Raw genomic sequence first — 286151 nt, 5'->3', positions numbered from 1 at the left:
AGATACTTTACTAGAAGAGCCCTCCACTCCTCCACTTATACAACCAGACTTGAAATCATAGGCTTAGAAAGCTTAGAACTTATGTCGCCTTTGACACAACCTAAGCATAGCCCATAAAATCATCTGCTACAACATCCTTCCTGTCAATGATCACTTCAGCTTCAACCACAACAACACAAGAGCACACAACAGATACAAAGTAAATCGCTCTAAACTCAACTGCAGGAAATACAACTTTAGTAACTGAGTAGTTGATGCATGGAACTCACTACCAGACTCTGTAGTATCATCACCTAACTCCCAAAACTTTACCCTTAGACTATCCACCAGTGATCTCTCCCAATTCCTAAGAGGTCAGTAAGGGGCCTGCATAAGTGCACCAGCGTGCCTTTTGTCCCCTGTCCTAACATTTCTTTTTCATTAGTATCATTTATACAGTGGTACCTCTACTTAAGAACTTAATTCGTTCCATGACTAGGTTCTTAAGTAGAAACGTTCTTAAGTAGAAGCTATTTTTCCCATAGGAATCAATGTAAAAGCAAATAATGCGTGCAAACCCATTAGGAAAGAAATAAAAGCTCGGAATTTGGGTAGGAGGAGGAGGGGGAAGAAGAGGAGGAGGACAGTCACTTCCGAAGGAAGAAGTTGAGGTGAGGGGAATCAAAAAATTCAAAACTTTAAGGCTTAAAAAAAAAAAAGAGGGACTCTGAGGCAGCAAAGGGGAGAATGTGCCTCCAATACACCCAGCGTGAGGCTGCATCCCATACACTGGCTGCTGCTGCTGCTGCTGCTGCTATCTGCTTCCTCTTCCTTCCCATGCTGAAGGGCTCCCCTCTACTCTCTCTCACTCGCTTTGTAGCCGGCGCCTTTCTTTTGCTGTGGTGACTTCTCAGCTGCCCAGAGCAAAGGGAGCATTTCTTTTCTCAGGGCGCTGACAGAGGTTTATTCCCTGTCCAAGCACCCAAAGAAAGGAAAATGCTTTGTTTGCTCTGGACTGCCAAAGCCTCCTTAAGCGCCACCAAAAGGCTCCTCTGGCAGCCCAAATGGCCGGGACTAAAGGGGAAATGGCAGGAAACTGGACAGGCCTTTGTGTCACTCTCAAATTTCCTGGGAGATTTTTCCTTGCTCGGGTTCTTAAGTAGAAAATGGTTCTTAAAAAGAGGCAAACAATCTTGAACACCCGGTTCTTATCTAGAAAAGTTCTTAAGTAGAGGTGCCACTGTATAAATATTATTATATCTTTGTATACCACCAATATGTACGTGACAAAACAAATTTAAAAAATAAAAATGGCGTGAACATTCCTGTCTGCCAGACACTTTTTTAAAAGTCCTTTTCAAAAGTGTCAGATTCAAAAGTGCCAGACCCTTCGTGCTCTTTTGCACATAACAGATTGCAGATTCAGCATCTCAAATGCTCCGTTGCAGAGAGCTCATGCATTCAGCATACTTCTGTACAGATAGTCCTCAACGTATAACCGTTCATGGAGTGACCGTCCAAAGTCACAACGCCACTGAAAAAAGTGTCTTTGTGACCATGTTTCACACTTACGACCATTACAGTGCATCCTATGGTCAAAATCCAGAACTTTGGCAGAAGACGCTCCTGTAAATTTATTATTATTATTATTATTATTATTATTATTATTATTATTATTATTATTATTATTATGTCAGTACAACACAACAAACGAGATCACAATGCTGGATTTCGTATTCCATCACCAGTCGGGCGTGATGTAGTGGCGAATTATGTTTGCCGATCCCAGTAAAGCGGCCTTTTGCAATTGACAGATCGAGATTTTGTCAATTCCGATGGTTTTCAAATGTCCGCTGAGATCCTTTGGTACTGCGCCCAGCGTGCCAAGTACCACTGGGACCACTTTCACTGGCTTATGCCAGAGTCGTTGCAGCTCGATTTTTAGATCTTCGTATTTCACTAATTTCTCTAGCTGCTTCTCCTCAATTCTGCTGTCTCCTGGGATTGCGATGTCGATGATCCATACTTTCTTTTTCTCCATGATCACAATGTCTGATGTGTTATGCTTCAGAATTCGGTCAATCTGAAGTCGGAAGTCCCACAGTAGTTTTGCTTGCTCATTTTCAACCACTTTTTCGGGCTTATGATCCCTCCAGTTCTTTGCCACTGGTAAATGGTAGTTCCGGCACATGTTCCAGTGGATCATCTGTGTCACAGCATGGCACTTATTATTATTATTATTATTATTATTATTATTATTATTATTTATTAGATTTGTATGCTGCCCCTCTCTGAAGACTCCGGTCCTAAGCCATGCAGGGCTTTATAGATGATAACCAACCCCTTAAATTGCATCCGGAGACCGATTGGTAGCCAGTGCAGCTCACAAAGTGATGGAGTTATATGGGTGCACCTAGGCACAACAGCTTGTGCAGCTACATTCTGGACTAATTGAAGTTTCCAAACGTTCTTCAAGGGTAGCCCTATGTACAGCGCATTGCAGCAGTCGAGCCGCGAGGTGACAAGGGCACGAGTGACTTGGAACCTGCCGGGCTTAAAATCGCCAGGGTAAAGAGCCCCGATTAAAGCTTCAGACAGACTGAGTCTGAAAGCAGTTACAACCAGGAAACAAACAAACCCAAAGGAAAATAGACGGGAGTCATTTAAATTAGACCGGGCTCTTTATTGAGGAGATAGTTCTGCTAAATGACATTTTGGGAACCACACAAGGTTTTTGTTTCGCAGAGACAAATGTGAGCTACCCAACATAAACAAAGCTGCTCCTGGGAAGCCGAGGGACCGTCATGTCTCCAGCTGAATCCACAAGGAAATCATAACCATTACCTCTCATTATGCAACTTGTCTAACAAGTGGTGAGTTCTTAAACCGAAGACTTGGATTTGTTCAGAATCGTTATTCTTAGATCAGTTTGTGCCTGATGAAGCTTGTTTGTGTATGTGTGTTGTGTGTGTGTTTGTAGGGGAGAGGGATGGATTGGCTTGTTTTGATACTCGGAGCCTTTGTGCTTTCAAAGAACAGATTGTCTGCCTCTTCAGAAACCGGTGTAAAACACTGTTGACATTAAGTAAATTGCGGTGTGGATGGAATCACTCTGAAAAAATGTTTCCAAATGTTCCTTAAACTCCTTTCTGGGTTTCTCTTGTAGAGGGGAATAAAGAGAAAGCTGAGTTGTGTTTTTCTTTTTAATTAAAACATACACCGCAAAACCAGGAGATTTGCACAGTAAACACTTGTGATTAGCCCTGTTTCATAACTCGGCACAGTGGGTGGCTGGAGCTTTTTGAAATGAAAAGAAAAACATACTTTGAAAAGGGGTGGGTTGTTTTTTCGGTTTTTTGTTTAAAAGAAACATGTCACCTGCCAATAAATGAGCTTATAACTTCCAGAAGCCTCAAGTCAGAATCCTGGAACTTGTCCATCCAAAGTATCTGGAATGTGTCAGGTGGGAAAAGCTGGATTAAGCTGGAGAAATTCTCCGAAAAAATGGCCCTTTCTTCTTTGACCTGATTTTCTTCCTTTTCTAAAGAATTAAACAGATGGTGATGTCCTCAGGTGAACATAAGCACCTAAGAACTTAAGAAGAGGAATCAAGCCAAAGCCCATCAAGTCCAGCATTCTGTGTCCCACAGTGGCCCACCAATTGTCCATAGGGATCTTGAGCTGAAGGAGAAGGCAAGACCCTCCCTTTCCCCTAACCCCCAACAAATGGGATCCAAGGGAACCCTGCCTGCCTCAACCAACACTTGGACATCCTTGGAAGTGGTCAGCAGGAAGCTCTTTCCAAAGGAAGCCAAGAACCAGGCTTGGTCAACTGATCATCCATCCAAGTCACAATTCTGGTGGGAGGGGGCTTCAGAAACATTCAAGAGCTTCAGCTTGTCAAAGTTCCAGGTAGCATCCAAACTAAATCAGAGTCCGAGTCAAAGTGCTCCTCAAAGTTCAAATTTATTGCCGGAGCCACCCTAGCACTTACACTGGGAAACCTGAATCTGAGTTTCCCACCCAGTTGAAAGTTCACATCCCTTGTCCCCCCCCCCTCACAAACTTGTCACGTTGCCCACTCAGATTGTGCCAGCATGGCAAGTCCTTCTTCCACTTCCTTCTTCCGTGGTTGGACAAAAGATGTCCTTGAACCAGTGATGGGCTCCTATGGGTACGGTCAGATACACAGAACAGGTAGAAAAATTTTGGTCAGGTACGCAGAACCGGTAGAACTCAGGGCGGCTTACAACCATAAAACATACAAAATCAATTTACAGTATTAATAACAATATGAAACCCTTAAATCTTATCCATACAATCATACCATATCATACATCCCAATCAAAACTTATTTAGGCCGGAATTAAAAGATATCAGTTCTCTTTGACATGCAAACTGTAGAAATGGTGGTAGACTTTAGGAGAAACCCTTCCACCCTTCCACCTCTCACAATACTAGACAACACAGTATGAACAGTAGAGGCCTTCAAATTTCTAGGTTCTATCATATCTCAAGACCTAAAATGGTCACCTAACATCAAAAACATCATCAAAAAAGCACAACAACGAATGTTCTTTCTGCTCCAGCTTAGGAAGCTCAAACAGCCCAAGGAGCTGCTGATCCAGTTCTACAGAGGAATTGTTGAGTCTGTCATCTGCACCTCTATCACTGTCTGGTTTGGTGCTGCAACCCAACAGGACCGACACAGACTTCAGAGGAGAATCAGAACTGTGGAAAAAACAATTGCTGCCAACCTGCCTTCCATTGAGGACCTGCAGACTGCACGAGTCAAAAAGAGGGCGGTGAAAATATTGACGGGCCCCTCGCATCCTGGACACAAACTGTTTCAACTCCTACCCTCAAAACATCGCTACAGAGCACTACACACCAAGACAACTAGACACAAGAAGAGTTTTTTCCCCGAACACCATCACTCTACTAAACAAATAATTCCCTCAACATTGTCAGACTTTTTGCTAACTCTGCACTTCTATTCTACTAGTTTTTCTCATCATTCCTATCATCCTTTTCCTCCTACTTAGGACTGTATGACTGTAACTTGTTGCTTGTATCCTAAGATTTTTATTAATATTGATTGTTTCTTCATTGCTTATTTGACCCCTATGACAATCATTAAGTGTTGTGCCTCATGATTCTTGACAAATGTCTTTTTCTTTTATGTACGCTGAGAGCATCTGCACCAAGACAAATTCCTTGTGTGTCCAATCACACTTGGCCAATAAAACTCTATTCTATTCTATTTTTCTATCCATGACTTCTTGTCCTGCCCTAAGGTGCTTTGGAGAATTGGTCTACATCGGATGGGCAATTCTGGGGATTGAAGTCTATAGAATTCCAAATTGCCAAGGTTGAGAAACCTGCTCTAGAGGGATCCTTCCAAGCATTAGTTGCCAGCCTTCCGTCTCCCATAGAATCCTGCCAAAGGTGTGAGTCAACCTCACTCGATCCCAAAGCCCATTGCTTCCCAAGTACACGGCTCCCCTCCTCCATCTTCCCAGTCCCTTCCCTCTCTCTTTCATGGCTTCCGACAGTACATTCCCAAACAGAACAAAGTGTTATCACACGCCATCTCAACCGCAAGACAAGTTCAAACCCTGGGTTTACGTCTGATCTGCAAGATTACGTGTCTTCTGGACGCCGCCCAAAAAAAGGAACATGACATACTCAAAAAGTGGAAAAGTACAATTGCAATGTTTGTTTTTTTAATTATTTTGCCATTGGGGTTGCTCGTAAATGCCGTAACGTTTCGTTCGTCCTGGAAAAATTGGTTGCTGAATTGTCTCAGGGAAGAAACCTGAGCAAAGGTTACGTCAGGTAGCTAAGCCTTAGAATCCCAGGGTTGAAAGGGATCCTAGAGGTCTTCTAGTCCAACCCCTTGTGCTGAAAAGAGCTGCATGAATAGAATAGAATAGAATAGGTGTAAAATACTAAAATACTGCCCAAGCAGGGGGTTGGACTAGAAGACCTCCAAGGTCCCTTCCAACTCTGTTGTTATTATTATTATTATTAATTCTTTTTTACAAAGTTTCTGGGAACAGTCCTCTGAAGTTCTGGAACTTTAAAATATGTGGACATTAATGTCCAGAATACCTTAGCCAGCATGCTGGCTGGGGAATTCTGGGAGTTGACGTCCAGATGATTTAAAATTGCCAAGTTTAAAAAAACCACTGATTTAACTGGCCTTGAGGCCAGGTTGGGGAACTCCTGGAGCATGCTAGCCTATTGCTTGGTGCCCTAGAAAAACTGCCTGGCATGTTCCATAATTTGGGGTTACATAACACCACACATAATACCATACACACACACTGTTGACAGAGTATTGACAAGGAATAGTGCCAAGTATTTGCAAAGAATAAAGGCGAGTGAACATTTGGGAACAGTTAGGACCTGCTCCCTTTTTGACACGGGTCCAAAGTGAAACCTCACCTTTTCATTCCTGACCAGCTGGTCCATCATCACCTCACCTTTGTCCTGAACTCAAGGCCCACCGTTGCCTATCACAACCTTAAGGCTGAGAGAATAGAATAGAATAAAATTCTTTATTGGCCAAGTGTGATTGGGCACACAAGGAATTTGTCTTTCATGCAGATGCTCTCAGTGTACATAAAAGAAAATATAGATTTGTCAAGAATCATGAGGTACAACACTTAATGATGGTCACAGGGGTCAAATAAGCAATCAGGAAACAATCAATATTAATAAAAATCTTAGGATACAAGCAACAAGTTACAGTCATATAGTCCTATGTGGGAGGAAAAGGATGATAGGAATGATGAGAAAAAACTAGCAGTAATAGTAGTGCAGACTTAGTAAAAAGTTTGACTGTTGAGAGAATGATTTGTTTAGTAGAGTGATGGTGTTTGGGGAAAAAACTGTTCTTGTGTCTAGTTGTCTTGGTGTGCAGTGCTCTGTAGTGACGTTTTGAGGTAGGACTTGAAACAGTTTGTGTACAGGATGCGAGGGGTCAGTCAATATTTTCCCCTCCATCTTTTTAACTCGTGCAGTATCCAGGTCCTCAATGGAAGGCAGGTTGGCAGCCATTGTTTTTTCTGCAGTTCTGATTCTCCTCTGAAGTTCTGTGTTGGTCTTGTTGGGTTGCAGAATAAAACTGGGAGTGGGTTGCTTCTCTGCTTTGCCCCCATTGGCCACTTCAACACTTTCCCCCAAAAATAGTCCCGGAAATGTCAAGACATTGCTGATAGTGACATGATAGCTGTCTTCCAAAATGGGAGGGACTGTCACAGAGAAGAAAAGGTCAACTTATTTTCCAAAGTACCTGAAGGCAGGACAAGGAGCAACAGATGGAAATTAACCAAGGAAAGAAGCAAGCTAGAATTAAGGAGAAATTTCCTGACAGAACTATTAAACCAGGGGAATGACTTGCCTCCAGAAGTTGTGGGTGCTCCAACACTGGAGGTTTTTAAGAAGAGATTGGACAACCAGATTTGGAATTGTATAGTTTTTCCTGCTTGAGCAAGGGGTTGGACTAGAAGACCTCCAAGGTCCCTTCCAACTCTATTATTCTGACAGTTATTCTGTTAGTCTTAAAAGTTGTCATGTTTGGAGGCTCCTGTCTTTGGAGGACAAGGAAGTCCTCAGCACTTAGTCACTAAAGAAATGTCTCTAAGATCGTATGCTGCAACGTCCTGCCTGTCAATGACTACTTCAGCTTCAACCGCCACAACACAAGAGCACGCAACAGATTCAAACTTAATGTTAACCGCTCCAAACTTGACTGTAAAAAATATGACTTTAACAATCGAGTTGTCGAAGCGTGGAACTCATTACGGGACTCTGTAGTGTCAACCCCTAACCCCCAACATTTTCCCCTTAGACTCTTCACGACTGACCTCTCCAGGTTCCTAAGAGGTCAGTAAGGGGTGTACATTAGTGCACCAGTGTGCCTTTCATCCCCTGTCCAATTGTCTCTCCTTTATCTCATATATCTTTTCTTCCTTTCATATATGTTCTCCTCTATTTTTATATCTTTTCTTCTATCCTTTTCTTTATATATATTACTACATGTCTATTCTCTTCAATATGCATTGTGTATTGGATAAATAAATAAATAATAGATAAATAATTAATAAACAAACAAATAAATAATAAATAAATAAATAAATAAATACCTGCAGAAGTAAAAAAAAAAAAAGCAGGGTCAAAGCTACTTGGATGTGGATGAGTCCAGGAGACTGAATCTCCCTTTATTTATTGAGCGTATGGCATATCGTACATGGACTAGCAATGTATATATATTTTAAGATGTTTTTTAAATATTAGATTTGTTACATTGTCATATTGTTATTATTATTGTTGTGAGCTGCCCCGAGTCTGTGGAGAGGGGCGGCATACAAATCTAATAAATTATTATTCTTATTATTATTCTTATTATTCTTATTATTATTCTTATTATTCTTATTATTATTCTTATTATATTATTAATGGGACCTGGAGAAGGCCGACTCTGTGCGACCTAACTGGCTGCTGGGAAGCATGAGACCACCTTCTGCCACACGAATCCCAGCGGCCAATTAGGTCCCACAGAATTGGCTTTCTCCAGGTCTCATCGACAAAACAATGCCATCTGGCAGGACCCAGGGGAAGAGCCTTCTCTGTGGCGGCCCCAGCCCTCTGGAATCAACTCCCCCCGGAGATTCGAACTGCTCCTACCCTCCTCGCCTTCCATAAAATGTTGAAAACTCACCTTTGCCGCCAGGCATGGGGGGATTAATCTTCCGCCTCCTTTTTTTTGCTGACCTTATTATGTTTATTATGTTTCTATTTAGTTGGCCTGACTGTGTATGACTGTGTAGTAGATAAGTTTTCATAACGTATTTTTAAATTAATTTTTTCAAATTTTTAACATTAGATTTGTATTTATATTGTATTGCTATTGTGTTGTGAGCCGCCCCGAGTCTTCGGATACAAATCTAATACAGTGATCCCTCGAGTTTCGCGATCTCGATCTTTGCGAAACGCTATATCGCGATTTTTCCACCCGATGACATCACTCTCTTCCTTCCTTTCTCATGTTTCTTTCTCTCTCTCTTTCTCTATCTTGCTTCTTCCTCTCTCACACTCTCTTCCTCCCTCTCTCTCTTCCTCCCTTTGCGTGGGCTGCCGGGAAGACCCAGGGAAGGTTCCTTCGGCCGCCCAGCAGCTGATCTGCTCGGTAGCGCAGCAGCAGCGAGGAGCCGAATCGGGGTTTCCCCGCACGCAAAGGGGAAACCCCGATTTGGCTCCTCGCTGCTGCTGCACTACCGAGCAGATCAGCTGCTGGGCGGCCGAAGGAACCTTCCCTGGGTCTTCCCGGCTGCCCACGCAAAGGGGAAACCCCGGCTCCTCGCTGATGCCCGCCGCTCGCCCGCCCGCCAGCAAGAGGGGGAAGACCCAGGGAAGGTTCCTTCGGCCGCCCAGCAGCTGATCTGCTCGGTAGCGCAGCAGCAGCGAGGAGCTGAATCGGGTTTCCCCTTTGCGTGGGCGGCGGGGAACGCAAACTCCATCATCTACGCATGCGCGGCCATAGAAAAAAAGGGTGCGCATGCGCAGATGGTGTTTTTACTTCCGCAACCCTACATCCCGAAAAATCGATTATCGCGAGGGGTCTTGGAACGGAACCCTCGCGATAATAGAGGGATCACTGTAAATAATAATAATAATAATAATAATAATAATTATTATTATTATTATTATTGTTGTTGTTGTTGCTGTTATTATTATTATTATTATTATTATTATTATTATTATTATTATTATTATGAAACAGAAGATGGTCACGGAGGTAATCTGGTCCTAAGCCATGTAGGGAGTCCCAGCAGATGTGTGAGTTACAAATCCTGTTCAGGATTGTCCATTGCAGTTCAAATCCTGACACCTTTTGGGGTTGTTTTTTTTTTGTCATTTATATATCTTCCTATGACAATGATCCATTTGGCTTTCTTTTGGGCATCAATGTTAAAGTTGTTGGGCTGATGTTGGGCGAGGGCCAGTGGGGGCTTCCTGGATTTGCGTCTTCCGGCTGATTCTCCCCTGTATCACCTTGATGTAGAATGCAGCATAGAAACAGATTTAATTTAATTTAAGTGCTTGGTAATTCCCTGATCAGGGCCCTTACATAGAAATGCCCTTACGCATGAAAGCTGGCTGAATGACCTTGGGCCTGTCACACACTGTGGTTGTCTCACAGGGCTGCTGTTGTGTGAAAAACACGAGGGTCGCCCAGAAGGTAATGCGCCACATTTTTTTCTCACCCTACAGTAATGGTACGAATGTGAAACTTTAGATGTACATTATTTGAATTGTCAGGAGTGCGTGTGTAAATTTTGCATTTCTTCAGACAGATAGTGTAGCTGCAGCCGTGTTTCAAAATGGCGTCTGTAAGTGACGTATGTTACAAGCAGCGTGTCGCCATTGAATTTTTCACTGCGGAGAAAGAAACTGTTGGGAAAATTCACAAATGTTTGTGTACAGTTTATGGAGAATCTGCAGTCGACAGAAGTACGATTAGTCGCTGGGCACAGAGGGGGAGGCCATTACAGTGCAGAAATGGCTTTTTGACCAGAACCAGGAGTGGTACCAAGAGGGCATACACACCCTTGTGTTTCGCTGGAGGGAGGCCATAAAACGGGATGGAGATTGCATGGAAAAATAAGGAGTGTAGAAGAAACATCCTTCTTTCTTGTGTGTAAGTTTCATCGTGTTCAATAAATAATTGTTGAAGGAAAAAATTGTGGTGCATTACTTTCTGGGTGACCCTCATAGAAGAAGGGAAGGATATTAAGTACTCATCACCTTGAGTTATGTATGAAAATAATAAAGATGGGATAGTTTTCCCATTCGGGACCGTTTCCTTCCGCATGAATCCCAGCGGCCGATAAGGTGCCACAAAGTTGGCCTTCTCCGGGTCCCGTCGACTAAACAATGTTGTCTGGCGGGCCCCAGGGTAAGAGCCTTCTCTGTGGCGGCCCCGGCCCTCTGGAATCAACTCCCCCCAGATATTAGAACTGCCCCCACCCTCCTTGTCTTTCGTAAATTGCTTAAGACCCACCTGTATTGCCAGGCATGGGGGAATTGAGACATCTCCCCCAGGCTTTTATATTTTTATGTATGGTATGCGTGTGGTGCATGGTTCTTAATGATGGGGTTTTTAGATGTTTTTAATATTAGATTTGTTTACATTGTAACATTGTTATTATTATTGTTGTGAGCCGCCCCAAGTCTTTGGAGAGGGGCGGCATACAAATCTAATAAATAATAATAATAATAATAATAATAATAATAATAATAATTATTATTATTATTATTATTATTATTATTATTATTTTAAAAACTACATAAGCTTGCTATCAGTACCTGAACAGACAACAAGAAATAGAGACTTTAAAAATCCCAGTTGCTCTAGCAAGCATTCCTCAAAGCAGCGGTTCACCAAAACACTTCTAAACCTCAAAAAATTCTCATTCCTCTCCTCCTGCAATTTCTTTCAATTATACAAAGCTCCCCTCTGCTGGTCAGCTGCAGTTCTGCAATATCAGGCATTGCTCCAACTGGATTTCATTGTGGAGAACGGGTCTAAAGACGGGCTACAAAAATGGTGGAAGGTCTTAAGCATTAAATTTATCAGGAAAGACTTCATGAATTCCATCTCTATAGAGGACAGAAGGGAAAGGGGGGACACGATCGAAACATTTAAATATGCTAAAGGGTTAAATAAGGTTTAGGAGGGAAGTGTTTTTCATAGGAAAGTGAACACAAGAACAAGGGGACACAATCTGAGGTTAGTTGGAGGAAAGATCAGAAGCCATGTGAGAAAATATGATTTGACTGAAAGAGTAGTAGATGCGTGGAACAAACTTCCACCAGACGTGGTTGGTAAATCCACAGTCACTGAATTGAAACATGCCTGGGATAAACATAGATCCATCCTTAGATAAAATACAGGAAACAGTATAAGGGCAGACTAGATGGACCATGAGGTCTTTTTCTCCCATCAATCTTCTATGTTTTTATGTTTCTATGAGATTTGTTTAAAAAAAACCCAGTTGTTAGCCAGTCTAACGCTCTCACCTGTCTTACCAGCTGGGTCCTTATATAATTCTCCACACTGACCTGCAAAGACTCCACTGTCAGGGCTCCAAGGAAGATGAGACAGGTCTTTTCAGGACCACAAATTGTGGTGCTAAATTGTGGCCTCCAACAACTCTAGTAGTTTCAGGACTGGGGTCTATGTCTATGGAGATTCTCAGCCATCCACGTCACGATTGTGTCAAAGGTGTTTTTTTCAAAAGGCAACTGGAGTTTTCTTTGTTTTTCCTTGAATTCATTTCACTTCTTATCCAAGAAGCTCCTAGTGTCAGAACTGAAGAAGCTTCGTGGATGAGAAGTGAAATGTCTTTAAAGAAAAATAAAAAGCCCAGTTGACTGGTGATATCCTATGGGGAATGCAGAGTCCAACTAGTATTATCAAGCAACTTCTTAATGCATCTAGTGCTGAATGTGATCTTAGAAGCCGATGTCTTAGAAGAACTTGAACGATTAAAGATAAATAAGGCAATGGGTCCAGATGGCATCCACCCCAGAGTTCTTAAAGAACTCAGATCTGTCATTACTACCCCCCTGACTGATTTGTTTAACCAATCCTTGTTAACAGGAGATGTTCCTGAGGATTGGAGAATGGCTAGTGTTGTGCCTATCCACAAGAAGGGCAGTAGAGAAGAAGCTGGTAACTACAGGCCAGTTAGCTTGACATCAGTTGTAGTTAAAATGATGGAGACTCTACTCAAAAAGAGGATAAATCAGCACCTAAAAAACAATAACTTATTGGACCCAAATCAGCATGGCTTTACTGAAGGCAAATCATGTCAGACTAATCTCATTGATTTCTTTGACTATGTCACAAAGGTGTTGGATGAAGGTGGTGCCGTGGATATTGCCTACCTGGACTTCAGCAAAGCCTTTGATACGGTTCCACATAAAGAGCCGATAGATAAATTAGTGAAGATTGGACTTAATCCCTGGATAGTTCAATGGATTTGCAGCTGGCTGAAGCGTAGACATCAGAGAGTTATTGTTAATGGCGAGTATTCTGAGCAGAGACAGGTTACAAGCGGTGTGCCACAAGGGTCTGTTCTGGGTCCTATTCTTTTTAATATGTTTGTGAGTGACATAGGGAAAGGTTTGGTAGGGAAGGTTTGCCTATTTGCCGATGACTCTAAAGTGTGCAATAGGGTTGATATTCCTGGAGGCATCTGTAATATGGCAAATGATTTAGCTTTACTAGATAAATGGTCAAAGCAATGGAAACTGCAGTTTAATGTTTCCAAATGTAAAATAATGCACTTGGGGAAAAGGAATCCTCAATCTGAGTATTGTATTGGCAGTTCTGTGTTAGCAAATACTTCAAAAGAAAAGGATTTAGGGGTAGTGATTTCTGACAGTCTCAAAATGGGTGAACAGTGCAGTCAGGCGGTAGGGAAAGCAAGTAGGATGCTTGGCTGCATAGCTAGAGGTATAACAAGCAGGAAGAGGGAGATTATGATCCCGCTATATAGAATGCTGGTGAGACCACATTTGGAATACTGTGTTCAGTTCTGGAGACCTCACCTACAAAAAGATATTGACAAAATTGAACGGGTCCAAAGACGGGCTACAAGAATGGTGGAAGGTCTTAAGCATAAAACATATCAGGAAAGACTTAATGAACTCAATCTGTATAGTCTGGAGGACAGAAGGAAAAGGGGGGACATGATTGAAACATTTAAATATATTAAAGGGTTAAATAAGGTTCAGGAGGGAAGTGTTTTTAATAGGAAAGTGAACACAAGAACAAGGGGACACAATCTGAAGTTAGTTGGGGGTAAGATCAAAAGCAACATGAGAAAATATTATTTTACTGAAAGAGTAGTAGATCCTTGGAACAAACTTCCAGCAGACGTGGTAGATAAAACCACAGTAACTGAATTTAAACATGCCTGGGATAAACATATATCCATCCTAAGATAAAATACAGGAAATAGTATAAGGGCAGACTAGATGGACCATGAGATCTTTTTCTGCCGTCAGACTTCTATGTTTCTATGTTTCTATGAATATTTCAGGAGGATGGCCAAGCAGTATTTGCTAGATCAGTTTTTCCCAACCTTGGCAACTTGAAGATATCTGGACTTCAACTCCCAGAATTCCCCAGCCAGCGTTCGCTGGCTGGGGAATTCTGGGAGTTGAAGTCCAGATATCTTCAAGTTGCCAAGGTTGGGAAACACTGGGCTAGATATTCAATTCAGCCGTATTCCTGGGCCAGCTTCAATTGGAAATGCAACAAGATTCTTATCTGTTTGTTCTGTCTGACATGACAGCTGAGCAGTAATTAAGGTCAAAGTAAAACACACAGACTGGAGTTTCAGAAACACAAATATATATTTCATTAACAAGTTGGCTGAGAACCGCAATTATGGCAAAAGGAGGTCTGTTTACTGTCAAAGAGTCTGAATTATCTTCAAGGCCGATAATGAATGTCCAAAAGCCCCCAAGGTTTGTAAATAATGTCTATGAACTGGGCTGAAGCAAGGGTACTCACTATTTCTTTGCAATGGCTACAGTCTTTCATAAAGCAATTGTCCAAAGGCTGGGTTTCTCCAAGGAAGCAGGGAAGTTGGGTTAGAGAAAACTCTAGATCTGTTTCTCTTTCTCTGTTAAACCACGAACGATAACTCCTGCAAAAAATACTCCCACAAAACCTCCCCTTTTATGCATGCTGCAGAATTCCCCATTACTCTCAGCTGTGATCAAGATAATAATAATAATTATAATAATAATTTATTAGACTTGTATGCCGCCCCTCTCCAAAGACTCAGAGCGGCTCCTGCTCCTGCATCTGTGCAACTGCATCTGTGCAAATAATAATAATAATAATAATAATAATAATAATAATAATAATAATAATAATACTGGTTGCTGTTTCCGGTCACAATTCAAAGTGTTGGTTATGGCCTATAAAGCCCTTCATGGCATCAGACTAGAATATCTCCAGGACCGCCTTCTGCTGCACGAATCCCAGCAAACAGTTAGGTCCCAGAGAGTTGGCCTTCTCCGGGTCCCGTCAACTAAACAATGTCGTTTGGCAGGATGCAGGGGAAGAGCCTTCTCTGTGGTGGCCCCGGCCCTGTGGAACCAGCTCCTCCCAGAGATCAGAATTGCCCCCGCCCTCCTCGCCTTTCGTAAGCTCCTTAAAACCCACCTCTGTCGTCAGGCATGGGGGAATTGAGATATTTATGTATTTATGTATACATAAATAAATAAATAAATAAATAAATACATAAATAGATTAATAATAATAATAATAATAATAATAATAATAATAATATATTAGATTTGTATGCCGCCCCTCTCCGAAGACTCAGGATACAATGTAACAAATCTAATATTAAAAATTATCTAAAACCCATCATTTAAAAATCATACAAGACAAGCATACCATACATAAACTATATAAGCCCGGGGGAGATGTCTCCCCCTAATCCTTCGCACAGGCACATTCAGGATTGGATCATTCATCACCCCCTCCTCATCCGACCCAGACAAGACCCTAGCTGGGGGTTCCTTAGGCATTGCAGGTGCCTCCACCTCTATCTCTCCAGCACCTTCAGTTTCCATCTCTCCTTCTCCCTCACTGTCTGAATCCTCCAATAGCCACACAGGTCTCCGATGCTCGGACAGACCCGGCTCAGCTGACTCACAGTTTGTTACCAGAGGTGCTGGCTGTGTGCCAACCACAACTCTGTTTAAATACCCAAATAATTTTTTGCTTTAAGTTGCCATGGCAAGGTCCAGCCAAAGCCTGTATTTTCACCACACATTTAACCTGGTTATTCAGTTAAAACAGAATAACAGTTGGAAGGGACTTTGGAGGTCACCTAGTCCAACCCCCTGCTCATTAGCAGGAGACCCTATATACCATTTCAGACAGGTGGCTGTCCAGTCTCTTCTTAAAAACATCCAGTAATGGAGCACCCACAACGTCTTGAAGGCAAGCCATTCATCTGCAGGGTCTGCAAAACCACAAAGAAAGAAAGCAACAACGAAAGAAGCCAAGATTCAAACTAATAAAATTATGCAAACGACATTGTGAAGCTGCTACAGCCTGTCCTGGGAACACAGCCAATTTCTTATGCAATAATAGCATTTCTCCCTCTCTTAGTAACCACAAATTTGCTATTGATTTTTCACCACTATTTACTCTTCTGCCTTTGCAAAATGCACTGAGCCACAAGGCAGCCATGCAGCCATTTCCCCCTGAATAATAATAATAATAATAATAATAATAATAATAATAATAATAATAATAATAATAATAATTTGTATGCCGCCCCTCTCCGAAGACTTGGGGCGGCTCACCACAACAATACACAATACAAATCCAATGATTAAAAACAGAACAGTTAAAACACTTGATTTAAAAACAATCATACATCCCAAACAAACCATACATAAAACAGAATGGCCGAGGGGAATCAATTTCCCCATGCCTGGTGGCAGAGGTGGGTTTTTAGGAGTTTGCGAAAGGCAAGGAGGGTGGGGGCAGTTCTGATCTCCGGGGGGAGTTGGTTCCAGAGGGCTGGGGCTGCCACAGAGAAGGCTCTTCCCCTGGGCTCCGCCAGATGACATTGCTTAGTTGACGGGACCTGGAGAAGGCCAACTCTGTGGGACCTAATCGGCTGCTGGGATTCGTGCGGCAAAAGATGGTCCCGGAGGTATTCTGGTCCAATGCCAAAATTTACTTTTGAAGTTCAAAATGGACTCTGAGTTTTCTTTTTCTTAAATACTGAGTGGGGCCGTCCTGACAGTGGGTAAATATGTCATATGGGACCATAGGGGGTGGGTGAGTGGGTTATAACTGTACAGATCCAATACCAAATGCTTCTTTATCCATTTCCAGTATTTGTCCCTAAGTGAAATAAACCGAGAGTTAAAAATAAACACTGCTCCTATTTTTTCATTTTAAGAAAATGGGTTAAGTGCTTTTCACTTGCTTTATGGCCAGCGGTTCTTTTAAAAGAGGGCGTTCAAATTGCTGGGAATCCCTCTCCCCACCACTTGAAATCCCACCAAGACACGTTCACTTGGATCGAAGCTCATTTTCTATTTTACAGCCCTTTCTGGAATCCTTCCAATCCAACGTGATTTTTCCGCCTCAGTCATTTGGCAGTTCCAAGCCGCACTTTATGTGAGTCGTTCTTGACTTCCCAGAGCTTGGAGATAACATCCTGGCCCACCTCTGGCATGGCACAACCTGCTCCAAAGTTGGGGATGCAAGAATCTGCTGCCCATCCTAGAGCAGAAATGGATTTTAGCATTTAGCAACAGCAATAGCATTTAGACTTCTATCCTGCTTCCCAGTGCTTTTCAAGCCCTCTCTAAGCGGTTTAGAGCAGGGGCCCCCAACCTTAGCAACTTTAAGACTTGTGGACTTCAACTCCCAGAATTCCTCAGCAAGCAAAGACGGCTGAAGAATTCTGGGAATTGAAGTCTACAAGTCTTAAAGTTGCCAAGGTTGAAGACCTCTGGTTTAGAGAATCAACCTTTTGCCCCCAACAGTCTGGGGTCTCATTTGACCCACCTTGGAAGGAAGGAAGGAAGGAAGGAAGGAAGGAAGGAAGGAAGGAAGGAAGGAAGGAAGGAAGGAAGGACTAAAAAAGCCCCTTGAACCACGGCTTAGATCTCTCCTGTGTTTCCTGCTGGGTCTCATCCAGAGAGCTCATCTGGCTTGAAGGCCAGCAGAGAGAAGACTCAAGGCTCCAGCTGCTTGATAAAACTAGTTTATGACTGTAAACACAGAAAAAGGCAGAGCAGATTCTTCCTCCAAGGGGCCGGCAGTGGCCACCTACAGCTTGTGATGGTCACTGGGGGTCTCTTGCTCTTGCTTGTGAATCTGGACGGGTGCAGGAAAGGAAGCCAAGCCAAAGTCCATTCGAGGAGGAGAAGAGACTCTAGGGCAGTGATGGCAAACCGATGGCACGAGTGCTACAAGTGGCACACAAAGCCATATCTGCTGGCACGCGAGCCATTATAATAATAATTAATAATAATAATAATTTATTAGACTTGTATGCTGCCCCTCTCTGAAGACTCGGGGCGGCTCACAACAGCAGTAAACAACATATGACAAATCCAATAATTAAAACTATGACTAAAAACCCTTCTCATTAAAAACAACCATACAACCCAATCATAACCATAACCAGGGAATACATCAGCTACCCCATGCCTGGCGACATTGATGGGTTTTCAAAGTCTTGCGGAAGGCGAGGAGGGTGAGGACAGTTTTAATCTCTGGGGGGAGTTGATTCCAGAGGGCCGGAGCTGCCACAGAGAAGGCTCTTCCCCTGGGTCCCGCCAGATGACATTGTTTAGTCGACGGGTCCCGGAGAAGGCCAACTCTGTGGGACCTTATTGGCTGCTGGGATTTGTGCGGCAGAAGGCGGTCCTGGAGATATTCTGATCCGATGCCACGTAGGGCTTTATAGGTCATTACCAACACTTTGAATTGTGACCAGAAACTAATTGGCAACCAATGCAGGCCATGGAGTGTTGATGAGACATGGGCGTATGTAGGAAAGCCCATGATTGCTCTCACGGCCGCGTTCTGCACGATCTGAAGTTTCCGAACACTCTTCAGAGTTTGCCCCATGTAGAGAATGTTGCGGTAGTTGAACCTCAAGGTGATGAGGGCATGGGTGACTGTGAGCCAAGTCAGCAACAAGATGGTGCCAAGTTCTAAATTGGCTGAGTTCTAAAATTGTCCAGTGGGAATGTCCAACTTGCTGGTCTCACTGTTCTCAATATTACTTACTACTAGCTCAGCTCCAATTTGCATTTCTCTGCTGGCCAGCTGATTTTTGGTTTGCACAGAGGCTCTGGGAGGGTGTTTTTGTCTTCCAGAGAGCCTCCAGGGAGATGGGGGAGGGTGTTTTTACCCTCCCTGGACTCTGGGGAAGCCTTTGGAGCCTGGTGAGGGTGAAACACAAGCCTACTGGGCCCAGAATTTGGAAAACAGGCCGTTTCCTGTCCTCTAGAGCAGGGGTCTCCAACCTTGGCATCTTTAAGACTTGTGGACTTCAACTCCCAGAATTCCTCAGCCAGCTTTGCTGGCTGAGGAATTCTGGGAGTTGAAGTCCACAAGTCTTAAAGATGCCAAGGTTGGAGACCCCTGCTCCAGAGAGCCTCCAGGGGGTGGGGGAGGCTGTTTTAGCCCTCCCTAGGCATTGAATTATTTATTTATTTACTTATTTACTTATTTATTTAATTTCTATACCAAGACACTTGTGCATACACGATAGCGTGCACGCACATTGTTTCTTTTTTCTTTTTTAAAAATATTTTTCATTAATTTTGATTAATAACAAAAGATACGCACTACACAAGACAGTGATGCGTGCTCCCACCAACCAACATCATTCATTCAGACCCCTCCACCGAAATGGGGGGTGTACTGATTTATATTACATTGCTCAAAAAAAAATAAAGGGCACACTTTAACAACAGAATATCACTCCAAATCAATCAAACTTCTGTGAAATCAAACTGTCCACTTACGAAGCAACACTGGTTGACCATCAACTTCACCTGCTGTTGTGCACATTCAACTTTGTTCAGAACAAAGTATTCTATGAGAATATTTCATTCATTCAGATCTAGGATTATTTATTATTTATTTATTCATTCATTTAATCATTTAATCATTCATTCATTGCATTGCATTGCATTTATATGCTGCTCACTCCGAAATGGATTCGGAGTGGATAATAACAGATTATAAATACGATACAAGTAAAAAATAGTAAAAACATCACTAAAATCACATATAAAAAACCATACATACTAACAATTATTATTATTATTATTATTATTATTATTATTATTATTATTATTAATTTATTAGATTTGTATGCCGCCCTTCTCTGAAGAGTCAGAGCAGCTAAATATTTATGCCACCCTTCTTCTTAGACTCAGGACCATAGTTCCCTCTAAGCCAGTGTTTTTCAACCAGTGTGCCGCGGCACACTAGTGTGCCGCGAGACATGGTCAGGTATGCCGCAAAGCTCAGAGAGAGAGAAAGAAAGAGAAAAAGAAAGCAAGAGAGAGAGAGAGAGAAAGAAAGCAAGAGAGAGAGAAAGAGAATAAGAAAAATAAAGAGAGAGAAAGAGAGCAAGAGAGAGAAAGAAAGAAAGAGAGGGAGGGAAGGAGAGAAAGACAGCAAAAAAGAGAGGAAGGAAGGAAGAGAAAGAAAGAGGGATGGAAAGAGAGTGAAAGAAAGAGGGAGAGAAAGTGGGAGGGAGAGAGAAATAGAGCGAAAGGGAGGAAGAGAGAGATAATTTTTTTGTCCAAACTTTTTTTAGCCGCCCCCCCCCTCAATGTGCCCCAGGGTTTCGTAAATGTAAAAAATGTGCCGCGGCTCAAAAAAGGTTGAAAATCACTGCTCTAAGCTGAGCAGGTGAGCAATCGCTCACTTAAAAATCATCATCAACTCAGAGTTTTCCAAACCTGCCCAGAAGCCGAGAGGGAAATTTTATTATTATTTCTGTGTCGCCCAGTCCCGAAGGGACTGCCGCTCAGACACTATACTTTTCCGCCCACCCCAAAAATAATTTAGAGAGAACACTGCTCAGGACAGCTTACAGCATGTTAGCAATAGCACTTTTTAACAGAGCCAGCCTACTACTCCCCACACAATCCAGGTCCTCATTTTACCTCAGAAGGATGGACGGCTGAGTCGACCTTGAGTCGGTGATGACATTTGAACCGCTAACCTGCAGATCTACAGTCAGCTTCAGTGGCCTGCAGTACTGCACTCTACCCACTGCGCCACCTCAACCCTAATTCCAGGCCTGCCAGAAAAGCCAGGTTTGAACAGCTTTCCGGAAAACGGGTAAGGGGGAGATGATGCGAATCTCTGGGGACAGTTGATTCCACAGGGTCGGAGCCATCACAGAGAAGGCTGTTCCCCGAGGTCCCGCCAGCCGATATTGTTTGGTGGACAGGACCTGGAGAAGGCCAACTCTGTGGGCCTTAACTGGCTGTAGCGAGGAGACGATCCCATAAATAGTGTTATTTGAGTGTTCCCTTAATTTCCTTTGAGCAGTATATTTTAAACCAAGAACGTTGCCATGTTTACAAATTATAGAGTGATTTCAGTTTATTCTTTATAACTCGGTCTCGAAACCTCTAACTCCAGAAAGGAAAAAAAGGTTTACCATCATTGCTCTAGGGCAGTATTTCCCAACCTTGGCAACTTGAAGATATCTGGACTTCAACTCCCAGAATTCCCCAGCCAGCATCTGCTGGCTGGGGAATTCTGGGAGTTGAAGTCCAGATATCTTCAAGTTGCCAAGGTTGGGAAACACTACTCTAGGGTAGGTAGGGATGCGATTTCTCCAGGCAGACCGATTCAGACCCCAAGGAGGAAGGGTGACTCTTGGCCTGAATTTATGCTCCAGGGATTGATAATGCAAACGCAGTGTGTGTGTATTCTGGGGGCTTGTGTGTCTTTTCTTGCAGATGTCAACGCAAGCAGAGGCCTTGGCAAGATAAATTTGGGCAAACAACCTGCAGTGTGAGGAGGAGGGCAGGAGGGAGCAATTAGAAGGTGCAAGATTCACAGGTTGGAGAGTAAACAGGGTGCCTTCTTTAAAATACAGATTGTGGGCGTCAAGATAACACATCCCTGATGCTGTTATCTCAACCTTGGCAGCTGGAGGATGTGTGAATTTCCACTTCCAGAATTCCCCAGCCAGTAAAATTTTATCTGGTATCTTCTGCGTCTCGCCAAAACATTGATGCAAAAAAAGAGCAGGTCAATCTATTCTGCAAAGCACCTGAAGGCAGGATAAGAGTCAATGGGTGGAAACTAATAAAGGAGAGACTCCAGGTAGGAACTAAGGAGGAATTTCTTGACAGTGAGAACGATGAACCAGTGGAAGGGCTGCCTCCAGGTGTTGTGGGTGCTTCAGCATTGGAAGTTTTAGGATGAGGTTGGACAGTCATTTGTGCAGAATGGTATTTTGGGTTTTTAGTCATAGTTTTAATTATTAGATTTGTACATACAGTAATCCCTCATTCCAAGACCACCCAGGAAAATGAATTTCTGTGAAGTAGAGGAAATATATTTTTGTATGTATTTAACAAGTACAGTGGTACCTCATCTTACAAACGCCTCGTCATACAAACTTTTCAAGATACAAACCTGGGGTTTAAGATTTTTTTGCCTCTTCTTACAAACTATTTTCACCTTATAAACCCACCGCCGCCGCTGGGATGCCCCGCCTTCGGACTTCTGTTGCCAGCGAAGCACCCAGTTTTGCGCTGCTGGGATTGCTCTGAGGCTCCCCTCCATGGGAAACCCCACCTCCAGACTTCCATGTTTTTGTGATGCTGCAGGGGAATCCCAGCAGGGCAATCCTGAAGCGCCAAAATAGGCGCTTCGCTGGCAATGGAAGTTCGGAGGTGGGGTTTCCCAGTGAGGGGAGCCTCAGTGAAATCGCAGCATCGCAAAAACACAGAGGTCCGCAGGTGGGGATTCGAGGACTTCGGTGTTTTTGCAATGCTGCGATTTCACTGATGCTCCCTTCGCTAGGAAACCCCACCTCCAGACTTCCGTTGCCAGCAAAGCACTCATTTTTACGATGCTGGGATTCCCCTGCAGCATTGCAAAAACACAGAAGTCCAGAGGTGGGGTTTCCCATGGAGGGGAGCCTCAGGGGAATTCCAGCAGCGCAAAAATGGGCACTTCGGCTGGCAAAAGGGGTGAATTTTGGGCTTGCATGCATTAATCACTTTTCCATTAATCCCTATGGGAAACATTGTTTCATCTTACAAACTTTTCACCTTAAGAACCTCATCCCGGAACCAATTAAGTTTGTAAGACAAGGTATCACTCTATTTGGACTTTTAAAAACCACCCGTTGCATTAAACATTCATTCTATAACAGAAACATAGAAGATTGATGGCAGAAAAAGACCTCGTGGTCCATCTAGTCTGCCCTTATACCAGTGGTTCTCAACCTTTGTCATGCCACCACCCCTTAATACAGTTCTTCATGTTGTAGTGACCCCCAACCATAAGTCGAGCACCAATTCTCCCAAGTGGATTGGCAGGAAGGTCAGAGGGACACTCCCACTGTAAATGCCTGATTGGTCAGATGGTAAAAATATGTACCAAGGTGCCAGAATAGAAGCTTTAAATTCCTAACACCATGGGAAATATGTCTTTTCCCATGATCTTAGGTCAGTGTTTCCCAACCTTGACAACTTGAAGGTATCTGGACTTCAACTCCCAGAATTTTCCAGCCAGCATTCGCTGGCTGGGGAATTCTGGGAGTTGAAGTCCAGATATCTTCAAGTTGCCAAGGTTGGGAAACACTGTCTTAGGTGACCTCTGTAAAACAGTCATTCGACTCCTAAAGGGGTCCCGACCCCCAGGTTGAGAACCCCTGCCTTATACTATTTCTCCTTATACTTTTATTTTAGGATGGATATAGGTTTATCCCAGGCATGTTTAAATTCTGTTACTGTGGATTTACCTAATGTTTCTCAGCTGGAACTTCATGTGATATCCTACCAGTTTCTTTAATAGAGTACAGTAGTACTGTAGAAGAATTTTATGAATTTTTAAGGGATTTAATGGATTTAAGCCCCCTATGAAAACCCGTGAAGTAGCGAATCCACAAAAGATGAACCGCGAAATAGCGAGGGATTATTGTATATTGTTTTGTATTGTATGTTGTGAGCTGCCCTGGGTCTCTGGAGAGGGGTGGGATACAACTCTAAATAATAATAATAATAATAATAATAATAATAATAATAATAATAATAATAATAATAATATTGAGCCGGGGTGGCGCAGCAGGTAGAGTGCAGTACTGCAGGCCACTGAAACTGACTTGTAGATCTGAAGGTCAGCGGTTTAAATCTCATCACCGGCTCAAGGTTGACTCAGCCTTCCATCCTTCCGAGGTGGGTAAAATGAGGACCCGGATTGTGGGGGCACTAGCCTAGCTCTGTTAAAAAAGTGCTATTGCTAACATGGTGTAAGCCGCCCTGAGTCTAAGGAGAAGGGCGGCATAAAAATCGAATAAATAAATTAAATAATAATAATAATAATAATAATAATAATAATAATTAGGCAGTGATGGTGAACCTTTTTTGTCTCGGGTGCTGAAAGCATGCACTCATGTGTGCATGCCCACACCATAATTCAATGCCCCCCCAGGAACCCTGCCCCCTATGTGCATGCATTTGGGACCCCTCGCAGTGCCACGCCCCCTCGCATGCAGGGACAACTCCCAGGCTCCATTTTGGGCTTGGCAGGTCTGCCTGGAGGCCAGAAATGACCCATTTCCAAACTTCCGGTAGGCCCATTTTTCACCCTTCCCAGGCTCCAGAGGCTTTCCTGGAGCCGGGTGAGGGCAAAATTGATTACCATTTCCGCCAATTTTAAACTTAAGAACTCGGGCCCTGCCCTGAGCAAATCACAAGGTCAGCTGCATAGGCGCATCTTCAACATTGACCATGTTTGCAAGCATCTGCTCTTATGCGCATTGTCACATTTGGGTCATTTTTTGTCAAGTGGACCAAGTGTCTCCACTCGGCCACCTTCGATTTCAATGAAACTTTGCACATATATTCCCTATGGCAGGGGTCCCTAAACGTGGCAACTTGAAGACTTGTGGACTTTAACTCCCAGAATTCTGGGATTTGAAGTCCACAAGTCTTCAAGTTTGAAGACCTCTGCCCTATGGTATAAAACTGAGGTGTGCAGAACTTTAGGTCCATACAGTGTTCCCTCATTTATTGCGGGTGTTACATTCCAGGACCACCCATGATAAATGAAATTCCGCAAAGTAGGGACGCTATATTTATTTATTTATACACTTTTTAAATGCTTTATAAACCCTCCCCCACACTTTTACACTACATAAACTTTTCCCATTCCCTTAATAACCGTTCCCACACTGCTCCGTGCATGTACTGTACTTTTACACTTACTGTAAAATGTTTTGAATTCTTAACAAGAGCAATCATGGACTTTCCCAGATATGCCCATGTCTCATCAACACTCCGCAGTCTGCATTGGTTGCCGATCAGTTTCCAGTCAAATTCAAAGTGTTGGTTATGACCTATAAAGCCCTTCATGGCATCGGACCAGAATACCTTCGGGACCGCCTTCTGCCACACGAATCCCGGCGACCAATTAGGTCCCACAGAGTTGGCCTTCTCCAGGTCCCATCGACGAAACAATGCCGTCTGGTGGGACCCAGGGGAAGAGCCTTCTCTGTGTTGGCTCCGACCCTCTGGAATCAACTCCCCCGAGATTAGAACTGCCCCCACCCTCAGCTTTCACAAACTCTTAAAAACCCACCTTTGCCGACAGGCATGGGGAAATTGATTCCCCTCGGCCATTCCGTTTTATGTATGGTTTTGTTTGGATTGTATGAGTGTTTCTTAATCAAGGTTTTTAAAACTGTTCTACTGTTTTAATCATTGGATTTGTGTTTTGTATTCTTGCTGTGAGCCGCTCTGAGTCTTCGGAGAGGGGTGGCATACAAATCAAATCAAAAAAATCAAAAAATAAATCCAGAAGTGAGTTGCCTATTACAAGTTCGTCTGATCAGGCAGCTGTGCGTAAGCTTTACCTGGAAACAACCTGCAGAAAATTCTTCCACTTTTAAAGGATGCATCATTCACCTGAGTGATACAGGAGGGGTCACCAGACTTGGCCACTTTTAAGACTTGTGGACTTCAATTCCCAGAATTCCCTCTGGGAGTTGAAGTCCACAAGTCTTAAAGTGGCGGAGTTTGAAGATCCCTGCACGAAGGTATGCATCACATCTATCAGGCAAGAGAGAAATCCTTGAAATTCAGGAAGAAAGATGTACATTTACCATTGCCCATAAAAGGCGGAGGTTGAGGGTTGGTAGCGTTAAATTTCTGGATATTCATATCACAGAGGACCTCCCATGGACTATGGATGTCAACATGCTTGTGAAGAAGGCACAAAAGAGGCTGCACTTCCTACGAATGCTCAGGAAGATCAATCTATCTCAGTGTCTATGGTTGTCCTACTATGGCAGCACCATTGAGAACGTCCTGACATGTGGCATTCTCGCATGGCATGGGAGCAGCTCCGTAGCCAATAAAAAGGCTTTACAGAGAATCCTTAGAACTGCCCGGAATATCACTGGGCTCCAGCTACCAGCCCTGGACGATAGCTTCACATCTCGCTGTTCTAGGAAGGTGCACAACATTCTCAGAGACTCTTCTCGTCCTGCTGACAGTCTTTTTGGACTGCTGCCTTCTGGCAGAAGATACAGAACAATTAAAACTCAAACCACATAGTTTTCTGAACAACTTTTAATCCCAAAGCTATAATTGCACTTAACAATGTACTAGGGGGTCACCATCAGTGAACCGCTGGACAATACGACTTAATCTATTGTGTGGATGTTGGATGGTTCAGGTGGGAAATTGTGGCGGGCTGGGCATGTTCTTTCAAATTGTTATGTATGTTGAGATTGGTCTTTGGCTTCATACGAATCTCCTTTCATGGGTATACTGTGTAGATACATACAATGACAATAAACCTGGAGTACTGTGTACAGTTCTGGTCACTGCACCTCAAGGATTTAATGGAACTGGGAAAGGTGCAAAAAAAGGCAACAAGAACGATCAAGGAAATGGAGCCCCTTCCTTATGAAACCAGGTTGCAACCCTTCAGCCTGGAAAGACAGCGTTTAAGGGGTGACTTGTTCGAAGGGTATAAAATCATGCATGGGATAGAAAAGGTGGATAGAGGAAAAATTCCTTTCTCTATCACACAATACTAGGATGAGGGGGCACTCCCTAAAGGTCATAGGTAAGAAACCGTGGTTGATGGAATTCACTTCCAGAAGGTTGTGACAGCTGCCAGCCTGGATAGCTTCAAGGCAGGATTAGACAGATTCATGGAGGCCAAGTGTATCATTGGTGATTATTGAAACAGATGTCCAAGTGCCACCTCTGTGTTGGTTGAGGCAGGCAGGATTCCCTTGAGTACCATTTGTTGGGGGTCAAGGGAAAGGGTGGGTCTTGCCTTGTCTTTCTGCTCAAGATCCCCATGGACAATTGGGGGGGCACTGTGGGACACAGAATGCTGGACTCAATGGGATTTGGCCCTATTCAGCAGGGCTCATCTTAGGTTGTAAAGTATTTATAATTTTAAAAAAATCACAGCATGGCAGCCGATACTGTTGCTTTGGTATTGGGAGCATACAAGGTGCTGTTGACACAGGGCTCCCCTGCACAGCTAGCAGGTTCCCCACCTGGTTGAACCGGTCCTTCTGGGCTGCCACCTGCTTCAGATATTGAAGTCTGGGCTACTTGGGCAGCAGCCAACCAGGTGCATCTGGGTGCGGAAAAACCCGGTTGCTTTTTCTCTCGTAAAAAGGCTGCATAGGGAGGCCTTCACTAACAACAGTTCATTTAGTGACTGTTCAAAGTTATGATGGCACTGGGAAAAACGTACGACCATTTATCACATTTACGACTGCGTGATCCCCTCTTGCAACCTTCTGACAAGCAAAATCACTTAACAACCATTTTACTATCTTAACTTGCAATGATTCACTTAACAACCGTGGCAAGAGAAGGAAAATGGGGCAACTCGCTTAATGTCTTACTTAGCAACAGAAATTCTGGGCTCCGTTGTGGTCATTTAGACAAACTACCTGTATATTGTCATGTTTTAAGCAGGCACCAATAGATTTATGTGTGAGAATTAGCATTGCATAAATACTAATAAGTCTTTAATGAGTCCCCGGAGAGGGGCCGCATATAAATCAAATCAGAAGATAAATTTTAAAAAATTAAAAATTGTGAGCATAGAAAATTCTTTAGGATTTTGTGCACTGCTCTTCCTCACCAAGTAAGATTTTTTTTCTTTCTGTGAGGTGCTTCTAGGAATTTACCCACCCACACCCAAAAGGGGATAGGGGCTGAGAGTAAGAAGTCCCAGTTTTAATGATAAATCTGTTCAGGAGGCATGGAAAGCTGCCATAGTTATAAAAATAGCAGCCAGAGACAAAGTCAACAGAGGCATGCAGGAAGAAACAACCCTTGCTGAGAAAGGAAGATTTTAAGAAAAAGCCTTGAATTTTGGGATTCTTCCTCTCTTTTGCTCTCTGGGGTTTTGGCAAATGTTTCCTCTTTGATTTCAGCTGGTCCGTTTTGAGGCTTGGTAGAACCTCCAGAAAACTTGAGAGCTGTACATTACACCGAGTAATCGGGAAAAACAGCCTAGGTGTTAACAGCCATCTCACTTCCAGTCTGGGTTTCCATGAAGTTGTTAAATGTGACTTACCAAGGACTTTTAATTGTCAAAACGTGAGTCTGTTAAACCCATACATCACAAAGAACATATGTTTGGGTTTTGATTTTGCAGGCTCTGCACATCTATCTGCTGTAGTTTTTTAACGCACAATTTAGACCAGCATGGCTGATTGAAAAATTCTGGGAATTGAAGTCCACACGTCTTAAAAGTTGTCAAGTTTGGAGACCCCTGTATGCAAACATAGTCCGTTACTTCAACCATAGCTTTAATGTGTTGTAAGAATTTTGATAATGCTTTTGCAGCATAGGGCAGCCTCTCCTGGGAAGTGTTCCACAGGACTGGGAATTGTGTTGCTGGAAATTCTGGGAGTTGCAAGTCCTAACACATTTCATGGGGTGCTATACTGGAAGGTAGTCAAATAGGTCACTGAATATGTTGCTACCAAAAACAACAGAAAAAGATAATACCAGTGTTTGGCCTTTTCAGTGAGAAGAGATGCTTGATTAAGTGGGAGCTTGTACAACAGAGGTTTTAAGACAATTGTTAAGGCAACCAAAACCAAGAGAATTATACTGATGCAGGCCAAGTTCCTAAACATCATCAGTGCTAGAAAGAAGTGGGGTTTGTTCTGCCTGTACATACAATGGTGTAGTTCTAATTGTTCATGCTAAAGTGTACATAGAGTTCAAATCTCACTCTCTTCTAGCACTGATAATGTTACCTAGTTGGGTCACAAGAAAACCACCCAGCTCACCGAGCATCAGGGACCTGCAATTCAGCCCCAGCTACTAATATTCTCCTCTATTAAGTTCCTAAAATCAGCCCAAGATTCCAAGTCTACTTTATTAAAATAAGAGGCAGAAAGAACAAAAGGTCAAAACTATGGAACGCTTGCATGGTCCTTTTCCCATTGGGGATAGAGGGGTGCAGAAATCAAATTGCAGTTTTACAGCCTTTGAATAATCTGAGGCAGCTGTTGCCATCTCATGCAATTGAGAAGCAAAAATGGGGTCCTAGAGGGGGACTCATCTTAATGCCAAGAAAAAAGGTAGCCAAATCATGAGCTTCATTGAATCCTCAAGAATCCAATTAGGGTGTAATTAAAGCAACAACAGAGATCCCATGTTCAATGCAAGTTTGAAACAAATAGATCACATCTGAATATCCTACAGATTTACCTTGCTATTACCATCAGTTTAAAACTTAAATTGTCCCAATAAGTTTGCAATTATTTAACTGCACATTTAATTAAAAAAACCAATGCTTAAAATGCCTTGTAAGAATATTCATTTGAGAAGCAGAAACAATACTGAAGTTAATTACAATCCAGGTTTCTTGAGGCAGTCGGAGAGGGAGAAAGCGTGCTGCAATACTTAACTAGGCACAGCAGAAAAGTGCTTTGTGTATTCTTTTTAAAAATATCCAATGAAAAATCATTTCTTTGTATATCATTAATGGAAGATAAGAACGGTTGAAAAATCTATAAGCAAAAGCACAATTTATTTACTCAATAAAAATTATTCCTAGGATATATACAGCATAGAAGAAACAATCTGACGTGTTTCCAAGCAGTTGCCTTAAGACTAATAAATGAATTTGTAAGATTTAATTCAATAAACCACTTGCTTGAGGGGGGAGGAAATCCCAAGAGGTTTTATTTGAAGAGCTTCTCTTCCACCTCCAAGCAAGGAATTAAACTTTTATACAACTTTTAAAACATCCCAATTAAAACTATACAAGTCACTAGAAAGAAGTTTTGCTGAAAGCCACAAATGCCTGATGCACAGTGGTTAGAAATATGGTGCACAAAGAAAGTATCTGCCTTCAGAGCAAGGTGGATAATAAGCAGTTTTCACAGTGCCGAAACAACACAATCATCTACCTTCGCAAAGCTGGAGCTGCAGGAGGCCCAGCAAATTGCACTGGCGAACTGGACCACGGTGATCCCATTCGATTACATTGCTTAGCAATGTACGGAGTATTGATTTGGATTTGCACAACACACCGAGCCATGAAGCAGCCAGTGAGTGCATTTTGCTCTAGTGTGTTGCGCAAATGCAACCTGTCGTACAAGCTGGCAACCTGACTTCACACATAATGTGTTGTGAAAATTTGTGCTGGGAAAGCTCAGGTGAGCGAAGCCACTGTTGCAAAGAGCAAACGGCCTCTTTAATCTTTCCAGAAAGAGCTCTGCGGCCAAACTAGGCAGGCATCTCGTGCCTCGGAAGCTGCAGAGGACTCGCTCGGCTCAGCTATCTTAATTCCCGATGCCTATTCCCCCCCACAACATAATAATAATAAAAATAAAATTATAATAACAATAACAATAATAAAAATAAATACTGATGAAAGCTGGGCTCTTTGCCATGAGGCTTGCCCAAGGTGGAGAACCACACCGTGTGCTCTTGTGGCTAAACTCGGTGGAGGGTTAAATTCTGAAAATGGTTGCACAAAAGCGCAGTGGAAAAGTCACTGACCTGTACAAAAAGCTTTTACTATTTTTAAAACAAAATTGTTTATTTAAACAAGCATAAGCAATTATTTAAGATATTTCCACAGCAAGATAAATATCCCAGGTAAACTATCAGGTCATTCTATGGCGTGCCATAGTGTTGGGCTTAAGACAGCTGTACAGTGGGAAGGAGGGGGCTGAGGTTAGTGTTATTTACATTACCATATTCAATACCCTATACAAGAAAGGAGCTAAAATCAGACTTGGGAGGTTACTTTTACTGTTCTGCCAGGGGAGCGGAGTCGATTCACTTTAATCCACAGTGAAGCACAGGCTGCATACGGCTAAATGACTCCAGCTAGTCGAAGCCTCCAGCATTCAACACACATTGGGGTCAGATGGAGCCAAGAACTTGATTTGTGTTGAAAAACTGAAACTATACCACAGCCAAGTGTCTTTGGCCAAATATAGAGTTTTCTCTTTCCTTTTTTTTAATTGACAACACAAACCTGGTCTTATTTTAAGAACCCTAATTCAGAAGGTTTTGCTCTCGCTCTCTTTTTTTTAAAAGAAAAAAGAAATTCCAATTCTTAAGAGGAAATCACACTATTCTTTGTTTTGTATTTATAACCACCACACAAAAAGTGGCTGTTGCAAGCAGCGTCTTGCCCATTGCCCCTCACCACGTAACCAGCTGAAAGGATACCCCTGTGGCTTAGACAACGCTCTCCCGGTTAGCCGAAGCCAGGACGGCTCGACGGCAAATTGGGCAAGTGGAATTTTCGGATAGCCAGCGATCTATGCAGTGCACGTGATACTCGTGGGAGCAAGGGAGTTTTCTAAGCTTATTCCCCTCGGTGTATTCGGTGATACAAACACTACAGGTTTTCAGAGCGTCGCTCTCGCCAAAATTCCTCATGGCGAGGTTGTCGATTTGTTCTTTGGTGAGTCCTCTGGGCTGGTCATCGTCTTCTTCATTGAGCAGGAAGAACTGGGCCAAGCTAAGGAAGGGCAAGGAGCCACTTTCTTCAAACGTAACGGAGCCCCTTGCGTTTCGCCCTTCCCGCCTCGGGCCGGCCATGGGCCCCCCTTCGTGACTGCCTTCGTAGGCCTCTCCCGATCCAGGCTCAGGACCCTCGGGGCTCGAATGGCCGTTCCCGCTGCCCACTCCAGGCTGGGCCTCCGCCGTCTCCACATTCGGGGCTGGGGCCGAGCCCCCGGGATCGGTGTCGCTATCGCTGTACATGAAGTAACTGAGCTCACCAAAGCCGGTCATGATTTGTCTTAACATGGTTTGAATGGCAACGGAGGTGGTCTCGCTCAGGCCTGTGTTCAGGATTCTGCGGATAGGAATCCTAATGGTGCTCACGTAAGTTCTCACCCCCGCCCTTTCCGAGCGGGAAAAGGTGCGTCTAAACCCTCCGCGCTCACTTTCGTAAGTGACCGTGTTGTTTGGAGTCTGGGACCTGGACCGAGTTCGGTTGGCTATGCTGTCCCTCTGCCTGTATTCTCCCGGACGGACCCGCCTCACTTGCAAGTCCAGCACGATGGTCGGGGGTCTCTGCCCAGGGGCCGGGGGCTCCGCACTGCCACCCGTTTCTGAAGAGCTCGCTGCCTGAGGGACCGGCCTGGCTTCAGAGGTGGAAAAGAGAACGGCACTTTCTGCGGGTGCCTCAGAACTTGTGGCGTGTTGGCGGATGACCATGTGCTGCCTCGTCCTGGAGCTTCCTTCAGCTTCAGCGACCAAGGGAAGGTCAGGGGTCTGAGAGGATGTGTTGTGATGTATCCTGCGAGGAGATTCACTCACTGGGTTAAGAGGGGACCTACTTCTGTCAGTCCTTGCCCGCGTCCTCCGCTGCTCGGGGCTTCTGCTCCTCGACCTTCTCTGGCCCCTCTGAAGAGAGAGGTCTTCTGTCAGTTCTTCAGGGTAACTCATCTCCGAGTCAGGCTGCCTGGCCACGGGGGGAGAGGAGCTCTGCCTCAGAACCGGGGGAGAGGCTGACCTTGACGTCTCCGTGTCGCTTTGGCTGGTTTCCAGGTCCTCCCCAGCGGGGGGCTCTACAGGGGGTTCGCCCTCAGTATCTGCACTTGGGTTCCCATTATTACGGTTGACGTTGATCTCCAAACTAAATCTGAAGTCTCCACTGTTTGGATTAGTCCGGCTTACTGCTCTCCACGACTGGTTGCCTCTCTGCCCGCTTCGTGTCGTATTCCCAGTTTGCCGGACTGAATTAAGCCAATCTATTATGGAATCCCCATTAGACACATCTTCTGCAGACTCTGCACCTGTCAAATAAAAGGAACTGCTATAGTTAGGCAGCTGGCATAATTCTGGGCTAAAACATTCTCCAAACCTTTTACAAGTTATGATTTTAAAAATGAGATCCTTGGCCACAGTGCAAACATTTGTTCTTCTAACGTTTGGACACCCCAAATGCTTAACTCACCAAATCTTCCAAAATTAATCACAGCAATGTCTATGGGATAAGTTAATTTCACCACCTTTAATAAACTGTACCATCAAATAATTATTTGTCCAATATTGAACACCTCAGCAAATTAGACAAAGATGGCTGTTTTCTAAAGGTCAGGAACTAAGATAGTGGACTGTGATACTTTTAAAGAATTCCATTCTCTAAATTGGAACACCTGCAACCAATGAGTTTATCCATGAAATGTTGCATAAGCCCAGCATGTAGTTTCATCCGGACTGCTTCTACAATGTGAATACATCAAGGCTGCACACTTGGCTAGAGAGATTTGAGCCACACTGGTTCAGACAAGGTATCAGATAGGCACGTGCAGTGATCATGGCTAAAGCAAGCCTGCTTTGAATAAGTTCGTGGCAGAGCCAGAATGCTCACCACCACTCTCTCTTAAGCCAGGAACAAAGGAGAAAAAGATCAGGGAACGGTCTGTAGAAGCCATTTCGAGGGAGATGAATACAGAAGGTCTAGAAACCACAACAAAGGTCAGAGGCCCACCTGCATCTAGCCACAGGAGCACAGTGCCTAAATTCAAATAGCTTCTTTTGCAAGTCACTTGGCGTGCAATCTGACTAGTACCCTAGCAACCTTAGAAGAACACTGCGTACCTCTGCTGTCTTCGGTGTGCTGCTGGGGTGGGCCTTCCTTAATTTGCTGCAGCCTTCTTAGCAGCTCTTCTTCCGTAATTTCACCTGAGGAAATAATGGGCAGGTGTTCCTGAGAAAGTCATTCACACTCATGTGCAGCCAACACTAGGAGAACCAAAGCAGAGATGGGTTTACCAAGAGCACTAGTAATGTTTTTTCTAACATTTGGGATTGTACTTTCATTTAAAGACGCCTGATGATTTTGGGTGGACATATGGCAATATTCCCAACCACCCCACCTTGAAATGTTACCATGCAGGGCCAAAGAAAGGGGAAAAGAAAAAGAGCACAGAGAGAGGCTGAGGGAGAAGGCAGAAATCTGGCTTGCCTACGTCTACCTGGGAAAAGAACAGAGCAAGCCTTCTGCTCAGCACTGCATGTACAATCAAGAACAGAAGGGCAAGAAATCAGAACTGCAATGCTCATATTCAAGAAAATGAATGGACAGAAGTTTTTAAAATAAACAAAATATTTTTTAAGGGAGATCAGTAGGGAAGACGATGAAAAAATATTGAATTACATCTACAAAGATCAAAATAGCAAGAGAGAGAGAAAAAGAGAAATTATCTTATCTCAGCTGCAGAGGGGAAACAGGGGAAGAGATCAAGAAACATTTGCCCAATAAACAAAATACAACTTTAACATTATAAACTCTAAAGCTATCCCTATGGTCAATTTCAGATGGCTGACCAGTACTTGCTATTGATACCCACTATATCAGTGTTTCCCAACCTTGGCAACTTGAAGATATTTGGACTTCAACTCCCAGAATTCCCCAGCAAATATCTTCAAGTTGCCATGGTTGTGAAACACTGCACTATACCATTACCTATTAGAAGAAGTATGTGGTAATGTCAAATGTAAGTTTGTTGAGTAACAAATTCTAGATACCATTGCTCTTGGAAGTAATTCACTGATTATATTAGCAAGCAAAGTCTTGATCATCAATAGACTTCATCTGTTTACTAATAAAGAGAATATCTTAGCATCTCTACAGGGTTTTCCTTCAAGAGAATCACTCTATAAACTTAGCTTTGTTACTGCAATTTTTTTTCAAGAGAATTAATGGCTTTTTAAAAAAAATCTATTTTATTCATTTACTTCCATTTCTATCACGGTCCAACTCAAACAAACGTTGGGCGGAGACCAACTGTACAACAATTAAAATGTGGGAGATTCATCATTGGATGTTTTCAGGAAGAGACTGCACTGCCATTGGTCGGAAATGGTGTAGGGCCGTGATGGCAAACCCGTGGCACGCGGAGCCATATCAGACGGCATGTGAGGCGTTACCCTATGCCAGCTCCCGCACGTGTGTATGTGCTATCCAATTGATCTTTAGCCTTAGGGAAGGCCATTTCGCCCTCCGGAAGCTTCCTTGAAGGCTTGGAGTACAAAAAATAGCCCCAATGGGCAAACCAGAAGTTCGGAGAACCAACTTCCGGTTTGCCTGTTGTGCCGTTTTTTGCCTTCCGAAGCTTCAGGAAGCTTCCCTGAACCCTCTGGAGTGCAAAAAAACAACCCAACGGGCAAACTGGAAGTACATTTTCCTGAATTTCTGGCTTGCCTGTTGGGCTGTTTTTTTCACTGTCCCAGGCTTTCAGTGAGGCCTGTACACATGTGTGGGGATGGGGGAGTGGTGCGCATGTGCAGGGGCAGCACAGAGGGTGCGCATGCATGGGGGGAGGGGTGTAGGCTCGTGCATGCATGCTAGCACCCACCGTTTTGGCATGCAAACCAAAAAAGGGTCGGTATCACTAGTGCATGGTCTCCTGCGTGCTTGTGTGTGTTGGACTAGGTCAGTGATGGGCAACCTTTTGAGCTTGGTGTGTCAAAATTCGCCAAAAAACCGAGCATAATTCGGGTGGTGTGTCACCTTGAGAAAAAAACACTCTCACTCTCTCTCTCTCTCTTCCTCCCTCTCTCATCTTTCTTTCTCTATCTTGCTTCCTTCCTCTCTCACTCTCTTCCTTCCTCTCTCATCTCTCTCTTTCTTTCTTTCTTTCTCTCTCTCTTTCTCTATCTTGCTTTCTTCCTCTCTCTCACTCTCTTCCTTCCTCTCTCATCTTTCTTTCTTTCTCCCTCTCTCTTTCTCTATCTTGCTTTCTTCCTCTTTCTCTCTTCCTTCCTTTCATCTTTCTTTCTTTCTCCCTCTCTTTCTTTATCTTGCTTTCTTCCTCTCTCTCACTCTCTTCCTTTCTCTCTCATCTCTTTCTTTCTCTCTCTATCTTTCCCCCTCTTGCTCTCCCTCTCTTTTTCTCACTTTCCATCTCTTGTTTTCTTTCTCTCTCTCTCTTGCTTTCTCTCTCACACTCTTTCTCTCGTTTTCTTTCTCTCTCACACTCTTTCTCTCGTTTTCTTTCTCACTCTTTCTCTCTCTCGTTCTCTCTCTCTTGCTATCTCTTTCTCTCCCCCCTCTCTCTTTCTCACTTTCTCTCTATCTTGCTCTGTCGCTCTCACTCTCTTTCGTTCTCCGGAGGCTGGCGAAAATGAATTTCAGGGTTGGGCGCACGGGCCGGCGCGCGCTCTCCCCATCGCCCTGCCAGCCCGCCCAGAACATTCAAAGTAAGAGCAAAGGTTTTTCTTACTTTGAATGTTCCTGGCGGGCTGGCAGGGCGATGGGGAGAGCGCGCGCCGGGCCGCGCACCCGACACTGAAAATCGCCTTCGCCGGTCCCCACTGTGAGAATGCCTGCCGCGCCTCTCTTGCAGCGGAGGAGAAAGAGAGGCGAAGCGGGCGGGCAGGGGCGAGTAGCCAGGGGCGCGAGGGGGTTAGAGGCGTGGGGTTGGTTTGTGCGCGCCCTTGGAAAAGGGCGCGCAGGGCAGGCAGCGTTTTGGGGTGTGCTGGCGCAGGCGTGCGCAGGCTACAGCGAACGGTGCGGCACAATGACTGCTGCGGGCGCCAGCACACGGTGGCGGGCCAAAACCGGGGCGGGTGCCCCCCCCCCCCCCAATTTTCAGTTTGGCTGGGCCCCTGACGCCAGTCCCGGCCTATCGGCGGCCCTGCCGTACCTGCTTGCAGTCGGTGGGAAATTGGAAAGCGGGGAGATTTGCATCTTGGCCACTCCCTAAAGCTCTCCTTTTCTCGGCGGCCGCGTGTCACCGAAAATGGCTACGCGTGTCAGTGCTGACACGCGTGTCATAGGTTCGCCATCACTGGACTAGGTGATTTACAAGGTCCCTTCCAACTGTATTAATCTGTTAAAAAAAATTACGATACTGTAATTTCTTCTGCCGAGTGGGAAAGAATAAAATACAGATTTGATGTGTGGATTTTAAGAGAGCGGTCTGTATTCTGTAGTTGTATTTATTGCAGAGACCAAGATCTTTGTGGAGTCCATTTTGTAGGCACCTGGAGGTATTAGCATAACTAATGCCAAACACGTGCCCACTCCCTTATGCTCCAAAGCACCTGGGGGTGGGACAGGAAGCAATGGGTAGAAGCTCGTTAAACAGAGACCCAATCTGGAACTAAGGAGAAGCTGCCTGACAGTGAGAACAATTAATGAATGAAACAGCTCGCTTCAGAGTTCTGGGGCCTCCATCGCTGGGGGTTTGCCAGGTCTCCAGCTTTTGGCAGGAGGTTGGACTAGAAGACCTCCAAGGTCCCTTCCAGATCTATGATTCTATGACAAGTATTGGGTGCGATTTAATTAACTGCTGGATTAACAGCAGAACAGCAGGATTTTTACTGTGGGAATGGCAAGCTAAGAAAGCAGCGTACCAGGAGTCCCTAGTAAGTTGTTATCTCTCATCAGCCTGTAGTCTTCTTCGCTCAGGTTATTTACAAAGTGATAGAAAGCTTCTTCTCGGTCCAAACGGTCCAGCTGACTCCGGCGCTGAGCTTCTGACTGATTGATATTTCCTTTATTATTAGCCTCTGAGTTTTCCATGTTGATTAAAGTAGAAAATATTTCTAAAAAATAAAAAAAAAATAAAAAAATGATCAGCCAATTTTGGGAGGGGGTGTTTAACTCCTTAAGCCACATAGCTAAACTTCAGTGAGGAATGTACACATATATAATCATTCTACAGGAGCACAGGAAAACTAAACCTCATACAGGCTGCTGGAATCAAATTGTGATTAAAAAGAGCACACCTGCCCACAAGATAGATTATGCATTATAATCTTGATATATTTATTTGAATCTTCTGGGATTTTTTTTTACATTGTTACCAGTAAAGTTTCAATGTCTAATATAAGTAGTGCAAAAATGCCTAAAATTGTAGCAATTTCAGAAATCAGAGGAAAAGCTGAGAATATTTTCTAGTCCTCCAAGGAGGGGGGAAAGGTGTCTGCAACTAGACAGCCTGATTCTAAGAACAGCCAGAAGAGAGGCATCAGCTGGTATTGTGACAAACCAGGTTGTGTTACTGGGGCCCAGTCCTGGGGAGCAGCTCTTCCTGGACACCAATGCATGACCACCACCTCTTCCTGTGAACAGGCCAATGTGGAGGATAAGCATCAGGGGGAATTGCCTCCTCCGAAATCTAAGCCCAGAATAAGTAATGCTGCAATCAAGAGAACTCACACCAGACCAAAAACACACCCATACAAACGCAGCATATTATACACCCAAGGAGGATGCTACCCACTGTAGCTAAAACCCACCGCAATGAGGATACCAGCAGGAGGAAAGGCAATTAACTCTGTTAGGTATCATCCTGCTGACTTCTACATGCAAAGCTATGAATTAACTGCCAAGCACTTCTTTTAAAGGAGAATATGGCCACCAGTGGTAACGTAATTTTAAGACATTAAAATTCATGTAGATGATAGCAAGGATGATCAATTATCCAATATGGTGGAAGATGATAAGGGTCTGCATGTTCTATGCCCGATTCCACCATTTTATTATTTATATTTTGCATTTCTTAATTGCCCATCTCCTTTGGTGACCTAGATCAGTGTTTCCCAACCTTGGCAACTTGAAGATATCTGGACTTCAACTCCCAGAATTCCCCAGCCAGCATTTGCTGGCTGGGGAATTCTGGGAGTTGAAATCCAAATATCTTCAAGTTGCCACAGTTGGGAAACACTGATGGCGAACCTTTTTTCCCTTAGGTGCCGAAAGAGTGTGTGCATGGGCTATTGCACAAGTGCCAGTGCCCACACCCATAATTAAATGCCTGGGGAGGCTCTCTGGAGGCCGGAAACAGCCTGTTTTCCAACTTCTAGTGGGCCCAGTAGACTCATGTTTCGCCCTCCCTAGTCTCCAAAGACTTCCCTGGAGCTGGGGGAGGCTAGAAATGTCCTCCCCCATCCCTCTGGAGGCTCTCTGGAAGCCAAAAACGCCCTCCCAGAGCCTCTGTGCGAGCCAAAAATCAGCTGGCCAGCACACACATGCATGTTGGAGCTGAGCTAGGGCACAGCTTGCGTGCCGAGATGACTCCACGTGCCACCTGTGGCACCCATGCCATGGACCTAGATCTTCTCATATATTACCTTTAGCATAAAAGGTGTACTCACTTTAACCACTTATTCAGAAAAAACAATCTGATGTAAATAGACTTCAGCCAGAATATTAACTTTACCACCACTATCATATTTCACTGATAAAGTACATGTGTTTTGTATTTCCCTCACTGCACAAATGCGATAAAGAGAATCCAAATGTCCGTCTGCCACCAGCCTCTACATAACACTCAGGCACAGAATGTTTTCATTCTAAAGTACTGGACCTCGCAGCTCAGAAGAAGTTGCTAGTATTATGCGTGGACAAATAATTGTTTGGGCAGATAATCTCAACTATGACTTTGTGGTCAAAGGCAGACAGGTCAAATGAAGTCAAGAATTTGACAACAGTAGTTCTGTGGCTAAACTAACTCCATTTAATCGTGCAAGGAGATCTTAGTATGGGACAGATCAATACTAAGATTATCACAATGACTGAAGTATGCCACTTATAGTTTTCTTATAATTTGTAAAATAACTGCTTCCACTGAGTGCAAAGAAGAGGATGCTAAGTAGCATCAGGTTACATTAGACTAACCCAGTGTTTCTCAACCTTAGCAGCTTGAAGATGTGTGAACTTCAACTCCCAGAAGTCTCCAGGCAGATGTGGGAATTGAAGTTCACACATCTTCAAGGTGCCAAGATTGAGAAACACTGGGCTAACCGAAGACTAGACTTCTCAGGATGTTCTCATCCACCCATCTGTCGTCCACAACTGGGTCTCCTGAGCTTTCAGAAGTAGCTATCCACTTAAGCTCAGACATTACTATGCTGCCTTTGGTACTTAACTAAAAAAAAAAGGTCCTGGGAAAATCAGATTTAAAACTGGCAGAGTTATAGCAACCTCAAATCACACTTGCCACAAACAAGAGTTAGACACAATTCTTGTCAGCCCTAAGCAAGCATGTTACTGCATGGCCAATCTGCATTGCCTGCTTGATAATACAGATAATCCTCGACTTACAATCACAATCGAGCCCTAAATTTCTCTTGAGTGAAGTTTGCCCCATTTTACGTCCTTTCTTGCTTCAGCTGCTAAGTGAACCCCTGCAGTTCTTACCTCAATAAATCTGGCTGCCCCACTGACTTTACAGGTCAGAAGATAGCAAAAGGGAACCCTGTGACCACCATAAATGTGAGCCAGTTGCCCAGCGTCTGAAGTCCCAAGTGTGAAAAAGCCCTAACATTTTTTTTCTTCCTTAGGACAAATCTTGCCTGTGTCAACATCTGGACCACCAGCAGTTGCTTGGCTACCTCTCAGATATGGGGAAGAGGGAGACATCGACTCACCTGGATCACACGTATAACCAGCATTTGCTCATCTAATGAATCACCCAGAGATGAATCCTTAATCATGACATCCAAGATGAGCCAATTGTGTCTGAGGTTTCTACTACAGAACTAGCAACAAGCCTGCGGTTATTTGTTTTGGCTAACAAGGCAAGACTACTAAAAGAAAGGCAAGCCACGACCTATGGAGGCAGTAGAATGCAATGTCCCTATCTCAGCACATAGGGCCTTTCAGCTTGTGTTCCAGAGTTCTATCCCAAGCTTCCATCAAAATATGCAATTTCATAGCACTTTGAGCTCATTATCACATTTTAAAAAACAAAAACAAAACAAAACCTCCAATGTAGATTATGCAATAAAGCAGCAGGTACTGGTCTTCTTCCTATCACTGGCTAGGGCAGTGATGGTGAATCTATGGCATAGGTGCAACAGGTGGCATGTGAAGCCATATCTGCTGGCACGCGAGGCCGTTGCCCTAGCTCAGCTCCAAGTGCATGTGTGTGCCGGCCAGCTGATTTTTGGCCCACATAGGGGCTCTGGGTGGGTGTTTTTGGCTTCCAGTGAGCCTCGGGGGGGGGGGGGGGGAAGGGTGTTTTTACCCTCCCCTGGCTCCAGGGAAGCCTCTGGGAGGGTGGAGGAAGCTGTTTTTGCCTTCCCCAGGCATTGAATTATGAGTGTGGGCACACGCTCTTTCGGCACTGAGGGAAAAAAGGTTCACCATCCCTGGGCTAGAGCATTGGGTGAAGGATGTCATGACAGCAAGACGGTTCAGAAAACCATTCTGGATATAAGATTATTAGCACTTTCCCCCCCTCTATAATTTGGGTGGTAAGAAATTCTCAGTATGGATAACTATAAAAACGGGGAATTACTGAAGGGCGGATACGTGTTCCCATTATCGTCTATAACAAAAGCCCTCAACATATTTCTTTTTTTGGCGGGGGGGACGGGGGGGGACGGACAGGAACCGGTTCTGTGGAGGGCAGTCTGTCCACAGACCAGAAGGCCTGGTTTTGTCTCCCACACGTGTGCTGATGAGGTTTCTCTCGTTCAGACCAGCTCCTGGTGGGCCGCGGATAGGTGCCTATTAGCAGCCCAGAGGTTGGGGAATCTCTGCTGTGTAACATAAAGTGTTACGAATTTGGTTCTGGTGCAATAATGAATATCCAAGTGATTTTAATAGAATTTTCTTAGGTTGTTTTTTTTCTATTGCCGGAGAGGGGCGGCATACAAGTCTAATAAATAATAATAAAAATAATAATATTTGATACACATTTTTTTTATACCATGATGCTTTTTGAAACATCTAATATGCCAAATGACAGGCAGGGCAAACATAAGTTGGTACTTTTAACCCTCAGAATTACTCAAACAGGGGCGCTTCTTAAAACACATAAAGTAAACATTAGCAGCCTGCTCGAGGCGCATGTACAAAGACACAAATACATGTGAGTCCTGTTTCAGGAAGACCGGTTTGAGTAACATTCCTCCTCAGAAAATTACGGCAATGACCAATTCTGAAGTAATACCAGCAATGGATTTTCACCCTTAAACTATATGCATTGGAATCTTTTATTTTATTTACTTTAAGCCAGAGAACCCCAAACCTGGCAACTTTAAGACTTGTGGACTTCAATTATGCTGATTGGAGAATTCTGGGAGTTGAAGTCCACAAGTCTTAAAGTTGCCAAGTTTGAAGACCTCTGCTTTAAACTATTATTTTAGCTTAGTTTTTTCCCCTCTCCTATTTGGAAGCAGCATTTCCCATATTACCCAGCATTACCACAATGTCCAAGACAGACATTGGTGTCTCTGCAATTTGGATACCCATAAACAGGAAGTAGCTAGATAACAAATGCCAATGTTAGTCATCAGTGGCTAAAATGGGTTGTAATTTCTCTGTTTATATCTGGAGAAAATTCTTACAGATATCTAATGATTAATAGCCTTCACAATGCTTAAAAAGGAGTTAAGAATTTGAAAAAAAAAAACTTCATTCTCAATTACTGCCTAAAAATATAAAATTGAGCAAGACAATATACATTAAAAGTAATCACCAAGTAATGTTATAACAAAACCAAAATCAGTGGGAGGTTACACCACCTATTCCAATACATTCAAGCAAAAATACAGCACTCAAATCAAAATCTAATAGTCATAATTCCACTTACAAACTTTCAAATTACACTTTTACCAATACAAACAAGCCTGTCGACAACTTGGAAGGTTTAACAGAATAGCAGAGTTGGAAAGGACCTTGGAGGTCTTTTAGTCCAAACTCCTGCTCAAGCAAGAGGCTCTATATATCATTTCAAATAAATGGTTGGCCAATCTCTTCTTAAAAACTTCCAGTGTTGAAGCAACTACAATTTCTGGAGGTAAGGTGTTCTACTAGTTCATTGTCCTCAATGCTAGGAAGCTTCTCCGTAATTCCGTGTTCCCTCCCTCTTGGATTACTTTCCATCCATTTTTTCTTGTCTTGCTTTGGAAAATAGATTGAACTCCTCTTCTTTGAGGCGGGCCCATAAATATTGGAACATTATCATGTCTCCCCTAGTCCTTTTCACTAAACATACCCAATTCTTGCAACTGTTCTTTGTGTGTTTCAGCCTCCAGTCCTCTAATCATCCTTGTTTATTATTATTTTGATTTCTAGGATGCCCTTCTCCAAAGATTTCTTGCTCTTCTCTGCACTTTCCAGAGTCTCAACATCCTTTTTATACTGTGATCACCAAAATTGGATGCAGTATTCCAAGTGTCATTTTAAGGAGGTTTTATAAAATGGTACTAATACTTCATGTGATTTTGATTCTATCCCTCTATTAATGCAACCAAGGATTGCAGTGGCCTTTTTTTTTGCTGCTGCCACACACTGTTGGCTCACATTTAAGTGATTGAACACTTGGCTTCCAAGCTTTCTCTCAGTTACCTCTACTGAGCCAACTTTCAACTAATCTATACCAGTATATTCAGTTTTTCTTTCCTAAGTGTAGAACATTGCTCATCTCTCCAATGAATTTCATTTTGTTAGATAATTTACAGGTTAATTTACAGTGCATGACATACATATGCTCATTTGGACTTAGGAACAAAACAAATTTAGAAACAACTTCTAAGAATGCTGAGGAGTGTTGTCTAGATCTGAAAGTTAGAAAACTGTAGCATTCCCTTTTAACTTTTATGAGATTATTACTTGCCATGTTTCAACAGCACTTGGAACTGAAGCATTATACTTTCAACATTTTTTGCCACTAACAATATATTGTTTTAAATGTCTTCTTTTAATAATGTATTATACTTTGGGAAGCAGACTAAAACCAACCAGAATTTAAATGGGTGTATATCTGAACTTGGGAAATTCAGGTATGGAAACAAAATGTAGACTGAGGAGGTAGCTTTCAGCTGCACTATTTTAAGTTCCAGAAAGCATTAGGTGAAGTTTTTGATGCCAAAGAAAGAAAGATGAGAACCGACTTGGTTCTTGAACACCAATAACTGAAACTGTTCCTGAGAATTAAGTGAATTAAAATAGGCTAAAATCTTAGATTTAAACTTACAGTGACTTTTTTCCCACCTCTAAATTCATCTTTCCCAGTAGTTGAATTTCCCAAAGGTGAGTCATAAACCCCAAATCTGTTACCTTGTGATCCCTAAAACTTTTACTGAAATCTGATGAAAGGAGGAAGAAAAATGACTTTTATATGTCCCACCTTTAACCAGGGCAGACTTTGAAAGTATGACTTAATTTGATGTAGAATGTCTACATGTCCACTGTTTCTCCACTCTCAATATATATGTGTCTTTAATGTTTAGGTAGTGTTTCAATTTTAGGTGACGTTTGTTATGCATTCATAATTCCACCCAAAACTCAAGTACTCTAAACAGATTATAAAATCGCTTAAAGGCATCAAAATAATTAGCAGACAAATAGATAGGAACAGTCTTCCATGACTAACTATACCCTGCAAAGCAAGGTCAGCAGCAGTCAACAGGACTTAAATACACATCTGGAGTTTGGAGATGGCCATGTTCATATTTTAACTAAAACGGGGGATATTCCAGGCTGAAGGATTCCTTGGCAAGAACAAGGATGGATCCCTGTGAGAGCAGCTGTGGATGAGGGAAAGTAAGATATGGAAAAGCAAATGGAATATACTGTACTAATATGCAGCTTGTTCCATACTGCAGTGACCACCTGTGGCAGCCAAGAAAGCTAGAAGGGAAGACAAGAGAATGCACAGACTGGCATGCAGGCAGAGGTGGGTTGCTAAGGTGGAACAGTGGTGTGTGCTCGCCCCTGTGGTTCGGAGTGCTAGCGGAGTCCAGTGCAATTATGCAACTGCACCTGGGCAGGTAGTGAAATCGCACACAGTAGCATAATCGTGCTGGACTCCACGGTTACTGCACCTAAACACGGGCACCATGTGTGTCTGCATGTGATTTTGCTACCTGCCCAGGTGGCAGTAGCAGAATTGCGCTGGACTCCGCTAGCACTCAGAGCCACGGGGGTGAGCACACCTCACCGTCCCACCTTAGCAGCCCACCTCTGCATACCAGCCACAATATTGGTAGGGAAGGCCAATGCCCAAGCCATGTCCTACCTATGCTAGCTCATCTACAACAGGTCAGATTTTTCAAGCTGTGATGTTTGTTCCAGGTTCAGGGCAAGCACCATTTCTCATTTCATGCACATCCTTATGTAAGGAAAATTAGAAGAAACAAAAGCTGTTGTCTGCTTTAATATAGGCATTATTGAGTGCTTAGTGAAAAGAGAATCTTGGACTGAGGGTGAAAAGACGTTAGTATAGCAGCTAATTTTGAATTCTGATGGGGGAAGCATTCCTTAAGCAGATTCTTTCCTGTAAGCACACACCTCACTTGTCTTTGTGAAAACATCTGGAAGGTTTCCGAGAATAAATGGAGAGACAAATATGAAGCAGGAAGTTAATCTCTGGAAACCACATTATAAAATCAGGATCCAGTAATTGAGCTAGATTTTTAAAAGAGCTCATAAAACAGGGGGGGGGGCCTCTACAAACCACAGGCCTTTTTTTATAGCTTGAGATAAACGTAATTCACAATAACAGCATTGTAATGTAGCTTAGTGAATGCAGGGCCCACTTATGAAATTGTAATGTTCCATTCTATCAGCAAAACTGAAGAGTTTTTCAATATATAGTAGTGCTTGGCAGACAATCAGAAATTTGCCTTTCAGATGAGCTACTGTAACTGTTCTTTAAATCAAATGGAGCTAATGATTAGTGCCTAGAGAACCATATAATAAGAGGCCTCTTGCTTTCATCCAAATGGATAAACTGAAAAATAAAACCAGATTATTTGAAATACACCACTGAAAAGAGGGAAAGAGTTAATATTATGATGAAAGCTTCATTGATTGGCATCTTTTGGATATTTTACATGAAGCTGAAATAGGATTTTAAGAAGTTATAACAAATATTAAGGTTAGACATGGAAAAACATGGGCCTCCAATTTCTCCCCCAACATACTTTGTGTAGGAAGATTTCAGACGGAACCTCAAAAATCTTCAGACATTTTGAAGTCACTTCTGAGTAGAAAAGCATTTCTCTTTGTTAACATTGCAAAGCATATAAAAAAATCCCCTTGCCTTGGCAATAAAAAAATAAAATAATTTTTGCTCCTTACTGAATGATACGTTAAATCCTAATTGCTAATTGTAGACAAGGAATTTGGGGGGTCGACAATGTTGAAAAAGAAAGAGACATTGAACCTCTTCCCCAAAACTTTCTTTCATTTTGGAACCTTCTGAAGTTTTTTTTTTTTTTTAAAGATAAATTTTATATTATGATTCAACCATCTATAACAGAGCAACATCTTTGTGGCATGACCTGCAATTCTGGGTCAAATTGAGCCTGTTTTGCAACAAACTGCCTGCTGTTGACCTGCAGTCCTGGCACATTTGCTCCGAAACAATTTGGCCTTTGGACTGAACGAGGCCCCCCTACTAATGTTATGCAGAAATGCATTGTTGTTAAATTGCCAATTTCACCACAGATAGACCTCAACTTATGACAATCCTCTTGCTAAATGAGAATTTCTTAAGTGAGCTTTGCCTCATTTTATGATCTTTCTTGCCAGAGTGAAGTGAATCACTGCAGATGTTAAATCAGTAACCCGGTCGCTAAGTGAATCTGGCTTCCCCATTGACTTTGCATGTCAGAAGGTTGCAAAAGAGGATGACATCACCTCGGGGACACTGCAACCATCGTAACTATAAGCCAGTTGCCAAGGGTCTGCATTTTGAACATGTGACTATGGAGGGAGGATGCCGCAACAACTGTAAGTGGGTAAAAAAATCATAACTCATTTTTTAAAGTACTATTGGTTAGTGACTTCAGATAGTCACTAAACAATATGTTGTTAAGTTGAGGACTACCTGTAATTAAATGTCACAGGTCAGATTATCAAAATTCTATATTTTACTTTGTTTTAAGTTGGCCTGTAGTGAGCTAGTAGTTTCGTGCTGCACTACTTGTAGAAATTATAAATACATAAAAAGTATGATTACTACTGATACAAAGATACTGATTTTATATATACTGCTCAAAAAAATAAAGGGAACACTCAAATTACACATCCTAGATCTGAATGAATGAAATATTCTCATTGAATATTTCATTTACACAGCTATTCCATTTAATAATAATAATAATAATAATAATAATAATAATAATAATTTATTAGATTTGTATGCCACCCCTCTCCGAGGACTCGCACAACGGCATGTGAAATTGACTGTCAATCAGTGTTGCTTCCTAAGTGGACAGTTTCATTTAATAGAAGCTTGATTTACTTGAAGTTATATTCTGTTTTTTAAGTGTCCCCCCCCTTTTTTTGAAAAGTGTATATATATCAATACAAAAACTACGAGTGGTGCAAAGAGCCATGGAAAGAAACGTACAGCATCATAGGACAAGGTAGAAAGATCTGCATGTGGATTAGAGAACAAATGAAAGCATAGGATCTCATCAAGTGAGTAAGAGAACTGAAACGGAAATGGGTTGGTCACATAGTAAAAAGAACTGATGGCAGGTAGACCAACACAGTCATAGAACGGATCCCGCTTGATAAAAAGCGTTCACAAAAGAGACCTAAAGCAAGAGGGATGAATGACACTGGTGAAAAGAAAGTTCAGGACCAATTTGGTTGGAAATATATGGAAGAGGCCTTCATCCTGCAGTGGATAAGACAACAGCTAGGATGATGACACACTATGTCTGTCTGTCTGTCTGTCTATCGATCTATCGCAAATTTAGTTGCCTAACATTGTTCCTACTAAAATATTACAGGAAAGATAATTTGGTTTAAAGTGTGATTGATTGACTTGTCCTTGGAAGAGCTGCCAGAGTTATCTTGTTCATGGTGATGATTGACTCAAAAAAAAAATAAATCAGAGCTATTTTACCCAGAATCAGCAAGTTGAATCAGATTGGCTTTTGGCCAAATGCTGTGCTGAAAAGCAATTCTGACCTGCCACTGAAGTGGCACGAGGCCTGAAACTGCATGGCCCTGTCAAGATTAATCTCCCCACGGTCCCAATTACTATAAACAGTCTAAAAAGTTGTTCCTTGTGAAATTAAGGGCTCTTTAATATCTATATATTAAGGAACTGATGAGAAACTGAATGAGAACAATTGAACAGGTCAAAATAACAGGGACAGAAAGGTCTTTAGGAAGTTACACTGTGCTTGCTGACTGAAAAAGGCGTTCAAATGGATGGGAGGTGAAGGCCAAAATATCTGGACAGCACCTGGTACGTAAACAGCCAAAAGGTTTTACGGATGCACTAGGCAAACTCTGTTTTTTAAAGCAGAAGAAAATAAGATTATAAATAACATAACAACAGAGTTGGAAGGGACCTTGGGGGTCTTCAAGTCCAATCCCCTGCTCAAGTAGTCGCCAGTGATGGTGAACCTTGTTTTCCTCAGGTGCCGAAAGCGCATGCCTGTGCCTTCACACATGTGTGAGTGCCCAGTCATAATTCAATGCCTGGGGAACAGCAAAAATGACCTCCCCCACCCCTGGAGCCCGTCTGGAGGCCTGAAACAGCCCATTTCCAAAACTTTGGTGGGCCCAGTACACCCATTTTTTCACCATCCCCAGGCTCCGGAGTCTGCGGAGAGGGGCGGCATATAAATCCAATAAATCTAATCTAATCTAATCTCCAGAGACAAAAATATCCTCCCCGATTCCCCCTGGAGATTCTCTGGAATCCAAAAATGCCCTTCCAGAGCCTCTTGGCAAGCTGAAAATCATCTGGCCAGCACAAGCATGCACATTGGAGATGAGCTAGGGTAACTGCTCGTGTGCTGGCAGATATAGCTCTGCATGCCACCTGTGGCACCTGGGCCATAGGTTCGCCATCACTTCCCTATACCATTCTAGACAAATAGCTATCCAATCTCTTCTTAAAAGCCTCCTGTGATGGAATAATCACCACTTCTGATGGCAAGTTGTTCCACTGATTGTTCTCACTGTTAGCAAATTTCTCCTTAACTCTAGGTTGCTTTTCTGCTTTACAGTATTAGTTTCCATCCATTTTTTCTTGTCTTGCCCTCTGGTGCTTAGGAGAATAGGTTGGTCTCCTCTGCTTTGTGGCAGTTCCTCAAATATTGGAAGGCTGCTATCATGTCATCTCTAGTCCCCCTTTAATGGGATAGACATACCCAATTCCTGCAGCTGTTCTTCAGGTCAAGGATATTCTTCAAAAAGTGAACAAATTTCATTTCACCCTCCAATCCTCATAAACAGCACTAGCAGCTTCTTTGAAACTAAGGTCGCAGCAGGATTTTAAACTGATAGAAAGTTTTCTTTCAAGATCACAGGCCACATTCTATATAGCCCACTGTAGTTCAGTGCAATCAAGGTGAACATGTACAAAATATGAAGCATTGGTTCTACATGAATCTCCCTACTGGTTGAAAAGAGGAAAACCATTCTGTCAAATGTTTCACAAGGTGATATTCCAAAATTATTTTTCAAGCTTGTTGTGAAATGGTCTGGACATTTCTGCCTCTTTTAGCCAGTTTTTCTAAACATATAGGAAACTTATAGGATGGACAGTAGAGTGAGCCAACTGAATATCAAGGCTTACAAAATTAATCAACATCAAAACATTATGTTAGAACCGATTATCATTCTGAACCAGATCCAACCTTCAGAAGATCATGTAAATATCCACATATACCGTACTTCTCCGACTTTTCAAAAGTTAATCACTTTAGCTACCTGGGGAAAAGAAAAAAATAAATCAAAGCCGCATTTCTCAAATCGTGTTACTTATCGTTTTAGGCAATTTTACTATAAGCCTTCAACTACTGTAAAGAAAGTGTTAGTTGGGCAATGGCGATCACCATCTTATATTCCCTTGCATCTCATTCCTCTTCTCTTTCTCATGCTCTTCCTTTGTTACATTCATTTTTTATTTAGGTTCTAAATTTTGATTCAGAAAAGGTGGTTTGGACCTCTTCACTATTGTTACGTAATTAAAAGCTTGGACCAAACATTCCTTTCCTGAAGTCTCTTTTCCTCCACTTGTTGCCTTAAGCATGACTCATCTTATACAAATATTTGATAATTGCCAAACAATATCAATTAATACAGTAAATACTAATCAGGTATAGAATCTGGAATGCAGGCTTTATTGTATAAAACTATGGAAAATGGAGTGTGGAGAGAAATCAGCTCCCCCAGAGATTTGTATTGCCCCTACCCTCCTTGCCTTTTGGAAGAGTCTAAAGACTCACCTATGCTGTCAAGCTTGGGGTTGTTAGATTTTGCCCCCTGGCCATGAATGTAAAATGAGTTTGTTTGTATGAATGGATGTATGTGTATTTTAATAGGGTTTTTTTTAGTTTTTAAATGTAACTTTTAATACAAACTAACTGTATCTCGATGTATATTATTTTTTTGTATGTTATAAGTCACCCTGAGTCGTCGGAGAGGGGCAGCATATAAATCTAATAAATAATAATAATAATTAAAAATATGAAAATATCTGATCGATTGCTAATCTTTTAACAAATGCTAGAAAATGCAAAAAAAGCCAGTAGAGAAACACTAGATGCCTAAACTGCATTTCTGACTAGAAGTAGCAGAACACCATGTAGGCATGAGTAAAATAGAAACTTCTAGAAGTACTGAGAACTTGGAATGCCAAAGTAGTTTCCATTCAAGCTAGTTGGACTTACAAATTGCCCAACAAACCTTATTTTCAAATTATCTTAGATTAAAATAGTTTTAAGTTGACAAAAGAAATCTTCCAAATGTTGAACTGCAGATTTTTTTTAATATAATCAACTTGAGTTGAATCAATATTCTTCTAAACCATTTTTTTTTAAAAAAAAATCATTACTCTATATGCATTTGTGGTAGATTTGCTACCAAAAATTAGGTTTTATTCAAAATGGCATATTGGTTGAAAAACAAAAGATCAATCTTTCTCCAACCCAAGCAGCCTAATTGGTCTATCAAAACACTGAAACTCTTCATGTGAAGTTCTCCTAAATTTAGAAGGGATTCAGACTGCATCTTTAGTAACACTGATACCCCAGAGAGAAAAAAAGCTTCACAGTTATTAAGCACAAGGATAACAAATTGTTGACTTCCATGGCCAACCAGTAATTACATTTAACTATGTACCAATGCTCTTGGCAATTTATACAAGAGCATGCCATCACCATTCTTAAAAAAAAAGAATTACAGTAGTTATCTTTCCTTTCAAACAAAATCTTCTTTACCTATTTCTCACTCACTTGGGGCTTTAACTCCCCCAGGACTACAACTTTGGGTTACTTTGCAAGAGGGGGTGATCTCATTGGTCTATTGGTTTCCCGTTAATTATGCCTGGAACTGCAACCCAGCATCTTCAAATCTCATTTCCACCACCTCCCCTTTCAAATGCCACATTTTCTCTGAGAGTTTGCTTTAAGCTCACTTCTTTCTATATTCTAAACAGAATATATTAAAGAGATGTTAAACAAATTGGTAGATGCTAGCAATATAGTTCCTCTCTATATGCTTCTCAAATTTCAATTAAAAGTTTGGGTTAACTCTGCCTTTTAAAAAAAAGTTAAATACCACATACAATGAAGCCATTATATGCCATTTAAAAGCAAATGTAATTTGACTTAAATGTCATTATTTTCATGTTATACTCGAATCTCACTCCAGTGCTTTTGGCAGAATATAGTTGGTAACTTAACCCATTTAAAATCCTCTATATCAAAACTAGGAGTAACTCAACCTTTCCTATATAATTATCTACATCCTGAAGATAGCTATTCCTGCAGTCAGTATAATTGACCTTCTTGTCATCATAAAGTAGTATTGTTAACATGTGGTTGAACTGAGCAAATTGCAGAAATCCGAAAAGGATGAAGGCACAAACTAACAAAACTAGGTGCTTCCTGTCTGGTTAGGGATGGCAAATATCCCAATGGGTCCTGGTCACTACCATAAAGGGGGAGCCCGGTCTGCACTGGCTGCCAATTGGTTTCCGGACTCAATTCTAAGTGTTGGTTATGACCTATAAAGCCCTACATAACATTGGACCAGATTGCTTACGGGACCTCCTCCTGTTGTATGAATCTCAGCGACCGGTTAGGTCCCACAGAGTCGGCCTTCTCCATGTCCCATCAACTAGACAATGTTGTTTGGCGGGACCTAGGGGAAGAGCCTTCTCTGTGGGAGGCCTGGCCCTCTGGAATCAGCTCCCCCCCCCCCCCCCAGATTCGTACTGCCCCCACCTGCCTCGCCTTTCATAAGAGTCTTAAGACTCAATTTAGTTGTCAGGCTTGGGGTGATTAGATCTTGGCCCTCGCCAACAAATGTTTGTATGATCGTTGTATGAATGGGTGTGATAGATTTTAATATTTTTGATTTTAGATAGCTATTTAATTTTAATTTAATTGGATTAATGTTATTATAATTTACTGTTTTTTAATGTGTTGTGAGCTGCCCTGAGTCTTTGGAGAGGGGTAGCCTAGAAATCCAATTAATAAATAAATAACAAACAAACAAATAACTAACTATGAGCGTGTCTTTCTGGTATTTGCTGAAATCACACTGGTGAGCCAGGGACAACCTCCAAGTACTATCATTTGATTTATGGGCCAAATAAACTCGAGATTTAAAACCAGACTATTCCTATCACTAAAGGTCAGTGGGAGAGACTATTTCTAATTTATGGAGTCCCTGGAGCCTATAAAGCAGTGTTTCCCAAACTTTTGACATTGTGTACCCCTTCTATAATTTTCATAACGCTTAGTACACCTTGTCAAAAAAAATGGATGTATTTTAATAACAATCAAAATATATCTGTTTTCTTTTTTGGTACATACAAAGTAATAATAAACAAAAAATAAAATTATTCATAATAAAATATAAATAAAAGATATTATAAATAATGTTTATTTGGATCAATGAGAAGGATTAAATTGTTTGTGCTGAGATGACAGATCATCATAATTTGGTTTCCTAGTTGTTCATTTTAATCTGAGATGTGGTTCTATGTCCAATAGCCTGTTCCTTTTTTTCGACTTAATGTCTACAAATGTTGAAAAAGCAACTTCACATAAATATGAAGTTGGAAAAGGCAGGATGCATTTCAGAACTTTTTTCTGAATGCGTACCCCCACCAAACTCTCCCCGTACCCCTGGGGTTACGCGTACCACACTTTGGGAAACACTGCTCTAAAGGAACTAAGCAATTAATAGCCTGTGACCATCAGAGGGGATGACCCAGGAAAGAGCCCTTCCTTCCCACTTCCTGCCCCTACCACACCCTACACGGGAATAAGGCCTAATGATTTAGGCCACGAAGAAAAATTCCCCCCCCCCGAAATAGGAGGGGGGCTGGAAGGAAAGCGGGAGGGGGGGGGGTTAGAGGCCTACTCGACCGGGCTGCCAAAGAGGCTTTTGGAGGGGGGGATTTTCCTGCCAGAGCCGTGACTTTCACCCAACAGCCATGACACATCAGAAGGCCGCCGGCCCTCCGCTCTCCCTGCGAGGATCACAGGAGGCGACCCGGAGCTCGCCCACCGCCAGTGCTTCTCCTCCTCTTCCTCCAGCTGACACCCATGTGTGTGTGAGGGAGCGGAGGGTCCCGATTTAGGCGGCGGCAGCGACCGGAGCAGGGCCTGGAGGAGGCCAGGTCTAACGCCAAGCCAGGCCCGGGCCTTTCGCTGGCCACTGAGGCCGCTCGCAGCCGCCCCCCTCCATCCGCACTCCCCGATTTGCGGGAGGAGGAAGGCCCCGGAGGCCCGTCAGCGGCGATGGGAGTTGTAGTCCGGCGGAGAGGAAAGCTGGGCGACGGCGGAGGATGGACCTTGTCGCCGCCCGACCCGAGAGTCTACCCCTCCCCCAGCTTCCCTAACACACACTAGGCCTTGCGCGCCACCGCCCCGGCCCCCGTCTCCGTCCCTCAGCTGCCCCCCCCCCCGGAGTCCGTCGGCCCGCCGCGCCCCCCTCGTACCGCCTCAGAGACCGCGGCGTCGCTCCGTCCCGTCTCCCGTGTCTTCCGCCCGCCGGCGCGTCTCCTCGGCCTGGCTGGCTCGGCGGCGACGGCTGCGTCCCTTCCTGGCTCCGCTTCGCTCTCTCTCAAGCGGCCATTTTATGCTCCATTGTTACTAAGGAACTCGGGGCCGGAAACGGCGAGGGTAAGTCGGGAGGGGGGAGGGAGCACGGCGGGGGGAAGGAGAGCAAGGCGGCGCGGTGATTGGTCGGGGCGCCGGGCGGCGGCCCGCGCAACAGAGGAAGTGACGCGGACGGTTTCCTTCGCCCCGCCCCGCGGCGTGCGCATGCTCCCTTGGCTCACCCTCCCCTGTCTCCCGTCACGTCGCTCGGCCGAAGGGAGCGGCTGGAGTGGCGCAGAGTGGAAAGGAAAAGGCGAAGGGGGATCATGGAGTCCGGAGCGCCGGGGAGGGAGCGGCCCTATAGGCCGGCTAATGCCGGCGGCCATTTTGAAGGCGAGCCAAGCTGAGGGGGGAAAGAGATGATCTCGGCGCGGCCTGAGGAGCTTCTCCCCCAAAGTGGAAAAAAAAGCGCCCCCGAGGGTCTCTCCGACATTAGGGGAGCCGCTTCAGTTCGGAAAGGCCGTTTGGTCCCTGAGGCTTTCGCCTTCCTGCAGGACTCCAAGACCCATTATCCACAGCTCGGGACGCACTTCCCGCTCTGTAAACGGGGATGTTGGGGGTTAAAACTACTTGTAACCTCATAATCGATTCCCTCATTCCCACTATTAGATTGTACAAGCGATAGGGCTGAGTGGGGACTACAACCCTATCCGCCCCAGCCAGCCAGTTGCCCCCTTTTTTTGCATCCTTCACGCCTCCCCAATCACTTTCCGCATTGCTTACCTGGAAGACGGGCCGCATCCCCCCCGTCCTCCTCCTCCGGAACACGTGACAAGACTGACTTCCTCGCGGGTGCAGCCTGATGGGTCCGGAAGTCGAATGTGTTGGGAATCATGGGGCCCTCGAGGCCTAGCTGCTTTGAGAGAGAGTTCAAGCCCGCCTCTTGCCCAGCTGCAGCCAGACCTGCCTTCCTCTCCCTGGGGGCTTTTGGGTCAAGTTCAAGCGGACGAAGCTCCCCATCATCCACAGCGGGGCCTGGCTGCATGCCTTGGCCGAAGTACGCAGTCCCTACGGAAAGAAGAAATGGAAGTCGGTAATGGCCTCCCAAATGTTCCCTCTGGTTGAGCAAAAGTCTTGCAAAAATACTCACCCCGCATCTCTTAGGAAGGCCCCCCACATTTCTCACCGGCTAACCATGTCAGGGATTTTATCTTTTTTTCTCCCTGCATCGGTTATTCAGCCCATTGGTGCAGAATCCAGAGCATGATTCCATGGTCTTTCGATGCAGATGCAAAAAAGAAAAAAAATCTCCCTTCTGCCTTTCCCCCCCACAATTGATCACTTAATTGCCATCCTCTTTTCTTTGGTTTTTCATTTCACTATTGATATTCAGAATAATACACAATCAGGTGGATTGTAGCTCACCAAAACTATGTTTTATTAAGACACTGCAAAGTTCTGATCTTTTCCTTCGATTTCCCTAATTTCCATCTTTTGGATAATCTGCATATCAAATAGCAACATTTATATCAATTCTAATACATGAAGTTAGTACAGTTGCTACAAACCTACTTTCTGTGTCATTCCAGTTACCAGAATTGTCATCTTTAGGGCACCAGCTGAAAAAGGCTGGTGCATATTTGCAATGCTAATTACATGAGCTAATACCTCCATTGACATGAGAAGAAAAAATTATCTGCTGTACTAATCTGACCCTGGATAGGAAATAACTTTTTAATTGAAGGAAAGCTATCAGGTTTCAGACCAGATGAGCAGAAAAGAGGATCTTTTAAGTTTTGTTCATGAAATAAACAAAATATTTAAAACATAATTTCAAATGTGAGACACTGATTTTGATCTTCCTCAATGGCTGAACCATTCTAAATTTAAAAAGTTTTGCACATTTCTCCTTTTATCTTTTCTATTGCTTCAGCATTTTAGTTTTCTGGGGTGCTATTAGATACTCTGAACAGTTCAACGGTTGTTGGAGAAGTAAAGATGCTGTGATTTATAGTTTGAACTATGCGTCCCAGATTAAATTGACCATCTCCTTAATCCTTGCATTGTGGTTATATGCTTTGCTCAAGCTAGTTTGAAGCTGGATGTGGCCTGACCTCTTCCTCTCTGTTGGTCTTCCTAATTATAACAGCCAGGTACAATATGGTTGTTAACAACTATAATTTATTCTGAAATGGGTGGTCATGGTCAGTTGGAAAATGAATATGGAGTGAAACAAAAATATCTTCTCAACTGAACTAGTGAAATGGCTCTGTCCTAGCCATTCTTGCATCTAAGCAAGATCCATTGTGGTCAGTACCTGGATGAAGATCACTAGAAATCCAGGGCTGTAGACTCCATTGTGATTTTAAAACAAATCCCATAAGAAGATAGCATGATTCCCTGTCATTGCAAAAATAACAGTTGCTGATACTGAGTTTAACTTGAGGGACCAGAGTGGAGCTTGTGCCTTTAATGTTTTTATTTATTTACATATTGTCCAATGCACAATAATACACAATGAAGGTTATAGAGGTTATACTTAAGTAAAATATACAAAGAGTAGAAGTGAAAATTTGGGAATAGACTATATCAATTAGAGACTAGAAGGAAGTTATGAGAGTAGTATAAGAAGAATAGAATAGAAGAATAGGAGACACGATATAGGAGATATAGGAGAGACAATAGGACTGGGGACATGCCAGTGCACTTATGCATGCCTCTTACTGACCTCTTAGGAATCTGGAGAGATCAACTATGGATAATCTAAAGGTAAAATGTTGGGGGTTAGGGGAAGATATTACGGAGTCCAGTAATGTGTTCCATGCTTCGACAACTCGATTACTAACATCCTATTTTTTACAGTCTAATTTGGAGTGGTTAATATTAAGCTTGTATCTGTTGTGTGCTCTTGTGTTGTTTATTTATTTTTATTTATTTATTCATTTGTCCGATACACAAATGCATAGGAAGAAAAATAGACATGTAGTAATATATATAAGGGTAAAATGAACTTAGAGGAGAGGATATATGATAGAAAGAAAATATATATGATAAGTTGAAGCTGAAGTAGTAGTTGACAGGCAGGACGTTGCAGCATATGATCTTGTGGGCAATACTTAGATAATGTTTAAGGCATCGTAGTTGTAAGCTTTCTAGACCCAAAATAGTGAGTCTATTTTCGTAGGGAGGAGTGGAGGAGTTGCTCTTTCTCAGCCTGAGGGCAATTGCAAGGAAGCCATACCCACATCTCCCTTTGAAATTTGCTTCAGCCTGTTGGAATAATGGCTAAATACACGACTCAAAAAAAATAAAGGGAACACTTAAACAACACAATATAACTCTAAGTAAATCAAACTTCTGTGAAATCAAACTGTCCACTTAGGAAGCAACACCGATTGACAGTCAATTTCACCTGCTGTGGTGCACATTTAACTTTGTACAGTATTCAGTGAGAATACAGTATTTCATTCATTCAGATCTAGGATGTGTTATTTGAGTGTTCCCTTTATTTTTTTGAGCAGTATATGAAAATATAGCCAGAACAATAGCCAAGACAAGGAGGGTGAGAAAATAGTGGGACTACCACAGCTCAACACCTTACCAGGTCTGGAGTAGGACACATCTGACATATTGTCATTGATACCACCTGTGTGGAAGATGCCACCACTCACACTGTCATGCAGAATGCCTCTGGACTATGGCTCTGCAGGATAGTAGTCCTCAACCCATGACCATTCAGCCACTGTTCAAAGTTATGGTACTGAAAAAGGTCAAATTTTTTACAACCAATCTGTAGTCGTATTATTGCACTATTTTTTTGCTGGTTTTGGCAAAAAATGCTCTTTTGTGAGATGGTTCCATTTCCAACTAAAGTGATTACTTAATGACTGGATTTGCTTCACAACTGACTATTTGCTTTATAACCATTCTAAAAAGATTGTACAATTGGGTTCAGCTCAATTGGTCCCAACAATAGTCATCAATCCTAGGTAGAGGCAGAGGTAGGGTCTCCTGCCTGGGCACGGGGTTGGACTAGATGACCTGCAAAGTCCCTTCCAACTCTGTTAAAGATGCAATTCTGGGAAAGAAGTCCACACATTTTAAAGTTACCAAGGCTGCTCTAAAGGATTTTTCAAGCATAATATGCTATCATAGCATTGGTCTGTAAGAGATATATTCAGATAAAATATAGGAAACTAGGCATCTAAAAAATTTGAAAAACTGGGTGTATGTCTTTCATGATGGGTGATTTGCTTTCCAGGAAACGAAATAAAAACTCATCTCACAGCTAAAGATGGGCAAAGTGCCTAGTTCAGAGTAGAGGAAGGCTCTTATTCAGTGAAATAAATTGTAATTTATTAGCTAAATCAAGTTGAATTCCTACAATTTGCATATCAATAAAACAATTTTGAGAGGGAAGCATATTTTGGGTTTTGATAGTGCATCTTATTATATACACACAAATGTGTGAGAGTGAATGCCTCTTTTTAAAAAGCCCTGCCATCTGCAGTTTTTGTAATTACTATATTAAAAATAATCACCATTTTAAAGAAATGTTGATTGATTTTGGAAGTCTTGTTTAAATACTCAAATCTAAAAAGATTTTGTCAATTGATTCATCAAACCAAATAGTCAATTAACAAATGCAACCCAAATTCTCAGGTTTCAAAACTGATCTGGAGACTCAGGGCTATAAATCACATACTTGTTAAACCAGGTCACTGAAAGATTCTTCAATTTAATGTGGGGTTTTTTGTTGTATTTTTTTTAAAAAAACTTCTCAACAGTTTCCATACACCGGTATATATCAATGCATAAACCCTAAAAGATATCAATAATATACGCAGTTATACTTTTTTCCCGATCATTCTTAAAGCAATATCCTATTTTGCTCCTATTTTATATTGCTGTTCATCACTCTGTTACAATTTAATATGTTACGCCTTGATTCATGGGTTATAGAGGGTTGGGGCAGCTGGTCTATTTGATAAATTCACAATTCACTGAGAATATAAATCCTTGTGGCTTTAGAGGGAGATTTGGAAATGTAACTTCTTAAAATAAATGAATTGTTACAATATCCTCCCATAAATTAAGTTTCATTGGTTGTTTGGATTAGGAATGAAATTTTCTACTTACTTTTTAAACTCAAATTCCCATTTCAGTCACCGGATTTTTAAAAGTGAGTTTTAAAAGTGATTCCGTGCTGTCAGAGCAAACCTGATCAGACAGTTCTGATCAGAGAGCCAGATTGGTCTAGCGGAAACCAAGAGGCTGTTTAGTCATGAAAGCCTCGACTTAACAACAATTCATTTAGTGACTGTTTGAAGTTACAACAACACTAGAAAAAAGTGAGTTACCACCCTTTTTCACACAAACGTTGCAGCAGCCACGTTTTCAAAATGTAGATGCTCGGCAGTTAATTCATTTGTGACAATCATGGTGTCCCAGGAACATGTGATCTCCTTTTGTGACCAACAAAGTCCGGGAGAAGCCAGATTCACTTAACAACTGTGTTACTAAAGTGAACACAAGAACAAGGGGACACAATCTGAAGTTAGTTGGGGGGGAAATCAAAAGCAACGTGAGAAAATATTATTTCACTGAAAGAGTAGTAGATCCTTGGAACAAACTTCCAGCAGACGTGGTTGGTAAATCCACAGTAACTGAATTGAAACATGCCTCGGATAAACATATATCCATTGTAAGATAAAATACAGGAAATAGTATAAGGGCAGACTAGATGGACCATGAGGTCTTTTTCTGCCGTCAGACTTCTATGTTTCTAACTCAGTGCTTCTCAATTATTTTCTGTTATGCCCTCTCTCTCCCCCCCCCCCAGGAAGAAGTAAACATCTCACACACACCCCAACTCTCTGATCTGGGCCTCAATGGAATTTTAGTGTCAATATTTATTACTTTACTTATTATAAGATGCAAGCAAACTATTTGCTGGGGAAGGCTGCTCTACCCACTTAACTGGGAGTAAGTCACACTGAAGTCGGTGGAGCCTGTTTTCGCTTAGGCAGGCATAGGCTACAGTGGTTAGGGGCCTCTTTTGACACGGGGCCAGGCCAGCTTAATCAAGCTGATCTTTTGGGGTCGCCAGCCTGGCCCTTAAGTACCACTCACCCAAATGGTGTAGAGGGAAGTTTTTGGGTGTCGACCAAAGCTTTCACCCAGTTGCAGAGGATGCTCCTCCTTCTCCAGCAGCAGGTTCGCCACGCTGTTCATGGCTACCACATGCCCACTGAGAACCACAAGAACTCACTTAGCCGCCCCACCCGGCCGCCTTCTCTACCAGGCTCAGAGCAGCATGCAACTGGGAAAACACTCCCTGTATGGGGGAATAGATTGACCCTATTTTAGATGCTCGGGTGAGGAGAATGTGTGGGAGACTAGAGCAGTTATGCAGACAGAGAAAGGCCTTGAATACTGCTGTGCGCAGTGTGTAATCATGGAGTGTTTAAAAGGGGAGAAGACTGCGAGGTTCCCTTTGCAGGAAATCAACTTTAGAACTGCAAGTGGGAAAGAGCAAGTGAAGTTTTCTCCCCTCTCGAATATTGTTCCACTGTTGAAAAAAGTATAGTTTTGAGAAGTCTGTGAGTATTTCTGCTTTAGCCAAGCTAAAGGTTTTATGTTACAACTCTGTTTTGGAACATTCCTTATCAGTTTTGCGGCTCACTTTGAATTTTGGCTGTCAACGGATATTCTTTGCTTTAATTTGTTGTTTTCAACAAGTTTGCTTGTACGATAGACTATTATACTTGCCAGCTCTGTGTCCGAGTATTAATTGGGATCTAATTGTTGATTGGTCATCTAGTCAGACAGAATAGTTCTTAATAGATAGATAGGTAGGTAGGTAGGTAGGTAGGTAGGTAGGTAGATTAGATAGATAGATAGATAGATAGATAGATAGATAGATAGATAGATAGATAGATAGATAGATAGATTTTTTATTGGCCAAGTGTGATTGGACACACAAGGAATTTGTCTTGGTGCATATGCTCTCAGCGTACATAAAATAAAATTCATAAAATAATTTTTATGTACATAAAATAATTCAGGTCACTGTAGGAATCCATCCCTAGTTTTAGCCCTAGTCTCTTAAACTATAATGTGATTTTATTCGATAGAGGATTGCACAAAATACAGACACATCAATTGTGATTTGTCCCATTCCTCTTTTCATTTATCCTTTCTTTCCTCTAACCAATTATAAAAATTCTCCCATATCTTATAATATTCGGAGTCTTCTTTCCCTTCTAGCTTCTTTGACAACATATCCATCTCTGCACAATCCATCACCTTTTTAATTACCATCCTTCTGGCATTCTATCACATTTCCATTGCTGAGTATATGTTATCCTTGCCGCTGTCAGAATGTGAATAATCAAATATCATACTTCTTTTTAAAATTAAAAATACCCAATAAAATACCCAATAAATATAACTCGGTTTTTTTTCACTTCTTCTTTGTAATTTATTTTATCCAAATTTAATGAATTTCAAAGCAGTTGAGTATCAAGGTACTACTGGATCTCACTGGCAATTATTTCATCTTTATCTATACGCACACATACACAGATCACAGCTCAGCAGATTCTCCCTAGCATGCAGGCTGAAATAGACCAGAAACTAGTTCCTGGCTAAGATGTGATTCCAGATTACATGCATCCTGAACACACAGCCATCTGATTTAACGTAAGAACATAAGAAGAGCCATGCTGAATCAAGCCAAAGCCCATTGAGTCCAGCATTCTGTGTCACACAATGGCTCACCAATTGTCCTTGGGGATCTTGAGCACAAAGAGAAAGCAAGATCTTCTCTTTCCCTCGACCCCCAACAAATGGTACTCAAGGGAATCCTGCCTGCCTCAACCAACATAGAGGTGGCACATGGACATCCGTTTCAATAACCATACACTTGGCCTCCATGAATCTGTCTAATCTTGCCTTGAAGATATCCAGGCTGACAGCTGTCATGACCTCTTCTGGAAGTGAATTCCATAAACCAACAACCCTCTGGGTGAAGAAATATTTCCCTTAATTTGTCCTGATTTAGAACTGGGCTACAAGTATTAAGCTCTTTAGACTTGTGTTCTTGGCTACCATTTCCCATTTTATTCCCGCCATAAAATTTGATCAGCCAGAAGATGTTCATTAATATATTTAATTGGCAACCTGCATCATTTTGTCTGATCACCAGATAAAAATTGCTTTATCAAAATGATTAAAATAGTCTCTTAGTTGCTCTAATTCTGATTATTGTTTGTTCAGTTTCAGAGTAGTTAGGATAATATATTTCCTTTACAATACTGTTCGATAGCTTTTATCTTCTGGTTCTTTTTACTGTTTTCTCACTCACTGGATTTATATTCTGCCTTCTCTCCAAAACTCAAAGTAGCACATAAATGTTTTTGCCAATTATTTATCTCCACCATATGTGCCAGATGAGGTAGGCTAGGATGAGTTCGTGATGACCAAAATATGTTGTAGGTTGGGTCTTCCATTCTTAGTCCAACATCTTAACTGTACCCTATTTAATATTTACCTTCCTCATCATTTTTTTCCCTGTCAAACTTGGGGCTTGTATGGGACTCATTTCATCACATAGTAGATGAACTTATTTATTTATTAATTGGATTTATATCTCAGCTTGCCCCGGGTTAACCTGGTATCCCAGCCATTTCTAGCATCATTTGATCCGTTTCCTCAAGCAAAGGTTCTTGCTCAGATCCTTAGCCTCCCAAATCCAAGCAGGACCACTTTCCTGCGCTGAAACCCAGCCTTGGAAAGCTTTCTCTGCTCCACAATTACCCAGGAACTTATGGGAATGCCACACCAAGACCAAAATGCGATTTTAGAAAACGAGGAGAAGGATTGTAGCAAATCCGGCACGGCTCCATCTCAGCAAGGAGCGAATTAAATCTGCTTATGTGGATACACCCACGTGTGAAATTGCTCAGACAGCTGGAGTGACAGCTTCCCTAGGCTGCCCTGCTCCCTTCAGTCCCATTGTATTTTCAAAGATAACAGAAGAGCAGAGTTGCGAGGGTCCTTGGAGGCAGAGGTGGGTTTCAGGAGGTTCTGACCAGTTCTGGAGAATGGGTAGCGGTAAATACTGGCCTCGCCCCAATCTATTCTCTGCCTCCCGAGTCCCAGCAGATCAGGAAGAAATGGTGATTTTGCAGTATCTTTCCCCTGCCAAGCCCACTAAGCTGGATTCTTTTCAGTGAATAGGTTTGTGTCATTTTGGACTATGAGGATCGCCCAGAAAGTAATGCACCACATTTTTTTCTTCAACAATTATTTATTGGAACATAATGAAACTTACACACAAGAAAGAAGGATGTTTCTTCTACACTCCCTATTTTTCCATGTAATCTCTGTCCCGTTCTATGGCCTTCCTCCAGCGAGACACAAGAGTGTGTATGTCCTGTCGGTACTACTCCTTGTTCTGGTCATTTCTGCCCTGTGCGAATCACCTCTAATGGCCTCACCCTCTGTGCCCAGCGACTAACCGTACTTCTGTCCACTGCAGATTCTCCATAAACTGTACACAAACGTTTGTGAATGTTCCCCACAGTTTCTTTCTCCACAATGAAGAAATTCAATGATGACACGCTGCTTGTAATGTACATCCCTTACGGACGCCATTTCAAAATGCTGCTGCAAGTACGCTGTCTGTCTGAAGAAAGGCAAAATTGACACATGCACTCCTGACAATTCAAATAATGTATATCTAAAGTTTCACATCCGTACCATTACTGTTGGCTGTTGGTGGTGCATTCCTTTTTGGGCGACCCTCGCATAAATAATAATTTATTCAATAAGGCAGTGAGTGGGTTCTTACAAGCCTCCAAGCTGTAACCCATAGACCACAAACTTCAGTGGCTGGATTCATGCCACAAGCTTGACCACATTGTTTTTTGAGCACAATGTGGGAATCCGGGCTTGCCTCTAGTGATTAAATAGCAGCTTCAGCTTAAACCTCAACGGAATGCACAGCGGTTTTGGTATAAATGACAAGATGACTGCTACCATTGCCATCCAGTAGAGGGCACTGTGGACATGTATAATTGTTTTATCCACATTGCTTAAGGACAGGTGCATGGTGTTTTTGTAAAGTCCAGAATAATCTCTTTTATTCCTCTTTAGGTTCCTCTCCAGAGCACCCAACAGAGCAGGTGACTCCTTCACACACACACGTCGAATGATGTGAGTGGTTGGCACGTTTGACACTGAGATGAACCAGAATTTCTCCCATTTGGGTCCAGTCCAATTATGATCCTCAGTAAGGAAACCCTAGAATATTGCATCCAGTTTTAGTTATTGTGCTATTGCTAACATGTTGTAAGCCACCCTGATTCTAAGGAGAAGGGTGGCATAAAAATTGAATAAATAAATAAATTACAATAATAAAAAAGTTGTTGAGACTTTGGAAAGAGTGCAGAGAAGCACAACAAGGATAATTAAGGGGCTGGAAGCTAAAACATATGAATATATGAAAGTGCGTACAACCTTTCTTTACATATTAACAGAGTTGGAAGGGACATTGGAGGTCATCTAGTCCAACCCCCCACCAAAGCAGGAGACCCTACACCATTTCTGACAGATGGCAGTCCGGTCTCCTCTTGAAAGACTCCAGTGATGAAATTTCCACAATGTCTGAAAACTTCTATTCCACTGCTTGATTGCTCTCACTGTCAGAAAAATTCTCCTTATTTCCAGGTTGAATCTCTCCTCGGCCTTCAGGTGCTTTGGAGAATAGCTTGACCCCCTCCTCTCTGTGGTCCTTCTCTTCACCAGACTAGCCATGCCCAGTTCCTGAACATGCCCAGTTCTTGACATTGCTAAGTTAGTAACATGGTTGTTAAGTGAAACTGGCTTTCCCATTGACTTTGCTTGTCAGAAGGTCAATAGCAACAGAAACAGTGCTTAGACTTACATACCGCTTCACAGTGCTTTTACAGCCCTCTCTAAGCGGTTTACAGAATCAGCATATTGGGTCCTGATTTAACAACCATGGAAGGATGGAAGGTTGAGTCAACCTTGAGCCTGGTGAGATTTGAACTGCTAAACTGCTGGCACCCAGTGATCAGCAGAAATAGCCTGCAAGACCACATTCTAACCTTTGCGCCACCGCGGGCCTGATCACATGATCACATAACTCCAGGACATTGCACTGTCATAAATATGAACCAATTGCCATTAATCTGAATTTTGAGCACATGATCACGGGGATGCTGCGAAGGTCTAACTCTGTGAAAAAAGGTCAGAAGTCACTTTTAATGCCTTCGTGAATTCAAACTTAGCACCTTGAAGTTCAACTACTACAACGCTCTCTACATGGGGCTACCTTTGAAGAGTGTTCGGAAACTGCAAATTGTGCAGAACTTAGCAACGCGAGCGGTCATGGGCCCCCCTAGACATGCCCATGTTTCTCCAACACTCCGTGGACTGCACTGGATACCAATTGGTTTCCAGACGCAATTCAAAGTGTTGCTTGTGACCTATAAAGCCCTACATGGCATCGGGCCAGAATACTTACGGGACCGCCTTCTGTCACATGAGTCCCAGTGACTGGTCAGGGCCCACAGAGTCGGCCTTCTCCAGGTCCCGTCAACTAGACAATGTCTCTTGGTGAGGCCTAGGGGAAGAGCCTTCTTTGTGGGGGGGCCGGCCCTCTGGAATCAGCTCCCTCACTGAGATTCGCAATGCCCCCACCCTCCTCGCCTTTGCAAGAGTTTTAAGACTCATGTATGCCACCAGGGTTGGGGTAATGAGACCCTAGCCCCCTGGCCAACGAATCTATGTATGGTGGTGGCTTGAATAGGTATGATTGATTTTTAATATAGTTAATGATTTTAGAGTAGTTTATTTAATTTTACTTAATTGGATTTAGCATATTGTATTTTATTGTTCTTTTTTATATGTTGTAAGCCACCCCAAGTCCTCAGAGAGGGGCGGCATATAAATCCAATAAATGAATGAATGAATGAATGAATGAATGAATGAATGAATGAATGAATGAATGAATGAATGGTTGTAAGTGGCAAACAAGTTTCAAATAAACTTTGATAATAATTTTACTTACCTAAACAGATTGACTATGTGGGAAAAAGCCAAAGGAGCGGGAATGGCTTCTGACTTCCTGCAGGCTTTCCAATTGACCTCCTTTATGGGAAGTTGACAGGGGAACTTAGGAAATCATTATCAGGTGACCATAGAGACTCTGCAAAGGCCACAGCTTTGTGAATAAAACTGATATGAATATAATAGAAATTTAAATTCCATGGGAGCCATGGAGCCCAGGTTTCTTTTTAATGCTTTCTCTAAACTGCAGGTTTTAGGCACCTTGATTCAAAAGTGTTGCAATATCATTCGCTATTTGACTAATTTGACAGTACAAAGAAGCGAGTTTTAGTAATATATGCACAACAGGCCTTCATAGGAGATAAAGATAGGAGCGACTGCAGCCAGGACTTTGTGGGCACCATGCCCACATCTGCTTAAAAATCAAACATGGGGAAGAAAAGCAGAATTCAGATGTGGCCACCAGAGACGGCCATGAGGATTGTGTGCCAAGATGGCAGCTGTGGCTTCCTGATTGAAGTTCTGCTTTTATAGAGGCATCACAGAACGCTGTCCAACCTACACACCTGTAGAGGTAGAAAATGCAGGTGGGCATTTCTTTAGAAGGGGAGTTTGGACCTCTGATAACCAAGGCTTTGCAAGGAATGTTCTTTGCAGACGTGCCCAGCAAGTGTCCTTCTCTCCGAATCCTGATGGATAAAACTTTCGCCAGACTCATCCTCGAATACAGCTCATCTGGAACCCATATCACATCTCAGACATTAACACCCTTGAAAATGTCCAAAGATACTTCACCAGAAGAGCCCTTCACTCCTCCACTCGAAACAGAATACTCTACGAGACTAGACTTTCAGTCCTGGGCCTAGAAAGCTTAGAACTAAGATGCCTTAAACAAGATCTAAGTATTGCCCACAAGATCATATGCTGCAATGTCCCGCCTGTCGGCGACTACTTCAGCTTCAACCACAACAACACAAGAGCACACAACAGATTCAAGCTTAATATTAACTGCTCCAAACTTGAGTGTAAAACATACGGCTTTAGTAATCGAGTTGTCGAAGTGTGGAACTCATTACCGGACTCCGTAGTGTCATCCCCAAACCCTCAACATTTTACCCTTCGATTATCCACAGTTGACCTATCCAGATTCCTAAGAGGTCAGTAAGAGGTGAGTACAAGTCCACTAGAGTGCCTTCCGTCCCCTGTCCTATTGCTCTCCTATATCTCCTATACCTTTCTTCTATTCCTATTTCTCTTCTTCTATTCTTTCATTGATATGTTCTATTCCTATAACTTCTATTCTTTCTTAGATATATTTTACTATGAGTATATCCTTTATAAACTTCTTCATGTATTTTACTACCGTGTTTCCCTGAAAGTAAGACAGTGTCTTACTTTCTTTTTATCCCCAAAAGCCCCACTATGTCTTACTTTCGGGATATGTCTTATATTGGAAAAAAATTGAAAGGGTCACGTTCCCGAAGGCGGCATCTCCCCAGAGTCCAGAAGGGCAGCCGCGGGACAGGAGCCTCGTGAGCCCTTTTCCAAGTTCAACCTCAGGGCTCCAGGGCAGCCTCCTCAAGGGCGACAGCCGCCCTCGTTCTCCTCCTCTTCCTCCTCCTCCATCACCGCCGCCATGCTGCGCTGCTCACCCAGAGCGAGGGAAGGAGGATCTGAAGAGAGCGCCAATGGGAAGGAAGCGCCCCGACCTCGTCTCGGGCGACAAGGGGTGGAAAGGGGGGGGGTCCTTTCAAGGGCTCCGAGAGCCTGTCCCCTGCTTCTCCCCCAGGAGGGACTGTTATTTCCCTCAAAAGCCCCGTGGAAGTGAAGGCGACAAGCGATTTCGAGGCTCCCTCACTTATCTCGCACCCCCCCAACACCATCACCACAGTCCCTTCTCTTCCCCTCTTCGAGACGCGGGCAAAGGATGGGTGGGGACTTTCCTACTTCTGGCCGGGTGGCTTCCCTTGCAGGGCCGTTTCTGAGGAGCCCGCCGGGTTCATAACGGTGGCAACCCGCGGCCGCCAAAGCAGGGCCCTCGCCCACCTCGACTGCCGCGGAGAGACTGCGTCGTGACCCCTCGACGCCACCTCTTTCCTCCCTGCGGCTAACTCGGCTCCGCCGGCAAGTTTCACTGGCTCTCGAGGAGGCGAAAGCGAAGGCAGGAGCAGGTCGCTCGCTGCAGCAAGCCCCGCCGTCTGCGGCCGACAGCTCCCTCTAACGAGCTTCGTCCCTCCGTCAGCCAAACTCCCCGGCGGGCTGGGCCTCAGCAGGCCGCCTCCCTCACAGCTCCCCTCCCCGGTCTCGGAAGAAGGCAGCGAAAGCGCGCCCTTCTTCCCGCTTAAAAAAGGAAGGCGAAAGTCCGAGTGTCGGGAGCTGGGGGAAAAAGACGAGAATTGCAGCGGATGTGGCCGAATGACTGCCTGGGCGACCTGACAGCGCCACGGCCTTTGCACAGTGGGTGACTAGCAAGGTTTGAACTTCAAAAGTCACGTTAGGAGATTAGGCAGACGGTGCGGACGTGGGCAGGAGGCGGCGCGCAGCTTGATGAGAGGGAGGCGGCAATACCCCCGTGTTTCCCCGAAAGTACGACATATGTCTTACTTTCGGGGCACGGCTTATATTAGCCGACCCCCCTGAAACCCCTGATACGTCTTACAATCGGGGGTGTCTTACTATCGGGGAAACACGGTATGTGTATACCCACTAAAACCCTCATTGTGTATTGGACAAAATCAATAAATTAAGCCCAAGAAGATGGTTGATGTTTTTGCAATTGGACTAAGTGAAAGAATAATAAATTTAAAGGAAAATATCCTGTTTGTGGATTTAAAGCATTTTGGAGAGTTTTGTTAAATAACTGGTTTGCTATACAGTATTGGGAATTTTACAATGCCATCTACTGGTTGAAACAAAATATTGCAACAGTTCATGGAAAGATAAGAAAAAAAGGGAAAAAAACTGATTGACAGCTGTGGGAACTGACCTTGCTCAGAAGAAGATAACTTGGAAACTAAGAGAACTTGAAAGGAGTGTATGTTGTGCTGTGGTGTTTGATTTTGACTTATTATGGAGATGGAAGATAACAAGAATTTGAACTGGAATGGAATGGAATAGACAAAATTGGATACCAGAATAATAATAAAGAGACTATATGGATTTAATTTTTAAATTTTAAATTTTAAAAAGTTCCAATAATTGAAAATTCGATAGTATGGAGGTGTGTATGTATGAAAAATTAACTGGGATGTTAAAATATATTCATGATTATATAAAAAACTACCTCTTGCAAATTAGAGGTAATAAGAAAATAGAAGCAAAGTTGGAATATGCAGAACATTCAGAAATCACAGTGCTGGAAAATAAAAATGAGGAACAAGGAAACTACATTGAAAGAGATTGAAAATAAAAAACAGATAATTTTACTGGGATTTACAGCGGCAAGAAAAGAGTAGACATGGGAGAGTATTATTTTAAGAAGAACCAACCAAAAGAGTGAGGGTATAATAGGGAAAGAGACAAGAAGGGATTGTGGGGAGATTTAAGCAAATAATATACTTAAAAGGAAGAAAAGAAATTCAGAAAAAAATAATTTATATGCATAAAAATAAAAGAAAGAAAAAGAAGTTAAAAGAAGGGGAGGAAAGGGAAAAACCCACAAGAAGTGGAATTTCTGAGAGTCCAAAAGAGAATGGATGAAGAGGGGAGGTTAGTGGAAAGGAGGAGGGGCAATAAGATATATGTTAATATATTTACATGTATCAGTATTATTAATTGTATATAATTAATTATGGTATAAGGTTTTTATATAAGATTGGTATAGGGTGATGTATATTATAAAAAGTAAAAATAAAATTTTGATGAACTTAGAAAGGATGAAGGGAAATGAAGTATACTATAGTAGGACTGTTTGTTGGAATGTTGGAATGTTATAAAATTGTTGGAATGTTATAAAATTTGTATAATTATTATTTTCAAAGATTTTTATGTAAAATATAATTCATAAATTTGATTTTATTTTGAGGAGATTTTTGCTAATTAGTGCATTTTTGTATATCCACTCCGAGTCTCTGGAGAGAGGCGGCATACAAATCTAATAAATAATAATAATATTGGAAAGTTGGCAGTGTTATCCACCAATGGATGGATATGAAGCAGTAAGATTGGATTTTGTTTACATATTGGGGATGTATTAAAATAAGATTAGATTCTAAAAGAGATTAGAAATTAAGGGTATTTAGAGATGACTGAATAAAAATAAAACGAGTCAAGATATAAATTGAGGAAAGAGAGGCGTATGACTCAAAATTAAAATAAAAAGGATGGATTTGAATAATAATAATAATAATAATAATAATAATAATAATTATTATTATTATTATTATTTATTAGATTTGTATGCTGCCCCTCTCCGAAGACTTGGGGCAGCTAAGTATGAAATGAGGTATAAGGGACAATTAATATGTATGGGAGGTAAATAACAGCGATTAAATCTGGAAAAAAATGGCAAATTAATGGTAGTAGATCCAGGCGACAAAAGGAGGTGGCAAAGGAGGCAGCATTAGGATAATAGTAAATGTACCTAGAAAAATATAATATATGTATAAATACGGATATAGCGGAAAATATAAGTTTGAGTAGCACCGATGATTGAATGAATTTAAGGATTTGAGTTACCCGTCTGTTAACCATAACATGGATTATGATTAGATGTACACAGGGAAGGGACAAGAGGGAGGAAGGGGAGAGGAGAAGAGGAGGGAAGTAGGAAAGAGGGGAAGAGGAGAAAGAAGGTAGAGGGAAGAGAGGGAGATAGAGGGAGGGGAGTAATTTGAAATATTAGGGAAAAACAAGACGGGCGATAAAAGTACAAAAGGTACAAAATTAGGATATTTGTTTATGGTATATTGGATATAAATGTATAATTATATATATTATGCTTTATGGTATATGTATGGGTGTTTAAATAAATAAATAAAATGTCCCAGGAATCCAGATGGTCAGAAGCCAACCATCTCAGCCTCAGAGTGTAAAATGGAAGAGTCTTGAAGGTCTTCTACTTCAGACCCCTGCTAAAGCAGGAGATCCTATACCTGTGATGGCAAACCTATGGCACGCGTACCGCAGGGGCACGTGGAGCCATATTGGACAGCATGTGAGACTTTGCCATGTTTCAGCTCCAGCTGCCTATGTGTGCTGGCCAGTTGAATTTCGGCCTTGGGAAGGGCTGTTTCATCCTCCGGAAACTCCCCTGAAGCCCCAGAGGCAAAAAAATGCCCAATGGATAGATTGGAAGTTTTTTAATTGGATTTCAAGTTTCAAGTTTTAAGTTTTATTGGATTTATATGCCACCCCTCTCCGAAAACTCGGGGCGGCTAGCAACAATCATGAACAATATACAATAAAATCCAATACTAAAAGCAAATTAAAACCCCTTGATATATAAAAACCAAACATACATACAAACATACCATGTATACAGTTGTAACGGCCTAGGGGGAGAAGAAGTCTTAATTCCCCCATGCCTGGCGGCAGAGGTGGGTTTTAAGTAACTTATGAAAGGCAAGGAGGGTGGGGGCAATTCTAATCTCTGGGGGGAGTTGGTTCCAGAGGGCTGGGGCCGCCACAGAGAAGGCTCTTCCCCTGGGTCCCGCCAAGTGGCATTGTTTAGTTGACGGGACCCGGAGAAGACCCACTCTGTGGGACCTAACTGGCCGCTGGGATTTGTGCGGCAGAAGGCGGTCCCTGAGGTAATCTGGTCCGGTGCCATGAAGGGCTTTATAGGTCATAACCAACACTTTGAATTGTGACCGGAAACTGATCGGCAACCAATGCAGACTGCGGAGTGTTGGTGTGACATGGGCATATTTAGGGAAGACCATGATTGCTCTCGCAGCTGCATTCTGCACGATCTGAAGTTTCCGAACACTTTTCAAAGGTAGCCCCATGTAGAGAGCGTTACAGTAGTCGAGCCTCGAGGTGATGTATTTATTTTTTAAAAAAATATTTTTATTGAGTACATAAATATTAAAAAAGACATAGTTTATCATGTGGTTACATATATGTTATAGAAACTTAAGTCTTAAGCTACAAAACAACACAAAAATGACAAAACATATCCCTAACCCTCCCCCCACCCGAACTATAATCCAAAAAACCAGTTATTACTTTATATGTTTGTACGGCCTATAACATCAGCGGTTAGGTTATATATCTAAATATAAGCAATCTAATAACAGTTCAAATTATATTCACTTCTATATCTTAATTTATAAAACTTCTAGTATCTCGTAGCATAGTATTTATTATTTACAGCTATTATTTATCCTATTATCCACCCATGTGTAAAAATCATTCCAAGTATCGTAGTAGCATGATTCATCTTTATTTTTGAATTATTGTGTTAGTTTACCTAGTTCTGCACAATCGTATATTTTTTTGATCATGTCTCTCTCTGTCGGTACATCTTTTTTCCAGTTTTGTGCAATACATATTCTAATTGCTGTGATTATATGTTGGATCAAGTAGTAATTTTTTTTTTAATTCTTAGATCTATTGTGCCCAAAAGAAAGGTGGATTTGTATTTAATTGGATTTGTATGCTGCCCCTCTCCGAGGACTCGGGGTGGCTCACAGTATATACGAGAAACAATAATAAGCAATCCAATTAATAATACATTAAAAAACAATGCTAAAAATTATAATTTAAAAAACTTCCATTAAACATTCATTCAACAATCATACTAAAAACATTCATTGCTTCAGAAGTTCAGAAAAATGCCCTTCCAGTTTACCGTTGTGCTGGTCTTTTGCCCTCCGGAGGGTTCAGGGAAGCTCCCTGAAGCCCTGGAGTGCAAAAACAGCACAATGGGCAAACCAGAAGTCCGTTTTTGGAAGTTGCAGTTTGTCATTATGCTGTTTTTGGCACTCTGGAGGGTTCAGGGAAGCTTCCTGAAGCCCCAGAGTGCAAAAAAACCCCCAGCACAACGGCAAAACAGAAGTGTGTTTCCCCAAACTTCCAGTTTATTTTCACCTTCAGAAAGGCCTGTGCGCATGCGCGGGGGGCAGCACAAGGGGTGCGCGCATGGACGGTGGGGAGGAAAGGAATGTGGACATGTGCAGGCATGCTAGCACCCCCACACACACCCCTTTTGGCACACAAACCCCAAAAGGTTCACCATCACACCAATCCCGTTTCAGGCAAGTAGCTGTTCACATCGGGCGTGTCCAATTTTTCAACTTTCAATTTCCAAACACAATGGAAAAGTTGTGACATGCCTTGAGGATTGTAGATATTTCTTGGTTACTTTAATATCATTTAGATGTGCTTGGTAAGTAACTGCATAAATATAACTTTCCCCCCATTTCATTTGTTTCATTTGTGCCCAGTCTCTTCTTAAAAGCCTCCCGTGTTGGAGCATCCACAGCTTCTGCGTGTTGTTCCGTTGTTCCACTGGTTAATTGTCCTCACTAAAAGGAGTACTCTGTGTAAACTTCGAAAAGCATAAGAAGGATGTGTACAGGTATGATGTATAATAAGAGCTTCTCCATTCTCTAGGTAATTATTACTTGATGTTTTTTGCCTTTTCCGCTCTAAGAAATCCTCCTGGAATTAGGGAGCTACAATATGTTGCCTAACTACCCAATTGTTCATTTAGACAATCTTTCTAATTATGTTAGTTGCATTAATGGGCGGGTGGACCCAGTGGGCGTAGTAAGTTTATGCACTATTTATTGAATACTATTGTTTTTTTATTGTCCTTCCTTCTCTTGTACCTTAGTATGATCCTTAATTACTTTTGAAATAGGAAATAATTAAATACAGTGGTTCCTCTACCTACAAACGCCTCTACTTACAAATGTTTCTAGATAAGAACTGGGTGTTCAAGATTTTTTTGCCTCTTCTCAAGAACCATTTTCCACTTACAAACCCAAACCTCCAAAACTATAACTGGAAAAGGTAGGGAGAAGCCTCCGTGGGGCCTCTCCTAGGAATCTCCTGGGAGGAAACAGGGCCGGGAAAGGTGGGCAGAAGTCTCCGTGGGGCCTCCCTAGGAATCTCCTGGGAGAAAACAGGCTTGCACTGGCTGCAGATCAGTTTCCAGTCACAATTCAAAGTGTTGGTTATGAGCTATAAAGCCCTACATGGCATCGGACCAGAATACCTCTGGGACTGCCTTCTGCCGCATGAATCCCGGCGACAAATTAGGTCCCAGAGTTGGCCTTCTCCAGGTCCTGTAGACTAAACAATGCTTTCTGGCGGGACCCAGGGGAAGAGCCTTCTCTGTGGTGGCCCCAGCCCTCTGGAACCAACTCCCCCCAGAGATCAGGACTGGCCCCACCCTCCTTGCCTTTCGTAACCTCTTGAAAACTCACCTGTCACCAGGCATGGGGAAATTAATATACCCCTTACCTATTATAAATTATGTATAGTTTGAGTTGTATGATTATTTTTATAAGGGTTTTAAACTGTTTTTTAACCATTGGATTTGTATATTGTGTATTGTCCTGTTGTGAGCTGCTCCGAGTCCTCGGAGAGGGGCGGCATACAAATCTAATAAATTGAATTGAATTGAATCTCCCTGTGGTTTCCCCAATCACACGCATTATTTGCTTTTACATTGATTCCTATGGGAAAAATTGCTTCTTCTTACAAACTTTTCTACTTAAGAACCTGGTCACGGAACAAATTAAGTTCGTAAGTAGAGATACCACTGTAGTGTGTTTTTACCCATAAAGGCTTTAATAATTTTGATCATTATCTAGAACTGGACTTTTATGGCAATTAAAGAAAATTGAGCTACTTGCCTAATCTGTTATCATACTGAACCTTGTGGGTTCAGTACAAAACCTTAAAATGTGACTGTGCTCCTCAACAAATAATGCTGTCTATCATTTGTCCTTTTTGTGGCTATTCAAATAATGTGACTTAATCAACTGAAAAAGAGTCCAAGCACCTATTTGAAAACTTCTCTTGGTCGTAAACCACTCCCACCCAGTCACATGATCTTAAGCAATATCCAGTCACATGATTGTCAAGCCACTCCCACCTGATCACATGGCCTGCAAGCCACTCCTATCCAGTCACATGACCATCAAGCCACACCCGTAAAATAAGGCAAAATTGTGGGGAAAGTGGTTTAGCCATTGCTTACTGAACCAGCTGGGTTCTCCATCCACGCTATGTATTAATGATCACTCAGCTTATTCAGCATGGAAAGTCAAAGCTTTATGGCAATGTGTACAGTGAAGATGTGCTTAAAATGGCCATATTCCTTTCCGACGTACTTGTGAATAATGTCCATTGACCTTTCCTCATTTGGAGAAGATTCGCCCCAGTCAGGGATAAAGTTAATTTCCATCACCCAGCCATTTAATTGAGCACAGGAGGGGGAGCTCCAGATCTGAATGCTGAATATTGCAGAGCAAAAGAGGAAACGGCATGGAGAAACTACTGGAAGAATTGTTGCCAGGAAAAAATAAAACACTTTCTACCAAGTGGCACTGAGTTATCTGACGAGAATAAGTATCAAATAAGAGCAGGCCATTAACAATTTTGTTTCTTCACCCAGCTAAAGCATTTACATTTGTGATTTAGAGCAGTATTTCTCAACCTTTGCTGGGAGCTGGAGTCTACATATCTTCAAGTAGGCAAAGTTGAGATTTAGAGCATTTGAAACCCAAGTTCAAACAAAACGACCTGCAGAGTTTAGGAACTGTGGCCAAAATCATATTGTGCCACCAGACTGTTATTCAAAAAAATGGGACTTTAATTTCTTCGCATACTTCATCTTAAAATGAGTTTTTTAAATTTTTATTTATTCCATAAACAATATAACAAAACTCAGCAAGTTAACAATATGACGTTTTCACCGTACAGAGTCAGTCACAAATATTTAAAACCTTTGCAACAAGAACAACAAAACCAAAAATATTACAAGAATAATTTACAGGAGGATCTATAAAACAGCAAAGCGCTCACAAATTTTTTTTCCAGTTTCCTTTACACAATATCACTACACTCTTTCACAACATTTCTTTTTATTACAAAATTCCCAACAAAAGTTTTAATTTTTTTTCTTTGTATTTTGGTTTTTAAAACCAGAAACCTTTGAAGTATACATCCTTTTATTAGCACCTCGGTGGAGTGCCAAAAGGGGGAACCGCACACATACGAACACTTCACAGCACTTTCCTAAGAAAAATATACACTTACAAAATATTTTACAAATTGGCACACTTAAAAATATACAAGATTTTGTAGGCGTCTTAGAGTGATCCTTAAGAATTATACTTCAATTGACTCTACAGAATATATATAAAGCTTGTTCTAAAAGAAAAAAAAAGGAAAAATAAAAGGCAAATCATTCACAAATATGTTAAAATTGCAGTGTTACACCATTAAACGGAAATTGGTATGTTACATTCATTCCAAGGGCCAAGTAGCATCACCTCAATGCTTGGCGGTGGGGTGATCAAAGTTTTCATTAGCACCGTAAAACAGTGGCAACCGGGGGTGTCTCCAACGATGCAGCCAAGGAAACCCAGATGGCGCCTGGGATCAAAATGATGCACCCCAAAGACAGGCAGAGCCCAGATGGCACCATGGCGCCCGCCATCTTGACTTCCTTGCCCACATCCTGCAGATCCCGCCTAGGTTGCAACTCAGGAGGGAGGTGCCTCTAATTCTACGAAAGTGAAGCGAAGGAGCAGTACATTCAAAGCAATGGGGGCAGCGGTGCCCCCCCCCCCCAAATTGCAGGAGGAGAGCAGGGACTCCCCTGTTTCCGAAGGGGACTCGGAACAAAAAAAGCAGCTGAACGGAGGCTCCCTGGCCTCCCTCACAGTTTCGAAATATACCCCCCTTTTGTGCTTTTGAACCACCCTTCTTTCTCTACGTCAGGGTCTCCAAACTTGGCAACTTTAAGACTTGTGTGTATGTCTAGTCCAGTGATGGTGAACCTATGGCACAGGTGGCACACGGAGCCATATCTGCTGGCACGGGAGTCATTGTCCTAGCTCAGCTCCAACGTGCATGTGTGTGCCGGTCAGCTGATTTTTGGCTTGCACAGAGACTCTGGGAGGGTGTTTTTGGCTTCCAGAGAGCCTCTGGGGAGATGTAGGAGGTTATTTTTACCCTCCCCTGGCTCTAGGGAAGACTTTGGAGCCTGGGGAGGGTGAAACATAAGCCTACTGGGCCCACCAGAAATTGGGAAACAGGCCATTTCTGGCTTCCAGAGGGATGGGGGAAGCTGTTTTTCCCCTCCCCCAGGCATTGAATTGTAGAAGTGGGGACTCACGCATGCATGATACCGCGCGCGCACCCAAGGGGAAAAAGGTTCACCATCACTAATCTAATGACAAGAAGGACAAGGGGAGACAGGATAGCCGTCTTCCAATATTTGGAGGACTCCTCCAAAGCACCAAAAAGCAAGACAAGAAATGATGGTTGAAAACTATCCTTAGAGAAAAGCAACCTAGAACTCAGGAGAAATTTCCTAACAGTGAGAACAAGAGGTCATCGCTGCATCACTGGTGGCTTTTAAGAAGAGACCGGACAACCATTTGTCTGGAAGAGTATAAGAGTTCTAATAGTATAGAAGCACAATGGCGAACTTATGGCACAGGTGCCACAGTTGCCACATTGTGGCGGCCCCGACCCTCTGGAATCAACTCCCTCCAGAGATTAGGACCGCCCCCACCCTCCTTGCCTTTCGAAAACTCCTAAAAACCAACCTTTGCCGCCAGGCATGGGGAAATTGATTCCCCTCGGTCGCTCCATTTTATGTATGGTTTGTTTGGGTTGTATGAGTATTTTTAACTAAGGGATTTAAAACTGTTTTTGCTTTTAACATTGGATTTGTATTTTGTATTATTGTGAGCCGCTCCAAGTCTTCAGAGAGGGGCAACATACAAATCTAATAACTTATTATTATTAATTACTATTATTATATTGGAAGGCACGCGAGACTTTGCCATGTTTCAGCGCCGGCTCTCATGCGCCTGGTGGCCGGCTGATTTTTGGCCTTGGGAAAGGCCGTTTTGCCCTCCAGACGCTTCAGGGAAGCTTCCTTAAAGCCCCAGAGGCAAATAAATAAAAATAAAAAATCCCCCAACTGGAACTTCGGAAAAACGCACTTCTGGTTTTCCCATAGCGCTGTTTTTTGCACACTGGAGGGTTCAGGGAAGCTTCCTGAAGCCCCAGAGTGCAAAAAATAGCACAATGGGCAAACTGGAAGTGCGTTTTCCCAAACGTCAAGTTTGCCCATTGGGGGATTTTTTTCAAAGGCCTGTGCGCATGCGCAGGGGACAGCACAGAGGGATACACATGCATGGGGGGAAGGGGAGGAGTATCGGTACATGCACACATGCTAGTACACACACACACCCTTTTGGGCGAAAAGGTTCACCATCACTGCTATAGTATATACCAGTGTTTCCCAACCTTGGCAACTTGAAGATATTTGGACTTCAACTCCCAGAATTCCCCAGCCAGCGAATGCTGGCTGGGGAATTCTGGGAGTTGAAGTCCAAATATCTTCAAGCTGCCAAGGTTGGGAAACACTGGTATATAGTATAAGGGTCAGTCTACAAGACCTCCAAGGTCCCTTCCAACTCTATTTTTCTGTTATATCCCACTTGGGGACTTTAACTCCCAAAATTCTGGGAGTTGAAGTCCCCAAGTCTTAAAGTGGCCAAGTTTGAACACCCGTGCTCGACATCTCAAAGGGCTTCTTTGTAACTCCCCACCCGCCCCACCCAACGCTTCCAGTGTTCGCAGGCTCCGTTTTCTCCCCATGCCAGTCTCTCAGGCATTGTCCCCGTGCAGTCCAGCCCCATTTCCCCCTTCGCTCCCCCCTTCCCATTTTAATGGCCGAATCTCCAATGTCCATAGAGTCCTTTGTTTACCTGAGAAACAGAACTTGTACAGCCTAAATTCAGCTAAAGATGTCCCCCCCCTGCCCCCCCCGCTCACTTTAATCCATCTCCTTTGTGCATTTTGGGGAAAATATAGCGTGCACTGGAATCAGAGAAGCTGTCAGCCTCAGGTGTCAGATGGGAGGCACCTGCCTACCTGATAGGATGGGGGGCTGGCTTGCAAAAGACACCTTCCCCATCCTGGCATCTTTGAGTGCCCCAGGGCCAGGAGTTCCCACAGCCCTCGGCCAACTTGGGAAGAACTTCCAATTTGGGAAGGCCATTTCTCTCAATAGGTCTCAATGCTAAGACTGAGTCAGCCCCTCCACCTGTCTGGGCTCAGACCTAATTTTAAAAGATGCCTTTAGATTTACCACTGAAGCAAGAAGGATGGGAAAGAGATGAACTTGGGGGGGGGGGAGAGTACAGTTAGTTCTCAACTTACAACTGTTTAACAGCAATTCCAAGTTATAACCACTTTGGAAAAAGTGACGTTATGACTGTTGTACAACCTTCGCGGTTAGATCGCAATTCGTGTGCTTGGCGACTGGCTGGCATTTTACAACGGTTGCAGAGTCTTGCAGTCCCATGATGGCATTTGGAGACCTTCCCAGTTAGCAGTTGGGGAAGCTGGGGATCTATGTAAGGACCATGCGGTTCAGAATAACAGAATAAGGAGAGTTGGAAGGGACCTTAGAGATCTTCTAATCCAACCTCCTGCTCAAGCAGAGAACCCTACACCGTTCCAGACAAGTAGTTGTGGGGAAAATAGTCATAAAATCAGGTTGAAGAAATATTACAATTTGCTTAAACGACTACATTGCTTAGTGTCCAAAGTTCCAATCCTAATTGTTATTGTAACTCAAGGACTACTTGTAGAATTGCCTTTAAAAAAAAAAAGAAAAAAGAAAACATGAGGAAAGGGGGAAACAGTTTTTTGAAAAAGCATGTTTTACGATGCAAATTAATTCCACGTTTATTTTGGGAACGAGCAGTTCTCTTAGCAGAGGTAAATCTGGGACAAGAAATGTGCATTGGTAGATCATTCCGCCTCCTCCTCCAACCCCCCAAAAATTATATTTTAACTTTTATGGAGCATTTGGGGCTTCCTCTGGCTTGGGAATTTATGTTCACAGGAAAAACAGGCCTGCCCTGTTTCCACTTGAACAAAGAACTTAAGACCGCCTTTTTCACCCCAGCCCAGTTATGACGGATTACAATTTCCCAAATCTCCAGAGGGTAACAATGGAGTAGAAGTCACAGGCAGCGAATCCTCTGCAGAATATTGTCTTAAACTGGGAGTGGGTTTTTTTATGGTCAAAAAAGTCAAGATGGAAGCAAATGCAGCTCTTTTTAAATGGATCAGATAAACGATAGACCCAGCTGCCATTGCTGCTGCTATGAATGGGGCCAAAAACCTCTGGCTATGTTGTGTTTTGCTCTGATTCTTGAGCATCAACCAACAGTTGTGTCAGTGTGCGTCTCTGTGTGCATTTGTGCGTGTGTGCCTAACGGCTGTTCTCTCACTGCTCTCCTTTCCAAAAGATAACCAGATCCCCATGAGTAAAGTGACGGATAGAAAAAGTATGTCCTAATTTAGACCCAAGAGCATCGGCCGAAACTGAGATGCAACTTGGGTGTTTGCTTCAACCTGCAACATGATATTTGAATATGAAATCTAAGACCGCAAGAAACAATCGGGTGTTCCAGTCCACAGTTTAGAAGAGAACCCCTTGTCATACAGTGACAGGCAATGAACAGGTAGGATCCTTGGTCCATTTCCTGCTTTTTGGCAAAGACAGATGGAGAGGAAAACCGGTTCTCGTTTCTTGGAAAATCTGCCCGAAACAACACTGTGCCCTGAAAAGCTGTTTAAAAGGATGATCTGCCTTCTGGTCAGGATGCAAGGAGTGAAATCCGCACCCCTTACAGAGGCTGAAGTTGAGAAAGGCTGCTTGAGACCTTTGAGACCTGCTGAGGTTGAGAAAGGCTGCAAAAGGAAGTGCTTTCAAATTCCTGAAGTGCCTCCACTGCTTGGGCTTGGCTGCAGCCCCTTTTGAGGATGGGCTCCCTGATTCATCTCTGCTCTGGGATCTTAATAGGCCTGGCCTGTTCTCCTCCGAAGGGCTTCCAGCCTAGCATCCTCTGCCTTTCTTTCTGCCATTGCTAAATGACCTGAAGTTCAAGAAAAGATAAGAATGGAGATTGACAGCTGGATGCTACTCATCGAACAGTTAGTTGCAAGGCAAGAGGAAGGGGTCAGCGGTGACCTGCAGCCAGCAAGCAGAGAACAGGGGAACTAGTCCAAATTCAGGAGGCACCATGGCTGTGCAGGATGTGGAAATACGTTTGAAAAAGAAGAAATATGGAGAAATTCAAAGACTGAGACTGCATTTACGCTGCTTTTGATCAGTTCATGATAAAAAGACATACCCAACCTGGAACTAAGGAGGAGGAATTTCCTGACAGCAAGGACAATCAAGCAGTGAAGGAATAGCTTGCCTCTGGAAGTTGTGGGTGCTTGTGGAGGCTTTCAAGAGGAGACTGGACATACGTTTGTCTGGAATGCTAGAGAGTCTCCTGCTCGAGCAAAGAGCTGGATTGCAAATCCTCCAAGGTCCCTTTCCACCGTTATGCCCTAAAGCACGTCTCAAGTGTAGCAGTGACATTTTTGTCCAAAGCATAAAGAGAAGGGACTTGTGAGAACGCCAAAGAGCTGAGGTAGCCAAAGAGTCAACCCCAATAGAATAAGTTGGCACAAAACACACTGGCTTCCCTAGGAACTCTCTCTGTGTCCAAGTGTGAGAACGGGAGGGAGCGTACTAATGGATGGATGGAATTTGATTTTTAAAAAACGCACCAGGAAAATATGAGAAACGCCGCATTTGGAAAACAGCACTCAGCAGAGAATTGAAACGCAGGTTGAGACCCAAAATTAAGGGTGCCCGCAGCTTTGGGGTTGGATGGGTTCACTAAGGAAAAAAAAGTACAGAGAGCTACTTGTGGGCCTGGCTGAACACACAGAGAAAAGTTCTAGATCAGTGTTTTTTCAAACTGGCCACTTTAAACTGTATGGACTTCATTTCCCAGCTTTTAAAAAAATTATTATGTTTCTGAAGCAATAAAAAAGGAAAAAATACATGCATTATCAAGATGAAGAGTAAGAAGTGCGTTTATAAAAACAAATTATAGTAAAACACAACAAAGAAAAGAAATATTTGACTTTTACACATCTTAAAGTGGCCAAGTCTGAAAAAACACTTACTTAGATAAAGATGAAAGTCAAATTTTATGCATACATTTACTAAGTAAATGTATTTAGCTTATCAGCTAGGGAGTCAACATTCAGGGAAAAAAATACAAATTGAAAGTACTACTGAAAAACTGCAAATGCTTTAGCTGATAATTCAGGATTTGGAGCCCACCTTTAGAGGATTCCCTGTGGAAATAACGTAGTACTTATGGATTTCCTCATCTGGGGAAACCCAGTTTGAATGCTCCCCACTTGGATGTGGGCGGGGAGCCTTAGCTTCAAGGAAACAGCTTTCAAAACAGTGAAAAAAGACTGGGATGGTAAAAGGACTCCTGTGTTGGCCAGGGGTTGGGCTAGAGGACCTTCAAGATCCCTTCCAACTTTCTACCATTTCTACCATGTTTCCTATCAGCTGAACCATAATTATCAAAAGCATTTTTTAAAGGATCTGTGTAGATGCCAACTGCCCTGTGGGCTACAATGTAGGATCTTGAACTCCAGACTTCTCACTGGGCTCTTGAACATTTGCATGTGTTCCCAAACGTGACATACTTAGACTCATCTCCATCTTTGCTGCACACAAAGGGGCAAGACTCCATATTTCGAGTCCGCTTGCCATAAGCCAGTGTTTTTCAAATCTCAGCATCTGCTGCAGAGTTGGGGAATTCTAGGAGCTGAAATCTACCCAGCTTAAAGGTGATGAAGTTGAGGAAGCCTGCTCCGGGTGTCCAACACATCAGCCCCTGGCTCAGTCCGGCAGTGGTGATAGAAAGGTGGGTGTAAGCGGAGGGGGATGAACCCCAGTAACGTGACAGCAACTCCCTGTCCACATTGGTGATACTAAAAAAGTGGAGAATGGGCCCATTGGTTCAGGATGCTGCTTTGTGTATTTGCAACAGAGAATGACCTACACTTGGGCAAGGAAGAAGACCCATTGAATGGGGATTGATGTCAAAGAAAGTAAAAGAAATCCCATCTGGTGCATGGGTTTCTTTGGTGAAGATAAAGGTCCTATTAAGATAAAGATAAAGGTCCTACTAAGAAGGATGATGGCTGTGATGCAATGTTGTCTGGATTCCCAGAAGGAGGGCAAGTACGTTTGATGGGGCAAGTAGTTTGCTTTAGTGTGGCAAGATTCTGTCTACAGGTGAGAACAATTTTTTAAAACAAATCTTCTGAGAAGAATCACAGTGTTGTCTTGTGTTGGTCTTTCAAGCTTGACCATGGTGAGGGATCCTCTCTCTATTCTCTGCAGTGGTTAGGCTGGTGATCTCCAGGTGAGAGTCCTTCCAATGGCCAACCCATGGTGCTAATGTAGAATGGGACTGGCCGCCTCTATTCATCCTTAATCATAGTCTCCTTGTGAAATCAGAACCTTCCTCTTCTAGGACAGTATGGATCATGGGTCTCCAACCTTGGCAACTTGTGGACTTCAACTCCCAGAATTCCTCAACCTCGGGAGCTGAAATCCAGAAGTCTTAAAGTGGCCAAAGTTGGAGACCCCTGGTGCGGACAATGAGATGGAATCAGCAAACAGAAGGTGAGACCTTTATCTTAAAGGACTTAACCAATGCAACCATTGCCCTAACATGCCTTGGATATCAACTCCCTTACTCCTGCGCCATCAAGGGCGATGGCTCAGGATTAGGGGAACTGATATCTAACCCAACCAGAGGACTTTAGCATGCAGTATGTTTCTAGAGAGAGAGGCGTTGGGAATACTAATTTTTATGTAAACAAAGCAGATTAGGGTTGGACAAACCTACAACACCCATCTTCTCTCAGAGTCTTCCTGTAGAGGGAATGGCTTTCTCTTACATAGTCTGGAAATTTTTTTAGGCATCTGCTTTCTCTCCTTTTACTGAAGCGGGGTGGAAGAATAGAGCCAATCACATTTAGGTACCTCAGAACTAAAACCCTGAAATCTTGAAAGAAAAGTAACTGTTTCCCTAAAACGTTTTTTTTTCCAGTGCATCGATTTACTCCCTTCTCCTCCTCCTCCTCCTCGCAAGAAGACCCACCCACCCCATCAAGTTTCACCACAGATCAAGAGCAAAATCACAGGCTCAGGTACGCAATAAACATTAAGACATTTTTCCCCCCTTCGAGGGAGATCCGGAGCAGGGAATACGGTTCAAAATAAGATCTTTGGGGAATGGTATTTCCTTAAGTAGCCAGCACTTCTTCCTCTCAGAGGGGGGTGTGTGTGCGCATGCGAGCGTGTGTTAGGGGGAAAACACTCCACTTTTAAACATTCTGTATCTGGACCCTAAAACCAGATGAATCACAAGAAGGTCAGCTTTATTTGGGGTGTGTAAATCAGCCTCCATAAGGAGTGAGGGTGACGGGGACTGGAAAGACAAGATGGTAGCCATGATGGATGGACTGAAGCCCCCCCCCCCCAGGCTCTTAGTTGCCTGTAGGGGCGACTGCCCTCTTGGCTCTTTTCTTGCCCCCTCAGGACCCTCTTCCTTCACCCCATCTGTGCCCCTCTGGATGTGTGGACTACATTCCCCATAACATTCTCGGACATTCCCAGTTAGGGTGGGTGGGAAGCTGATTCCACGTTCCTGGAAGGTGAGAGGGGGCTGACATTGCATCTGGGAATTGCATTAACAATTACATTTGAGTTGATTTTTTTAAAAAAACAAACCTTCAAATAATATCGTCATTGCAAAGGTTAAAACATTTAGAAAACATCATATTTTTTTGAGTCAGCGAGTTTTTCCTGCAACAAGGAGCGTAAAAATGGTTACAAAAAAGCTCAAAATGAAATATCAATATAGCGTCTATGAAATGCATCGCTCCGGGTTTTTTTTCCAAGACGGCTTTTTCCCCCCCCCCAAAATTCCCAGGTTTGTATTACAAAATATAGAAAACGGATACAAAGTGCCAACAATACAACTTTGCTTTTGAAATCATCTTCCACTGGGAAGCTTGGCTCGAAACAAAAACGGGTGATAGAAAAACAGCTGCTTTTAAAACCATGAAATGCATTCACTCGAATTTCCAATATTGTTACTTTGAGATTAATATTATAATTATTTTTTACTATTTTGTTTCCTATTTGTGTGTGTTTGTGTATGTGTGTGTGTATATATATATATATATACACATACGTACACATACGTACATACGTACATTCGTACATACGTACGTACGTACGTACAGTGATACCTCTACCTACAAATGCCTCTGAACTTTTCCAGATAAGAACCGGGTGTTCAAGATTTTTTTGCCTCTTCTCAAGAACCATTTTCCACTTACAAACCTGAGCCTCCGAAACTGTAACCAGAAAAGGCGGGGAGAAGCCTCCGTGGGGCCTCTCTAGGAATCTCCTGGGAGGAAACAGGGCCTCCACCCTCCCCATGGTTTCCCCAATCGCATGCATTATTTGCTTTTACATTGATTTCTCTGGGAAAAATTGCTTCTTCTTACAAACTTTTCTATTTAAGAACCTGATCACTGAATGAATTAAGTTCGTAAGTAGAGGTACCACTGTATATATGTGTATGTGTGTGTGTGGGTATATATATATCATTCAGATTTGGAGAGGGCCCAGCTTTTCCCCCATTTTTCATTTTAAAGCCTCCCCGCACCTTCTCCCCACCTCTTTTTGAGTTGCAAGCCGGAGGAAATAACATCCATTCAATGAGGTAAAGTCAATTTGGCACACAGAACTCAGGTAGGTCCGTAAAACATTCAGTATCTCAGGAGCAAACCGGTCCTCCCCCCCGTTCGTTGGGGGCGGCTGTCTGAGAGAGTTGGCCAACTGTTTCACCGGAGTGTTTACATCGTTCAAATCAAAAGGAAGAAATCAAGAAAGAGAAAGCACCACCAAACATTTCACAACCCAGAAGAGATGTAAAAGTTATGTACAGTACGACACTTGGGAGTTTGGCACGAATTGCAGGGTTGGTCGGAGGGCAGCGATTATCGTACAAAAGACTCGTACAAAAGACAAGGCCGTTGGAAAAAGGGGGGATGCGATTGGCTTCCGGACCTCTCGTGACTTCTCTAACTTCCGTTTTTTCAGCACTTTAAACAAGGCATTGCAATTCCCACCCACCCTCTTCTTTTTGAGCGAAGGGAAGACACGGGGGAGGGGGGAGTAAACAAAGGGGGATTGAAAAAGAGGAGAATGGGATTTGGGAAACCCAGCAAACTCCAAACTTCTTCCTAAAAAAAGGCAGCTTCTCCAAACACAGGGAAACCCCCAAAGGCTGTTTCTGCCTTAAGAAGAATGTAGTCTGTATCTCTGCAGAAAAACCAAAGATTTGATATGCCATCTTAACTTGGTGGAATCACATTGGGGGGGGGTTGAAAGACGGGGCTCTGGAGTGACAGGGAGAAAGGGGTCCACAGGGGTAAGAACACAACAGGGGAAATCATCTCTTAGCACTCGACAAGGGATGGAACTGTGACTTTTGCAAACGTTAAAAATAATCTCAGCTTGGGGGACGCAGCTCTTTTTCGGGTGTGTTTTGTTTTTTTACAAAAAGTCCCCCCCCCTGTTCTCCCCGGAAGTCTTCCCCCCCCCTTTCTTCTTCTCTTTTCCAAACCATTAGAAAAAAAGAGCACAGAATTAACCCTTGAAAATAAATAAAGAGAATTCAAACCAGAAGAAGCCAAACAGCAAGAAAAAAAGAAAAGGGAAGAGCTTTTGTTAGTCGGTGTTCAACCCCCCCACCCCTCCCCCTCCCCCAGCCAAGCCAGGAAAAAAATGTCATTCTTTTTTTGAAGTAGCTTGCAAGAAATAAGTGTTTCCATGCACGTTGAGAACGGAACCAAGAACAACGACGACAACGGAAAAAAGACCTGTAAAAGGGGGGAAATGTCTCTTTCATGCAATTCTGGTTTCCCAAGGTAGGAAAATATTATGAGCAGGGATGGGCTTAGCAGGGAGCAAGGAAGTTGGGGTGCATTCCAGCCAGCCTGGTGTGGTATTACCTCAGTTTTTCAAAGGAAACTACTGTGCTTGGGTCTTTGTGGCCCTGTTCTCTCTCTGCCCGCTTGACTTTGCAGTTCTCGTCACGCAGGGACTTTGACGTGGATTTGTGTCGGTAGAGCTTTTTATGGGTAGGTTCATTTTTGGCTAAAGTGCTCAGGTTACTATAGCTTTTATCAAAAAAAGGAGAATGAATGTCTGTGGCGTAGCCAGCGGATGAACTGGAACGTCCCGGATCGCCCGGAGCAGCTCGGCTGCCAGTTTTACTCAAGCCCTTGTTCCCCGACTTGTGGTTGCGTCCCGCTCCCGAAGAGCTGCCGTTGACCTTCTTCTTGGACTCGGGAGACGTGCCAGCCAGGATCTTAAGAGTTTTCAATTTCAGGCTGTTTGATTCGGGCGACCGGAAGAGATCAGAGGCATCGCTGTGGCCGACAGGCCCCCACAAGGGCTCGATGGAAGCCATCATAAACCTCTGAACATCTGCCATGCCAGATGCGATGTTTGACAAAATGTTGGACGGCTCCTCAAATTCTCTTTGATCATCGTCAAGAAGGCTGTTGGCACTTCCTATGCTGGTTTCGGACCAGCCGCCACAACTGTCCTTCCCCACCGGCCATTCCCCGGACAGACCGTTGGGCTTCCCTATCCGCAGGGCGTTCGGGCTGCCCTGCTGGATGGACTCAATCAGCGTTTTTGACGAGGAGTTTGAACTGTTCAAGAGACCAGCTACTCTGTCACCCAGGGCGAGGGTCTTTTCTCCATTCACTCCTGCCCCGTTCTTCCCTTTCCTTGAGGTTTTGGGAGACTGCCTAGAATTTCTGCTGGGGGCCTTTTCAGAGCCTTTGTTGGCTTTGGGGATTTTTTCCTAACATTTTTCTGGGTTGGGCTTTGGTTGGCACCCAAATTTTTATTACTTGAACTTCTCCTCTTGGATTTTGTCGCTTTGCTATTGGTGCTAACTTGGGCAGATGGCTCATTAAAAGTTGACAAGGATGGGTTTTTTTCGAGGAGGCTGACAGAATCCTCATCGGTGAACATATGGAACTGAAACTGATGACTATTTAAAGTGAATCCATTATCCGCCTGGGTCTGGAGCTTGAAGAACGCCACAGTTCCAGTTCACCTTCTCGGTGTTGCTTAACCCCACTTGGGAGCCGTCTGGGAAACACTTCGCATTCCCTAAGGTTTTAGTTTCCGGCCCGGCAATCTGCGGGGAAAGGTTGGGGGTATCCGGAGGAGACATTTCCGATAAGGACGACTGGCGGAACTTGTCGGGGGTGAAGTTAGAAATATCCAGAAGATCGGTGGACTCCTTCAAGGGCGTGATTTCATCAATGCTTTGCTGAATCACCAGTTTGGGGCTGCAGTGGGCCAAGAAGTCATCCGCAATTTCGTCATCTCCGTCCTTCTCGCAAGACTTTAAACTCAAAGAGCTGTAGTTGCTAGAGGCGGCGGAAAGGGAGCCCACTGAATCGAAGCTCACGAGTCTCCGTCATCGGTGCTGAGCGTGCCCCGCTGGAAGGGGAAATTCCCCTCTCGGTTACTGAAAGGACAAGACTGGTAGGAGTCATCGGACTGCAACTGCTGGACCTCCAGGAGGAATTTTTTTTGGTATAATAATTTGTTGTTGCTCAGATGGACCTGGTTGTATCCTGAGGCTGGCAGGCCATCCGATCCTGCACAGTTTCCGAACTCTGAAAGCAGGGAGGCGTCTGGGAGCTGCCCAGCAAAGCCCTGAGTGCCCGGGCTGCCTGGCTTGCCAGCCGGCCAAACACTTTGGAAGTTGCTGGGTTCGATCTCCAGGGGACTCGGGGACTGCTGCAGCTCCGATTCAGACGGTGGGGACAAAATGCAGCTCTGGGCAGGCTGCAAGCCACAGAAGGCCTTCTCTGCTTGAATGAGGCTGGGGAGGGTCTCCTGCTGCTGCTGCTCCGAGGGGGCAGGACTGAAGTACGTGATCCCAGTGCTGTGGGACAAGTCGGAGGCATCTAGTAATGTTTGCAGGTACCCCCCAGGGATGAGGGGCACGCTGGCTGCCAGATTAGCAGACCCGGCTGGCTTGTCTGAAGTGCAGGTGGTGGGAAGGAAGGCAAGGGCATTTTTCGCCAGTTTGTCCTCCTGGCTCTGTGCGAGAGGTGAGCCATCTGCAGCGCAAGGCACGCTTTCGTCCTTTAACCCTGTGGCCGACTCTGGGTTCTCCAAGGCTGCCGAAACTTCAGCCAGAGCGGTGGCAGCTTTGAGTCGCTTGCATTTCAACCTGGCCTCGCTTTTGAACTTGATCCTGCGCAAGACTTTCCTCTCGGGCCCTTTGAATTCCCTCTCCTGGGCTTTGCCTCGAGGGAGGGCCAGGCCAGCGATGTCGCTCAGGTGGAGGCCATTGACGCAGCTGGGGGCCGCAATGGCCATGGCCTGGATCCCCTTCAGGCCCCCTTCCTCACCTGTGATTCTGCAACAGAGCTGCTTGGATTCTGTCAAGCAAGAGCCACCCTTGCCCACGGGCTGCTCAATGGCCTTGATCCTCTGGATGCGGTGCCGGTGGGCTATCTTGCCCTTGCGCTTGCGTGGGTGGGACAGGAAAGCCACCTCGGAGCCGTTGAGATAGAAACTCTGTTTGTTGTAGAGGGCGGATTTGAGGAAGTCGAGCCGGGTCTGCCACCTCTCCTGCCAAAACGACTTCAGGGGGGCCAACCGGGCATATTTGCTCAGCAACTCCTCGCTCAAGGTCACCGTCACCTCGCTGGAATCGACTTTGCCAAGCTTGATCAACATGTGCTTCTCTCCTTTGAACCGGTTGATGATGATGTACTTGATGATGACGGGGGGCTCCTTGCGAGAAACTTTCCGCCTCTTCTTGGGACACCAGTCGTCGTCGTCCTCTTCCTTGGGACCATCTGGGATCCACTCCTTCTTGTCCACGATCTTCTCACTCTCGATGGAATCCACGTCGTAAAGGTAGTCTTCGCTGTATCGCACTTTCCTTTTGGCTCGCAGGCCGTAATTCTGTTGGATGAAGGAGCTGGAGTGGTCCCGGGGGAGATACTTGTTGCAGTCCTTCAAGTCTTGAAGCACATCAAAAGACGACTCGGTGCAGGTGCTGTCATCGCTGGACTCCCCCGAGTCCTCAGTGGAGTTCACCAGTTCCAAGAAGTGATTTCTTTTGGGACTGATGTACTGTACAAGTTCTGTACTGGTGCAAGATTTGTTTAAGGCAACTTTCTCACTTTCACCTCCCTCTTCGTCTTCCTCCTCTTCCTCTTCTTCCTCCTCCTCCTGCTGCTGTCCATCCCCCTCCTCTTCCCCCCAGATAATGGTCTCCTCAGATTTGAACTGGGAAGGATCAGTTGCCCCCCGGGGTCCCCTTTTTAGAGCAGTCCTACTGTCCCTTTTGGGGCAGCCACTAAACACACTGGGGAAGAAGTTAAACTGGGTGTCCTCTTGCAACCCCCCCGTTTTCTCCTTCACATTGTCCTGGAAGGATTCGTAACGAATCTTTAAAGAGCAGACATCACTTCCCAAGGTCGAATCGTCATCATCAAACATGTAATTGTCCACATCCTCCTCGGAAAACAGATTGACAGACAGCTCGTTTTTGGAGCAGAGGTCAAGGAGCTCGATTTTGCTTTCACTGATGAAAGATTCAAAATAACCCCACTCTTGGTTGGGGTTGGTTAGTAAAGGCTCCTCCCCATTGCACTTGTCCAAGAGTCCCTCATAATAGTTTTTCTGGGTCGGATCCTCCAAGTCACTGTCGGATTTCTCTGCCTCCCGTTTGTCGGCTGCTCTCGATTTATGCACGGGGAAGCTTAGAAGCTGGTCAGAAAGCAGCTGGTCCCCGTACCTCATGGTCTCGCCTGTGCTCATACAGTGGATCCCAATGTCGGAGACCGAACAGGTGTCGTAATCCCTGTTTATGTCGCCCACTTTCAGGCTTATGCCGGGTTCCGGGTCCAGGCTGTCTTTCGACTCGATAAAGCAACCTAGGCAGGTCCGACTCGGCTGCATCAGGCAGTCGCCGGTGAAGGCGGACATGCTTCCGGGCTCCATCATGGTGAAGGGGGCCTTTTCACAGTCTCCCGGCAGGGACCAGGTGCTCATGCCCTTGGTGACGCATGAGGTGAGGGATATGGCGTGGACGGAGGAGGAGTCATCGGAAATGTGGTCGGGGACATCGGCCAGCCTCAGCGGGGAAGGAGGGCTCAGCCAACAGGCCTTCTTGGACGTCGGGGCCGGCTGGGATCGGCTCTCTTTCTGAGCGGCGGCTCCTGCGGAGGTCACGGACAGGAAGGGGCCTGCAGCATCCGCTGCCCCACGGAGGGGTTTGTCGTCACCATCCAGATGGCTCGATTCTGAAAGAAGAGCAGAGAGAGAGAGAAGGAGGGAGGGGATTAGTCACAATGCTCTTCTGGATCTTTCCATTTTTGATGGCAGACGGTGCCACAGAGGAAGGCAGACAGTACGAATTAGTTTGATTGACTCGATGTGTTATTAAATTTAAAAAAAAAACAGCTCTCAGAAATTCGGGGCCAACAGTTATAAAAAAAAAATTACTGCTTCCTGTTTCTTGTTTACCTTTATAAGATAGTTTGAATTAATATTCTCACGTCGAGTTGAGCTCAGAGGAGGTCACTGTACAGAGAAATTTTAATAATAACAATCCTATTGCTTTCAAATTTAATTTCCACGTACACGAATAATAATAATATTATTATCCCCTAATGCGTGTTGATCAGGCTATGCAGAAAAAGTTGAAGAGGCCAAAAATGTTTACATTTTTGTAAAAGCAGAGGCACTTCTAATTCATTTCTTTGTTACTCAACTTAAGATGCTCATTATCAAATTTTGCTGAAATGGCACAGGGAGTTTGATCTGAATATCTACAATGATATTTGAAGGGTTGTAGATTGGGAAATTGTATTTTGTTATGTACATAAACTATATTTTTATAACCATAAAGAAAATATAATCCAAGGACTAATGGGTGTATAGTGTGCATTCCAAAAGTAATGCAATTATTTTTTTTTAAAGTAATTTATTGAACAGATTTGCACAAACACTTAAAATTCTTCAAAGTACTGTCCTTGGGCCTCTACACATTTTTTCCAGCGACTCTGCCATGACCGGTACGTGCCCTGGAAGGCGTCTTCGGGGACCTCTAGCAAGGTCTTCATCATGGCTGATTGGCTATCTTCTATGGATGAAAAACGGGTTCTTTTCAGGGCTGGAAACAAAAAGAAGTCTGCTGGGACGATGTCAGGACTACAGAGAAGGTGGGGCAGCGTTGGCACCTGGTGTTTGGCCAGGAACTCGTGGACTCGTGGCAAGGTGTGTTTTTCATCCATAGAAGGGATCCAATCAGCCGTGACGAAGACCTTGCGAGAGGTCCCCGAAGACACCTTCCAGGGCGTACCGGTCATGGCAGAGTCGCTGGAAAAAATGTGTAGAGGCCCAAGGACAGTACTTTGAAGAATTTTAAGTGTTTGTGCAAATCTGTTCAATAAATTATTTAAAAAATAATGATTGCAATACTTTTAGAACGCACACTGTATGTAGGTGTCAAAAAAACTGCAAGTCACATGATTTGTGAATATATATGAGCCGAGGTGGCGCAGTGGGTAGAATGCGGTACTGCAGGCTACTAAAGCTGACTGCTAGATCTGCAGGTCAGCGGTTCAAATCTCATCACCGACTCAAGGTTGACTCAGCCTTCCATCCTTCCGAGGTGGGTCAAATGAGGTCCCGGATTGTGGGGGCCATGTTGTAAGCAGCCCTGAGTCTAAGGAGAAGGGTGGCATTAAAAAAATGAATAAATAAATATATCATGCAGCAGGATCCAATCTGGGTTAGTCACTGGGACCAGCGGTTTAGACTTCTGAGCTTTCAGATTTGTGTGGAGCTGATCCTCAGGGAACTTCTTTTCTAATGGAATGTATGCTTTGGGCTATTTTCTGTGTCATATTTATGTGGTGTGTTGTGTGTGGGTTTTTAGTTGTTGGTTGGAGTCTTGTTAGCTGGCTATTAAATTGTTGACGGTTGTTTCCTTGTGCTGCCAAACCCTCGCTCCCTAAGTACTTGATAAGCTGTTAGTAAATCAGCACTCCTGTAGACTAACAAGGGACCCATTTCTCAGGTTTCAATCACTTCCCTTCCTGTTTTTGTATCTGTTCGTCCAACAATTTTAGTAGCTGCAAAATTGAAAGTACAGTGATACCTTGTCTTACAAACCCCTCGTCATACAAACTTTTCGAGATACAAACCTGGGGTTTAAGATTTTTTTGCCTCTTCTTCCAAACTATTTTCACCTTACAAACCCAAGCCACCGCCACTGGGATGCCCCAACTCTGAACTTCTGTTGCCAGCGAAGTGTCCATTTTTGCACTGCTGGGATTCCCCTGAGGCTTCCCTCCATGGGAAACACCACCGACGGACTTCCGTGTTTTTGCGATGCTGCAGGGAAATCCCAGCAGCGCAAAAATAGGCGCTTCGCTGGCAACGGAAGTCCGTAGGTGGGGTTTCCCAGCGAGGGGAGCCTCAGCGAAATCACAGCATCACCAAAACACGGAAGTCCGGAGGTGGGGTTTCCCATGGAGGGGAGCCTCAGGGAAATCCCAGTAGCGTAAAAACAGGCGCTTCAGCTGGCAAAAGGGGTGATTTTTGGGCTTGCACACATTAATCACTTTTCCATTGATTCCTATGGGAAACATTGTTTTGTCTTACAAACGTTTCACCTTACAAACCTCATCCTGGAACCAATTAAGTTTGTAAGACAAGATATCACTATATGTCCTTGTTTATTGCAGTGCGAGGCTACCAATGAGTTTGGCCCCGAATCGGTCAACAGGAGTGCTGATTTACCACTTTAGTCCTGGTGACCGACCCAGATTGGATCCTTCAACATTATTTTGGGAGATGCATATTCTCCTTCATTTGTGATATATAAAAAGGGGGCAGGTTTTGTGCAGTCATAGCCAACAGCTTGACTATTTTTATCCTCCTTCCCGGGAATCTCCAGCACTCATCACTCGTAAGTTGGCTTGAAGAGGAAGTGTAAAGCTATCCAAAAATAGATATTTTCCTTTTGAAATAATGCTCTCATGGAAAAAAATGGAAGATACCAATCACACCAGCTAGTCAAAGCACATCAGCAAGAAAAGTGGGGAAAATTCACTACAAGCCCTACTCCTTGAGCCAAAGGTAATCCCACCAAATCACTGGACTCAGCTACATAACATAAAAGGAAATAAACAAATCTGAGAGGGTGATTAATGTTTCCTATTAACAAGTTTGGACAACCTACCCAGAATGTGGAAACCACAGGTTTTTGTAAAGGAGCCAATCAGGAATAGAATATTATTTATTGGCCAAGTGTGATAGGTCACACACAAGGTTTAGATTTAGATTTAGATTTAATTGGATTTGTATGTCATCCCTCTCCGAGGACTCGGGGCGGCTCACAGCATGTACAGTGATCCCTCGATTTGCGCGTTCTCGATTAGCGCGAAACGCTGCAACGCGGTTTTTCAAAAAATATTAATTAAAAAATAAGTCCGCGTTTTTTTTGCTATACCACGGTTTTTCCCACCCGATGACGTCATACGTCATCACCAAGAGTCACTTCTCTGTCTCTTTCTCTTTCTTTCCTGTCACTATGCTTCAATCATTTTCTCATTTCTCTTTTTTCTCCCCTTTTTTCTATCATTTCTCTCTCTCTTCCTCTCTCACACTCTCTTCCTCCCTTCTCTCTCCCCCCCTCCACTTGCCCACGAGAAGAAAAAAAGCAACCTCTGCCGGGCAGCTCCCCTTGTGCCCCCGCTTTGTGCCTGCCTCTTTTGGGGATTTTTTTTTCTTTTCTTTTTTGCGCTGGCGGCGGGAGCTGTTGGGGAGGGCTCTGCCGGGAAGGCCTCTCAGCTGCAGAGCCGAATGGGGGCGGAGGCAACAGCGGAGCCCGGCGCTGGGGCCATGCGAGGCTGTTCATCCAGGGGGGCGTGGACTGGCAAGTCGCCCTCCTTTCTCTCTCTTTCTCAAGATCGCTTGCCGCTTGCCTATTGCAGCGAAGGAGGCGAAGCAAGGCTCCAAGCTGCAAAGCGGCAAGCGATCTTGGAGTTTCCCCTTTGCCTGGGCGGCGGGAAGACCAAGGGAAGGTTCCTTCAGCCGCCCAACACCTGATCCGCTCCGCAGCGCGGCAGCAGCGAGGAGCCGAAGATGGGGTTTCCCCTTTGCCTTTACCCCATCTTCGGCTCCTCGCTGCTTCCGCGCTGCGGAGCAGATCAGCTGTTGGGCGGCTGAAGGAATCTTCCCTTGGTCTTCCCCGCCGCCCACACGCAAACTCCACCATCTGCGCATGTGCGGCCATGAAAAAAATGGCGCACATGCGCAGATGGTGGTTTTTACTTCCGCATCCAGTCTAACGCGGAAATCGGTTAGCGCGGGAGGTCTTGGAACGTAACCCCCGCGCTAACCGAGAGATCACTGTACAGAAAACAGGAAACAATAATAAGAATCCAATTTATACCTTAAAAAAACAATCTTAAAATTCTAATTAAAAACTATCAATATCATTCATTCAACAGTCAAACTAAAGCATTCATCGGTCAGGGGGGAAGATCTAAAGAACCCCAGGCCTGGTGGCAAAGATGAGTTTTAAACTTTTTCAGAAGATGAGGGTGGGGTCAGTACGAATCTCTGGGGGAGGGAGCTGATTCCAGAGGGCCAGGGTCCCCACAGAGAAGGCTCTTCCCCTAGGTCCCGCCAGCTGACATTGGTCGATGGGACCCTAAGGAGACCAACTCTGTGGGACCTCACCGGTTCCTAGGATTCTTGCGGCAGAAGGTGGTCTCGGAGATAGTCTGGTGCTATGCCATGTAAGGCTTTATAGGAATTAGCTTTCAATTGCTTTGCATTTAAATCCTGCCAGTTATGAAAATAACTGGACAACCCCCCAAACTTTTATGGGGCCTGAAGGCTTGAGAAAGGGAATTGGTATCCCAACATTTGTAATATGGGGTAAATAATATTCACCTCCGTAACTACTTTAGTCATAACGGATATGAATAATGATGATAACAGATGGAAGCTGACCAAGGAGAGATTCAATCTGGACGTGAGGAGAAACTTTCTGATCATGAGAGCGATCAACCAGTGGAACAGCTTGCCAGTGGAGTTGTGAGAGCCCCAACACTTGCGATCTTCAAGGGGAGACTGGACTGTCTCAAATGGTGTGGGGACTCCTGCTTAAGTGGGGGGTTGGACTAGATGACCTGCAAGGTCCTTTCCAACTCTAATAATAAATCTAAATCTCCTAACAACTATCATTTCTGCAATTTTAGATAATGACAATCCTCATTATCATTTGAAATCTCAGGAGATTCCAAAATCTTAAATAAGTGTTTCTCAACCTTACTATTATGGAATGTGAGGATTTCAGCTCCTGGAATCCCCCAGCCAGCCCGCTTTAAAACCTGTGGACTTTAACTCATCATCCTGCTGGCTGGGGAATACTGGGAGTTGAAGTTCACCCATTTTAAAGTCTCCAAAGTTGAGAAACATGGTCTTAAATTATTTCAGTTCAGGATTTGGACAATTTTGCAAGTTTCTGGTGGCTTTAAAAAAAATCTCATTTTTAAAAACTAATTTGGGACTTCAAATGAAATCAGTTAGGATGCTGGTATTTGCCATTGCCAAATTATGTTGGAAGTATTGCAGGATGACAGAAGGCACGTGAAGAATTTTGGACTGTCAGAAATGTGAAATCACTGAAAAAGAAACTTTTGAATTGTTATCCTTAATCTACTCAACAATCTTTGGAAATGGAAGAAAACCCCTGCCCCATTTGGAATTGGTCTTTGGGCAAAGAATACGGAGGGAGCAAGGGCAGACTGAACCCCTCGTTACAATTAAGATTCCTTACCATCCTCTTTCACCCCATTAATCAGGATGGTTTCTTGGTCTTCCGAGGCACATTCCTTATCTTGTTGGTCATCCATCAAGTTGTTTCACTCCATGCTCTGCTCAACTGGCCACTCTGCACATTTGTAAAAAAACACATTTGTAAAAATCACTCTGCACATTTGTAAAAAAGCACATTTGTAAAAATCACTCCTCCATGTGAAACAGAATACCCTACGAGACTAGACTTTCAATCCTGGGTCTAGAAAGCTTAGAACTAAGACGCCTTAAACATGATCTAAGTATTGCTCACAAAATTATATGCTGCAATGTCCCGCCTGTCGGTGATACTTAAGCTTCAACCACAACAACACAAGAGCTCACAACAGATTTAAAATTAATATTAACCGCTCCAAACTTGACTATAAAAAATACGACTTCAGTAACCGAGTTGTCAAAGCGTGGAACTCATTGCCGGACTCTGTAGTGTCATCCCCAAACCCCCAACACTTTACCCTTAGACTATCCACGGTTGACCTCTCCAGATTCCTAAGAGGTCAGTAAGGGGCGAGTACAAGTGCACTAGAGTGCCTTCCGTCCCCTGTCCTATTGCTCTCCTATATCTCCTATACCATTCTTCTTTCTTATACTATTTATTCTATTCTTTCACTGATATATTTTATTCCTATTTCTTCTCTTCTAAGATATATTTTACTATCAGTATATCCTCTATAACCTTCATTATATATTTACTATATGCATACCCACTATAACTCTCATTGTGCAATGGACAAAATCAAATCAATAAATAAAAATAAACATTAGAATCCCTCAAATTAAGCCACAGTCCTGCCAGGGGAGGAAAATACACAGTTCAGGGAGAGCGGAGAAAGGAAAAAAGACCACCACTGGCCAATCTTGAGATGGAGCGGGTCTTCTCATCAAGTCGAAAGCAAAGAGAACTTCCACTGTACAAAGAATCTTTGGAAGGGCCAGCATTGCACACTTAATTCTGCCTAGTGTGCTAAGGTCTTTTCCCAAGCAGGAATTTCCAACAACCACCAAAACACAACGGAAGAGATTGGCCTTCACAGGAGTGATCGTGACACTGTGAACTCTCCTCCTGTTGGCCTGCCTTGACCCAGTCTCCAAAGCCTTGGGGAGCAACCTCGCCAAAATGTTCTAAAACCAAATTTACAAACGGCATACGGCTGTGACTCAATCCCGAAAATAGTCTCCCTGCATACTAATTTAGTTACCTTGACTTTGAATTGTCTCTCAATCTTGGTGGAAGCGCAGTAATGAAGTCACAGGAATATATATGTCATTTAAAAAAAAATGTCTTCCAGGTACAGTACAGAGCATAGATCAGCTGGGTAAGCGTATTATGCAATCTTCATAGCCTGGGTGGGTTTGCACACCACTGTGGTTTTGCCTACAGCCGGTTCGAGTGACCCAATTTGTAATTGGGGTCCTTCCCATTTAGGTGGGCCAGACTACAATATTAAGCCACGGCTGAAATAGAGCAAATACCTAGTTAGTTAGTTAGTTAGTTAGTTAGTTAGTTAGTTAGTTTAATTAATTTGATTTGATTTGTATGCCGCCCCTCTCCAAGGACTCAGAGCGGTTCACAGCATATAGAAAACCAGAACAATAATATAAATCCAATTAATACTACATTAAAAACAACCATTAAATTCTATTAAAAGAAAGTAAAACCTATCAAACCAATCATTCAACCACTGTTCCTTCTAATTTTTTTTTTGGGGGGGGGGCCCGAAAAGTATAGTGTCTGAGCGGCAGTCCCTTCGGGACTGGGTGGCACAGAAATAATAAATAAATAAACAAACAAACAAATAAAAACCCCACCCTGTTTTGCCTCAGAGAATTTCAAAATAAAATACTGTACTGTGTGTCTATAACAGTGAGCTCATAATAGGGCAACTCTATCAATATCAAAATGCCACTTAAATAGTTGAGCTAGTTTCAAACTAGATTTTGATTTTCTTTCTCTCTTCCTTACTCCCATTCTTTTTCTTTCTCTTTTCCTTCCTCTCTTTTTTCTATCTGTTTCTCTCTCTTCCTCTCTTCCTCTCTCTCTCCTTCCCTCTCACTCTTTCCCTCTCGGCTTCTGGGCAGGTTTGGAAAACTCTGAGATGATGATGATTTTTAAGTGAGCGATTGCTCACTGCTCAGTTTAGAGGGAACTATGCATTCAACACTCATACTTAAAACATTCATTGATTAGGGGAAAGATGTAAACGCCCCAAGCCTGGCGGCAAAGATGAGTTTTTAAGCTCTTTTGGAAGGCGAGGAGGTGGGGGCAGTGCGAATCTCTGGGGGAGCTGATTCCAGAGGGCCGCCCCCCCCCCCCCCCACAGAGAAGGTCCTGCCAGCCGATATTGTTTGGTCGATGGGACCCTAAGGAGACCAACTCTGTGGGACCTCACCGGTCGCTGGGATTTGTGCGGCAGAAGGCAGTCTCGGAGATAATCTGGTCCTATGCCATGAAGGGCTTTATAGGTCATAACCAACACTTTGAATTGTGCCTGGAAACGGATCGGTAGCCAATGCAGTCCGTGGAGTGATGGTGAGATGTGGGCATTTCTTGGAAGGCCCAAGACTGCTCGCACGGCTGCATTTTGGACGAGTTGAAGTTTCCGAACACTCTTCAAGGGTAGCCCCATTTTGCAGTTTGCAGATCCTGCCTCAATTCACACGTTCCTTCTCTGATTTCCATTTAAGCTGACATATAAGCTGACTTCTAGGAAAGTGTCATACACTTTCATTGCAAGCCATCATTGGCTCTCGAATTGGAAACTGTAGTTTTAGAATGCTGGATTGAAATAGGTCTGATTTGTAGCAATTACATGTGGCCAAACGTAGAGATCTAAAGAAGGAATACAAAAGCCATTCGCTCAGTAGTGCAACCTAGTTACCTTCCCTACTGGTTTGGAAGCTGCACAATTTGCATGTGTGCATTGCGATTTGCGCCCGCGCCCTCAATTTGCTCGTGCACCACCATCGCGTGCACTTTTCCCACCTTCTATGCTTGTGCAGAGGGTGAAAAAAACGGTGGCATCTGGGTGGGTGGAGCCTCGTGCTACCATCACTAGCGGTTCTCCGAACCACCGCCCTCCTCCCCCCGGCTACTGGTATGCCTGAACCGGGCTGAACCGGTAGCATTTCACCCCTGCATTTGTTCCAAGGGTCTGAATTTTGCTCACATGATCATGGGGATGATGCAAAAGTTGTGGAAAAAACGTCATAAGTGTTTTCCCCCCCAGTGCCACTGTAACATTGAACGGTCACTGTTGTGGTTCCGTCTGAGGCCCCTCAGGGAACGGCTGATCTTCTGTCGGTTTCCAGCTCAGAGGGAGAGGATGAGGAACAGGAGGTGCAGGCAGACGAGGAGGAGGAATCCCAGGCTGAAGAAGAGGGAGGACAGCCAGAGTCCCCCCAGAGGGAGCTCTCCCCAGCAAGCAGCCTGGACTCCTTAGAGGAAAATGCACAAGCCATAATTGATCTGCGAGAGAGAAGAGCTACACAGCGAAGGGACCAATTGGCTAGGTACTTTCAGCATTAAAGAGGCAACAGCTGGGTTTGGGTGTGGTGCTCTTTGGAAAGGCTAAAAGGCAGACCCACCCTTCCTGGCTTGTGGAGTTTTATCTTTGAGAGTCTTGGGACCTGGCTGTGAACTTTGGCATCTTGGAATCCTGGTTTGTGCCTTTGACTACTGAAACCTTGGGGTGGGTGTGCCAGCAAGAAGCTTGCTGTATTGTCTGGACATCAGGACTCTGCTGTAAAGTATTATAGCCTGTCTGTTGGGAAGAACAGGTTTTCCTCTGTGTTTATTTTTTCCAGCTATAAAGTACTTTTGCTTTTACCAGAGTGTCTGGCTGTTTTTTCCAGTTGGTGTTGAGGTCTGGGGGAACCCAGACAGAACAGTCACTAAATGAATTGTAAGTCAAGGACTACCTGTGCATGTTACACAAATATATACAATTTACCGTATTTTTCAGAGTATGACGCACCTTTTTCCTCCCTAAAAGAGGCTGAAAATTTTGGTGTGTCTTATAATTTGAATGTAGCTTTTTCGAAGCTTTTCCCCACTAGTCCTAACGAGGTAGTAACGATCTCCCCTGCTTCCTACTCCCTCTGGAGTTATTTTCCAGCCCTAAGTATTTGCAGGCTTGTTTTCATTCCTACTTCCTCTGAAAAAAGGTTTTTTTTCCAGCTCTAACAAAATGCTAATGATTTTCCTGGCTTGCAGGATTTTTCCATTCCTACTCCCTCTGAAGTAGTTTTTCCAGCCCTAAATCTTTGCAGGCTTTTTTTCATTGCTACTCCCCCTAACCAGGGGATAAAATAATGTGCTGAAGCTGAACAGACTAAGGATGCTAGCCAGATGAAGACCTGTTAGGTGGATCCCCCCCCCCCTACTTTCCTCCCCCAAAACTAAGGTGCCTCTTATACCCAGAGGTAGACCAGACAGAGACACAACAGAGAGACTCATTTGTAAGTAAACCACTTAGGCTCACAACAGGAATGCCTACAGTCCGTGTCTATTCTGAGCTGCACACCAGGACCAGCTGGATTGTTTGACCTGCACCCAGAGGATTCCTGCAGGACCCCAAATATAATATATAGGCCTTCGTTAGAGAGCGTGCAAAGTGCCTTCAGGTTCCCGGATCAGCCTCACAGCCAAGACAGTGTGCCGAAAGCTTTAAATAATTCAAGTCTTGCAAGTTTCCTCTTTAGAGGAAGGGGAGGTGCTATTCCCTCTGTGCCCACCCACAGCCACACAGATGGGAATTCAGCTCGGCTTCACAGATGCCAATCCCCGCTCATTTTGGCTAGGCACACTCGGTAGGTTGCATTTTCCTTCATGCGTAACCTACTTGGCATATCTGTTAGGAGGACAGGGGGATGGAGGCATATCTCCCTCCCTCCTTCCCTTTCGTACCTCCTTCCCTTCCTTCCTTCCCTCCCTCCCTTCCTTTCCCATCCACCTTCTCCCCCTTTCCTTTCCTTTCCTCCCTCTCCCTTTCCCCCTTCCTTTGCCTCCTTCCTCTCTCACATCCCTTCCCTCCTTCCCTCCCTCTCCCCTTCCTTCCTTTCCCATCCATCTCCTTCCTCGCTTCTCTTCCCTCCCTCCCTCCCTCCTCCCCTCCCTTCCTTTCCCTCCTCCCTCCCTCCCTTTCCTTTCCCATCCATCTCCTCCCTTGTTTCTCTTCCCTCCCTCCTTCTTTTCCCATCCATCTCTTCCCTCCTCCCTCCCCTCTCTTGCTCCTTCCCTCTTTCCTTTCCCTCCTCCCTCCCCTCTCTCCCTCCCTCCTTCTCCCCTTCCTTCCTTTCCCATCCATCTCCTTCCTCGCTTCTCTTCCCTCCTTCTCCCCTCCCTCCCTTTCTTTCCCTCCCTCCTTCTCCCCCTCCCTTTCTTTCCCTCCTCCCTCCCCTCTCTCCCTCCCTTTCCTTTCCCATCCATCTCCTCCCTTGCTTCTCTTCCCTCCCTCCTTCCTTTCCCATCCATCTCTTCCCTCCCTCCCCTCGTCCCTCCCCTCTCTTGCTCCTTCCCTCTTTCCTTTCCCTCCTCCCTCTCATCTCTCCCTCCCTCCCTCCTTCTCCCCTTCCTTCCTTTCCCATCCATCTCCTTCCTCGCTTCTCTTCCCTCCCTCCCTCCTTTTTCCTCCCCTCCTTCCTTTCCCATCCATCTCCCTCCGTCCCCTCCTCACGCCCTTCTCTTCCTCCCTCCCTCTTTCCTTTCCCATCTATCTCCTCCCTTGCTTCTCTTCCCTCCCTCCCTTCCCCATCCATCTCCTCCCTCCCTTTCCTTCAATTCTCCTCTGGCTGGGTGCACAAATATACACATTAGCAATTTGCCCAATTAGCTGAAGGTGTCATCATTAGATATAAAGAGCTATCATTTAATTGCCTCTTTAAAATAAATTGACTTTAGTCTTACCGCGAATGATGATTTGGGTGGCAAAGTTTTGTGCCAGGAAGACCTTTGGTTAGTATTATGCCAGAACATGTTATCCCAAAGGTGCCGGGGCTTCTTCTCAAAGTCACAGGGAATCAGGGTTGGTTACTCTGTGACTGGAACATTCCTTTTCCCCCGAGGCTTGAATACATTTATCCATTAAATTTGCCCGTAAACGCCAAATCTCCTCATCACCTCTCCAACCAAGCTTGGTGCTTTCCTTGGCGTGGCTCCACGCCCACCTCCAGCCACAGAGAAAACCCAGGCAAGAGAAGCAGGCGACAAATCCCATCGCCTTTGGAAGTGTTTCTCCTCCGGAAAATCTCAAAAACATGCTGCGGTTTTCCACAGGGATTTCGGGCACAAGCGGACGGGAAGATGGAGAACAAATTTGGTCTGCTATGTTGAGCATTAAACCAGGGGTCTCCAACCTTGGCAACTTTAAGACTTCTGGACTTCAACTCCCAGAATTCCTCAGCCAGCTTTGCTTTGAGGAATTCTGGGAGTTGAAGTCCACAAGTCTTAAAGTTGCCAAGGTTGGAGACCCCTGCATTAAACGCATCTGAGCCTGGGACGTGCAGTTCTACCAGAGAGCCACCAGGTGGCCTTGGGGTAATTGCCAACTGGAATGCAGCGGGAGTGCATGCGTATGCGCGGAAGCTGAATCTTGTGTGAGATTTTGCTTCCACGCATGTTCAAAAGCAAAAAACATAGGCCACAATAGGGGAAAATGGCTGCTGCTGTAGCTTGGAGGCCTCTCGGAGCAGAAGAGCCTTCTCATAGATAAAAGATCTCCGGCCACCACCGCTGCTTGTTCTGGCCGCACCTGCCTACCACGTCCCCACCGCATCCCGGGCATTTGTTTCGCCCCCCCCCCGTTCCCCACCGCTCAGTCTCTTTCTCCCCTACATTTTCTGCCGCGCAATGATTCTTCTGTGGCATGGGGAGCAGGCTGGGTGGTTGGATCTCTCAGGCACGCAGCGATATTTGGCTGCTGCACATGCACAGCAACCGAAATCTCACACAAGCGTCCTCATCTGAACAAGATTTTGGCGATTTCCGCAGGTTTTTAAAAAAAAAAAAACACGTGAAAACCACTGGAATCTCGCCATGAACAGATGCTGGTAAGCTACGAGCATAGCTTCATTTTTCCTGCTGGAGCGGCATTCTCCCCCATTCCAGGCGAGGCCCACCCCTGCGGTAAAGTAATGGCGGTAAAGTCACAACCCCCGCCTGCCCAGGAGCACTCTGCAAGCCTCCCAGACCCTCTGCGCGCCCCATTTCTTGCCAAAATTGATCTGATTTTCTCCCATTTTTGCAAAAAACGACACGCGGAGGATCTGGGAGGCCTGCAGAGTGCTCCTGGGGAGGCAGGGGTTGTGACCTTACTCCCGTGACCAGTGCGATGCAGGTGCAGCTTTGGGTCGTCAGCATGCATGCATGCATGTGCCAGTGAGATTTTGCTTCTGCGCATGCACAGGAAGCAGAATCTTACAAGAGGACGTGTGCATGAGATTTTAGCCATTTTTTTGCTTCTCACTGGGATGCACACGCGGACTGGCAACACATCTACGCATGGAGCTCCATTTTCACTACTGGTGCGCAGTGTGGCATGTACCAGGCAGCAACCCAATACTGCTCCTGGAGGCTGGGGAAAGGTAAAAACACCTCCAGTTTTGCAAAAAATGGCCTGTTTTTTGCAAAAATGAGATGTGGGGAGTGAGGCTTCAGGAGGCCAAAAATGGCTGCATTCAGTTTAAAGACGCACCGACATTTCCAGCCTCTTTTGGGGGGAGGGGGAGGTGTGTCTTACACTCCAGAACATAGGTAGCAGGTTATTTTTTTTGCCTGGCCAGTCTGGATGAAAGTGACACAGGCGCCCGGTTTGGGTCTGGCGGAAGTCATAAATCAGGCTGTGCCGCAGGAATTTGCTCTTGAATATTGACGGCCTCTAATTGTTTCATTAGAAAGATTCTTGTTCTGCCCAAGGCAGGAGTAAACACTGTGTAAGGAGGGGGCGGTGAGGCTGTGGAGGGGGGCTGGGATCGGCTCCTGTGCAGAGAGGGGAGATAATAGATTGATCAACCGGCCACATCGGATGTTAGTTAATTCATCAGAGTTTCATTCACTTAAGGCAACTGCCGAACTAACCACAGGGGAAATAATATTGAAATGCATCCACCATCATTTCTGCAATCGTAAAATAAACCTAAGTCTTCATCTTACAACAGTTCATTTAGCAATTGTTGAAAGTTTATCATTTTATTTCATTTATTTAGTATTTGGATTTATCATTTTAAAAATGACCGTTTTTTCACACTTATGACTGTTGCAGCATCCCCCATAGTCACGTGATCAAAATCCAGATCGTTGGCACCTGGTTCACACTTATGACAGTTGCAGAGTCCCGTGTGATCCTGTTTTGTGACCTTCTGACAAAAACAGTCAGTGGGGAAACCAGATTCCCTTAACAACCATGTGACTTACTTGATAACTGCGGTGATTCCGGGGAGCCCAGCTGCTGGAGATGGAGCTCTTGCGTCACAATCAGGAGATTGTGAGTCCGATCCTAGGCGGAGGCAGATATAGGCTCTCCTGCTTGGGCAGAGGGTTGGACTAGGTCCATGATGGTGAACCTATGGCAGACGAGCCACAGATGACACACAGAGCCATATCGGAGGGCACATGGGGCGTTGCACTAGCTAACTGATTTTTGGTCTCAGGGAACGCCATTTCTCCCTCCGGAGGCTTCAGGTAAGCTTCCCTGAAGCCCCAGAATGCAGAAAAACACCCAACGAGCAAAACGGAAGTTCAGAAAAATGGATTTCCGGTTTGCCGTTGTGCTATTTTTTTGCACTCCAGAGCCTTCAAGGAAGCTTCCTGAAGCCCCAGAGTGCAAAAAAACCCAGCGCAACGGGCAGACCAGATGTCCGTTTTTCTGAACTTCCAGTTTGCCCATTTGTCTCTTTTTTCACCATCTCAGGCTTTAGTGAGACTTGCATGCATTCATGGGGATGTGTGTGTGTGTGGGGTGTGATTGTGCACATGGGCAGGGGCAGCACAGGGTGTGTGCATGTGTGTGTGTGAGGGAATGGGTGTGGGCACTTGCACATGCTAGAACACACACACACACACACATAGAGACTTTGGGCACCCGAACCAAAAAACGTTCGTCATCACTGGACTAGATGATCTGCAAGGTCCCTTCCACCTCTCTTTACCTGTTAAGTTTCACTTAGCAGCTGTGGCAAGAAAGGTTGTAAAATGGGGCAGAACAAACCTCAACAAATGTCTCACTTAGGAACACACATGTTGGGCCGAATTGTGGTTGTAAGTTGAGGGCTACCTGTAGAAGGGAAACTGTGTGTGGTTTAGAATTCTGGATTACATCGAAAGAGCAATGAAACAAAAAAAAAAAGATTTATGTGCGCCCAACTCCTTTCAGACTCTGGAGGATGGAAGCTTCAAAGCAGAGGTCTTCAAACTTAGTAACTTTAAGACTTGTGGACTTCAACTCCCAGATTTCTCCAGCCAGCATAGCTCTAGCCATAGCTGGCTGGAGAATTCTGGGAGTTGAAGTCCACAAGTCTTAAAGTGGCCATGTTTGAGGACCCCTGCTTCAAAGTGTCTCTCCTAGATGTTTTCACCAGGAGACTCCAACCTTGGCACTTTAAGACTTGTGGACTTCAACTCTGCTTTTTCCCACCTTTCTCAGAGGACCCAGAGGATTCCTCCCTCTGTCAGAGTTGCGTTCAGAAGCTGCCCACCCAGAATCAGATACAATATCAGGAACTGGAAACGTTTCTGAATGAGGACAATACAGCAGGAATTCTTGAGAAGATTTCTACTTCTTTGTAGCAAAACTATACTCTCTATATATTTACATAACACCAGTACTATTTTACTATACGACACCAACTACAATCATAAACCAGCCACAGACTAACCATACCTATGCAAAGGTGCATTACAGTATATATAGTTCTTAACCAATCAGGTCATAGCACATTCTGCTGATCCACCATGACTCAGCATTCCTTTTCATTTACACGAATTCATTCTACTCCACTGTAACTGCAATATTACCGCAGATACTAATCCTGACAACCATGGAGGTTGGGCTGAGAGAGGCTTCCCCGGGCTGAGGTGGACCCTGAATCTGGGTCTCTGTACCACAGGGAGTCCTCAACTTATATGACCAGAATTCCTGCTGCTAAGCAAAGCAGTTATTAAGTGAGTTGCATCTGATTTTATGACCATTTTCATCATTGTTGTTAAGTGAATCTGGCTTCCTCCATTTGTTGGAAGGTTGCAAACGGCATTCCCATGTTGCTGGGATGCTGCAAACATTGTAAATACCTGCTAGTTGTCATGTTTGTCAAATTTTGATCACATGAGCCCAGGGATGGTGCCATGGTCATTAAGTGTGAGGATCAGTGCTGTTGTAACAGTTTGTTTATAGATTGATTGGATTTATATGCTGCCCCTCTCCGAGGACTCGGGGTGGCTTACAACATATAAAAACAACATAATGCAATAGATAAATCCAATTATTTACACTAAGCAAACAATCTAAAATCCCAAGATATGTTAAAATCAATCATACACATTCAGACCTCAGCCATACATACGTTCATCGGCCAGGGGGCCTCAGATCTAATCACCCCAAGCCTGGCGGCATGAGTCTTGAGATTCTTGCAGAAGGCGAGGAAGGTGGGGGCAGTATGAATCTCCAGGGGGAGCTGATTCCAGAGGGCTGGAGCCCCCACAAAGAAGGCTCTTCCCCTAGGCCCCGCCAAGAAACATCTAGTTCAGTGTTTCCCAACCTTGGCAACTTGAAGATATTTGGACTTCAACTCCCAGAATTCCCCAGCCAGTGGGAAACACTGATCTAGTTGACAGGACCTGGAAAAGGCCGACTCTGTGGGCCCTGACTGGTCGCTGGGACTCATGCGGCAGAAGGCGGTCCCGTAAGTAATCTGGTCCCATTCCATGTAGGGCTTTATAGGTCATTACCAACACTTTGAATTGTGTCCGGAAACCAATCGGCAACCAATGCAATCCACGGAGTATTGGAGAAACATGGGCTTACCTATGACTGCTCACCTGGCTGCATTTTGCATGATTTTTAGTTTCCGAACACTCTTCAAAAGTAGAACATTGCATTAATCGAACCTCGAGGTGATAAGAGCATAAGCGACTGTGAGTAGAGATTCCCGGTCCAAATAGGGCCGCAACTGATGCACCAGGCAAACCTGGGCGAACGCCCCCCTCGCCACAGCTGAAAGATGATGATCCAAAGTCAGCTGTGGATCGTGTAGGACACAAGTTGCGGACCCTCTCTGAGGGGGTCAAAGGTCCCCCCGAGAGTAATAGATGGACAGATGGAAGTGTCCTTGGGAGGCAGAACCCACAGCCACTCCGTCTTATCGGGGTTGAGTCTGAGCCTGTTAACACCCATCCAGTTGCTAAATGACTGGTTGTAAGTTGAGGTGCTGGCTTTGTAAGGGGGGGGGGAAATATTCTGGCAATATTTTACCATTTTTAGAGTAACGCCAACCTCCCTCCCTCCCGATCCAACAAACCCAAAACCAGAGATGACGGATGAAATTCTTGGTGCCTCTATTTAAAATTCAAATATTCCAAACTATTTCTGTTGCTGATTTACAAAGGCATCCACTGCCCTGTGCTCCTATAGTGTCTACTTTTCTTCAAAGAGAAAATGGCATTTAATGTTCTAGGGGGAAAAAACACCACCCCATTTTTTTTCTATATGCAGACAGCAAATTTTTTTATTTATTTAATTATTTATTATTTAGATTTGTATGCCGCCCATTTCTCCAAGATGGTGCCTTTTGGGTCTGTTGGACTTCATCCCCCATAATCCCCATCCAGAATGCCTTGGTGGAGCACTGCAGACACTCCCTCTGCAGGAAACCAGATTGGGGAAAGATGGGCTGGATAAACCCCGACTGAGCTCCCTACAGAAAATGTTCCCCAGCAGCAAAATGTCACGGTTTGAGCAATAAAAAATTTGTCTTTCTTTGGCAGAGGAGGAGAATTAATCGCAGGAAGGTAACCAAGCCACATTTTGGTGCCCCAAAATCATTGTCTGGAAAAAGTCTTCACTGTAAATTTGAGATGGTCTGAGGTTCCATATGGAGGAAGAAGGAGCACCACATTCCAACCAGGGGATGTTGCAAAACAGATCGGCCTTTGGCCAAAATGGGTGAGAATGTCACCAGGAAATAACCTTGGGCTTTCCAATGCTTGATACTGTCCCAGGAAGGCAGAAATGGGGGATAGACCCTTGTACTGTCCCAGCAATGAGCCCCCCAAGAAATAGGCCCACACACACTGATTTTATGAGATTTAAGCATGTAATTCTAATATTTTAGGAGCAGGGAGATTTCGATTTAGAAATCCAGCAACAAAGCAAGAAATAAGTCTGCTTGGTGCTGGTTGCTAATTAGAGTCCAAAACAGAAACCAAAACTCACAGATATTTTCTTTGATCACACAGCTCTCATTAACTGACTCAGTCTAAGTTGGCAGGGAGCCCGTAGATAATGATACCAACTCCCCAGTTCGTAGTTCATCATTGAAATAATAATATCCCAAGAGAGAAATCCGAGCAGACATCTGGAACATAACAAAAGTTGACTTCCACCCTGAAGCATCATGTGGCTCAACCTTAAATAGCCTAAGGGCGTGGCCAATTGTTCTAAAGATCTATTCACGCAGAGACCTCCTCTTGCTTAGCCACTCGTGCCTTCTGGCAACTCTGCATACCCTAGCATCAAGAAGAAGCTCCTCCTCTTCTCCTGAGTCACTCATGCACCTCGGGAGGTGCAGAATGCCCTGGTTCCCTTTCAACCTCTGACACCCCATCCTCTCTGACTTCCTCGCTCTCAGACTCGGTTGCCAGCTACATGGGCTTAGAGTTCCAGCCCACACCCATCTCTTGATCCTTGGGATCTGTGACCAGCTGTGCAGGATGTGGACAGGTCACAACAGAACCCATTGAAGTGAAAATACTGGCCCAAAAGTCCTATGCAGATAATGGAGACCACTGGAAAAGAATTATAGGTAGTCCTTGATTTACAACCACAATTGAGCCCGACATTTATGTTGTTACATTTGTTAAGGGATTTCCCTGTCCCTCATTTTATGACCTTTCTTGCCTCAATTGTTAAGTGAATCACTGCAAATGATAATGGGTGTGCTAGCAGAAACACACACACACCGTTGTGGCACGAGAACCCAAAAAGCTTCGCACATCACTGGTTTAGGATGTGAGGGTTCTGTTGATATGTCCTCCGCCGTCTTTTTGATCCTTGCAGTCTCCAGGTCCTCCACGGAAGGCCAGCTGGTTGCAATGGGTTTTTTCCTGCAGTCCTAACCATCCATTGACGTCTGTACCTGTCTGTCCTGTTTGGTTGCTGTTATCAAACCAGACCGTTTCTTTAAGGCCTGTCTGATTTTTTTAAAGAAAATCAAAGTTTCTTTAAGGTCTCCTTTCTTCTTTGCAACTTGGAAGAAACATTCCAGATTGGGTGAAGAGGTAGACGGTGCTCTTTGGTTAACTTTTTAAAATTGAGCTTCCTCACCCAATGAAATGGTAGTGCTTTTCTCTTTCTCTCCCTCCCTCCTCTTCCTCTCTCTTCCTCTCTCTTTCTCTCTCTTTTTCTCTCTCTCATCCCCCCCCCTTCATCTCATTTCTCCCCCACCTCCTCTTGTTCAAAGGCCGACTTCGCAGGCTCTCTTATTCTGAATTTAGGAACATCAAGGGATTTAGCAAAAATCCAAGCAGATCCTTGATCTTCTCAAGTGGGGCTTTTTTTTTTTTTTGAGGCTCCCATTTTATCCTCCTCGACTCAATTAAACGATTCAAGGACAGAGGCAAAATCCAAGAAGAAATCTTTATTTTCTTTTTCTTCTTCACACAAAATGCAGCCTTAAATGGGGTGCAAGGAGAAATTCTCTTTTTCCTACTTTTGGGGGTCTCAGGAATGCTTTGGCTTATGGGGGAAAAAAAGGAAAATTCCCCCTGTTTTTCTGTCCTTTGGGTCAGAATGAAGGGGATTAGCAGAATGATAGCGAATTAACAATAAGGGGATTTATTTTCTATTAAATCCCCTTATTGTTAATTCACTATTAAAAAGGAATTAATGTAACTGTGTAAATATCTGAAAGTCTTCCTGTTCGTGTCACAGGTGGCTATCAAGCCAACGTTTTATAGTGTTACAGCCTTTGGGGAAGGTGAAAATGGAAGTTACAGTCAGAAGAAAGGACGAGTTTTTTCATTAACAGTTGTGTCTTGTAGTTTTCTGTTTATCTGTAATTTCTTCATCTTTCAGAATGCATTGGGGGGCTCAAAATTACTATATTATTACACAAATGAGTGGTTGCATAGATCTCAATTAATTGAAGACTGCAAATTCTTCCATCTTTGAGACTGATAGGCAAAAAGTAGTATTAAAAAAGGGGCAGTTAGAGCAAAACATCACCCCATAGAATCCTTGGGTGCATTTGCTGACTGGATGGGGCACCTCCCACTTATAAAAACGTTGGTCATTAGTTGTGGACTTGTGTGACCAAGCCAAAAAAAGAAATAAATATGGGGATCAGTTTTTTTTATCTTAATTCAGAAAATTCTTAAAATAAATATAAAACTGAAACCAAAGGTTTTCCTTTTAGGTTTGATGGATAAGGAATTTGAAAGAAAATTCACAATTTGTTACCATGCACATTGACAGCAGCAAAAATTATATATGCACAAAAATGGACACACAAAAATTTTAATTTAATTTAATTTAATTAATTTGACTTCTATGCTGCCCAGTTCCATTGGGATACTAATTCCCACAAAGGAAAAATTCAGAGTGAAAGTGATGAAGTTAGTGGAGAAATTGACTGCTTTAATTAAAGAGAAGAATTCTTGTTTAATTTAGAAATCTTTTCTCCACTTTTTATTTGAACTTAGAAATGAAACGTCAGAACATAGAACATTAACAGAGTTGGAAAGGATCTTGGAGGTCATCTAGTCCAACCCTATATTTCAGACAAGCGATCCCACACATTAATTGTCTTCTGTCAGGCCGAAGCCAGATTGCTTGGAAATCTTGGGCTGCCACATTATGCTATATTCTTGTTGGAATGTTTCTTGCTGTGGGAAGTTGGGGGGAGCGTTTGCATGAGGAGGTAGAGATAGGCAAAATAAATTCCTTTTAGAGTTTCAAGGTCATCCTTTGTCCAGCACCTGGCTGGAAGAAGATAAGTGGTCCATGTGACAAACTTGTGGGTGTGGGCCAGGAGAATGAACTTTAAACTGAAAGAAGAAACCCTGGGGGAACCAGATTCGGGGTTCCCCAGATGCACCACTAGAGGGGGCTGATATGACAATGGGAGAGTGGTCCTAGTCAGAGAGTGAGGAAGAGTGGATAGACCCTCGCTGTAGGAGATTGCTCAGAAGGCGAAAGGAGTTGCAGAGTAAAAGGAATTAGTTTACAGCCTGAGCCTCTTTGGGGTGTGATGTCACTCCCAGGCAGTATAAAGGCAAAGGATCTTGGGAAATTGGGTTTGGACTTTCAACATCGTTCAATGGGAGAGATGTGAGACTAGGGGCTGCAATTGAACAAGGCTTTAAAATCATGATTTCTGCCACAATAAAACACATTCTCTGCTGGATGCTTGTTGGCCGGGAGCAAAATCCATATGCTTAAATGATAAATGGAGTTTGTTATCTAAGGCAGTGTTTCCCAACCTTGGCAACTTGAAGATATCTGGACTTCAACTCCCAGAATTCCCCAGCCAGCATTCGCTGGCTGGGGAATTCTGGGAGTTGAAGTCCAAATATCTTCAAGTTGCCAAGGTTGGGAAACACTGATCTAAGGAATGCTGATTAGGCCGAGTTTGGCGCCTTTCCCGGACATCGTTTATGTTTAGCTCCGAAGAAAAAGATAACTCCTTTTCCCTCGCAGTTTAAAACCTGCTTTTCCTTATGTGTGCTTATATCGATAAAGAGTTTGACTTATTCACAAAATAAAGGATTTTTGAGTCGGTGGGGTTGCTCCGAGGGCCATGCACAAAACACTTAGCTAGCACCTTTCTTAGCAATAAACATTCCCATCCCAATTGTGCTCCCCGCACTAAATCATTTTCTGCTTCCTGCATTTCTTCCAAAGTGTTTTCTACCACACTGTTGTTGTTTTCCTCCTCCTTCTCCTCCTCCCACTCCTGCCCTCCTCCTCCTCCTCTTCGGTAAATAAGGAGATGTTTTTAAAAACTAGATCTGAAAGCAGTGGAATCTCTCAGCAGCGAGGCACAACAATTCCCAATGCAGAGCAGGCTTTACAAGAGCTCCAGGCAAGGACCACTTGTGACTAAATTATTTTCATCCGGAAAAGAGTTGAAAGAAATGTTTATCTCGGGAACGAGAGCACTTCTGCGCTGAAGCAGATCTTACGGCAATCCAATCAAATAACGGCGAGCAAGTTTCTCCTCCATTCCTTCGAGTCCCATGTTAGTGACACTGCAATTCGGGGGCATAACCATAGTAACAGGGAAGACCCGAGCATCACACAATGCTACACACATTTTGTGTGTAGCCTCTAAAAAAAACCAGGCGCTACACATGCCACGTAGGAGGAGAGGCCGTGCCAGGAAGGCGCCTTGTCAGCCATAGGCAATGGGAGGAAAGCACGGGATGATTAAAAAAGGGAGAAATTTCCCACGTAAACGTAAGTGTTTAGATACAGGCTAGACAAAATAGATGAGTCAAAGCAAATTTTAAATAGGGGGAGGGAGTATGCAAACTGGGAAAAGGACCAAAAAAAAATCACCCATCCAAGACCAGGTCCCAAAACATAGAAATCAAGACTCGGAAGTCCTAAATTCTGAAGGCCATTGTAACAACATTGCCAAAAAAGCATTAAGAGTTGTCAATCTAATCTTGCGTAGCTTCCCTGGTAACATTGAACTGTAACCAGAGCTTACAAAACTTTTGTCAGACCAATTCTTGAATATGGCTCAACTGTCTGGAACCCGAATTGCATATCAGACATCAATACAATTGAGAGTGTCCAGAAATATTCTGCTCAAAAAGATAAAGGGAACACTCAAAGAACACACCCTAGACCTGAATGAATGAAATATTCTCATTGGATATTTTGTTCTGTACAAAGTTGAATGTGCACAACAGCAGGTGAAATGGATTGTCAATCAGTGTTGCTTCTAAGTGGACAGTTTGATTTCACAGACGTTTGATTTACTTGGAGTTATATTGTGTTGTTTAAGTGTTCCCTTTTTTTTTTTTTGAGTACAGTAGTGTATTTCACAAGAAGAGCCCTTTGCTCCTCCTCCTGCAACAAAACACCTTACTCCACCAGGCTTGAAATTCTTAAATTAGACAATTTAGTCAACTACATCTCCTCTGAACTGATCTAACCATAGTTCACAAAATCATATACCAAAATGTCCTTCCTGTTAATGACTACTTCACGTTCAACCACAACATCACATGAGCACATAACAGATTCAAACTCAATGTAAACCGCTTCAAACTCGATTGCAGAAAACACAACTTCAGCAATAGAGTGATCAACGCCTGGAATTCACTACCTGACTCTGTTGTTTCTTCCCCCAACCCCAAAATCTTCAACCTTAGATTGTCTATTGTTGACCTCTCCCCATTTCTAAGAGGGCTGTAAGGGGCGTGCATAAGTGCACCATTATGCCTACCGTCCCTGTCCTATTGTCTTTTTTTATCATTACTTTCTATGTTATGTTTATATAAACTACTATGCTATATTTGATTGACAAATAAATAAAATAAAAGATAGAGATTTTAGAAAGAATCCGAGACAGAGATTAGAGGCGTTTACTTCTGGATAATAATACCCACATGCTTAATGGGTTCATGTCACAGTTTTATCCCCCTTTCTGGGTTGGCACAGCAGACTGCATCCCAACGAGTCCAAGGGCATCACATTGTGCAGAACCTGCCTCAAAGCTAAAAGGAATACAGATTCGCACCAACTGGGGCATTCTTTAAGTTCAGTATTTCTCAACTCAGCAACTTTAAGGCATGTGGACTTCAACTCCCAGAATTCCCCAGCCAGCGTGATTGCGGCACAAGCCCATTGCAGCTGGGGGTAGTTTGCAGAGGGTGTCCTCTTAGCCCTACGTGATGGGTGGGCTTCTATAAAGGAAGAAGTCCAAACAGCCCAGGGGACACCAGGTGAGCAGAAGGTCATCTGCAGGTCTTGTAACTCACCTGGATAAATATGTGCCTAACCAAACCTGAAGTCTAAAGAGAGAGAGGGAAAAATATTTTCAATTAAAGGGTTGACATCATCTGACACGGCATGAAAATTCTCCATTGTGTGCTCAAGAACCAGAGTGTGATGCCCAATCATTGCGTGTAGTAATTCTAGTACTATTTTACAAAGCTTTAGTAAGGCCCCACTTGGAAAACTGCATCCAGTTCTGGTCTGATGATTTTATGGGCTATGCTTAGGTTGTGTTTAAGGCGACATACTGTAGTTCTAAGCTTTCTAAACCTAAGATTGTGAGTCCAGTTTAGCCCCAAAGCTATGGTTGTTAAGTGAATCAATGCAGTGCTTAATTTAGTCATTGTGCTTCCCCATTGATTTGGCTTGTCGGGTCACAAAAGGAGATGACATGACCCTGGGACACCACAACCGTCATAAATGTGAGTCAGTTGTCAAGCATCCAAACATAAATTGTGTGGCCGCGCAAGTGCTACGATGACCATAAGTAGGAGAAACACTCACAAATCCTTTTTCCCCAAGCGCTGTTGGAATTTCAAATAGTCCCTATATGAATTGTTGTAAGTCGAGGATTTCCTGTACCTCCAGGAATGGGAGAAGTACCGTATTTTTCAGAGTATAAGATGCACATTTTTCCTCCCTAAAAGAGGCTGAAAATTCAGGTGCCTCTTATACTTTGAATGCAGCTTTTTTCCAAAATTATTTTCCCCAGCCATAACTAGGTGCTAACAATGTTCCCATCTCCTATTTTACAGGCTCTTTCATTGTTACTGTCTGCAAATAAAGTTTTCCAAGCCCTAAGTCTTTGCAGGGGTTTTTTTCATTGCTCTACTTGCTCAGAATTTTTCTTTCCAGCCCTAACCAGGTTCTAACAATGTTCCCAGCTCTTACTGGCTTTTGAAATTTTGATTTTTTTTCTTTTTCCCCATTCTGGCCTCTGGATATGTTTTTCCTATCACATAAATGAGGTTGACATGTATAATTTTAGAAGAGCTGTGCGTGCGTGCGTGCGTGTGTGTATACACATACAGTTTATATAGTAGATAATGTATATTTTTGTGTGACTTTATAATATATATGTCCACATATGGCATATATACATAGAATTAAGGAGTATATTTTGGATGTTTAGTAATAGTAAATAGAGAAGGAAATTGTATCTCTTTGAGGCAAGGAGAGGCTAGGCACCCTAACCCAAACCCTTGACATGAGTGATGTCAAGTAGGCCACCTTTAAGCCAGTCACATGGCCTTTAAGCCGCCCTCCAATCACATGATCGTCAAGCCACTCCTGCTCACATGGCCGGCAAGCCACACCCACAAAATAAGCCACAGCCAAAGCGTGGTAGTAAAAATTTTTGCATCCCATCACTGGCCAGGATGGCTCAGAAATAAATTGGAAGTTTGAGGAATACTTTGACTCAGACTTTGATTTAGTTCGAATGTTACCTGGAACCTTGACATTTTTAACCTGGATCACCTTGACACACTGATTGGATGCTGGCTGCTCCAACGAGCCCGGTGGTCCTTTGGTTTTATGGAGCCTCTCCCTTATGAAACCAGGTTGCAACGCCTTGGTCTCTTCAGCCTTGAAAGATGGCGTTTAAGGGGTGACTTGATCGAAGGGTATAAAATCAGGCATGGGATAGAAAAGGTGGATAGAGAAAAATCCTTTTCTCTATCCCACAATACTAGGACGAGGGAGCACTCCCTAAAGCTCACAGGTAAGAAAGTGAGGATAAATAAAGGGAAATATTTCTTCGGTTGATGGGATTCCCTTCCAGAAGAGGTCGTGACAGCCGTCAGCCTTGATAGCTTCAAGGCAGGATTAGACAGATTCATGGATGCCAAGTGTATCATAGGTGGTTATTGAAACAGATGTCCAAGTGCTGCTTCTATGTTGGTTGTGGCAGGCAGGATTCCCTTGAGTACCATGTGTTGGGGGTCAAGGGAAAGGGAGAGTCTTGCCTTCTCTTTCTGCTCAAGATCTCCATGGACAATTGGTGGGCCACTGTGGGACACAGAATGCTGGACTCAAGGGGCTTTGGCCTGATTCAGCAGGGCTCATGTTCTTATGTAGCAGATTAAGATCCAGGCGCTCCTAAGAACTGACGGGTGTAAGGCAGATATTTTCAATAGAATCAAAACTGACAGCTCGGGCAGAACGGAAAGAGCCCAACGAAAGTGACCTGCCATCTCGAGATTAACTGAAGTGTTGCTACTAGTTACTGCAACGGTTTTAATCAAAGAGTATTGTGCTAAAAAAGGAAGACTCAAATAATGAATTCCTTTTTTCTAATTTTTAGGAAATATGCCTAATAAAAATAAATCTGGAACTTTCTTAGTCTCATTATTCGTGATTTCTGATTTGACCACACACATCTTGACTGCGGCAAGAATAATCTGTGCACAGCAGTGGAAATGTGAAGAAAATTCTGAAGAAGGTGATGTAATTAAAAAACTTACTGAATGTGCAGAAATGGACATGTTGACGAGAAGGTTGAAAGGACAAGAAGAATCAGTACTACAAACTATGGGATAAAGTTTATGATTGGCTATGGGGGAAAAGAATACCTTAAAAAACCCTTAACAATATAATTTTATGGATAGTAATAAAAAAAATGTGTACATAGTAAATATTATTAGAATTTTAAATATAAAGAGTTATAGCAAATATAGATAAGGCATATCATAAACGTTATTGAAAGGTTATAAATAATTAAATATTTGTAATTATATTTAACTCTGAAAACCAACTTTTGATAAGAAAGGGGCTGTATACAGTGGTACCTCAAGATACGAACCCCTCGTCTTACGAACAACTCGAGATACAAACCCGGGGTTCAGAAAAATTTTGCCTCTTCTTACGAACTTTTTTTGCGTTACGAACGCCAAACCCGAACTTCCGGGTTCGGCGTTCGGGGGGCTTGGCTGTTTTAAAAGGTGACAGCCGGGCGGCGAACTTCCGGGTTCAGCGTTGGGAGGCCGCCAAGAAGCCCTGCAGCCCGGCTGTCACCTTTTAAAACAGCCGGGCAAGGGCGCAAGGGGAGGGGAAGCCTCTTGCAGCAGCTGCTACAGTGTAGACATTTGGGGGTTTGGCTGGGGGGGGAAGGCAGGAGGTTCGGCGCCTCCCTCCTCCTCCCGTATTCCGCCTCCCTCTCAGCCCGCTAGGCAGGCCGGCGGTCTCCATTGCAGAGCCCAGCCATATGGGCTCCGCCCCTTTCCACACCGGCCCGATCAGCTGGTCCCCGGCTTCCCCGCCCTTCGCCCATGGCCGGCAGAAGATCGCTCCGCTCGGTCAGCGGCTCCGGAGAGGCAGGAGCCGGGCGCTGGCCTGCCTTTTGTCCCACGCCGCCTGCTTTTCTCTCTCTCCTTCCCCGTGCCGCTGCTCCGCTCGATCGAAGGCTCCGGAGAGGCAGGAGCCGGGCGCTGGCCTGCCTTTTCTCCCCCCCCCGCCCGCCGCTGCCCGCTGGCTGCGAGCGCTCTGCCAGGCGGCCAGGAGGCATTCAGCGCGTGGAGGAATGGGAAGCTCAAACACCGGTGGCTTCAGCTTCCCATTCCTCCATGCACTTCGCCCTGAATGCTTCCTGGCTGCCTGGCAGAGCGGCGAAGTGACTTGGAGGAATAGGAAACTCAAACCGCCCAGTTTCAGCTTTCCATTCCTCCACGTCACTTCGTTGCTCCTTTTGGCTGGGGGGGGGGGAGTTAGGAAGGTCCTACTTCTCCCCCCCCCCCAGCCAAGAAGTCAAAGCCTGTCTCCTGCCGCCCGGTTTAGCCAGGAGAGGAGCGGCGAAGTGACGTGGAGGAATGAGAAACTCAAACCGCCCGGTTTCAGCTTCCCATTCCTCCACGTCACTTCGCCACTCCTTTTGGCTGGGGGGGGGGAGTTAGGAAGGTCCTACTTCTCCCCCCCACAGCCAAGAACTCAAAGCCTGTCTCCTGCCACCCGGTTTAGCCAGGAGAGGAGCGGCGAAGTGACATGGAGGAATGGGAAACTCAAACCGCCTGGTTTCAGCTTCCCATTCCTCCATGTCACTTCGCCGGGTTCGGGAGGCTGCTGGGAAGCCCCCCCCCCGGCTGTTTCAAAAGGTGACAGCCGGGCGGCAGCGTTTTTCTGCCGGTTTTTTTTTTGTTGTTGCACGGATTAATTGACTTTACATTGTTTCCTATGGGAAACAATGTTTCGTCTTACGAACCTTTCGTCTTACGAGCCTCCCCCTGGAACCAATTAGGTTCGTATCTTGAGGTACCACTGTATATGTTTTGTGTTTGTTTGTAATTTGTACTGTCTTATCATTTTTTTAAAAAAAGATAAAAAAGGAGGACTCTGATACAATGCCACTGGTATCTTCCAGATATGGCACTATCCAGATTTTTTCTTTTTCATTTTATACAGTGGTACGTCTATTTATGAACTTAATTCGTTTCGTGACCAGGTTCTTAAGTAGAAAAGTGTTTAAGAAGAAGCAATTTTTCCCATAGAAATCAATGTAAAAGCAAATAATGTGTGCGATTGGGGAAACTACAGGGATGGTGGAGGCCCTGTTTCCTCCCAGGAGATTCCTCTTGAGAGAGGCCCCAGGGAGTCTTCTCCCCACTTTTTCCGGCCCTGTTTCCTCCCAGGAGATTCCTAGAGAGACCCCACGGAGGCTTCTCCCTGCCTTTTCCGGCCCTGTTTCCTCCCAGGAGATTCCGACAGAGACCTCACGGAGGCTTCTCCACACCTTTTCCGGCCCTGTTTCCTCCCAGGAGATTCCTAGAGAGGCCCCACGGAGGCTTCTCCCCGCCTTTTCCGGCCCTGTTTCCACCCAGGGGATTCCTAGAGAGGCCCCACGGAGGCTTCTCCCCGCCTTTTCCAGCCTATTTCCTCCGAGGAGATTCCTAGATAGACCCCACGAAGGCGTCTCCCCGCCTTTTCCGGCCCTGTTTCCTCCCAGGAGATTCCTAGAGAGGCCCCACGGAGGCTTCTCCCCACCTTTTCTGGCCCTGTTTCCTCCCAGGAGATTCCTAGAGAGGCCCCACGGAGTCTTCTCCCCACTTTTTCCGGCCCTGTTTCCTCTCAGGAGATTCCTAGAGAAGCCACAGGGAGGCTTCTCTCCGCCTTTCCCAGCCCCGTTTCCTCCCAAGGGATTCCTAGAGAGGCCCCACGGAGGCTTCTCCCCACCTTTTCCAGCCCTGTTTCCTCTTGAACATCCCGTTCTTATCTAGAAAAGTTTGTAAGTAGAGGCATTCTTAGGTAGAGGTACCACTGTATTTACTGCAATCAGTGTGATAACTCAGAGGAAAAAAACCCTTGTTTGCTTCTTCCTTTTTTCTGTCACAGTGAAACACACACACACACACTATCGCTGCAAATATTCCCGATCCCTCCCTGGTAGCAAGAAGGAGGAGAAAGAATATACGAATGGCACCCGAGGAATTGCCAATCCACATTCCATTTCACAGGAATTGTTGCAAGCGGCCTGGGCCTTCCTTGGCTTTATCATCTGAGCTGGAAATACACTACTATATTATCTTCTTTACACTGGGGAGTCCATAGGGGGGAAGGGAAAAAACCGAGAAAAAATATTTGTCTCCGTGTTACCCTTTCTCCTGAAAAGCCTGATCCTGTTTCTATTATTGGAAAACATCTTTGGCATTGGGTTGGGGTTTTTTTTACACATTAGAATTACACCCAGGAGGGGCTCTCTGGATTGCAACCTTTGGATCGGCTAGGGAGGGCAGCGGGCCAAGACTGATCGCAAAGTTAATAGCTTTCTGTCACGCCAATCTCTTCAGCTCCAAGGCAGCGCTTCTCAATCTCACAGCCCTGAAGGTGTGTGGAGGACTTCAACTCCCTGGTAAGATGGGTTGGTTCCTCTCTGGGTTTTTTCTTTTCTCCTCCTGTTAGGTATCTCGGGCAGGAATGGAGAAGCCTGGCCTTCTTAGCACTAACAATAGCATTTAGACTTATATACCACTTCCTAGTGCTTTTGCAGCCCCCTCTAAGCGGTTTACAGAATCAGCCTCTTGCCCCCAACAATCTGGGTCCTCATTTGACCCCCCCTCGGAAGGATGGAAGGTTGAGTCGACCTTGAACCTGGTGAGATTTGAACTGCTAAACTACAGCCATTAGTAAGTAGAAACAACTTGCAGTACTGCACTCTAACCACTGCGCCACCAAGGCTTTTATGACTTGTGGACTTCAACTACCAGAATTGTGTTATTTTTCACACTCTGAGGCTTCAGGTAGCTTCCCTCAAGGCTCTGGAGCAGTGATGGCGAATCTATGGCACGGGTGCCACAGGTGGCACGTGGAGCCATATCTGTTGGCATGTGAGTTGTTGCTCTAGCTCAGCTCCAATATGCATGTGTGTGCCGGCCAGCTGATTTTTGGCTCACACAGAGGCTCTGGAAGGGCGTTTTTGGCTTCCAGAGAGCCTCCAGGAGGATGGATGAGGGTGTTTTTACTCTTCCCCAGCTCCAGGGAAGCCTTTGGAGCCTGGGGAGGATGAAACTCAAGCCTACTGGGCCCACCAGAAGTAGAGAAACAGGCCGTTTTCTGCCTGCACAGGGCCTTTGGGGGACAGGGGAAGCTTTTTTCACCCTCCCCAGGCATTGAATTATGGGTGTGGGCACTCACACATGTGCGATAATGTGCACACACACTCTTTCAACACCCGAGGGAAAAAAGAGTTCGCCATCATTGCTCTGGAGTATGAAAAACAACACAGTGGACAAACTGGAAATCCATTTACCTGAACTTCTGGTTTGCCCGTTTGCCCGTTTTTTCACCGTTCTGGGCTTCAGTGAGGCCTGTGCGCATATGTGGGATGGGGGGGATTGTGTGCATGCGCAGGGGTCATGCGGTGATGGTGGTGCGCATGTATGGGGGGGATGGATGTGGGCACATGCTAGCACATGCACGCACACCGTTTTGGCACACAAACCAAAAGTTCACCATCACTGGTATAAGAAGGTTTCTTGCCTTGATTTGAGGGTTAAACTAGAAGATCTCTAAGGTCCCTTTCAACCCTAGTACAGTGGAACCCCGACATAAGAGCTGCTCTACTTAAGAGCAACTCGAGATAAGAGCTGGGAGGGGAGAGATATTTTTGTTCTACTTACAAGCCCAAATTCGAGATACAAGCGCCAAGGAGCTTCCTCCTGAAGCCAAACGCTTCCGCGTTCGGCTTCAGGAGACAGCTGCGAAGTGGCGCGCGTGTTTTAAAAGGTTGCAGCCGGCCTGGGGGGCTCGGGGGGGTGCTTGCAGCTTTCTTTCTTGCTCTTTTTCTTTCTCTCTTTTACCTTCCTTTCCTCTATTTCTTCTTTTCTTTCTCCTTCCCACCTTCTTCCCTCCCTCCCTCCCTTCACTCATTCCTCTCTTACTCTCCTCTTTCATAAGTTTCCTTGCTTCCTTCCTCTGTTCCTGTCCCTTCCCCCTTTCTTTCTTTCTTTCTTTCTTTCTTGCTCTTTTTCTTTCTCTCTTTTACCTTCCCTTCCTCTATTTCTTCTTTTCTTTCTCCTTCCCACCTTCTTCCCTCCCTCCCTCCCTTCACTCATTCCTCTCTTACTCTCCCCTTTCATAAGTTTCCTTCCTTCCTTCCTCTGTTCCTGTCCCTTCCCTCTTTCCTTCCTTCCTTCCCACCCTCCGTCCATTCATTCACCCATTCCTCTCTTGATCGCTTAAAGCCGGTCCCTGGTGCAAAAAGGGTTGGGGACCTCTGTCCTACAGGATTGGGTGGCAGAGAAGTTGAACATATGTAAATTTAAAAGTTTAAGAAAGTTTACAAGTTAAGTGAAAGAAACTTCATTATTCATTTATATGTACATGTACATTTCTTCATTAAAAACATGTCTTTCTGCATAATTTAGACTAACTTTGTGAGTTTTTTGAGGGCTGGAACCAATTAAAATTATTTACATTAATTCCTATGGGGAAAAGTCGTTCGAGATAAGAGCTGCTCGACTTAAGAGCCCAGGTCCGGAACGAATTAAACTCGTATCTCGAGGTACCACTGTATTCTACTTTCTAGATGACAAATTCTAGGAAATTGAATCTTTTTTGTGCAATTTAATGCCTTGGACTCTTTTAAACACAACAGTCCTACATGACAGTCAATATTTAATCATGCATGACCCTGGAAAGGGATGCGAACCAAGGAGGGGGGAGAGGACATGGAGACCCCACCCAGCATTTTAGAAACCTCAGCTCCATTCTGGACTTCTCGTATCAAAGTGTCTCCTTTCTCTCTTGCACAGGGAAGGAAATAGGGATTGTTTTCAAGGCGTCCTGCTGTTTTTGACTTTTCCTTTTTTTACTGCACAAAGACGTTGGGATGCTAATCTCCCTCCCTCCCTCCCCTGCTTGCATAAACAGATTTTGGCTGCGCATAAGTTCTGAGAACAAACGGCAGCATCACGTATGCCATGCTTCCATCAGAAAGCCCTCGTACGAGCTGTGCAGACGCCCACATACCAACACCTGCTTTGGAACGTTCGCCACGAGGTTAGGATTTACTAATTGACTGTCTCGCCTGCCACCCTGACACGTCCACTTGTGTCTAGCTCAGTGGTTTCTCAACCTTTAAAATGGGAGGACTTCAACTCCTGGAATTGTGCTGTGTTGGCTGCGGAGTTCGGGGAGTTGAGGCCCACCCGACTTAAAAGCTGCTAAGGTTGAGAAACACGGGACAACGGGGGGTGTTTGCCCAGGTTCACCTGGTGCACCAGTTGCGTCCCTATGTGGACAGGGAGTTTCTACTCGCAGTCACTCGTGTCCTCATCACCTCAAGGTTCAACTACTGCAATGCTCTCTACATGAGGCTACCTTTGAAGAGCATTCGGAAACTGCAAATTGTACAGAATGCGGCCCCACGAGCAGTCATGGGCCTCCCTAGACATGCCCATATTTCTCCAACACTATATTTGCTGCCAATTGGTTTCCAGACACAATTCAAAGTGTTGGTAATGACCCATAAAGCCCTACATGGCATTGGACCAGAATACTTACAGGACCCCCTTCTGCCGTATGAATCCCAGTAACCGGTGAGGTCCCACAGAGTCGGCCTTCTCCAGGTCCCGTCAATTAGACAATGTTGCTTGGTGGGGCCTAGGGGAAGAGCCTTCTCTGTGGGGACCCCGGCCCTCTGGAATTAGCTCCCCCTGGAGATTCGCACTGCCCTCCTCGCCTTCTGTAAGAATTTGAAAACCCATCTATGCTACCAGTCTTGGGGTCACTAGATCCTAGTCTCTGGCCGATGAATGCAAAGTTGTTGAAAAGGAATGAATGATTTTAATGCTCCAGTGTTTTTAGAGTAGTTAATTATATTAATTGGATTTTAGACTTGATATTGTATACTGTTTTTATTATGTTGTGAGCTGCCCCAAGTCCTCGGAGAGGGGCGGCATGCCAATCCAATCAATCAATCAATCAATCAATCAATAAACTTCAGATCTTCCCAACAGGCAGCTCTACCCAGCCCTGAATAGTTTTGTAACTCAACCACAAACAAATGAAAATGCCTCTTCCCTGGGAAAGACCATTTGCCCAAATCAGGTTTTGCTTGAAAGTTGTTGACTGGTTCATCCATTCTCTAAACCCACCTTTTATTGAACTGTGATTTATGGAGTAGAACTCCAAGTGGCTAGAGAGGGAGACATTGTGTTTTACAAGCTACATCTTGGTTTACATTTGCTTGAGCAGGTGGTTGGAAGACGTCTAAGATCCCTCCCAACTCTGTTGTTCTATGTTCTATGCTAAATGAATCTCAAAACAGCAGGACATATGAACCAAGCCTCCTTGGATGAATTTTTTTAAAAAAATAAATCACAGTTTGACAAACCCTACATAGAGAATTAGAATACAAGCCAGGATCTTATTGGCAGCCCCCAGAATAGAATTCGATGGTAGGTGGGGCTTAAATGTCCCCTTTGGGGTAGCAAAACTAGAGCAGGCTTAAAAATGGTCGCTAAGCCATCATGACAGCCCTGTCCCATTTTTTGCTTCATAAAAATAACCCTCACCTCCAGGCACAAGAAAAGTGTGTATTTGGCTTGTGTGATCTCAACTGGTTTTGTCTAGGACACTCAAGGGTGACCTATGTCAAGAGCTAGAGAGCCGATTTGGAGTAGCGATTAAGGTGTTGGTCTATAAACCAGGAGACTGTGAGTTCTAGTTCTACTTTAGACATGAAAGTGGCTGGGTGACTTTGGGCCGATCACTGGGAGATGGTGAGTTCTAGTTCTACTTTAGACATGAAAGTGGCTGGGTGACTTTGGGCCAATCACTGGGAGATGGTAAGTTCTAGTTCTACTTTAGAAATGAAAGTGGCTGGGTGACCTTGGGCCAATCAATAGGAGATGGTGAGTTCTAGTTCTACTTTAGACATGAAAGTGGCTGGGTGACTTTGGGCCAATCACTGGGAGATGGTGAGCTCTAGTTCTACTTTAGACGTGAAAGTGGCTGGGTGACTTTGAGCCAATCACTAGGAGATGGTGAGTTCTAGTTCTACTTTATGCAAAAATGGTGGCTGGGTGACTTTGGGCTGATCACTGCGAGATGGTGAGTTCTAGTTCTACTTTAGACGTGAAAGTGGCTGGGTGACTTTGGGCCAATCACTGGGAGATGGTGAGTTCTAGTTCTACTTTACACATGAAAGTAGCTGGTTGACTTTGGGCCAATCACTGGGAGATGGTGAGTTCTAGTTCTACTTTACACATGAAAGTAGCTGGTTGACTTTGGGCCAATCACTGGGAGATGGTGAGTTCTAGTTCTACTTTAGACGTGAAAGTGGCTGGGTGACTTTGGGCCAATCACTGGGAGATGGTGAGTTCTAGTTCTACTTTAGACGTGAAAGTGGCTGGGTGACTTTGGGCCAATCACTGGGAGATGGTGAGTTTTAGTTCTACTTTACACATGAAAATAGCTGGGTGACTTTGGGCCAATTACTGGGAGATGGTGAGTTCTAGTTCTACTTTAGACGTGAAAGTAGCTGGGTGACTTTGGGCCAATCACTGGGAGATGGTGAGTTCTAGTTCTAATTTACACATGAAAGTAGCTGGGTGACTTTGGGCTGATCACTGGGAAATGGTGAGTTCTAGTTCTACTTTAGACATGAAAGTGGCTGGGTGACTTTGGGCCAGTCATTCTCTGAACCCACCCATCTCACAGGGTGGTTGTTGTTGGGGAAAATAAGAGGAGGAAGTTTTAGGTATACCCATTGCCTTGAATTATGTATAATGTAACAAAGATGGGATAAAAGTACTAATAAATAAAATAAATAGAACAGGAACCCCAGACTTTCAGGCTGAGTTCATTAGATTTCAAAGTGCAAAGCAAAGAGCACCTGCCCTCCCCCACCTGCCCCCACGTTCCGTCTCAGTTCCACGCAACCCCATCAATCCCCAATTAATTTTCTGCCGTTTCAAAAGTTCAAATTACATGCCGGTGCAACAAAGTGATACTAGCAAGAATGGACAAGCATCCAAAAACCGAAGAACCGGTGCTATATTCATTTTCCAAAACCAGCAAAGTGGAAAAAGTAATCTACCAGCCTCAGAGGTGAGAAATAAATTAGACTTTCTGGTTGCTAAAAAAAAAAAAAACTTTTCAAGGTATGTAGATTTTTAAATCAGAATTATTTTTAATTGATTAGAGCCCAGCCTCACAAAAAGAATGCAAGATCTCTTGTGCCCGCTGGGTGTTGTTGTTTTGCATTTAATCTACGAAGTCTGGCCTGTATCTAACGTGGATATCTTAACTAACACAGAAGAGAGTCTTTGTAGCTCAAGGTTGAACTGTTTATCAGCCATCAACAGGCACATAGAGATAAACAACATCATTCAAAACCATTCAAAAGTATCATTCAAAACAGGCAACCGAAAACCTCCTTACCAGCAATCAACACCCAGATAAGCAAAGATTAACTCCAAGATTCACGCTAGGCCAATAATCAAGCAGTAAAAAAAATATCCTAATCAAGGAGCTGCCATTTCAGACAATTAACAGGAAGCAGATTAATCAAGGAACCACCAAGAATACCCAAAGTCCATCAATATCGGCAAGGCCAGCCACTTGCATTTAAACAGAGAGCAAACCATACCTCAAGAAGGATATAATGGTACTGGAAAAGGTGCAAAAAAGGGCAACAAGAATGATAAAGGAAATGGAGCCCCTCCCTTATGAAACCAGGTTGCAACGCCTTGGTCTCTTCAGCCCTGAAAGACGGTGTTTAAGAGGTGACGATCGAAGTGTATAAAATCACGCATGGGATTGAAAAGGTGGATAGAGAAAAATTCTCTTCTCTATCACACAATACTAGGACAAGGGGGCACTCCCTAAAGCTCATAGGTAAGAAAGTGAGGACAAATCAAGGGAAATATTTCTTCACCCAGAGGGTCCTTGGTTTGTGGAAATCACTTCCGGAAGAGGTCATGACACCTGGCAGCCTTGATAGCTTCAAGGCAGGATTAGACAGATTCATGGATGCTAAGCATATAGACGGTTACTGAAACGATGTCCAAGTGCCGCCTCTATGTTGGTCCCTTGGGTCCCATTTGTTGGGGGTCAGGGGAAAGGGAGGGTTTTGCCTTCTCTTTCTGCTCAAGATCCCCATGGACAATTGGTGAGCCACTGTGTGACACAGAATGCTGGACTCAATGGGCTTTGGCCTGATTCAGCATGGCTCTTCTTATGTTCAAACTCCACTCCCTTGTAGCACTAATGATTTATTTATTGTTAGAGTTGAAAGGGACCATGCAGGACATCAAGTCCAACCTCCTGCCTGAGCAGGAAATCCTACAGCACCCCAACCAAATGGCAGTCCAATCTCCTCTTGAAAATGTCCAGAGTTGGGGAGTTTACAACCTCCAGTGGCAGGCCGTTCCACTGGTTGATCGCTCTGACCATCAGGAAGTTCTTCTTTATTTCCTTAGTCAGCTTCCAGCCATTGTTCCTCGTCAGTCTCTCTGGCGCCCCGTATAATAGAGTGACCCCCTCCTCTCTGTGGCAACCCCTTAAGTACCTGTAGACTGCTATCATGTCCTTTCTGGCCCTCCTTTTCTCAAGGCTACCCATGCCCAGTTCCCGCAATCTCTCTTCATAAGTCTTGAGTTCTAGTCCCTTAATCATTTTGGTTGCTTTTTTCTGCACCTTCTCCAGAGTTTCAATGCCTCTTTTGAAGTGTGGTGACCAGAAGTGGATGCAGTACTCCAGATGTGGTCTGACCAGGGCACAGTAGAGTGGTATGATGTTACCTAGCTGGGTAATTAAACTTCTGCAAGGCAACGGGAAAGTTCAGAAAGCACCGAGGACCTCGCACTGAGTTGGAAAAGGACCCTGGAGGTCTTCTAGTCCAACCCCCTGCTCCAGCGGGGAACCCTTAGGGCTGTGATGATGAACCTATGGCATGCATGCCACAGGTGGCACATGGAGCCATATCGGAGGGCATGTGAGACTTTGCCCTGTGTCAGGTTCAGCGCACGCAATTCGGCCTTGGGAAAGCCTGCTTTGCCCTCTGGATCAGTGTTCCCTCTAATTTTTTTTTTTGGGGGGGGGGGGCGGAAAAGTATAGTGTCTGAGCGGCAGTCCCTTCGGGACCGGGCGGCACAGAAATAATAAACAAACAAACAAACAAACAAACAAATTAAAAACCCACCCTGTTTTGCCTCAGAGAATTTCAAAATAAAATACTGTACTGTGTGTCTATAACAGTGAGCTCATAATAGGGCAACTCTATCAATATCAAAATGCCACTTAAATAGTTGAGCTAGTTTCAAACTAGATTTTGATTTTCTTTCTCTCTTCCTTACTCCCATTCTTTTTCTTTCTCTTTTCCTTCCTCTCTTTTTTCTATCTGTTTCTCTCTCTTTCTCTCTTCCTCTCTCTCTCCTTCCCTCTCACTCTTTCCCTCTCGGCTTCTGGGCAGGTTTGGAAAACTCTGAGTTGATGATGATTTTTAAGTGAGCGATTGCTCACTGCTCAGCTTAGAGGGAACTATGCTCTGGATAGTTCAGGGAAGCTTTCCTGAAGCCCGGGGGCTAAAAAAATCATCCAATGGACAAACCAGAAGTCTAGAAAATGCACCTCCAGTTTGCAATTGTGCTGTTTTTTGCTTCCTGAAGCCCCAGAGTGCAAAAAACTGCACAACAGGCATACTGGAAGTGTGTTTTCCAGACTTCTGACTTTAAGCATCGTCTGGTGGAGGATGCTTTTGGCTGCATTAAGATGTCTTCTTCATGATACCAATGCCTTTTGCTGCTTTTGAAGATAAGTTGACCCCCTCCTCTTTGTGGCAGCCCCTCAAATATTGAAACCCTGTTATCAATGTCTCCCCTGCTCCTCCCTTTCTCTAGAGTCATTTGCTGGCTGGGGGATTCTGGGAGTTGAAATTCAAATATCTTCAAGTTGCCAAGGTTGGGAAACAGTGTTGTAGACATCCTGGACATAACTTCCCCCTCTCCCTTGGGATGCTACTATAGGCAGTAGTGGGTTCCTACAGGTAAGCCTAATTGCACGCAGCTCCGCGGCTCTGGTGCGTGAGCGCACGTTCAAGCGAAATTTGGCTTCCTGCACCTGTGCAGGTAGCAAATTCTTGCACGGGGGTGCACGTGTGCATGTGTTTTGGCAAGGATTTTTGCCTCCGCGCCTGCCAAAAAAAACCCCAGACTCAGAGACAGTTATTCCCCTCGTGCCATCACTCTGCTGAACATCTAATTTTCACAGCACTGTTTTATGTCTGAGGATATTTACCCATGTAGTAGGGCTGTATTGTTGTTATCCTTCTCATATTTTCTATTTATTGGCATCTTATGCTTATTATTACTTTGCTGTTTTGCATGTACACTGTGAGCTTAGGCCCTGGAGACAAATTCCTTGTGTGTCCAATCACATTTGCCCAATAAATAAAGAGGATTCTAATATTTTTGACTTTAGGAAATCGCCTTCTCTCCTGTTCTTGAAGTCAGTGTTAAAGTGACCTTCAGATTGGCTGGCATTTGGGACAAATGTATGGAAAACAGGGTTTTAAATGTCAACTAGACAACGGCTGACCTACCGGGCCATCCTTTCAGAGACAATTTCTTACCAGACTCGTCAATGCGTTTAATGACGACGGCGCTTCTAATGCCTTCCAAATTCTTAGATAGCTACTCAGAGATGTATCCCATACAGGTAGCCCTTGAGTTACAACCACGATTGAGGAAAAAAAATTCTGTTGCAATGCCCAGGTGCAATAGCAGAATTGCGCTGGATTCCACTAGCACTCAGAGCCACGGGGGCGAGCACACGTCACCGTCCCACCTTAGCACCCACCTCTGCCCCATGGGCCAAATCTGGCCCTTGGGCCTTGAGTTTGACACCCCTACACTAAACTTAGAGTAGAGATGAAACAGACTGGCATAAATGAAGATCCTCTACAAGGATTCCATTGAATTTCAGGCCTGATGGCTTACTACTTGGTCCACTCTAATTTCATCCATCCAAAAGGTGACTGAAATCATTACAATGATTCGGTGATCACATTTCTAAATGACTTTTGGTCTCTAATAGTCCTCGTAAATCTGCGTTTTTATTTCATGCTGACCTTTCAGTTTAGTGTTATGATATTTATTTTGGTAAGTGCTGGGGTCTTTATTTATACTGGAAGAATGAATGAGCTTGCTTAGACAAACTCAGGATAAGCCATTTTTTCCTACAAAGCTGAGCATAATACAGACCAGAGGCGGTTTCCTCCCAGTTCAGACCGATTTGCTTGAACTGGTAGAGACCCGCTGGTGATGTCATGATGATGTCATGGAATCAGTCCAATCGGTGCTTGTCCATGGGCACCACCCTCTTTTTTAAAAAATTCTTTTTGCTTTTCTTTCTTTTTTCTTCTGAGCATGTGCAGAAGCTGAGTTCCTAGCACTGTGCATGTGGTGGCCATCTTGTTTTCAGGGCTTTTTTTTAAAAAAAAAATTCTTCTGAGCATGTGTAGAAACTGAGTTCCTGTCATTGTGCATGCGGTGGCCATCTTGTTTTCAGGGGGGGGGGTTTAAAGGATTTTTTTTCTTCTGAGCATGTGCAGAAGCTGAGTTCTCGGCCATCTTGTCTTCATTCCCCCCTGGATTTTTCGGCAAAGCGCACGCGTACTCAAGCAGCATGTCCATGTAGCACGGGAGGGAGCAAACTGGCAGCGAGCTAACTTAGAAGCCACCCCTGATCAGGCCCAGGTTTATTTCAAGGAGCAAGAGCAGTGGAGGATTTTCCATTTAACAGCTGCCTGGCTAAAAGTCAATCGAAGATGCCAGTGCCATTTCCCACCCAATGCATTTATTGCCATTTCCAGACTGGAGTTTAAAGAAACGCCGAGGCTGTTTAAAGTTCAAAATGTTCATGAGAATTGATGGTGGGGCCATAGAAGTGGATTCTCTGGGCCTTTCTTGCGGCTAATGGACTCATCTTGCAACACCGGAGAGAGAAATTTACAACCTCAATTACTCAACAGGCCTGATGCAACCTCAACAGGCTGCTTATTGTAGAGATTATGATGAAATACATCCAAACTCTATTAAATCTATCTCCGAGACCGCTTTCTGCCACACGAATCCCAGCGACTGGTGAGGTCCTACAGAGTTGGTCTCCTTAGGGTCCCGTCGACCAAACAATCTCAGCTGGTGGGGCCTAGAGGAAGAGCCTTCTCTGTGGGGGGGCCTGGCCCTCTCGAATCAGCTCCCCCCCAAAGATTCTCACTGCCCCCACCCTCCTCGCCTTCCAGAAGAGTTTAAAAACTCATCTTTTCCGCCAGGCCTGGGGTTCCTTAGAAATTTAAAGATTGAAAGATTTAAAAGTTCCTTAAATATTGTTTTTAATTGTATTAATTGGATGGCTATTATTGTTTTTCTGTATATGCTGTGAGCCGCCCGAGTCCTCGGAGAGGGGCGGCATCCAAATCAATCAATCAATCAATCAATAAATCAATAAATCAATAAATAAATAAATAAATATTTTTTTAAAACTGCTATGTAAATCTTTATATACAAGTAGAAATCCCATAGAGAATGTAATGCATGTAGAAGGCCTCCAAGGTTCCTTCCAGCCCTTATTCTACGTCATCTCGATTAGATTATATCATCCATAAAACCCATTTCCACTCACACTGATGATGTTATCTAATCGGGTAATGAGATGTCAGCAGGAAAACAAGCCAACTCTGAGAATACCCAGACCTGATATCATTTCAAAATGAGGCAATCTCATGTGGCAGCAGCCAAAAAAGCCAATGCAATCCTGGGCTGCATTATTTCAGGGGTCAAACTATTTTCCAAGGCACCAAAAGACCAGGCAAGAGAAACGAAACAATGGATGGAAACTAATCAAGGAGAGAAGCAACTTACAACAAAGGAGAAATTTCCTGACAGTGAGGACAATCAATAACAATAACAACAGAGTTGGAAGGGATCTTGTTGCTTGTATCCTTAAGATTTTTATTAATACTGATTGTTCCCTCATTTCTTATTTGTACCCTATGACCATCATTAAGTGTTGTACCTCATGATTCTTGACAAACGTATCTTTTTCTTTCATGTACACTGAGAGCATCTGCACCAAAGACAAATTCCTTGTGTGTCCAATCACGCTTGGCCAATAAGAATTCTATTCTATTCTAAATAATAATAATAGTAATAATAATAATAATAATAATAATAATAATAATAATAATTATTATTATTATTATTATTATTATTATTATTATTATTTAAAAAAGACCTCCACACACTGCAATTTTTAAAATTACTTGTGAATGGAAGTTGGATGAAGTCACCTACAGTTTTTCAAAATTGGCCCAGCTTTGGTTGAGCTAGAAGGAAATCTTGTAGGAGCTTACTAAAAGGAAGAGAGTTTCATCTAGACTATATTATTGTAGTTCTTATGCTACAAGGCAAAACCCATTTTATCCACCCAAGCGTTTAAAAAAAAAGTCTCTTAGAGCCAAAGGTGGCTTCCTACCCTTTTATTTTGATCCTGGATTTCAACTACATGTGCTATGGTACTATTAAGCATGCTGATCTTATTTTGGTTTATTATGTGTTGTTTTTGCAATTCCCCCCCCAAAAAACCTGTTTCTTTTATAATACTCCAGTAGCTTGTTTTTTAAAAAATAAATCCAGCTTGCAGAGCACAGTGATTATCGGCATCCTGAAAGTGTAATGCATCTATACAATTTGTGTAACGGTTTTAATAAGGATTCAACGGGTTCACTCATTACAACCTTTTAAATGGGCCCTGAAAACATATTTGTTTGTAACTGCCTTTTCATAATTGTAAAGGTTTCTTACATGGGTGTTGTTTTATGATTCCTAGATATTAGTTCCATGTGCTGTTTTAATATTTTATGCCGCTGCTATTTAATTTACTATGATTGCACCCTGAATATAGAGCATACTTCTGTAATGTTACAACATGCCTCTTTTTAATTTACTGTAATATTTTGATTACGAACTAGCTGACTTCTCAATGACTTGGCGGTAGCTTACAATTGAAAAAGAAATATGAAGGAAAAATATGAAAGAAAAAGGAATAGAGGGCTTGAACATGGTCTTAACCCCAAGAAATTTGTCTGTCTGTTTTGCTGGCTAAGGAACTCTGGGACTTGAAGTCCACAAGTCTTAAGGTTGCCAAGGCTGGAGACCCCTCATCTAGAGTACAACAAAACCCACAACCTCCAGAAAGGCATTCCGAAGAGTTGGGATCAAGCCTCCAATAATGTCATTTTCTCTGCTCCCTGGAATGTAATGCAGGCATTCCAGAAAGCCATGGAGTGGGGCAGTGGTTAGACTGCAGGCTGCTTCAGCTAACTACTAGCTGTAGTTCAGCAGTTCAAATCTCACCAGACTCAAGGTTGACTCAGCCTTCCATCCTTCCAAGGTGAGTAAAATGAGGACCCAGATTGTTGAGGGAAAGAGGCTGATTCTGTAAAAGCACTATGAAGTGGTATATAAATGCTATTGCTTTTGCTATTTTTTGTTGGCTTCAGGAGAATGACATGGTCATGACATGAGCCGGGGTGGCGCAGCAGGTAGAATGGTGTACTGCAGGCCACTGAAGCTGACTTGTAGATCTGAAGGTCAGCGGTTCAAATCTCATCACCGGCTCAAGGTTGACTCAGCCTTCCATCCTTCCAAGGTGGGTAAAATGAGGACCCGGATTGTGGGGGCAATAGCCTAGCTCTGTTAAAAAAAGTGCTATTGCTAACATGTTGTAAGCCGCCCTGAGTCTAAGGAGAAGAGCGGCATAAAAACTGAATAAATAAATAAATGGTCAACAATTCCTAACTCTCTGCTTTTTACAGAGTTCCTCAGCTTAGCAAGAAGCTGATTCGCAAATCCATTCATAACACTGACCGAGTGAATGGCAAAGGTGGAGGAAGACGTTAGGAAAAAAGATCCTTTTCTCCTATGGCAGCAAGCAGTGATGGGCTCCTAAGGGAAGGGTCAGGAACGCAGTTCCGGTTGCAAAATTTGGAGCTTCAGCCCAGAGCAACCAATTTGCACTGAAAGATGTTGAAACAAAATGCATAAGCCACAGCCACAGTATGGTAGTAAAAGTTTTGGTAGCCCATCACTAGCATCAAGGCTCTCATAGCCATAACCCACAAAATGTAGAGAGCGACTTGTTAAATGGGGGGAAGCCTATAAGAGTTTGTCTTCTAGAACACAACAATTCAAGTGAACTCATGGCAAAAAGCAGTTTTGTAAAAATATCATACCCTGTTAAGACAGGTCATTAATGCTAAATAGAGCGGGGGGAAACCTTGTCCTGGATGGTATTATGTACAGTATTTTATTAGCCATCAAGTCAGTGTCGACTCTTAAGGACCCCATGTAGCTCACTACAAAAATCCATGGTTGGCAGCAGGCCAAAGACCTAAACCTTATTTCAGTTAATATCTCCTCCTATGAAATATGGCTCTTGTATGGATTACACACTCATGTACAGAGAGAGACACTGGGATGGAGGCGCCATTTGTGCTAGAAGCAGCAACACAACCCCGATATGGGAAGGATGTGGCTCAAAGACACACCGCCTGAATTGACTCACTATACAACTCTCACAATTTTCAAGATGGCTTTCAGTAACATTCTGAAATCCATGTGGTTCTCGCTTTTTTTTAAAAAAAATTGGCAACTCACTGGAGTTTTATCATGTCCCAGATAATCAAAATTACATGTGATAACCACTTGGTTTAAAAAAAAAAAACCAGCACCAGGGACCTCTGCTTGCCTTTGTAGCATCCAGAATTACTAAGCTTTTGACTTGCTAGCTGTGACATTTTCTCACAGCAACTGTTGGATTAGAAGACCTCCTAGGTCCCTTCCAACTCTGTTCTACATTAAGTGGTACACTTTTTGGCACAAAATCCAAATCTTATTTATAGTTAGTGAAAGCATAAAGTAATATAAAACTCTGAGACCAAATGCATTGACATCAAAATTTATATTAAAATGCATGAGGACGAAGAGCCACATCATCATCCTCATCATCCTCATCATCATTCCAGCCATTGTGCTTCCACAGCAGGATGAAGGCATCTTTCCGCATGTTTCCAACCAAGACACAGAATTGGGTTCCTGCCGGTTCGGGACAGTTCTACAGAACCAGAAGTGGGAATTTCCCCCTGTTCGCTGAACTGGCAGTGATGGCCGACTGGACACGGCCCCGAACCAGCTCTTGTGCCACCGTAGTAGTAGTAGTAGTAGTAGTAGTAGTAGTAGTAGTAGTAGAAGTAGTAGAAGTAGTAGTAGTAGTAGTAATAATAATAGTAGTAGTAGTAGTAGTAATAGTAGCAATAGTAGTAATAGTAGTAATAATAATATAATAGTAGTTGTTGTTGTTGTTATTATTATTATTTATTAGATTTGTATGCTGCCCCTCTCCAAGAACTCGGGACGGCTCACAACAATAATAACAAAGTACAAATCCAATATCTAAAAACACAATTTAAAAACCCTTATTAATAAAATAATCACACAACCCAATCAAACCATACATAAAACAGTAGTTAGGGGAGGTGTCAATTTCCCCATGCCTGGCAGCAAAGGTGAAAGGCAAGGAGGGTGGGGGTGGTTCTGATCTACGAAGGGGGGGGGTTGGTTCCAAAGGGCCGGGGCCCCACTAGACGACATTGCTTAGTCAACGGGACCCAGAGAAGGCCGACTCTGTGGGACCTAATCAGCTGCTGGGATTCGTGCGGCAGAAGATGGTCCTGGAGGCATAGGCACCATCTTGGGTTTTTTGCTTCTGTGCCTGCGGAGAAGCTGGGTTATTAACACTGCGCGTGCATGTGCCTGCTTGGTGCAGAACGCGCTCATGCCCACGCAGCACATGAGGAAGCGAACCGCCAGGGAGGTAAGTCAGAGCCCACCCCTGCCCAGAGGGTCCCGAGCTTCCTTTTGCCAGTTGGTCCCGCCATACTTGCTGAGGCCGTCGTTGCTCCATCTTGTTCTAGGTCTCTTTCGTGGATGCTTTTTAGAATTTTTTTTAGATCGTGCCCCCTTGTTCTTGTGTTCACTTTCCTATTAAGAACACTTCTCTCCTGAACATTATTTAACCCTTTAACGTATTTAAATGTTTCGATCGTGTCCCCCCCCCCTTTCCCTTCTGTCCTCCAGACTCTACAGCAGTGTTTCCCAACCTTGGCGAATGCTGACTGGGGAATTCTGGGAGTTGAAGTCCAGATATCTTCAGGTTGCCAAGGTTGGGAAACACTGCCCTACAGGTTGAGTTCTTAGATTGTGGCTGCTATTTTTACTTGATTGAAGCGTCTTCCATGGAGAGCTTGGACTACTGACCTGTTTGGTTTTTGTCCTTTTTGCCCCCAAGGAAAAATGGGGCCTGGCCTGATAGAGGGCCAGGGGGGAAACCAGACAACCGAGCACTTTTTTCTGATCTCAGACGGAACATTATTAAGATTAGCAGGAAAGGAGTTGACAGTGGGGGGGAGCCATACTCCAGGAGGGGAATGATGTATGCGCAACCACCCAGCTCCCAGGGGTGCATGGATGAGAACATGTCTTCGCTCTGGGAAATCAGCTGCCTCCGAGACTATTTCCTCATTCAGGGATCTTCAGTGAGGGAAGCACGTTTTTTAAGCAGCCCCGACGGGTGTGTGTGAAAAGAGATGCATGGTGGACGACAACAGAATGAAGAAGAAAACAGCATGGTCCTCTTCTGACATTCCTTCTTAGTGAAAGAAAAGCGAATGCAAAGTAAAAGACCTCTGCAATGTAGTTGTTTGGAAGGAGAGGCTGAATTTACACACGGAGAGAAGTCAGGGTTTGTTTTAACCATAGTTTGTTGAATAAGGCCAAATGGGGCACAGCATTCAGCTGTAAACTCTGGCTGGGCCACGTGGGATCTCAACCTCCCTTTTCAAGCGATCCTAGGCTGCGGTTGCTGAAAACCATTGACAGAAGTCCAGATAATAATAATAATAATAATAATAATAATAATAATAATAATAACAACAACAACAATAATAATAATAATTCATTTTTCCTTCATTATAAGCAAATTTCAATGCACAGATTGACTACAAGCATAGACAGGATGCCGTGGCACAGATGGTCCACTGGAACTTGTGCCAGAACTACCATCTACTACTGCGGGACTTCCAACTTCTGAGTGACCAATTGGTGATTAAATACGAAATCCAGCATAGTGGTCTCGTTTGCTGTGTTGTATTGTTGACAACAACAACAAGAACAACAATAATAATAATATAAACAACAGCAACAACAACAACAGCAACAGACTTGGAAGGGATCTTGGAGGTCTTCTAGTCCAACCCTCTGCTTAGGCAGGAGACCCTTCACTACTTCAGTTGTTTGGTTGGTTATCCAACATCTGCTTAAAAACTTCCAGTGTTGGAGCATTCAGAACTTTTGGAGGCAAGCTGTTTCACAGATTAATTGTTCTAACTGTCAGGAAACTACAGATAGTACTTGATTTACAACCATAATTGTGCCCAAAATGTCCATTTTTAAAATTTATTTATTTTTATTTATTTATTTATTTATTTTCATTCATTCATTCATTCATTTATTGGATTTGTATGCCGCCCCTCTCCGCAGACTCGGGGCGGCTAACAACAGTGATAAAAAACAGCATGTAACAATCCAATACTAAACAACTAAAAAAAACCTTTGCTAGGTGAGACAGTTGTTAAGTGAGTTTTGCCCTTTTAAGTGGAATTTATCCACCCCTAGAGGTCGAAGCTCAGATTCAAACTTCCGTGCATTTTAGATGGACTCCAGGCATTTTGTTTGTTGTTTTGTTTAACAAAGTTAACTCTGGTTTGGGGTCTAACGGAGAGCACAAGAGACTTTCCTGTAAGATGCTGCTATCTCTCTCAGAAGATTCTTTGCACAATTGAGCAAGAGGAGAAATAACATTCATGCTGGATGGTCCCAGATCTGCAGACATATGTTATTTATGGAGTAAATCCGATTGATTTCCATTTGATGTGATGCCATTTTGAATGGCATTTACTCATTATGAGTAGCATGCATGGATTATATCCTTAATTACACAGATGCCATTAGACAGTCGGTTTCAATGCAGTTTGCTTCCGGCTCATAAACACCCTAACAATTCACAGCAGAAACAAACTTTTATATTTATTATTTTATTTATTTATTTGTTTATTTGTTTGTTTGTTTGTTTGGTCACATATGTATTGGTGGTATACAAAAATATAATATTTATATACATGATACTAGTAAGAGAGAAACATTAGGACAGGGGACGGAAGGCACGCTGGTGCACTTATGCATGCCCCTTACTGACCTCTTAGGAATCGGGAGAGGTCAACAGTGGATAGTCTAAGGTAAAGTTTTAGGGGTTAGGTGATGATACTACAGAGTTTGGTAGTGAGTTCCATGCATCTACTACTCGGTTACTAAAGTCGTATTTCCCATAGTCGAGTTTAGAGCAGATTACATTAAGTTTGTATCTGTTGTGTGCTCGTGTGTTGTTGTGGTTGAAGCTGAAGTAGTCGTTGTCAGGAAGGACATTGTAGAAGATGATTTTTTGGGTTATGTTTAGGTTGTGTTTAAGACAATGTAGTTATAAGCTTTCTAAACCTAGGATTGTATGTCTAGTTGCGTAGGGTATTCTGTTGTGAGTGGAGGAGTGGAGGGCTCTTCTAGCAAAGTATCTGTGGACATTTTCTAGAGTGTTTATGTCCAAAATGCAACGTGGGTTCCAGACAGATCTATTTATTCGACTTCTATGCCGCCCAATCCTGAAGGACTCAGATGAGCTGTATTCAGGGATTGGTCTGGCAAAAGTTTTGCATGCTCTGGTTAGTGTGAGATTACTGGAGCAGAAGCTACGTAGGATTAGGTCAACAACTCTTGAAGCCTTTTACAGGTTTTATATACAGGTAGCCCTCAACTTACAACCACAATTAAGCCTAAAATTTCTGTTAGATACCTGTAGGTGAGTCTTTGCACCGACAGAACTTAGCAGAGGCTGGACTTTTTAAACAGGGCACTGGGCACTTTTATTCTGGCATTTTCAGCACCCCTCCAGCTCAGCTTCAGTAAACAGCAAACAGACTTCTGAAAGCTCCTTTGATAGTGTGGCTTTTATAGGCTTTAACTTCTCACCTGAAAGGCCTGTTGTGCTTAACCAGTACAGACTTTTTTGACTGTGTGTGTTTGAAACTTATTCCGAACTCACTGGGGGCTAATTGCCAATAGCCCGGCATAACAGAACCTAGTTAGGGCTGGGGGGGGGGGGGGAGCTACATTCGGAGTATGAGATGCACCCAAATTATCAGCCTTTTTTATACTCCGAATAATATGATACTTACTTGCTTACAACATATAATAAAAAATAATAAAATACAATGGTAAATCCAATTAATTAGCTAAAATATCTAACCTAAAATCCCTAATATTTTAAAAATCAATCCTACATACTCAGACCTCAGCCACTCACAACATTCTTTGGCCAGGGGGCTGAGATCTAATCGTCCCAAGCCTGGAGGAATAAATGAGTTTTCAGACTCTTGAGGAAGGCAAGGAGGGTGGGGGCAGTATGAATCTCTGGGGGGAGCTGATTCTAGAGGGCCAGGGCCCCCACAGAGAAGGCTCTTCCCCTAAGCCCCGCCAAGCGACATTGTCTGGTTATTATTTATTAGATTTGTATGCCACCCTTCTCCGAAAATCCAGGACCTGGAAAAGGCCAACTCTGTGGGACCTGACCAGTCGCTGAGATTCATACCTCCTAATTGAAGAAAATCAGAGGTAATTTAATGTCCTTTTTAGAATCACTGTTTAAAGCTTTGGTTGTTAAATGCATGCCACGTTAATTTTATAAATGCCTGGCAAGTTTTCCCAATTGCCAAAAGTAATTGAATGTAAATACTGAGGAAGTGGCAAATTCAAGGGATGCCACTTATTATCAAATTCTACATGATCAGGTCCTTAGAGATTATTTTTACAGGAATGCTAATATATTAAGACATATGTAAGAGATTAAGAGCCAAGGAAAGAAATACGCTGGGCATCACAAGACAGAAAGGTAGAAAGACTTGCACAAGGTTTAGAGAACAAATGGAAGTACACAACACCATCAAGCGTCTACAAGGATTGAAACCGAAATGGGGTGGTGATATGTTTTTGAATTTAAATGATTATTATATTGAATGAAATAATAGAAAAGCAAATGTGGAAAGCTATTATTTACATATTGAAGTTTTGATTGATTTTTATAATAATATCACATGATTATAATATGATAAATGTCTAAGAATTGAGGATTTAAAATAATGGATTGATTAATATCTATGTTCTTTTTTTGGTAGGTTCTTTGTTTTGTTGATTTTTTTTAGTTTTAATAGTAACAGAGTCTCGGGGGGGGGGGTTTCTTTCATAACACTATAACCTGTTTTTTTTTCTTTATAGTTGATAAGTCCTTTTTTGTAAGGGTTTGGAGAATGTTTAAGAAGGAGGAGTAGGCATGATGACCTACTTGAATTTGCAAGAGGATAATGATATTAATTTAATAAGGTTAAAAGGAAATTTATGTTGAATTCAATTAGAAGAAAATTAGATATCTAGATGACAAAATCGGAGGTCAAGGTTGGGAGGATTGATGACTGCCAGAAGTAATTAATTTGGAACTAATAATTTTGGGGGGGCAATTATATTTGTTTTACTAATTTGATGTTGTAATTTGAAGGTATTTATTGAAAAAGTTTGCATGGAGGAAAAAAAAAATTTTTTTACCCACACCCCCCAAAAATGGAGTGGTCACATAAGCAAGAAGAACTGGTGGCAGGTGGACGAAGGCAGTCATAGAACGGATCCCACTTAGAAGGGAATATCGGAGTTGGATGGGACCTTGTAGGTCATCTTGTCCAACCCCCCCTGCTCAAGTGGGAGTCCCTACATTATTTTGGACAAATGGCAGTCCAATCTCCCCTTGAAAGTCTCAAGTGTTGGAGCTCTCACAACCTCCCCTGGCAAGCAGTTCCACTGGTTGATCGCTCTTACCATTAGAGAGTTCCTCCTTATTTCCAGGTTGGATCTCTCCTTGGTCAGTTTCCATCTGTTATTCCTTGTCTGGCCTTCTGGTGCCTTGAAAAACAGCCTGACCCCCTCCTCTCTGTGGAAGCCCCTCGGGTATTGGAAGACTGCTATCATGTCATCCCTGGTCCTTCTCTTCACTAGACTGACCACGCTCAGTTCCTGCAACCACTCATTGTATGTTATAGTTTCCAGTCCTGTTATCATCTTGGTTGCTTTCTTCTGCATTTTCTCCAGAGTTTCAATGTCTTTTTTGTAGTGTGGTGACCAAAACTGGATGCAGTACTCTAGGTATGGTCCAACTGGGGCTTTATAGAGTGGTATTAGTATCTCCCTAGTCCTAGATTGTATCCCTCTATTAATGAAACTCAGGATTGTATTGGCCTTTTTTGGCTGCCGCTGCATATTACTGGCTCATATTTAGTTGGCTGTCCACCAGGATCAGTGATGGGCTCCTATGGGAACTGTCAGGTACGCAGAACTAGTAGCAATTCCCCCCCCCCCCTTCTGGGCTCTGTCTATGTTTTTCCTATCGCAGTAAATGAGGTTGAATGTGTATCATTTTAGAAGAGCAGTGCATGCGTGAGCATACATACACTTTATATAGTAGATAATGTATATTTTTGTGTGTCTGTGTGTAACATGTATGTATGTATGTACATATGGCATATATACATAGAATTAAATAGTATATTTTGGATGTTCAGTAAATGTTTAAATGTTTTTTAAATTATTAGATTTCTTATGAATTGTTCTATTGCTGTTGTGAGCCGCCCCGACTACGGAGAGGGGCGGCATACAAATCTAATAAATAAGTAAGTAAGTAAGTAAGTAAGTAAGTAAGTAAGTAAGTAAGTAAGTAAGTAAGTAAGTAAATAAATAAATTAATAAAAAAATAAAAAAATAGATAGATAGATAGATAGATAGATAGATAGATAGATAGAGTGATGTCAAGTGTTAAGGCAATCACATGACCTTTAAGCCATCATGCCTGGTCACATGATCATCAAGCCACTCCCACCTGGTCACATGGCCGGCAAATCACACCCACAAAATAAGCCACCATTTTAACCAAAATAATAGTAAAAATTTTTGCAGCCCTTCACCGTCCAACATCCCTCTCGCAGTCACTGCTATTGAGTGTAATTTCCCCCAGTTTATAAGAATGACTTTGGTTTCTCTTAAATAGGTGTAGGATTAATGACTTACAATGGGAATGTTGATTCCAGTGGGGGCCATAAGTTGAGGACTCTTTGTTTTGGGAACTGACGTTTCTTTTAGCAGAAGGAGAAATCAGACTCACAACTTTGTGGTGGGGAAAAGGGACAGAGGAAACGTGACTGAAATCTAAACTGATCCACAGGTCAATAAGTTCAAAAATTGGTCCTTGGGCCCCCAACAATGTCTTGAACTGGAGTTTCTGAAGCTCCTCCCTTCTCCAGGCACCTTCTTCCTACATCCCTTAAGATGATCAAAGCAAACAGCTGTAGAGCAGAGATGGGGCAGATAATATCATAGCAAATTAACTCAATTACAATTGTTTTAATATTGCATGTCGCTAATAGCCTCCTTCTCTCATAAGTGTATTGAATTGGATGTGCTTCAAAGCATGAAGTGGCTGGCACAGGGCCAATCAGACCCTGCGCTTGTGTTCCTGCCTTATTTGATGCCCTCCTTGTGTCTCCGTGGATGCCAATTGTTAACCATTTTGAAAACACGCCAACTTATTTACCCACTGAAATGAAAACAGTTCGTCAGCCTCTCTCGTTTTCCTCCCTTGTGCCGGCCTGATGCCTTTAAGGGGCGCTGGATTTCGGGCCCCGTCATTTCCAGGAAGGGCTGCAGTCCTCTTTCCCCCACATATTTGGGGGAAACAGCTGGGACAGCTGCTGTAGCCTAGAGGTAGAGCTCTTGCCTCGCAATCAGGAGGTTGTGAATTCCATCCTCAGTAGAGGCAGATGTAGGGTCTCCTGCTTGGGTAGAGGGTTGGACTAGATGATTTGCAAGGTCCCTTCCAACTCTGTTAAATCTGTTATATTGTCTGTTAGGAGAAAAGTAAAGGAAATCTATTTAAGGGGGCGTGCATAAGTGCACCAGCGTGCCTTCCGTCCCCTGTCCTAACATTTCTTTTTACTAGTATCATGTATATGAACATTATTATATCTTTGCATACCACCAACATGTAGTTGACTAAATGAATGAATGAATGAATGAATGAATGAATGAATGAATGAATGAATGAATGAATGAATGTTTGGATGAGAAGTCAGCTTGTGCCACTGGGCCAGTCCCACATCAAAAAACTTCCCAACGGTGAGAACAATCAATCAATGGAATAGCTTGCTTTCAGAAGTAGTGGGTGCTTCATCATTGGGCGCTTTTAAGAAGAGACTGAACAGCCACAAAAGAATAATCATGGAAGCCATTGAAATAGAGAAACACCCCCACAATATGAGTAAACATGATGATACTTCCCACCTACCAGACGTCTGGAAACTAGCCCTTATCAACAAACGTATCCCAGCCACGAAAACTGAAACCAGACTCAGAACAACACAGGATACCACCATCAATCACCCTCACCATACCCAAACTCACACCCACCTTACAGACCAAATACAACCACCACCCAGAAGCCAAACTACAGCAGCGCCTCCAACTGCTGCAACCCCCTCTGACATGCACACAAAGCAAACTGACACACAATATAAACATATGACTAGACCACAAACTCACAGCCAAACCAAAATCTGGGATTTTACTCCACAGACATACATTACAAAACAGCTGACTAGTCTGCAGGCTCCAACTGTCACAACTACTCAGGATATCACCCCTAATTCGCAAACATCAAGTTATCTGCATGCATCAATTACTCAAGGTGTTACCCCAGGAAGTTTCAACAAACCAGGAAGTTTCAACACAGCTTGCAACAGCTGAGCCAGCACTCCACCCCTACCCCATAGTATTTATAGAGAGACGGCAGCTCAGACCACGCTTTGCTCACTCTAGCACAAAATCGAAACCATCAGCCTGAAGATGGCAAGTGGGATCTTGAAGAAACATTGCCAGGAATATCTGAAACTTACACAGGAAGAAATCCAAATATGCCAAGACCTTTATATATATGTAACCTAGGGAGTCTGCCTGTAAGGCAGTAGCTTTAATCTCTAGACCACAGGTTCTCCTCCTGTCTCAGCTTATACCAGGAAAGAGTTATGTGTTGTTGTTTTCTGTCGACCCTGGTATACTCAAATATGGGAGGGAGCATACTGCTTCCTTTTTGCCTCTCGGCAAAATATATATGTTTGCATCCTATATAGCAGTATTTCTCAGCCTTGTGTGGATTTCAAATCCCAGAATTCCCTAGCCAGTGGGGAATGAAGACCACACACCCTCAAGTGGCCAAAGTTGAGATATTATGCATGATACAATAATGGTGATTCATTATAGTTTCCTATGAAGATGACATTTTAAAATTAATTAGGATGCGTCTTTCGAGTTTTCTCTCGTTCGCTCCTGTTTATTGCAGATTTGAAATTGATCAATGCAGAGTGCAATTATAACCCCTTTTACCCCCCCCCCAGATGGGCAGTCTAAAATAAACCCCTTTCCTCTCCCATAAAGCCCCCCTTTTTATAACGAGTGAACTTCCTCACCCCAGATCATCCGGTGTCGCGGTGGCCCTTGCATGGTTTTGTAGAAGGAAAACCACCTTTTTTCCCCTCCGATAGCTTTTCCCAGACCCCTTTGTTCCCGAAATAAGTGGAAGCGTCCACTCACTCGACTCTCAATCCCCCAGAGGAATCTACAGTAGAGAAAAACTGAATCTGATTAAGCCTTTGGATGCTTTCCAAAATTCCCAGCTTTTCCATCTGTGGAAGACACTCTGCTGGCTCTTGGCACAGGGCTAGCATTAGCTGCTTTTTAAAATCAGCAGCAGCCCTGCCTAATAATTTGGCGTTTGCACGCTGCCTTGTAAATTAACAAACCCCCTTGCATCTCGCAGGCTGAAGAGCTTTTCCACCGCCACCGAAAACGGGGCACGTGATCTCTGGACATTTTGGAGAAAGAAGAAGCTATTTCTGTAAAGCCTGCACCTTGTCGGAAGGCCTGGGTGTGCGCGCATGTTGGCACAGGAGAAGAAGCCCAGAATAATCAGAAGAGACAAGGCGGTGAAATTAATTCTTCATCTCGCGCGGGGAAGGATTGTAGAGCTGGGTGGCAACAAGGCTTTGCACGAGGCCCTCTTCCAGGTGTCAACCTTTGGGGTTGGAAGAGGCAGAGCACGGCACATAGAAACAACATAGAAGACTGACGGCAGAAAAAGACCTCCTGGTCCATCTAGTCTGTCCTTATACTATTTCCTGTATTTTATCTTAGGATGGATCTAGGTTTATCCCAGGCATGTTTAAATTCAGGGACTGTGGATCCAACATCTTCCAAGGTTGGGAAAGACTCTATTATGCGGTGGATCAGTGAATAAATAGACCTTTATGACAGTCAAAGACCATCAATATAATAATAATATTTTTTTAAAAACTCAATATCCAAGAACCGTTTCAGATTCTTAGAATCTAGACATTTTAGTATCTCTTTGATCCTAGTAGCAGATTCTTGGGTGATAAATGTAGTCCTTGACTTACAGCAGTTCGTTGACCATCCAAAGATGGGTCAGTGGTCTCCTGCCTTCATGGCTTTGTTGGGGGTGGGGGTGGAGAGGAAGTGGTTCACACCTATGCGAGCGCCTGCCAGTTATGTAAGTGTGAGTGGAGTTGTACACGCAAGCGTGCCCACCAGTCTTTCAAACAGGCCACAGCCTAGGAGTAGGTCATTCCCAGAGGTATTAATATCCGTAGTGGTATTAAAAGGATAATTATGTAAGTGATGTTGTTAGATTCTTCTTTTCCAGGGTCTGCTAAGTGACATCCTCAAGGGCTAAATTTAGCCCGAGTAAAAGCACTATTGCTTGCTGTCATGGTGAGAGCTGATGTATCAGGAAGGTATAAAACCTTACTAATAATATCTAAGGCAAATTTCCGACCTGTGGAAGCGAGGCAAAGCACGTCTTTGGGCATTATCTGCAAAAGCTCCTATGCAGCGTCTCCAAATTGCTTTTGCATTTTAGGGTGGCCAATTTCTTCCTCCCAAGGTAGCTGCTCCTGGGAGTGGAAATATTGGCAGACACCCCGCAGAAATCTGCTGCATTTACAACGCAATTCAATGCCACAATTGTTGTAACTTCGGCAACAGTAGGCAGGGTTTGGAGTGCCGATACGTATATAAAAAGCCGCAATATAGCAAACAATTGTTAGGAGAAACGCAAGGTCATGTTGCCACTTCAGATTTTTTTTAAAAAAAAACCCACACAAGACAACAACTTCTGGCTCTGTGTGGATTTCGGGTGAAAATGTAGGTTTAAAAGATTATTCACAGTTCTGCGGAAAGACGGTTAAAATGCGCTTCCAAGGATTTGCCTGTCATTTCTTCCTGCCAGAAGTTAAAGGAGTGGGTAGAAATGTTTTAGAAATCCTGCACGTGCCAACTGGGAAATTCATAAAAGCCCACAGAAATCACAACCACAATTTTTTTTTTAAGAAAAAAGAGCAATAGCAAAAAGAATGAAGGCAAATCTACGGGTCCCAGGACAATATATGGGTCAGTTACTGGGACCAGAGTTTTAGTCTTTAGCCAATCCTCCTTTAGTAACTTCTTTCTATCAATACGTACACTTTGGGATATTCTATGTGTTGTATTTATATGGTGCCTTCCTATCGGTTGGTTGGTGTGTTGAGGCCCAGTGATTGGCTGTTGTTTCCTTGTTCTGTCAATCATCAGCTCCTAAGAACCTGATAAGCTGGGGATAAATCAGCCCTCCTGATGACTGACAAAGGGCCTGTTTCCCAGACCAGGGATAGGCAAAGTTGGCTCTTCTATGACTTGTGGACTTCAACTCCCAGAATTCCTGAGCCAATCCTACTAGCTCAGGAATTCTGGGAGTTGAAGTCCACATGTCACAGAAGAGCCAACTTTGCCTATCCCTGTCCCAGACCAATCATTTCCCTGGCTACCTTTGTACCTGCTCGTCCAACAATCTATCTATCTTTCTTTCTTTCTTTCTTTCTTTCTTTCTTTATTTATTTATTTATTTATTTATTTATTTATTTTTTTTGTTTGTTTGTTTTGTCAAGTACATATTGGTGGTATTCAAATATATAATATTTATATACATGATACTAGTAAGAGAGAAACATTAGGGTAGGGGTCGGAAGGCACGCTGGTGCACTTATACAAGGCCCTCAATGACCTCTTAGGAATCGGGAGAGGTCAACAGTGGAGATTCTGAGGGTAAAGTTTTGAGGGTTGGGGATGATACTACAGAGTCAGGTAGTGAGTTCCATGCATTAGGTATTTGATTAGTAAAGTCGTATTTCCTGTAGTTGAGTTTGGAGCGATTTATTTTAAGTTTGTCTCTGTTGTGTGCTCGTGTACTGTTGTGGTTGAAGCTGAAGTAGTCGTTGATAGGAAGGACGTTGTAGCAGATGATCTTATGGGCCATGCTTAAGTCGTGTTTAAGACAACATAGGTCTAAGCTTTCTAAACCTAGGATTGTAAGTCTAGTTGCGTAGGGTATTCTGTTGTGAGTGGAGGAGTGGAGGGCTCTTCTAGTAAAGTATCTCTGGACATTTTAGATCAAAGACTCGGCCTCATTACAAGAAAGTAGTCCACAACTTGCGGCTAGTCATTTAATGACCATTCAAACTTATGATGGACTTCAAAAAAGCTACTTATGACCATCCTTGAAGTTACAACCAGATGTCTTCCCTGATCATGGGATCCCATTTCAAGTGTTTGGCAACCGAATTGCATTTACAACTACCAGTAGTTGCAATGTTCTGTGGTCAAATGACCACGATTTGGGATTACAATGTTCCCTCGATTTTCGCGGGGGTTACGTTCTAAGACCTCCCGCGAAAGTCGATTTTCCGCGAAGTAGCGGTGCGAAAGTAAAAACACCATTTTTGGCTATGGACAGCCAAAAACTACCCCCCACGCACCCTTTTTCAAGGCAGTGCAAGGAGCCGGGCTTGAAATTAGGGCAGGGAGCGACGAAAGTGCGGAGGCCGGCAAAGATTGCTTTGAATGTCGGCTGCCCCTGCCCCCCCAGCGCCTCCGGCCCCCTCGCCGCTACTGCCCGCCCGCCTGATTCATCCCTCTCACCGGCTTTCTTCGGACACGGGTCCTCCTGCAGCAGCGCTGGCGGCTACAGCTTCTCATCCTCCTCATTCGGCCGGTAGCCGCTCTGAGCGCTTTCAGAATGCCTGCCTCGCCCCTCTCACAGTCCTTTAGCTGAGAGCACTTTCGTCCCAGCTATCAGCGAGGGGGCTGCAGGAGAGGTGGGGGCAGGCGTTCTCACAGAGAGGGAGAGGGAGAAAGAGAGAGAGAGCAAGAGGGGGGAGAGTGGAAGGTAGAGAGAGAGAAAAAAATGATAGAAAAAGGGAGAAAAAAGAGAAATGAGAAAATGATTGAAACAGAGAATGACAGGAAAGAAAGAGAAAGAGAGAGAGAAGTGACTCTTGGTGATGACGTATGACGTCATCGGGTGGGAAAAACCGTGGTATAGAAAAAAAAACGCGGAGTATTTTTTAATTAATATTTTTTGAAAAAAACGTGGTATAGCATTTCGCGAAGTTTGAACCCGCGAAAATCGAGGGATCACTGTAATATTATTTTGCCCACTTCCTGGCAAAAAACCCCATCCATTTGGGATCACCACCATTCGATGCCAGAGGGGGCGTATGACCCTGGGGAATATGCTTTTTTTACCAAATGGAGTAAGGATTGTTTGCACCGAGCAATAGGACATAGCACAGAGTAGGACATACGAAGTCCAGATAACAAATCTTAGAGACACCATGGAAAAATATTTAACAGAGATGCAAAGAAAGGAGGAGAGAGACAGACATCATGAGACAAACATAAGTCTCCCGAAATCAAACACGAGGAAATATGCCAAAGTGTATGTAGCGCTTGGCTTCACTGGGACTACGGTGGCAGTCGAGGAAAGACCGAGATGTTGACTGTGTCTAAAAATGTTGGCAGCGGACAACATGAAGCCAAATAAATTAAACACTTAAACACATTACACCCCAATCCTGCTGATAAGCCGCTTGAGTTTTTTCAGCGAAAATAGCCTGAATATTGCAAACAATCATCCCGGTGGAGAGTTGGGTTATTTGCTCCTAGAGGGGGCGTAACAGAAAATAATTGAGAAGCACTGATTTGGTGTGTCTATCAGCCCCTGAGCAACCCGCTCTTCACGCCCAAGGCCACAGAGTTGCACGGCCACAAGAACCTCGAAGAAGAAACATCCCCCCCCCGGTTTTTTGGAAAGGGGAAACCAGCCAAGCCCGGGTCCATCTTCCCTCCGCAGCTTCTGCTCAATGCAAGGTTGGCTGCTTTCTTCCCGCACAGAAGCCAAAGGGCAGAGGCCCCACACTGCGCTGCAGGTGCACAGAGGCTGGCTGGGCTTTCATGCGCTTCACGGCTGATGGCTGCATCTTTGACAAGGAGGCTGAACTCCTTGTTCTAGCTGCCAAAATATGTGGCAGGTGGAAAAGGAGGAGGAGACCCTGGCGTTGGGGGCTGTGCAGTAGGTGGTTAACACCTGGAGGGTCTTAGCAAGGACGGTGTGATCGTCGATGGCTCCTGAAATCTGGGGATCTGGAGTTTCATGATGCATTTTAAAGCTGTGACTGAATTGCTGTGGCAGATGCTTTGGGCTGGAGCAGCATGCAAGCTATAGTAAAAAAGATCAATCAATCAATCAATCAATCAATCACATTGCTCTCTGCTCCAGTATCCTGCTGAAGGAGATGCTTGGCACAGGGGCCAGAGGGAAATCCTCTCCCTAATTCCACATACAGGGTAGCCTTCAACTTACAACAGTTCGTTCAGTGATTTACTTACAACCAGAGATGGATTGCTAAGGTGGAAGGGTGACATGTGCTTGACCCCATGGCTCTGAGGACTAGCGGAGTCCAGCGCAATCATGCTACTGCACCTGGGCAGGTAGTGAAATCGCATGCAGACATGTAGGGGTGCCTGTATAATGGCGTGGTAACCATGGAGTCCAGCGCAATTCTGTTGCTGCACCTGGGCAGGTAGTGAAATTGCATGTGGACATGCAGGGGTGCCTGTGTTTTGGCATGGTAATCATGGAGTCCAGCGCAATTCTGCTACTGCACCTGGGCAGGTAGTGAAATTGCATGCAGACATGCAGGGGTGCCTGTGTTATGGCGTAGTAACGGTGGAGTCCAGCGCAATTCTGCTACTGCACCTGGGCAGGGAGCGAAATTGCGCTGGACTCCGCTAGCCCTCAGAACCACAGGGATCAGCACACGTCACTATTCCACCTTAGCAGCCCACCTCTACTTACAATGGCACTGAACTTACAACAGCACTGAAGTGATTTATGACTGATTTTCACACTTATGACCATTGCAACATCCTCATGGACACGTAATGCTGCTTCTCACCTAAACAGCCACCTTGAAAGCCACCGTTTCCTGCCGTATACCTCCCAGAGACCAAATAGATCCCACAGAATCAGCCTTCTCTGGGTCCTGTTGACTAAGCAATGCAGGTTGGCGGTCCTGCGGGGAAGGGCCTTCTCTGTGGAGGCCCCGGACCTTTGGAACCAACTCCCCCCTGATGTCCGTACTGTTCCCACCCTACTGGCCTTCCGAAAGCCTTGAAGACCTGGCTCTGCCGGCAGTCCTGGGGGCCGTGAGAGTTAACATCTTAGTCCCAGCCAAATTATGGTTTGCTTGCTATGTATGACTGTACAATTGGATAGTTTAGTCTGGGGTTTTTAAAGTTGCTATTAGCCAATGGAGTCTTATAGTTAATATTGGGCTTTTACTGTATTATTGTACTGTATTGTATTATTTTATTGTTGTACGCCGTCCGGAGTCCTATAGGATTGGGCGGCATATAAGTCAAATAATTTATTTAAATTAATTAAAATTAAAATTGATCAGCAAGTGTTGGCATGAGTTGTGGTGATTAAATTGGGTTACATGTAATATATAGGGTGTCCAGAGGGAAAGCATTTTGAAATTCCCTGACATTTCTCTGTAGCTTGCGATTCAGTTAAGGCGTGGTTGTAGATGACATTATACCAAACGGCTAAGCCATGGAGAAATATCAGGAAGCAGGTGGTTGCCACAGTTATGCTCATTTTTGCTTGACTCTGCCAGGCAGTGCAATCCGTTGTTTTTACATGATTTTTCTCTGACTTTCAAACATTTTAATACAGTTTGGTTTTTCCCATTTATTCCATTTTTTTTCACAAATTCCCTGATAGTTCCTGAACCACCAATTTCCCCGATAATTCCCTGTTTTCCAGGTTTGCTGGACACCCTAAATATACCATGTCAGTCAACTTCCTGAATTCACCCAAGGTTTAATTTCCAGCGCTAACTTCTTCTTGATTGTCTCTATGGACAGAATCGGCCTGGTATCCTTGGGCGAATTTTGGCAGGCCCAGTTAGCATTATCGCTAAACCTTGTTTGTCCCGCGGTCATAAGCCAGCGCCACATGGTCAGACCAACTGCTTCCTAAAGTTCTTTGGTGTAGCTTAATGGGCTCCCATGGCCCCTAATTCCTCTACCCACGGCAAGAAAAATCCTTTCCTGCCGCTCATGTCATTAAAATCACATGGAATGCAATGCGCTGCAATTACAAAATGTGTTCTGTTTGGAAAGCTTCCTAATAAGCTGGACCAATTGGAGCTGAGCCAGAGTCAGGAAATAGAGATATATTCAACACCAAAAGTCAATATGATTTTATTGCTTCCGTTCCCTCGTGGCATTTCGTTCTATAAAATACATTTCCTCTTGCAAAATATGTTTTTTATACCTCCATGAACACAGTTTTCCAGATGAACTTGTTTCCCCCATAATCCACATCTTATTTGCATTCGGGGCCATCGTTTTCAATCTGCCTCCTCTGATTCCATCACTTTGCCCTTACAGCTTCCCCAACAGTAGGGGGCGCCTAGCAGAATGGGAAAGGATGCCACATCAGTAGCAAACGTTGAGCTGCGTGCGCAGCTTTGGGTCTCTTGCGCATGTGCCTCCCATTGTGTTTTTGCTTCTGCGCATGTGCTGTAGTAAAAAAATCTCATGTGTGCGCATGCATCCCAGTGTGTTTTTACTTCTACACATGTGCAGGAAGCAAAAATGCGCTGAAATCTCATGATGGGATGCACACATGCGCATCTCTGTGAGCCACCCCGGGTTTTCAGAGAGGGGCAGCATACAAATCTAAATAATAATAACAACAACAACAACAACAACAACAACAATAACAATAACAATAATAAAAATAATCTCCTCTGTAAATGAAGCAAAAATATGCTGCGACATGTGCGCGCACATGCCAGGAAACTAAAGATGTGTGGGCAGTGCACCATGCGCTATCAGTGCAATGTCCTCTACCATACCAGTAGCAACCCACTACTGATCTGAATTATTTTATTTATTTATTTATTTATTCATTCATTCATTCATTTCTTTATTTAGTCAAGTACATATTGTCAAGATATAATAATATTTATATACATGATACTAGTAAAAAGAAAAATAAGAAAAAAAACCCTATGGAGGGATCCTGAGATGCCATAGAATTTGAGTTTTAGAAGCAGTTTGTCATGAACCACTGAGTCGAAGGCTTTACCGAAGTCAATATAAATTGCATCTGTAGATTTTCCCTGATCGAGACGTGTAGTCCATATATTTTTGCAGTGAAGGAGGTGCAAGTTGCAGGATTAATAGAAGGGAAAGTCAGGACCATTAAAGGAAGGACTTCACCTCGTTCATATGTGTTTCCCCAAAAACAAGACATCTCCCAAAAATAAACCCTTTGAAAATAAACCCTCCCCCGAAAATAAGCCCTCACCAAAAATATTTAAATGCATGTGTAGCCAGTTCCTACCATTAACTCTGGTTACTCTGAGACAGAACTAGAAATCAGGTAAGATGGCAAGGGGAGCCCTGTCTGGCTCCAAGCACCCCAAAATAACAAGACCTCCCCAAAAATAAGGCCAAGTATGTATTTGGGGTTCAAAAGAAGTATCAGACAGGGTCTTCTTTTTGGGGAAACACGGTAGTTAAAACATAGAACTGACTCCCATAAGATGTTATGATAGCTAATGATCATTTAGGTTCTGTTAAAAGAGGATTTCATGGAGAAAATGGATACCAGGAGATGGCATAATACACGCTGGTATGTCTCCAGGCTTGGAAGCATTATATTTCTGATTGCCAGTTGGTAATGCAGTTATTCATTTTGGTTAAATATTTTTGAAGAAAGTGAAAATATTGCTTAATGATCTTGCTCATTGTTTCTATGCAAAATATTTGCCCCTATTACCCGAGACTTATTTGCCATTGCTACTATTAACCTATTTCCCCCCCCCCTGTATTGCACTATTGGCTATTGCACACTGAAAAACTTTGCACTGAAAAACTAAAATATGTTTTTATCTGGATCGATTGGATGTCAAAGCATTTGTAATTCCAGGTGGCCAAAACTATTTAGTGCTTCCTGCCCCCCACCCAATCTGTCCTTTCAGGGGTCGGTGCCAGCAGTAGCTCAACCCTCTTTAAAGCCACTGTCCCTTCACTGCTCTGGTCATGTGGGATGCAATCATCACCATGCTTGGCCTCTGAAAAGACCACTTCTGGAATCAACTACCCCCCCGAGATTAGAACTGCCCCCACCCTTCTTGCCTTTCCTAAGCTACTTAAAAGCCACCTATGTCGCCAGGCATGGGGTAACTGAGTTACCCCTAGGCTATGGTAGATTTGTGTATGGTATGACTGAGTTGTATGGTTTTAATAATGGGTTTTTTATGTGCTTTTTTAATATATTGGACTTGTGATATTGTACTCTGTTGCGAGCCGCTCCGAATCCTCGGAGAGGGGCGGCATACAAATCTAATAAATATAAATATATAAAAGGAAAACGTTAATTGCACCAATTTGCAGTGCTACATTTAAGGGGGGGGGGGTGTTGCATCAGTTATACACTTGCATAACTCTTCCGTTGGGGAAAAAGGGGGAAAGCCCTTTTTCCTCTGAAAAGAAACCAAAGCTCAGAACCCTCCAGGAAAAGTTTCAATCACGTTCCAAGAAGAACTCCAACCCAGGCGGGCAAATAAAATGCTCTGGGGAGGTAGCACTTGACTTTCGCCTTCTGGGCTACGGCTGCCAGCACATGGCTTTGTGCGCTAAGCAAATGTTTCGACTGAATGGCACAACAGCTGCTGAGCAGTTTAAAAATACTTAGGAGGCAGGGCTGGTGCAATGCAGTGGCGAGAGGCTCCCCAGTGCTGATCTTCTCTTTGGGGCCAGGCAGCCCTCCCTGGCTGGAGGGGCAGGAACAAAGTCCCCGTGTCCCAGCCTTCCTCCTTCTCACAGGGCCGTGTAAGAATCACTGAGATGGGAGGCCCATCAATCATGCTCCATTCCCTTGGAATCTGCCATGAAAGGACCGATGTTGCACCACGCCCTTCTTTATCCTTCGAGGTGGACATCCGGTGTCCAGAGGCAGTTGACCCCTGTGGCCTTTACAGCATTTTCACTGTCTTCCTTAAGCACTTGTGCCTTAAGGTGGAAGGAAGCGTATGGATTTTCAGAATCTACACTCGTACTCCATCGCCATCTACTTTTGTTTTTGAAGGGGAGCAAAACGTTTAGCTTTTGACACTCGAGTAAACATAGAACGTAGAACACTAAGAGTTGGAAAGGACCTTGGAGGTCTTCTAGACCAGTGTTTCCCAACCTTGGCAACTTTTTTATTTATTTATTTAATTAATTAATTTATTCATTTGTCCAATACACAAATACATAGGAAGAAAAATAAACATATAGTAATATATATATAAGGGTAAAAGTGAACTTAGAGGGGAGGATATATGAAAGAAAGAAAATATACAGTGTTCCCTCGATTTTCGCAGGTTTGAACTTTGCGAAAAGTCTATACCACGGTTTTTCAAAAATATTAATTAAAAAATACTTTGCGGGTTTTTTCTCTATACCACGGTTTTTCCTGCCTGATGACGTCATATGTCATCGCCAAACTTACATCTTTTTTTTAATAAACTTTAATAAATAAACATGGTGAGTAATGATCTAAATGGTTGCTAAGGGAATGGGAAATTGCACTTTAGGGGTTTAAAGTGTTAAGGGAAGGCTTGTGGTACTGTTCCTAGCCAAAAATAGTGTACAGTAATACCTCATGATACGAACTTAATTGGTGCCAGGAGGAGGTTCGTAAGGTGAAAAGTTCGTAAGACGAAACAAAGTTTCCCATAGGAATCAATGGAAAAGCGATTAATGCGTGCAAGCCCAAAATTCACCCCTTTTGCCTCATTTCCGCCGGCATTTGGATTTTGTTCGGGTGTGGGTGGAGGGGGGGAGACGGGGGAGACAGCGCAGGCTGCCCGGAGGGAGCCTCGTGGGTGGATTAACGGAAAAGTCAACAGTTACTGTCCGGCTTGCAATGACTGGAAGGGAAGGGAGGGAAACGCACGGGCGGTTTGTACGTGCCTCTTCTCTGATTTCCTCCCTCCCTCCTTCCCCCTCTCCCTCCTGGCCTCCCTCCTTCTCCTCCTCCTGTATTCCGCCTCCCTCCCAGCCTCCGGGCCACATTCTCCATGCCGCCGGCCGGCTGTCATCTTCTAAAGAAGCAAGAAGAGGAGAAGAAGCTGGGCGCCTTCCTCCGCCACCACCGGCGCCCAGCTCCTCCTCCTCTTCTTGCTTCTTTAGAAGATGACAGCCAACGAGCAGCGCGGAGGCTGGGGATGGTGTGCGTGTGTGGAAAGGGTCAGCGGGAGAACTGGGGGGAGCCGTGGCCACTGCCCCATGGAAGGGACCCGGCTGGGAAGCTCCCGAAGGTGTGAGCTGGGGTCTTTCCGGGAGAGCAAGCAGCAGGCATGGGCTGGGGTCCCCCCAATTCTCCCGCAGATCTCTCCCACACATCCCAACTCCTGCAGTCTCCACGTTTTTCTTTCGGCTTCGGGCTGGACAGGAGGAGCTAAGCCAGCCCAGCGGCTTTTTACATTGGGGAGATGTTGCCAGCCCAGCAGCATTGATTCCTCCGGCCGCTTAGCTCCTCCCATCCACCCAGAAGCCGAAAGTTCTGGCCTTTGTTCACCAACCTCCACGTTTTTCAGGTCTGCATCCTGGGCGGGCAGGCGGGCGGCGGGCAAGGAGGCGCGACCGAGCGGACCGGCTCACGCTCCGACTAGGACGGCGGCGAGGGTGCGTCTGACTCGGGGCTGGATCCGCTGAGCCTGGCCGCCCCGGGATATCACAGTGCGCATTGCCTGCGGCGCACTGCTCCCGGCTTGGCTTCCCTGGCCACCTTGGCTTCCCTGGCCGCTCCCTGGCCGCCTGGCACTGCGATCTTCCGATCTTCCCTTGGCGATCTTCCGATCTTCCCTTGGCTTCCCTGGCTTCCCTGGCCGCTTCCCTGGAAGCACAGCGCCAGGCGGCCAGGGAAGTGGCCAGGGAAGCCAGGGAAGATCGGAAGATTGCCAAGGGAAGATTGGAAGATCGCAGCGCCAGGCGGCCAGGGAAGCGGTCAGGGAAGCGGCCAGGGAAGCCAAGGCGGCCAGGGAAGCCAAGACGGGAGCGGCGGCGACGCTGCTCCGGTTGCCTGGTCCTCTCCTGCCTCCCACGCTGATGTTTCCCGCTGCGTCAGGCGCCGCCAACCCCGAGTCGGACGCACCCTCGCCGCCGCACCCAGCTGCTGCCCGCCCCGTCCTAGCCGGAGCCTGAGCCGGCCCGCTCGGTCGCGCCTCCTCACCCGCCGCCCGCCCACCTGCTGCCTCTCCCCGCGCCCGCCGCCGGCCCGATCCTGCGCCTCCTGCTTCCCCCCCAGCCAAAAATACAAAGGCGGTCTGCCGCCGCCCGCAGAGCAATGGGAAGCTGAAGCCACTGGCGGTTTCAGACTCCCTTTGCTCCACGCTGCTCCGCCCTGCCTGTCATGTGGCGGCAGACCGTCTTTGTGTTTTTCGCTGAGGGGGGAGCAGGTGGACCTTCCTGACTCCCTCCCCCAGCGTCGGACCTCCTGCCCTCCCTCCCAGCCAAAAACCCAAAGCGGCCTCCTGAACGTTTTCCGTCTTACGTACCTGCCGCCGCCGCCGAAAAGCCCTGCAGCCCGGCTGTCACATTTTAAAACAGCCGGGTGGCTTCCCAGCAGCCTCCCGAAGCCGAACGCCAAACCTGAACTCCCGGGTTTGGCTTCGGGAGGCAACTGGGAAGCCCCCTGGCTGTTTTAAAAGGTGACAGCCGGGCTGCGGGGCTTCCCAGCAGCCTCCGGAATGCCGAACCCGGAAGTTCAGGTTTGGCGTTCGTAACACGAAAAAAGTTCGTAAGAAGAGGCAAAATTTTTCTGAACCCCGGGTTCGTATCTCGGGTTGTTTGTAAGACGAGGGGTTCGTATCTTGAGGTACCACTGTATTTACTTCCGCATCTCTACTTCGCGGTAATTCGACTTTCGCGGGTGGTCTCGGAATGCATCCCCCGCGAAAATCGAAGGAACACTGTATATGATAAGTGAGAGAAAGGAAAGACAATTGGACAGAGGATGAAAGGCACACCAGTGCACTTGTGTACGCCCCTTACTGGCCTCTTAGGAACCTGGAGAGGTCAATCATGGAGAGTCTAAGGGAGAAATGTTGGGGGTTAGGGGTTGACACAATTATTTGGACTTCATATTTGGACAGTCATATTTGGACTTCAACTCCCAGAATTCCCCAGCCAGCGAATGCTGGCTGGAAAATTCTGGGAGTTGAAGTCCAGATATTTTCAAGTTGCCAAGGTTGGGAAACACTGATCTAGACCAATCTCCCGTAGAAGATCTTATACCAGTGATGGCGAACCTTTTTGCCCCTCAGGTGCTGAGAGAGCCTGGGCATGCACTATCGCGCATGCGCCCGTACCCGTGTCCATAATTCAATGCCTGGGGAGGGCGAAAACAGCTTCCCCCACTCCCTGGCCGGTCTCTAGAGGCGTGCTGGAGCTAACCTGGGGCAATGTCTCATGTGCCCTTCGATCTGGCTTCATATGCCACCTGTGGCACATGTGCCATAGATTCGCCATCACGGCTCTAGGCTAAATAACCAAAACATACTATATTTATTATTATTATTATTAATAATTGTTAGATTTGTATGCCGCCCCTCTCCGAAGACTCTGCTTACCTATTTGGACAGGGAGTCTTTACTCACAGTCACTCATGTCTTAACTCACAGTCACTCATGCCCTCATCACCTTGAGGTTCGACTACTGCAATGCTCTCTACATGGGGCTACCTTTGAAGAGTGTTCAGAAAGTTCAAATTGGTAGGTAGGTAGATAGATAGATAGATAGATAGATAGATAGATAGATAGATAGATAGATAGATAGTAGATGGATGGACGGACGGACAGACGGACGGACGGACAGACAGACAGACAGTGGATGGATGGATGGATGGATGGATAGATGGATAGATAGATGATGGATGGACGGATGGACAGACAGACAGACAGACAGACAGACAGATAAATATATAGATACATGATAGATAGATAGATAAATAAATAATCCCAGCAACCGGTCAGGTCTCATAGAGTCAGCTTTCTCCAGGTCCCGTCAACTAGACCAGTGTCACTTGGCGGGACCTTGGGGAAGAGTCTTCTCTGTGGGGGCCCCAGCTTTCTGGAATCAGTTCCCCCAGGAGATTCATACTGCCCCCACCCTCCTCGCCTTCCGGAAGAGTCTAAAGACTAATTTATACCGCCAGGCTTGGGGCCACTAGATTCTAGCCCCCTGGCTAATGAACGTGTTGAGAGAATGTTGAGCTGTTTTTTAAATAGTTTTTTGGGGGTTTTAGACTTTTAATTTAATTAATTGGATCTAAGATATTGTATATTGTTTATTGTATGTTGTAAGCTGCCCCGAGTCCTTGGAGAGGGGCGGCATAAAGGTCCAATCAATCAATCAATCAATCAATCAAAAAGAGGGCGGTGAAAATATTTACTGATCCCTCACATCCTGGACACAAACTAGTTTCAGATATGGCATCAACCTCGACCACAGGGAAGGGGGGGAGGAGTGGCTGTTGTAGCCAGGGAGAGTTTTTGCCTACGTGGACTCATTGCTCCGGAGATTGCGGGTTGCGAGTCTCTCTTGATGAAGTTGGACTTAGGGGTTCAGGTGGGCTTGTTTCTCACGTACCTGCCTCCCAGCTGCGTGTCAAAAGCCCTGCCTGTGCTGCTCAAGGAGGTAGCCGGGTTGGCAGTGGAGTTCCCCAGACTTATTGTCTTGGGGGACTTCAACTTGCCGTCACTCGGCGAAGCCTCTGGACTGGCACAGGAGTTCATGGCCACCATGACAGCCATGGACCTGACTCAAGTAATACAGGGTCCGACGCACGAGGGAGGGCACGCACCCGACATGGTATTCCTCTCTGAGCAACTGAGCAATGGTCTGGGACTAAGGGGCTTAGAAGTATTGCCTTTGTCATGGTCAGAACATTTTCTGCTACGGCTTGACTTCCTGGCTCCAATCCTTCCCCGCAGGGAGGCGGAACCAATTAAGATGTTCCGCCCCAGACGCCTGATGGACCCAGAGGGCTTTCAGACGGCGCTTGGGGTTATTCCAGATGCACTCGTCCACAGTTCGGCGGAGTCTCTTGCGGAAGCCTGGAACAAGGCTGCAGCGGAGGCTCTTGATCGGATTGCGTCTTTGCGACCTCTCCGCGGCGCTAGACCCCGTAGAGCTCCATGGTTCAACGAGGAGCTCCGGGAGTTGAAACACCAGAAGAGACGTCTAGAGAAGCGATGGAGGAAGAGTAAGTCTGAATCTGATCGAACACTTGTAAGAGCTTTTATCAAGACTTACAAACTGGCGCTCAAGGCGGCAAGATGCATGCCGCCTTGATTGCATCAGCGGAATCCCGCCCAGCCGCTCTGTTTAGGGTGACCCATTCCCTTCTTAATCAGAGGGGAGTTGGGGAGCCCTTACAGAATAGTGCCGAGGATTTTAACACGTTTTTCGCTGATAAAATCGTTCAGATCCGGGCGGACCTTGACTCCAATTGGAAAACAGAGTCGGCTGACAACGAGTCAGTTGAGGTGACTGGGGCATGTACTTGTCCATCTGTCTGGGAAGAGTTTGATCTGGTGACACCTGATGAAGTGGACAAGGCCATTGGAGCTGTGAGTTCCGCCACCTGTTTACTGGATCCGTGTCCCTCCTGGCTGGTTTCGGCCAGCAGGGAGGTGACACGGAGCTGGGTCCAGGAGATTATCAACGCTTCCTTGGGGAGGGGATTCTTCCCATCATCCTATAAAGAGGTGCTCGTGCGCCCCCTCCTCAAGAAGCCTTCCCTGGACCCAGCCGTACTTAATAACTACCGGCCAGTCTCCAACCTTCCCTTTATGGGGAAGGTTGTCGAGAAGGTGGTGGCACTCCAGCTCCAGCGATCCTTGGAAGAAGCTGATTATCTAGGTCCCCAGCAGTCGGGTTTCAGGCCCGGTTACAGCACGGAAACTGCTTTGGTCACGTTGATGGATGATCTCTGGCGGGCCCAGGACAGGGGTTTATCCTCTGTCCTGGTGCTTCTTGACCTCTCAGCGGCTTTCGATACCATCGACCATGGTATCCTTCTGCACCGACTGGAGGGGTTGGGGGTGGGAGGCACTGTTCTCCAGTGGTTCTCCTCCTGCCTCTCCGGTCGGTCGCAGTCGGTGTTAGTGGGGGGTCAGAGGTCGACTCCGAGGTCTCTCCCTTGTGGGGTGCCTCAGGGGTCGGTCCTCTCCCCCCTGCTATTTAATATCTACATGAAACCGCTGGGTGAGATCATCCGAGGGCATGGGGTGAGGTATCATCAGTACGCTGATGATACCCAGCTTTACATCTCCACCCCATGTCCAGTCAACGAAGCAGTGGAAGTGATGTGCCGGTGTCTGGAGGCTGTTGGGGCCTGGATGGGTGTCAACAGACTCAAACTCAACCTGGATAAGACGGAGTGGCTGTGGGTTTTGCCTCCCAAGGACAATTCCATCTGTCCTTCCATTACCCTGGGGGGGGGGAATTATTGACCCCCTCGGAGAGGGTCCGCAACTTGGGCATCCTCCTCGATCCACAGCTCACATTAGAGAACCATCTTTCAGCTGTGGCGAGGGGGGCGTTTGCCCAGGTTCGCCTGGTGCACTAGTTGCGACCCTATCTGGACCGGGACTCACTGCTCACAGTCACTCATGCCCTCATCACCTCGAGGTTCGACTACTGTAATGCTCTCTACATGGGGCTACCTTTGAAAAGTGTTCGGAAACTTCAGATCGTGCAGAATGCAGCTGCGAGAGCAGTCATGGGCCTACCTAGGTATGCCCATGTTTCACCAACACTCCGCAGTCTGCATTGGTTGCCGATCAACTTCCGGTCACAATTCAAAGTGTTGGTTATGACCTTTAAAGCCCTTCATGGCACTGGACCAGAATATCTCCGAGACCGCCTGCTGCCGCACGAATCCCAGCGACCGATTAGGTCCCACAGAGTGGGCCTTCTCCGGGTCCCGTCAACTAAACAATGTCGGTTGGCGGGCCCCAGGGGAAGAGCCTTCTCTGTGGCGGCCCCGACCCTCTGGAACCAACTCCCCCCCGGAGATTAGAACTGCCCCTACTCTCCTTGCCTTTCGTAAGCTCCTTAAGACCCACCTGTGTCGTCAGGCATGGGGGAACTGAGACATCTCCCCCGGGCATATACAATTTATGAATGGTATGTGTGTATGTATGTGTGTTTAGAAAATGGGGTTTTTAAAAATGTTTTTAGTAGAAATTTAGATTTGTTAAATTGTTTTTTTACTTGTTGTGAGCCGTCCCGAGTCTGCGGAGAGGGGCGGCATACAAATCTAAATAAATAAATAAATAAATAAATAATTAATAATAATAATAATAATAATAATAATAATAATAATAATAATATTTCAACTCCAACCCTCAAAACGTCACTACAGAGCACTGCACACCAAGACAACTAGATACAAGGACAGTTTTCCCCCAAACGCCATCACTCTGCTAAACAAATAATTCCCTCAACACTGTCAAACTTTTTATTAAGTCTGCACTTTTATTTCTACTACTTTTTTCTCATCATTCCTCTCACCCATCTCCTCCCACCTATGACTGTAACCTGTTGCTTGTATCCTTAAGATTCTTATTGTTTCCTCATTGCTTATTTGACGCTTATGACAGTCATTAAGTGTTGTGCCTCATGATTCTTGACAAATGTCTGATTTTTTATGTACACTGAGAGCATCTGCCCCAAAGACAAATTCCTTGGGTGTGCAATCACACTTGGACAATTAATCAATCGATCAATCAATCAATCAATCAATCAGTCAATCAATCAGTTGTATTCTTTCTGAAGGAAGAATCAGCAGCTGCCACACAGCTTTGCTCTTCTGCAAAGACTCGGCCCCTGGCCTCTGTCCGATGGCATGGCTGGGATTCAAGGACCTGTCGGCGTTTGTGATAGATTGCCTTAGAATCCAAAGCCAAAATGGTATGGAAGCCCCCCAAGTGCCTTGTGAACATCTGAGCCTTTCGAAAGAAGCAGCCTGGGTGAAGATCTCCAATTCTTGCCTAAATTTGAAGGCCTGTAGTTATTAATAAGCCAATACACTGAAGGTGCTTTTTTAGCACAATACTTTTGTTAAGGGTTATAGTCCCAGATCAAAGAAAGAAATTTAATGCAACTACGTAAAAACAGCTCTCAAAAGAAACCAGCATGGCTGCATAAAGAACTCTTTGACAAATTGAAAGACGAAAAGGACAAGTATTGGGGAAAGAGGGGGAAATAGCTAAGGCAGAATGCCAGCAAATAGCCCGAGCCTCTAAAGATGAAGTGAGGAAAGCTAAGGCTCACAATGAACAAAGGCTTGTGACAAAAGTTTTTTTAAAAATAACAAAAAAAGGCTTCTTCCAACATGTTAAAAACAAGAAAAAAAGTTTACAGGGAGAAAATGGCAAGAAGGCAACAAGCAGCAGGGAGAAAGCAAAGCTACTGAACTCGTTTTTTGCATCTGTCTTTACACAAAGGGAAAATAAGCATCCCAACCTATGAAAAACAGCATCACACACAAAACAGTTTAGGTCAGTGATAGCAAACCTATGGCACAGGTGCTACAGGTGGCACGCAGAGCCATATCTGCCGGCACATGAGCCATTGTCCTAGCTCAGCTCCAGTACGCATGTGCACATCGGCCAGCTGATTTTCAGCTCCCACGGAGGCACTGGGAGGGCATTTTCGGCTTCTGGAGGGCCTCCGGAGGGGCAGGGCGGCAATTTTCGCTCTCCCCAGGCATTGACTTATGGGTGTGGGCACTCACGCAGGCAGGGTGGTGTATGTGCATGCGCTTTCAGCACCTGAGTGAAAAAAGGTTTGCCATCACAAGTTAAATTAGGGAAGAAAATGGTAAGTGAACACCTGTCTAGCCTAGATGACTTCACAGCAGGACCGGATGGATGACACCCCAAGGTTCTGAAGGCAGCGCAGAAAGCATTGGCATTTCTGGCTCCAGTGCCCCCATAAAGTAAGTAAATGCAGTTTCCCAAGCTTTCAGATTTGGGGTCCCCACCCCAGTTCTTTCCTGGAAATGTCAGAGATGGAACTCCGACCTTTCGCATAAAAAACAGCTGCTTCACCACTCAAATCCAGCAGCATCTACGTTCTTCTTCCCTTCACCGCAGAAGGTGCCTCTCTGATGGGGACCTCTTTCTAATTTAGGTTATTATAAGATGAGCTCCAAATCATCTTTCCAATCAAGGTGGTGTCGTTTTCTGGTAATATTGTACTGCTAACCAGAGTATACTGCCTTCTGCTGCACGAATCCCAGTGACCGATTAGGTCCCACAGAGTTGGCCTTGTCTGGGTTCCATTGACAAAACAATGTTGTTTAGCAGGACCCAGGGGAAGAGCCTTCTCTGTGGCAGCCCCCACCCTCTGGAACCAACTCCCCCCGGAGATTAGGAATGCCCCCACCCTCCTTGCCTTCCGTAAAGTACTGAAGCCAGGGGGCCATGAATGTAACATCTTATCACGTCCCATTGTAACTGATTTTGTATGTATGTGGGTTTGATTGGATAGTTCATTAGGGTTTATTACGGGTTTTACTGTTCTTATTACTACGAGGGTCGCCCAGAAAGTAATGCACCACTTTTTTTTCTGCCCCAGGCGAATCACCTCTAATGGCCTCCCCCTCTGTGCCCAGCAACTAACCGTCCTTCTATCAACTGCAGATTCTCCACACAAACATTTGTGAATGTTCCCAACAGTTTCTTTCTTCACAGTGAGAAATTTAATGATGACACACTGCTTGTAACGTACATCAGTTAAAGACACCATTTCGAAACACTGCTGCAGCCATGCTATCTGTCTGAAGAAATGTAAAATTTACACACACACTCCTGACAATTCAAATAATGAATATCTAAAGTTTAGCATTCATATCATAACTGTAGTCTGGGCGACCCTCATAATATTTGACTTTGTTTATTGTATATACTATTTACTGTTGTAAGCTGCCCTGAGTCCCATCGGGATGGGGTGGCAACAAAGTCAAATTAAATTAAATTAAATTAAATTTAAAAATTAAATTAAATTTAAAAATTACTGGTAAATTAAATTTAAAAATTAAATTAAATTAAATTAAATCATTAAACTAAACTAAACTAAATTAAATTAAATTAAATTATTAAATTAAATTATTAAATTAAATTAAATTAAAATCAAATTAAATTCTCTTTTCATGTCCCTGGCAGGAGCTGAAGGGCAGGATGAGAGCTCAACTTTTATTTATTTATTTATTTATTTATTTATTTATTTATTTATTTGATTTGATTTGATTTGATTTGATTTGTATGCCGCCCCTCTCTGAAGACTCTCCCCCCACAACAGCTCTCTGGTTTCGAACGCAGGCTAGCTAACCTCTTGCCCAGCGGTCCAAGCACTCGTGCCACTGTTGCTTCTTTTTACTATTTGATGAAAAGACATCTTAAGCCCACCATTTGTAGGAAGCCTTAAAGCAGGAGAAAGCTCCCCCATAACTCAGTGAGAAGCATGTGAGAACTGAACCACATCGCCAAGATAATATTCTCCGTCGAAAGAAATTCCAAAAGCAAATTGTCTTTTATCAAACGGAAGCCGAATTGCTTGAAGGAGAAATTCTTTGCACTGCTGCACTAACCCTAATAAAGATATAGTCCCCTGGTGTCAGTCAAATGAGTAATTGAACCTAACAGCACTCAAGGTAAGTGAAGTCGGGTCTTTTCGTATCACAGGTTAGTTTTATAGAACTAGCAGATGGGAGATGAGTATTTCTGGTCAATTGATGATACTGAAGCAGGTTGAGCCAACCACATTAGCGGTGGTTCACAGGTGTTCTCAAAACTTTGGGTCTCTCCAAATTTCCACAAGTTCTATCCCCAGCCCAAGAACAACATAGAAAAATCCAGCCAAAGTGCAGTTCGATATCTACTCGTTCCAACAGACAGAATCTTGCCAGGTTAAACCTTCACGACTCTCGCCCCAATAGTTATATGCTGGGAGATTCTAGGGAGTAGCTACAGCACTTAACATTAGACTTGCCTGCATACACCGCTTCGCAGTGCTTTGCAGCTCTCGCTAAGCGGTTTACAGAGTCAGCATCTTGCCAATTTTATTTCTACTTGGAAAAGATTTTTGGCAAGAAATCAAAAGAAATGAAAATGTATTTTTGCATTTGTGTATTTTTCTTAATGTAAATAATTAAAAAAGATTGTTTTTAAAAAAAATAAGAAATGAAAATGTAAATTTGGGGATTAGAATTATATGGGATTAGAGAAATAGTGCAAACGAACGTTAACTTTAGAGTAAGAATTAGGTGCAGTTTTAAAATTCATATCTTAATCAAAGAAAGTCAAAAGTCTTTCCCCCCCCTGCAGAATCCAATCTGGGTCGGTCACCGAGAACAGAGCTTTTGGATTCATGCTGGAGCTGCATCTTCAAGGGAACTTCTCTCTAGCAAAGTGTGTGGTATTTATTTTAAGAGCTTCAGTGGTGCAGTGGTTAGAGTGCAGTCCTGCAAGCTACTTCTGCTGATCGCCAGCAGTTTGGCAGATCGAATATCAGTAGGCTCCAGGTTGACTCAGCCTTCCATCCTTCCAAGATCAGTAAAATGAGGACCCAGATTGTTGGGAGCAATAGGCTTACTCTCTTTGTAAACTGCTTAGAGAGGGCTCTAAAGCACTGTGAAGTGGTATATAAGTCTAAATGCTATAAGTCTAAATGCTATTATAGTGCCTGTACTGTATGTGGCTTTTTTAAAGATCTTGATTGTGGTGTGTTAATTGGCGGGCTTTTAAGATATTGTCTGTTGTTTCCTTGTGCTGTCTAGCCCTTGCCTTCTGCCGCATGAATCCCAGGGGCTGATTAGGTCCCACAGAGTGTGCCTTGTCTGGGACCCGTAGACTAAACAATGTCGTCTGGCGGGACCCAGGGGAAGAGCCTTCTCTGTAGCAGCCCCAGCCCTTTGGAATCAACTCCCCCCAGAGATTCAAATTGCCCCCACCCTCCTTGCCTTCCGTAAGATGTTGAAGATCCATCTACACCGCCAAGCATGGGGGTATTGATTTCTCCCCTTACCTTTCCTGACTCAACATATGAGATTGGTATGATTGTTTTAGAATTGTTAGTTTTTTATAATAATGGGATTTTAAATATAGTTTATATTGGATTTGTATTTCATTGTATCTACTGTTGTTGTGAGTCCCTCCGAGTCCTTGGAGAGGGATGGCATACAATTCTAAATAATAATAATAATAATAATAATAATAATAATAATAATAATAATAATAAACAACTTCTATTTTTAATAGGAAAGTGAACACAAGAACAAGGGGGCACAATCTGAGGTTAGTTGGGGGAAAGATCAGAAGCAATGTGAGAAAATATTATTTTACCAAAAGAGTAGTAGATGTTAGGAACAAACTTCCAGCAGACGTGGTTGATAAATCCACAGTAGCTGAATTTAAGCATGCCTGTGATAAACATATATCCGTCGTAAGATAAAATATAGGAAATAGTATAAGGGCAGACTAGATGGACCATGAGGTCTTTTTCTGCCGTCAATCTTCTATCTTTCTATGTTTCTACTTGGTAAGTTGAGGTCACCAAGGAAGATAATGGGATGGGGGCAGGAGGTTGCCCAAGTTAGGAGGGAGGTTAGTTTAGTTGCATGGGTAATGTCATAGTTTGGAGCTCTGTAGCACAGAAGGAAACGGAGTGTAGTGTTGAGGGAGATGTCGCAAACTAGGCTGATGGTAAATCAGGACTCCTGTTGACCGACAAGGGGCCTGTTTCCCAGGCTTCAATCACTTCCTTGGCTGTTTTGTGCCTGATCGCCCAACAATCTCCATAGCTCTGCACACTCTGCTAGACAGAAGCCAAAACATCTGCTCCCAGTGACTGACCCAATATTGGATACTGGGTTACAAATGAGGGTTATCTGTAAAGTAAGGTTACAAGGCCCGTAGCTATCGCGGGGAACGTTTGCAGGAGAAGTTGGTATTCTTATTGTGTAGCGGGAAGCCAGCGGAAGAGGACAAGCACTGCCATTGGTCAGTAGACTGGCGTTGGGGTGAAGGTTAGAGATGAGCGTCCTCCTTCCGTTTCCCTCTGAGTGCGAAGTGCATGTTATAATGCGCTACTTGAATGCTAAGAGCAAGAACACAGCTGCGATGGGTGCCCAAGATTTTTCTCAACAATTGCCGAGTTTTGAATATTTTGGCTGAAGGAGATGGGGCATGGTGCCATTGACAGAGTAGGGTGATAAGTCCAGGTTTCATCTCCTGTCACTATACAGTTGAGAGAAGCTTCACCTTTTGAAACGGTCAAGAAATTCTCGGGGGGAGGGAGCACTAACTCTCAAATTTGTGTGCTTCACAATGGGCACCCATCACAGCAGTGTTCAGGCCCTTAGTTTGTATTCAGGTAGAGTTACAGCGCGCACTTCACACTTGGAGGGAAACAGAATGAGGATGCTCCATGAAGAGAAGGCCAGCCTATAAATTTAACTAACTAACTAACTGTTGTGGTTAGCTCTGGCCCAGCTCCTGCCCCAAGGACTGTGGATGTGGGGGAGACATCCACATGCTGCAGGCTTGTTTTGCTTCCAGTGGAATCTGATGATGAAGGCTCCTCTGACCAAAAAGATATGAGTGACAGGGAGGAGGAGAGTGTGGCAGACAGCTCAGAAGGAGATCAATTATCTAGCTCCTCCTTGGATTCGGAACAAGAGTTAATGATACAGCCACCCATGAGGAGAGCGATGCATAGGCAGCAACAACTGAGAGATTATTATCAAAGAAAATGAGGCCACCTGTGGTTGGGTGGGGCTGTGGTCATTAGTGAGGCTGCTATAAATAGTAGCATGTGGGTTTGGCCATTGTGGATGATTATCTGATCGTTTTGTTTCGTGCCTGCCTTGCTGACTTTGACCTTTGTGTGCTGATTTCCCCCCGCTTTGAAACTAAACCAGAGCAAAGTGTGTTTCACTTTGTGAAAGAAGAAGGACTGTGAATTGCCTCACAGCTGCAAGCTAAGTATCACAGAACTGATAAGGGACTTGTACAAATTACCCGTTTGTTTGGAGACAAGTGCTCTTTGCTATACAAAAAGAGTGCTTCGTTTATTTGCATTTTCGGTATAAAGAACATTGTTTTGAATTTTCAAACGTGTGTGTGTGTCTGAAATTGTATCTGTGCATTTTCAGGAGGATTCTACCGGAGAACACTAACTAACTAAAAAAACCAAACAAATAAATCTCTAACCTTCACCACAAGGTCATTCAATGATCTACTGACCACTGGCATTGCCCGTTCACTTCTGTACACAATAGTACAGTGGTGCCTGTACCTAAGAACGCCTCTACTTAAGAGCTTTTCTAGATAAGAACCGGGTGTTCAAGATTTTTTTTGCCTCTTCTTAAGAACCATTTTCTACTTAAGAACCCGAGCCTGAAAAAATTTCCCAGGAAATTTGAGAGCGGCATAAAGGCCCGGCCAGTTTCCTGCCCTTCCCCCTTAAATCCCGGCCATCTCGGGCTTTTCTGGGCTGCCAGAGGAGCCTTTCAGTGGCGCTTAAGGAGGCTTTGGCAGCCTAGAGCGAACAAAGCATTTTCCTTTCTCTGGGCGATTGGAGAGGGAATAAACCTCTGCCAGCGATCAGAGAAAAGAAACGTTCCCTTCGCTCTGGGCAGCAACTGTCCCCCTCCTCTTCTTCCTCCTCCTCCTCTGACCCAAATTCCGAGCTTGGACTAGATGACCTACAAAGTCCCTTCCCACTCTGTTAATCTGTTAAAATGACGAGGAGGAAGAGGATGATGATGATGATGAGCCATTCAGCTAACTTTAACCAACTTGTTCATTCAAGCTCATTTATTTAATTATTTTTAACGCCGAATATCTGAAGGTGTCGGAGCGGTTTACGATCAAACATGCTAAAAAGGCACAATTGACAACTAAAGCTCTCAGTACATCAAGTGAAGAGTGCCTGTTTGCCCAGCAACAGCAGGAACATCGTGCCCTGCCTGAATTTTATAGAATCCCAGGAAGCGAGCACTTGATTTTTTCCCCCCTCCTGTCATCAAAGCAAGTAGAACAGAATGCCCTGCAAAGATACAAAAACAATATTTGGGTATTGAAATCCACGCTGCAGATGGCACGCCAGAAGAGGGTCAATTCATTAATTATATTCCTTCGCTAATCACATCTTGACTTTCCGCATTGTTATTTTATCCCTTCCAGCTTAGGAACCAAAATGAAAGAGGCTTCTCGACTCCGAACCATTCATGAGAAAACACCCCCCCCCCCAAAAAAAGCTCTTCATATTTGACAAAGCCAGAAACATTGGCCCAAACACCGAGCATCAACCAGTATCGGCATATGTGGCAATAGCAAGGTAAGCAGGTTTGGCATGAATGAATACAGAAGCAGCTGAAACCGAACGGAGGCCAATAAATACTGCAAAGAGACATATGGGCACAAACGAGGCTGCATCAAAGCAAGACTGACCAGAAACTGTGCAACGTTTACCCAAGGATACAAAAATAAAAATAGGGAGGAAATTCAAGAGAGATTTCACTATCATTAAAAGCCTTTATTAGCTAGTTTAAAAATTCGGGATGGCTGGTAATAAGAACAGCTGGAAACCAGGGGGGGGGAAGGATGAGCTGCATCTTAAATGCAAATATTATAATTGAACACAAGTTGGCTAAGCCAGTGTTTCCCAACCTTGGCAATTTGAAGATATTTGGACTTCAACTCCCAGAATTCCCCAGCCAGCGAATGCTGGCTGGGGAATTCTGGGAGTTGAAGTCCAGATATCTTCAAGTTGCCAAGGTTGGGAAACACTGGGCTAAGCAAGCAAGCGGAAGGCCGAAAGGAGAAGAAAAATGTTATGTGTCTTGAAAGTTCCTCCACTCGGGAAGAACAGGGAATGTGTGACTATCAACCAAGGTGGGAGGAGAACATAGGTTTGGGCAACAAAGTTCTGCATTGTTCTGGGAATAGTTTCCCCCTCAAACTCTGCAGGAAATTCCAAGTGGTCAAGTTTTGCAAGAAGAAAGGCAACCTCTCTGTTTGCTCCTCATCATTATGACACGTTAAGACACCTAAACATGAAGCTAGAGAAGACCAAATCTGACCATGTGCCCAGGACCCTTCCAAAGAAAAGCTGAAACATACTTGATTGTGTTAATGTCTATGGAGATTCTCAATCATCCAGATCAGGGGTAGGCAAAGTTGGCTCTTCTATGACTTGTGGACTTCAACTCTCAGAATTCTTGAGCCAAACATGCTAGCTCAGGAATTCTGGGAGTTGAAGTCCACATGTCATAGAAGAGCCTGTGGGTATTTACCAGTTATTGCAATGATATGGAAAACCAATCTTGCTATAAAACATTTCATTATTCTGTATTATTTAACGTATAAAAATATACCTTATATATATCTAAGGAAAATGTTACATGCTTGTCTGGCTAACAACATAGGTCAAATCAATCATGATTCAGAGGATAATCAGAACTGCAGAAAAAACAATTGCTGCCAACCTGCCTTCCATTGAGGACCTGTATACTGCACAAGTCAAAAAGAGGGCGGGGAAAATATTTACTGACCCCTCACATCCTGGACACAAATTGTTTCAACTCCTATCCTCAAAACGTCGCTACAGAGCACTGCACACCAAGACAACTAGACACAAGAACAGTTTTTTTCCGAACGCCATCACTCTACTAAACAAATAATTCCCTCAATACTGTCAGACTTTCTACTAAATCTGCACTTCTATTCTACTAGTTTTTCTCATCATTCCTTTCACCCATTTCCTCCCATGTTGACTGTATGACTGTAACTTGTTGCTTATATCCTAAGATTTTTATTAATATTGCTTCTTCATTGCTTATTTGACCCCTATGGCAATCATTAAGTGTTGTACCACATGATTCTTGACAAATGTATATTTTCTTTTATGTACGCTGAGAGCATCTGCACCAAGACAAATTCCTTGTGTGTCCAATCATACTTGGCCAATAAAAATTCTATTCTATTCTATTCTATTCTCTTAAAGAAGCTACGTGCTGGACAGAGACAACTCACCCCTCTTGATTACGTTTAAGGAAATCCTTCCGTTTGTCTAGGGCAAAAGCTAATTAAGATGCTCTCCTGTTTATTTAGATATCTTTGTCCCCTGACAAGATTTGTTTGTATCCTATATGTCACATATTAACTATATACATTGTAACTAGGTTAAAGTTAAGAATTAATGTTTTATAATTGTACACAGAAGAAACTGGATAAAAAGAATAAACTTGCAAGTCCAAATAATGACACACAGCACGATCCCTTCTCAACATGAGACAGTTATGCTCAGCCCAGAGAGATATTTCCAACATGGACAAAGGATTCTAGAAACCATGTATCTGTGTCTGCGATTTCTACATTTCCACAAGAGCCAACTTTGCCTACCCCTGATCCAGATCATGGTTACTGTAGGAGATGTTCAGGTTGGACTTTCTTGGGGGTTTTTTCCCCTTGAAAACCCTTCTCCTCCAAGAAGGTTCTTCAGTTTTTTGGATGAAAAATGAAACATTTTCAAAGAAAAAAAGAAAAGAAAATAGGAAGCCCAGTTTCCTTTTGGAAAAAGCACCTTTGGGACTATTTCAACGATGCCTTTTTGCCCTCAAGCCCATCAGTTCAGAAATCGGTTCAAATTGGACAATCCAAATAAAATGGCTTCTGTTGCTGCTGTTGGTTCATATTTCCTTTGAGCACCAGGCCCAATGCAACCAGAAACCTCTAAGACAGATACAAAATCTGTCAGTGTACAATCAAGGCATTCCTTCCGATGACAACCCCGCAGTTCTGGAGACACAAGTGGGCAAGCATAGCAGACCCAGAGGTCGGCTGCTAAGGTGGAACGTTGACGTGTGCTAGCGGAGTCCAGCGCAGTTATGCTACTGCACCTGGGCAGGTAGCGAAATTGTGCGTGGACACTCCGTGTGCAATTTCACTCCCTGCCCAGGTGCAGTAGCAGAATTGCGCTGGACTCCACTAGCCCTCAGAGCCATGGGGCCCAGCACACATCTCTGTTCCACCTTAGCAGCCCACCTCTTTGCAAGTGTGCAACCCATTCCAGTCGCTCCACAAAGAACGCAGGAGAAATCTTGGACCGATGGAGGGCAACCTCACTCCCCAAAGGAAAGTGGGTGAGTTTTGCTGGGCAAAGTTTCCCCACCAACTTTCAAGGATGGCCTTCGCCTCACTTCATCAACAATTCTTGCCCGGCTATTTCAACGGGAAACAAACTTCCCTTTCGCTTACCTTTTAAGGTTATTTCAGCACCATTTTCTTCTTTTCTCACAAGTTGTTTTGCAGGTTCCTCTCCTCCCAAGGTTGTGTTCCCCAGTGCAAGTCCAAGAGAAGATCAGAAGCGTTTTCAATTATTGATGTAGGACACTGAAGGAGACTGTAGAATAAAGGCAAGCGAGTTAGTGGAAAATTGCCCTTTCTCTGCTTATATAGCAAGTTAAATTAAATTAGTGGCATCTCCATAAAGATCTCCTGCTGTTCATATGCTCATATTCAAAGACTGCATCCTTCAGTTATTGAGAAACTCTCAAAACTACTGCAAGAGGCAGGCAGCAAAGAAACGTAAATATATTATATATGAAAGGGCCTTGTGATTTGGGGGTGGGGTTCTAAGAACATAGCCCATGTTCAGCAACATAGAATAAGCTGATACCAGAAACAACAGTTCTTTCACAGTTGGGAGGGGGAGTATGATTATAAATAACTGCCTACACAAATTCATTTATTCAGAAAATTGGTCATTTGCTCCAAGGAGTTCACAAAACTTTTCCTGTAAGGCTGGTGGGCAACAATTTTGGAAAATGATTCAATGATTGAATGAAAAGTGCAAACAGGAAGGTGAGAGCACAAAGGCAAAGCCAGGACTTTTCAATTAGTAGTAGTAGTAGTAGTAGTAGTAGTAGTAGTAGTAACAACAATAACAACAGAGTTGGAAGGGACCTTGGAGGTCTTCTAGTCCAACCCCCTGCTTAGGCAGGAGACCCTACACTACTTCAGACAGATGGTTATCCAACATCTGCTTAAAACTTCCAATGTTGGAGCATTCACAACTTCTGGAGGCAACTTCCGTTCCACTGATCAACTGTTCTGACTGTCAGGAAATTTCTCCTTAGTTCTAAGTTGTTTCTCTTCTTAGTTGTGGATTCACCATCGCTGGAGGTTTTCAAGAAAAGATTGGACAACCATTTGTTTGAGATGATATAAGATCTTCTGCCATTGGCTTGGAGTAGATCAAAGGTACCGATGGGTAAGACCAAAAATAACAATGGTTGGAAATTAACCAAGGAGAGAAACAACCTAGAATAGGGGTAGGCAAAGTTGGCTCTTCTATGACTTGTAGATTTCAACTCCCAGAATTCCTGAGCCAATTATGCTAGCGCAGGAATTCTGGGAGTTGAAGTCCACATGTCATAGAAAAGCCAGCTTTGCTTACCCCTGACCTAGAACTAAGGAGAAATCTCCTTAGAGCAGTTGAAGATATCTGGACTTCAACTCCCATTTGCTGGCTGGGGAATTCTGGGAGTTGAAGTCCAAATATCTTCAAGTTGCCAAGCTTGGGAAACACTGCCTTAGAGAACAATCAATCAGTGGAAGGGCTTGCCTTCAGAAGTTTTGGGTGCTCCATCACTGGAGGTTTTTAAGATGAGACTGGGGAGAGGGGGGGAGATAGGGAGAGAAATAAATAACGGTTTTGTGGCTGGGGAGGCATGGCTGGGGAGGTCATGTGACTGGGCGGGAGTGATTGACATTGAGTTAGCCACGCCCATCCAGGTTTTGTGGTTCCTGGTGTGTTTCTTTTCTGTGGGAAACGAGTCCATGTGGCTCTTTGAGTGTTTAAGGACCCCTGACCTAAAAGGAAGGCTTCTGAGACTAAATTCAATTTCAGATTTGCCCCCCCTCTCTTTCCAGATAAAAGATTTATGGAAACCATTCTTAAGTTGGATGAATTCCAGATTTTAAATGTAATTTATCAAAATGAACGAATAAGTAAATAACTTATAGTATTGCTGACAGAAATAAATATAACACAGGAACAGTCATAATCATACAGTAATTACAGTATACACCCTCTTCAATATTCTCATTGTTCATTTTGTTGGCTTGACTTAATTAAACAAAAAAAGAAATAGAAAAAAGGAGAAAGAACAATGAGAACAAAACAATTATTTAACAGCAAAATCTACATAACGGGTTTTGATACTTCTATATATAAATTTTTACATAAGAGTTTCAGAGAACAATAATAATTTCCTTCACACCGATGACTCTACTCAGCTGAAAATGCAAAAGATCTTGAAAGTCAAAGAGCAAACTGAAAAAATGAAACTGAATTTAAATATAAAGTGGGCCAATGACAGGCATAGCAACCAGACGTAGAATGGATAATGAAGATATCTCAACAGTAGAGAGATTCTGCCTTTTACGATTGGTTACCAGCAACAAAGGACCTAACAGTTAAGAAATATGCCACACATTTCAATATAGAATCATATGCTAGAAGGGACCTTTGGAGGTCTTCTAGTCCAACCCATTGCCTTGTATCAAGCTATTGTGATGTTGTACTTCTCTATTTTAGAAAATACCACGTTTCTCAGAAAATAAGACCGAGTCTTATTTTCTTTCAGACTTGAAAATAGGCACTTACTATTTTTGAGGTGAAGATGGCCAGACTCAATGAGCTAGAGCAGTGATGGTGAACCTATGGCATGGGTGCCACAGGTGGCACATGGAGACATATCTGCTGGTATCCAAGCTGTTGCCCTAGCTCAGGGGCAGGCAAAGTTGGCTCTTCTATGGCGTGTGGACTTTGACTCCCAGAATTCCTGAGCTAGCATGGATGGCTCAGGAATTCTGGGAGTTGAACTCCACAAGTCCTAGAAGAGCCGACTTTGCCTACCCCTGTCCTAGCTCAGCTCCAATGTGCATGTGTGTGCCAGCCAGCTGATTTTTGGCTCAGAGAGGCTGTTGGAGGGTGTTTTTGGCTTCCAGAGAGCCTCCTGGAGCTGGGGGTGGGCACCCACCCCCAGCTCCAGGGAAGCCTTTGGAGTCTGGGGAGAGTAAAACACTAGCCTATTGGGCCCACCAGAAGTTGAGAAACACACCATTTCCAGCCTCCAGAGGGCCTCCAGGGGGCGGGGAAAGCTGTTTTTGTCCACCCCAGACATTGAATTATGGGTGTGGGCACTCACACATGCGCGATAGCGCTTGTCCACACTCTTTCGGCACCCGAGGGAAAAAAAGGTTCGCCATCACTGAGCTAGAGCAGGGGTCCCCAACCGCCAGTCCGCGGACCAGTACCGGGCCGCAAGGCATGTTGCACCGGTCCGCAGAGTCAGCAGCTGCTGTGGAGCCGGCGAGTGCCAAGCTGTTTCCTGTCTCTTTCCCCTTGTGTTCACTCAGGACCGCCGTTTCCCTCGGGCTGAGAAAACCTTTACTTGCTTGCTTGCTTTCTTCCTTTCCTGTCTTTCTTCTCTTGTCGAAAGTGGTCTATTTCCTCCTTGCGAAGCCCTCGCAAAGCCCTTGCTCTGCCTGCAGCTCAAACGGAAAGGCTTTGGCATTGTGCAGCTCTTTTTTTGCTAGGCTCCCCCACTCTATTCCCGGGGTCCTGGGTAGGAGCGAAGCCAGTGGTGTGCGTGTGACCATGAAACCCCCACCACCAGCTCCGGTAATTTTCTTTTGGAAGGATTCCTTGCTGCAAGAAAATTACCGGATCTGGTGGTGGGCACTCCAAGCAGGCAGCGATCACAAAGGAAGGTGACTGTGTCCATGGAGGCACCTCCCCCTCTTCTGGGATTCCTTGCTGGAATCCCAGCCGGAGCGGGCGGTGGCGGGGGGTGTCCTCTGAATCTGCTGAAAGGCAAACGGCGGTCCCGAGTGAACGTGAGGGGAAAGAGACAGGAAACCGCCCCTTCCTACACTTCCTCCCTCTGTCACCTCGGTTCCCCCGCAAAATTAAAAAGGGGGGGAGGGAAGAGAGACAATGGAATGATAAGCTATACCCTCATGCTTAATCCCGCCCAAAACCACACCCCTTTCCGCCCCCACCGGGCCATAGAAAAATTGTCTTGCTGAAACTGGTCCCTGGTGGAAAAAAGGTTGGGGACCACTGAGCTAGAGGATAGGCTCAAAATACAGAAAGATCTCGATAGATTCAAACTGTGGCCCCAAACTAACAAAATGAAGTTCAATGTCGAGAAAAGCAAAGTCCTACATTTAGGCAAGAAAACCCCAAGACACACATACAAACTGGGAGAAACCACACTTAGCAGAATTGACTGTTAAAGAGATCTCAGAGTCTTGGTGGATAACCAACTAAACATGAGCCAGCAATGTGCAGCAGAGGCTAAAAAAACCAACACAATATTAAACTGCATCAACAGAGGGATACACTCCAAGACTAGGGCAGTACACCTGGAGTACTGTATTTAATTCTAAATGATGAGGGTGCGTGTGTGAGCAAAGCAGGCGCGCATGAACAAAATGCGCACTTCCATCACGATGGAAACTGATAGGAAAGGTAAATGGAACCCATTCTTGGGAATGTCTCTGCTTTAGCGCAGAATGACTTTCGTTTATCTCTCTTTTCGGCCATGGGGCTTCTGTATCACAACTATCTTCTCAAGTATCTTCTGCTGAGATACTTCACGAAGCCGGCAGCCTCAGTCAACCTCTTTTCCTTCATGGGAAGCTGGCATGGTGGCACCAGCAGCAAGTAGAGGCAGAGGCATTGCAGTGGCAGAGACGAAGGGGCAATGCGCCAGCCCCTTTGTCCCATTTTCTCTTGGCTTGCCTGCAGCTGCACCCAACATGCGCCAGCATGGAGCCATCGCCCCCCCCCCTCTTCACAAAAAACTCAGCCATAAACCATAGATTTATAAAGCCCTACATGGCATCAGGATAGACTACTTGTGGGACCACTTCCTGCCTCATGAGTCCCAGTGACCGGTGAGGTTCCACAGAGTCGGTCTTCTCTAGGTCCTGTCCAGTAGACAAAGTTGCTTGGCGGGGCCTAGGGGAAGAGCCTTCTCTGTGGGGGACCCGGTCCTCTAGAATCAGCTCCCCCCTGGAGATTCACACTGCCCCCACCCTAATCGCCTTCCGCAAGAACCTTAAGACTCATTTATGCCACCAGGCTTGGGGTAAATAGATCATAGCCCCCTGGCCAAACGAATGTAATATATGTTCACTTGGACTACTGTGTACAGTTCTGGTCATCGCACCTCAAGAAGGATATAATTTATAATTTATAATATATTTTGGAAGCTCCTTAAAACCCACCTCTGCCGTCAGGCATGGGGGAACTGAGATATTCTTTCCCCCTAGGCCTTTACAATTTATGCATGGTATGTTTGTTTGTATGTATGTTTGGTTTTACAATAAGGGTTTTTTAGTTGTTTTAGTATTGGATTTACATGCTGTTTTTTATTACTGTTGTTAGCCGCCCCGAGTCTACGGAGAGGGACGGCATACAAATCCAATCAATCAATAAATAAATAAATAAATGGAAAATGTGCAAAAAAGGGCAACGAGAATTATCAAGGAAAAGGGAGCCCCTCCCTTATGAAACCAGGTTGCAACGCCTTGGTCTCTTCAGCCTTGAAACACGGCGTAGAAGAGGGGACTTGATCGAAGTGTATAAAATCCTGCATGGAATAGAAAAGGTGGATGGAGAAAAATTCTTTTCTCTATTCCACAATACTAGGACAAAGGGGCTCTCTCTAAACTAAGAAAGAGGTCAAATAAAGGGAAATATTTATTCCCCTAGAGGGTCCTTGGTTGATGGAATTCCCTTCCAGAAGAGGTCGTGACAGCTGTCAGGCTGGTTAGCTTCAAGGCAGGATTGGACAGATTCATGGAGGCCAAGTGTATCATAGGCGGTTATTGAAATGGATGTCAAAGTGCCACCTCTGTGTTGGTTGAGGCAGGCAGGGTTCCCTTGGGTGCCATTTGCTGGGGGTCAAGGGAAAGGGAGGGTTTTGCCTTCTCCTTCTGCTCAAGATTCCTATGGACAAGTGGTGGGCCACTGTGGGACACAGAATGCTGGACTCAATGGGCTTTGGCCCGATTCAGCAGGGCTCTTCTAATGTTCTAGCAGTGCTTCTGTTTCTTGCAACCTGGAGTAAGCTTGGCCAGACAAAGTGGCTGGCGTCCTTTGTGATGAATGGAGACGTCTCCTTGCACAGGAATACAAATCACATGCAAAATTGGAAATTCTCTCACTCGGCAATCAATTCCTAAAAGCAACAACAGCTGAAAACCTAAACAACATGGGGAATTGTTATTAAAATAAATTGTAGAAATGACTGGTTATTAAGTGCACCTTTTAAATCATGTTAAGGGCTTTTGAGAGACGGCAAGATGAGTTAGCCGTGGAAAAGGGATAATATAGACAAATGAGAATTTGTTTGAGGAACTGAGTCATATGTGACAAAACTTCCCAAGCTTTTACGAATTAGAAATGAGATAGTAAGGATTATGAATCATCCGCTAAAACTGATAAAGCTTACCGCACCTGGAAAGCCATTTTTATCAATGCTTAAGGTCACACCTACAGCATTTGACAGCCTCATCATTCGGGACTCATAGAATTTCTATCCCTTTTTCCATACAGCAAGATTTACTCCTTGTCTTTTCATAACAGAACCAGAAAAGTACACGCTACCAGCCTGGCAATTCAATTGTCTCCCACACCAAACACAAGGAAGTTACATAAGTAGATTTATTGCAGAGAATTAGGAAGCTGTGCAGACGAAGACATTTGCTGTATAAAGAGCACCCGGCAATTCTGCCTTTCCTGCAGAACTTGGTTCGCTGATCTTGGTGTGCCACAAGAGTCTGTTCTGGGTCCTATTCTTTTAAATATGTTTGTGAGTGACATAGAGGAAGGTTTGGTAGGGAAGGTTTGCCTATTTGCCAATGACTCTAAAGAGTGCAATAGGGTTGATATTCCTGGAGGTGTCTGTTAATATGGCAAATGATTTAGCTTTACTAGATAGGCGGTCAAAGCAATGGAAACTGCAGTTTAATGTTTCCAAATGTAAAATAATACACTTGGGGAAAAGGAATCCTCAATCTGAGTATTGTATTGGCAGTTCTGTATTAGCAAAAACTTCAGAAGAGAAGGATTTAGGGGTAGTGATGTTTGGCAGTCTCAAAATGGGTGAACAGTGCAGTCAGGCGGTAGGGAAAGCGAGTAGAATGCTTGGCTGAATAGCTAGAGGTATAACAAGCAGGAAGAGGGAAATTGTGATCCCGCTGCATAGAGCGCTAGTGAGACCCCATTTGGAATAATACTGTGTCCAGTTATGGAGACCTCACCTACAAAAAGAGATTGATAAAATTGAACGGGTCCAAAGACGGGCTACAAAAATGGCGGGAGGTCTTAAGCATCAAACGTATCAGGAAAGACTTCATGAACTTAATCTGTCTAGTCTGAAGGACAGAAGAGAAAGGGGGGGGCCACGATCGAAACATTTAAATATATTAAAAGGTTCAATAAGGTTCAGGAGGGAAGTGTTTTTAATAGGAAAGTGAACACAAGAACAAGAGCACACAATTTGAGGTCAGTTGGGGGGAAAGACCAGGAGCAACAGGAGAAAATATGATTTGACTGAAAGAGGAGTAGATGCTTGGAACAAACTACTAGCAGACGTGGTTGGTCAATCCACAGTAACTGAATATAAACATGCCTGGGATAAACATCTATCCATCCTAAGATAAAATACAGGAAATAGTTATAGTTATAGTTAGTTTATTAGATTTGTATGCCGCCCCTCTCTGAAGACTAGGATAAGGGCAGACTAGATGGACCAGGAGGTCTTTTTCTGCCATCAACAACATTTCTATGTTGTTTTTCCAACACAGCCCTGGAGCACCAGCTGAGATGCCTTCAGGCACCCGCTCACCTCGGCCATTGGTGCCTCCCGCCTCCCTGCCCTTCGTGGCACGGGTGTGTTTGGAGGAAGCTGGATGCCTCTGTTGCCCCCACTGAAGTCTGGAGGCCCAACACTGTTTCTCCAATCGCTTCCAGAGCTTCTGACTCACTAGCAGCCTATTTTTGTGAACTGTCTGTTGGAGAGAAAACGCTCTGAGAAATTTAGGCAGGGCCACGTGTGATGTAGGCTCTGCTGGGGGGGGGAGCAAAAAGACAAAGCCACAATAACAACAACAACCGAAAGAATTTGCGCAATGGAAAAAAGGCTCGTTTCTGCATCAATCATAATTTACACAATTGCTCTCATTGAGAATAATCTAACCCTCTTTATTTTTCAGGTTTTTTTTTTTAATCATTTAGAATACTGTCTGAAAAGTCATGGAAAAGCAAAGCAAAGGGGAAGCTGCAGAGATGCATCTCTTTTCTGCTGGAAATCAAATTTGGCCATTCTGCATTCACAAAAGCCTCCGAGCATTCCCAAATGCAGATTTCATTGTGGTTTTATTCATACATATTGCATTTTAAAATCCATTTATTGTTATTGCTGTTTATCTCTCTACGATGCTCCTGTTTCCATTGCCTGGTAATATTTTTCTTTATATTATATGTATTTTAAGAGATTTCTAAATGGCCCAGGGAACAATTTGTTAAATAAAGCGAATTGCTGAAGCCGGAAGCGTTAGAAATTTGGCTTTCACTCTTGAACAAAGATTCTCTGGATGATAACTTAAATATGAGCTACCCGTGTATAGCAGCAGGCAAAAAAGCTAACACAATCATTGACCGTATAAACAGAGGCATAGAATCAAAATCATGTGAAGTATTAGTACCACTTTATAAAACTATAGTAAGGCTACACCGGGAATGGCACTGGACCAGAATATCTCCGAGACCGCCTTCTGCCGCACGAATCCCAGTGACCGATTAGGTCCCACAGAGTGGGCCTTCTCCGGGTCCCGTCAACTAAACAATGTCGGTTGGCGGGCCCCAGGGGAAGAGCCTTCTCTGTGGCGGCCCCGACTCTCTGGAACCAACTCCCCCCAGAGATTAGAACTGCCCGTACTCTCCCTGCCTTCCGTAAACTCCTTAAAACCCACCTTTGCCGTCAGGCATGGGGGAACTGAAACACCTCCCCCGGGCATGTACAATTTATGCATGGTATGTTTGTGTGTGTGCTTGTTAGTAAATGGGGTTCTTTTTAAACTTTTTAAAATATTTTAAATTTATTTGGATTTGTTACGATTTGTTATATTTTGCTGTGAGCCGCCCCGAGTCCGCGGAGAGGGGCGGCATACAAATCTAAATAATAAATAAAAATAAAATAAATAAATAAATAAATACTGCATCTGGATTTGGTCACCGCATTGCAAAAGAGATGTTGAGACTTTGGAAAAACTGCTGAGAAGAGCAACTAAGATGACTGAAACATGAAGAACAGCTGCAGGAATTTGGTATGGCCAGGGGCGACATGCCAGCAGTCTTCCAATATTTGAGGGGTCGCCACAAAGAAGTGGGGGTCAATTTATTCTCCAAAGCACCTGAGGGCAGGACAAGAAACAAGGGATGGAAACTCATCAAGGAGACAAGCAACCTGGAATTAAGGAGAAACTTCCTAACAGTGAGAACAGGTAACCGGTGGAACAGCTTGCCACTAGAAAGTATAGGTGCTCCATTATTGGAGGTTTTTAAGAAGGGACTGGACCACCACTTGTCTGAAATTGTATCTTCTGTCATTGAAAATGTCATTCCCTCCCCTTCCCAGCATTTCTTTGGTTTGGGTAGAGCGTTAATTTCTTATATTAGTTTGAAGATTTCTTCTATTGGACAAACATTCATTTTTATTCCATTAGTTCCTCCTGTTTACAACTGTTTTATGTCACACAGAGACAGTGTGGAGTCGGGCACCTCTCTAAATTTAATGAATGAACAAATGAATTAATAAATGGTTGAATAACAATAAAATAAATAAAGTGGTTCTTAAGAGTCGTATGTGCATAATCTCAAAACCGGTGCATGTCTTTGAGCATTTTATTCAAGTAGAAATTCAGTCAATAAAGAAACTAAAACTCCTAAGAGCTTGACTAAAATCCCCCTAATCAATCTACCAATGCTGGATGAAAAATAGTTTAAAGCGGTCGCCTGCATGATTCATTGGACCACTTTTTAGTTGATCAATTCTGCTAAGCAAACATTATTATTAATTTTACATTCACCCACATTTTTAAATGTCTACTATTCCAAGCTGCTTTGGGCACAATCTGGAAGAACATGATATAAGTGTATTAATCCAATTCAACGTCTACTTTAATACAACATTCGTCTGGAAGGAAGCTATTCAGTTCTCGTCTAATCCCCATTCCTGTCCTAAGGCATTGTTTAATTCCACCAGGGTTTTCTGGAGGGTCCTACACAGTATACAAGGCTAATGCAAACAAGCAGAGGGATGGCTAGTTGCTCTGCGATCAGGTTGAAACAGAGTAAAGTGGTACCTCTACTTAGGAACTTAATTTGTTCAGTGACCAGGTTCTTAAGTAGAAAAGTTTGTAAGAAGCAGCAATTTTCCCATAGGAATCAATGTAAAGCAAATAATGCATGTGATTGGGGAAACCACAGGGAGGGTGGAGGCCCTGTTTCTTCCCAGGAGATTCCTAGAGAAGCCCCATGGAGGCTTCTCCCCGCCTTTTCAGGCCTTGTTTCCTCCCAGGAGATTCCCAGAGAGGCCCCAGGGAGGCTTCTCCCCGCCTTTTCCAGCCCTGTTTCCTCCCAGGAGATTCCTAGAGAGGCCCCACGGAGGCTTCTCCTCGCCTTTTCAGGCCCTGTTTCCTCCCAGGAGATTCATAGAGAGGCCCCATGGAGGCTTCTCCCCGCCTTTTCAGGCCTTGTTTCCTCCCAGGAGATTCCCAGAGAGGCCCCACAGAGGCTTCTCCCTGCCATTTTTCGGCCCTGTTTCCTCCCAGGAGATTCCTAGAGAGGCCCCACGGAGGCTTCTCCTCGCCTTTTCCGGCCCTGTTTCCTCCCAGGAGATTCCTAGAGAGGCCCCACGGAGGCTTCTCCCCGCCTTTTCAGGCCTTGTTTCCTCCCAGGAGATTCCTAGAGAGGCCCCACGGAGGCTTCTCCCCGCCTTTTCAGGCCTTGTTTCCTCCCAGGAGATTCCTAGAGAGGCCCCACAGAGGCTTCTCCCTGCCTTTTCCAATTACAGTTTTGGAGGCTCGGATTTGTAAGTAAAAAAATGTTTCTTGAGAAGAGGCAAAAAAAATCTCGTTATCTAGAAAAGTTCATAAGTAGAGGCGTTCTTAGGCAGAGGTATCACTGTAGATATGCTGCATCCATTTTCTTCTAGCATGGAAGACCTCTTCAAACACTCCCCCCCTCCCCCTGCATGATTCCTTGCTGCATGAGACTGTGTGGCAAAGTCAACACCTCCGACAAAGGACAGAGAGAGAGAGAGAGAGAGAGAGAGAGAGATGTGTCAGTGAAGGAGGAGGATGATACCAGACAGTCATAGACCAGTCAAAAACAGCTGGAGTTTTTCGCAGCCTTGTGTCATCTTGACACGCTGGGGAAATAACCCTTTAATCCAGCCCGTGTATTTCATTGACTGCAGGGCTCTCCAGCTCGCCAGTGTTATGAAAGGCACCTTCCTCCCAGAGAGGAGAGGCTTTGAAAACATCCAGAGTTTGAACTTCCATTCTACCACCATAAGAGAAGCAGGTGGGATGACTGAGGCTCCCCTGCCAGGCACGGCTCAGATGCTGCTATGCTAACATAGAAATCTTTCCCACTTTCAAAAAAGGCCTTTTCCTGGGATCCTCCCCTTCGAGGGTTGTAAGAAGAGAGTGGACAGCCATTTGTCCAGAATGGTATAGGGCCGTGATGGCGAACCTATGGCACGGGTGGCACAGGTGGCATGCGGAGCCATATCTGCTGGCACATGAGCTGTTGCCCTAGCTCAGCTTCAGAGTGCAGGGGTTGGGGGAGGGCGTTTTCATCCTCCCCATGCTCCAGGGAAGCCTCTGGAGCCTGAGGAAGGTGAAAAACAGGCCTACCAAGCCAGTGATGGGCTACCAAAACTTTTACTACCACACTGTGCCTGTGGCTTATGCATTTTGTTTCAACATCTTTCAGTGCAAATTGGGTGCTCTGGGGTAGAGCTCCAAATTTTGCTACCGGAACTGCGTCCCTGACCGTTTGTTTGTTTGTTTGTTTGTTTGTTTTTTTGTTTATCTATCTATCTATCTATCTATCTATCTATCTATCTATCTATCTATTTATTAGATTTGTATGCCGCCCCTCTCCGCGAACTCGGGGCGGCTCACAACAAGGCATAACAAATCGGGGTTTGTTTTCCACAGTGCCCAAGAATCTAAGTGCCAAAGCCCGCTGCAACAACATCACTAAGAAGGCCTCAAGAGTTGTTAATCTAATCCTACGTAGCTTCTGCTCTGGAAATCTCACACTACTTACCAGAGCTTACAAAACTTTCACCAGACCCATCCTAGAATACAGCTCATCTGTCTGGAACCCATATCGCATCTCAGACATTAACACCCTTGAAAATGTTCAAAGATACTTCACCAGAAGAGCCCTTCACTCCTCCACTCGAAACAGAATATCCTACGAAAATAGACTTACAATCCTGGGTCTTGAAAGCTTAGAACTACGACGCCTTAAATATGATCTAAGTATTGCCCACAAGATCATATGCTGCAATGTCCTGCCTGTCAACGACTACTTCAGCTTCAACCACAGCAACACAAGAGCACAACAGATTCAAGCTTAATATTAACCGCTCCAAACTACTATATTCTCTAAAAGCTTCACTGTGTATTATTGTGTATTGGACAAAATAAATAAATAAATAAATAATAAAAATAAATAAATAAATAGGACAATAACCAATGGATGTAAATTTCACAGAAGTGATCCCAATTACAACCGAGGCACCATTTTGGGACTGGTAGAGCTCCTCAGCATTTGTCACAGCTTGCCTCCTGATGTCATGGACACCATCATTGAAGGTTTTAAAGCCAAACTTGAATAAGCTGTTTGTTGGGTTGGCTCTTGGGATTCCTGGCTGGGAAGAAGGTTGGACTAGTTCAGGGATAGGCAAAGTTGGCTCTTCTATGACTTGTGGATTTCAGCTCCCAGAATTCCTGAGCCAAGCATCCTAGCTCAGGAATTCTGGGAGTTGAAGTCCACATGTCATAGAAGAGCCAGCTTTGCCTATCCCTGGACTAGACGATCTCCACAGTTCTTCCAATCTTCGGATTCTAGATTCTAATACAATGAGTTTTACCTAGAATGATATATATACAACGTTACACAAAGTCTTGGGTACCATTTTTAATACTTACTCTATGTCAGTGATGGCTAACCTTTTCCAGTGGAAAACCTATTTAAGTATGCAAGTTGGAAGCTAAATGTCAGGATGGAGACTCTATACCTGTGATGGTGACCCTATGGCATGCGTGTCACAATGTGGTGCCCTGGAGGGCACATGAGACTTTGTCCTGTGTCAGCTCCAGCACTCATGCGCACGCTGGCCAGCCAATTTTCAGTCTGGGGAAATGCCATTTTGCCCTCCGGATGCTTCAGGAATGCAAAAAACGGCACAATGGCAAACTAGAAGTGTGTTTTTCCAAACTTCCGGTTTCCCTGTTTGGGCATATCTTTCATGTGCCAGGGTTCAGGAAGGCCTGTGCGCATGCATGGGGAGGGAAGGATGCATGCTAGCACACCCACACCTTTTGGCAGGTGAACAACAATACACGAGTACACAACAGATACCAATGCAAAGTGAACCGCTCCAAACTTGACTGTAGAAAATACGACTTTAGCAACAAAGAGGTTTCCGGTCACAATTCAAAGTGTTGGTTATGACCTATAAAGCCCTCCATGGCACTGGACCAGATTATCTCAGGGACCGCCTTCTGCTGCACGAATCCCAGCAACCAGTTAGGTCCCACAGAGTGGGCCTTCTCCAGGTCCCGTCAACTAAACAATGTTGTTTGGCGGGGCCCAGGGGAAGAACCTTCTCTGTGGCGGCCCCGGCCCTCTGGAACCAACTCCCCCCCCGGAGATTAGAATTGCCCCCACCCTCCTCGCCTTTCATAAGCTCCTTAAAACCCACCTCTGCCGTCAGGCATGGGGGAACTGAGATATTCTTTTCCCCTAGGCCTTTACAATTTATGCATGGTATGTTTGTTTGTAGATATGATTGATTTTAAAATAAGAGTTTTTTAGTTGTTTTAGTATTGGATTTACATGCTGTTTTTTAAATTATTGTTGTTAGCCACCCTGAGTCTGCGGAGAGGGGCGGCATACAAATCCAATAAATAAATAAAATAAAATAAATAATGCCTGGAACTCACTACCTGACTCTGTGATTTCGTCAACAAACTCCCAAAACTTTACCTTTAGAATGTCCACTGCTGATCTCACCCGATTCCTACGAGGTCAGTAAGGGGCGTGTGTAAGTGAACCAGCATGCCTACCGTCCTGTCTTAATGTTCCCTCTTATCAGTACTCATCTTATAGATATAAACAATATTATATCTACCGTATTTTTCAGAGTATAAGACACACTTTTTCCTCCCTAAAAGAGGCTGAAAATTCAGGTGCATCTTATACTCTAAATGTAGATTTTTTTGAAGCTTTTCCCCCCACACCTAACTAGGTGCTAACGATCTTCTCAGCTCTTGCCTTGAATGTGTTCCAAGCCCTAAGTCTTTGAAGGGTTTTTCCCCTCCATTGCTTTAACTTGCTCCAAATGTTTTTCTTCCAGCCCTAACCTAACCAGGTGCTAACAATTTTCCTAGCTCTTACTGGTTTGCAAGCTATCACTGTTTGTTCTGCTGGGTTCTCTGGTAGGAGCCTCCCGAAAATTCAAGGGTACAAATTTCAGACACGCACATGTTTAAAAATTCAAAACAATGTTCTTTATCACAAAATTCAAAATAAACAAAGCACCCTTTTTGTATTGCAAAGAGCACTCGTCCCAAAACAACTTTGTAGGCTGTACAATTCCCTTAATCAGTCCTTAAATACTTAGCTAGCAGCTGTGAAGAAACGTCACAGTCCTCCTTCTTCCAACGAAGTGAGACACACACACTTTGCTCCACTTTGGTGTCAAAGGCATGAAAAATCAACAAACAAAGTCCGGAAAACAGCAAGGCACACTCCTGAAGAACTGCGATCAGATAATCTTCCACAATGGCCAAACGAACACGCTGCTATTTGTATCAGCAGCTCTAATTACTAGAGCCCCACCCAAGCACAGGTGGCCTCTCTTATCTCCTGTAATATGTCCTCAATTGGTCTCTTCTACGCATAACTCTGCGTCTGCGTGGGTCCAAGACTTCCGCATCCGAATCGACCGAAGATAATGGAGTTTGGCTTCCTGGGCTGTGTGCCAAGCCCCCCTCTTCCAAATCACTCCCACCTTCTTCTTCATCCAAGGAAACAGCACTACCTGCCTCTGTAGGCAATAAAACAGGCCTATGACATTGTGATGTTTCCCCTGCATCCACCTCCACATTCCTTGGGGCAGGAGCTGGGCCAGACCCAACCGCAACACTATTACTCTCTCTGAATAAGTTTTTTAAGCCCTAACCAGGGGATAAAATAATGTGCTAAGCTGACCAGACTAAGGATGCTAGCCAAATGAATACCTGGTAAGCAGATTCTTTTCCCTATTTTCCTCCCCAAAAACTAAGGTGTGTCTTATACTCTGAAAAATACGGTATGTATATTACCAATACGTACTTGACAAAATAAATAAATAGTCCCTAGACAAGACATGCGTGTATTATGCTATTTTGAACACAGTAGTAAGCAGGTAAATATTTGCCCATCTTTTTTTAGGAGGGTATCAGCAAAAAATTAGCTTGTCACATTTTTAAATCCTAAAGCATTTTGCACTGGGTGGTATGTCTACAAATAGGCACCAAAGCGAAGAACTGCACTTCTGCACAAAACAGCGAATGTGGCAAAGCCGCCGCAAGGTCTGTGAAGAGGAAGGAGGAAAACGCTGGCATCTGGATTCAAGAGAGATTTATATTTGATTCTAAATGAGATTCCAAATAGGCTTAGTGAAAATAAATTAAAATGCACCGTAATTATCCCATGTGGAAAGTGCCTGATTCTGTTCATTCTGCCATAGAAGCAAGATTCCTGCTAACCTTCGCACAATGGTTAATACCCACACAAAATCTGAAATAATTATTCCAGCGTTTCTCAACCTTAGCAACTTGAAGCTGTCTGCCGTCTGGGGGATTCTGGGAGTTGACGTCCACACATCTTCCACAATTGGCAAGGTTGAGAAGCACTGAGTTAGTTTAAGGATGTTTTGCACTCGGTTGCGTGCTTGTCCTCAACAGCCCAAGATTCAAAAGTTGCAATATGTAAATTTGCTCAGCACCCGGATCTGTTGTTGACCCCAATCTCAGCTCTCCTTGCTATTATAAAAGACAATGCAAGAATCCTCAGCCCTCGAAAAACAGAAGAGGTCGGCAGTTGCTAAGAATCCAAAATGCATTCTGAACAGCAGAAATCCAAGCTTAAAAAGAGAGGAGAGCAATAGGTAGATAACCTTATTGTCCCTTCTCTGTGTACACAATGGCACACATTAAAATGAAATTCTAATTCCCACTCTCAAAAGAATCACACACACACTGCATATATACAAGGGTCACCCAGAACATAATGCACCACATTTTTTCTTCAACAATTATTTATTGAACCCAATGAAACTTACACACAAGAAAGGATGTTTCTTCTACGCTCCCTATTTTTCCATGTACCCTCCGTCCTGTTCTATGGCCTTCCTCCAGCGAGACACAGGGGCGTGTATGCCCTGTCGGTACCACTCCTTGCTCAGGTCATGAAGCCATTCCTGCGCTGTGCGAACCATCTTCTAATGGCCTTGCCCTCTGTGCCCAGCGACTAACCGTACTTCTGTCAACTGCAGATTCTGCATAAACTGCACACAAACGTTTGTGAATGTTCCCAACAGTTTCTTTCTCCAGTGAAAAATTCAATGAGGACATGCTGCTTGTAACGTACATCACTTACAGACATCATTTTGAAACACGGCTGCAGCTACACTATCTGTCTGAAGAAACGCAAAATTTACACACGCACTCCTGACAATTCATATAATGAATATTTAAAGTTTTGCATTAGTAGCATTACTGTAGGCTGAGAAAAAAAATGTGGTGCATTGCTTTCTGGGCAACCCTTGTAAATGCGGGAGAAGTGAGCTTCAACATAATGCTTATCCAAAGTAATCTAGTAGCACAATGGTGAAGTTCACACAACACCCCAAGTCAGAACCAAAGAAATAACATTATTTTGGGGGCATCAGATAATGCAGCTCACTGGATGCCGTCGAGCTCTGACTCGGCCCCAGATGTGAACCTAAGGACCAAAAAGATGTCTCAGCCAAAGTTACATCCTAATTATGAAAGAGTGACAAAACTTTTGGGTTCATATTTCAGCCTGCCTGAGAAAGTCCCTGGATGGGACATGGGTGGATTATGCTATCTTAACCACAGTAATGAGCAGGTAAATATTTGCCAATCTTAGTGGGTTGCAAAAGTTCCCAGCATTTCTAATTGAATCTATGAGTTCCTTCAAATGAGGCTCCATGGGCAGGGTTTATTTATTTAATTGGATTTGTATGCCGTCCCTCTCCGAGGACTCGGGGCAGCTCACACCATATACAAAAAACAATAATAAACAATCCAATTAATAATACGTTAAAAAACAATCCTAAAAATTCTACTTTAAAAGCTTCCATTAACCATTCATTCGACAATCATATTTAAAAACATTCATTGGTCAGGGGGAATATCTAATGACACCAGGCCTGGTATCAAAGATGAGTTTTTAAGCTCTTTCGGAAGGCGAGAAGCGTGGGGGCAGTACGAATCTCCAGGGGGAGCTGATTCCAGAGGGCCGGGCCCCCCACAGAGAAGGCTCTTCCCCTAGGTGCGGCCAGCCGGCATTGTCTGGTCGACGGGACCTTAAGGAGACCAACTCTGTGGGATCTCATCGGTCGCTGGAATTCGTGCAGCAGAAGGCAGTCTCGGAGGTAGTCTGGTCCAATATCATGCAGGGCTTTAAAGGTCATAACCAACACTTTGAATTGTGTCCAGAAACAGATCGGCAGCCAATGCAGTCCACGGAGTGATGACAAGATATATGGGCATGACTTGGAAGGCCCAAAACCACTCGCACAGCTGCATTTTGGGCGATCTGAAGTTTCCAAACACTCTTCAAAGGTAGCCCCATGTAGAGAGCATTGCAGTAGTTGAACCTTGAGCTGACAAGGGCAAGAGTGACCGTGAGCAGCAACTCCCTGTCCAAATAAATGCTGAGTTAAAATGCTGATGTGTTCCACTCGCCATTCAGCAAAGCCAGTGTGTGTGAGAGAGTGTGTGAATATCTCAATGTGTGTGTGTTAAAAGAGAGAATGTGTGTTGTAGCTTTCGAGAGAAAAGGCAGCATGTAAATGCAATAACGGGAGAAGCGATAAATACAAATTTGGCCGATTTGCCTGCTGAAAACCTGCCTCGTTGCTGCCAATTTTGTTTTGGGCAGAAGAGACTGTGATGCCTCCGTCTCAGCCTCCGAGAGCATTCAGACAGGAGTGGTGCCTGCTAAGCAGGATATTGAGCCCACCACACACAGACATGCAGAATTCCCAATCTCCTTTTGTACCGTTCCCAGAAATCACACTGCCAAAAATTGAGGGCAAGCTGTCGGAAAAATAGAGGTGCAATTTTCTGCCAATTTTCTGGCAGGAGACAGGACAAAAATTGTGCTCCAGCCAGCAGATCCATCTCAAATGAGCCCTGGCAAAGAAAGAGAAGAGCAAAAAAAATAAATTGGCTTCCCTTTCTGCCCCATTTCTCTCTTGGCCAGGCTGAGCCTCTTGTTATATCCTGAGTTAAAAGATGGAGATCAAGATAGCACAGAGCCTTGCACCCCTCCCTATCAAAAGACAGGAAGAGTTTTAACAGAAAGTTATTTGGTTGCTTTAAAGGAAACAGCTTTGGTGGGGGGATGCCTGAGCTTTTAAACAAGAGAGCAGCTTTTCTCCAAAGCCACTAAATAATAAACTTCCTAGCTGCAAAAGGACACATTTCCACTTTGCAAAAATAAAAAAATATCTGAAGGGGTTATATAACAATCATCTACCACATCTGCCTATTGCACAACAAACTGGGCCTGTTCTTTGCATATTTAATAAACAAGATTCATTGATGACAACTTCAAAAATGTTATTTAGTTGTTCGCTGCGGATCTTCGTTTCCAAGGCAACGCACGCATTTTACAAAAGCAGCAACTGAATTATGATTGCTCTAAATGTGGGGTCTCTTGCCCTTTGGCACCCTGGCACGAGAGAATCTCTTGATACACATCCTGGTGGCAGCTACTCTTAAGGCAGCAATAATGGAGGCACAGATTTTTGAACAGGTTTCTCCTCCGGAATGAATTCAGCTGCCAATCTCTTGTACTATAGATCGGAGGGCTCCAACCTTGGCCACTTTAAGACTTGTGGGTTGAATTCTGGGAGTTGAAGTCCACAAGTCTTAAAGTTGCCAAGGTTGAAGACCTCTGATCTATAGGCTGTCCAGCTTGGTTCAGCACTGAGTGATGGGTGCAATGCCCAAAGACCCTCAGAAAGTGTAGGAAGCACATGGAAAATCAAGATCACGAGTTCCATGGACCAGGTGCAGCTTTCTGCCCCGTTCTTTTATTTTCAGACTGGACACTAAAGGTGACAAGCTGTCATGCTTCCAGGGAACATCCAAATTTAAATCAGAGTCTAAGTCAAGGCATTCTTTCTTCTTTTTCTTTATTGGATTTGTATGCCGCCCCTCTCCGCAGAACAGTAACAAAAGTGATTAAAAAACAGCATGTAACAATCCAATACTAAACAACTAAGAAACCAAACATACATACAAACATACCATGCATAAAATTGTAAAGGCCTAGGGGGAAAGAATATCTCAGTTCCCCCATGCCTGATGGCAGAGGTGGGTTTTAAGAAGCTTACGAAAAGCAAGGAGGGTGGGGGCAATTCTAATCTCTGGGGGGAGTTGGTTCCAAAGGGCCGGGGCTGTCACAGAGAAGGCTCTTCCCCTGGGTCCCGCCAAACGACATAGTTCCTCAAGTTTCCAATTTATTTCTGCAGCCATCCTGGCATCTATACCAGGGAACCCGAATCTGAGCTTCCCACCAAATTTAAAGTTCACATGCCTTGCCCCCCACCCACAACTTGTCATGTTGCGCACTCAGATTGTGCCAGCGTGGCAAGTACTCCTCCTTCCACTTCCGCCCAGGTGGGTAGACATAGGATAGCCTTGAACCACTCGAAGGAATACTTTGTGGCTGCATCTGTCCCCTCCCAAGTTCCCATAAACATCAGGCCTTCTACAGATAGCGTGGCAAGCTGTCAATTTCTCACCAACTTCTGCACCGGCTTGACACAAGCATTTCTTCCCAGGATTCAAAGTAGCTCTAATACTCTAACCTTAGCAGCTTTAAGATGGATGGGCTTCAACTCTGGGAACTCCCCAGTGAAGAAGGCAGGCTGAGGAAATCTGGGACTTGAAGCCCACCCCTCTTATAATTGAATGAGAGATGGTGTCTACTGTGCAGGAAATAGTGCGATATGCTACAATGAAGGAACAGTTTCCTAGAAAGGAGGAAGCATTTACCAAAGAAGTGGGGGGAAACGCAAAAGGCAATACATGATAGCAATATATATGATGAGAAGGGTCAAACTATAAGCACTAGTGATGGGCGAAACCAACGGTGTTTGGGTTTGGCAAGTTCGGACGAATTTTACGCAAAAACCCAAACTCGAACCTGAACGGAGAATCCCTCCCACGAAGAGATTCCGGGGGCGGAGCTTTGACGTCACTGGCAGGTTGCTAAGGACGCCAAGGTGATCACTTCCTGGATTCCATGGAATCCAGGAAGTGATCACCTTGGCGTCCTTAGCAACCTGCTGGTGACGTCAAAGCTCTGAACGCCGAACACGACCCCGAACTTTGCCCAAAGTTTGAAAAAATTTCATGTTCGTGTTCACTATACCAAACACCGCAAAATTCAGTACAGACCCGAATTGGGCGGGTTCGGTTCACCCATCACTAATAAGCATCTAAAGGAAAGATGAGAAATGACGGTAGGAACAATTAACAAGTGGAACCAATTGCCTTCAGAACTTGTGGGTACTCCATCACTGGAGGCTTTCAAAAAGAGACGAGAATCATTTACCGTAGTTTTCGGAGTATAAGACTCACCTTAGTTTGGGGGGAGGAAAATAGGGAAAAGAATCTGCTAGCGTCCTAAGTCTGGTCAGCTTGAGCACATTATTTTTTTCCCCTGGTTAGGGCTTTAAAAAAAACTTTATCCGAGAGAGTAACATTGAAAGAGCTTGCAAGCCAGTAAGAGCTGGGAACATTGATAACATCTGGTTAGGGCTGTAAAGAAAAATTCAGAGAAAGTAGAGCAATGGAAAAAAAAACCCTGCAAAGACTTAGGGCTTGGAAAACATTCTTCGCAGGGAGAAACAATGAAAGAGACTGCAAGGTAAGAGCTGGAAAGATCACTAGCAGCTAGTTAGGGCTATAGGAAAAAAAGGCTACATTCAGAGTATAATTATACTCTATACCCAAATTATAAGTCTCCTTTAGGGAGGAAAAAGGTGTGTCTTATACTCCAAAAAATGCAGTATCTGAAATGGTATATGGACTTCTGCTCAAGCATGGAGCTGGACTAGAAGACTCTATTATTCTATCTTCTATCCTAGAAATGGATCAGAAATAGAGTCAGGATAGTTACTTCCTAGATTGTCCCAGGGTATATTCATTGAGGTGAGAGTAAGATAAGTTTAATGCGGCAAGATTCTGTCTATTGGATGCAAACAAATAAAGAATTGAACTTTAGCTGGATTGTTCTATGCCATACTTGGGGAGGGCCTGACCCCAACCAAGATTGAGGAACGATGTTCTATTCTAGTTGAATATGCATTTGCAAGCATAACTAGCCAACTCTGGTAGCACCGAGCCAACGTCAGCTAATAAAAACATAGAAACAGAAGATTGACGGCAGAAAAATACCTCATGGTCCATCTAGTCTGCCCTTATACTATTTCCTGTATTTTATCTTAGGATGGATATGTGTTTATCCCAGGCATGTTTAAATTCAGTTCCTGTGGATTTACCAACCACGCCTGCTGGAAGTTTGTTCCAAGCATCTACGACTCTTTTGGTACAATAATATTTTTTCATGTTGCTTCTGATCTTTCCCCCAACTAACCTCAGATTGTGCCCCCTTGTTCTTGGGTTCATTTTCCTATTAAAAACACTTCCCTCCTGAACCTTATTTAACCCTTTAACATATTTAAATGCTTCGATCATGTCCCCCCTTTTCCTTCTGTCCTCCAGACTATACAGATGGAGTTCGTGAAGTCTTTCCTGATAAGTTTTAGGCTTAAGGTCTCCCGCCAGTTTTGTAGCCCAACTTTGGACCTGTTCAATTTGATCCATATCTTTTTGTAGGTGAGGTCTCCAGAACTGAGCACAGTATTCCAAATGGGGTCTCACCAGCAGGATCACAATCTCCCTCTTCCTGCTTGTTATACCTCTAGCTATGCAGCCAAGCATTCTACTCGCTTTTCCTACCGCCTGACCGCACTGTTCTAATCTTCCAAAGAAACACAGTATTGGCCTAGGGAGTAGACGGCTACTAGAAAGGGCTAGGGTTGTAGAGCAGAGGTCCCAAGATCCAGTCCATGGACTGCACCAGGCCACAGCATGCCAGAATTTGGGCATCCAGGGGACACAGGCAGCCCACAAAGCCACATCCCCTCCAGTCCACGGAAAAACCTCTCTTCATGGAACTAATCCCTGGTGCCCCGAGGGTTGTGGGCCTCTATTGTGGAGTACAGTACATGGAAGAATGCCAAGCCAGTCCCAAGAAAGCAACATGGACTGGGAGAATTTGAGGATAACTCAGCAAAGATTTTAATGATGCTGTGTGCTATTTTTAAACTCATCCCTGCATTTAATCTTTGGTGCACTTTCATCTTCGTTTCCATGAGATAACTTGCTACAAATCAGCTGTAGATTTATGGCAGAGTTGCTTAATTGTTTACTTACCTATCTCTCAAGCTACTTTTAAAGAACATAGTTTTCCCAACGTAGCTTGCAAAACAAAACACTAACATTTGATGCGGTGTTATAAAAATATCTTAAAGATAAACAAATCAAAATCAAGCCAGTTCTTTAAAAAAAATGAAGTATCTGATAGCAAATACAATAGAATATTTTCACTTAGGGTGGGTAGCAGATCAGCCATCCTAATGATGCAATTTCAGAGCAAGAGCATAAATACTTTTGCATTTATAACTGCTGTGAAGAATATCAGACGCCTGTCTCTTTTTTCATTCTTTTCAATTTCTCTATAACTCTTTCTTTTCTTGCACTTTTTTTTGTCTGTTGTGGTTAGCTCTGGCCCAGCTCCTGCCCCAAGGAATGTGCAGGTAAATGTGGGGGAAACATCCACATGCCGCAGGCCTGTTTTGTTCCCGATGGAATCTGCCGACGAAGCCTCCTCTGACCAAGGAAGTGTGAGTGACAGGGAAGAGGGGAGTTTGGCAGACAGCCCAGGAGGAGATCAATCACCTGTATCATCCTTGGATTCTGAACAAGAATTAATGACACATTCACGCATGTGTAGAGTAATTCACAGGAGACAACAACTGAAGGATTATTACAAGAGAAAATTAGACCACCTGTGGTTGGGTGGGGCTGCTGTAATTAGTGCTACAGATAAAAGTGCAACTTGGTGTTTTAGCCTCATGGCAGTTTATCTGATTCATTGTTTCATCAAGATCGTGGTTTTTGTGTGTTCAAGATTGTGTGTGGAGTCTCTGGACTTTAGAATTGGACTCAATTTCCCAGTTATTGGGTGAGCAATTGGATTGCATTTAACCTGCGCCTTGTGTGTACCAGAAAATCCCTTTGACATTTAAAAAGGGAGCTGTTTCTGTTTTTCTGTTTATAAAAACTTTTGGGTTTTCCTTTTATTGTGTGGTGTGTGTCTTCCTGGACTAATTACCCTGTAATTACGGGCGGTTGAAACACGCCGGAGGAACATTGTCTCTTTGCTTTTTTCTTTATTTTATTTTCTTTATTGCATTTGTCTGCTGCTCATTACAAAACGGACTCTGAGCGGCTAACAGTAGGAATAAATACGACAGCAATAAAAAACAATTTCAATCTAATCATAAAAAACAACAATACAATAAAACATTAATAACATAAAAAACCACACATACTTACAATCAACCTAATTCTTCCTCAATTTATATCAGTTTATATTAATTTTTATCTTTCTTTTTAAAAAATTATATATGGGGAAAAAAATCAAGAGTCCTCAGGTAGAATATCAGAATTGGAATTTGCACTGACATGAAACACCCCCCCCCCCCCAGGGACCTCTATGCAGAGCAAAACCCAGTAGGAGTTTAAGATTATTCATTCATTCATTCATCCATCCATCCATCCATCCATTCATTATTAGAGTTGAAACGAACCTTGCAGATCATTAAGTCCAACCCCCTGCTCAAGCAGGCAACCCTATACCACCCTTAGTTGAGCTAAGGTCAAAATGTGAATTTGATTGAGGGAAAACAGAGTCCTATTCAATGACTGCAGTGCCTGGTGTGCTACTGTCTCTCACTCCTCTGTTTATTCAAATGATACAAAAATATGGTCGGAAATGACCTTGGAGAGCTTCTAGTCCAACCTACTGCCCAAGGCAGAAGACTGGCCAAATAGCTGTCCAAACCTTTCTTGAAAACATCCAATGGGGGAGCATCCACAATTCCCAGAGGCAAGCTGTTTCACTGCTTAATTGTTCTCACTGACAGGAAATTCCTCCTTATTTCCAGGTTGTATCTCCTTCTGAGGAGCATCTACCCATTGATTCTTGCCCTGCCCTCAGATGCTTTGGAGAATAAATCAATGCCCTCCCCTCTTCCCTGTGAGCCCCTCAAGTCCTTGAAGATGGCTATCCTGTCTCCCCTAAGTCTTCTCTTGCTGAGGTTAAGTTAGTTCCCTCAACATGTGAGTCTGCGGAGAGGGGCGGCATACAAATCTAATAAATAAAATAAAAATAAAAAATTATATGATTTACGGGACCACCTTCTACCTCAGACTTCCCTGCAACCAATAAGGGTCCACAGAGTTGGCCTTCTCCAGATCCTGTCTGTTCTGTGCACAGACCTTGGAGCAAAGCCCTCGACTCTAAAATCCTTTATTTTATGAATAAATCAAACTCTTTTCTGATATAAATGTGGGGCGCAATTGGAGTTGTAAGTTGAGGACTAGTTGTATATATGTGTATATACAAGTTGTATATATGTGTATAGCCACCCCGATTCCTTGGAGAGGGGCAGCATATAAATCCGATAGATAGATAGATAGATAGATAGATAGATAGATGGATGGATGGATGGATGGATGGATGGATGGGCGGGCGGACTGACAGACGGATAGATAGATGGATGGATGGATGGATGGATGGATGGATGGGCGGGCGGGCGGACAGACGGATAGATAGATAGATAGATAGATAGATAGATAGATAGATAGATAGATAGATAGATAGAATCATAGAGTTGGAAGGGACCTCCAGGGCCATCGGGTCCAACTCCCTGCTCAATGCAGGATACATTAAACCATCCCAGAATGATGACTGTCCAGTCTCTGTTTGAAGACCTCCAGTGAAGGCGAGCCCACCACTTCCTGTGGCAAACTGTTCCACTGGTTTATCACCCTTACTGTTAGAAAGTTTTTTCTGATATTTCATAGAAATCTACTCCCTCGCAGTTTCATTCCATTGTTTCTAGTTATTCCATGTGTTAATGAGAACAATGCTGATCCCTCTGCTTTGTGACAGCCCTTCAGATATTTGTAGACAGCTATCAAGTCTCCTCCCAGATAGATAGATAGATAGATAGATAGATAGATAGATAGATAGATAGATAGATAGATAGATAGATAGATAGAGATAGAGATAGATAAGATAGAGAGAGAGAGATAAGATAGATAGATAGATAGATAGATAGATAAGATAGATTAGATAGATAGATAGATAAGATAGATAAGATAGATATATAGATAGATAGATATAGATAAGATAGAGAGAGAGAGAGAGATAAGATAGAGAGATAGATAAGATAGATAGATAGAGATAGATATAGATAGATAGATAGATAGATAGATAGATATAGATAGATAGATCGATAGATCGATAGATAGATAGATCGATAGATCGATCGATCGATCGATAGATAGATAGATAGATAGATAGATAGATACATAGATAGATACATAGATAAGATAGATAGATAGATAGATAGATGATAGATAAGATAGATAGATAGATAGATAGATAGATAGATAGATAGGTAGATAGATAAGATAGATAGATAGATAGAGATAGATAGATAGATAGATAGACAGACAGACAGACAGATAGATTGTAGATAGATAGATAGATAGATAGATAGATAGATAGATAGATAGATAGATAGATAGATTGTAGATAGATAGGTAGATAGATAGATAGATAGATAGATAGATAGATAGATAGATAGGCAGGCAGGCAGGCAGGCAGGCAGGCAGGCAGGCAGGCAGGCAGACAGATAGTGGATAGATAGATAGACAGACAGACAGACAGACGGACGGACAGACAGAAAAAGAACAAAACTCATATATTGGAACTAAGAATTCAAAAAGAAACATTGACATGCGTCTAGTAAATTGCATTGGATAATCACTTTGGTAGCCTTTAAGGTGCCAAATATTATTTATGAGTGTGAGTACCACAGAATAGTAGCCCTCTTTCCCTGTAGGGGGAAGGAAAGGAAGGGAAGTTGGAAAAGAGTAAAGATCTGATCTCCTGTCCAGGTTCTGGGTGCAGGTCAGGCCCAGAGAGTCTGAATTCAGATTTCGAATTCTGGGTTCTCAAAGGCTGCACTTGGTGATATCGGCCAGATTTTTCAACCCAACCAATGGAGGTGAAGGCAGGTGCCGGCCTTCAGTGCAGATTTATGCGCAGGCCAAGCTGTGCAAACACCCTGCCAGCACCACTCCGCCACATCCGTGTTGCAAAGCATCAACAGCCAGCGTGTTCCATATGCTTTCAGCATATGGCATTCGGCATCACCTGGATCTCCTAGGTCAGTGTTTCCCAAGCTTGGCAACTTGAAGATATTTGGACTTCAACTCCCAGAATTCCCCAGCCAGCATTCGCTGGCTGGGGAATTCTAGGAGTTGAAGTCCAAATATCTTCAAGTTGCCAAGCTTGGGAAACACTGTCCTAGGTAACTTGCATTTTCAGTGCAGGCTTAACCATCGGGAAGGAGAAAGGTGAGACATTGCAAGAAGAGAAATTTATTTATCTATTTTTTATTTATTCATTTGTCTAATACACAATACATATGGAAGAGAATAGACATGAAGTAATATATATAAAGATAATATGTAAAAATAGAGGAGAAGATATATGAAAGGAAGAAAATGTATATGATATATGACATAAAGGAAAGACAATTGGACACGGGACGAAAGGCACACCAGTGCACTTATGTGCGTCCCCTTACTGACCTCTTAGGAACCTGGAGAGGTCAATCGTGGATAGTCTAAGGGAGAAATGTTGGGGGTTAGAGGTTGACACTATTGAGTCCGGTAATGAGTTCCACGCTTCGACAACTCGATTGTTAAAGTCATATTTTTTACAGTCAAGTTTGGAGCGGTTAATATTAAGTTTGAATCTGTTGCATGCTCTTGTGTTGTTGCGGTTGAAGCTAAAGTAGTCATTGACTGGTATGACGTTGAAGCATATGATCTTGTGGGCAATACTTAAATCGTGTTTTAAGCACCGTAGTCCTAAGCTTTCTAGACCCAGGATTGTTAGTCTGTTTTCGTAGGGTATTGTGCAACTTTCCTAAAAACGGGAGCTGATGGATAGTCAGGAATTCAATCCTAATAACAACAATAAAACAACAGAAGAGTTGGAAGGGACCTTGGAGGTCTTCTAGTCCAACCCCCTGCTTAGGCAGGAAACCCTACACTACTTCAGACAGATGGCTATCCAACATCTGCTTAAAAACTTCCAGTGTTGGGGCATTCACAACTTCTGAAGGCAAGTTGTTCCACTGATCAACCGTTCTGATTGTCAAGAAATTTCTCCTTAGTTCTAAGTTGCTTCTCTCCTTGTTTAATTTCCACAATTCCTTCTTGTTCTACCCTCAGGTGCTTTGGAGAACAGTTTGATGCCCTCTTCTTTGTGGCAGCCCCTGAGATACTGGAAAACTGCTATCATGTCTCCCCTGGTCCCTTCTTTTCATTAAACTAGCCATGCCCAGTTCCTGCAACTGTTCTTCATATGTGTAGCCTCCAATCTCCTAATCATCTTTGTTGCTCTTCTCTGCACTTCTTCTAGAGTCTCAACATCCTTTTTGCATCGTGGCGACCAAAACTGAATGCCGTATTCCAAGTGTGGGCTTACCAAAGCTTTATAGAGTGGAATTAACACTTCATGTGATTTTGATTCTATCCCTCTGTTGATGCAGCCAAGAACTGTGTTGGCTTTTTTGGCAGCTGCTGCACACAGCTGGCTCATATTTATTAAATGGTTGTCTACTCCAAGATCCCTCTCACAGTTACTACTGTTGTAGTTGGTTGGTCAGTCATTAACTCTATGATAGTTGGTTACTGTTGCTTGGTCATTACATAGAAACATAGAAACATAGAAGTCTGACGGCAGAAAAAGACCTCATGGTCCATCTAGTCTGCCCTTATACTATTTTCTGTATTTTATCTTAGGATGGATATATGTTTATCCCAGGCATGTTTAAATTCAGTTACTGTGGATTTACCAACCACGTCTGCTGGAAGTTTGTTCCAAGGAGCTACTACTCTTTCAGTAAAATAATATTTTCTCATGTTGCTTTTGATCTTTCCCCCAACTAACTTCAGATTGTGTCCCCTTGTTCTTGTGTTCACTTTCCTATTAAAAACACTTCCCTCCTGGACCTTATTTAACCCTTTAATATATTTAAATGTTTCAATCATGTCCCCCCTTTTCCTTCTGTCCTCCAGACTATACAGATTGAGTTCATTAAGTCTTTCCTGATACGTTTTATGCTTAAGACCTTCCACCATTCTTGTAACCCGTCTTTGGACCCGTTCAATTTTGTCAATATCTTTTTGTAGGTGAGGTCTCCAGCACTGAACACAGTATTCCAAATGTGGTCTCACCAGCATTCTATATAGCGGGATCATAATCTCCTTCTTCCTGCTTGTTATACCTCTAGCTATGCAGCCAAGCATCCTACTTGCTTTCCCTCTATGATAGTTGTGGAGGCTACTTTATTCTACCCTTGTCAAGGTCACCTGAAGCAGACTGCAAAATGGGTGTGGAACCTTCTTGGAGATGCTGAAAGGAGACTGCTGTAAAGAGGAGATGGATGGCATTGTATCCCTTCCCCCTCAACCTTAACACAGGTGGCCCCTTTGACCCCTCTTTCAAACCAGTGGTCTTCTCTGCCCCTTTGTTTCACATTGTATTGTCACATCACAAGGATGAACTGGTTAATTTCTGCCTGAAGAGAGCAATCTTTCTTTATTTCACTCAAATGGCTGCTTCCTTGTGTAATCCAGCTGGGATATTTTTAGCAACTGTCTTCAAATCCATAATTTGAAGGCATCTACATTCGCCACTCTTTCTCAATGTACAGCTTTCACAATCTTCCTCACCTTTGGGGAATGGTAACTCATTGTTTCAAGTATTTTGACCCTGGTGGTCTTAAACACGCTCTTCCCTTTTCACAATCTTGTTGTCTAATGCCATCATTGTCTTCTTCTCTAGGACTGAGTTCCTCTTCACTTCTCCAACTTGCTGCCACCTTTACTGATTTGTGAGTGCAAAAACACACACACACACAACAAAAACTACCTACCATCTTCACTTCTTAGCTGTCACAGTCATGAGTTCCCTAAATATATTGGCTGACATCTTTTAAATATTTAACATTAATCCCAATATTTTTTCCCACAGATTTAGGTTCTAATGAGCTCTTCTAAGTCTTTTTTCAGCCAGTCAAGAGGTATCATCCACAGAGCTCAACTTGTTTTCAATCTCTGATTCTAAATCCGGTTGTTATCTTTTCCAAACCTGACATTCTTACAGTAGATTTGGTACACAAACTGAGCATAACCTACATTTCACCTTCAATTCTGCTTCTTGGCTAGATCTCCCTCTTGTTAGGAGCACGGGATCTTGGTAATTATGATAGCCTTTGAAATATTTTTGTTAATCTTTAGTTAATCTTAGTTAATCTTTTATACTTAAAATTTTAGTTCACTCCGGACGTACAAGTTATGCCTGCCTTTAACATGATTTCAGGCCTCAGTTCTACTTAACCCCTCAATGGCTCTAGGAGTTGAAACTAAGTTTTACACTGTTCTTTCAAAATATTTGGAGGCTGTCTCACCTGGTTAAAAGTTTTTCGAAGAGTAACATGTAAAATAAAAACTAAAGCAGGGCAGGAAACATTGAAATTGGATTATCAATTATTTAAAAGTAATTGCAGCAAAATAAATATGCCTGAAAGATTTAAAACAAGCAGAGCTGTGATTTAGCAGCAAGTGATTGATCCAATCCTTCACTCTATCAACCAACCAACCAACTTTTCTTAATTTCAAAATGAGACTACAAACTCCGAATACTACACAAAAACTTCACAAATTTATCTATTTCCATTGGGACTTTCAAAGTTCTTGTTGCAAATGTTCATTTGAACACCTAATGGATTTGCATACTTTCTTCTTATCTTATGTCATGTTTGGGGAATTCATTATTCCAAGATATGATGAGGGCCACTAACTTGGGTGATGTAGGAGATAACCAGGCGAAGTCCAAGAGTTCATAAGTCAAGAGTTCTTGCAAGCCCACAAGAGATCTAAGTCCAGCCCACCTTGGATAACTTCTTAATTCTCACTCATTTCCCTTGACTGTTAGTAGCTCAGATTCTTATAGAGAGCTTAAGCTTGCAATAAATCTTTATACCCATTTGAGCTGCTTGAATCTCCTCATTTCATTGGTGGCTTCCCCAGGTGGGTGAATTTGGGGTGGACAAATCTCCCGAGGTTGGTAGAACTATTCTTATTATTGATTCAATGCTACCGTGTTCAAGGTTATAGAAACATAGAAACATAGAAGATTGATGGCATAAAAAGACCTCCTGGTCCATCTAGTCTGCCCTTATACTATTTCCTGTATTTTATCTTAGGATGGATCTGTATTTATCCCAGGCATGTTTACATTCAGTTCCTGTGGGTTTATCAACAATGTCTGTTGGAAGTTTGTTCCAAGCATCTACAACTCTTTCAGTAAAAGTATATTTTCTCACGTTGCTTCTGATCTTTCCCCCAACTAACCTCAGATTGTGCCCCCTTGTTCTTGTGTTCACTTTCCTATTGAAAACACTTCCCCCCCTCAACCTTATTTAACACTCGAACATATTGAAATGTTTCGATCATGTCCCCCCTTTCCCTTCTGTCCTCCAGACTCTACAGGTTGAGTTCATGAAGTCTTTCCTGATACGTTTTATGCTTAAGACCTCCCACCATTTTTGTAGCCCGTCTTTGGACCCGTTCAATTTGATCTATATCTTTGTGTAGAACTGAAGACAGTACAGTGTTCCCTCGATTTTCACGGGGGATGCGTTCCGAGACCGACCGCGAAAGTTGAATTTCCGCGAAGTAGAGATGCGGAAGTAAATACACTATTTTTGGCTATGAACAGTATCACAAGCCATCCCTTAACACTTTAAACCCCTAAATTGCAATTTCCCATTTCCTTAACAACCATTTAGATTATTACTCACCATGTTTCTTTATTAAAGTATATTAAAAAAAATATTTATTAAAGATGGACGAAAGTTTGGTGATGATATATGACGTCATCGTGCAGGAAAAAACGTGGTATAGGGGGGGAAACCGCAAAGTATTTTTTAATTAATATTTTTGAAAAACCATGGTATAGACTTTTCGCGAAGTTCAAACCCGTGAAAATCAAGGGAACACTGTACTCCAAATGTGCTCTCACCAGCGCTCGATACAGCAGGATCACAATCTCCTTCTTCCTGCTTGTTATACCTCTAGCTATGCAGCCAAGCATTATCTCTAGATAGAAGCGTGTTTCCATTTTCTCTGGATAAGAGCAGTTTTTCATTTTCTGCTTGTGAGTCTCACAGGATTATCTGATGGGCCTTTGTGGAAAACAAGAGCAGGCTAAGATGGTCCTTAGCCCAAGAGGGCCATTTTTATGCCCCCTCCCCCGCCCTCGGTGATTCTTTCTGCATTGGAATCAATGGCCAACGCCATGAGAGCATATGGGGGACCATAAACACGCCGTTCCTTTTGAGATTAGAGATTGGCCAATCAATTTTACCACCTTGAATGCAAAGGATTTATCTGCAACAGGCACGATCAATTTTCCGATCATCATGCACGTTGCTATAAATGTCTATGAATACTCTTTGTCAGAATAGTTTTTAATTTGTTTAAATGATTGATAGCCGAGCTATCATGAACCCGATCTAGATGTACATCAGCTCTTACTCGTGATCCGGAGATGGCCCGACCTGCAGCATTTATTCACTTGCAAAATCTTCTGCTGCCGCCTCTATTTCCTCTGCCTTGGACGTTCTCTCTCAAGCCATTAGTGGACGACACTCTCAAAGTCAATAGCTACTTTCTGAAATAATTCACAAAACGCACACAAGAAAGCAGAGCTTTCTGTTTTGATTAGAAATAGAGCTGCAAAGATATTAAACGTTCGGGACAAATAATTAGCCACGCCAGATGAAAGCAAGGAATTGAATCCCCCAGCCTGGATCGCTGCATTCCCATTGATCCCAAGATCTGATACGCATTTGCTTTTCTAAAAGCAGGCCTGTCTTTCTGACCTTCACAATTATTGATTATGCTTTGAGTCCGATTGTTCTTATTAAAACATCTGATTGCCGGGAAACACTAGAAAACGAAGAGTCATAAGCATAAAGCAAATCATTAAAAATGTATCCTTCCTCCCACCCCCCTGTTCTTTTTAATGCAAGATCATTTTTTAATTATTATTCGGGGGGGGGGGGTGTTACTTGTAAAATGGCTCCAATTTAAGGATTTTGACATATCAAAGGGACAAGAATACAGAGCAATATTTCTGTATTCTTTTGTTCCGGGAAAGAACTCCTAAACACGACCTAAGCATAGCCCATAAAATCATCTGCTATGATGTCCTTCCTGTCAACGACTACTTCAGCTTCAACCACAACAACACACGAGCACACAACAGATACAAAGTTAAAGTAAACTGCTCTAAACTCGACTGCAAGAAATACGACTTCAGTAACTGAGGAGTTGATGCATGGAAACTCACTACCATACTCTGTAATATCATCACTTAACTCCCAAATCTTTACCCTTAGACCAGTGATGGCGTACCGTTTTTTCCTCGGGTGCGTGCACACACACTATCATGCATGGGTGAGTGCCCACACCCATAATTCAATGCCTGGGGAGGGCGAAAACAGATTCCCCTGCCCCCTGGAGGCCCTTTGGAGGCCAGAAACAGCCTGATTCAGATAGTTTGTGGTTGAGAAAGAGGATGGAGATGGCTGCTTCCTTATAGTCCCCACAGTAGGCATCTCCAAACTTGGGAACTTTAAGACTTGTGAACTTCAATTCCCAGAATTCTCCAGCCAGCATAGCTGGCTGGAGAATTCTGGGAATTGAAGTCCACAAGTCTTAAAGTTCCCAAGTTTGAAGACCTCTGCCCCAGAATATACCCCTTGGCGGGGGAGGTGTATAAACGTGCTTTAGTTAAGCAAAATTCTGTTTTTGGGTGGGAGTACAAAGGAAGTTGCCTGAAAGAATCATAACCTATCTTTCCTGGTTTTTGGAGTCTGACATCCAGGATGGACATATTCTGATACAAGCACAGGTTTTTTTTTAAAGGTACCGTATTTATTATTTATTTATTTATTTAATTGGATTTGTATGCCGCCTCTCTCCAAGGACTCAGGGCAGCTCACGGCATATATAGAAAAACAAGAATAATAGCAATCCAATTAATACATTAAAAAGCAGTCTTCAAAAATTCTAACTAAAAAGAAAAGAAGTGTTAATATCATTTATTCAACAATCAAACTGAAGCATTCATTGGTTAAGGGGGAAGATCTAAGGAACCCCAGGCCTGGCGACAAAGATGAGTTTTTAAACTCTTCCGGAAGGTGAGAAGGGTGGGGGCAGTGCGAATCTCCGGAGGGAGCTGATTCCAGAGGGCCGGGCCCCCCACAGAGAAGGCTCTTGCTCTGTGGAACCTCACCGCAGAAGGCGGTCTCGGAGATAATCTGGTCCTGTGCCATGTAGGACTTTATAGGTCATAACCAACCTATAATTCTCTCTTGTTCTCCCTCCAACAGGGTACTTAACAAAGCCTGTTTAGAATAGAATAGAATAGAATAGAATAGAATAGGAACAAGATAAATTTATGGAGATCATCTCAAATATATACAATTTATATACTGAGAATATGCCAATCCATATATTTAGATATTAATATATATATTGAATATAGTGATAAATTACTATGTGCAAGCTCCATATATTGAAAATACAATCTTATATGCTGCATTTTGCTTTTTTCTCATGATGTTTACTGCCTATACAGTGATCCCTCTATTATCGCGAGGGTTCCGTTCCAAGACCCCTCGCGATAATCGATTTTTCGCGATGTAGGGTTGCGGAAGTAAAAACACCATCTGCGCATTCGCACCCTTTTTTTCTATGGCCGCGCATGCGTAGATGGTGGAGTTTGCGTTCCCCGCCGCCCACGCAAAGGGGAAACCCGATTCGGCTCCTCGCTGCTGCTGCGCTACCGAGCAGATCAGCTGCTGGGCGGCCGAAGGAACCTTCCCTTGGTCTTCCCCCTCTTGCGGGCGAGCGACGGGCATCAGCGAGGAGCCGGGGTTTCCCCTTTGCGTGGGCGGCCGGGAAGACCCAGGGAAGGTTCCTTCGGCCGCCCAGCAGCTGATCTGCTCGGTAGCGCAGCAGCAGCGAGGAGCCGAATCGGGGTTTCCCCTTTGCGTGCGCCCGCCCGCCCGCCGCCCGCCCGCCAGCAAGAGGGGGAGAGATAGAGAAAGAGAGAGAAGGAAAGAAAGAGATGAGAGAGGGAGGAAGAGAGTGTGAGAGAGGAAGAAGCAAGATAGAGAAAGAAAGATGAGAAAGGAAGGAAGAGAGTGACGTCATCGGGTGGAAAAATCGCGATATAGCGTTTCGCGAAGATCGAGATCGCGAAACTCGAGGGATCACTGTACTGTATAATGGGTCTTTTCTTAATGTTCTGTCAGTCTTTGTTCGTCTTGTTACGTTCTTTTCTTTGTCTTTTTTAATGTATATAACCAATATTTTTTTAAAAAAAGAATAGGAACAAGAATAGGAACAGGAATAAGAAAGAATAGAATGGTATGGAATTCAGAAGGGGAGAGGAGAGGAGAGGAGAGGAGAGGAGAGGAGAAGAGAAGAGAAGAGGATTTCATTTGGCCAAATGTGATTGGACACACAAGGAATTTGTCTCAATTGCCGAAGCTCTCAGTGTAGCCTTCTTTTGTACCCTTCCAACCAAAACACTGAATTGCAGTTAACCCCATAACTGTCACTCTCTCAGAAAGATTATGTGACCCATTTCAAAGTCCATTGGGCTGACATATCATTTTGCAGTATTACATTCAACATTTAGAATCACAGATGGGGCAGAAAACTTCGTGATTGCCGGTGGAGATGTCGGGGCTGCAGTAATGTTCCTCTGCATTCCACTGGACCTCTGAGCTAATTAGTAGGAATCAAAATATTCCCGCTAGAGATCACCGTGATCATGTGTGATCAGTTAGAGGAAACCAGGAAGGCTTCAGAATTTCTTAATGGCTCAGTTTTTGTTTGTTTGCATGAAGTTTGCGGCAAGAGTAAATACCGCAGAGATCTTGCCTGACTCCATTAATTGGCAAAGTAAAACCAGGCCTTTTTAAAGCACAGGGGCAGACGGATTCTTGGGCCTGAAATTGCTGCAGAAATCCAATAACTCTACAGGAATAAAAGCAATTTCAGACCTTCTCCATAAAGTGATCACCAATGTTTACAGTCTTTCTGAAATACTGTTCAAAGGAGCTGGATATAGCCTTGGCTCTAAAATAAAACCTTAGGCAATGAGGAGCAAAGAGCGGGGACCTTACAAACACGTTTTTCATTTAAAAAAAATAATATAGGAGGGACAGGAGGAAAGCTGAGTAGAACATCAAAGGTGAGGTTTTCCAACCTGGCACCTTCAGATATGTAGGATACGGATTGCATGATTCTTCAGCCAGCCTCGGTCAAATATACATTATGAGAGTTGAAGTACTTCTGGAGATCATCAGCCTTAATGTGAAGATTAATATGCAAATAGATTGGAATATTCTGGTATAGAATAGAATAGAACAGAACAGAATTATTTTATTGGCCAAGTGTGATTCGATACACAAGGAATTTGTCTTGGGTGCATATGTTCTCAGTGTATATAAAATAAAATATACAAAAGAAACAAACCCACAATTCCACACACTAGATACAAATATTCAATATTAGGTCGCTTGATAGTGATAGTCAACAACATGGTTGACAAATTATGTATTTTATGTAACAAATAAATATATGTACTGGTATGTAGTGAAAGAAAATATTAATTGATGATAAGCAAATAACTATCTATGTGCATATATCGAACACCACTGAAACTGAACGCCTTATATGTTGCTTAAGTTTATAACTTGATTTGTCTGTCCATTTTCGTTCATTTTCTTTCTTTTTTATCTTTGTATGTTCTGTTTGTTTAAATTGTTTCTATGTGTAGAAACTTAATAAAGGTTATTTTTTTAAAGAAAGAAAATATACATTTATCAAGACTCATGAAATACAACGCTTAATGATTGTCATAGGGTACAAATAAGCAATCAGATAACCAATATTAATAACAATCTTAAGGATACAAGCAACAAATTACAGTCATACAGTCATAAATGGGAGGAAATGGTTGATAGGAATGATGAGAAAAACCTAGTAGTAATAGTAGTGCAGACTTAGTAAATAGTTTGACAGCGTTGAGAGAATTATTGGCTTAGCAGAATGATGGCTTCCAGGAAAAAACTGTTCTTGTGTCCAGTTGTCTTGGTGTGCGGTGCTTTATAGCGATGTTTTGAAGGTAGGCGTTGAAGCAGTTTATTTCCATTTAGAGCAAAATCGGTGCTTGATTTCTAAGGGGGGAAATGTATTCCAAGTCTGCGAAGGCTCACAACTTTTGTCTGCTCAGATGCTATATGCAACCCAGGTTGGCTGGTTTATTTAGAGTAGAGTAGAGTAGAGTAGAATAGAATAGAATCCAATAGAATAGAATAGAATAGAATAGAATAGAATAGAATAGAATAGAATAGAATTCTTTATTGGCCAAGTGTGATTGGACACACAAGGAATTTGTCTTTGGTTCAGATGCTCTCAGTGTACATTTAAAAAAAAGATACATTTGTCAAGAATCACGTGGTACAACACTTAATGATTGTCATAGGGGTCAACTAAGCAATGAAGAAACAATCGATATTAATAAAAATCTTAAGGATACAAGCAACAAGTTACAGTCATACAGTCCTAAGTGGGAGGAAAAGGATGATAGGAATGATGAGAAAAAACTAGTAGAAATAGAAGTACAGATTTAGTAAAAAGTCTGACAGTGTTAACGGAATTATTTGTTTAGCAGAGTGATGGCATTCGGGGAAAAAACTGTTCCTGTGTCTAGTTGTCTTGGTGTGCAGTGCTCTGTAGCGACGTTGGGAGGATAGGAGTTAGAACAGGGCTATCCAAATTTGGCAATTTTAAGATCTGTGGATTTCAACTTCTAGAATTCCCTAGCCCAGTATTTCCCAAACTTGGCAACTTGAAGATATTTGGACTTCAGCTCCCAGAATTCGCCAGCCAGCATTCGCTGGCTGGGGAATTCTGGGAGTTGGAGTCCAAATATCTTCAAGTTGCCAAGGTTGAGAAACACTGCCCTAGCCAATATAGAAGTCCACAGGTCTGAACTGCCAAATTTGGAGAGCCCTGATTTAGAACAATTCTACAGAGCTCATATTAAACCAAGACTTGCTGCCTGAAGAACAGAATCCTGACATGAAGAGAGGATAGCCAGAATCTGAACCTACAACCTGGAAGGCTGTCCTGACCTATTGGCTGAAAAGAACATTTTTCCCATTGGGGTTTGCACAACTATCGTTACAAGACAAAATAAACAATAAACAACACTGGGTATATCTAGTTTAATGAAAGGAAGGACCAGGGGAGATATGATAGCAGTCTTCCAATATCTCCGGGGTTGCCACAAAGAAGAATTAGTCAACCAATTCTCCAAAGCACCTGAGGGTAGGACAAGAAGGAATGAGTGGAAACTAAACAAGGAGATAAGTAACTTAGAACTAAGGAGAAATTTCCTGACATTCAGAACAGTTGATCAGTGGAACAGCTTGCCACCAGAAGTTGTGAATGCTCCAACACTGGAAGTTTTTAAGCAGATGTTAGATAACCATCTGTCTGAAGTAGTGTCGGATTTCCTGACTAAGCAGGGGGTTGGACTAGAAGACCTCTAAGGTCCCTTCCAACATTGTTGTTGTTGTTAAATAGAGGCGTATGCACCCATTAGTGGAGCAAAAGAATTTCAAATATATCACAGTCTAACTAGCCAGTATGGAATTAAAAACACGGAAGAGAGGTTAAAAAAAGGATCCAATCCAGCTCAGTCCCTGGGACACATTCTGATGAGAGAGAAGTTCCCTGAGGATCGGCTCCAGCACTGTCCAAAAATTTGGAAGACTAAACATCTGGTCCCAGCGACCGATCCAGATTGGATCCTGCACCTTGGGACACGTATACATATTTGCCTTCGTTTGTGGAAAAAAGTAACAATGCAATAGCTGGACAGAAATAAAATGAAGTAGGTGAAACAAATACATAAAACAAAACCAAAGTCAGCAGGCGAAAGGCAAACAATGAGGACCAAAAAAACTAGCCTGCTGTTATAAAACTACCTACTTAGGAGACGTCCCGGTTGATGCTTCTGTCTATTTTATTGCAAGGATCCTGCATCATGTCAAGGGTCAAGAAACAATAATACAAAATAGGAGAAAAGGCAACATGAATTTCCTGAAATACAGGGATGTTACAAGAAAGCTGCCTTTTGTTCTTCGTAGACAAATTCAGGCACGTCTTGCTGAATAAGAGCATCCATCGTAAGGCCACAGTGGCTGATCAGAGGTTTCTCAGAAGCAACCCAGGAAGGCAGAAGAACGCAACAAGCCTCAGATGGAAAAAATGCTTCCTTTGATTGTAGCCAAGAGCCATTGGTTGATACACCCAAGTGTACCACAAAGGCACCAACGGCAGTCACAAATCTTAGGTAGCCCAGTCTACACGTCCATCATTCATGGTGCAAAAAATCCTCCAGAAAGTGTCTATACAGTACTGAAGACCACTAAAGCTGACTGCTAGATCTGCAGGTCAGCGGTTCAAATCTCGTCACCGGCTCAAGGTTGACTCAGCCTTCCGTCCTTCCGAGGTGGGTCAAATGAGGACCCGGATTGTGAGGGCAATAGGCAGGCTCTGTTTTAAAAAAGTGCCATTGCTAACATGTTGTAAGCTGCCCTGTGTCTAAGGAGAAGGGCGGCATAAAAAACCCAAATAAATAAATAAATGCATGGAAGCAAAAAATCTGTGCTTGAACAGAAGCAAAAAAATAGCTAAAGTCTCACGTGTGCATGTGGCCCCTCGTGAGATTTTACTCCCTGCGCATGCGCGGAAGCAAAAGCACACTGTGATGTGCATGCATATCTGCAGGAGAAGCGAAGCTGTGCGCACAGCACATTGGTAGTGGCGGTAAACACGCGAACCGGTAGGAATGGGGTTTGGAACCCACTACCGACCCCCAAGGATGGGGCAGCGGTTTGTGAAGAGATACGTGCAGGGGTGGGGTAGCGACAATGGAGCTCCACCCCAGAGCACCCAATTTGCACTGAAAGATGTGGAAAGAAAATGCACAAGCCACGGCCACAGTGTGGTAGTAAAATTTTTGCTAGCCCTTCACTGGGTACGTGGCCATCCAGCCGGGCCCTTTTCGAGACTCCTGCCTGCCCGTCGCTTTCACCAATAACTTTGCAGAGTTTTCCCAGGACGGCGGTCCTTGCCGAAAAGCGAATGGACTCCGCCACACTCATTTGCTTGCGCGGAGAGCCTGCAGGCCTTTCCCTGGAGGAAGTGTGGCCTTCTCCTTCTTCCTCCAAATCCGTCCCTGTAATTAGGCCCCTGCTCTTTCTCCGGAGTTCTGCAGAACTGAGGTCTCGAGCGACAAGGAAACAGAGATTTTAATCTTGGCTTGGCTCTCTGTCCCACAGGGGAGAAAGGCAGGGACGTAATTGAGCCTTTCCCTAGTTAACTCTGTGAGAGAATGAAGAAAGTAAGGCAGGGCTTTGGGAGATGAAAGGAGGAAACTTTAATTAAAACAAGTTTTAAAACCCATCAAGATGATTTTTTTTAATCTTGTTCAGATTAGCAGACATCCTGAGATCACACCCTGAATATAAATGTAGTATTCCTATTTAGCTCGGCGTGGAAAGTCCTTACTTAATAGGCTCAAACATTTATGCCAAGTTCTTACTTTTACAAAAAGGCATTAATTTATTTTTTAAAGTGTAAGAATCAGACAGATGACATGAATATAACGCATCCATGTTTAAACATTAAACAGATTCCTCGCAGGCCTAAGCTTCAAATAAACCTCTCAATGTGAGAAATATCTTGTCCTCTACACATAAATATAGATCTTTCTAACTATAATTTCAACAATAAATACAAGGAAAGATGCCTGTCTTTCATCTCTTTGAAAGCCATAGACATGAGAAAGACCTAAGGATCATTTTTCCCAACCTATATCATTTCAGACGAATGGTTGACCAGTGGTCTTTCTGAAAGCCTTCAGTGATGAGCACCAAGAACTTTTTGAAGCAACCTATTCCAGGGTTCTAACTGTTAGGAAATTTCTCCTTAGCTTCAGGTCCTTCTCTCCTTGATTAGTTTCCATCCATTGCTTCTTTTCTTTTCTTCTGGGGCTTGTAATCTGACCTATAAACTGTCTGGTTTGGTTTTGCAACCCAACAAGACCGACACAGACTTCAGAGGAGAATCAGAACTGCAGAAAAAACAATGGCTGCTGCCAACCTGCCTTCCATTGAGGACCTGTAGAGTGCACGAATCAAAAAGAGGGCAGAGAAAATATTTACTGACCCCTCATATCCTGGACATAAACTGTTTCAACTCCTACCCTCAAAATGTCGCTACAGAGCACTGCACACCAAGACAACTAGACACAAGAACAGTTTTCCCCCGAAAGCCACCACTCTGCTAAACAAAGAATTTCCTCAACACTGTCAAACTATTTACTAAGTCTACACTACTATTACTACTAGTTTTTTCTCATCATTCCCATCACCCATCTCCTCCCACAAATGACTGTATGACTGTGACTTGTTGCTTGTATCATTAAATTTATATTGACTGGTTCTTAATATGTTTTGATTGCTTATTTGTACCTGGACTATCATTAAGTGTTATACTTTATGATTCTTGATGAACTTTTCTTTTATGTCCACTGAGAGCATCTGCACCAAAGACAAATTCCTTGTGTGTCCAATCACACTTGGCCAATAAAGAATTCTATTCTATTCTACTCTATTCTATTATTATTCTTTCTATTCTATTCCATCCGCAATCACTCTGCTAAACAAATAATTCCCTTAGAACTGTCAAACTATTCACTAAGTCTGCACTACTATTACTACTAGTTTTTTCTCATCATTCCTACCACCCATTTCCTCCCATTTATGACTTTATGACTGAAACGTTTCTTGTATCCTTAAGATTTTTATTGATTGTTTCATCATTGCTTATTTGACCCCTATGACAATCATTGTGTTGTACCTCATGATTTTGACAAATGTATCTTTTTCTTTTATGTACGCTGAGAGCATCTGCACCAAAGACAAATTCCTTGTATGTCCAATCACAGTTGGTCAATAAATAATTCTATTCTGTTCTGTTCCGTTCCATCCTCATTTTGACACTTCTCCTTGATGTTCACTTGCTCTACATTTTCCATACATTCCTCCTTGTTGTCCCTTTTGTTTGCTGATTCCCAGATTTTTATTTCTTCTGAATTGACCTCTGATAAGGTATGAATTGACCTTTGACAGAGGGATAGAATCAAGATCACGTGAAGTGTTAATACCACTGTATAAGGCCTTGGTAAGGTCACACTTGGAATACTGTAATGAGTTTTGGTTGCCATGATGCAAAAACGATGTTGAGACCCTAGAAAAAGTGCAGAGAAGAGCGACAAAGATGATTAGGGGACTGGAGGCTAAAACATATGAAGAATGGTTACAGGAACTGTGCGTGGCTAGTTTAATGAAAAGAAGGACCAGGAGAGACACGATAGCAGCCTTCCAGTATCTCAGGGGTTGCCCCAAAGAAAATTTAGGAGTCAACCTATTCTCCAAAGCATCTGAGGGTAGAACAAGAAGCAACGGGTGGAAACTAAACAAGGAGAAAAGCAACTTAGAAATAAGGAGAAATTTTCTGACAGTCAGAATAGTTGATCAGTGGAATGGCTTTCCTCCAGAAATTATGAATGCCCCAACACTGGAAGTTTTTAAGCAGATGTTGGATAACCATCTGTCTGAAGTAGTGCAGGGTTTCCTGCCTAAGCAGCGGGTTGGACTAGAAAACCCCCAAGGTCCCTTCCAACCCTGTTGTTATTGTTATAATCTACCATAGGATGATCCTCCTCCTATGATGATCCTACTCTTTTGTCTCTGATGCTGTGGTTGCTCTTGGTTCCTCCTATGAGGCACAGATTGACTCACAGAGAATCTGGGTTTCTTTGGTGGGGGGTCAGGGGCTTCTGAACTCTCAAATTCTCCCCTCCACCTCGATTTCTGGGAAAGCATCCTAAAGAGATCTTCAATGTTCTGCAGGAGTTCAACATATGGATGATTAAATAAAGATGCCTGGTATCCCGAGAAGCGGTTTTACTGCTAATATTAACATTGCTAAATTAGAAGATGCTAATTATGTTCTTCATTAAAAGATGGAAAGGGGCAACAGAAGGAGGGGGGGTTTCCTTTGTTCTTTGTCCTTTCTTTTAAGAAAGGAGGTGGAGACGCTTCGGAAGTAAAGCTTTGTCTTCCATAGAGGAGGAACAGTTATGTCAGAGCTAGGAAATTTGTAGATGATGATTGAGCTAAATTGCAGAGGGCATCTAAGGCAATGCTTCCCTGCTGGTGGCTTCTTCTCTTCTGTTAACTTCCTTCCTTCCTTCCGTCCTCTCTCCCTCCCTTCCTCCCATCTCCTTCCTTCCTTCCTTCCTTCCTTCCTTCCTTCCTTCCTTCCTTCCTTCCTTCCTTCTAGCAATAACTTTATTTTGTCAGATTGTTTATATAAACATGCCTTGTCCTTTTAATACCCCCCAATGTTGATCTCAATGTGCTCAGAAGTATTTGGAATCAAGGGTTGGACTGGGTAGTAGGGAGTTCGTGGCTATCCGTACCTCTCAATGATCCTGTCCCACCTGCTTTTAAGAAGAAAAAATCTCATACCGTAGTTGTAAAAATGAAATAAGAAGCTGGCCTCTAAAAAGTGGGCATTGGAAGCAAATTGGAAAGGAAACTGGCAAAACAAAAAGGCCTGTCTGTAGCAAAATATTTATTTGCAGGAATGGCTTTGGGCCACATGAAGATGCCTCTGAGACAGCAGATAAAACTTTGGGAGGCAGCCTGCATGGTGATAAACAAGCATCTTGTAATTGGCCATGGCAGACTCAGATCCAAAGAGAGTCTGATGGAAAAACCTGGATTTTCTTCAAAGAGAAAACACTTTAAACAATTATTTTCTGCTAAATTACACAACTCAGTAAGGATTTTCTGCAGCCTTCATGTTGCGTTTGAGTTCACTTTTCCATAGGATGTAGTGAGCTGAGAGGAAGCTTTTGCAGGGGGGGGGGGGGCAGGAGTTGAGTTAAATCCGGATTTATTTTTCAAATGTCAAGAGTCATTATTTTCTGTGTATTTTAAAATATTCATAAACTGGGAGAGTCCATGTGAACAAGGTCAGCCAATGAATGAGCACAGCAACTCAGTCAGCCAATGGAGCTAAACACTTCTGAGTCTGTGCAGAGAATCAAAACTTAAAACTTAGCTTAAACTGGGCGTGGCTCGGTCCACACTGTGCTCTCTCCCTGCTCTGAACTGAAAGCTTGTCTGCTGCTGGAAATTAAACTGTAACTGTTGCTACATTGAAGAAATAATCTATTTGTAGTATTTTGTGTGTGTGTATGTGTTTATCCAAATCCATACACACACACAGACACACACATATACATATGTCACATGTTTTTGCTGAATTTGAAAATTAAGGGAGACTAGAATAGATCTATTTCGACCTTATTCTGGCCTCATCAGCTAGCCATACCCTCACTGGGATTTGAACTTGCAGCCTTTGCCTTGTAAGGCAGATAATTAACCTCTAGGCTACAAGATCTCATCCTTTCAGCTACAGATCTCATCCTTTCAACCAAAAAAAACATATAACACTTCCCTGGTACAAAGCTAGCCTAGGAAAGATATGGTAGTCCTTTGTCCACTTATGAGCATTTCTCCTCTAGTTGATGGAGAGCAAAGGCAGAAACCTTACCTGCATTCGGTGGAAGTCAACAGTGCTTAGTGTAGTCACAGGGGCCTTTTGTGAAATCTATACAAATTGGCTAAAATAAAACCCTCTTGGCTATTCAGCTTGTCTGCAGTTTGCATATCTATGATAAAAAGTTCCACCGAGGAGTTTAAATTTCCATAAAAATTCATAAAAGCCATTTTCCGCATGACTCGACATAGAAAGAATTTGGGAAGGTCTATTTCTTCTATGGGTTTATTGATGAGAATCACACAAGAAGTAATATATTATGAGGTCTTAAATCTTTTACACTTCAGTTAAATGCAAAGGAAAAAAAGGTAGATTAATTGTCTATGTTTGTGAACTTAATTTACGCATAGGTGTTTAGCAGCCAATGTGACCGATTAATCCTTCCTTCTGGTACGCAGCATACAATTGTGTGAATGTGTGGTGAAAATCACAGCGCAGGAATATTTGCACCCAACAAACAGCTGTGTTGAGTTGAATAACAGATCTAGAAAATGCAGACTTTAATTAATCTGTGTTTTCTGTTGGGATTGCAGTACCATCTGATTTACTTTTCAGTGTTGAAAAGTATAATTGTAGCTTTCGCCCACATTGGAGCTGCAGGTTTATCCCTCGAGACATTGATTTCCTTCATCTGATTTCTCCCTCCCCTCAATCCATATAAAGCCAATGGAACAAGATGTGAGACCCCGATAATGGATCGGGCTTTAATGCCAGCAGTCAGAGAACGGGGTTGCCTTTAAACAATCCTGGTTTGTACAAACAGAGGCACAGAATCAAAACCATGCGAAGTATTAGTACTGCTTTGCAAAGCCTTAGTAAGACCACACCTGGAATACTGCATCCAGTATTGGTCACCACATTGGGAAAAAAACGTTGAGACTTTGGAAACAGTGCAAAGAAGAGCAGCCAAAGATGATTAAAGGCCAGGAGACAAAAACTTACTTGCTAGAATTGGGTTTGGACAGACTAGACAAAAGAAGAACTAGGGGTGACATGATAGTGATAACATTGATTGATTCATTCATGCATTCATTCATTGAATTTGTATACCGCCCCTCTTCAAGAACTCGGGGCGGCTCGCAACATATCAAAACAATATACAATATATACTGCTCAAAAAAATAAAGGGAAAACTCAAAGAACACATCCTAGATTTGAATGAATGAAATATTCTCATTGAATACTTTGTTCTGTACAAAATTGAATGTGCACAACAGCAGGTGAAATTGATTGTCAATCAGTGTTGCTTCCAAAGTGGACTGTTTGATTTCACAGAAGTTTGATTTACTTGGAGTTATATTCTGTTGTTTAAGTGTTCCCTTTATTTTTTTGAGCCGTGTACATATCTAAAAAATCCAAATAATATAGCTAAACCACTTTAAAACTCTAATAACATTTAAAATCATTCATTCCTTCCATCCTACACTCATCGGCCAGGGGGCTAGGGTCTAATAGCAACAAGTCTGATGGCACAGATAAGTCTTTAGACTCTTACGAAAGGCGAGGAGGGTGGGGGCAGTATGAATCTCCGGGGGGAGCTGATTCCAGAGGGCTGGGGCCCCCACAGAAAAGGCTTTTTCCCTGGCCCCCGCCAAGTGACATTGTCTAGTTGATGGGACCTGGAGAAGGCCGACACTGTGGGACCTAACCAGTCTCTGGGACTCATGCAGCAGAAGGCGGTCCCGCAGGTAACCTGGTCCGATGCATGTGTTTTGCCCTCCCCAGGCTCCAAAGGCTTCCCTGGATCCGTGGAAGGTTAAAAACGCCCTCACCCATCTCCCTGGAGGCTCTCTGGAAGCCAAAAGTGCCCTCCCAGAGCCTCTGTGCGAGTCAAAAATCAGCTGGCCGGCACACACATGCACGTTGGAGCTGAGCTAGGGCAATGGCTCATGTGCCAGCAGATATGGCTCCGCGTGCAACCTGCAGCACCCCTGCCATAGGTTCACCATCGCTGGTATAAGTGGTATTCAGCTGTTTTAGGCTAGTTCGGGTGAATTGGTAGCAGAAATTCTGAGTAGTTTGGAGAACTGGTAAATACCACCTCTGGCTTGCTCTGCCCTCCCGCCCCTGTTGTGCCCAGTCCCTTGTTTTTTGGTCAGCCAAAAGTCATGAATTTTGTAAGTCATTTGTCTCCAGATGTCCAAGAACCTCAACATGTCTTTGTTGACTTGGGTGACGACCAGCTTTGGATGGTCAAGGACTGCTGTAAGTCAAGGACTACATTTATCTCCCAAGAATCTGCTACTAGGATCAAAGAGATACTTAAATGTCTAGATTCTAAGAATTTGAAACGGTTCTTGGATGGCTTTTTATAAAAAAAATATTATTATATTGATGGTTTTTGACTGTAATAAAGGTCTATTTATTTAGCTCGGCTGTTGTGCGTGGCAGAGTGTATTGCTGTGCCTCCGCTGAGCTTAACAACAGCTCAGGTCCCCAGCACTAACAACAGTGGAGGGCTCCCGGTTTCCAGCTCTCCTGGTGCAATCCCAGTGACTGGCACAGAGGCACACATGTACATGCTAGTGCAAGTTTCAGCTTCTGCACATGTGCAGAAAGCGAAGGACGCTCACTTACGTGAGATTTCACCAATTTTCGCTGATTGGTTCTGCGCATGTGTAGAAGCACAAAAAAGCCAAAAAATGGCAAAATCCCACATGCGTAAGCATCCTCATGTGAGATTTTGCTTCCTGCCAATGTACAGAAGCCAAATGTTGTGCAGGTGGGCGCATGGATGCGTTGGGATGCAGAGATGCATGTGCACCTTCATTTTTCCTACCAGGATGGCATACCAATACTGGCTGACACGGAGGGCGGTCTTTGAGTGCTGTGCACATGCGCATAAAGTATGCTCTCACAGAAACAATAGGGAAAAGGTTTGGAATCCCACCACCGTATAATAGGCTGGGTCTCCTAACCGAGGAGGGGGTTGAAATAGAAGACTTCCAAGTTCCTTTGCAACCAACTCTATTATTCTACATTCCGTGTTCTAATTCAATCCATCACAGTCGTATAAGATTTCATACATTATTCCATCAACTTCTTTATAATTTATGCAAAAGGAATAGAAAATCCACCTCTTTTTAAACATGCAACTTTCTTAAACAAAAAACAAAACAAAAACCCAACCCAATGTACAAATGCCTCAACTTACGAACTTTTCTAGATAACAACCAGGTGTTCAAGATTTTTTTGCCTCTTCTCAAGAACCATTTTCCACTTACAAAGCCAAACCTCCGAAACTGTAACCGGAAAAGGCGGGGAGAAGACTCCGTGAGGCCTCTCTAGGAATCACCTGGGAGGAAACAGGGCCGGAAAAGGCGGGGAGAAGACTCTGTGAGGCCTTTCTAGGAATCTCCTGGGAGGAAACAGGGCCTCCACCCTCCCTGTGGTTTCCCCAATTGCACCCATTGTTTGCTTTTACATTGATTCCTATGGGAAAAATTGCTTCTTCTTACAAACTTTTTTACTTAAGAAGCTGGTCACGGAACGAATTAAGTTCGTAAGTAGAGGTACCACTCTAATTATTATGACCATCATTAACAAGCACCAATGTTGTACATTGTCTAGTTCTAAATTATTATTATTATTATTATTATTTATTCGATTTGTATCAAGTTGTTGATTTGTATCAAGTTGTCATTGTTTGGCCCAGGGGAGGGGAGGGAGAAAGAGTAAGCAATTTTCTGAAATGAACCCTATTTAATTAAAAAAAACCATTCCAGCCGAGAATGACAGGAAGAGATGTGTGTCTGTGTGGGATCGATCACATCTGGTACGGCATTTCCAGAGGAGAAATCAGCACCTTTCTTTCAACACATGGCGCATCGCTAAATTCTTCTGGGGGGAAAAAGAGAGAAAAACACAACTTGCCAAGCCATTTCTGGCCGTTCCCTTTTTTTTAATGACACCTAGAGGGCTGGGCAGCAACACAGAAAAGCCTGGTAACAGTGGCAACAGTGCAGTCAGGTGGTAGGGAAAGCGAGACGAATGCTTGGCTGCATAGCTAGAGGTATAACAAGCAGGAACAGGGAGATTGTGATCCCGCTGCATAGAGCGCTGGTGAGACCCCATTTGGAATAATACTGTGTCCAGTTCTGGAGACCTCACCTAAAAAAAGATACTGACAAAATTGAACAGGTCCAAAGACGGGCTACAAGAATGGTGGAAGGTCTTAAGCATAAAACTTATCAGGAAAGACTCCATGAACTCAAATCTGCCTAGGAAGGAAGGGAAAGGGGGAACACAATCAAAACATCTAAATATGGTAAAAGGTTCAATAAGGTTCAGGAGGGAAATGTTTTTAATAGGGAAGTGAACACAAGGACAAGGGGGTACAAGCTGAAGTCAGTTGGGGGAAAGATCAGAAGCAACGTGAGAAAATATTATTTTAGTGAAAAAGTAGTAGATGCTTGGAACAAACTTACTGTGGTTGGTAAATCCACAGTAACTGAATTTAAATATGCCTGGGATAAACATAAAGAGGTGTGGACTTCAACTGCCAGATTTCCCCCAGCCAGTCATGTGTTCAATACTGTCTTCAGTTTTGGAGACCTCGCCTACAAAAAGAGATTGATCAAATTGAACGGGTCCAAAGACGGGCTACAACAATGGTGGAAGGTCTTAAGCATAAAACTCATCAGGAAAGACTTCATGCACTCCATCTGTATAGTCTGGAGGACAGAAGGGAAAGTGGGGACATGATCAAAACATTTAAATATGTTAAAGGGTTAAATAAGGTCCAGGGGGGAAGCGTTTTTAATAGGAAAGTAAACACAAGAACAAGGGGACAAAATCTGAGGTTAGTTGGGGGGGGGATCAGAAACAACGTGAGAAAATATGATTTGACTGAAAGAGTAGTAGATGCTTGGAACAAACTTCCAGCAGACATGGTTGGTAAATCCACAGTAACTGAATTTAAACATGCCTGGGATAAACAAAGATCCATCCTAAGATAAAATACAGGAAACAGTATAAGGGCAGGCTAGATGGACCAGGAGGTCTTTTTCTGCCGTCAACCTTCTATGTTTCTAATAGTCTGTTCTTGTGGGGATGTATATAACAGCAAAACACAATTAAAAGCCAGCAATAGAAAAAAAAGGAGGTTTCCCCCCCCCCCCCCCTCTGCAAGGTTTTTTTTAAAAAAACCCAAAACCCTGGATGCATAGAAGCCGCCATAATCTTATATTAACGCATGGTGAATTCTTAATAAAACGAGTCATGAGGAACTCACATTCTGATCTTTCCTAGCAGCAGAGTTGGTTTAATTAGCTCAAGCTCGTTAGACTAAATGGGATGGAGGGTTGTGTGTGTGTGTGTATGTGTGTGTGTGAGAACGTTTGCCAAGGAAGGCTGCAATGCCCTCCTCTGTGTAGCTGTCAAAGTCAGATTCTTGCAGGCAATACATTTGGCTTTCAATACTTCATCTGTTTCCGTGACAAACTGCAATAAAATTCTTCTCAAACGTCCTCAAGTCATATGTAGCAGCACCGTGTCATTGTCAATTCTTTAATATTTGAAGAAGGACGGGGGAGTCGGGGGGGGGGAGGACGATAATAAACAAACAGAAATGTAAACGGCAGAAGGCTCGTAAGAATAAAGATGGCCAAAGAATTCTCTTTTTGTTTGATTTGAGGGTGAATCTCCAACTCGCACTCGAGACCATCCAGAAGGTCTCTCCACGTGGGCTGCGAGAGGTCGGGAAGGAATTTGGCAATAATTGCTGGGATCTTTATCTTTACAATTATGGAGTCTGAGAGAGAAGAGATGGGGCTGGTGCAGAGCCTGCTTGGGTCATTAATCACCTTCTGGGTTGGTGCAGACCAAAGGAATAGCGTGTGGAGGATTCAGATAAGCCACCTGTTAATTATCTCGGCCCATCCTGGTTTGCTTTCGGACTGGAGAGTATCTGGATTTAGTGGGGGGGTTTTGGAGAATTTCTCAGAATTCTCCCATGTGGAATTATTTCCAAACAGGCCTCAACCCAAGAAAATCTGTTAGCCAGATTCACACACACATCAAAGGAATAGAAACATAGAAATATAGAAGATTGACGGCAGAAAAAGACCTCATGGTCCATCTAGTCTGCCCTTATTCTATTTCCTGTATTTTATCTTAGGATGGATCTATGTTTATCCCAGGCATGTTTACTGTGGATTTACCAACCATGTCTGCTGGACGTTTGTTCCAAGCATCTACTCCTCTTTCAGTCAAATCATATTTTCTCACATTGCTTCTGATCTTTTCCCCAACTAACCTCAGATTGTGCCCCCTTGTATATGTTCACTTTCCTATTAAAAGCACTTCCCTCCTGAACCTGTTTAACCCTTTAATATATTTAAATGTTTAGATCATGTCCCCCCTTTCCCTTCTGTCCTCCAGACTATACAGATGGAGTGCATGAAGTCTTTCCTGATGAGTTTTATGCTTAAGACCTTCCACCATTTTTGTAGCCCGTCTTTGGACCCGTTCAATTTTATCAATCTCTTTTTGTAGGTGAGGTCTCCAGAACTGGACACAGTACTCCAAATGTGCTCTCACCAGCGCTCTATGCAGGTGATCACAATCTCCCTCTTCCTGCTTGTTATACCTCTAGCTATGCAGCCAAGCATTCTATTCACTTTCCCTACCGCCTGACCGCACTGTTCACCCATTTGGAGACTGTCAGATATCACTGCCCCAAAATCCTTCTCTTCTGAAGTTTTTGCTAACACAGAAATAATTGGTTTTAGGTGACCTAAGTGTGTGTGCCCTAATGTGCGTGTTGATACTTATCTGCCATTAATTTACTACTAAACTTTAGTTGATTGGATTACAGTGGTACCTCTACTAAGAATGCCTCTATTTACGAACTTTTCTAGATAAAAAACATAGAAACATAGAAGACTGACGGCAGAAAAAGACCTCATGGTCCAGCTAGTCTGCCCTTATACTATTTCCTGTGTTTTATCTTAGGATGGATATATGTTTATCCCAGGCATGTTTAAATTCAGTTACTGTGGATTTACCAACCACGTCTGCTGGAGGTTTGTTTCAAGGATCTACTACTCTTTCAGTGAAATAATATTTTCTCACGTTGCTTTTGATCTTCCCCCCAACTAACTTCAGATTGTGTCCCCTTGTTCTTGTGTTCACTTTCCTATTAAAAACACTTCCCTCCTGGACCTTATTTAACCCTTTAATATATTTAAATGTTTCAATCATGTCCCCCCTTTTCCTTCTGTCCTCCAGACTATACAGATTGAGTTCATTAAGTCTTTCCTGATATGTTTTATGCTTAAGACCTTCCACCATTCTTGTAGCCCGTCTTTGGACCCGTTCAATTTTGTCAATATATTTTTGTAGGTGAGGTCTCCAGAACTGAACACAGTATTCCAAATGTGGTCTCACCAGCGCTCTATATAAGGGGATCACAATCTCCCTCTTCCTGCTTGTTATACCTCTAGCTATGCAGCCAAGCATTCTACTCGCTTTCCCTACCGCCTGACCGAACTGTTCACCCATTTGGAGACTGTCAGATATCACTGCCCCTAAATCCTTTTCTTCTGAAGTTTTTGCTAACACAGAACTGCCAATACAATAATTGGTTTTAGGTGACCTAAATGTGTGTGCCCTAATGTGCGTGCAAGGGGCTATCCTAAAAACTTCAAGAGATCAAAATAGAGCCGCTTTAACCATAGTTATAGGAGAAGAGCAGGAGATTAAGGTCGGGCGAAAGATCAGGATCATTCATTCAGCTGTAGCACAGAAGATGAATTGAAGCCTATACAAGAATGGTAGGAAAACAGCAGGCGGATCTGTAGGGTGGAGTTAAATGTGCTATCAGCTTAGAGTCCTTACATTTTATTTATTGATTTATTTATTATTTAGATTTGTATGCCGCCCCTCTCCGCAGACTCGTGGCGGCTCACAGCAAGATACAGCAATTCATGACAAATCCAAATATAATTTAAAAAATTTAAAAAGATTTAAAAAGAACCCCATTTTACTAACAGACACACACACAAACATACCATGCATAAATTGTACATGCCCGGGGGAGGTGTTTCAGTTCCCCCATGCCTGACGGCAAAGGTGGGTTTTAAGGAGTTTACGGAAGGCAGGGAGAGTAGGGGCAGTTCTAATCTCTGGGGGGAGTTGGTTCCAGAGAGTCGGGGCCGCCACAGAGAAGGCTCTTCCTCTGGGGCCCGCCAACCGACATTGTTTAGTTGACGGGACCCGGAGAAGGCCCACTCTGTGGGACCTAATCGGTCGCTGGGATTCGTGCGGCAGAAGGCGGTGTCGGAGATATTCTGGTCCAGTGCCATGAAGGGCTTTAAAGGTCATAACCAATACTTTGAATTGTGACCGGAAATTGATCGGCAGCCAATGCAGACTGCGGAATGATGGTGAAACATGGGCATACCTAGGTAAGCCCATGACTGCTCTCGCAGCTGCATTCTGCACGATCTGAAGTTTCCGAACACTTTTCAAAGGTAGCCCCATGTAGAGAGCATTACAGTAGTCGAACCTCGAGGTGATGAGGGCATGAGTGACTGTGAGCAATGAGTCCCAGTCCAGATAGGGCCGCAACTGGTGCCACAAATGATCCAAGCCCAACCTCTTTTGAATTCTGTTGATACTTATCTGCCATTAATTTACTACTAAACTTTAGTTGATTGGATTACAGTGGTACCTCTACCTACGAATGCCTCTATTTACGAACTTTTCTAGATAAGAACTAAGTGTTCAAGATTTTTTTTGCCTCTTCTCAAGAACCATTTTCCACTTACAAATCCGAACCTCTGAAACTGTAACCAGAAAAGGCAGGGAGAAGCCTCCATGGGGCCCCTCTAGAAATCTCCTGGGAAGAAACAGGGCCAGAAGCTTCTGTGGGGCCTCTCTAGGAATCTCCTGGGAGGAAACAGGGCCAGAAAAGGAGGGGAGAAGCTTCTGTGGGGCCTCTCTAGGAATCTCCTGTGAAGAAACAGGGCCGGAAAAGGCAGGGAGAAGCTTCTGTGGGGCCTCTCTAGGAATCTCCTGGGAGGAAACAGGGCCAGCAAAGGCGGGGAGAAGCCTCTGTGGTACCTCTCTAGGAATCTCCTGGGAGGAAACTTTTCTGTTAAGAAACAAATTAAGGAACAAATTAAGTTCGTAACTAGAGGTACCACTGTATTTGCATTGCTTAAAACAGTGTTTCCCAACCTTGGCAACTTGAAGATATTTGGACTTCAACTCCCAGAATTCCCCAGCCAGCGGATGCTGGCTGGGGGATTCTGGGAGTTGAAGTCCAAATATCTTCAAGTTGCCAAGGTTGGGAAACACTGGCTTAAAATAACAAATTATATTTGGTGGAACTCATAGCAGGCTTCAGAAACCCTTAAAATATTCATTTGATTAATAGATTAATTAATACAAAAGTGGTGTTTTAAACCCACCTCCCCTTCTTTGGTGTAAGATTCCCTTCTACGCTGGAGAGCAAGTGTTAAAACTGCCTGAATAGTTGAAGAGCTGCATAATGGGCATGCGTTAATCTGTGAGATTCAGCAGCCAGAGCATTATGAACACACATGATGGCTCAATATAGTTAATTGAGCAAGATAAACTGGCTTTGGTGCTCACATGCTCAAGGAATTCCTTCCTCCTGATAGCTTAATGAGAACGCTACAAAAAAGCATCTGTAATTTCCATTGCATCTCAGAGTCAACTCAGCAAATGTCACTTTGCTAACACTCTTTCTCTTTATGGAGTGTGTTAATTAATAATGAGAGCAAAGCGCTTAATTTCGTTCCTACTCTCTGGAATGCAAAAACCCACAATCGCAGCATTACAATGGACTAATTTGTGCGACTGCTGCTCTTTGTTATCTGACACATGTTAAGAGTTGATTTTACTGACGGGAAGGAGGCTGCTTCTGGCCCATTGCGAGGCAAATCAAAGCTTTTGCCACACACAGGTATTTAGAAAGAGCAACCTGGAAACCCAACGGGGAGTGTTGCTGAACGCCACGTATCCCAGGTTTTCACACCCAAACGCTACACAAACAATAGAATGCAGCAAAACAAGCGCACTCACAAACAGCTCAGAGCTTATTTGGAGAGAGAAGGTGACGGATTTCATTTAGTTTACTAATAAATAACAATCAACATTGAGGATGTGGCTTAGCATTGGGCATCACCCTAACTCAGTGATGCCGAACTTTTTCCCCCTCGGGTGCTGAAATCGTGGGAGGGGGCTATCGCACATGCGCGAGTGCTCACCACCTATAATTCAATGCGTGGGGAGGGCAAAAATGACCTCCCCTGTCCCCCCAGAAGCCCTCTGGAGGCCTAAAACAGCCCATTTCTCAATCTCTGGGGGGCCCAGTAGGCCCGTTATAATAATAATAATACTAAAAATAATACTAAAAATAATACTAAAAATACTACTACTACTACTACTACTACTACTACTAATAATAATAATAATAATAATAATAATAATAATAATTCATTAGATGTGTATGCCGCCCCTCTCCAAGGACTCGGAGTGGCTCACAAAAAGCAATACATCTACAAATCCAATATTAAAAAACAATTTTAAAAAACCCTTATAAAAACAATCATACAACCCAGACAAATCATACATAAATCATATACTCGCATTTTTAGGACTATTCTTGATATATATGTATGTATGTATGTATGTATGTATGTATGTATGGATGAAGGATGGATGATAGATGATAGATAGATGATAGATAGATGATAGATAGATAGATGGATGGATGGATGGATGGATGGATGGATGGATGGATGGATAGATAGATATTAGATTTATATGCCACCTCTCTCCGAGGACTCGGGGCGGCTTACAACATATAAGAACAACAGAGTATAATAGATAATTCCAATTATTTGCACTAATCAAACAATCTAAAATCCCCAGATTCGTTAAAATCAATCATACACATTCAGACAACGCCCCAAGCCTGGCGGCATAAATGAGTCTTATGACTCTTGCGGAAGGCGAGGAGGGTGGGGGCAGTGCAACAACTAGACGTTGTCCAGTGGATGGGACCTGGAGAAGGCCGATTCTGTGGGACCTAACCAGTCGCTGGGCCTCAGCCTTCCATCCTTTCAAGGTCGGCATCGCGCGCGCACATGCCCTTCCAGCACCCGAGCCAAAAAAGATTTGCCATCACGGCTATAGTTACTTGTATATTAATCTGGCTTGTAAATCTAGTAGTGTGTTGAGAAAAAAGCACAACCCCAGAACACATCTATTTATACCCTGATACAAGCCAACTAGTGGATTCTGGTGCTGCCCTTTAGAAAAAAACTCTTTCCTTTTTCTGCATTAACTTGACGGGTGGGGAGGCTCTCACCACTAAATAAACCTTCCAAATTTGGCTTCGACAGATTTTTTTTAAAAAAGAAATCGAGAAATAACAGCTCAAATTGCCTGCAGCTTCAGTGGCATTGCGACTGCAATTGATTTCATTTTTCTCTTCTGCTTTTCTGTGGACCTCAACAGAATGGAAACGGCTTTGAGTTTAACAGCTGGAAGGTCTATTTTCAGAAGCTGAGAACTGACCAACATCTGCCTGGTTCTTCTCAGCAATCACTGCAGCCGAATTCTGTCGCTGATTCAGTCTCATCTGCAATTCTGGGGTCTCTCTGCATTTCACCCCACCCCTCCTTCCAGGGGTGGGCAGCAGGCAGGACAGGGTGGAATGCAGTTCCACCGGCAGAAATGAAGATGCGTGCGCAGCTCCAGCTGATCGGCGTCTGTCACTTCCGGGATTACTGGTCTGGCTCGGCTCTCCTTTTCCCCCCCGCTGCTGCTGCATCTGTGCTCCTTGCTTTTCTCCTCTTTCCTCCTTCCTGGCCTCAGATGAGCTTCCCTCCCTCCTGCCCGGCCCTCCTCCAGCCTCACGCAGCCACCTCCCGCCAGAAGGCATGAGTGGAAGTGGCGCTGGCAGTATTTATGCTTCTGGCAGCACCCGTTCGCCTAGCTACCCAGCCTGAGGCAGGGGGGGTGACTGAAGAAAAAGTACGCAGGAAATGCAAAGCAAATTGTCACCCCAGCGAGCGACATTGGGAAGGTTGTAAGTCGAGGACTTAACATTTCACTTGAAGGATGATAATTGTCCAAGCCACTCTCACCTGACATGGCCGGCAAGCCAGTCCTACCCAGTCACATGACCATTAAGCCACACCCACAACATAAGCCACACCCACAACATAAGCCACACCCACAATGCAGCAGTAAAATTTTTTGCTGCCCATTACTGCCCCCTTCCCATCCTACCCACCCGATCCAACCGGTTAGAAAAGGGAGGCTTTCAAGGTGAACTCTAATCCTTCCCACCTTGCCTCAAAGAAAAGTTCTTGAAATTCAAACGTTTTACGGGTAGTCCTCGACTTCCAGCAGTTTATTTGGTGACTGTTTGAAGTTAAAACAGCACTGAAAAAGGGACTTGTGACCATTTTTCACACTTACCACTGTTGCAGCCCAATTCCACTGCTATCAGTGCACTTCCCATGCAGCTTTGCCTCTGCTGCAGGTGCATGGGCCTGGTACAGCGAGATTTTGCTTTTGTGCAGGAAGCGAAAGCTTGCAAGGGGACGCACGCAAGTGATTTCAGCAATTTTTTTTCTTTCCGTGTGTTGTGGTTGGCTCGCAGCCAGGCTCTCTGACCACGGACTTTGAGCCTGATGAGCCAGGGCCCTGTGGGTACGGCCGGCCTGTGTGGCTGCCAGAGGAGTCAGAGAGCGAGCCAGAGGAAGAGGGAGAGTCTAGGTGAGAGGAGGCTACAGAGTCTATAGATCCCACAACTGGGGATGTCCATCCCCCAACTGGGGCTTTGCCAGGGTCTGAGGAGGAGGAAACGAGGGACCCAATCCTGAATGCTTGGGTGAGAAGGATGAGGGGCCGGCAGGAGCAGTTGAGGAAGATCAGGAGAAAGAAGTAAGCACAGCTGTGCATAACCAGCACTCCCCAAGAGTATTTAAGGGGAGGGGATTTGAAAGTGCTCTTTGCAAGCAGTCAACGTTCAAACCTTTGGAAGAGAAACCGCCTGCATTCTGTCTGACAAAGTTTGATTAAGTACTGGTCAGTTCTGGGGTTAAATTCTTGTGAAGGGCTGTCGGCTGAGAAGCAAGAGTGTGGGAGGCATTCTCTTATCAATTTGGCCCCACGCCTGGACTTTGCTGAAGGCAGAGACTTTCTTTAGTGCAGCATTTGTGAAGCAACAGACGTCTCATAAAAATAACTTCGTTTTGTGTAAAAGAACTGTGTGTGTTTGAGTTTACATTTTGGGGCTAATTATCGGCTGCTGCTGGGCAGGACAGAACACCGTGCATGCCCAGAAGCAAAAAATCACCAAAAACCCTTGCGTGTGCATGCCCTCTCAAAAGATTTTGCTTCCTACACATGCACAGAAGCAAAATCTTGCTGGGATGCATGCACGTACCTGCAGCAGAAGCGAACCTGAATGCGCAGCTCAATTTTCGCTCCCAGTACATGGTCCTTATCCATACTGGTAGCAACCTGATACTCTTGGCAGCCTCCCCATAGTCACGTGATCAAAATTTGTGCACTTGGCAACACAGTTCGAGTGACACCTCCCCCCCTCGGGGGGTACATGATCCCCCTTTATGACCTTCTGACGAGCAGAGTCAGTGAGGAAGCCAGATTCATTTAACAACCACATTACTAACTTAACCACTGCAGGGATTCACTGAACAACTGTGGCATGAAAGGATGCAAAATGCGGCAAGACCCACTGAACAAATCTCTCACTCAATCACAAAAAATTAGAGCTGAATTGTGGTTATAAGTTGACGGTTATCTGTACAGTGATTTTATAGAACTTCAGCTGGCCTAAGAAAGGGAACGGTCTAGAAGAGTGATGGTGAATTTGTGGCATACGTGCTACCGGTGGCGCACATAGCCCTATCAGGGGGCATGCAAGGCCTTGCCCTAGGTCAGCTCCAGTGCACATGTGGCCAGTTCATTTTTGGCCTTGGGGAAGGCTGTTTTGCTCTCCAGAGCCTTCCCTGAAGCCCCAGTGTGTGAAAAACAGTCTAACAGGCAAACTGGAAGTTCAGAAAAACGGAAATCCAGTTTGCCTGTTTGGCCGTTTTTAGCACTCTGGGGCTTCAGGAAGCTTCCCTAAAGCTTCTAGAGCTGTGATGGTGAACCTATCATGGAGCCATATCGGAGGGCATGCAAGACTTTGCCCTGTGTCAGTTCCAGTGCCATGTGCGTGCTGGCCAGTTGATTTTTCGGCCTTGGGAAAGGTCATTTTACCCTACAGACACTTCAGGGAAGCGTCAGGGAGGCCAAAAAAAATCACCCAATGAATGAGTGCCTTTTTCCGAACTTCTGGTTTGCCATTGTGCTGTTTTTTGTACTCCGGAGGGTTCCGGGAAGCTTCCTGAAACCCTGGAGTGCAAAAAACAGCACAATGGGCAAACAGGAAGTGTGTATTCTGAACATCCGGTTTGTCAGTTGTGCTGTTTTTTGCATTCTGAAGCTTCAGTAAGGCCTAGGTGGATGTGCTGGGGGTTGGCGCAGGGGCTTGCATATGTGTGGGGGTGGAGGTAAGGAGTGTGGACAACACCCCCCTCCACACACACCCTTTTGGCACATGAACCAAAAAAGGTTTGCCATCACTGTTCTAGAGTGTGAAAAACAGCACAACGGGCAAACCAAACTTCTGGTTTGCCCGTTGGGCCATTTTTTCACCCTACCAGGCTTCAGTGAGGCCTGCATGAATACATGGGGGCAGGAGGGTCATGCGCATGTGCAGGGGGCAGTGAGTGTGTGTGTGTGCATTTGTGTGGGGGAGAGAATAGATGTTGGCAAGTGCACAAGAGCTTTAGAGTGCGCGCACACACACACACACACACCCTTTTGGCACTTTATCCAAAAAAGGGATTTCCATCACAGGTCTAGGACAGGGGTCCTCAAACGTGGCAACTTTAAGACTCGCAGACTTCAACTCCCAGAATTCAGCACAGCTGGCTGGAGAATTCTGGGAATTGAAGTCCACAAGTCTTAAAGTTGCCAAGTTTGAAGATCTCTGTTCTGGTATGTTTTTCTGTTATCACCTTGGAGTCCCACTCTGTCTCCTTGCTCCCAGCACAGCCCAAACTTGGCAAGAGATTAGTTTTCCATCGAGCATATGAAAACTGTGATAACGTCCTGCAAAGCAAGATATCTGGGGCAGGATCTCCTCAAGGCATCTCACTGGCTGCTGATAAAGACCAGATAAAGAGTAACACCAACCAGCCTTCTGGGTGCAACCCTGCAAGGCACTTATTTCCATCAGACCGACTGACATAAGAGGAGGGAATGGGGACAGCTATGAACTGGGAAGCCTCTGTTATAAACGCCAAAGTTATTTTTATTCTGTCTCTCTCTTTTTAAATGATCCCAGCAGAGAATAATATTATCGAAAAAATTTATAGATGTGTAGAGATGGATGAAATGACAAAGGAGATTAAGGGAACAAAAGACAACGAAATCAACAAAATATGGAGTAAATGGTACGAATGGATCTAAAACAGAAACAAAACAGTATTAGTGTATATAAAAACAACAAATACACAGTACCAATAGGATAGTATTAACGGGTGAAAGAAGTAACTATAAACATGGCAAATCTTTTACTAATATACATTAAAGAGATATTAACATAGGTATTATTTTTCTTCTTTATTTCAATTGTATATATTACAAATGTACACATATATTAATAAGATCATATTTATAATTGAATATACTGCATAGTGGATTATAAATAGTGTTGGGCGAACCGAACCTGCAAAGTTCGGGTTCGTACCGAACTTTGCGCGGTTCAGTATACCAAACCCGAACCCGAATTTTTGCAAAAGTTCGGCAAAGGTTCAGGTCCGGAAGGTGACAGCTAGGCAGCGGTGCTTCCTGCCACTTTCCCGAGCACCGAACCTGGAAGTTCGGCAAAAGTTCGGGTTCGGAACCCGATTTTTTTTTTTAATTCGGGTGCCAAACCCGAACTTCGTTGGGTTTGCCCAACACTAATTATAAACACAAAATGTAAAAGAAACAGGTTATGATCTGTGGAAATTTATAAGAGTTATTTTGCTCTTGTATTATTATTATGTGAAAATCAATAAATAAACTTGGGGGGGGAAATATTGCATTCGTTAATAAATTGATGGCCGGCTCTTATTTTCCAAGGACAACAGCATCACAACGAAATCTGGAATAATTTCCCCAAGTGATAGATGCAACTTTCCTGAAAGTGGCGCCTTCAAGCTCTGTTACACCTGCCACTCCCCCCCACCTGCCTTCACTCCTTTGGAGGTTTACCGCAGAGAAAGCTGGGGCCGAGGACGTTCACAATTACACTTCCCCAGCTTGCCAAAATGCTTTGGAGGCTGGAAGCGTGGCATAATGAGCGGCTTCTTTTCAGCGGTTTATTTAGAACTTCTAATTTAGAAGTTGGAACTTCTGGCAAGCCCTTTTGGAATGATGGGAGAACATCGGCAGAAACAAACAAGGCTCTGAAATCTGGAGGTTGGAGCAGAAGATACCGGGGAGTCAGCAGAGGATCTGGGAGAGTGATGGCGAACCTATGGCACGCATGCCACAGGTGGCACGCAGAGTCATATCAGAGGGCGCAGAAGGTGTTGCCCTATGTCAGCTACTGCACTCTAGTGCTGTTTTTTGCACTCTGGAGGATACAGGCAAGCTTCCTGAAGCCCCAGAGTACAAAAAATGGTCCAACGGAAAAACATATTTCCAGTTTGCCTGTTGTGCTGTTTTTCGCTTTCTGAGGCTTCATGAAAGCTTCCTTGAAGCCTCTGGAGTGTGAAAAACAGCACAAAGGGCAAACCGGAGGTCTGTTTTTACAAACTTCTGGTTTGTTTGTTTGTCTATGCCACTCAATCCCGAAGGACTCAGGGCGGCTTACAATAATATAAAATACAAAAAAACAATTTAAGTCAAATATTATTTTTTTATTATTATTATTTATTAGATTTGTATGCCGCCCCTCTCCGTAGATATTAGATAGTAAATATACAATTCTAACTATAAAACCTAGATTAAAACCCATAATAAACTAAATAGCCAACATGCATGCATAGCATTCATACAATTTGGGCATAATGGTTGTTCATTCATGGTCCCCAGGCCTGCCAGCAAAACCAGGTCTTTGTGGCCTTACGGAAAGCCATTAGGGTGGGAGCAGTATGGACTTCGGAGTTGATTCCATAGAGCATGGCTGTGTTGATTCAACATGGCTCTTCTTAGGTTCTTATGTTCTTACAGAATCAACATATCGCTTCCAACAATCTGGGTCCTCATTTTACCGACCTTGGAAGGATGGAAGGCTGAGTCCATCTTGAGCCTCCTGAGATTTGATCTGCCAAACTGCTGGCAGCCAGTGATCAGCAGAAGTATCCTGCAGTACTTCACTCTAACCACTGCACCACCGAGGCTCAAGTGGCCCCTAATATTAAGACTTGCCGCATAAGCCATCATGTTGTGATAGACCCAGAAAAAGCTTCTTGAATCAGAAGCAAAACCTCTTCAAATGAAAAAGACCAAGAAAGTCCAGTTGCCTTTTGCAAGAAAACACCTTTGGGACAATCATGGCTTGGACGACAGTGAATCTCTATAGACTTCCTCACTAGATCCCATCACAGCTTTTCCTTTAGTTGGGCAACACAATAATTCATGGAGTATGCTAATAAAATGCTATCTTGCCATATTTGGCATGTCATGCTCATTCCATTCCTTGTTAGCAAATTCCCCGGCCAACTACTGTTAGTGATTATTGATCCGTTATTGTGAGCTCGATCGACTGACATTTCTAGAAAGGCGTTTCTACCCATTGCAACTATTAGGAACTGTTCAGTTAAGCCCAACAATGAATTACATGGAAACTCTCATTTTGTGTACAAGCTGTACAAGGCCTCTTGGACTTGTGGATTCCTTTAAAAAAAAATAAAAAATACCAAAACTATTTTATCTGCAACATGCATTTTGTCCTGGCAATCAAATGAGAAACTGTTGATATAGACCTGGCCCTGTTGAGGGAATTGTCCAGAAGATGTCGCATTAATTAGTGTTGGTATATCTATAGTCTAGGATTAAAAGCTCACCTACAGGTCAACCTAAATCCCATAATTGGGGAATGGCTGATTCCAGGAGAATAGTAGCAAACAATTTATGTCTTCAACATAAACGTACTAGCCATCACAAAATGTTATGTGGAATACCCTTTAAGTAGGAATTGTGGACAAGAAAAAGAATATGGGATCAGTGGTGAGTTCCTACTGGTGCGCTAGGCAACTCTGTTCTGGTAGCAGCCACCACATTGTGCAATTTGCGCATGACCGCACTGGTACTATCTTTGCCAGTCCGTCGAGCGGCACCATCATTTTTCCTAAATCTTTGGGCCTTTTTTGCACAGAAGCAAAATCTCACGACGGCGACGCTTATGCATGCGATATTTCAGAGATTTTTTTGCTTCCGCGCATGAAGCAAAGAGTATGAAAAATTGAAGAAAAAAGATGGTGGCGCCCATAGGAGACACCAGAGTGGTTGTGTGCAAATTGCGCCCTCTGCTGGCCATTATGAGTGCATAGTCCACTACCCCACCGGTGGCAACCCACTACTGGTCTGGACCCCATCAAGGTCTCAAAGGACAGACGAAGCCTCTAGGGAGGGGGACTCTGCAATTAGCCAACTCACTATTGTGGCCATTTTGGGAGCAGACCCTCCCCCCACACACACACTCTCAAAAGACCCCCACTTGATAAATGTTAGCAAAATAACAGAGTTTTGAAGGCACCTTCGAGGTCTTCTAATACAACCTCCTGCTCAAGCAGGAAACCCTACACTAGAAGGTCCAGCAGGTTCTGAGAGGTTCTGGAGAACCGGTAGTGGAAATTTTGAGTAGTTTGGAGAACCGGCAAATACGACCTCTGGCTGGCCCCAGAGCGGGGAGGGCATGGGTATTTTGCAGTTCTTCTTCCCCTGCCACGCCCACCAAGCCACACCCACCAAGCCACACCAAGCCATGCCCACAGAACTGGTAGTAAAAAAAAATGATTTCACCACTGCCCTATACCAGGGGTAGGCAAAGGTGGGTCAACTCCCAGAATTCCTGAGCTAATCATCCTAGCTCAGGAATTCTGGGAGTTGAAGTCTACATGTCATAGAAGAGCCTTGGTCCACATGTCCTTCTTTGCATTGGACTAGACCAGGGATAGGCCAAGTTGGCTTTTCTATGACATGTGGACTTCAACTCCCAGAATTCCTGAGCTAGCATAATTTGCTCAGGGATTCTGGGAATTGAAGTCCAAAAGTCATAGAAGAGCCAACTTTGCCTACCCTTGGACTAGACACACCCAATTCCTGCAGCCACAGGGTAGCTAGGCGAACGGATGTTGCCGGACGCATAAATGCTGCCAGCACCGCTTCCACCGATGTCTTCTGCTTGCACCTCAGGTGGGAGGTGCCTGTGTGAAGCTGGAGGGGAGCCAGGCAAGAGAGAGGGAAGCTTGTCCGAGGCCAGGAAGGAGGAAAGAGGAAAAAAGCAAAGAGCGCAGACGCAGGAGCAGCAGGGAAAAAAAGGATAGCCGAGCCGAAACCAGTAATCCAGGAAGTGACAGCCATCGATCAGCTGGGGCTGTGCACACATCTTCATTTCCGCTAGTGGAACTGCATTCCACCCCGTCCTGCCTGCTGCCCACCCCTGCATACACTTTATATAGTAGATAATGTATATTTTTGTGTGCCTTTGTGTAATATGTACACTTATGGTACATATGTATAGAATTTTAGTATATTTTGGATGTTCAGTAATAGTAAATAGATAGGGAAATTGCATCTCTTTGAGGCGAGGAGAGGCCAGGCACCCTAACCCTAACCCTTGACATGAGTGACATCAAGTTGGCCATCTTTAAGCCAGTCACATGACCTTTAAGCCACCCCTAGTCACATGATCGTCAAGCCATTCCCACCTGATAACATGGCTGGCAAGCCACACCCACAAAATAAGCCGCACCCATAGTGTGGTAGTAAACATTTTTTGCAGCCCTTCACTGTACATCAGCATTACGACATCGATTTTTCTGAATTTTGACTCCTTTCTTAATATTCTTCTCCCTCCTCTCCACTCTAAATTGACTTTATATTTGTAGCTTCTTTTAACTGAGGTTTGTTGACTAAGCCACAGTGGTTTACTTCACATATAACACTAAATGAAAAACGATGGGTTGCTAATCCAGAATGGCTGATGTGTAAATATATTGGATGAATAAATAAATAAATTAGCAACAACTAAGTCCTCAAATTCCACATTTGTATTATAATGTCAGAATCTCTCGGGAGAAATCTAGAATGTTATTGATTCATGACTGCAAGAATGCCTCCGGTGAAAAATGGAAGGAAATTTATTTAGCATATTTTAAAGACACTGTATTAATTTTTATTTAACTTTGAATGCCCGAGGAATTAATTCAGAAATAAGAAATTACATAATAATAATGTTAATATTAATAATACTTTGCGTTCATCTCTTTTATCGTTCTGCAAAGAAGAAGGAAAAGAAAGATTAAGGCAGACACAAGAAAAGTGCTTTTTAAAAAAAAAATATCTCAGAATAAAACCTAAAAACTGTCAATAGCACCATAGGTGTTAAGCATTTGTAGCTATGTTTTAGGTTGTCTTTTTAAAGATGCATTAAGGAAGCCATTTATTTGGCACATGCAAGTATAATCCCACCTTTGTGCAAATTTAGCAGGAGCAACGGGAGGTAAGCCTGCTTAAAATGAAATTTTAGCAGATTGGTTCCTTGCTTTGAGAAGCGAAAGAGGCATCAGAGCACAAGGACTGTAACTCAGTGTACCAAAATATAATTGAAAGTCAGGAGAGGCTGAGGTGTAATGGTAACACACAAATGAACTCCTCAAGAAGCACAGGCTCATCTCATTAGCCTGGACGTAGAATCGTAGCCTTGTAAGGCTGGAAGGGGCCGTGAAGGTCTTCTAGACCAGAGGTCCCCAACCTTTTTAGCACCAGGGACCGGCTTTAAGTTAGACGAGTTTTCCACGGCCCGGTTGGGGGGGGGGCTTTGGTCATATGGGGGTGGGGTTATGGAGGGGTGGAGCTTAGTGACGCAGCCCTCCACACTTCTCCACAGGGCGGGGAGAATCAGGAGGCTCCTTTGGCGGCTGGGGGCTGCCTGGCTTTGTGATTTTGGCTGGGGGGGGGGGAGTTAGGAAGGTCCTACTTCTCCCCCCCCCAGCCAAAAATTCAAAGCCTATCTGCTGGATACGGGTGATGAGTGGGACAGAGCGGCGCGGAAGCCTCTTGCAGCAGCTGCCACAGCCACCGGCTTCGGCGCCGTTCGTCCCGCCCATCGCCCGTATCCAGCAGAAGCTGCTGCCCGAGTGCTCTTGGCCGGCGGGATTTAAAGTGCTGGGGTGGGGGGTGTCCCAGCGGGAGGCGAAGCACTGGGGTGGGGGGGCTGTCAGGACACCCCCACCCCAGCACTTTGAATCCCGCCGGCCAAGAGCACTCGGGCAGCAGCTTCTGCTGGATACGGGCGATGGGCGGGACGAACGGCGCCGAAGCCGGTGGCTGTGGCAGCTGCTGCAAGAGGCTTCCCGCGCCGCTCTGTCCCACTTATCGCCCGTATCCAGCAGATAGGCTTTGAATTTTTGGCTGGGGGGGGAGAAGTAGGACCTTCCTAACTCCCCCCCCAGCCAAAATCACAAAGCCAGGCAGCCCCCAGCCGCCAAAGGAGCCTCCTGATTCTCCCCGCCCTGTGGAGAAGTGTGGAGGGCTGCGTCACCGCCCGACGCCCCACCCCGTCCTGCATAATGTTCTCTGCCGGGAGGGCAGCGCCGCCGCGGACCGGCTGAAAACCCCCAACGGCCCAGTCCTGGTCCGCGGACCGGCGGTTGGGGACCTCTGTACCACCCTCCTTTACTAAAACACAGTCATGTGACTGCCGGATGTTACAAATGGTTGTAAAATGCAGCCCGGTGGCCAGATGCCCAATATGGTGGTCCCGTGAGTGAACTGAAGTGGGGGGAACATTGGGACTTTGAATCTGGATTGTAAGCAGTAATGGGTTGCTACAGGTATGGTAGTGGATGGTGCTGTCAAGAATAACTCAATCCCAGGTGATATTACATTATGTTACATATAAGGTAAAAGAAGGATGTAAGCATGTTAAACAGTAATGAATGCTGAGCCATAGGGTGTAAACTGCAACCTGATTGGGCCAGAGCATTATAAAATGCAAAGCACCTTTACAATGATTGTTGGCTGTTTGTGTTGGCTGTTGTTGGTGGTAATGTTGTTAGTTAGCTGGAGCAGTTTTGAGCGTGAGTTAATTATTGAGTTAGAGGTGTAGTGTTGATACAGAGAAACCTGGATTGGTTTATTATCTACATGTACATAAGCTTGTGCTTATGTTGTGCTACATGTGCATATAGTTAAAGCAAAGTTTGTTCCTGCAAATAGAAGACAAAGGCAGAAGATATTGTGATTGCACTGAAGAGTAAAACTGTTTACTGCTGTTTTTATACAAAGGTGTCTTTGTTATTTCTCTGCAGTGGTTCCTAAACCATCACACTATAAATTCTGGTATCTTGTCAAGTCCTGCTGCGTAGCTCTGTATATCCAGGCAGGCGCACCAGTAGTGATCGGTGTACTGTGCACACAGCTTTGGTTCTCTTGTGTGTGCGCCTGTGCATCCCAGCATATTTTTGCTTTGTGCACATGTGCAGAAGCAAAATCTTGTGAGGGGAGATGCATGTGAGATTTAGATGATTTTGTTTTTGCTTTTGCACTTGCACAGAAGCAAAATTGCCAAAATCTTACGCCCATGTGTCCCCCCCACAAGATTTCAGCACATTTTTGCCTTCTGCACATGCAGAAGCACTTTTTCTCCAAGGATTTATAGCAGGAAAATAATAGGTGGCTTGCGTAGCCTGGCTGAGGACTCAAATCATCATCCAACTCCATTGCAAAATGTTGTAACTCCACCCCGAATTACTCATAGACCACCCTTAAATACTGATAGGAAGTGGTCAACAGTTTCCTAGAGTTAAAAAATACAGACTTTTAAGCCGGGCTATTGGAAATTAGACCCCAGTGAGTTCGGAATAAGTTTCAAACACACGCAGTCAAAAGGAATAAAGCAAGTTTATAAAACAGTCTTGAAACACAAGCTCTGAGAGGAGTCTGGTAAACCCCGGATTCCCATAAATCAACATCAAAATTCCCCGCTGCAGGAGCTGGCCCAGAGCCAACCACAACACCGACTACTTCCTTTTCTTATACAAGTATTCTTGCCTTTTTCTTAGTCTTCTAAAGCAGGCATCTAGCAAAGGTTCCAGATCTTCCTCCTCTTCTAAGTAGAGACTCTACTTTCCTTGACATATCTGCCACCTTTGGTGGTCCTTCCCACCAAGGTGGTCCCTATTTTTCTACTTGCATTTTTACATGCTCCCGAAGTGCTAGGTTGGCAGATGCTGGGGCAAGTAATGGGAGGGATTCCTGGTGTCAAATGGAACTGCGGACCATGAGTTGCTGCAAAGTTGACATCTTGGCACCCCTGAGGAGTTGCTGATGCATCAAATGCCCTTGCTGGAGTCTCCATCAACATCACCTCCTCCTTTCATCCAATGAGCAGCTAAGAAGGGAAGAGCTTAGTTGTGTATTTGATTTATGCTCAGTCTTTATTTTTCACCCCTCGGGAGAAACTGACCCAAGGACACCACCCAGCCAGCCTCTGTGTCTTAAGAGGAAACCAGAACTCATGCTATCCCAAGCTTAACAAGGACTGTAGAGGCTGGAAAATGATGCTCTTGGAACAAAAACTAAGAAGGATCCTAAATTTATCTCCCTTCTGACATAATTGCAACGTGTAGAACGTAGATTAATAGGGTTGGACAGCACATTCAATTGCAGCCTTGGAACAGATTGAGGCTGCCAGTCAATATGATTCTGTAGTTTGTTACCATTTTCTTTACATTTCTTTCTTTTTTCTGGTAAAAGAATCAAATCCGCTCTGCTTTTAAGATATATATTTAGAACAAATTTTCAAAGAGAAGACGAAATGCATTTCCTCCTGGAAAGAGAATAAATTGCTATTTAAACTTTTTTCCTATTGTCTATTTGCCTGTAATTTCCACTTCATTTCCCCCTTTTTCTACATTATCTATTATCTATCTTTCAGTTTAGTCTGGTCTCTGGCATTCCTTTGATTTCTATTCAGAGATACCTAATCACTTTTATTTTAAATCTCCCAGGCTCTGTAAGGTACCTGCTTCTAAGGGAAAGGATGAGAACTTGGAAAGAAGGCGGAAAAAAGCACAAATTCTGTATTTTTCTCCCCTGTAGCATTCAGCAACACTTTCTCTGCTAGCAACAGAGGAGTTTTCAAAGGCCTGGTAGGAGCAACACTTCACAAAACAAAGACCAATAATGTCCATGGGATGCCCATGAATTTTACAAAAAAGACTGTTTAGAGACTGACCTGGTCAAAACAAAGAAGAGACTCAGCATTTCCTTTGAATGGAAGTCTTCAAACTTGGCAACTAAGACTTGTGGACTTCGACTTCCAGAATTCTCCAGGCAGCATAGCTGCCTGGGGAATTCTGGGAGTTGAAGTTCACAAATCTTAAAGTTGCCAAATTTGGGGGCCTCCGCTTTTGAACCACGGCAGAGTTCATCTCTAACACCTTTATACCCTGCTCTGCATAAGCATTGCTTTTAGAAAATTCCTGACAGACAGAATGGTTGATCAGTGGAACAGCTTGCCTCCAGAAGTTGTGAATATTCCAACACTGGAAGTTTTTCAGCAGATGTTGGATAAGCATCTGTCTGAAGTAGTGTAGGGTCTCCTGCCTAGGCAGGGGGTTGGACTAAAAGACCTCCAAGGTCCCTTCCAACCAAGCATCTGGGACTGCATGATGTAGTGGCCCATTATGTTTGCCAATCCCAGTAAAGCGGCCTTTTGCAATTGACAGGTGGAGATTTTGTCAATTCCCATGGCTTTCATATGTCCACTGAAATCCTTTGGCACTGGGCCCAGCGTGCCAAGGACCACTGGGACCATTTTCACTAGCTTATGCCAGAGTCCATTTTCAGATCTTCGTATTTTGCAAATTTTTCTAGCTGCTTCTCCTCAATTCTGTTGTCTCCTGGGATTGCAATGTCAATGATCCATACTTTTTCCCCACAATCAGGATGTCTTTTTTAAAATAATAATAATAATAATAATAATAATAATTATTATTATTATTATTATTATTATTATTATTATTATTATTCAGCATAAAACTCAGCATCATGGAGAAAAATGTTAGCTTGGCTTCTTTGATACCTGACACAAATTCTTTTTTTAAAAAATTATAATTCTACCCTTGTTCAAATATAATTTGGCCACTTTATAAGCCTTTTCTTTGTATCAGTGTTTTTTTAGCCTTAGCAGCTGTAAAATATGCGTCCCAAATGTGCTTTCCCCCCACCAAAAGACAAGTGGATTTTCTTTTACTTTCCTTGAAGATGTTTCCCTCTTCATTCAAGAAGCTTCTTCAATTCTGAGTGAATGTTGGAGGATGGAAAGATTTATATTCCTTGCAATCCTCTGGTCACTAGTGCTCTTTATGAGAGTTGGAGGTTTATCATTTGAAAAGTGCAAACGGGCGTGGAGCCTTCTTGGAACTGCTGAAAGGACAGTGTTGTAAACTGCTAAAGGGCAAGCCTTCAATCCAAGTGATTGAAAAGAATATAAATCCATCCATCCTCCACCATTCACTCAGAACTGAAGAAGCTTCTTAGGTGAGAAGAGAAATATATTCAAACCCCCCCCCCCCATAGTTGGCTTTTGAATAAGCATCTTTGGGACCTGGTTGACTGAGAATTTCCACAGACATATAAGATGTGTGGACTTCAACTCCCAGGATTCCCCAGCATAGAAATATAGAAACATAGAAGATTGACGGCAAAAAAAAGACCTCCTGGTCCATCTAGTCTGCCCTTATACTATTTTCTGCATTTTATCTTAGGATGGATCTATGTTTATGTTTATGTTTATCTATGAAGTCTTTCCTGATGAGTTTTATGCTTAAGACCTTCCACCATTTTTGTTGCCCGTCTTTGGACCCGTTCAATATTATCAATATCTTTTTGTAGGCGAGGTCTCCAAAACTGAAGACCGTATTGAACACATAACTGGCTGGGGAAATCTGGCAGTTGAAGTCCACACATCTTATAGTTACCATGATTGAGATATGCTGGTCTATATCATAGACAAAGAACCAAAAGAGTAACAAAGAATGAGTGTTATAGCAATGGCATTTAGACTTATACACTGCTTCATGGTGCTTTATAACCTCCTCTAAGCAGTTTACAGCCTATTTTCCCCCAGCAATCTGGCTCCTCATTTTACTGATCTCGGAAGGAGGGAAGGATGAGTCAACTTTGAGCAGGTCAGGATCGAACTCCTGGCTCATGGGCAGAGTTAAGCCTACAATTCTGCATTCCAACCACTGTGCCACCACAGCTCAGTTCACATCTTACTGGATGCAAAGCCTCCATAATTCCCCAGGCACTGGTTATACTGGTAGATCTGCTACTACTTGTACATCAGCAACTGGGAAATAGCGGATTCCCTTCTATTCTTCACCCTCTTCCAGATGTTCTGCTTTCGACATAAGTTCTGTTTCCCTTAAACATCATCCTTCTATTTAATCTTTCAGACGTTTCACGCAATTTTGTCCTCCCTTTTAAAACATTCTTCCTCCCAAGCAAATTCAGAAAAGAGTCAGAAAAACAGGATCATCAAGATGCAAGCTATTAAAACAATAGCGTAGCAAAATAACCTCAGGGAACATTAAGATACAGTGCCACAAAGCCATTACTAAAGCATAGCATCAGAAAAACATTATATATATAAAAAAATAAACCCACTGCTATAAAATCTCTCTCAAAGATAGCCAGGGAAAAACCCCACTTTTTAAAGACCGCTTTAAAAGCAGACTAACTTGGGGCCTCAAGGATGTTCTTAGCATTTATATGTGTATTTTATGTGTGCTTTCATTGTCTGTTTCCTTCTTTTCTAGTAGTCTGCCTTAATCATGTTGGAAAGCAGGGATACAAGTTAAATAGATAAACAAATAAAATCTCACTGAATTAGAATAGAATAGAATTTTATTGGCCAAGTGTGATTGGACACACAAGGAATTTGTCTTGGTGCATATGCTCTCAGCGTACATAAAATAAAATATACATTTGCCAAGAATCATGTGGTACGACACTTAATGATTGTCATAGGGGTCAAATAAGCAATGAAGAAGCAATATTAATAAAAAATTTAGGATATAAGCAACAAGTTACAGTCATACAGTCAACATGGGAGGAAATGGATGATAGGAATGATGAGAAAAACTAGTAGAATAGAAGTGCAGATTCAGTAGAAATCTGCGACAGTGTTGAGGGAATTATTTGTTTAGTAGAGTGATGGCGTTCAGAAAAAATCTGTTCTTGTGTCTAGTTGTCTTGGTGTGCAGTGCTCTGAAACAATTTGTGTCCAGGATGTGAGGGGTCAGTAAATATTTTCCCCGCCCTCTTTTTGACTCGTACAGTGTACAGTAATTAGGGATTGGAAAGGAGGACGGAACAATCCCAGTCCCTGCCTTTGATACTCATCATTCTGAGAGGTTTTTAAATATTAATCTCCAAATTAAAACACTTGAGATTAGTTACTACCAGTTTTAACAGAAGCATCACAAGAATAGGCAGAAAACGGTTTATAAACTTGCTTGGAGATTCACCCCAGATTAGCTGCACCCATCTTTAAATATAAACAGAGGAGAGGATAACAGAATAGAATGACCTTGGAGGTCTTCTACTCCAACCCCTCCCCTCTGCCAAGAAAGGAAACCCTACACCACTCCAGACAAATGGTTATCCAACCTCTTCTTAAAAACTCCCAGTGTTGGAGCATTCACAACTTCTGGAGTCAAGTCGTTCCACTGATCAATTGTTCTAACTGTCAGGAATTTTCTCCTTAGTTCTAAGTTGCTTCTCTCCTTGTTTAGTTTCCACCCATTGCTTCTTGTCTTGTTCAGGTGCTTTGCTGAATAGGTTGACTCCTTCCTCTTTGTGGCAACCCCTGAGATATTGGATGACTGCTCTCATGTCTCCCCTGGTCCTTCTTTTCATCAAACTAGCCATGCCCAGTTCCTGCAACTGTTCTTCATATGTTTTAGCCTCCAGTCCCCAGATCATCTTTATCGCACTTCTCTGCACTCTTTCTAGAGTCTCAACATCCTTTTTGCACCGTGGGGACCAAAACTGAATGCAGGATTCCAAGTGTGGCCTTATAAAGTGATATTAACCCTTCACGTGATCTTGATTCTCTCCCTCTGTTGATGCAGCCTAGAACTGGGTTGGCTTTTTTAGCAGCTGCTCCACATCCTGGTTGCTCTTTTCTGAGCTCTTTCCAGAGTCTCAACATTTTAAAAATATAACAGTGGTGGGTTGATCCCAGTTAAACCCAGTTCTAAGAACCAGCAGCGCCACCAGTGAGAGGCTCCACCCACCCACCTAGGATGCTTCTGCGCATGTGCATAAATGTTGCACGCAGACCAGTAGTCAAGGGTTTTAGAACCCACTACTGACCAAACCTGCATGCAGTATTCCCAATATGATCTTACTAAGATTTTATAAAGTGGCACGAACACTTCATGTGATCTTGATTCTATCCCTGTTAGACACAATCTAGGATTGTATTGGCTTTTTTGGCAGCAGCTGCACACTGTTGGCTCATAGTTTTTTCTTTATTTCTTCATTATTAAATTTATATTGTCGCCTATTCACCCATGACGGACTCAAGGTGGCTTACGGCATATAAAAACCACATTTAAAAACTAATTTTAAAAATCAAATAAATTAATGCAGTAATAAAATCAGAATAAAATCATCACAAAATATTTAAGTGATGGTAGTTCCATAAGGCTAGAAATATTCTAATAATGCCATGTGTGCAATTTGATATCTATAATACTGGGACATGAACCTACGATGATGGGGTATGAAAACAGAATGCCCATCCCACCCTTGAGAATTTCACACAGCTTCATTTTCCCCAAAATTCTAAAAACTTGGTAATTCTGGTTGGGTAATTCAGCCTTTTTACCAGTAACATTTGCAAACTGTATTATCTGTTTCAGTTACGTTAATGAGGCTAATTGTTGTTGACTAGCTACTATTTTAAGGAATGGTTTGTCTAGTGTTATATTGATCTATTTTTAAACTATCTAAAAGCTGGTCAAAAATACCTGTTGAACATATCAACAAACAAGGATTTATTTATTTTTTAAGAGAAAGCGAATAGGGCAATGAAACTGCCCAGATACAGACAGCTATAAATTGCTTTCCACTCTAACATTCAGTAGTCAAATGATTGCGATTCTTAGTCCCGGCTGTAAAAAATGATATATTTCATATTATCATAAATAACACCCAATAGATTGAAAACTATAACCTGCAAGTTTTAGATTCAATATTTACCTTTTTGCATCTTATTTTTTATGCCTTATCGTTTTATTCTTACAACTTATCTTTTACTTCCTCTTCTTGATGGGAAGACAAACCTGCAGAAGCCAAAGATACTAATAGCACCTATATACCGCTTCATAATGTTTTACATCCCTCTCTAAGTGGTTTCCAGAATCAGCCTCTTTCCCCCAACAACAATTGGCAAAAAGTATCTGAACACCAAATACAAGCTGAATAAATAAGACCTTGCAAACAACCCTCACTCTGTGAAAGACCTTGGAATACTCAGATCAAATGACCTCAGTGCCAAAGCCCTCTGCAACAACATCACCAAGAAGGCTTCAAGAGTTGTTAACTTAATTTATTTATTTATTTATTTATTAGTTGGACTTGTATGCCGCCCCTCTCCGAAGACTCGGGGCGGCTCACAACAAGTAAAAACAGTCACAACAATCCAATTAATTAAAATATTTAACGATTTAAGAAAAAACCCTACGTAGCTTCTGCTCTGGTAATCTCACACTACTAACCAGAGCATACAAAGCTTTCACCAGACCAATCCTTGAATGCAGCTCATCTGTCTGGAACCCACACTGCATTTTGGACATAAACACTCTAGAAAATGTCCAGAGATACTTTACGAGAAGAGCCCTCCATCCCTCCACTCACAACCAAATACCCTACGCAACTAGACTTACAATCCTATGTTTCCAAACCTTAGAACTATGTCGCCTTAAACACAACCTAAGCATAGCCCATGAAATCATCTGCTACAACGAGCACACAACAGATACAAACTTAAAGTAAACTGCCTCCAAACTTGACTGCAGGAAATACAACTTTAGTAACCGAGTATTGCATGGAACTCACTTCCAGACTCTGTAGCGTCATCATCTAACCCCCAAAACTTTAGCCTTAGACTATCCAATGTTGACCTCTCCCAATTCCTAAGAGATCAGTAAGGGGCATGCATAAGTGGACCAGAGTGCCTTCCGTCCCCTGTCCTAATGTTTCTCTTTTACTGCTATCATGTATGTATGTATGTATGTACGTACGTACATATTCATTCATTCATTCATTCATTCATTCATTCATTCATTCATTCATTCATTCATTCATTCATTGGACTTGTATGCCACCCCTCTCCATGGACTCTGTGTATAACTACTATTATATTTTTGTATACCACCAATAGGTACTTGACAAAGCAAACAAACAAACAAACAAATATAATGCTTCACAATGTTTTACAGCCCTCGCTAGGTGGTTTACAAAATCAGCCTCTTGCCCCCAACAATCTGGGTTCTCGTTTTACCCATCTTGGAAGTATGGAAGGCTGAGTCAACCTTGAACCAGTCAGGATCGAACTCCTGACAGTGGACAGAATTTACCCACAATGCTGCATTGTAACCACTGCACCACCAAGGCTCCTGATAATAGAGTAGTGTAACTTGATGGACCAAAATGGTAGACAGCTTCTGTCCACAACTGACATTCAGGGATGTTGCAACATGATTTCACAAGGAAGGCCAATCTGCTAGTTTTATTTTTGTCTTAATAAAAGGGGGGACATATGTGATAAACTATTTGGACTCCCCCCCCTCGAATTGATATACTCTTCATCTCTGTAACAGTTAGACAAAATTTAGGATTTAGTTGACATGACTGTGAATTTTTGTTTCTTTCTTTTCTTTGTTAAAGGACAACTATTATAAAAGTAATGGTAAGAAATATTCATGAAATTGATATTAAGGATGTATGGAGAAGATTGAAGCACTACTGCCTAAATGATTAGATGCGATTAGAAAACAAGCAGCCTAAAAACTATATTAGCTTATAGCTTTTTAAATACATATAAGAAATTTGAGTAACTATTCTTGTCCAGATGTCAAATGTAAAGGAGGCAGCATTGGATGGAATATGAATACCGAATTTAAAAAATTGATTATTGGGATGTATTTCAAGATTGATAGTATGTTATTTTGCATATGTGATTGAACAGGGAAAAAAAAAATATTTGCCAAAAAAATAAAAAAATAAAAGGGGGGATGCAGGAACAAGAAACCAGATGGCAATATATTAATATTTGCTTCAGGGCTGGTGTTTCCCAAGTTTGGCAGCTTGAAGACATGTGGATTTCAACACCCAGAATTCCCCAGCCAGCTCTGCTGCTGGGGAGTTCTGGGCGTTGAAATCCACATGATTTAAAGTTGCCAAGCTTGGGAAATACTGCTAGGTGTGATCTTGTCTTGTGCTCTGAGTTTAGCGGTGGTTAAGATATTAAAATAAGCAAATGGTATCACTTATACATCTTTAACTTCTGGGGAGAGAGAAAAAGATAGGAATCAAGAGGAGGAGGGGAGGGGAGGGTGGACTGCATAGGGTTTTGGACTTGGGAGAATGGTGTAAAAGGAAGAGTCACAGAGCCTGCTCTGGCTCAAAGCCCTTTTCCAAGACAGCCCAAAATTTTATTTTATATATATATAGTTAGTTAGTTAGTTAGTTAGTTAGTTAGTTAGTTAGTTAGTTAGTCCAATACACAATGAGGGTTTTAGTGGGTATATATCTATATACACATAGTAAAATACATGATGAAGGTTATAGAGGAGATATTCATAGTAAAATATATCTAAGAAAGAATAGAAAAGAAGGTATAGTAATAGAACATATCAATGAAAGAATAGAAGAAGAGATATAACAATAGAAGAAAGGTATAGGAGATATAGGAGAGCAATAGGACAGGGGACGGAAGGCACTCTAGTGCACTTGTACTCGCCCCTTACTGACCTCTTAGGAATCTGGATAGGTCAACCGTGGATAATCTAAGGGTAAAGTGTTGGGGGTTTGGGGATGACACTATGGAGTCTGGTAATGAGTTCCACCCTTCGACAACTCAGTTACTGAAGTCATATTTTTTACAGTCAAGTTTGGAGCGGTTAATTTTAAGGTTAAATCTGTTGTGTGCTCTTGTGTTGTTGTGGTTGAAGCTGAAGTAGTCCATACCAAAAGAAGCCGTGATTAGAAACTAACTCCATTCCCCATCTTTAATACACTGCTCAAAAAAACAAAGGGAACACTCCAAGAACCCATCCTAGATCTGAATGAATGAAATATTCTCATTGAATACTTCGTTCTGTACAAATTTGAATGTGCTGACAACAAAATAAAATTGATTGTCAATCAGTGTTGCTTCTTAAGTGGACAGTTTGATTTCACAGAAGTTTGATTTACTTGGAGTTATTTTGTTTAAGTGTTCCCTTTATTTTTTTTGAGCAGTGTATTTCTGAAGCTCTGGAACAGGACTTCTAAACAGAAATGGAAAAACAGCCATTATCAAGTTTCTTGATTCTTTTAGAAATGATTTAACAGACTGGTCCAATTTCATCATTTGCTCATCTTTCCTACTGTCTACTCCTATTAGTATCTTATCACTTGTTGTTTGTATCTTATGATTTGGGATTGTATCTTACGATTTATGATCTATGAGAGCTTCTGCACTGGAGACAAATTCCTTGTGTGTCCAATCACACTTGACCAATAAGAAATTCTGTTCTGTTCCATACTTTCCCACCATTCTTATCCCTATTCCACGAGCCTGAGTTTCTTTTAAAGAATCCCCTTTTTTCCCCCTGTACATTCCTTCCTACCCCCCACTACCCTTTCCTTTTCTCCTTTTTTCCTAAAATAAAGTATTTTTTTTTTTTTAAGAATGTTTGAACAAAATAGAAGCCATGATAAACCTCTGTTGATGCTTGGAGTCTCCAGCTAATACACTGAGCTACGCTATCTCAAGACCTAAAATGGTCACCTAACATCAAAAACGTCATCAAAAAAGCACAGTAAAGAATGTTCTTTCTGTGCCAGCTCAGGAAGGTCAAACTGCCCAAAGAGCTGCTGATACTGTTCTACAGAGGAATCAATGAGTCTGTCATCTACACCTCTATAACTGTCTGGTTTAGTTCTGCAACCCAACAAGACCCACACAGACGTCAAAGGATAATCAGAATTGCAGAAAAAATCAGTTTGCTGCCAACCTGCCTTCCATTGAGGACCTGTACACTACACGAGTCAAAAAGAGGGTGGTGAAAATATTTACTCACCCCTCGCATCCTGGACACAAACTGTTTCAACTCTGACCCTCAAAACGTCGCTACAGAGCACTGCACACCAAGACAAGTGGACCCAAGGACCGTTTTTTCCCAAACGCCATCACTCTGCTAAACAAAAAAATTCATCAACACTGTCAAACAATTTACTAAGTCTGCACTACTATTACTACTAGTTTTTCCCATCATTCCTATCACCCATTTCCTCCCACGCATGACTGTAACTTGTTGCTTGTATCCTTAAGATTTTTATTAATATTTATTGTTTCCTCATTGCTTATTTGACCCCTATGACCATCATGAAGTGTTGTCCCTCATGATTCTTGACCAATGTATCTTTTTCTTTTATGTACACTGAGAGCATCTGCACCAAAGACAAATCCCTTGTGTGTCCAATCACACTTGGCCAATAAAGAATTCTATTCTATGAATTAGTTACAAATTCATCATCCATTACACCAAGACGCTTCCTCTTCGCCTACCTCCAAATCTTGCAACCACCAGAGTGTCCACACAGGGAGGGCAAAAAACAAAGATTTGGTGGGTCACAAGCATGCAATCCTAGTGCTGAGATCCTGAACCCTTCAACCGAAGCTCCTGGGCTGGGCTTGCAGCCATATCTGGACCAGATACATATTCCCGAGAAGCAAAATTAGATCTTTTTCATCAAACACCATTCCCCCTCCTTTTGTATCTTTCACAATTCCTGCTGGGATTGAGGCACGTGGACTGTAATATATAGCAGAGAGCTTCAAATTGTGAAGAAATGGAGACTTGATTTTCAATCTACTTTACTAAATTTCTACTAATTGCCTTTAACACACTTCCTCCGCCAATATCTTCACAGTTTAACGCCTCATGGCCATTCCTTTGGGAGGTTTTTCAAAAAGAAAATGAAATCTAAATACATTTAACTGATGTAATTACTCTTGGCCTTTGCAACAGATAGTCCCTACCCCATCGATAACTGCTTAATCAAAGTTTTAAGATTAATGAAAACCAGGAGAATTCTGCACATGGAGATTTTATAAATAGTTCTAAGGGGCAGCAGATAGAGGATCTTCTATAAATAGCGATACCAGAAAACATTGCTTTATGAAGTCTTCTCCTTCCCACAGATCTCTCAGATTTGGAGAAATAATTGAAGTCTAATATCAAGTCTGGTAAGTATCAAAAGTGCACAGCTGCACGGTTTTAAGCCTTTGCTCTACACCAGTGATGGCGAACTTATGGCACGGGTGCCACAAGTGGCACGCGGAGCCATATGTGCTGGCACGCAAGCTGTTGCCCTAGCTTACATCCAATGGGCATGTGTGTGCCGGCCAGCTGATTTTTGGCTCACAGAGGCGCTGGGAGGGCGTTTTTGGCTTCCAGAGAGCCTCCGGTGGGATGGAGGAGGGTGTTTTTACCCTCTCCTGGCTAGAGGAAAGCCTTTGGAGCCTGGGGAGGGCGAAACATGAGCCTACTCATAATCCACACTCACCAGAAGTTGGGAAACCACCAGAAGTTGGGAAACAGCCCGTTTCCGGCCTCCAGAGGGCCTCCGGGGGCAGGAGAAGCTGTTTTCGCCCTCCCCAGACATTGAATTATGAGTGTGGACACTCCTGTATGCACGATAGTGTGCGCCCACACTTTTTCGGAACCCGGGGAAAAAAAGGTTTGCCATCACTGCTCTCCACCCTCCAAACTGTTGAAATTTGGAAGCAGAACACCAAGAAACATAGAAGATTGATGGCAGAAAAAGACCTCATGGTCCATCTAGTCTGCCCTTATACTATTTCCTGTATTTTATCTTAGGATGGATATACGTTTATCCCAGGTATGTTTAAATTCAGTTACTGTGGATTTACCAACCATGTCTGCTGGAAGTTTGTTCCAAGGATCTACTACTTTCAGTAAAATAATATTTTTTCATGTTGCTTTTGATCTTTCCCACAACTAACCTCAGATTGTGCCCCCTTGTTCTTGTGTCCACTTTCCTATTAAAAACACTTCCCTCCTGAACCTTATTTAACTCTTTGACATATTTAAATGTTTCTTCATGTCCCCCCTTTCCCTTCTGTCCTCCAGACTATACAGATTGAGTTCATGAAGTCTTTCCTGATAAGTTTTATGCTTAAGACCTTCCACCATTCTTGTAGCCCGTCTTTGGACCTGTTCAATTTTGTCAATATCTTTTTGTAGGTGAGGTCTCCAGAACTGAACACAGTACAGTATTCCCACAGTACAGTATTCCCTCTCCTTCTTGTGATACCTCTAGCTATGCAGCCAAGCATTTTACTTTCTTTCCCTACTGCCTGACCGCACTGCTCACCCATTTTGAGACTGTCAAAAATCACTACCCCTAAATCCTTCTCTTCTGAAGTTTTTGCTAACACAGAACTGCCAATACAATACTCAGATTGAGGATTCCTTTTCCCCAAGTGCATCATTTTACATTTGGAAACATTAAACTGCAGTTTCCATTGCTTTTGGAAATGGTAACATGGTTTTGCCCTTTCTCAGAGGAAAGAAGGAGGAAAGAAAACACACAGTGGATAAGCTTTCAGCCCCTTCACAGGATGCACAGATCCTCTTTTGTCTCATTTTGGTTTTTAATATTTGGGGAAGAGGATGCTTTCTAATTTCTTCCAACTTAACGTTTGATATTCAAGATAGACCAGACTAGGAAACTAATGCTATTTAGGTCAGTATTAATTTTATTGTGGAGGTGTGATGGCTCAATGGTTGTAAACGCTAAACTTGTCAGCTCCAACCTTGGCAACTTTAAGACTTTTGGACTTCAACTCCCAGAATTCCTCTGCCAGCAAATTTATTTATATTTATATTTATTTATTTATTTTGTCCAATACACAATGAGGGTTTTAGTGGGTATATATCTATACATGATGAAGGTTATAGAGGAGATACTCATAGTAAAATATATCTAAGAAAGAATAGAAAAGAAGATATAGGAATAGAACATATCAATGAAAGAATAGAAGAAGAGATATAGGAATAGAAGAAAGGTATAGGAGATATAGGAGAGCAATAGGACAGGGGACAGAAGGCACTCTAGTGCACTTGTACTCACCCCTTACTGACCTCTTAGGAATCTGGATAGGTCAACCGTAGATAATCTAAGGGTAAAGTGTTGGTTGTTTGGGGATGACACTATGGAGTCCGGTAATGAGTTCCACACTTCGACAACTTGGTTACTGAAGTCATATTTTTTACAGTCATGTTTGGAGCGGTTAATATTAAGTTTAAATCTGTTGTGTGCTCTTGTGTTGTTGTGGTTGAAGCTGAAGTAGTCACCGACAGGCAGGACATTGCAGCATATGATCTTGTGGGCAATACTTAGATCTTGTTTAAGGCGCCTTAGTTCTAAACTTTCTAGGCCCAGGATTGAAAGTCTAGTCTCATAGGGTATTTCGAGTGGAGGAGTGAAGGGCTCTTCTGGGAGTTGAAGTCCACAAGTCTCAAAGTTGCAAAGGTTGGAGACCCCTGAGCTGGAGAACTACAACCTGGGTTTGAGACCTACGTGCCATATGACAGGGTGAGCTCCCGTTTCTTGGCTCAGCTCCTGCCCACCTGGCAGTTTAAAAGCATGCAATGTGGGTACATAAATAGGTACCACTTTGATGGGAAGGTAACAGGGTGGTGTACAGCCATACTGGCCACATGGGCCCAAAGTGTCTTCGGGCAACACTGGCTCTCTCACCCATAGATGAGCATCAGCCCCTAGAATTGGATACAACTGACAGGGAAACCTTTACCATTTACTTTTAATTGTAAAGCTATAGTAAAATAATCTTGTAAGTCTGACTGTGCTTGTTCCTGCTTGCCTTTGTTTGTTTGTTGAAAGGGACCTTGTAGGTCAGTGATGGCGAAGCTTTTTTCCCTTGGGTGCTGAATGAGTGTGTGTGCACGCTATTGTACATGCGTGAGTACCAACACCCATAATTCAATGCCTGGGGAGGCTGGAAATGGACAGTTTCCCAGCTTCTGGTGGGCCCAGTAGGCTCGTGTTTCGCCCTCCCCAGGCTCCAAAGGCTTCCCAGGAGCTGGGGAAGGGTAAAAACATCCTCTCCTACCCCACCAGAGGCTCTCTGGAAGCCAAAAACGCCCTCCCAGAGCCTCTGTGCAAGCCAAATATCATCTGACCGGCACACATATACACATTGGAGCTGAGCAAGGGCAACGGCTTGTGTGCCAGCAGATATGGCTCCGTGTACCACCTGTAGAACCTATGCTATAGGTTCGCCATCACTTTTGTAAGTCATCGAGTGCAACCCCCTGCACAAGCAGGAGACCCTATACCATGCCAGTCAGATGTCAGTCTAGACTCTTTTTCAATATTCAATTCAATTCAATTCAATTTATTAGATTTGTATGCCGCCCCTCTCCGAAGACTTGGGGCAGCTCACAACAATAATAAAAACAATATTCCAGCAAAAACAAATCTAATATTTAAAAGCACATAAAACCCTATCATATTTTAAAAAGCAAACAACATATACATACCCAAACATAAATATAAAAAAAGCCTGGGGGAAAGGTGTCTCAACTCCCCCATGCCTGGCTGTATAGATGGGTCTTGAGTAATTTACGAAAGACAAGGAGTGTGAGGGCAGTTCTAATCTCCGGGGGGAGTTGATTCCAGAGGGCCGGGGCTGCCACAGAGAAGGCTCTTCCCCTGGGGCCCGCCAAACGACATTGTTTGATTGACGGGACCCGGAGAAGGCCAATTCTGTGGGACCTTATCGGTCGCTGGGATTCGTGCGGTAGCAGGCGGTTTCGGAGGTACTCTGGTCCAATGCCATGCAGGGCTTTAAAGTTCATAACCAACACTTTGAATTGTGAATATGTCGAGTGTTGGGGCATTCACAACCTCCGCTGGCAGGGCGTTCCACTGGATGGTTGCCCTCACCGTCAGAAAGTTCTTCTTTATTTCCAGGTTGAATCTCCCCTTGGTCAGTTTCCATCCGTTGCTCCTGGTCTGGCCCTCTGGTGCTTTGGAAAATAGTGTGACCCCCTCCTCCCCCTCAAATATTTGTATACTGCTATCCATGTCCACCCCGGACCTCCTTTTTGCTAGACTATCCATGCCCAGTTCCAGCAACCTCTCTTTCTATGTCTTTCTCTGTGTGTGAACTAGGGAGGCTTTGACAGAGACATTCTCTCAAGTTATTTTCTTGGCCAAGGTTCAAGAACCTTTTATCTGATGTGGTTGCCTTGGTAGCTGTTCTTCTTCTTGACCTTGGAGGCCTTGGCCAAGAGGAAGGAGAACAGAGACCTGTCTCTGCAGTAGATGGGGAGATGGTTGGGAGAAGCAAACATAAGGAAACAGCGCACTTGGGGGAATAAGTATCACAAAATACCCTATTTTTCAGACTGTAAGATGTGTATGAGATGCACCAAGATTTCAAAGAGGAAGTAAGTAAGGAAAAAAGTTTTTTTGTCCTCCCTGTCCTCCCAAACCCTCTTCCCACCCCATTTTTGCAAAAAAAAGGGCCAAAAATCAGCTAGCCAATGCACACATGTGCACTGCAGCTGAAATATGGAAAAGTCTCGCGTGCCCTCCAACATGGTTCCATGTGCCATCTGTGGCACGAGTGCCACAGGTTCGCCATCATGGGTGTAAAGATTCCTGCTTGAGTGCGGGGTTGGACTAGATCAGTGTTTCGCAACCTTGGCCACTTGGAGATATTTGGACTTCAACTCCCAGAATTCCCCAGCCAGCGAATGCTGGCTGGGGAATTCTGGGAGTTGAAGTCCAAATATCTCCAAGTGGCCAAGGTTGCGAAACACTGGACTAGATGACATACAAGGTCCATTCCAACTCTAATTATAATCTAATCTAGTCCTCAACTTACAACAGTTTGTTCAGTGACTGTTCACTAAACAAAGGCACTGAAAAATGGGACTTCTCTTTAGTCCCACATTCAGAATATAGATGCCCACGTTTTGCGACTGTGACAAGCAGATTCACTTAACAATGTTGTTACTAACTGTTGTTACAACTCCAGGGATCCGCTTAACCACTGTGGCGAGACAGGGGGTAAAATGGGGGCAAAACTCACTTAACAAGTGTCTTGCTTAGTAACATAACCTTTGGGCTCAATTGTGGTCGTAAGCCCAGGACTACCTGGAATGCATTCCTCTATCCTGCATAGAAGTCAAATTAATAAATAATAATAAATAATAATAATAAATAAATATCCTTGATAGCTGTCAGTCAGTGGAGTCTTCTGCTCTGGGTTTACTGGCCGTGCCCGGCAATATTCATGTCAGCCGTGAGCTTCATTTATTGGCTCCCAAGTCAATTAGATCTCATAACTGCGAATTCCAGCCTCTTTTGTGGAGTCCTGTGCAAAGACCTTTTCATTTCACTAAATCCACCCTCGGCCTCTCCGCAGCTTTGCTCACCCAGAAATTCCAATCAAGTAGAATTGAGAAAGTCAATACCAGATGGCAGTGGTCTTCAAACGTGGCAACTTTAAGACTTGTCGACTTCAACTCTCCGAATTCTCCAGCCAGCTCTGCATAAGTACGTGAGTCTTAAAAGTTGTCAGGTTTGGGGACCCCTGCCAGAGGGTTCCATGGCTGTATGAATCTGCCCAAGAGTTCTCTCTCATTAAGACACTTTGTAGAGCAGTATTACTCAAAAAAAACCCCACCACCTGCCCATTCTCCAAAGGGTTCCCAGGTCATTTAGAGAAACCCTTAATGAATGCATGATTTTTCTTAATTGTCTGTCTGTCTGTCTGTCTGTCTGTCTGTCTATCCAGCTCAGGAAGCTCAAACTGCCCAAGGAGCTGCTGATTCAGTTCTACAGAGGAATCATTGAGTCTGTCATCTGCACCTCTATAACTGTCTGGTTTGGTGCTGCAACCCAACAGGACCGACACAGACTTCAGAGGAGAATCAGAATTGCAGAAAAAACAATTGCTGCCAATCTGCCTTCCATTGAGGACCTGTATACTGCACGAATCAAAAAGAGGGCGGGTAAAATATTTACTGACCCCTCGCATCCTGGACACAAATTGTTTCAACTCCTACCCTCAAAACGTCACTACAGAGTACTGCACACCAAGACAACTAGACACAAGAACAGTTTTTTCCCGAACGCCATCACTCTACTAAACAAATAATTCCCTCAAAACTGTCAGACTTTCTACTAAATCTGCACTTCTATTCTACTAGTTTTTCTCATCATTCCTTTCACCCATTTCCTCCCATGTTGACTGTATGACTGTAACTTGTTGCGTATATCCTAAGATTTTTATTAATATTGCTTCTTCATTGCTTATTTGACCCCTATGACAATCATTAAGTGTTGTATCACATGATTCTTGACAAATGTATATTTTATTTTATGTACGTTGAGAGCATATGCACCAAGACAAATTCCTTGTGTGTCCAATCACACTTGGCCAATAAAAATTCTATTCTATCCTATCTATCTATCTATCTATCTATCTATCTATCTATCTATCTATCTATCTATCTATCTATCTATTTTATTTGTATACCGCTCCTCTCCAAGGAATGGGGGCGGCTCACAACATATCAAACAATATACAATATACATATTTTGGAAATCCAATTAATATCGCTAAAAAACTTTAAAAGCTCTAATAACATTTAAAATCATTCATTCCCATTCACACAGCAAGACGTACTAGCGTCTAATGGCCCCAAGCCTGACGGCACAGATAGTTCTTTAAACATTTACGGAAGGTGAGGAGGGTGGGGGCAGTGCGAATCCCCAGGGGGAGCTGATTCCAGAGGGCCGGGGCCCTCACAGAGAAGGTCCTTCCCCTAGGCCCCGCCAAGCAACATTGTCTGGTTGACGGGACCTGACCAATTGCTGGGATTCGTGCGGCAGAAGGCGGTCCCAGAGGTACTCTGGTCCGATGCCATGTAGGGCTTTATAGGTCATAACCAACACTTTGAATTGCGTCCGGAAACCAATAGGCAGCCAATGCAGTCCGCGGAATGTTGAAGAAATATGGGTATCCCTTGGAAGGCCCATAACCACTTGCGCAGCTGCATTCTGGACGATTTGAAGTTTCGGAACACTCTTCAAAAGTAGCCCTATGTAGAGAGCATTGCAGTAGTTGAACCTCAAGGTGAACAATTGTGAGTAAAAACTCCCTGTCCAGGTAGGGCTGCAACTGGTGCACCAGGCAAACGCCCCCCTCACCACAGCTGAAAGATGATGGTCCAATGTCAGCTGTGGATGGAGGAGGACGCCCAAATTGCTGACCCTTTCTGAGGGAGGTCAAAAGTTCCCCCCCAGGGTAATGGACGGTTGATTGTGGCTTTTAGATTGTTTTGTACTAATTTAGGATGTTTTATGTTGTTGTTGTTGTTGTTATTATTATTATTATTATTAATAATAATAATAACAACAACATTATTATTGCGCAGCAGGTAGGTGGCGCAGCAGATAGAGTGCTGTAGTGCAGGCCACTGAAGCTGACAGTAGATCTGAAGGTCAGCGGTTCAAATCTCATCACCGGCTCAAGGTTGACTCAGCCTTCCATCCTTCCGAGGTGGGTAAAATGGGGACCCGGATTGTGGGGGCAATAGGCTGGCTCTGTTAAAAAGTGCTATTGCTAACATGTTGTAAGCCGCCCTGAGTCTAAGGAGAAGGGCAGCATAAACATTGAATAAATAAATAATAAATTATTATTATTATTATTATTATTATTATTATTAATTAGATTTATATGCCGTCCCTCTCCGCAGACTCGGGGCGGCTAACAGCAATAATAAAAACAATATACAGTAACAAATCTAATATTTAAAAATATCTAAGAACCCATTATTTACTTGTATTTAGCTGCCAGCCGCCCAGAGTCCTTCTGGAGTTGGGCGGCATATAAGTCCAAATAACAAACAAACAAATAAACACTTGCAGAAAATCATGGATTTCCCTGCACAACCTGGTTCAGAAACGTGCAAAGCCATTCTTAACCACAACAGCAGTAAAACCTATACAGGCAGGCTTCAACTTACAATCTACAGCCATACTATGATATTGGCCCAGGTGTCAGAAATAAGTTTATTTCTGGAAGTAATATTACAATGCAAGAAAATGGTCTGTAACCATAGGAAAGGCTGATGTAAGCCATAACCAGCATGTATTCATTGGTTCATTAACTGTGCTGCAACCTGATTGGCTGTAACCTATATAAAAGGATTAACACCCTTGCAGGGGTGTGGTTTGTGCTTACTGGTTTGTGGTTTAGTGGTTTGTAGTTAGTGGTTTGCGGGTGGTTGCAGTGGTGGATGTTATAGGAGTTCTATGATAGTGTTGTGATAGTTTATTTAGAGAAACATTTTGCTAAGAAGAAAAGTAAAATATATTTTTACAAGAAAGCCTGTAATTAACTTCAATTAGGTATAGTTGTGAACTGTGGCTATTTGGTGGTTACCTTCCACATGTGTAAAACTCTCCCCCAACACCAGCTACATTTCATTTTCACAGCCCTTAATCAATTTTATTACTATTATTATTACTACTACTACTACTACTACTACTACTACTACTATTATTATTATTATTATTATTATTATTATTATTATTATTATTATTATTATACAACACAGCAAACGAGATCACTATGCTGGATTTCGTATTTCATCACCAGTCGGGCGCTTCCCAAGTACCTAGGACTGCACGATGTAGCGGCGAATTATGTTTGCTGATCCCAGTAAAGTGGCCTTTTGCAATTGACAGATGGAGATTTTGTCAATTCCAATGGTTTTCAAATGTCCACTGAGATCCTTTGGCACTGCGCCCAGCGTGCCAAGTACCACTGGGACCACTTTCACTGGCTTATGCCAGAGTCGTTGCAGCTCGATTTTTAGATCTTCGTATTTCACTAATTTCTCTAGCTGCTTCTCCTCAATTATGCTGTTCCCTGGGATTGCGATGTCGATGATCCATGCTTTCTTTTTCTCCACAATCAGGATGTCTGGTGTGTTATGTGTTGTTGCTATTATTATTATTATTATTATTATTATTATTATTATTATTATTATTATTTGTTTGCCGCCCTTCTCCAAAGACTCAATTACTCCGGGGTGTGTGTCCGGGGGGGGGGGGCTGAGTCTGAAGGGGTGGGTAATGTAATGGTGTGTATGTGTGTGTATGTGTGTGTGTTTGTGTGTGTGCATGGAAAAGAAACTCAGAAGGGACCCTCCATAACATCTTGGGATGTAAAGGAGATGAGGGAGAAAAATGCAGGTCGTCCTCGACTTACAACAGTTCATTTAGTGAGCTTTTGAAGTTGCAACAGCACTGAAAAAAGTGACTTGGAACCATTTTCACACAGTTGGTACAGACTAACCCACTACTACAGGGTTCTTGAAGGGTTGTAGTAACTGTAGACATTCTGAAAACGTTTCAAATATTATCCCAGCTAACCATACATAAACTGCTATGTGTCTAATGTCTTGGGGTTATCTCTACTGTAATCCTTTAATCTGTATTCTCCAATATTCTAGGCTCTCATATATCTTTCTATTTCAATTTCTCTCTGTTAATCAATTCAATGTAATGTACTTACTTTTATTTAATTAATTAGATCAATGTTAATTTTTTTGTATTACTTATAATCAGTATTTAATTAACCGCCCCGAGTCTTGGGGAGGGGCGGCATACAAATCTAATAAATTCAATTCAATTCTTGGTGAAGCACTCCTAGATTTCATCAAGTTTGTTCGTTTATTCTCGTTGCATGTCCCCATATTAATACAGTCTGTACAAAACAACCAACGGAAACATCCACAAAATATCCACAGTAAGTGTAAACTGAAACAATAATTAATACAAGTAACAATAAACCAATACATGATCTTTACAACACTAAAAAAGAAAGCATAATAAAGGTAGATAAAATATTGATGATGAAAGCCATACAAGTAATCTGAAATGAAACCATTCAAAAATGACAAGAACGTGACTATTCAACTGAATGTTACCCAGAAGAAGAAAAATTCCGTCTTTGGCAGATTCTGGGATGCTAAAAGGGATGGACAAGTTCCGAATGTTATGGGGAGGTTATTCCACACACCGGAGCAACAACTAGGAAATACAGAGACCCTTCCTGGACTCCATTCCCTTCTTGGGACCGGACAGGGTACCCTTGAAAGAGGGGTACTGTTTTAGTTACAACTAAAAAACTAAAGAACCAATTAAAATACAGTGGTATCTCTACATACAAACGCCTCTGCTTACGAACCTTTCTAGATAAGAACTGGGTGTTCAAGATTTTTTTGCCTCTTCTCAAGAACCATTTTCCTCTTACAAACCCAAGCCTCAGAAACTGTAACTGGAAAAGGAAGGGAGAATCCTCCGTGGGGCCTCTCTAGGAGTCTCCTGGGAAGAAACAGGGCCGGGAAAGGAAGGGAGAAGCCTCCATGGGTCCTCTCTAGGAATCTCCTGAGAGGAAACAAGGCTGGAAAAGGTGGGGAGAAGCCTCCATGGGGCCTCTTTAGGAGTCTCCTGGGAAGAAACAGGGCCTGGAAATGCAGGGAGAAGCCTCTAGGGGTCCTCTCTAGGAATCCCCTGGGAGGACACAGGGCTGGAAAAGGCAGGGAGAAGCCTCCCTGGGGCCTCTCTAGGAGTCTCCTGGGAAGAAACAGGGCCGGGAAAGGAAGGGAGAAGCCTCCATGGGTCCTCTCTAGGAATCTCCTGGGAGGAAATGGCCGGAAAAGGAAGGGAGAAGCCTCCGTGGGTCCTCTCTAAGAATCTCCTGGGAGGAAACAGGACCAGAAAAGGTGGGGAGAAGCCTCTATGGGGCCTCTCTAGGAATCTCCTGGAAGGAAACAGGGCCTCCACCCTCCCTGTGGTTTCCCCAATCACACATATTATTTGCTTTTACATTGATTCCTATGAGAAAAATTGCTTCTTGTTACAAACATTTCTACTTAAGAACCTGGTCACGGAACGAATTAAGTTCGCAAGTAGAGGTACCACTATAGTTTAGTCTGGCAAGATGCTGTCGGTTGCGTGTAACTGAACACTGGCTGAATTGTTCCATGTTATTTTGGGGTTTAACCTGGCAGACCAATCTATAGAAGCATTCTACATTACAAAAACCAGTGGTTGTTGTGGTTGTGGCTTTGAGTCAACCACCAATTAATTATATTGGATGATAGCAAACTGTGTTGTGATGGAAGAAAATATTCTCTTATTTTGCCTGCTTCCCTCTACCCGTATTACTGAAATCTTTGTATTGATTCTCTCTGCCTCCCTTCTGGCTCATTCTTTTCAAAACGAAAAAGTCTTGAATGCTTCCCTCGAAGGATGTCGGGCGATCAGCCGCTTGAGGAGACCAGGGGCAGAAGGGCTGATTTCAAAATAACCTCAGCAAGGGATCCAACTGAGATCTTGGATAAAAGCAATCAGTCCCCCCCCCCACACGAGAAGAAAGCTATACCCCTCGCCCCAATTCATTTGTATTTTATAAACAGGGATGACACTACGGAGTCCGGTAATGAGTTCCACGCTTTGACAACTCGATTACTAAAGCCATATTTTTTACACTCAAGTTTGGAGCCGTTAATATTAAGCTTGAATCTATTGTGTGCTCTTGTGTTGTTGTGGTTGAAGCTGAAGTAATCGTTGACAGGCAGGATGTTGCAGCATATGATCTTATGGGCAATACTTAGATCATGTTTGAGGCGTCATAGTTCTAAGCTTTCTAGACCCAGGATTGTAAGTCTAGTTTCTAGGGTGTTCTGTTTCAGGTAGAGGAGTGTAGGGCTCTTCTGGTGTAGGGCTCTTCTTTGGACATTTTCGAGGGTTGACAAGAGCTTTACTCATCCTTGGCAAGCATTATGACCCTGGGTGTTTTATTGTCCATCCTGTTCCTAATAACCAATAGCAGAGCATTTCCTTCACTGCAGATAAGGCACTGACATTGTGAATGATCTCTTTTCAAGGCAAGTAGCTCATTTGAAAATTCCCTTCCCAAAGGTAGACTGCCGGTAATGGCTTCCTAAAGGCTCCTGGGAGTTTTCCAGCCCCTCTATCCAAGAGCAGAGCTGGACTTCAAAGTGAAGCGGTGGCTTGAGAGATTGACCCAAGGAGCCTCCTTTTGTTCAGTAGAGCAAACCACGTTGTCTGATTCTCAAGGAAACCAAACCGGTGGCAATGGAACATGTGAAAAGGGGACTAGATAAATTCTCAATGATGCCAAAAAAACTCTTAGGTTTTTGTTTCCCAATATTTTGTCCCTGCTAGGTAGTTAAAGTCCTATTACATCCTGGCCCACAGAAACAAAATATAGGCCACATACAAGGATCACCCAGAAAGTAATGCACCACACTTTTCCCCTCAGCCTACGGTAATAGTACAAATGCGAAACTTTAGATATGCATTATTGGAATTGTCAGGAGTGTGTTTGTAAATTTTGCGTTTATTCCGTCAGATAGCGTAGCTGCAGCGGTGTTTCGAAATGGCATCTGTAAGTGATGTACGTTACAAGCAGCATGTCGTCATTGAATTTCTCACTGCGGAAAAAGAAACGATTGGGAATATTCACAAATGTTGTGTACAGTTTATGGAGAATCTGCAGTCGACAGAAGTACGGTTAGTCACTGGGCACAGAGGGTGAGGCCATTAGAGGTGATTTGCACAGTGCAGAAATGTCTTGGTGACCAGAACAAGGAGTGGTACCGACAGGGCATACACGCCCTTGTGTCTTGCTGGAGGAAGGCCATAAAACGGGACGGAGAGGATGTGGAAAAATAGGGAGTGTAGAAGAAACATCCTTCTTTCTTGTGTGTAAGTTTCATTGCGTTCAATAAATAATTGTTGAAGAAAAAAATGTGGTGCATTATGTTCTGGATGACCCTCGTAATTGCAACTTATTTTTCTGGGACTTGGATGAAATCCATGCTCACATGAATGCATCACTGAAAGGCTATCTAGTCCTCTTTTCACATGTTTCATCACCACCAGTTTGGTTTCTTTGAGAATCAGACAAATGTTGTTTGCTCTGCTGAACGAAAGGAGGCTCCTTGTGTCAATCCCTCCAGCCTCAGCTCCAAAGGATGCAACTTTGGCTCCTCTTGTCCAATTTTAATGATAAACCCTGAAGGATTTGCCTGGGCAACCCTGAAAGCTAGGACAATGACCTCATTTTAATTTTTCCGTGGAGAAGCACTTACTTTGTTCGTGCAAGATCTCAAAAACATCTGCAGCCCTGCTGTAACGATGACCCAGCTACATTTCATTTTCACAGCCCACAATCAATTTCCCCTGATAACTCAGGTTTGTGTGTGGGTGATATAATGGTGTATTTATGTGTGTAAGAATGCCCTTGGGAGAATGGGTAAAGAGATACTGGATGGGGAATGGTCAGATAAGAGACAGCATAGCGCACAGCTGCATAACAGATGGAGAAAGAACCTCAGAAGGGATGCTCCATAAAGCCCCTGACCAGCCTGCAGGCCCCGGTTAAACCTTCACTCTTTAAAAACCCAGACCTGGTAGAAAACTACAGAAAGTCTAAGGCGGAACAGTAGGGGGTTCTGGGAACAATGGGAGAAAGACTGAAGGTGAGCAAACAACCTTAGCATGCATTGAGCACAGTGATCACTAGATGGCAGCAAAGTGATAAACAAAACCTTTATCTAAACTATGTCGCCATCAAACGGTTTTCCAGGTTCCTGCAGCCCAGATTAAGCAATCTTAGTATACATGCAACCTGCAGTGGTACCTCTGCTTACGAACTTAATTCATTCCGTGACCAGATTCTTCAGTAGAAAAGTTTGTAAGAAGAAGCAATTTTCCCCATAGGAATCAATGTAAAAGCAAATACTGTAATGCGTGCAATTGGGGAAACCACAGGGAGGCTGGAGGCCCTGTTTCCTCCCAGGAGATTCCTAGAGAGGCCCTATGGAGGCTTCTCCCACCTTTTCCGGCCCTGTTTCCTCCCAGGAAATTCCTAGAGAGGCCCCTCAGAGGCTTCCCCTCCGCCTTTTCCGGCCCTGTTTCCTCCCAGGAGATTCCTAGAGAGGCCCCACAGAGGCTTCCCCCCGCCTTTTCCGGCCCTGTTTCCTCCCAGGAGATTCCTAAAGAGGCCCTATGGAGGCTTCTCCCACCTTTTCCGGCCCTGTTTCCTCCCAGGAAATTCCTAGAGAGGCCCCACAGAGGCTTCCCCCCCGCCTTTTCCGGCCCTGTTTCCTCCCAGGAAATTGCTAGAGAGGCCCCATGGAGGCTTCTCCCCGCCTTTTCTGGTTACAGTTTCGGAGGTTCGGGTTTGTAAGTGGAAAATGGTTCTTGAGAAGAGGCAAGAAAATCTTGAACCCCCGGTTCTTATCTAGAAACGTTCGTAAGTAGAGACGTTTATCATCACTCCAGCCTCAAGAGAGAGTTCTGAGGCAACCCTGAGCAAATTGTTTATGCAAACTGAAGTACCAGGGCTGGTCGGCTTCCCAGGAAGGTATGGCATACCAAAGACAGCTTTGCCAAGGAGGAGCCAATGACCACTGCAAAGACCAAGGAATCAGAGAGTTAACCAGAATCTCTTCTGATAAGGATAGGAGATCACCAATATGTGCTCCGGATGGCGTCTTCTCATAAGGAGACTGCAAGAGAACAGTTTTCCATGGGTTTGTTTGAGCATTGGGCGACAATGGATCGTCCATTGCAACCACAGGAGACTCTTTTAAAGGACAAATCTCACTTTCTAATTATTTTCACAAATTGCTCATTAACTACTTTTAAGCTATTAGAGAGCTTCAAAATGTCAAGTCTGAAAACACTGGGCGGGTTTGACAATAAGTCTTTGATTTTATTACAAACAGACTAAGGAGTCCAGAAACAATTGGAATATTGAAACCGTTACAATATGGGTTTGGAATTATAAAAAAATAAGCAGATTCTCATGGGTAATAAGAACCTGTTTTGGTTTCTGCAAGACAAATTAAACATAAGAAAAACCTGGGCGCTAAAAGGGACTAAATGTTTTAGAAAGAGAAAAGATGTACAAGCCAATAAAATGATGCAAAATGTAATAACAATAAAAAATATTGATGGAGATTTTTGAAGAACGGAATCAGAAAATAAAACCACAGTACTAACAATGCCATAAATACTTGTTTGCAATACATGTCGTTTGGCTCAGGGCCGACACAATTCTCAACCTCACACAGAGCCTGGACAGAATGCAAATCTAATTTAGACGGATCCACTGGAATCCGGTTCTCAATGCACTTTCTAAAAAAATATAGCGCATGAATAAACTGCTGCTTTGAGAAACACAGTGAAATTGCGATGGCTCTCTTGAAATGATTGCAGCTCTCAGATTTAATTATCAAGGCACAGGGACGGCAGGTTTAAATGCCCAAGAGATAAAGCGCAAACTGCACAATTATTCTCTGCCTTCCCTTTTCAAAATATGGCTTCCAGGCACGCCAAGGTCAGGGGAGATTGACAGATGCAATACAAAAGCTTTTTTCTCTCATTTTAATTACAGACATGCATGCCTACCTCACCGCGTCAGAGCCCAAGACTGGCACAGTAGAAGCTTGGCACCGGGAAGAGGAGCTCACAGCTCTAGGATCGAGGGGGAAAGTCCGCCTCAAATTACACGAAGTCACATTAACATGCATCTTGCTTAGCTAAATTGTCTCCCCACTGTGAGAGAGTCCCACTGAGCAGCTGTGACCATGGCCCACGGGCATTCCAGATAACGTAGACCAGTGTTTCCCAACCTTGGCAGCTTGAAGATATTTGGACTCCAACTCCCAGAATTCCCCAGCCAGCAAATGCTGGCTGGGGAATTCTGGGATTTGAAGTCCAGATATCTTCAAGGTACCAAGGTTGGGAAACACTGACATAGACTAATAGAGCTTGAGGGGACCTTGGAGGTCTTCTAGGCCAAGCCTATGCCTCTGTGGTGCAGTGGTTAGAGTGCAGTCCTGCAAGCAGTAATGGGCAGTCAACAATTTTACTGCCACGCTGTAGGTGTGGTTTATTTTGTGGGTGTGGTTTGATGGTCATGTGACTGGGTAGGAGTGGCTTGCTAGCCATGTGACCAGGTGGCAGTGGCTTGGATGATCATCATCGTTCTTGACTTACAACGCTCGCTGGGATGACAATTTGCTTAACAACAACAACAACAACAATAATAACAACAACAACAACAACAATAATAATAATAATAATAATAATTATTATTATTATTTATTAGATTTGTATGCCGCCTCTCTCCGAGGACTTGGAGCGACTCACAGTCTGCGGGGAGGGGCGGCATACAAATCCAATAAATAAATAAATAAATAAATAAATAAATAAATAAATAAATAAATAAATAAATAAATAAATAAATAAATAAATAAATAAATAAATAAATAAATAAATAAATAAATAAATAAATAAATAAAACAATGCAATGATTAAAAAACAGTTTAAAACTCTTATAAAAAGTAATCATACAGCCCAAACAAACCATACATAATAGCTAAGGGGTATATTAATTTCCCCATGCCTGGTGACATAGGTGGGTTTTCAAAAGTTTACAAAAGGCAAGGAGGGTGGGGCAGTCCTAATCTCTGGGGGGAGTTGATTCCAGAGAGCCAGGGCCACCACAGAGAAGGCTATTCACCTGGGTCCCACCAGACAACATTGTTTGGTCGACGGGACCCGAAGAAAGCCAACTCTGTGGGACCTAATTGGGCGCTGGCATTCATGTGGCAGAAGGCAAGTTAGCGTATCTCGCGCTCTACTTCCTTGGTCTCCCCCTGCCTCACGCTGGGTATCTATGCGAACAGGTGCTGATCAGCTGTTGAGAAAAGATGGGGGAGGAGGAGGACCCTCCTGGAACTCCTGCCGGTGCTGATCTCCTTGCCGCTTTCTGAGGAGGAGGAGGAGGACAGGAGAGGGGATTTAAAAATACCAGAAAGCCAAGGGAGAGTCACAAGGTTATTATTGCCGCAAGATGCCTTTTCATCTCAGCTGGGGGCGGAGTGAGGGCTTTGCAAGGGGAAAGAGACTGCAACCCAGACTGCTTTGCCACGGCTCAGCTAAACTCTCCTTTTCCCCCCTGCTGCTGCTGCCGCTGCTGCTGCGCACTCCTCGCTTTTTTCCTCTTTCCTCCTTCCTGGCCTCAGGAGGTGGCCACGTGAGGCTGGAGGGAAGCCAGGCAGGAGTGAGGGAAGCTTGTCTGAGGCCAGGAAGAAGGAAAGAGGAAAAAAGCGAAGCGCACACAGCAGCGGCAGGAGGGGGGAAAAAGAGAGCCCAGCCGAGACTGGAAATCCAGGAAGCGACTGCTACCGGTCAGTTGGAGCTGTGCATGCAGTTTCATTTCTTGCCTCCTACCCACCCCTGCCTACAAGCAACTTCTGCTGATCACCAGCGGCTAGCAGTTTGGCAGATCAAATCTCAGTAGGGTCCAGGTTGAGTCAGCCTTCCATCCTTCCCAGGTGGGTCAAATGGGGACCCAGGTTTTTTGGGGCAATAAGCTTACTCTCTGTAAACCGCTTAGAGAGGGCTGTAGAGCACTGTGAAGTGGTATATAAGTCTAGGTGCTATTGCTATTGCTATGGATGGAATGGAAGGGAGGGAGGATAGGAGCCAAGGTGGTGCAGTGGTTAGAGTGCAGCACTGCAGGCTACTTCTGCTGATCAATATGTCCCATATTCTAACTATCAAGAAACACCGGGCACTGCTGGTTTGTGAATAGTAATGGAACACACGGTAGAAAAAGTAATAGATAGTAAAGAAACTAAAGTGCTTGGAGATTTGACAGGCGCCTGCCAAATAACAACCTAAACTGCTGATAAGAAAAGAGTATATGCACATTACTGGAAAAATGAGGAAACTGCCAACATAAATTTGGATTGTGCAGAAATGGATAGACTGACATTAAAGGTAAAAGAAAAAGAAGATGCAGAGTATTTTCGACCATGGGATTTAAAAACGGTTGGACAGTAGAGATAGAAATTAGGAGTGGGGAAAATATTATTGTATAAAAATAAACTGATCCAGACTATTCGCTCTTCACTAGGCACTTATATAAGTAATGTGAAAATATATAAATAAACTGGGTTTTTTTTTTAAAAGAAACAGGAAAAAAAGTCTGGATAGTGGATATTACAGTACCTGAAGAGAGCAGAAGAGAAAGAATCAGAGACGATAACATAATACAAAGAGCTGCAATCAGAAATAGAGCAACTGTGGCCAAAGAAAGCAAAGGGACCACCAGGAGTAATTGGCCCCTTTGGGTGCAATCCCAAAATATCTGGAGCATCACTTGAGCACAATTAGCATTGACAAAATAATCACCAGTCAATTGCAGATGGCAGCTTTGGCCGGAACAGCTTCCATCCTGTGACAAGACCTTTAACACCATAAAACCCCGACATCTGTCTATTCCAGGTCAATGGGAAGGGCTTGATGGACAGGCAAAAATGCCAAATTCAGGCTGAACCCCTGGCTGGGAACCATAACACAGGTCTACAAAAAAAAATTTTTTGTAATCATCTCAGTTGACCTTGTATCATTTTTTTGTTCCAATTTCAAAAATGTCTATAGCTTTTCTCTAGCAGGTATAGTTTCCATGGAGCAGCATCATTATTATAATGTATAGGAAATATACTGGGGACATTAAGAAAACAGTATATACTGTATTTTTCAGAGTATAAGATGGACTTGTAATCTCCCTAAAAGTGGCTGATAATTTGGGTGCGTCTTATATTCTGAATGTAGCTCTTTTCCCCCCCAGCCCTAACTAGCTGCTAATGATCTTCCCAGCTCTTACTCTGCAGGCTCTTTCACTGTTTCTCTCTACTAAGAATGTTTTCCAAGCCCTTAGTCTTTGCAGGGCTTTTTTCATTGCTCTTAAACTGCTCCGAATAAGTTTCTTTCCAGCCCTAACCAGGTGATAAACAATGTTCCCAGCTCTTACCAGCTTGCAAGCTCTTTCATTGTTACTCTCTGCAGATAATGTTTTCCAAGCCCTAAGTCTTTGCAGGGTTTCTTCCATAGCTCTACTGACTCCAAATGTTTCTTTCCAGGTGCTAATGATGTTCCCAGCTCTTACTGGCTTGCAAGCTCTTTCATTGTTAGTCTCTCCCAATAAAGTTTTTTTAAGCCCTTAACCAGGAGATAAAATAATGTGCTGAAGCTGACCAGACTAAGGACGCTGGCCAGATGAATACCTGGTAAGCAGATTCTTTTCCCTATTTTCCTCCCCAAAAACTAAGGTGTTTTATATTTATATAAACTACTATCCTATACTTGATTGACAAACAAACAAACAAACAAATAATACTCCGGTGCCTCTTATACTCTGAAAAATATGTTACCACATTCATTGAAAATGTAGAAATAATGTAATAACAAAAATGCTTCTATAACAGAAAGTTTATGTGATAGAGCAAAACTAAGCATATTTTTGGAATCAGCACATCAAACTCCATAAAACAGGCATATTTCCTTTGCTGATGATTTTTTGTGTATGTTGACCAGTGTAGTAGTAGTAATAATAGTAATAGTAATAATAGTAATAATAGTAATAATAGTAATAATAATAATAATAATAATAATAATAATAATAATAATAATAATGGCTTGGAAGTACAGGTAGTCCTCAACTTAAAACAATTTATTTAGTGACCGTTCAAAATTACACGGCATGGGAAAAAAGTGACTTAAGATTATTAATCACACTTAACCACCATTACGATCTCTATGGTCACGTGATCAAAATGCAGAGATTTGACAACTGACTCGTATTTACGATGGATGCAGTATCTCAAGATCATCTGATCACATTTATTTATTTGTTTGTTTGATTGATTGATTTTTATGCCACCCTTCTCCTTAGACTTAGGGCGACTTACATGTTAGCAATGGCACTTTTTAAGAGAGCCAGCATATTTTGCCCCCACAATCCGGGTCCTCATTTGACACAACTTGGAAGGATGGAAGGCTGAGTCAACCTTGAGCCGGTGGTGAGATTTGAACCGCTGACCTGCAGATCTACAGTCAGCTTCAGTGGCCTGCAGTACAGCACAATACCTGCTGCGCCACCCGGGCTCTTCCTTTTGCGACCTTACGACATGCTATGTCATTGGGGAAGCCAAATTCACTTAGCAAATGTTATATTAACTTAACTGCAATGGTTCACTTAACTGGGACAAGAAGGCTCATAAAATGTGGCGAAATTCACTTAACTGTCTCGCTTAGCGTCAGAAATTTGGAGCTCAGAAATCAGAAATGTTGGTCGCAAGTGGAGGACTACCTGTAGAAATAGAACAGCCGTAGCAAAAAGAAAGCAAAGTTAATAGGCACCTTGGGTGGAATCCCAAAACACCTGGAGCACCACTTCAACACAACCGGCACTGACAAATTCACCATCGGTCAATTGCAAAAAGGCAGCTTTTATTGGAAACAGTTTGCACCCGGCAATTATACTTTTAACACCATCAAACAACATCTGCCAACAACATCTGCCTGTCATGGGTCCTCAGGAAGGACTCAATAGGTGAATAAAAAACGTTAGCCTCAATCTGAACATCTGGTTGACCATAATATATCTGACCAGCTTTAACACCTGGCTCTGGGCAGCTCACAATAATTAAAGAAATCACAATCAAATCAATAAAAGATCAACAACAGCAAACAAAGGATGAAGAGCTTAACGTGAGTTGGGGGGTTGGACTAGATGACCTACAAGGCCCCTTCCAACTTTAATAAATAAATAAAACCGAGGCTGCTTAATATGAATATACTGTCTACAAAGCCATGAAACTAGATAATAACCCAAATAAATAATAACAAACAAATATGTTTAGACAAACAAGACAGCTCCAAAAACTCATCAGACAGTACAGAGAGGCCTGAAACCCAAGTCTTGCTTTCAGGCCGGCCTACCTCCCTGGATTGTTGTTACAGGGGTGAAAGGAAAGGAGGCGTCCCTTTACACCCCCTGGAAACCTCCAAGTAAAACGGCAGCTTCTCAAGTCCATAACCAGCAAATAAAACAATGGATAAGAACCAACGGCAGCAGCCCTTACGCTGCTATGAAAGGTGTGCCGCTTTTTCTGCAGCCTTACCGTGCCACCAGGCCTCAGTGAGGAACATCCATCTGAATATACGAAGGCTGCCCTTGCCGCTTGTGGTTCCGTGTCATTTCAAGGGACGGTGCTGAAGACATAGGAGATCTGCAAAGGACAAGCAAGGGGAAATCAGTGGACATGCAGCTCAGGGGTGGGTTGCTAGGACTGCTGCTACTGGTGCGCTGCAGTTCTCTTACATGCGCGTGCTTTGCATACGCGTCCCAGCATAGTTTTGCTTCTGCGCATGCGCCGGAAGCAAAAATGCATTGAAATCTTTGAGGGGACATGCGCGTGAAGAGATCTGGGGGTTGTTTTTGCTTCCATGCATACACACTGGAAGGGCGAGGGGAATCCCGAGAAGCCAATGAAAAGAGAGGTAGGGATAACCCCAAAAGTTTGGGCAGCTCCAGACCTCACCGTGTGGCGCATGCCAATTTCCCTCCAAGAACACCAAGGAATCAAAAGTCCAGCTATCGCTGCCTCTTATCAATGGTCTCCAAAGTATTTGTTTTCATCTCAATAGCATTTCAAGGTCTTAAATAGAAGTATTGGGGAATAAAACGTACATGTTGTAAAGGTTTCTTTTAAAAAATAAAATAAAAATTAAAACATGGGTAAGAATGATGTTATTCTCATTTTTTAAAATAACAAGGTTTTAGAAGAAAACTACGTGCATTCGAGGTAATGTGCATCTTCCAAATGACAGACCAGATAGGAAATTTATTTATTTATTTATTTATTGTTTATTAATTGGACTTTTATGCGACCGGATAAGGTAATTTTACAGGTACAGTGATACCTCATCTTACGAACCCCTTTTCATATGAACTTTTCAATATACGAACCTGGGGTTTAAGATTTTTTTTGCCTCTTCTTCTGAACTATTTTCACCATACGAACCTGCTGCCTCCGGGATGCCCCGCCTCCAGACTTCCGTTGCCAGTGAAGCGCCCATTTTTGCGATGCTGGGATTCCCCTGCAGCATCGCAAAAATGGGAAGTCCAGAGGTGGGGTTTCCCATGGAGGGGAACTTCAGAGGAATCCCAGCAGTGCAAAAAGAAAAGGGGATCGCGTGACCCCTGAGACACTGCAACCGTCATAAGTACCAGTCAGTTGCCAAGCATCATGGAGGATGCTGCAAAGGTTGTAACTGAGAAAAAATGGTCATGTCACCTTTTTCAGTGCTGTTGTAACTTCGAATGGTCACTAAATGAACCATTGTTAAGTCGAGGACCACCTGTAATTGCATGAGAAAAGGGTGTGCAAAGTGTACCCGAGGGGAAGGCATGACTGCAGTTATGCCTTCCTTAGCCCTCTGGACTTCAACTCCCAGAAGTCCCCAGCCAGCATTCGCTGGCTGGGGAATTCTGGGAGTTGAAGTCCAAATATCTTCAAGTTGCCAAGGTTGGGAAACACTGCCTTAGAGAACAGGGGAAGATTCTACACTACCTGAATGCTGAGGACATGAACACTGCTGCCCAAGATTTGTGCGCGATGGGTGCCCAAGATTTTTCTCGCTGATTGCTGAGGTTTGAATTTTTGGGGCTGAAGGAGAACGGGTAATGGCACCACTGCATTGATTGACGTTGCTCTCTGGAGGATTGTGATAAGCCCATGTTTCATCTCCTGTCACTCTAGAGGTAAGAATAGCCTCACTGCCTTCAATCACAAGACGGTCAAAAAATTCTTGGGCAGCATTGATTCTTCTTTTCAAACATCAATTCAATTCAATTCAATTTATTAGATTTGTATGCCGCCCCTCTCCGAAGACTCGGGGCGGCTCACAACAATGATAAAAACAGTATTATAGTAAAACAAATCTAATATTAAAAAGAAATATATAAAACCCTATCATATTAAAAACCAGACAACACATAAATACCAAACATAAAATATAAAGAGCCTGAGGGAAAGGTGTCTCAAATCCCCCATGCCTGGCGGTATAGGTGGGTCTTGAGTAGTTTACGAAAGACAAGGAGGGTGGGAGGACTTCTAATCTCCGGGGGGAGTTGATTCCAGAGGGCCGGGGCTGCCACAGAGAAGGCTCTTCCCCTGGGGACAGCCAGACGACATTGCTTAGTCAACGGGACCCGGAGAAGGCCAACTCTGTGGGACCTTATCAGTCGCTGGGATTTGTGCAGTAGCAGGCGGTTCCAGAGGTCCAATGTCATGTAGGGCTTTAAAGGTCATAACCAACACTTTGAATTGTGACCAGAAATTGATTGGCAGCCAATGCAGGCCACGGAGTGTTGTAGAAACGTGGGCAAATCTAGGAAGCCCCACAATGACTTTCGCGGCCGCTTTCTGCACGATCAATCAATGTAGTGGCGCCATACCCATTCTCCTTCAGCCTGAAAATTCAAAACTCAGCAATCGGTGAGAAAAATGTTGGGCACCCATCATGCACAAATCTCGGGCCCCCATCGCAGCAGCGTTTTTGCCCTTAGCATTCAGATAGCATATTACAGTGCGCACTTCGCCTTCGGAGGGAAACGGAATGAGGATGCTCATCTCTAACCTTCACCCCAACACCAGTCGATGATCTACTGACCCCTGGCACCGCTTGTTCTCTTCTGCTGGCTTCCTGCTACACGACAGTATAGTGTTCCCTCAATTTTCGCGGGGGATTCGTTCCGCGAAAGTCGAATTTCCGTGAAGTAGAGATGCGGAAGTAAATACACTATTTTTGGCTATGAACCGTATCACAAGCCTTCCCGTAACACTTTAAACCCCTAAATTGCAATTTCCCATTCCCTTAGCAACCATTTAGATTATTACTCACCATGTTTATTTATTAAAGTTTACTTAAAAAAATATTTATTAAAGGCAGATGAAAGCTTGGCGATGACATATGACATCATCGGGTGGGAAAACCCGTGGTATAGGGGGGGAAACCTTGAAGCATTTTTTAATTAATATTTTTGAAAACCCGTGGTATAGATTTTTTGCAAAATTCGAACCCGCGAAAATCGAAGAAACACTGTAACTGCAACTCCTCCGCAAACATTCCTCGCGAGAGCTACGTGCCTTACTTTCCGGATAACCCTCGTAGGTTGTGAGTGCAACATTTATTGTTGCATCTGACTGGGTTGTTGGAGTATCCCTTTGCAGACGCTAGGCCACCCAGATGGCCAAAGTAGCTAGCCAGCCTGCCTCAGGCCAGGAAATCAGGGACTGTACTCCTGAAGATAACTGAAGACAAGTATTGCAGAGTTTCTTGAGAAAATATGTACTTCTTTCGTAACAAAACTACACTAACTACACTGTAGCTATTTCTTTAGAAGATACTATACATAATACAGTATCCACATATCTCTATCTACTACTCTCAGTTACAATATTCAGCTACAAAGTCTTCAGCCAAGATATTCTTCAGCAATAATCAACCACCACAAGCACACATAATATCTCTAAGCCACAGCTATGCAAAGGTGCATCACGGTATATACATTTGTCAACCAATCAGGCTACATTACAATCCGTAAATTGTTAAAGTCATTACATTGATTGCAATTCTCCTCTGGAATTTGGGATAGGACGTCAGGTGGGGCCCTGATCCTGACAGGGGTTGTGTGCATGCACCGCAACCTGAGGAGAAGTGGGGAGTCACGCCATAAGCCTCAGGCATAGGAGTGTTTTCTGTGCGCTGGTGCAATTACGAAGCAGCTTTTATGCGCAGTTCTGCTCTTCAGCGTTCTTGGAAACCACCCTTCCTTTCGTTGCGGTTCACTTTGGAAAAGTGGCACTTGCCCCCTTCTCAACCCCTTTAATGCCATCTATACAACTTCCGTCCCTCCCATCGTCAACGCTGGAGAATCTGTTAATTTACTCATGTGCTTTTTTTCTCTGCTGCGGCACTTGGCGTGCCACTGTGGTCGCAATAAAGATCCCCTGTACAAATACAATGACATGACAATAAACCACCAGCAGTCCCCCAAATTAAGCCACAGATGAAATCATAAAACAACCAAGCAAAAAGCAATAAAAATGGATGGCAACCTCTCTAAATCAAAAGGCCCATTTAAACAATTCAATTTTTGTTTATTTCATGAAGACTGGGATTTCTAGTCCCCAGGCAGAGAAGGGTTCCAGTAGGGCAAAAGCTGGCTTAGAAGAGCTCTGCGGTGCCTGGGGCTCTCCAGGCTCAAGGGGGGGTTGCAAGTGAAGGATTGTAGCCCCCCAATCCCTCCCCCCAACCGACTCCTTAAGCACAAATGTGCCAGCTGCACCAGCAGCAGAATGGGACAACTCACCATGGTCCATTGGCCGCGGGACAACTCGCAGGACAACTCAACCATTCAATTGAATTATTTACAATAATTTTTTAAAAAATGTTTAATTTCTGTCATTTAAATTTCTGTCCCTCCTTTGGCATCCTTCCTTTAACAATTCTTTTCCACTATTTCTTTGATATTAGGGTAATTCTTGTCCCATGATGAATTGGCCTCATTTTGTAACATTCTGTCATTTGCACTTTTATAACTCTATAACCCAACAGGACCAACCCAGACTTCAGAGGAGAATCAGAACTGCAGAAAAAACAATTGCTGCCAACCTGTCTTCCATTGAGGACCTGTAGACTGAATGAGTCAAAAAGGGGGCAGGGAAAATATTGACTGACCCCTCGCATCCTGGACACAAACTGTTTCAAGTCCAACCCTCAAAATGTTGCCACAGAGCACTGCACACCAAGACAATTATACACAAGAACAGTTTTTCCCCGAACGCCATCACTCTACTAAACAAATAATTCCCTCAACACTGTCAAACTATTCACTAAGTCTACACTACTATTACTAGTAGTTTTTTTCCTCTCATTCCTACCACCCATTTCCTCCCACTTGTGACTGTATGACTGTAACTTGTTGCTTGTATCCTTAAGATTTTTATTAATTTTGATTGTTTCTTCTTTGCTTATTGCTCTTGAGTTAAAATATAAATATAAAATATGCCCCCAGTTTGGTGGAGAGGTGTGAATGTTGTCTGGTGGCAGGCACTTAAACAATGAGCACATTGTTATATGTTGTATGTATGCTCTATTGTTATTCATATTATAAAAATTAATAAAAATATTTATTAAAAAATTATTCTTGACAAATTGATATTTTCTTTTATGTACACTGAGAGCATCTGCACCAAAGACAAATTCCTTGTGTGTCCAATCACACTTGGTCAATAAAGAATTCTATTTTATTCTATTCTATTCTTATTCTATTCTATTCTATATTCTATTCTTATTCTATTCTAATTCTTATTCTTATTCTTATTCCATTCTATATTCTATATTCTATATTCTACTCTACTCTCTATTCTATTCTATTCCTCAAGTATTGGAAAACTACTATCATATCACCCTTGGTCCTTCTCTTCTTTAAATTAGACATACCCAATTCCCAAATTTCGTCATATAGCTTCCCTCTATAATTTTCACATTCTCTCACGCTTGTTTCCCAGGATTGGGTTCCCTTCCCCAAAAGTTTGCATTGTGATGGAAATGCACATTTTGTGCACATTCCTTCCCGGAAAATAATCGAAAAATAGCTCTGCACATGTGCAGAAGCAAAATCCAAGATGGCAGTGCCCATGGATTGCCACCGACAGAACTAGCTCTGTGGCGTCACCAGCGGTTTACTAATGCTTCTAAAGAACCAGTTAGAACCAGTAGGAACCTACCTCTGTTGCTTTCTCTTTATACAAATAACAGGGCTATTCTTTTAATCATTCAGCGAACATGCAGAGTTTCCATTCACATTAAACAAGTTCAACCACAGTTCCATAAGCAAACTGCACCCATATTTTTAATATTTTTCCAGGTGTATCATTGACCCATTAAACCCTATCTTTTTTTTCTTACAACATTCTTACAGTGTTTATAATTGCTTTTTCATAACTTGTTCCCTCTATCACAGGGGTCCCCAAACTTGGCAGCTTTATGCCTTTTCAACTTCAACTCACAAACGCAATTATAAAACGCTGTAAGCATGTTGAAAAAAATACATCTGGGAGTTGAAATCCACACATCTTAAAGTTGCCAGGTGTGAAGACCTCTCTCTATCACAATCAGGCATGGCAACTCTAAGACGTGTGGACTTCAACTCCCAGAATTCCTCAACCAGTCATGGGAATTCTGGGAGTTGGAATCCACCCATTTTAAAGTTGGCTGGTTGGAAAGAGAGATAGCACTCAAGTTCACCCTTTCACATAACACCACTACATAGAAACATAGAAGACTGCCCTTATACTATTTTCTGTATTTTCTCTTAGGATGGATATAAGTTTATCCCAGGCATGTTTAAATTCAGTTACTGTGGATTTATCTACCACGTCTGCTGGAAGTTTGTTCCAAGGATCTACTACTCTTCCAGTAAAATAATATTTTCTCATGTTACTTTTGATCTTTCCCCCAACTAACTTCAGATTTTGTCCCCTTGTTCTTGTGTTCACTTTCCTATTAAAAACACTTCCCTCCTGGACCTTATTTAACCCTTTAACATATTTAAATGTTTCGATCATGTCCCCCCTTTTCCTTCTGTCCTCCAGACTATACAGATTGAGTTCATTAAGTCTTTCCTGATACGTTTTATGCTTAAGACCTTTCACCATTCTTGTAGCCCATCTTACAAAGCCATGCAAATCTCTCTCGTTTCAATTTCGCTGCAAATTCCTCCATCACCGTGATACTTAATCACATTTTTTTCCTGCCTTGTTCCCCTTCTGCACCTCCTGTCCACACAGTTTTTTAATAGCCATTAAAACCAATCTGTGTTTCTCTGTATCTTTTAATCTTGGTGGGTTCCTTCTTCTCTTGCTGTATTTTAGCTTTTTCTCGCCATACATCTTACACACTACTCACATTTTCTGCAGCAGTTGTTCTCTTGCGCGCATCTTGTTCCTTGGCCAAGACTCGTGTGCTTCATCAGAGTCCTATTCCACCAAGTGTTTTTCTTCATAATTCCCATTAGCTTAACTCCATGCCCTTCTGTACCTCTCTGAGCCATAATTGTTTTCACCCGGTTCCAAGCAGCTCCCACATTCTTTTTCCTTACATGTCATGTCTATTCATTCTGCAGGGAGAATCAGCTATTTTTCATCTCCTATTTATAGTTTTCAAAACTGTTTCCAATTGTATTTTAATGGCTTTCTTTAGTTGGTTTTTATTTTAATGCTGTGCCCTATCAAGAGTCACCTATGGTGGTGGGCAGCTATATAAATTTAATGAATCTATAAATATCATAAAAAAATAAACACAGGACTCGGCTGTGCTTGTTGCTTTTCTTTCTGCAGTTGCTCCAACATTTAATCTGTTTTTGTTTTTCACTTCTTTCCTTTTCGCTCACGTCTTTCATTCTTCCCAAGATCCATTTCTGGAACGGTCCCAAATTTATTCCTGAGCAAATGTGTCACCCACAAAGACACATCACCACCACCCCTACTCTTGTGTTTTGTTCTTCCCTGACTATTCATGCTACCCAACAAAATAATTTTCCTTTTTTTTTCCATATAATTTTTATAGGTGTTCAGAATGTTGCGCAATCTCATCTTCAGTTCTGGGACAAGTAGTCCTTGACAATTGAGCCCCAAATTTCTGTTACTAAGCAAGACAGTTATTAAGTGAGTTTTTCCACATTTTACAACCTTTCTTGCCACAGTTGTTAAGTGAATCACTGCAATTGTATGAGTAACATGGTCGTTGAGCAAATCTGGCTTCCCCATTGACTCTGCTTGTCAGAAGGTTGCAAAAGATGACCACATGACCATAGAACGCTGCAACCATCAAAAATATGAGTCAGTTGCTAAGTGTTCAAATTTTGATTACAGATCATGGAAGTGTTGCAATGGTCACAAGTGTGAAAAATGGCCATAAGCCACATTTTTTCAGTACTGTTTGTAGCTTCAAAAAGTCACTAAATGATCTATTGTAAATTGAGGACTGCTTGTAGTTTGTCTCCAAAATCCAAAAAAATCCTGAACAATTTACCCTTAGGATGAGAATAGATTAGATTAGATTACTAGAATTGGAAGGGACCTTGTAGATCATCTTGTCCAACCCTCCAATCAAGCAGAAGTCCAAACACCAGGCATGGGCAAAGTTGGCTCTTCCAAGACTTGTGGACTTCAACTCCCAGTATTCCTGAGCCAATCATGCTAGCTCGGGAATTCTGGGAGTTGAAGTCCACAGGTCATAGAAGAGCCAACTTTGCCTTCTCCTGTCCTACATGATTTCAGACAAATGCCCGTCCAATCTCCTCTTGAAAGTGTTGGAAGTCTCACAACCTCTGCAGGCAACTTCTGTTCCACTGGTTGATTGCTTTCATGGTCGGAAAGTTCTTCCTTAACTTAACTAGAAGTTGTGCATGCTCCATCACTGGAGGCTTTCAAGAAGAGACTGGACAGCCACGTCTCAAAATGTGTAAGGTCACCTACTTGAGCTGGGGGTTGGACTAGAAGACCTCCAAGGTCCCTTCCAACTTCTGTTCTATTCTATTCTGTTCCGTTCCGTTCCATTCCATTCCATGTCAAGGTTCCAGGTAGCATCCAAACTAAACCAGAGTCCAGGTCAAAGTGCTCCTCAAAGTTCCAATGTATTTCTGGAATCATCCTGGCACCTACACTGAGAAACCTGAATCTGAGCTTCCCACCCAGTTGAAAGTCCACCTCCCTTGTCCCCCACCCACAAACGTGTCATGTTGTCAGGTTGTGCCAGCGTGGCCGGTCCTCCTTCCGCTTCCACCCAGGTGGGTGGGCATAGGATGACCTTGAAACCCTTGAAAGAATGCTTTGTGTCTGCATCTGTTCCCTCCTGAAAATCCCCCCTCCCAAGATCCCATCAACATCAGGCCTTCTCTAGATAGTGTGGCAAGCCATTGATTTATCACTAACGTCTGACACTCTACTCTCTACTCCAGTGTTTCCCAACTTTGGCAACTTGAAGATATCTGGACTTCAACTCCCAGAATTCCCCAGCCAGCGAATGCTGGCTGGGGTCTTCTGGGAGTTGAAGTCCAAATATCTTCAAGTTGCCAAGGTTGGGAAACACTGCTGTACTCCACTCTATTCTTCCTTACCAAGAGGATGAATTTAGCCACCTACACCATGAACAAAGGCTCACCCACAGTGGCCGAGTTCACGCCACACCTTAAGCGCAAACGAATCTCCTTATGGATGAGGGTGGCGAATGAGCTGAGACACCACTTCTCTTAACTGAAACACTTTCCATTGAAACACGTTCCGGTGCCTCAGCAAATCTATCCCAGAAGGAAAGAGACACAAGCTCCAGCCTAGCATTAAGAGGCAATTTGGAGGAGAGGAAAGGAAATGAGATAAAGCAGTGAAACAAGCCAGTGCAAAGGAAACTAATGAAGTTTCTGAACTCCCTAGCAAAGGTGGTGTTCTGACCCAGCCTTAGCAGAAACAAGAAACAAACGCCTTGTCCCCCAAACCCCCTCTTTCTTTATCTCCTGTGATTGATTGATTGATTGATTGATTGACTGATTGGATTTCTACCCCGCCCCTTTCCGAAGACTCTGGGCAGCTTATAACATATTAAAAAACAGTAAACTACAATAAAACCAATCCAATTAAATTAAAATTGCATAGCTATCTAAAGTATAAAATCTCTAATTATATTAAAAAATCAATCGCACCCATTCGTACAGCAATCATACAATCGTTCAATGACCAGGGGCTAAGAACTAATCAACCCAAGCATGATGACATAAATGAATCTTAAGACTCTTATGAAAGGCGAGGAGGGTGGGAGCAGTACGAATCTCTGGTGGAGCTGGTTCCAGAGGGCCGGGCCCCCCACAGAGAAGGCTCTTCCCCTAGGCCCCGCCAAGTGACATTGTCTAGTTGATGGGACCTGGAGAAGGCTGACTCTGTGGGACCTAACTAGTCACCACTGGCTCAAGGTTGGTCAAATGAGGTGGGTCAAATGAGGACCCGGATTGTGGGGGCAATAGGCTGGCTCTGTTTAAAAAGTGCTATTACTAACATGTTATAAGCTGCCCTGAGTCTAGGGAGAAGGACCGCATAAAAAATTGAATGAATGAATGAATGAATGAATGAATTAATTAATTAATTAATTAATTAATTAACGAACAAACAAACAAACAAACAAACAAACAAACAAAGGATCAATGGTGCACTGCAGGCCTCGTTGGAGATTACAGCAAGTCACCTATTGCCTTCGTACCTGAGAAGCGAGATTTCGCCCTGCATTATCTTCATTTGATCAAACTCCATCACACACAGCCACACGCACACTCGAATACACACCGAACGTATGTTAAGGATGAAATGTCATTTTTTGGACAACCAAGAACACCTTCAGAAGAATGTATACTGTTCTATTATTGTTGTTAGCTGCCCCGAGTCTCCGGAGAGGGGCGGCATACAAATCCAATCAATCAATCAATCAATCAATCAATGAATCAATGTGTCTTCTGAAGTATCAGCACCCTGCAGAATCAGTGTGCAACTCTGTGTATATTTCTGTGTGTGAGAGAGAGAAAGTGAGAGATAAAGAAAGTTTAACCAAAGAAATAAAAAAATATAGATGAGCAAGAGCATACTAATTGCTGGAATAGGTTCTACGATTGGATGGGGAAAAAGAGGAAAAAACCAAAAATAAAGAGTTAATAAATGTTAGATAATTTGGAGGGTAACTGTCAGAGGATCGGTCACAAAAGGAAAACAAAGAAAAAAAGATATACAGAATAAGGTCTTTGCTAAGACTTGATATATATTATGTGAATACAATCCACGTAATCAGAGGTGGGCTGGACGTGGAATGGCGTGGAAAATTGACCTGTGCGCACAGGTCCATCACAGGTGGAACTGGGTGAGCGGGTGAGTGTCCAAAAGGATTAACCTACCGGTGTGTGTGTGTGATTTTCTTTGGAATCAAGTGATTTCTGAAACGATCAAAATCTTTCTCTATAAAAACAAACATTGTTCGAATGCCAGTTTAGCCATTCCATGAAGTCAGTCAATCGAGCTACGGTTTGCTTCTACTTTTTCATTCTGTATTGCATTAAATGGAATATAATTCTGTAACCCATGAAATGGAAGAACGTTCCACTGTTTTCAGTTCAATTCAGTTTCCTAAATAAAATGTTTATGAAAAGTGAAGCGGATGTACAGCAGCAAAACAAAGAAAAGGTTAAAAAGATTTTTTTTTTTTTAAACCTAGTAGGTTTTTAATGAGGCATTCCAACTCTACAACAGATGGACATTAAAAATAATAAATCATGCATTTACCAAACCTTCTGCCACATAAGCAGAATAATTAACAATTAAATGTACACATTTATTAAAAGGCATGATTAATCCAAAATGGTTGAATTAATGTAACGTAATGGCTATAATTCAAACAATGTGATCGGTATGCTTTGGGCTAGTTAGGACATTATGACATCTTTAAACATAAAAACTACAGTGGTTACTGCATATGGCAAGAGAATGTGATATGTAACAGCTATGATAATAATCTACATTGTAACACATCTGTGAAAGGTGCAGGAAAGAGAGACAAA

At 43.5% G+C, this 286151-nt stretch overlaps 2 protein-coding genes across 4 annotated transcripts; both read right to left on the bottom strand.

Annotated features, from left to right (window-relative positions):
- Nucleotides 1-30855: 30855 nt before the first annotated feature.
- RLIM (ring finger protein, LIM domain interacting) lies at nucleotides 30856-55607 on the bottom strand. 3 transcript variants are annotated; one of them, XM_070759650.1, is made up of 5 exons: nucleotides 55451-55607; nucleotides 55084-55368; nucleotides 37666-37857; nucleotides 33904-33987; nucleotides 30856-33095 (listed from the first exon to the last, which is right to left on the bottom strand). In XM_070759650.1, exons 1-5 carry the CDS (start codon nucleotides 55455-55457, stop codon nucleotides 31525-31527), a joined length of 2139 nt encoding a protein of 712 aa, XP_070615751.1. In that variant the 5' UTR covers nucleotides 55458-55607; the 3' UTR covers nucleotides 30856-31524. The 3 variants fall into 3 exon arrangements, with proteins under 3 accessions (XP_070615751.1, XP_070615754.1, XP_070615752.1); XM_070759653.1 differs by lacking the exons at nucleotides 55084-55368; nucleotides 55451-55607 and adding exons at nucleotides 49882-49954; nucleotides 54201-54374; XM_070759651.1 differs by lacking the exon at nucleotides 55451-55607 and having other exon boundaries at nucleotides 54201-55108.
- Nucleotides 55608-86708: 31101 nt separating this feature from the next.
- Nucleotides 86709-274713, bottom strand: NEXMIF (neurite extension and migration factor). Its single transcript, XM_070759649.1, is given in 8 exon segments — nucleotides 86709-86827; nucleotides 87520-88366; nucleotides 88369-88609; nucleotides 88611-89005; nucleotides 89008-91863; nucleotides 97422-97535; nucleotides 174212-174356; nucleotides 274612-274713. Coding segments are annotated over 6 exon segments (4494 nt in total). The 5' UTR covers nucleotides 97498-97535; nucleotides 174212-174356; nucleotides 274612-274713; the 3' UTR covers nucleotides 86709-86748.
- Nucleotides 274714-286151: the final 11438 nt, after the last annotated feature.

Source organism: Erythrolamprus reginae, chromosome 8, assembly GCF_031021105.1.
Source record: "Erythrolamprus reginae isolate rEryReg1 chromosome 8, rEryReg1.hap1, whole genome shotgun sequence".
NCBI lineage: Eukaryota > Metazoa > Chordata > Lepidosauria > Squamata > Dipsadidae > Erythrolamprus > Erythrolamprus reginae.
This window is presented reverse-complemented; position numbering and strand designations above follow the sequence as displayed.

Bases quoted from the DNA above. Each gene is read 5' to 3' on its own strand.
- RLIM (XM_070759650.1), bottom strand. The intron at 37,858-55,083 runs GTAAGCAATGCG...TTTATTTTTTAG, and splicing joins GGATGCGGCCCGTCTTCCAG to AAATATTTTCTACTTTAATC. The intron at 33,096-33,903 runs GTACGCAGTGTT...TTTATTTGACAG, and splicing joins GCACACCGAAGACAGCAGAG to GTGCAGAGTCTGCAGAAGAT.